This window comes from Sus scrofa, chromosome 14 (assembly GCF_054392235.1).
Source record: "Sus scrofa isolate SSC_HxYL_T2T_F1_AM1 chromosome 14, Sscrofa_HxYL_maternal_Yorkshire_Landrace_v2.0, whole genome shotgun sequence".
NCBI lineage: Eukaryota > Metazoa > Chordata > Mammalia > Artiodactyla > Suidae > Sus > Sus scrofa.
Window position 1 is genome coordinate 77,226,920 of NC_139396.1, and position 250,755 is coordinate 77,477,674.

The following is a 250,755-nucleotide window of genomic DNA, read 5'->3' on the forward strand; positions in this document are numbered from 1 at the left end:
AGAAACTATGCCTTGCTTGCATTGGTCTTCCCTATTTTGCCTGGACATTCATTCAAACAATTTCTGCGTATATTTTATTTCACTGAAAGAATACAATACCCTCATAAGAAGCTCTGATATTTCTCTTCCACCATGCCAGGCCTCTATAGTCACGAGACAACCCTATCATCCAGAGTGGCTGCTGGCTCTCTAACCATTGCATTCACCTCCCAGGCTGGCTGGGAGGAACAGGGGAAGATTAAAGGGCACTCGTCCTCTCTTGTTCAAGGAGCCTTCCACTACTCATTGGTAGAATCAAATGCATCCACTCCTCATTGGTAGAACTTAGTTACGTTAATGTGATAGCTGCAAGAGAGAGTTGGGAAATGTATTTTTATTCAATATTGTAATATGCACAGCTGAAAGTCAAGGTTTGTTATTACGGATGAAGGGGAGAATGGATCTGGGGAGGAACTAGCAGTCTTTACCATACTTCCAAAGCAGCCCAAAAGAATGCCAAAGTTCTGCAATAGTCTGTCCCTTTGACTCTGCAGCACTGAATGTGCTTCTTACTATTCTTGAAATTCTGAAAGAAAAAAAAAAGTTCCCACTTAATATAATGCAGCATCACTTGTGCAACTGAAAAATACCTTCACTCCTTCTCCTAAAGGAGTCACACTAAAGGATCATTTTCTGTATCCAGCCTGAAGTCCAGGATCTCTGGGTAATAACAATTCCTCCTTTACTTCTGTCACAGTCAATATTTTGATCTCATAGATTAAATCATTAACATATCTGTTAATAACATATCCTATATGAGATAGAAGAAAATTAAAATGAAGGTCATTAATTAAAATAGATACAGATATACATATGACACAAGGAAGAAAAAAAAAATTGATGACTTAAATCAGACCTAGAGAGCTTTGGTTTTCTTCTGTCATATGAAGGGCCATAGCCGGCTGCCATCTGTTTGGTTCTAGGAGCTCATGATCAATTAGCTTCTGCCAAAGATACTGATACACAGACAATTCTGATTCCCAAGCTGACCCTGGGAATGGTCATGGTCACTATGGCTTTTATAGAGATGACCTTGCCTCTCCTTGTGGTTGTGCCTCAACTGGCCTCTGGCTCTTGGGATCCTGGCAAGCATGAGATGGTCTGTTTAACCCCTGCAGTTCTCAAGAAAATATCCATGACTGTGCCTTAGAGAGGTGGTGGCAATTCCCTCACTGCCTTGATGAAGAGAGCGTCTTCAAGTGACCAAGTTAGGGGATGGGCGACAAGGTCACACATGGGAAATCCACACCAACCTTCCTCTTTCCTTGCATTCCTATGTGATGTCAAAGAAATGCAGGTGTCTCAGCTTCTCTTAAGATGAGAACCACACCACCTGCTCCAGGAAGCACTTGGACTAGGCTCTCTTGGAAAGGAAACATCCTCTTCTTCCCTCCTTCAGCATTTATTTCCATGTGTATTCCCAAGACTTTTCCTGGTACAGAGAGCAAAATCCTGCAGTGACTTTGGTGCCTAAGTCTCCTCCATCCAGGTCTGGCTTTATAAAGTGGGACCTTTACGAGGGGCACGTGGGTACTGAGCTCTGGCTTTTGTCTGAAGACACCGCCCTTCACAAAGTGACCTTCTCGGGCCAGAACATTGTAGGTCTTCAAGCAAGTGAGAAAGAGCCTCTTTATACAAAAGGAGGGGTTACTTCCATGACAGGAGAAGCTATGTGTTCTGAGCCCACAGTGCCACCTGTCCCCATTCAGAATCTCCCAATGCTCACTCTTTCCCATCTGTCCCCTAACTATCCAGGAGAGACAAGAGATTGTGACTTGAACAGATATGGCAAATCAGGAACCCAGAGAATCTCCCTTAAGTGTTTGTTGTGGTGGCAAAAGATAAGCTAGACTTTTAGCACAGTCAGTGAAAGTCCCTGGTTTTCAGACAGCCTGAGCTAGAACTTAAGACCCTGACCTTCACATCTTAAGCTGTCCCGCAGATGGTTTCTGAATTCTTTGTACCCTTTTCTACTGTTTACTGGCAGGAACAGCTAGATTTCTCGATGCCTTAACTTCACTGCACCAGGTGACTTTCATGCAAGTAACCACAAGCGACGTTGTGCCATGAATTGTCTTTTATTTTTCTTTATCTTTTTGACCACGCCCCCAGCATATGGAAGTGCCTGGGCCAGGGATCGAACCTGGGCACAGCAGTGACCTGAGTCACAGAAGGGAACTCCCAGAAACTGGCTTAATACTACTTGAGTTTTCATTGTCCTTAGACTCAACCAGACCAGTCACTTTCAATTTCACCCCCTTTCCTTGAGGGTATATTGTTGCCACAACTCCTGAAGTCAATTTCTATATTTCTCAGGACTCTTGATTGCAAGCAAGAGAAATTTTGTCTAATTTTTTTTTTCACCCCAGTCTCTACCTTTGTTCTCACGTGGTGTTCTCTCTGCGTCCAAATTTCCTCTTTTTATATGGACTCCAGTTATATTGCATTAGGACTCACCCTAATGACCTCATCTATTATTATTATTGTTAAGCTTTGATAAATTTAAGTAGAAACTGAGTATATTACAAGGCACTTTATGAGTTCCCATTGTGGCTCAGTGGACTAAGAAGCCAACATAGTATCCATGAGTCTGTGGGTTCAATCCCTGGCCTTGCTCTAGGGGTTAAGGATCTGGGATTGCTGCACACTGTGGTGTAGGTCACAGATGCGGCTGGGATCTGGTGTTGCTGTGGCTGTGGTGTAGGCTTCAGCTTCAGTTCCTATTCAACCCCTAACTTCCATAGGCTGAAGTTGTGGCCACTAAAAAGGAAAAAAAAGAAAAATGCACTTTATATGGCTCACAAAATCCTCAGGAGTTCTGGAGGAGTTTAGAAGCTAAGAAAGAAGAATGACATCCAAAATAATGCTGCAGAACTGGTTCTGTAACAACACTGCTGCTGCCACCCCTGCTTCTGACATAGTACCTGGCACTACAGATCTCACCAGTGCTGGACACTGGAAACTGCCTAGATCAGTGAGGAATGAAGATAGTTGCAAACAATAGACAACCTGGCTAATAATAGTTTAAACGTAAGTGCATATTTTTCCCATGTATCTAGACATCGGTTGTTGCAGACATGGATTCAATTATCTAAAAGAAATCTGCCTGGAATCCAGGCTCTTTTAATCTGCTTTACCACCCTTAGCATATTGGCTTTATGCCTCAAAGTTGTTCCCTCATGGTTGCAAAATGGCTGCTGCAGCCCTAGAGATTGCACATACATTCAAGGTGGAAATTGAGAGAAGACAGAAAAGGTGACTCCTGTATCAAGAAGGCAAGACTTTTCTAAGAAATCTCAAGACAGACCTCCATCTCTATCTCCCTGGCTAGAGGTGTGCCATATAACCATCTAGAGAGACAAAAGAAGCTAGAAGTGTGTGACCAATCTCTGTAGTAGGGACAGGCTAAGAAAAGTGTTTGTAAAGGGTGTTGGGTGAGTGAATCCCTCTCTAGAGTGTGAAGTTCCTGCTGCTTGGAGTCAAGAGCTCCCAGTTCAAAGTCTGGGACTCATTGGGTTAAGGACCTGACGTAGTCTCTGTGAGGATGCAGTTTCAATCCCTGGCCTCCTTCAGTGGGTTAGGGATCGGGCGTTCCGCAAGCTGAGGCGTAGGTCCCAGATGCAGCTTAGATCCGGTGTGGCTGTGGCTATGGCATAGGCCTGCAGCTGCAGCTGCAGCTCCAATTCAACCCCCAGCTTGGGAACTTCCATAGGGTGCAGGTGTGGCAGGGCCGTAAAAACAAAAACCAAAACCAAAGACCTGGGCAGAGCCATCTGACTGACTGAGCCCAGACCATGTGCCCACGTCCTAGCAGCAGTATCATCTTCTTCCACGGTGGGTGCTCCTACTTCCTAAATTAGGAAATTTCCCAAAATAGGAAGAGACTGGGGAGGGGGCAAAACAGTGACAAATAGCTTCCCATATTGTTATAGAGCTCCACAGAAGATTATGTGCACATAGTTAGAAGTTTAACTTTTTGGAAAAAGGATAAAACATTTGCATTAATTATCTTGTTTTAAATTATTCTCAGCTCTCCTCAGAGATACTTTCAAATATTTGAGTTGACATACATTTGTTGTAGCACTATTTACAATAGCTAAGACATGGAAGCAACCTAATTGTCCATTGACAGATGAATGGATTAAGAAGATGTGGTACACATATCTAATGGAATACTATTCAACCATAAAAAAGAATGAATGCCATTTACAGCAACATGGATGGTCCTAGAGATTATCATGCTAAGTGAAGTAAGTCAGAGAAAGACAAATATTATATGATATCACTTGTATGTGGAATCTAAAATATGACATGCATGAACTTACCTATGAAACAAAAACAGAGGCATGGAGAACAGACTTGTGGTCGCCAAGGGGAAGGAGGGATGAGGGAGGGATGGACTGGGAATTTGGGATTTGCAGATGAAAACTGTTATATGGAAAATGGATAAACAACAAGGTCCTGCTGTAAAGCACAGGGAACTATATTTAATACCCTGTGTTAAACCATAATGGAAGAATTTGAAAAAGAATGTGTATGTATGTATTTATGTAAATATGAATCACTTTGCTATACACCGGAAACTAACACAACATTGTACATCGCTACCTTTCAAGAAAATAAATTTTTAAAAAATGTTTTAGAGGAAGAGAAGAAAAAAAAAAAAAAGGAAAGCTGGCAAAAGAAGGAATTTCTGTTTTGCCCCTTGGCTGGGCACTGAGACCCACTGTCACCTGGCCTCTCTCACTCCAAACTTCCTGTCCTGACCCAGGAGCCAGGTATCCAGGAACCCCCAGCTGTGCAGGTGTCCTGAGCTTAGTGACCTTTGCCACACCCCCACCCATGCTCCATGCCAGGTTAAACCCACTTCGGAGAACTACAATTTCCAAGGTGGTAAGTAGCTCAATGCAGTAAGCTAATCCTGGCTGGTATTTTCCTGGGAAAGAGCACTCTGTACTGTTCAGTATGGCTGAGTCCAGCTAGAGAAGGGTATGATCATTAGAAACAGTGTAACTCACCACAGAGTGTCAAGAAAGCCCCCTAGAAAAGAAATGGATGTATGTATATGTATCACTGAATCCCTATGCTGTACACCTGAAACTAACACAACATTGTAAATCAACTATACTCCAACAGATTTTTTTTTAAGTGCTACAACAAGCACACAGAAAAGTCTTTCATTTCCAGGTTGTCTATCTAAAAACAATATATATATTTTAGAGCTGCACCTATGGCATATGGAAATTCCTGGGCTAGGAGTCAAATCAGAGCTGCAGCTGCCAGCCTACACCACAGCCAGAGCAATGCAGGATTTGAGCTACATCTGCAACTGGCACCACAGCTCACAGCAATGCCAGATCCTTAACCCACTGAGCAAAATCGAGGATCGAAACCAAGTCCTCATGGATGCTAGTTGGGTTCATTTCTGCTGAGCCACAATGGAAACTCCCCAAAATACTTTTTAAATGAAATAAAATAAAGACCCCTAAAAGGGACAAGCTAACCAAGAATCCACTAAAGATAGGGCATGCCCTTTGGACAATAGAAACTACTGATTCATATTAATAGATGTAAATTGCTAAACGAAACTGCCCAGCAGCTACAGTAGCCACAGAATTATTGCTAATATTCGGTCTCTAAAAACTTCGTATCATGTGGCTTTCAATTTCCCAAATCCACTCCTAACAAGACTGTTGTTGTATTTTTTTTTTTTTTGGTGGGGGGAGGTGTTGCATGAAGCAGTGATGTGTTCTGCTTTTCCAAGTGTAGACAGAAAAATGTGATAATTTTGTTCATCTCCATGATCAACCCTTTCGACATTGTGTCTTTATTGAAAGAACAACTGATTCGCTGGCAGTAGTTTTTGTTCTCAGTGATTCTGGACAGAGTCCACACCTTTTGTGGGGGTTTTGGTTTTTTTGGTCTTTTTAGGGCCACACCCGTGGCATATGGAGGTTCCAGGGCTAGGGGTCGAATTGGAGCTATAGCTGCCAGCCTATGCCACAGCCACAGCAACTCTGTATCCAAGCCATAACTATGACCTATGCCTCAGCTTGCAGAACACTGGATCCTTAAACCACTAAGGGAGGCCAGAGATTGGACCCGCATCCTCAGGGATACTAATCAGGTTTGTTACCATTGAGCCACAACAGGAACTCCAGGTTTTTTGTCTTAATTGCAATCTTAAACCTTGGAAGCTAAGGGTTTCCAAGGTTTCAGGAATGCTGAGAGATACCTGGGGAGGTGTGATAGCATGGTGATAAGGGTTTTGCAAGCTAAGGAGATTCTTGTGGGAAAGTTGCAAAACCCTGTCTCAACAAATAAATCCCAAATTTTGTGGACTATGACTTGTGTATCCAATTTTATGTATTCCTTTCCTTCCTTCCTTCCTTCCTTCCTTTCTTCCTTCCTTCCTTCCTTTCTTTCTTTCTTTCTTTCTTTCTTTCTTTCTTTCTTCTGTCTTTTTAGGGCCATATCCACAGCATATGCAGTTTCCCAGGCTAGGGGTCAAATCAGAGCTGTAGCTATTGGCCTACACCACAGCCACAGAAACGCCAAATCTGAGCCGAGTCTGAGACCTACACCACAGCTCATGGCAATGCAGGATCATTAACCGACTGAGCAAGGCCAGGGATCGAACCTGTGTCTTCATGGATGCTGGTCAGATTTGTTTCCTCTGAGCTGGAAACTCCTAATTTTATTTATTTCATGTGTATAATTCCTAAATGTAAAGACCATGGAGCATATCAGAGTTTGAAAACAACTTTATTGGACCAAAAAATTCGCCCATGACAAGTACACAATTCAGGTCTTTGTGGTCACTTCTCCCAGGGCTGAAACTGTCACCATAAATCTGTGCTAGAATGTTTCACTCCCCTCCCCGCCACTGCCTCCAATAATCAACATATCAGATTTTAATTCAGTCAGGTAGCTCATGGGACTAGTTACAGCAAATTCCAAATCTAGGACAATCCTTGACCTAACCTAACAGGGAGATGGTGTAGGCCTGCTAGGGTAGCTCAGGAGTGCTCTTTTAATGATTACACAATGTCATTAAAACTTTGGTATTACGTGGATATGGGGTTTAAAGGGGAATTTGGGATCCGTTAAAGCCCGCAGGGGTCAAGGCTACAGACTCCTACTTATTTCTCCCTTAACAGAATGGGACGCTGCCTATCAACAAATTCCCCAAAGCAGGTTGTCATCACACTCTGCTCCAGGGAAGCCCCCGTCAGTGCTTTGCTCAAGTTTCAGGGGAAGAGAACCAGATCTAGTTCTTTCCAGGAGTTCTTGGAAAGGCATTTAAGCTCCCTGCCATTGCTCCATGGTCTTCTTTGAGGCTCCCATTTTCTTTTCTTTTCTTTTCTTTTTTCTTTCTTTCTTTTCTTTCTTTCTTTTTTTTTTCTTTGTCTTCTTGCCTTTTTCTAGGGCCGCTCCAGCAGCATGTGGAGGTTCCCAGGCTAGGGGTCGAATCGGAGCTGTAGCCGCCGGCCTACGCCAGAGCCACAGCAACGCAGGATCCGAGCTGCATCTGCAACCTACACCACAGCTCACGGCAACGCCAGATCCTTAACCCACTGAGCAAGGCCAGGAATCGAACCCACAACCTCATGGTTCCCAGTCGGACCCGCCAACCACTCTGCCACAACGGGAATTCCAAGGCTCCCATTTTCATCACCAGAATTAGTGCTCCAAGTAGCTGGTGCGGCAGAGGAAGCTGATTCTACCCATGGAAGTTTTACATCTCCAGGCCCACATCTTATTCCCAGGGGTAACGAGCTGTTGGGATGGCCCCGTCGGTCTCCCTGGCGCACACATGGTCAGCTTTGGAGAGCAGCTGGAACTGACCCCCAGGGCAGAGCCAAAAGGATGAGGGTGTGTGGAATGTCATCCGAGAACGTGGGTCAAGAGAACAGGCCATGTCTAGTTTTGTGGGTCCTGAAGCTTTTTCTTCAATATTAGAAACGCTCTTTAGGAAAAGAAAAAGAAAAATGCAGGAGCTCCCTATTGGCACAGCGGCTTAAGGATCTGGCGTTGTCACTGCAGTGGCTTGGGGCTTGGGTCACTGCTGCAGTGGGGGTTTGACCCCTGGCCCGGGGAACTTCCACATACTTGTGGCACAGCCAGAAAGAAAAAAAAGAAAAACAAAACTACAAATACAAAATGCGTTCTAGGAGTTCCCGCTGTGGCTTCAGCAGGTTAAGACCTCAGCATAGTGTCCTCGAGGATGTGGGTTGGATCCCTAGCCTTGCTCTGTGGATTAAGGATTTGGTATTGCTGCAAGCTGCAGAGTAGGTTGCAGATGTGGCTCAGATCCAGTGTGGCTGTGGCTGTGGTATAGGCTGGCAGCTGCAGTTCTGATTGGACCCCTAGCTCAGGCCACAAGTGTGGCCATAAAAAAAAAAAAGAAAAAACAAAACAAATTTGGGTGCTAAAGTGAACCATTTATTTAGAATAACACACCACACATTTAAATACCAGTACAAACACCACAAAATCCAGAAGAATAAAGCAATATTTTTACCTATTCATTGTCTGAAGTATCTCAAAATTCCCTCTTCCCTACATTTTTTTTTTTTTTTTTTTTTGGTCTTCATACCCCTCTTCACATAAGAGTGATTCTGCAATATAATTTTCTGTGGACAGAATAGAATGAGAATTCTTTTTTCTAGCACAATTGATCAAATGATGCTTTTATTATTGAAGTTCAGAAGAGTTTCAGCCTCCCAACTCGTTATTGTTAGTCATGGATTTTTAGGATTGTTGTCAGCTTGGGGAAAACCTCAATGAGCCTTTTTTTTTTTCCACTTGTGATCCACAGCTTCCAGGGCATCTCAAGTTTCCTTGTGCCATGTTTCTTTCATCTTAAGGAGTCTTTGCATTGGTGACACTCTTTACCCAGTCTGTTGTGATGTCCAGGTTGTGGTACGTGAAGAGTTTTGAGGTGTCTCCATGTTTCAGGCCTCTCTTCTGAAAGGGAAAACAAAGGCCTCCCTAAGGAAAAATGCCGGCCAGCCTGCAGAGCCAGAGCCAGGACTCACCACACCCAGAGCCTCATTTGCAGTTTTCCTCTGTGAGGCAGCGCATAGAGATTGCTTTGTGTTTAGAAAGGAAAGAATGGGTTTGCTGCCCACGGTGCCAGGGAGCGGCCTCCTGCATCCTCTGGTCCTCTGCCTGGAGACCAGGGTACAGGGAGGAGGAGGAGGCAGGGAAGGCAGACCAAGTGGGAGGGCCAGGCTCTGGAGGTCCCTGTGTTATGGGCTGGTGGGATCTCACAGATGTCCTGGGAATGGACCCACCCTTATAGGGTAGATCGAGACTTTCAACTTGGTCCAAGGGCATCTAGAAGCAGATCCTTTACAAAGTGCTTGCTAATTGTGCTCTTGAAATATGAAGGCAGACCTCCCATGGTAATCCCAACCGTAAGAGTTCCCTGGTGGCTCAGTGGGTTAAGGGCCTGGTGTTGCCTCTGCTGTGGCTCGGGTCATGGTCCTGGTGCAAGTATTTGATCCCTGGCCTGGGAATTTTCGCATGCTGCGAGTGCAGCCAAATATAATAATAGTAATTCCAACAGTAATTACATTTGAAATCTGTCTTGGACTGAGAATAAGGAAATTAACTGTACAAGTTTGTGAGAGCTGTCATAATAAGGTACCCCAGACTGGAGGCTTAAATGACAGAAATTTATTGCTTGGTTCTGGAGGCTGGGAGGTCTAACATCAGGGTGGTGGTGTGGTCGGGTTCTGGTCTCTCCTCCTAGTTTGTACATGGCTGTCTTCTTTGGGTCTTTAAGTGGTGGGGAGCCAGTGAGCTCTCTGCTGTCTCTTCTTATAAGGGTGCCAATCCCATCAGGGGGCCCCACCCTCACAAGATCATCTAAATCGAAATATCAGAGTGCCCGTTGTAGCTCAGTGGTAATGAACCTGACTAGTATCCATGAGGATGCAAGTTCAATTCCTGGCCTCGCTCATCAGGTTAAGGATCTGGTGTTGCTGTGAACTGAGGCATAGGTCACAGACATGGCTCTGATACCACGTTGCTGTGGCTGTGGCATAGGCCTGCAGCTGCAGCTCCAATTCAACCCCTAACCTCGGAACTTCCACACACCAAGGGTGCAGCTCTAAAAGGGAAAATAAACAAACAAATAAATAAATAAAAATATGGAGTTCCCATCGTGGCTCAGTGGTTAACAAATCCTACTAGGAACCATGAGGTTGTGGGTTCCATCACTGGCCTCCCTCAGTGGCTTAAGGATCCAGCGTTGCTGTGGCTCTGGTGTAGGCCATTGGCTACAGCTCTGATTAGGCCCCTAACCTGGGAACCTCCACATCCTGCAGCCCTAAAAAGACAATGAATAAATAAATAAACAAACAAACTGGATTATCTCCCAAAGGCCCCACCACCAAGTACTAGCACACACACTGAGGGGTAGGACCTCCACTTTGAATTTGGGGGGACACTATTCAGTTCATTGTAGCACCAATAAAAGGAAGGAAGGGGAAAGCCCAGGAAAGGGGCTCAGGTGAGCTGGGGAGAAGGAAAGTCATAGGTGCTGAGATGCAGCTTGAGGGAGCCTGTGGGTAGGTGAACATCTACTCCCCTTTGCCCACAACAAGAGCACAAAGCCACACCGTGGCCACAGCAGCCTTGGCCTGACCAACAAGTGCTGACTCAGCAAGTCTGGGCCTCAGGAGCACTGCCAGCCTTCTGCTTTGCAAGCTCGACAATCAAGCTGTGATGCCCATGGCAGGGCAGTCAGAGCCCCCCAACCCGCTCAGGGCATGCAGCCTGAACCCTCTCCCAGCAGCGAGCTGGAGACATGGGGCCCCAGAGCAGGAGGCAGGTCACTGCATGCCCGGTGCTCAGCTGCTGGGGCAAGGGATGGGTCGGTCTGGGCTCCATCTGGGGTGGATAAGGGCTGTGCCTCATTGATTTAGTTTTTTGGGGTTTTTTTGTTTGTTTTTGCCTTTTTAGGGCTGCACCTGTGGCATATGGAAGTTCCCAGGCTAAGGGTCAAATCAGAGCTGCAGCTGCCAGCCTACACTACATTCATAGCAATGCCAGATCCGAGCCACATCTGAGACTTACACCGCAGCTCACAGCAACAGCAGATCCTTAACCCACTAAGATCAGGGGTCAAACCTGAGTCCTCATGGATGCTATTCGGGTTTGTTTCTACTGAGCCACAATGGGAACTCCTGTGTCTCACTGATTTAGATATAGCCTTGCGGATAGGGATGGCTCTTCCTGTCCACACTAAGTGATCACCCTCCTAGGGCTAGTGTGAACCCAAAATAAAATAATGCACAGGAGCTCTTAGCCCTGGATCTGGAAGAGCCCAGCCATTGGGAGTGGCAATAGGCGCCCATGCTGACGATTCCCCAATGGGTATAGTGGCCTGGGAGCTGTCTTCATATCAGTGGTGAAGGGGTTGTGCTAGCCTGTCCATCTCCTCTTATCTGGTTCCCTGTTACAATAAACGTGACTCAGCTGCAGGTGGCCCTGACATGAGCAGACACTTGGGAGCTGTGTCATTCCCCAGCTCCGGGACTGAGGGTCACGAGGTTAAAACGGAAGGAGAAGTGAATGTATCGACTTAGGGAGGCTCAAGAGACCAGCAGAAACTAGGAGTGTGAACAGCAGGAGAAAAGCTTGGCCAACAGCTAAATGGAGAGCACAGCTATTACGGGGTGTATTGGCCATGAGCACAGACAGCAGGCAGGTTAAGGATCATCCCCAGGAGGTCAGAACATGAGGCGGTGGGGGTGGGGAGGGCCAAGGATGGAAATAGACTGAAGGAAAACCAGACAAGCAAACCAACAACCACAATCATTTTAAAGATGTTTGAATAAAACACTTTCATGCCTAGTATATCATTCATTCCTAAGCCCATCCCCCATTAACAGATAACATTGAGTGATGCAAGGTTCAGAGAGGCTAGGGGCCTCCCCTAAAGGTGCACAGCACACCTAGGGCAGAGCCAGCCAGGGAAGTCCCATATTTAGCCCTGAGCCACACGCATTGCTGCCCAGAGATCACGGGGATGACCCACCCCCACTGGCTCAGGGTGAGACCACGACAGCCCATTCCATGGGCTCTGTGACCCCAGCGGTGGCCTTTGGAGCTGGTGGCTTTATGAACCATCACGTCCGCCTGTCCTTTGATGTGCAGCCAGGCACTGCCCTCTGGTCAGCTCAGTGAGGGTGGCAAGCCCAGGGCACCAGCTCTGTTCCGCTTTGATAAAGCTGCTTCAATGACCGCCCTGCAGAGGGGTTTAACCACAGTGCTGTTCTGGATTCGGTCTGGGTCGGGATCCCACGTGATGCTGCCACCTGTGAACATGACCGAACTCAACTCAGGGAGTGAGGGACGGACCACGGATGTCCCCAGAGATGCTGATGCAACATGACAGAGACCTGGGCCTCGAGGAGCCCCAGACATGGGGACATCTGACAGGGGGAGCCCAGGCAGAGGGAGGCGCAACCTCTGGTGGAGAATCTGAGCTGTGTCACTGGCGGGGAGGCTTGGGGACAGTGGTGGCTCTGGTGGGAGACTGTCTGGGGCCCCCAGGGGTGAGAGAGGTCCTGGGCCTCTGGAATACACCCCAAACCATGGGGGCCACAGGGAGAGAGAGCCAGCAGCCATGGACCAGGTACCACTGAGTGAAGATCTTACTCTTTAGAGACTATTTGTCAGGATCCTCTGAGCTGCAAATGTTGGAACCATCTCCATTACCTTAAGCACAACAAGGTGAGCGGAGGAGTCGTCCAAGCCCTGGGCTGGCAGAGGTGGGACCGGCACAGAGGGACGGGGCGGGGCGGGGGGTGGGGGGAAGGTGAGACTCCAGACAGGCATCTTCTCCATCTCCTCAGGGTCAGCCTCTCAGGCAGGGCCGTGGCTGCTGCAGCTCAGCAGACACACCTTCAAGGAGCAGGCCAGGAGGGCGCGTCCATCCCACCCCAGGCATGGCTGAGAGCTGGGGTCGGTGCTGACTGGCCCCCACTTCTGGGCAGAGATGCCTTCATCAGCGGCTGGTGCACCCTTGCATCCTCCAGGTGACACAGGGCCTGGCTCTAAAAACCAAAACCAGGAGTTCCCGTCATGGCGCAGCGGAAGCAAATACGACTAGGAACCATGAGGTTGCGGGTTTGATCCCTGACCATGCTCAATGGGGTTAAGGATCCGGCGTTGCCGTGAGCTGTGGTGTAGGTCGCAGACGCAGCTCAGATCCCGCATTGCTGTGGCTGTGGTGTAGGCCAGCAGCAACAGCTCCGATTCGACCCCTAGCCTGGGAACCTCTATATGCCGAGGGAGCAGCCCTAAAAAGACAAAAAGATAAATAAGTAAAAATAAAAACCAAAACCAAGATGGCTCTAGTTCCATATTTGGGAAATGAGGGGCTCAGCAAGGTGTATTCATTTGCATAGGCTGTGGTAACCAAGTCCTACAGAGTTGGTGGCTTAAACAATAGAAAGTCATTGTCCCACAGTTCTGGAGGCTGAAAGTCCCAGATCAAAGTGACAGGGTTGGTTTCTTCTGGGGTCTCTCTCCTTGGCTCTCTGATGGCCATCTTCTCCCTGTGTCCTCACATCGTCTTCCCTCTGTGTGTGTCTGTGTCCTAATCTCTTCCTATAAGGACCCCAGTCAGACTGGATAATTTAATGGCCTTTTATCCTAATTACCTGTTTAAAGAACATACCTCCAAATACCGTCGCATTCTGAGGGACTGAGGGCTAGGGCCTCAACATCTGAGTCAGGGAACAGAACACAGGCTGCGACCCAGGATTAACAGTTCATCTGAGATGAGTTGCGATTAGGAGGTAAGCGTCACAGGCCAGGGAGCTTCCTGGTGGTCTAGCAGTTAGGATCTTGGTCTGGGAACTGAGATCCCATATCAGGCCACTGCATACCATGGACAAAACAAAACAAACAAAAAAGAGTCACAGGATAACAATTTCTAGGGGTCCCTGGGTTTCTTCTTTGTGCCAACACTGTTCTGAGAGCTTTTTCCGATGTAACACATTTTATCCTTGTAATAACCATGAATTGAGATTTCCCAATAAACAGCTTCCCTCCATTTAAAGACAAAACAAAAAGCTGAGCAAAAACAAAAATGTCCCAAACATTGAGCTTGGTCTTGGACCAGAACAGGAAAGACTCAGGCAGCGACCTGAGGACAGTCCGCACTCAGCATGTGTGTCTGCCGTCTTAAACACACATTTGAAGTCATGTTCTGTCTTGTCCAATTTTTTGTTAGAAGAGCCATTAGTTAATCAAATTCATCAACAGGGAGTTCCCGTCGTGGCGCAGCGGTTAACGAATCCGACTAGGAACCATGAGGTTGCGGGTTCGATCCCTGCCCCTGCTCAGTGGGTTAACGATCCGGCGTTGCCGTGAGCTGTGGTGTAGGTTGCAGACGCGGCTCGGATCCTGCATTGCTGTGGCTCTGGCGTAGGCCAGCGACTACAGCTCCGATTAGACCCCTAGCCTGGGAACCTCCATATGCCACGGAAGTGGCCCAAAAAAATAGCAAAAAGACGAAAAAAAAAAATTCATCAACAGATGATGACTGCAGATTCACTCAATACTGGGTCCAGGGCAGGGTGGGTTGAAAACCTTGCAGGTGTCAGACATGCTCATATGTGGACAAAGCAGCTTGGGAATGTTGCCAAAGAAAGCCTTTTAAGCTGTGGGGAACCCTGGCAGGTGCGGACGGAGGACTGAAGGAGGATGGAAACTTTATATATTTTGATATTTTTTATCCATATATCTGTATGGCCTTCTCACCAAAATGAAGTTTAAAAAAAAAGGAGTGAAGGAGTTCCCTGGTGGCTCAGTAGGTTAAGGATCCAGTGTTGTCACTGCTGTGGCATGGGTTCCATCCCTGTCCCCAGAACTTCCACATACCATGGGCATGGCTGAAAATAATTTCTTTTTCTTTTTGTTTGTTTTTTCCTTTGTAGGGCCACACCTGAAGCATATGGAAGTCCCTAGGCTAGGGGTCAAATTGGAGCTGCAGCTGCAGGCCTATAACACAGCCACAGCCGCATCACAGCTAAGGGCAACACAGGATCCTTAACCCACTGAGCGAGGCCAGTGATCAAACCTGCATCCCCACATCTTCTCAGATACTATGTCAGGTTCTTAACCCACTGAGCCACAATGGGAACTCTGATTTTTTCTTAATTGAAAAAAAATTGCTGTATAGCCCTGGGAACCATGTCTGGTCACTTGTGATGAAGCATGATAATGTGAGAAAAAAGAATGTACACATGTATGTGTGACTGGGTCACCTCACTGTGCAGTAGAAAATTGACAGAACACTGTAAATCAGCTATAAAGGAAAAAATAAAAATCATTCTAAAGACACACACAAAAATAAAAAATTTTTAAAAAATTAAAAAGTTAAACCTTAGCCCAGCCCTCAACAGACCTATAATTAGCCATGTTCATGAAAGGCTTTAACTTTAACAGCACAGGAAGTCTGAAATTATTCCACAGTCTCACCCAACAGCCTCTAAGAACAGGTACCCTTATCCTTGCTTTGCAAGTAAAGAACTAAGGCCAGGGGAGGGTGTGGACACAACATCTCAATGAGGGGGGTGCTGAACCTAAACCAGGGCCTTGTTCTCTGATTCCTAATTTGGGCCCCTCTTCACTCCACACACAAAGGTTGGTCCTTAGAGAATGAGAATGGTGGATCTTGCTATTATGATTCCACAAATGTTCGTTCTCTGTCAAACAAAACGCACATGGTCCTTGGCCATAGGGGACTTTCATTCTAGTGGAAAACAAGGAGACACTCAAATGAGCACAAAATTATAGAGCATAGTAAGTTCTATAAAGGAGAATAAACAGGGAGTTCCCTGGTGGCTCAGTGGATTAAGGATCCAGTGTTGTCATTGCAGTGGCTCGGGTTGCTACTGTGGCGTGGGTTCAATACGTGGTCCGCTAACTTTTAGAACTTCTGCATGCTGGGGGCCAGAAGAAAAGAGAGAACAAAGAAATATCATGCGAAAACAACAAAGTATGTCTATGTCCAACAGTATTGTGTTAAATATTCATAAATTGTAATAAGTACAAAATAAAAATGACTTTTTCTGCCTGGAAAAAAATTCTCCCAATAAAAGGTGTCTGGGCATATTAAGTATCACTGTCTACTGACATGCTAAAAACTCCCGTCTCACAACCAAATTGTTGGGAGTTCCCTGGTGGCTCAGTGGGTTAGGGATCTGGTGTTGTCACTGCTGTGGCACAGGTTCGATTGCAGGCCAGGGAAGTTCCACGTACTGCAGGCATGGCCAAAAAATAAAAATAAAGAGCATTGCATTCCACAGAAAGGGCATTATCTTAAAAAATTGAACAAGAAACCCCAAATTGTCACTGATCAGGAGGCCACCCCCATTGTCCCTTGGCTGCAAATCCCAGCCCCTGAGGTTGATGGGGGACACCGTGAGTGGCACCACTCGGGACAATCAGAAGCTTGTCAGGTAAACCCCCAAAGGGGGGAGAAAAAGGAAAAAACAATCAGGACATACCATAAGGCAGGAAAAAACCTTTCTTCTACCCATTACAGATTCTCAGATGATACTGTGTAATAAGTACAAAGACAGATTAACAAGACAAAGCAAAACAAGTTGATGAACCTGTGTATCTCACATATACACAGGAACCAATAACTCAAAAAGAGGTGGCTTAGCACTCTGGTTTATACAACATCTTTGATGAAGAACAATACATTTATAGAGGAATGAAAAGAGGGAGAGAGAGCGTGACAGGGAACAGCCAGGGATGACACTTGAGATTGGGTGGCCAGGGAAGGCTCCGGTGAGTGACATTTTAGATGAGATCCAAAAACCCACTGGGAGTTGGAGGGTGGTCTCTGAGACATGAGCATGATTGTAGGAGAGAAAGCAGCTGGGGGCACGGAGGAACGAGCCAATCCGCCAGCCCAACCCCAGTGACTGCAAACAGAATGTCACTGGTGGATGCTCTGCCCATCCATCACCTAGGCAACATCAGTAATATGTTCAGGGAGGCACCAGGTGATTTGGGAGGAAAAATCAAGCAGGAAACATACTCCTTGACCTCCAGAAACTTACCATTTGGCTGGAGAGGTGAAAGTCATTCTTGAAAAATTCAGAGATTTTTTTGTGTGTGTGGGTGGGGAGGGGGGAGAAGGAGGAATGGAACTGGGCCTGATGTGTTCAGGGGATGAAGAAAAAAGCCTGCTGGGTGGAAAATCAAGAGGTGGACCTGGTTATGTAGGAGGGCCGAGCATGGTCCTGGGGTCGGGTGGCTTTAAATCCTGGCTCCTCCATGTGCCAGCTGGGTGACATTTAAGTTATTTATTGCTTTTTCTCTTTAAGGCTGCACCTGTGGCATATAGAAGTTCCCTGCCTAGGGGTCAAATCAGAGGTGCAGCTGGCAGCCTATGCCACAGCCACAGCAACACCAGATCCGAGCTGCATCTGTGACGTACTCCACAGCTCATGGCAACGCTGGACCCTTAACCCACTGAGTAAAGCCAGGGATCGAACTAGCCCCTCATGGACAGTAGTCGGGTTTGTGAACCTTGGAGCCACAATGCGAACTCCCACCATTTTTTCTCTCCCACCTTTCATTTCCTAATTTGGAAATTAAACCTTATGGGTTTTACTCCTTATATGGTTGTGGATATAAATGAAGTAAGATACAGGCAGGACTTTGGAGGGTGAAATGCCCCTGACTCACAGCTGTCCAGGTGGCCCTCTCCCTGAGCAGCACCTGGTGAATTTCTAATGTCTGCTTCAGCCACCAGCTCAGCCTCCCAGTGAAACACCAGCTTGGGGTCTCTAGGTAACAGCCCATCTGTACCCCCTAATGAACAGTCTTGACTAAAGGATAGGTGGGGTTGTGGACACCGCAGTCTGGGTTTGTAAAGAGAAATTGATTTCTCTCTCTCTTCCTCCCCCTCCCTGCCTCCGCCTCCCCCTTCCTCCCCTTCTGCTTCCTTCCCCCTCCTTCCTCTGGTTCCCCCCTCTTTTTCTCCTTCCTCCCACCCTCTCTCCCTCTCTTTCTCTCCCCTCCGCCCTGCTCTTTTCCTTGTGGGCAGCAGCTCAGGGCCAGATCTCACTGAGCACAGCCAACTTCCAGAGAACTCCGAGCAGGCTCTATTTCACACAGATTAATCGAATCTATCATTTACTTCAACTCAAAGAGGTTGAAAATAGCGAAAATCAAGATGGCAACTATAGGATTTCCTGTTGTGGCTCAGTGGGTTAAAAACCAGACTAGTATCCATGAGGATGTGAGTTCTGTTCTTGGCCTCGCTCAGTGAGTTAAAGGATCCAGCATTGCTGTGAGCTGTGGGGTAGGTCACAGACATGGCTCAGATCTGGCGTCACTATGGCTGCGGTGTAGGCTGGCAGCTGCAGCTCCAATTCAACTTCTAGCCCAGGAACATCTGTATGTGGAGGGTGCAGCCCTAAAAAAAAAAAAACACACAGAACAAAAACAAACCAAGAAACCAACGAGGGCAACTACAGTTCTTTCTTGCAGGGAAGCTCCTCAAATGTCGTGGGTGTCTATGCAAGCCACTGTCATCAGGAGGTGGCTGTAGTGAGTGGAGGGGAGGCTGTATTACTGGCACATTGAAGGGATTCAGCCCATCGCTTTGATACCTTGGGAAATGGGGATCCATTTATCCTTAAAAGTGTGGAACAATCTTTAAATGCCTGTGTTTCCTCTATTGGAATTTTACAGCTAGAAGTGATCTGAACACCCTTTGTTCTACACGTGGGCAAGGCTCCTGCACATTCCAAGATCACATGGCTAGTTAGTGGCAGATCAAGAAAAAACAGAACTCAAGTGTCCTGAGTAGACAAGATCTCTTTCAGAGACACCGCTCTGCTTGTCCTGCAGGAGGGCTTCTGACTAGCAAGCTCTTGTGGGCTGCAAATCTAGAAGCAGATGGGATGCCCTGGCCTGGGGGTGGGGTGGGGAATACAGGGACCTCCCCACACCCACACCACCTCCTTTCCTTGGGGACACTCAACAGGAGACAGGAGAGGGGCCCCCCAGCCTTGAATTCTCTATTGCAGTGTGACCTTCGGAACGCCAACTATAATTAAAGTCTCCAGTTTGGGGTGTTTGTAGTGGCCTACACCACAGTCACAGCAATGCCAGATCCGAGCCACATCTGCAAACTACACCACAGCTCATGGCAACGCTGGATACTTAACCCACTAAGTGAGGCCAGGGATCAAACCTGCATCCTCATGGATACTAGTTGGATTCATGACCCACTGAGCCACAATGAGAACTCTTCTGATAATGTCTTTCTACTCCAGTGTGGGATTACAGCCCTGACTCTGCTTTCCTATTTTCGTGCTTCCATGTGCTCCCAGCATCTTGTCATCCTCCTGAAGCCCCTCAGTAGTAAGGATGCTTACAGAATGCAAAGGGAGGGGACTTTTCCAGAGATGGCTTCCGGCCCTAGCTAGACCCCTTAATGATTTTGAGATCACTACCAAGACACCAATCTGTTTCCTAGAGCTGCTTATATTTATTTACTATCCAAATAGAAGCTCTTATATGCTATCACTGAGACATAAAGAGGGCAAACAAGACCCCTGCCCTCCAGGAGCTTGCACTACAATGGGAGATACAGAGACACACAGGTAACTGTAACATAAGTTCTTAAGTACAGTGATCACCTGTATGGAGATACTCAAGCAGGAAGCAGCCTGGCTTTCCAACATCGGAAATACAAATGCTTCTATCCTGCAGCCTGCAAAGGGGTGAGGGTAAGAGTAGTCTTAGAGGTCCTGGGGGCCAGATTACAAGGAGCATTCTATGTCTAACGAAGGAGGTTAGATTTTATTCTGCCAATTCAGGCCATATTTGCAGACTTGAGGAGCTAGATTTGGTCCCAGTATTAGAAAGATCACCCTGGTAGATGGGGCAAGCCCCAAGGCAGGAGAACCATTCAAGTGATCTTACAACCATCTAGGGAGTAAGGATGAGGTCCTGAGTCAGAAGGAGGAGAAGTCAGAAGACCCAAGAGCTGGAAGGAAACCCAGGGGAGAGGGTGTTATACAAATGTGGGGGTGGGGGGGGGCTTTTCTGGTAGCAAAGTGGGTTAAGGATCTGGCATTGTCATTGCAGTGGCTTGGGTCACCACCACGGTCGATTCCTGGCCCAGGAACTTCCATATGCCATAGGTGTAGTGAAAGAGAGGAAGGAAGGAAGGAAGGAGGGAGGGAATTCCTGTTGTGGTTCAACAGGTTACAAACCTGAATAGTATCCTTGAGGACTAGAGTTCAATACCTGGTCTCGCTCAGTGGGTTAATTATCTGCTGTTGCCTTGAGCTTCGGTGTAGGTCGCAGATGCAGCCCAGATCTGATGTTGTTGTGGCTGTGGCGTAGGCCAGCAGCTGTAACTCCAATTAGACCCCTAGACTGGGAACTTCCATATGCCTCAAGTACAGCCCTAAAAAGAAAAAAATATTTAATCTGGGAGTTCCCATTATGGCTCAGTGGCCTCATATAGCCTCCATGAGGATGTGGGTTCGATCCTCTGGGTTATGGATCCAGCCTTGCCGCAAGCTGCTTTGTAGGTTCCAGATGACTCCATCTGGTGGTGTGGTGGGTGTGGTGTAGGCTGGCAGTTGCAACTCCCATTCCAGCCGCAGCCTGGGAACTTCAATATATGCCTAGGGTGCAGCCCTAAAGTGAGAGAGAGAGAGAAAAGAAACAAAACCTGCAAACACTGGGTTTTAAACAATCACCAGCTACATTATTATTAGTGCCCCTGTGATCTTATGACTTTGTATTGTAGTAATTGATACAATTTACAATCATTTTAGGGAATTCCCTGGGGGCTCAGTGGGTTAAGGATTCAGTGTTGTCACTGCTGTGGCCTGGGAGAACTTCTGCATGCCGAGGGTGCAGCAAAAAAAAAAAAAAAATAATTAAATTTTTTTTGTCTTTTTTGGCTGCCCTCCTGCTTATGGAGTTCCCAGGCCAGGGATCAGATCTGAGTCGCAGTTATGACCTATGCCACTGCTGAGGCAACATTAGATCCCTAACCCACTATGCAAGGCTAGGGATTGAACTTGTATCCCAGTACTGCAGAGATGCCACTGATCCCAATGTGCCACAGCAAGAAGTCCTTTTTTTATTTTTTAAATCATTTTAATTTTCACTGAGAATTTGGAAATAGAGCAAACTATGAAACAAAATTAAAATTGTTTCACAATCTGAGCATACTGAATTTTATAACATGACTTTTAAATAACTTCTTACTATAGTTGCTACTCATATTCATTATTGAAAATCTGGAAAATACAGAAAAGTAGAAAAACAAACAAATTGCCTGTGACACTATAGTATAGAGATATTTTTAGCATATTTATTGAGTCTGTTTTTCAATACCCTTTAAATTAAACTATATCATTCTGAAAACTCTTCCACTAAACAGAACATGAATATTTTCTCATATTCTGGAATATTATTTTAGGAATTCTTTTTTTCTTTTTAGGGCTGTACCTGTGGCATATGGAAGTTTCCAGATTAGGGGTCAATGGATCCACCACCACACCACCACAGCAATGGATCCAAGCTGCATTCGTGACCTATGACACAGCTTGTGGCAATGCCAGAGCCTTAACCCACTGAGCGAGGCCAGGGATCGAACCCACATCCTCATGGATACTAATTGGGGTTTTTTTGTTTGTTTTGTTTTGTTTTGTTTTTTTTGTATTTTGAGGGCCGCACCCACGGCATATGGGGGTTCCCAGGCTAGGGGTCTAATCTGAGCTGTTGCCACCGACCTACACCACCACCACAGCAATGCCAGATCCGAGCTGTGTCTGCAACCTACATCACAGCTTACCGCAAGGCCTGGATCCTTAACCCACTGAACGAGGCCAGGGATCAAACCCCCAACCTCATGGTTCCTAGTCGGATTTGTTTCCGCTGCACCACAGTGGAAATTCCCTAGTTGGGTTCTTAACTGGCTAAGCCACAACAGGAATTTGCTGAAATATGCTTTAAAAGGATTATTTTAAATGACTGTAGAGTATCCCATTTTATGCATGTAAAATTCCCCTTTTGAACATGTAAAAGTTGTTTTGCCTTTTTTTTTTTTTTTTTTTTTTTTTGGCTGCACCCACAGAATACTGAAGTTCCTGGGCCAGGAATCAAACCCATGCCGTAGCATCCACCTGAGCCACTGCAGTGACAAGAGATCCTTAACCCACTGAGCCATAAGAGAACTCTTAAAAGTTTTAATTTTCAGAAAAAAAAAATGAAATGTTTTTACTTTTAAAAATCATGACAGGGGAGTTCCTGTCATGATTAGTGGTAATGAACCCAACTAGTATCCATGAGGACACAGGTCTGATCCCTGGCCTCACTTAGTGAGTTAAGGATCCAGTGTTGCTGTGAGCTGCAGTGTAGGTTGCAAACATGGCTTAGATCCCTTGTTGCTGTGGCATAGGCTGGCAGCTACAGCTCCAATTCCACCCCTAGCCTGGAAACCTCCATATGCTGCAAGTGCAGCCCTAAAAAGACAAAAAAAAAAAAAAAAAGTATTAGTTTTTAACTTAAAAATTACATAAGCAATTTTTCTTGTAGAAAATGTAAAAATTATATCTGGTCAAGAAAGGAAAGTCAAAATCATCAATCTTCCCCCACCCCCTGGAGAAAGCTATTGTGAATATTTTAATATATATTCTTCCAGATTCACATATAAATACAGATAAATAATTTCGTATGGATTTTGTTACCTTTTTTTCCAGTCACCAAAATATTTCAAGAATATTTTCTTGTCATAGTTTTGTTTCCATGCTATAATTTATGATGGCTGCTATGTATTACAGTTTAAACAAAGACATCTGAATATAGTATCAGTTGCAGAATGTGTTAGAGTGCAAATGTGATTGTGTCCAGATTGGAGGAGATGAAGAAAGTTAAGGAAAAAAAAATGTATGATGCCTTCTAATTTACAAAGGGCTATTTACATAACAACTTTACAATCTGGAGTTCCTGCTGTGGCACAGTGGGTTAAGGATCCTGAGTTATCTCTGCAGCTCATGTTGCTGCTGGGGCATGGGTTCGATCCCCAGTGTTGTGCAGTGAGTTAGGATCCAGCATTGCTGCAGCTATGGCTCTGATTCGATCTCTGGCCTGGGAACTTCCATATGCCACAGGTAGGGCCAAAGAAAAAAAAGGAATTAAAAAAAAAACCAAAAAACTGGATTTCCTGTCGTGGCTCAGAGGTTAATGAATCCGAGTAGCAACCATGAGGTTGCGGTTCGATCCCTGGCCTGGCTCAGTGGGTTAAGGATCCAGCGTTGCCGTGAGCTATGGTGTAGGTCGCAGACACAGCTCAGATCCCGCGTTGCTGTGGCTCTGTTGTAGACCAGTGGCTACAGCTCCGATTCGACCCCTAGCCTGGGAACCTCCATATGCTGCGAGAGCGGCCCAAGAAAATGGCAAAAAGACAAAAAAAATAAAAAATAAAAATAAAAAACTTTACAAAGGATTTTTATATTTTCTTTTATGGATGCACAGCTAGCACTGTGTCTAGCATATAGGAACCATCAATAAACATTATTGAATACATTAAAAAATAAATATACATTATCTTATGTATTCCTCATAAAATGGGAGAGAGGCACCATCATGATCATTTTACTGATTTTACAGTTTGCCTCTGTTATCTTCGTAAAAGCCATTATGATTTATGCAGCATTTTGTACAAACTCATCTCAATTGGGCTTCACAACTGCTCTGTAACTAAGTAGGATTTTTAGTTCCTTTAAGGAAAGATGGAAACTAAGCCTCAAGGAGTCAGGGCCAGATAGACAATAAGGGAAAGAGCTTGACCTTGACATTGTCCATTGCTTTCCAACTGTGAAATGTCCTGCTATAATCTGCAATCCTCTGAGTTCCTAATTACACCAACTAGGCTACAACCCTTGAAGCTATTTCCCCCCGCAAACATGTTACTGGGGGTTTTCTGCTGCAGATCTTCACTAGAATTGTCCTGTGCTGATACTTCACTTTTTTGAAGATACTTCACTTTTGGGGGGAGTGAAACGTGCTGACTGAAACAGTAAAGAACAAGGAGGAAGGTGGCGAAAAGACAGACTTTGGCGCCATCTTCCGGGAGCTGCTGTTTTTACACACCACGCATAAATGGAAGAAAATTGGCAAGATAGACATTTTGTATTCTGTTCTCTGATACAAGGTCGATTTTGAAACTCTCTTATAAGAAGAAATATCATAAGCATAAATCTAATAAAACATTAGTGTCATGCTCTGTGTACTCGGGTCAGAATTTTCCATATTCAAAGCAAGGTGAAGACGTTTATTGAGGCAAGTGACACTTAACACAGGGGGCCCGACCTCCTGATGATCAGGGAGAACTGACCCTGAACATGTGGTTATAGCCCAGGAAGAGGAGGGGTCTCAGGACACACCTGCTGACCTGCTGATTGGTTGGGGAAAGAGGTCATAGGATACACTTGTTGGTTGGTTGGTTGGGGGTGGGGTGAGGAGTGGGCCACATGCTTTTCCTTGTAGGGGCAGGAAGGAGTAGGCCTGGTTGCTAAGGTCAGGAAGGTGGCATTACAATGGGGCAGGTTGGTGGTAAGGGTCTGGTCATTCTTGTCTTGGCCAGAGGTTTTGAGTTCTATCTCCTTGAAGGGGCCTTGAAGTCCAACAATTAAGTACTAACTTCTCCCTACTAAAACACTGATCAAAGCTGCTATCAGATTGAATTTTTTTTTTTTTTTTTTTTTACAACCTCACCTGTGGCATGTGGAAGTTCCTGGGCTAGGAGTCAAAGGGGAGCTTCAGCTGCTGGCCACCACAACAGCAACCGCAACACTACATGGAGTCATACACAGCAGCTTGTGGCAAGGCTGGATCCATAACCCACTGACCGAGGCCAGGGATTAAACCCACATCCTCACAGAGGCTATGTCAGGCCGCTAGAGCCACAGTGGGAGCTCCTAGATTGCAGAGAGAGAGACAGTGAGAATGAGTGTGTGTGTGTGTGTCTTTTTAGGGCCACACTTGAGGCATATGGAGGTTCCCAGGTTAGGGGTCAAATCAGAGCTGCAGCTGTCAGCCTGCGCCACAGCCACTCGGGATCCAAGCCGAGTCTGTGACCTACACCACAGTTCACAGCAACATCAGATCCTTAACCCACTGAGTGAAGCCAGGGATCAAACACATGTCCTCATGGATGCTAGTCAGGATGGTAACCACTGAGCCATGACGGGAACTCCTCCGGATTGAATTTTAACTCTATTTACTTTCCCCTTCTACCTCCCCTCCCCTTCAAATACTAACACCTGCTGGAAAAGCCAATGACTAGAGGGAAGAATAGAAAGCAAAGGCTGTGCGGGACCCCGACCTGGAGAAGCTGAGAAGTGATCTTAGGATCAGCAGGGCCTGCTCTCTCAGGGGAGAGAAATGTACTTCCAGAAACTTTTAAAACAAGGGGAGCACAGCAAAACAGAAACAGGGAAAGATGCGCCAGCTGCAGGCAGTAACAGGCCACACACCTGGCAGCCACTTTTCGGGGAGCTGCCTGTGCTGCAGTCGCGACAGAGCTGGGATCTCCAGGGCCCTTTGCGACTTCCCTGGACAAGTGACCCCTGTGGAACCCACCCTACCAGTGCCCAACCCCAGGGCTGCATTTCACAGCCAGGAGCAGCTTCAGAATGTTCCAGACGTGGAGTTCCCATCGAGGCTCAGCAGAAGCAAATCTCACTAGCATTTATAATGAGGTGGGTTTGATCCCTGGCCTTGCCCAGTGGATTAAGGATCTGGCGTTGTGGTGAGCTGTGGTGTAGGTCACATGTGGCTCGGATCTGGCGTTGCTGGGGCTGTGGCAAAGTCTGGCAGCTACAGCTCAGATTGGACCCCTAGCCTGGGAATTTCCATTCGCAGAGGGTGTGGCCCTAAAAAGACAAAAAAAGAAGAAAAAAAAAAGAAAGTTCCAGATGCTTTTCTCCTCTTCCTCACTTCATTCCCATTCGTTTCCAATGACTTATTCGTAACACCGATAATCCCTCCAGGGCCCCCCAAAAAAGACTAGACCTATTTTCCCAGTGTTACTAACGTGGCATCTGCACATCATGTGCTGCTTTTCAGAAGCTGTCAAAGTGTCACCTCCCAACACCCTGCGAAGTGGCAGAAAGGAGCTACCCACTCCTAGTGCCACGGTTGAGAAAGAGAGGCTCTGAGCAGATGGTCCTGATGCCACAGAGCAGCCTCTCCTGCTCCCAGGCCCTCTGTTATGGGGAACCCAGGGGCTTAGGCTGTGTCCAGCGGTGACCCAGACAACCATACAAATCTGGGCTCTCTCCACCTTGACCCCATGGATCACAGTCACGGGATGACTCTTGAACACCTACCAGTGAGGGTGGGCTGGGTCTCTTGCTGTCCTCAGGGGCTTTCAGGTACAGGGGGCACAGGACAGGTGCAAATGACTGTGACACAAAGCAGGAAATGGTCATTATCATAAGAGAGGGGGCCGGGAGAGCAGCAGAGGAGAGGTGTCCCTCCTGATGGGGGTGGGGTGGGGGATAGGGAGTGCTCAGGAAATGGGAGAGTGGGTGAGAGGGCAGTGTGAGATTAGAGATGGTCATACCCACCTCCATCACCACCCATTACCCCCCATTACCCCCCCCCAACACATACACACACACATATACATGCTCTTGCACGCACAGTAACAGAGGCAGCTGCCAGGCCCTGTTCACTCCTTGGGTTTTCCAGGGCTGGGCCCAGCCCCACCTGAAATCCCCAGGAGCAAATTGTGCAGGTACGGAGGACACCGAAATTCATGAAGGTTTGCTCCAACACTGAAAGATGGCAAAGGATCGGCTCTGTCCACTTTTCCACACTCTGGACTTGGTTTGAGATCTGCTGGGACCAGGCTGTGCAAAGCTGGGGGCTGTACAGTGTTCCTGACTTGGGCCAATGATGGCAGCATTGCCTCATTTCAGGAACCAAGGGGCCCGGTGGTGAAGTACAGGTCCGATGCTTATTTCTGTGTTTCCTGAGGCCTCCTGACCTTCCTGAAGATGGAACAGTGGTCCCTGAAATTATTCCGTGGTGGAGTTTGTACACCGAGGTGGCAGAACTCTCCACCTTGCTAGGCATGGGGACACCCTGCCGGGGACCTGTGCTGATACCCTCGCACCCCTTCCTCCCCTTCCTCTGACAACTTAACAAGATTGGTGGAGCTTTCCCACAAACACCAGCGAGTAATTAGAGCAACAGAAACAGGGAAGTGGTTTCAGGTGTTTGAAAGTAAACCGCAGTTTCCATTTTTCTCTCGCTCTCTCCTTTTTTTTTTTTTTTTTTTTTTTTGTCTTTTTAGGGCTGCACCCAAAGCATATGGAGCTTCCCAGGCTAGGGGTTGAATCGGAGCTGTAGCCACCAGCCTATGCCACAGCCACAGTAACGTGGATCCAAGCCTTGTCTGTGACCTATACCACAGCTCACAGCAACTCTAGATACTTTAACCCACTGAGCCGGGCCAGGGACCCAACCCACGTCCTCATGGATGCTAGTCGGGTTTGTTACTCCTGAGCCATGACAGGAACTCCTGAAGGTTCCATTTTGATGTTGAAGTCTTCACTTAGGTCAATCGATAGGAGAAATCCAAATCCTCCCTTCCTTGGCAAGTAAAAGATCTGCCCCTTGGCATTGCATTTTATCTGGGCCTCAAGCTGAGGGCCCTAAACAGATCATAGGGGGACCCACCCACTGCTGCCAGCACAGTGCTGGTTTCCAGCTTGTGTGTTGGGTTTCAAGTCCCCTTCAAGGAAACACAACTCAAAGCCTCTGCCCAAGACAGAATGACCAGACCCTTATCATCACCCACTTGTCCCATTGTAATGCCCCCTCCCCTACCTTGAGCAACCCAGCCTACTTCTTCCTGCCTCTACCAGGAAAGGTATGTGGCCCACTCCTCATCCTGCACCTCTGGGGCCTTATACGCCCCCAACCAACCAACAAGTGTATCTTAAGTCCCCTCTTTCCCCAGTCAATCAGCAGGTCAGCTGGTGTATCCTGAGAGCTCGCCTCTCTCTAGGCTATAAAAACAGACATACCCACAGGCTCAGGGTGGTCTCTCCCTCTTCATCAGCAAGTTGTCCCACTGTGCTAATAGCATTTCTATTCTCAATAAACTCTTCTTTCTTTTCACCCCAGTACAAGTCCAGGAATTCTTCTTCTGACCCATGTGCACAGACCATGACTGTGTGCTTTGGGGTTTTCTTAGAATACGCTGTGGATGTTCACTGGAGAACAGGAGGTCAAGCTCTCAACAGAGATTTTATTCTCATTTCTCACTTCTCCTTTTTTAAGTCCATGAATTGGATCAGAAACAGAATTCAGGTTCGTTTACTCATTTGACATTTCTTTAACTCTTGCCCTGAGCATGCCTTGTATTATGCGCTAGAAACACATAATTGATTGGAGCTTGCCCTATGGGGTAAGCTACATCCTAAAAGTGTATTTAACACAAACCCAGAGCTCTTCCATGCTCAGGTCCCTGTCTCACTTATTTTCTATGCGTGTGCCCAGCAGCTGTCCGAGATTTCAATGAAGGAGCTCTGTTAGAGTTTACTGAATGACAAATTAACCAAGGATTTAGAATCTGCTTGCAACAATGGTGATGAGTCCTTTTGAAAAGAGAAATGGGGAGTTCCCGTTGTGGCTCAGTGGTTAATGAATCTGACTGGGAATCATGCGGTTGTGGGTTCGATCCCTGGCCTTGCTCAGTGGGTTAAGGATCCGGTGTTGCCATGGGAGCTGTGGTATAGGTTGCAGACACGGCTCGGATCCCGCATTGCTGTGGCTCTGGTGAAGGCCGGCGGCTACAGCTCCGATTCAACCCCTAGCCTGGGAACCTCCATATGCCATGGGTGCAGCCCTAGAAAAGGCAAAATGACCAAAAGAAAAAGAAAAAAAAAAGAGAGAGAGAGAGAGAGAAATGGCAACACTAGGGTAACATGCAGGTGAAGGAATTATAACTACTAAGTACTGAAGAAATATAACAAAGATGTTCCCTGGAGACCTAGCAGTGAAGGATCTGGCACTGTCACTGCTGTGGCTCGGGTTGCTGCGTAGCAAGGGTTGAATCCTTGGTCTGGGAACTTGTGCATACCATGGGCATGGCCAAAAATAAATAAACTTTAAACATTTATTTTAAACTTAAGAATAACATGAGCATAGGGGAAAGAACAGTCGATTCTGCCTGGGAGAACTGGAATATCTAAAGGGAAAAACTCCCATGTTTCTCCTCTATTCATTACCCCTCTCAATTCTTCTGGCTACTAAATGTGAGGGGAGGTGGGTTTCTGACACCCACCAGCTCTCCTACCCCGGCTGGGTGCCCTACAGTTCAACTTAATTCTGACACTGCCTACTGGAGACAGTGTCAGGTCTCCCCAGGTTATGGGCTCAATCCCACAGGCTGACCGCCTGCCCTCACTTCCGACACCAGCCGCCAGCCCTGTTTGTTATCTGTGCTTCTGACTGTAAACTAAGGGTTCCCACGCCTCCCTTCCTCGGGCTCAATAATGGACTAGAATGGCTCAGAGACTAGATTACTGGTTTATAACTTTAAAATAGAACCCAGAAACAGCCAGAGGGAAGGGATGCACAGGGCAAGGTATTAACCCAGAAGCCCTCTGGATGCCGTCCTTGAGAAGTTTTTATGGAGGCTTCATTGCATAGGCATGATTGACATATCATTGGCCCTTCGGTGATTGATTTAACAACCTCCAGCCGCTCTCCTCTCCCTGGAGGTTTAGGGGCTTGAAAGGCCCACCCTCTCATCACGTGATTGGTTCCCTGGCAACCAGCCCTTATCCCTTGGGATTTTCCCATGAACAGAAACTCAGGTGTGGTTGAAAGGGGCCTCTGAGGAATACAAAAGACAGTTCATTCTCTTATTGCTTAAGAAATCCCAAGGGTTATATTTATAAGTATGACTTATTGATTCACTATAGCGATACACCTGAAACTAACCCAACATTGTAAATCCACTATACGCCAGTAAAATTACATTTTAAAATTATTAAAAAAAAAAAAGAAATTTCAAGGTTTGAGGATCTCTGTGTCAAGAACTGGCCTGGGACAGAGACCAAATAGATATTTCTTATTATATATGACAAAATCATGCCCAGATATCTTCCTAGGCAAGTTGCCATCTGAGCTGAGTTTTAAGGAACAAGTAGAATTCACAGGAGGTAGCAAGGCCAGTCCCGAACAGAAAATACCTTGGGCAAAATCCCCAAAAAGTGAAAGGGGAAGTTCCCATTGGGGTGCAGCAAAAATGAATCCGACTAGTATTCATGTGGATGTGGGTTTGATCCCTGGCCTTGCTCAGTGGGTTAAAGATCTGTGAGCTGTGGTGTAGGTCGCAGATATGGCTCAGATCCTGCGTTGCTGTGGCTGAGGTGTAGGCCGGCAGCTACAGCTCCGATTGGACCCCTAGCCTGGGAACCTCCATATGCCAAGGGTGTGGCCCCCAAAAACCAAAAAAAAACTGGGATTCAAGTCCCAAGCTGGGTTTAGACTGGGTTCAAGCCCCACCACATGAGTTCAAGTCCCAATCTGAGTTCTGGCTAGGTTCAAATCATAAGTGCTATCAGTTTCAGAAGGAGACTCAGGCTTCTAGACAGAGCAAGTAGGGGAAAGATGGTGTCTGGGACCCAGGTGAGGGATCCAGGTAGACTGGGGGAGAGAATTTTTTTTTTCTCTTTTTCTTCTTTGGGCCTCACCTGCAGTATATGGATGTTCCCAGGCTAGGGCTCAAATCAGAGCTGCAGCTGGAGCCTACGCCACAGCCATGGCAATGCTAGATCCTTAATACATTGAATGAGGCTGGGGGTAAAACCCGCATCCTCAGGGACACTGTGTCAAGTTCTTAACCCGCTAAGCCACAACGGGAACTAAGGGGAGAGAATTTCGAGTTCGGGTTCTGGTAATGATGAATTGAAGATGTCTATGGGATAGCAATGGAAGAGTCCACGGGGCACTGAGTAGAGAAATTTGGCTGGAGCTGGAGATCTGGGGGATGCACAACAAAAAAGGAAATTTAAGCCAGTAGAGGACATGGAATCATTTAGGAAAAGGCCTTCTAGTAAGAAGAGGAGAGAATTCAAAGGACACCCAGCATGAAGAAGGGGCGGGAGAAGGGCCTCCAGCAAGGATGCTGGGATGGATGCAGATCGAAGAGGAAGGCCTGCCAAGAGAGAAGAGACCACCTAGCAGCCACCCACCACATGCCTGCTTTCTGCTGGGTGGTGCGCAAAGACAGGTAAGACACCAACCCGGCCCCCAAGAAACTTACAAGAAGGCTCCAGGCACTCCCAAAGCCTACTTTAATGGGCTGCAATTCTGTTTCAGAACTGCAATTCAGTTTCAATCTCCATTTGCAATTTCTCTGCCCATCTCTGACTTTGCTTGTAAGGTGGAGGCTGTGAGAGCCACCCACAACTGGCCCCCCCCCGCCCGAGTAGAGGGCAGATCTGCTGAATACATTACATGGGCGGGCCAGGTAGACCAGATGTCCTGTGTTGCCTTCCAGCCCTGAAGAGTTTGTACTCTGAGCAGCATATTCAATACTCTAGCCAGGAAGGAAGGAAGTGTTAGAGGTCTGTGGGAATGTAATGCAGCTGCTTTATAATCCTTGGTATTGCAAAAGACACACACGTTTCAAGTGAACTTCAAAGCTTGTCTTATTTTGGAGTTCCCTGGTGGCGCAGTGGGTTAAGACTTTTACATTGTCACTGCTGTGGTATGGGTTTGATCCCTGGCCCAGGTGAGGCCAAACACCAAACCAAACCAAAACAAACAACAACAAAAAGAAGCTTGTTTTCGGAGTTCCTGTCATGGCTCAGTGGTTAACGAATCTGACTAGGAACCATTAGGTTGTGGGTTCGATCCCTGGCCAAGCTCAGTGGGTTAAAGATCCAGCGTTGCCATGAGCTGTGGTGTAGGTTGCAGATGCGGCTAAGATCCCACATTGCTGTGGCTGTGGTGTAGGCCAGTGGCTACAGTTCTGATTCGACCCCTAGCCTGGGAACCTCCATATGCCTCAGGAGCGGCCCTAGAAATGGCAAAAAGACAAAAAAAAAAAAAAAAAAGCTTGTTTTCTTGATAATGCCATACATATCTAGGGCAGACAAGACACTCTATTGATGTAATTTGATAAGTAGAACCACATGTTTGGAGTTTGAGTGGGAACAAATGAATGGGCACCCTTCTTCTTTGCTCCCACTCTCAGCAGCTTAGTTTGGAGTTGTACCTCTCCTGCCCCACTGCCTGCCAAATTCTCCACCCACTGTGATGAAAGGGTGCCCCAGTGCAAATCTGCAAAGATGTTCCTCAGACCTGCCTCCGCGGATAAGACAACTGTGCCCCAGAGTCAAAGGCTGAGGTTCTTGCCCCAGGATGGCTTTTGTCCCTGACTCTGCCGAGGGTGCACACACTCTGAGCACAATCCAGAGTTATTTAGGGGTACTGTGCAAGGAAATCATGGGATGACAATGAAATACACTTTAGTTGACTTAGAGGTCCATAGTGACAAGTGATGAGGATGATGGTGAAAAGCACATCCCTACTGCATAATGGACCAGACATTATTTTAATTTTATTTTTATTATTGTTTTACTTTTTTTCAGCTGCGCCTGCAGCAGGCAAAATTTCCTGAGTCAGGAATTGAACCCATGCCACAGAAGTGACCTGAGCCACAGCAGGGACAATGCCAGATCCCTAACCAATAGGCTACCAGGGAACTCCCAGACATTAAATACTTCACCTGTGGGGGTTCCCTGCCGGTCTAGTGCTTAGGATTTGGAGATTTCATTGCTTCAGCCCCAGGTTCAGCACTTGGTCGGGGATTCAAGCCGACTGCATCCTATGGCCAAAAAAAGAAAAAAAGAAACAACTTATTTAAGTACTTTACATGTAATAACTCGATCTATGCAACCACTGTGAGGTAGGTCCTGTTTTTAGCCCATTTAACAAAAGAGGAAACAGAGAAGTTAAAATGCTTGTTCAAAATGGCACAGTGAGTGAGTAGTGGAGCCAGGATTTGAAGCCAGGCAGCCTGCCTCAGAGTCCATGCTCCCAGACTAATGTTGCTATATCTTTGCATCATCTCATGTGGCCTCACTTCACACAACTTTTTTTCAAAACAGAAATCCCCTTTTATCTCATCCCTCCTCCCACTTTCCCTTCTTTCTGATAATTAGCTTTCTCTAGCTCCTCCCCTTGCTAATACACACAAAATTTCCCTTCAGGTGGAACTTGCTGGCCTTCGGTTCTCTGGCTTCTCGGTTCCTTCTTTCTAAAGTTTCTCTTCTGGTAGGTAACTTCTCACTCACTTCCCCTGGACTATCCCTTCCATCTCCAATAGTGTGCGAAGGTTGTGTCCCAGACTATCCTCCAGAGAACAGGCAGAGAGGCCGTGCTTCCTGGGTCTGCAGGGAGTCCAGGCGAGTAAGGATGGATTGGGAGGTCATTGAAATTGGCCAAGTGTGAGTGACAGGGAAAAGACCCATAAGGAGTTCTCTTATAGCTCAGCAGGTTGAGGATCCTGCGTTGTCACTGCTGTGGCTTGTGTTGCTGCTATGGTGCATGTCCAAGCCCTGGCCCGGGAACTTCTGCATGCCAAGGGAAGGGCCAAAAAAAAAAAAAAGGGAAGACTAGCAGTATTAAGGCATGGTGGGCATGTGGAGCAACCAGAATTCCCATCCATGGCTGGCGGGGATGCACAGTGGTACATCCGCTTTGGAAAACCATGTTTGCAAGTTTCTTCTAAAGTTCTACATACACTTATAAACAGCCCAGCAATTCTACTCCTGGGTATTTGTCCAAGAGAAATTAAAGCATATGATCATGTAAAACTGGGATGAAACATTCATAGTAGCCTTATTTGTAATAGCTAAAAACTAGAAACAAACCAACTATCCAACAACTGGTGAATGGATAAACACATTTTTGTATGTCCATACTGTAGAATAATACTCAACAATTAAAAAAAAAAGAAGACGAGAAGTTCCCAGTGTGGCTCTTCAGGTTATGGACCTGACATAGCTGCCATGAGGATGCAGGTTCGATCGCTGGTCTCACTTAGTGGGTTAATGATCTGGTTTTGCCACAAGCTGTGGTGGAGGTTGCAGAGGCAGCTCAGATCCAGTGTTGCCATGGCTGCAGCATAGGCCTCAAGGGCAACTCAGATTTGGTCCCTAGCCTGGGAACCTCCATATGCCACAGGTATGGCCCCCAAAAGCAACAAATAAATAAGAAACTACAGATATTTGTAATAGCATGTGTGGCTCTCTAATGCAGTTGGCTAAGAGAAAGATGCCAGACACAAAAGATCACATACTATACAGCTCCACTTTTACGAAATTCCAGAAACAATATTATAGCGACAGGGTATCAGTGGTGTCCAAGACTGGGTGGAGGAAAGGACTGACTGCCAAGGAGCATGACAGGTCTTTGGGGGCGATGAAGACCTTTCATACCACAATTGTGATGGTGGTTCTGCCACTGGATCCGTTTGTTCAAATTTGCCAGCTGTGTACTTAAAGTCAGTGAATTGCATTGCATGTAAGGAGTACCTCGATTTAAGGGGATTTAAAAGTGGAGAGAAAGAGGAAAGCTTCCCAAAAAAGCAGAAAAGAGAAGGGAACAAGGCCTTACTAGGTAGGTGAACTAGGCAAAGACAGAACGGCTCTCTGCCTCTATTTCCACACATAGAAGGAAAAATCATGATACCTGGTCCCCAGTGAATGTCAGATTTCTGCCTCCTTCTTTTTCCTGTTTCCACGCCACCAGACAGGGCCAACTATAAATCCAGACAATCACTTAGGGGTGGAGAGAGCCATTGTCACCACTTCCCTTCTCTCCAAGGTCTTCACATGGCAATACTTGTCTCTCCAAAGGGGAGATTATGCATCCGTCGATACAATGACCCAAAGACTCTCCTATATCATCGGGGGAGCACAAAATGATACAATAATATTTTCAGAGCAGAATTTCACAGCATGTAAAAAACTGTTAAATGCATACACTTTTTCCTTAGCAACCCATTTCTACAAAACTATGATATAGAAATGCTAGCAAAAAATGCTCCCACCCCCAAAAATCTATGTAGAAGGATGCACAGGGCAGCTCTGTAAGAGAAAAGATTGAACATAACATCAGTGCCCAGGGGTAAGGCCTGGTTCAGGGAATTACAGCACCTCCATTCCCTGGAAAACAGTGAGCTGACAGACAACATAAACTAGTTATGTTTATACTGACATAGGGAGACTTACCCAACACGTCACTAAATGGAAAATCTATATTCAGAGCCCTATTCTGGAATGACACCATTAAAGGAAAAGTGTGTGGGGCAGAGATGGCTGGTTGTTTGTCGGTATTATTTCCTTTTAAAAAAAAAAAATTTTTTTTTCTATTTAGGGCTGCCCCAGCAGCATATGGAAGCTCCTGAGCCAGGGGTTGAATTGGAGCCTACGCCACAGCCACTTGGGATGTGAGCTGCATCTGAGCTGCTTGCAACAACGCTGGATCATTAGCTCACTGAGCGAGGCTGGGGGTCGAACCCGAATCCTCATGAGTACTAGTCAGGTTCTTAACCTTCTGAGCCACAGTGGGAACTCTGTCAGTATCCCTTCTTTATTTCATTTACTGATAGAATTTTGGTCTCTTCCCACATCTGTCCATTTTAAGTCGACAGTTAAAGACTTCATTAGGTTGGCTGGGTATGAAGATGCCAGGAGTGGTGTAGCCCCACCCTACATTTATTTATTTTTTTATTATTATTACTTTTTAATCTAGTGTTTTATTTTTATTTAAAAAAAAATTTTTTTGGTCTTTTTAGGGCTCCACTCACGGCATATGGAGGTTCCCAGGCTAGGGGTCCAATCCGAGATATAGTTGCTGGCCTACACCACAGCCACAGCAACTCGGGATCCGAACCGAGTCTGGGACCTACACCACAGCTCACGGATCCTTAACCAATGAGCGAGGCCAGGAGTCAAACCTGTGTCCTCATGGATGCTAGTCAGATCGGTTTCCGCTGAGCCACGACAGGAACTCCCCATCCTACATTTAAATGGGTGGCCAAAGCCTCCCTTTTAGCCACGTTTGGCAGAGAGCCTGAATTCTGGCCAATAGGATGTGAGCAGAAGCTATTTGTGCAACCAAAGGGTCACATCCTTCTAAAGGAAGTGAGTTGTTCACTTCCCCTGTCCTCTTCCTGCAGCTGAACCCCAGAGATAACACTTTGATGCAGACAAGGACCCCTACCCGAGGACAAAACTTCATGGGACAGAGGCAACGCCCTGCCCTGTCCCACTCCAACCGATTCTAGAAAGAGAAAGACGCTTCTGTCTTGTTCGATCTACTGTAGTCCCGGGCCTCCGTTACAGCAGCTAATCCTATATTCTAAGTAACACGGTGTGTGTTTATAGTATTACTACTATAGACCACTGCTAATGGTGATAATTAACACACATCTAGTGCTTCTGCTAGATAACTTGTTTAATCCTCACAACAGCCCTATGAGCTGAGCCCCATAATTGTCCTCCTTTTACAGATAAGATAACTGAAGCTCAGGGCGGTCAAGGAACTCGCTCAAGGTCATCCAAGGAAAGTGGCAGAGCTGGAACATGCACCGGGGCAGTCAGACTCCAGAGGCCATATTCCTAATAGAAACCCTCAATTACCTCTGGAGCGTGGGATGCAGGGAGGGGAAAGGAGGAATTTTCCTTTTTACATTACATATGTCTGAATGTTTGAGATTTTTACAATCATTATGCATTATTTTCATAATTTTGAAAAGGGAATTTTCGTTGTTGTTGTTGTTGTTGTCTTTTTAGGGCCGAACCTGGACCATATGGATGTTTCTGGGCTAGGGGTCAAATAGGGGCTGCAGCTGCCTGCCTACACCACAGCCATAGCAACTCAGAATCCAAGGTACATCTGTGACCTGCAGCGCACAGCAATGCCAGATCCTTAACCCACTGAGCGAGGCCAGGGATGGAACTCACATCCTCATGGATACTAGTTGGGTTCTTAACCCACTAAGCCACAATGGGAACTCCAGGAAGTGTTTTCTGCTTGTTTAAGTCTAGACATTTTCATGGAAAATAAGCACGATGAATGGAGTTCCCATTGTGGCTCAGTGGTAACGAACCCGACTAGTATCCATGAGGATGCAGGTTCCATCCTTAGCCTCACTCAGTGAGTTAGAATCTGGCATTGCCATGAACCGTGGTATAGGTCACAGACGTGGCTTAGATCCCTTGGTGCTGTGGCTGTGGTGTAGGCCGGCAGCTGCAGCTCTGATTCAACCCCCAGCCTGAGAACGTCCATATGCCACAGGTGTGGCCCTGGAAAAAAGAAAAAAAGAAAAAAAAAAGGCACAATGGAGAGTGGTAGCATTAGCTTAAAATACAACTAAAAAGAAGGAGAAAATCATTTTGGGAGTCTAATCACTCGGCATCAGAGGGAGCAGGGATGCAGGTGGGGGGCCCTGGTATTGAAACAAGACAGCAATAAAGGGGTTCAAGGCTAAGGCCAGCAGAATGGAACTGAATTGCTCTGCAGTTGGGCCAAACGAGCCAGCTGGTATGATGCTGTCCAAACAACCAGTTGAACATTCATTTCATTTTTCCTCATTTGTTTTGCCATAATCTATCTCCAGTATAAACCTAGAAAGGAAAAAGGCCCTCTCGGTCAGCCACTCCTCCGCTCAGAGGGTCTCAGGCGCACTGTCTTTCTTTACGTTTGTAAATATTTGGCCCTCTAGTTCCTGGAAGAAAAGCACTTGACTTTCATAAACCTTTCTGGGCTGCAGGACAATCCGGGGGGTCGTGTGTTCTGAGCCAAAATGTCGCACCATATTTGGGCTGAAATGAGTGGATGGCTGATTGTTTTAGTTTCAGATCTTCTAACAGCAACGAAGGCTGTTAGGTCTACACAGATACCAGACATAAATAAACTGTATAAACTGTATGGATATTAGGTCTGCACACTTCCCAAAAATAAATGGACTCAGGAGTCTCTGTCCATTTATTGATCTGCAGGGATTTGTGGCCAAGAAGAAATTTGTGTGCATTACACAGAGCCCCAGATAAGCCCCAAGCTGGCAGGTTTTAAGTGAAAAAGGCATCTTGTGCATCAGACCACATATAGAAAATAATATTTGAACAAGTTTTAGGTTTTAAAAAATCCACCCACAGGAGTTCTCTTGTGGGGCAGCAGTTTTAGGATCCAGCATTGTCCCAGTAGCAGCCTGGGTCACTGCTGTGGTGTGGGTTCAATCCCTAGCTTGGGAACTTCCCCATGCTGCAGGCATGGTCAAAAAAAGGGGGGCAAAATAAAAAATCCACCCACAATTTTGTCCCAAAGATGATCCATTAGTTACAGCTTCATAACAGCTATTTTACATATTCATGGTTTTTTTTTTACAATGTTATAATCAACGGTGTCTTCTCTTAATATTATCTGTGGAATAATATTATTTGGACCAATGAAGACTCCAAGTTCAGAGCAAGCAATTTTAAATTGTATTTGTTTGTTTTCTTTTTTTAGGGCTGCACCTGGGGCATATGGAAGTTCCCGGGCTAAGGGTCAAATTGGAACTGCAGCTGAAGCCTATGCCACAGCCACAGCAACACCAGATCCGAGCTGCATCTGACCTTCACTGCAGTTTGTGGCAATGCTGGATCCTTAACCCACTGAGCAAGACCAGGGATTGAACCAACATCCTCATGGATACCAGGCTGGTTCTTAACCCACTGACCCACAGTGGGAACTCCTAAATTGTATTTGTTTTAAACACATCCACACCTATCATTTCTCTTCTTCCTGAACACAGGGACCAGTGACTCAGTCTCCTGCACAGTATTTGGTGTTCACGCCCCATGGAGGCGGTTTTGTTATCCAGCCAGTGCAGGTCTGAGTCGTTTTCATTAAGGAAATTTTATAGTGGGAAAGTGTCTGCTCGTAATCAGTTCAGTTCGGTAAGCATTTCATGAGCACCTACTATGTGCTTCCTCCAGTGGGAGAACCCAGAGATGAACAAAGGGTTCTGGGTCTGGTAAGGAAAAGGGACTAACAGCGACGAAAGTCTATTCTAAGGAATGAGTGACACAATCAGTCTTCTAAAGGGTGGGAGCAAAGTGTGAAGTTCAAGAAACTTCCAGGGATGCAGAGTGGCCAGAGCACAGAGGGTGAGGTGGGGACTGAGGGGGCCTCCTTCATGGGCCATGGCCCCCAAGCATGGGCCAGAGAACAGCTTTGTTCTGTGACAAAGCTTTCATTAGTCTGTGGTAAAATCATGAAAAATAACGTTATTGTAGGCATTCCCATCATGGCTCAGTGGTTAACGAATCTGACTAGCGTCCGGTCCATGAGGATGGGGGTCGAATCCCTGACCTTGCTCAGTGGGTTAAGGATCTGGCATTGCTGTGAGCTGTGGTGTAGGTCTCAGATGCTGCCTGGATCTGGCGTTGCTGTGGCTGTGGTGCAGTCAGGCAGCTGTAGCTTCGATTTGACCCGTAGCCTGGGAACCTCCATATGGCGCAAGTGCAGCCCTAAAAAGCAAAAAATAAGTTGCAGATTCTATGTTGATCCCCTTGATTTTCACAGGCTTTGGAATTCCAGGAGCCACTAAAAGAGGTAATAGGGGACCCCTGAAGGGCTGTGGGGATCAGATAGTCCTTTCTGAAAACTAACCCCACCCCCACCACAGTGACTAGAGTGGCAGAGGGGCAACTGGTGACAGCTTAGGACCAGGATAACAGGTCATGAAGCCCCAGTCCCCAAGGTCCATTTCTGTTCACCATCTTCAGCTGGGGTGCCATCAACCCAAGTCCCATCTGGCCTGGGTACACCAGGGGATGCCCTAAAACCAAGAACCACTTGTCCTCCCTTCCTCTTAGTCCACGTTGGCTGGTGGAGGGGGGGTCGGGTGGGTCTTTCCTTTCCCAGGAAGTGGTTCATTTTCCCTTTTCCAGTAAAGATCCAGAAAAACAACCACGCAACACATCCAACCCCCTCCCATTTGGTCCTTTCGTCTCTAATAGGCAATCCTTTATTCCTCTCACTTCAAACCTGAATTACCTAACCCTCTAGTGAGTTTTCAACTCTCCCTTAGGACGAAGGCCCTGTTGATCAGCTTGGATTCCCACCTCTGGCTCTTTCCCTCCAGCCAGGTGATGGGGAAGGCCTGGGTCAAGCCAGGGCAGGGACTCAGAGAGTTGGGCAGAATGCCCCTGGCAGGGGCTGGTAGCAGACCCTCTCTGGTTTAGTTGGGAGGAGCAGAATGGAAGCGGGTGCGGGAAGTGAGACAGAATTCAGAGACCGGGGGGGGTCCCTTTCAACAGCCGCTCCTCTCCTCTCACCCCAAACACCACGCAAGCAGACACATACATACTACCCCCTCGTCCCCCTCCACAAAACACAGGAGTCTACACACTGACCTTGCCTACCACTCTTCTCTCTTACCCTGGCTCCAGCTTCTCCGAGTGCCTCACATACCAGGCCTGTTCCTGCCTCAGGACCTTTGCACTGACTGCTCCCCGTGCCTGGAACACTCATAGCTCATTCCTTGGCTTCCTTTTAGTCTTTACTCAATGGCTGCTTTTTCAGGGAGACTTTCCCTGCCCACTTTATTTAAAATTCACCCTTCCTCTCTGCCACCACATTCCCCACATCCCAACTCGTCTCTGTTGTCTCATAGCACTTAGCCCTTCTTACCTATTAAAAAAATTTACTTATTTATATTTAGTTTCTGTATCTCTCAACCAGAATGTAAATTCTGTGATAGAAGGAATGTTCATCTCTTTCTTTCATTCAACCCTCTCTTCCCAACACCTAAAACCAGGGGTCAGCAAACAATAGCCTCTGAGCCAAATCCCACCCATCCTAGTTTTAGCATAACCAGTAAGTTCAGAAATATTTTTACATTTTAAAAGGTAAGCAAAATAACCCCCAAACAAAATAACAACAGAAAACCCTCACTATTAGTGTTTTGATGAGAAAGTTGCTTCAAGAGTTGAGGACATTATCTCTTGACCCACAAAACCCAAAGTATTTACTCTTTGGCCCTTTATAGAAAATTTTCACCGACTGCAGCCTAAAACAATGCCCAGCACATTGCAGATGCTGAAAGAATGAGCAAATGAATGAATGATGAATAAATGACCACCATTTTTGCTTTTAATTAAGGAACTTCTAATTACATAGGAACGACGCGGCTGTTTCTAGGAGGAATTTGATTTTCAGGACTAAAGGGGAGAACGTGGGTATTATTTATCAGAGGGTGTAAGAGGAAAGAGAAGGTACCTGTGGGGACAAAGTATAAGGAAAAAGGAAAAGGGAAGAGCAGAAGGTGACGAGAAAGAAGGGAGGGAAATGGGGAGAGTGCGGGATTACAGCATCATGGAGAGCAGTGCATACGCAGCCCATTGCCCCTCATGGAGGCTGGGGAACCGCCCCAGTGGAGAGAAGGGTCCACTCCATTTGGTCCAAAGATGTTCGTGGACCCTCTGATGTGTGCAAGGCCCCACGCCGGTCCCCATGGGGAGGATTCAGACACGGTCATACAGGAGTTCCTATTGTAGCTCAGTGATAATGAACCTGACTAGTATCCATGAGGACGCAGGTTTGATTCCTGACCTCGCTCAGTGGGCTAAGGATCTGGCATTGCTGTGAGCTATGGTGTAGGTCACAGACACAGCTCGGGGCAGCTGCAGCTCTGGTTCAACCCCTAGCTTGGGAACTTGCACATGCCATACGTGTGGCCCTAAAAAGCAAATAAAAAGGAAAAAAAAGAAAGAAACAGTCATATAAATGCCAGCTGACCAGGGTCAGATGGTCTTAGGCAGGGAGTCTCAAACCACCAACCTCACAATCCTGGATGGCTTATTAAACCACAGATTTTAACAGAGTGGGATCCCCCCCACCCAGGGTTTCTGACTCAATAGGTCTGGATGGGGCCCTGAGAATGTGCATTTCCACAAGTCCCCAAATGCTACTGCTGCTGCTGACCCCATTTCTGGAGAGCCACTGGGTTATGTCCCCTCATCCAAAAGGAGTCAAAACACCAGTGTGCTGGCAAGAAAGCCTTCCATTTTAATTTCAGGCGACAAATCCATTTGCCCATCAGGTGGTTTCCAGTCCTTTGACAGAGAACCCGCTCAAGTTGTCACATGACATCTATTTTCCATCCCTCCCATGACCAAATATCAACCCTTTGTCCTTCCACACACCCCTCAGGATGGCTCGTGTTCACGAATTTTTCTTTCACACCTGCCCTCCAGTTTCGTACTGAGCTGATTTTCTCTGTAGTCAGATACTGAAAAGTGGGTTAAAGGTATGTGTTGATGTCCAACCCTCTCTCCTATTCTTCCATAAAGGATTTGAAGAGATTTGCAATTACAATGACAACAAGTTCAAAAACACGATGGAAGCAGGAGATCAAGATAGGGGAAACGATGAAGCAATTCAGGCAGACTCTAGGTCTGCATGGCTATTCAAAGTGAAACTGGGAGTTTCTGGTGTGGCTTAGCGGGTTAAAAACCTGACGAGCATCCATCATGGTGTGGGTTTGATCCCTTGCCTCCCTCAGTGGGTTAAAGGGTCCAGCATTGCTGTGGGCTGTGGTGGAGGTTGCAAACGAGGCTTGCATCTGGCATTGGCTGGAAGCTGCAGCTCTGATTCAACCCCTAGCCTGGGAACTTCCATTTGCAGCAGGTTTGGCCCTATAAAGGAAAAAAAAGAAAAAAGGAAAAAAGCGAACCTGATATTTTCCTCTGATAGTTCCATGAGCAGACAAACCAAAAGAGAAAATCAGCCAATTAATTTAGAGGGGAAAAGCCATAGCAATCTCTTGGGGAGAGTGACCTTTTTCCTGACACTTGGATTTGATGATAATCTAAGGCTCTGGATAACATTAGAAGCAATGGGAATTCCATTGTGGCTCATCAGGTTAAGGATCGGAGTTGCTGTGGCTGTGGTATAGGCTGCAGCTGCAGCTCTGATTTGACTGCTGGACTGGGAACTTCCATAGGCTGCAGGTGTAGCCAGTAGAAAAAAATGAACGAAGGAAAAATATTAGAAGCAATGTCCTCCACAATACACAGGTAATAAATGAGAGGGTCTCCTCCAGAATCCCCCTTTGTGAGCCAGGAGCTTTATGTGAACCAAGGCATAACACAGTGTGAACAACTCTGTAGGGCTAAATCACCTGATGGAGGTGTGCAGTTCTCTGATGTTCCAGAACGTCCCAGGATCATCAGAAGGGTGAGGAGACTGCATGTCTCAAACAACCAGCCTTAAAACCTTGACTCTCAACCAGGCTTTGCTGTTACCAGCAGACCAATCTTCAGGAGAGACTAGAAGCAGACCTGGAGGGCTACTGGTTAATGGCAGGGCCATGTTTGTAAGGATGACCCTGTGGATTGAGGGTCAGCATCTGGAACTTTTAGGATGTTATTGCTTACAAGTGATGGAAACTCCTACTCAAAATGGCTCGAGCCAACAGCTAATTTCCATTATCTCATAACACCAGGAATCCAGAGGTGGGACTGGTTGACCCAGTGAGCCAATAATGAGCTTAGTTATGGGGTCTAAGACCTCCACTGGACTGCCTTCCATTCACTACATTGCCTCCAACAAATTAATGAAAATCAACCAGTGGTAATCTTTCCAAATTCCTTACCTATGTTATAGGGCTGGACAGCATAAAAATTACCTAACATAGAACACTCTATCCAGACTAAACATTTCTTTCTTTTCTTTTTTTTTTTTTTCCTTTTGGTTTTTAGTGCCACACCTGCAGCATATGGAGGTTCCCATTCTAGGGGTCTAATCAGAGCTGTAGCTGCTGGCCTATACCATAGCTACAGCAACACCAGGTCCGAGCCACATCTGTGACCTACACCACAGCTCATGGCAATGCCTGATCCTTGATCCGCTAGGTGAGGCCAGGGAGCAAACCCAAAACCTCATGATTTCTAGTCAGATTCATTTCCTCTGCGCCACGACGGGAACTTCCCAGACTAAACACTTCTATTAATATATGTATCATGCACACAATATTCCTTTTGGGTCTGAGTTAAAAGTCCATGCTACCCAGTGCTGGTCTGTGGAGTGTCCCCAGTCCTTGAGGAGGCAAGGACAAAACCTGAGAGCAGCTGTGATGAGAAATTTTATTTCAGTTCGACAGAGTGATTTTAGGTCTGTCCAATCTAATAATTAAAACTGTGAGATTTATCCAAGTAATTGAGGTGACTGTGGTAAAAAGAGTATAACATTTGAGTATACATTTATATGTATCTCAATATATTTTTTACATATCTCGATATATTGTACATGAGTATGTTAAAATAATAAATAAAAAGAATAGAAAAAATGTCTTTTTTTTTTTTTTCTCTTTAGAGCCACACCCCAATGCCAGATCCAAGCCAAGTCTGCAACCTGCACCGCACCTCACGGCAATGCCAGATCCTTAACTCACTGTGCAAGGCCAGGGATTGAACCTGCATCCTCATGGGTACTAGTTGGGTTTGCTACTGCTGAGCCATGATAGGAATGCCCAGTCTTTTTAAAATTTCCATTTTAATTGTGTTTTATGAAAGTATCATTCCACAACAGATCCATATTGGACACTTAGAGATGGCTCCTTCACCTTGACTGAGAAGCATATCTCCAGGAAGGTGTCTGCACTAGTTCATCAGTCACAATGTAGGTGTGATTTCCTCTCTCCCCAGGGGCTTCCAGGCCTCTCTCTGGACCAGGTCCTCTAAAGAGCTCCTGCTACAGCCAAATCTGGATTCAACATGCAAACACTGGAAAAGCAGAGAATCAGAATGGACCCTTCAGGGCAATCTTGTGCCATCAGCCATGAGATGCTGGGGTTCTTATACTCTGTAGAGGGGGCCTCTCTTTCTGTGATTGGCTCCTTAAAGGTGTTGCACTTAACCTTCTCCATGATTCCCCTCTCACAGGATAGAAGTCCAGGGGCCAGCAGTTCAGGCAGTGGGGCAGCTCCATGGGTCCTTGGGGGTCTTTGCAGCTCATTGCAGCACCCTCCTTGGGTGTGCCTCATGGTTCAAGTTGACTGCTGAGCTCTAGTCAACACATCTGCATCCCAGGCAGCAGATGAAGGAGGAAAGAGAAACTTCCTGGAAGCCTCTCATGAGGTAAATATGGAGGATACTTTTAATGAAACTATTCATGTCACAGAACCTGTTGGTTTTCAAGTTCTTTGGCACACCTAGTTTCCAGGTCAGGTCTTTTCCCTGAGGTGAAGGGGCCACTCAGCCACTAGGAAGTAAAACGGGGGTCAAATTGCTGTTTGTTTCTTCCTACAATTAGAATGAAATGAGGGTTGAAATGCCCTTCCTTGATCTGTTTTCATTGCCTGGGTTTAAATTTTCTTTATTCTTATACTTTGTGCATGAGGAATGGATAATTTGTAATCAGAATTAAATGGAATGGTGAGAAATGCTCTGAAAAATTAGCCGAAAGAGAAAGCCCAATCCTGACAGTCAGTAGACTGTCAGCTTTGATCAATGATTCTCCATCTCTCCAGCCCCTTCCCTCCCACCTTGCTGGCCTAGCACCTACCAGATCCAGGCACACATGCATGCCCCCCCCACCCCCACCCAGGGTTCTTGGAATCCAAGGAAGGGAATTCTGACTCCTCTCCCCCCCTCCTGGCCCCTCCCCTCTCAGCCCACCCTGCTTAGGTATCACGGTCCTGGAAGAAGACAGCTAGAGGTGCTCTCTTGAACATGGTAGAGTTTTTGAAAGCTGGAGAGGCTGGCCATGTGGAGAAGTCAGCATTATTTTACAAGGCTAGTGTTTCAACTCCTGGCACGGAAACCTCATCAGGTGAAGACATGCAATTCTCTATCGATAGCTCTGTAATTGGAAGAGCCCTGTTACTTGAAGACCTAGCATTGCCTTTTGCTAACTGTGTGCTCTGCATCTCAGCTTCCTTATCTATAAAACGAAGACTAGGAGCTCCCGTCGTGGCACAGCAGAAACGAATCCGACTAGGAACCATGAGGTTGCGCAATTGATCCCTGGCCTCGCTCAGTGGGTTAAGGATCCAGCGTTACCATCAGCTGTGTTGTAGGTCGCAGACACGGCTGGGATATGGCTGTGGCATAGGCCAGCAGCTACAGCTCCAATTTGACCCCTAGCCTGGGAACCTCCATATGTCTCGATGTCGCAGGTGTAGCCCTAAAAGGCAAAAATAAATAAATAAATAAACAATTATTTAAAATACTTCTGCAGATTAAAGGAGATTGTAGATATGTTTTGCAAACTAAAGAGTTCTCAGCTAAGATGAGAGGGTGTTATAATAATTGATATAATGGGATGCAAGAAAGGAAGAGGTGAACTGTGTTGATGTGGACTTGGGAAGGATTTTTGCAGGAGGTAGATTTGAGTTGGCTCTGCAGAAATGTTAAAAGGCACATGTCTCGTTTCTCCAGTGTTGGTGATGATTTTGTCCACCTTCTCCCTCTCAACTCACCTTACTTTCGCTCCCAACAAGAGCAATACCTATCAAGGGCCATAAAAATGTTCCCATCTTTGACCCTGTATCCTACTGGGGGGAAGAAGATTTAAGGAAATAATCCCCAGAGAGAAAGGACAATATTCACTACAGATTTTTTTTTTTGGCTTTTTAGGGCCACACTCTCTGCTTATGGAGGTTCCCAGGCTAGGGATCTAATCAGAGCTGTAGTTGCCGGCCTACACCAGAGCCACAAAAATGTAGGATCCGAGCTACGTCTGCGACCTACACTACAGCTCACAACAATGCAGTATCCTTAACCCACAGAGCAAGGCCAGGGATCGAACCTTCAATCTCATGGTTCCTAGTCGGATTCCTTAACCACTGAGCCACAACGGGAACTCCCAGATGTTTTGAAGTAGCAGTCCCACCCCACCCCGAAAATGGATGGGAAATGGTCAGATTTATTATTTTCTAATAAATGCAATTGTATGAAAAGTAATCATTATAAAGGCTATGCCACAACACAGAAAAATCATTACATTATCATGCTACGTGGAAAAAAATGAATATAAAATGGCCTATGTTTGGAGTTTCCATTGTGGAGCAGCGGAAATGAATCCGACTAGGAACCATGAGGTTGTGGGTTCAATACCTGGCCTCACTCAGTGGTGGATCAAGGATCTGGCGTTGCCACGAGCAGTGGTGTAGATTGCAGATGCAACTTGGATCCTGTGTTGCTGTGGGTGGCATAGGCTGGCAGCTGTAGCTCTGATTTGACCTCTAGCCTGGAAACCTCCATATGCCATGGGTGCGGCCCTGAAAAGACAAAAATTTTAAAAATAATAATAATAAATAACTAAAATGGTGTATGTTTACTATGGTGGCAGCCCTGTATAGAACATTTGCAGAGTTGATTACAAATAATAATAAAATAAAATTTGTATTTGAGTAACAGTCTTATGTTGCCTTAAAAATGTTTAGGCAAACACTTGAATATCATTACACGGATGGAAAGAGTATGGCATTAGGAGTTGGAAGACAGCACTTTAGCCTCTGCTGTACCATTCATTAGCTGTCAAGTCCTTGGGCAACCATTTAAATACTCTTGTTTTCCCTCCCAGTTTCCCCACAGCTCACATCCCTCACCAGACTGCCGCAACTATTAGATGGTATCGCATATGGGATGCATACTTGGTAAATGGCACAGATGTCACGGTCCTCTTTGATAGCCAGGCAGTGAGTGAGCCAGTTCCCAAACCTCATCCGTTTTCTTGGGCCTGGGAAGGATCAAGGGACCAGGAGCAGACGCGGAGCCCACCAGACCCAGTGCAGGTCTCACGCCTGTGATGAGAGGGAGGAAGCATAAGGGTGCGTAGGAAGACACTCTGCATGCTGCAGTGTGACTCCTTGGCCAAGTCACCTGCAGGCACCCGCCTGCGCAGTAACCGCAGGCTCAGGGAAGTGACGTCCAGCGGAACGAGGCAGCGGGTGCAAGGCGCCAGCAGCGGGCGCTCTCGGTCAACCGCGCTCCTGTAGCCGGAGCTGAGCGCGCTTCCATGGCTACCACGTTCCCCTCCTCCATATTCTCCTGCAAAGCCGGCTCTGTAAATGCGTTGGTATCTTCTTCATTGTCCCTGACTCTCCCATTTTCATTTCACTAATTCCATCTAAACCAAAGTGATAAGAGTAATCTTCTCAGAGTGCACCTCAGCTTACATCACCCCTCAGACACTCCCAGTGGCTCCTCATTGCCTAACGCAGCTGTCTCTAATCCTGTGTGAAAGGCCGGACCAGGTCTGCTCGTCCAGCCCCTCTACGTCCTAACCTGACCTTCCTTGTCTAGGGACCGCTCATCGTGACAGAGCTGCAGTGTGGTTGTATTATTTAACCCAAGGAAAACACAGAAAATTGGTCTGGTTATGTGTGCAGTAAGGAATTGTACCCAGACCCTGGATTTGATCTCCAGGGGACAGTGGTTTGCTTTTGCAACCCAGTGGAGTTTTCAGGAGATGCCACTGGGGGTGTAAGAAGTTTGATAAGACTGCACCTGGGGTTTTCTGCAACCTGGACAGGCAGAAAACCATTGCCACCAGCCCACATGCTTTTCCATGAGGCAGTTGGAAAGATTTGGGAGGTCATGCTCTAGAAAATTCCTCAGCCAAGCATACCCTATAAAAATCTCCTTTGTGCTTTCATCCAGTCTTCTCTAATTTGCCTAAGATTTCTCTGTCAAAATTCTCACCTTATGGGAGTTCCTGTTGTGACGCAGTGGTTAACGAATCCGACTAGGAACCATGAGGTTGTGGGTTCGGTCCCTGCCCTTGCTCAGTGGGTTAACGATCTGGCGTTGCCGTGAGCTGTGGTGTGGGTCGCAGACAAGGTTCGGATCCTGTGTTGCTGTGGCTCTGGCCTAGGCCAGAGGCAACAGCTCTTATTAGACCCCTGGCCTGGGAACCTCCATATGCCGTGGGTGCAGCCCTAAAAAAAGACAAAAGACAAAAAAAAAAAAATTCTCACCTTAGATGGGTCCCTTTGGACATTCAGTTTTGCTGAGTCTGATCCTAATGTACCTCTTGGAACTTACTTCCACTGGCTGGTTTCCAGTACCTCTCCTTTCTAATGAGCTCTTTGCTGTCAGAAGGTAATTTTTGCCATCTAACTGGATGACTGTGTGTGGTTTCCAGTGGGCAAGAAGCCAAGGGCTGGAGCATCTCCAGGAGGAGAATAGGCATAAGCATGATGCTTTAAGAAGGATCTGGAAGGGGAAATCCCTGGGCTTCTTCGGGAGTCTGTGTTAACCCAAAGGGCAGGGAGCTAGGTGCCCTTCAGTCCCACAGTGGTGTCAATGTCATCACTCTCAAGGATTGCACTAGCAGATCAATTTTTTCTTTTTCTTTTTTGGTCTTTTTAGGGCCATACCTAAGGTTTATGGAGGTTCCCATGTAGGGGTTGAATTGGAACTGCAGGTGTTGGCCTATAGCACAGCCACGGCAACTCAGGATCTGGGCCATATCTGTAACCTACACCACAGCTCATGGCAATGCCAGAACCTTAACCCACTGAGTGAGGCCAGGGATCAAACCCACATCCTCATGGATACTAGTTGGGTTCTTAACCCACTGAGCCACAATGGGAATTCCACTTTTTTCTTGTTTCGAATGACATCAGGATCCCAGGAAATCCGCATATTATCTTGGCTGTGCAGGTATCTGTTACCAAAATGTGATCGGTTCTGTTACATTGCAGCACATGCATTCCTGAAAATCACCACAGAAATAAAAACCACGGGCTTATGGGGAATATGTGGTTAGGGGCACAAAAATCAATAACTTCATCAGTGAAATTTAAAAAGCAGTGTAGAAACTGAATAAAAATGGCAGCATGGTTTAATGCATGTTGAATGGTTTTTTAAAATGTACATGGGTATCATTAACAAAATAAAATAAAATATAACATGGTGAAAGAAAAAAAATGTACATGTGTGACAACCATGGGGCTTTTCCTAGAAAAAGACCTGAAGGAGTTCCCACGTGGCTCAGTGGTAACAAACCGGACTAGTATCCATGAGGATGGAGGTTCGATCCCTGGCCTCACTAGGTGGGTTAAGGATCCGGCATTGCTGTGAGCTGTGGTGTAGGCACAGACAGCTCGGATCTGCTGTGGCTGTGGCTGTGGCTGTGGCTGTGGCTGGCAGCTGCAGCTCCAATTTGATCCCTAGCCTGGGAACTTCCATATGCTGCAAGTGTGGCCCTAAAGAAGAATTAAAAAAAAAAAGAAAAAGCATTAGGAAAATGCTAAGTGAAAGCCACAATGAGATACCACCTCACATCCCTTAGAATGGAAACTATTAAAAAAAAAAAAGGGAGTTCTCATCGTGGCTCAGCAGAAGCAAATCAGTCTAGTATCCATGAGGACGCAGGGAACTGCCACATGCCTCAGTTGCAGTCAAAACAAAAAAAGTCAGAGTTCCCATTGTGGGTCAGTGGGTTAAGAACCCAACATAGTGTCTGTGAGGACATGGGTTTGACCCCTGGCCTCGCTCAGTGGGTTAAGGATACTGCATTGTGGCAAGCTTCAGCATAGGTCACAGATGTGACTCAGATCTGGCATTGCTGTAGCTCTGGTATAGGCTGGCAGCTGCAGCTCCAATTAGACCCCTAGCTCTGGAACTTCTATATGCCACAGGTGTGGCCATAAAAAGAAAAAAAAAAAAAAAAGTCAAGGGGGTTCATGGTGTGGTGCATTGGCTTAATGATCCAGACCGTCTCTATGGAGGCACTGGTTTGATCACCGGCCTGGTGCAGCAGGTTAAGGATCCAGCATTGCTGTAGCTGTGGCATATGTCACAGCTACAGCTTGGATTTTATCCCTGGCCCAGTAATTTCCACATGCCTCAGGTGTGGCTGAAAAAGAAAAAACAAAAAAGTCAACGTCTTGAAAGATAAGGAATGAGGAATTCTTTCAAATTAAAGAAAGCAAAGGAGTTCCCATTGTGGCACAGCAGAAAGGAATCTGACTAGGAACCATGAGGTTGGGGGTTTGATCCCTGGCCTCGCTCAATGGAATAAGGATCTGGCGTTGCCGTGAGCTGTGGTGTAGGTTGCAGATGTGGCTTGGATCTGGTGTTGCTGTGTTGGTGGTGTAGGCTGGCAGCTGTAGCTCTGATTTGACACCTAGCCTGGGAACCTCCATATGCCACAGGTGCAGTCCTAAAGAAGCAAAAAAAGCAAAAAGAAAAAAGAAAGCTAAGCTGACGTGACAGCTAAAAATGATTTATAATCTGGGATTTTCTTTTGCTATTAAAGGATATCATGTTGACATTTGGTGAACTCAGGATAATAAGATCTGCAAATTAGGGAATTCCTGTTGTGGCTCAGCGGAAATGAATCTGACTAGTATCCACGAGGATGCGGGTTCGATCTCTGGCCTCGCTCAGTGGGTCAGGGATCCGGCATTGCCATGAGCTGTGGTGTAGGTCACAGACACAGCTCAGATCCTGCGTTACTGTGGCTATGGTGCAGGCTGGCAGCCACAGCTCCAATTCGACCCCTGGCCTGGGAATTTCCATATGCCACCGATGTGGCTCTAAAGAGCAAAAACAAAACAAAACAAAACAAACTGTAAATTAGATTATAGCTAATAGGTTATATATCATATATGAGATATATGTATATATTCAATGTCATACATATGTTCAGTGTTGACATCCTTATTTTGACAACTGTATTGCGGTTTTGTAAGAGAATATTCTAGTTTTTAGGAAATATACAGTTTTTGCCTTTGAAAGGTAAAAAGACACCATGTTTGAAACTTATCCTCAGCTAAAGCTTGTGTGTGTGCGTGTGGGTGGGTGGGTGTGTTTGTGTAGAAAGAAAGGTGCGTGTATATCTGTATCTGTCTACCTGTCTATCTATCCATCTATAGAGAGCGAGAGAGAAAGAAAAAAGACAGAATTAAATAAAGCAAGTATGGTAAAATATTTAGAGGAAGTCTGGGTGAAGGGTAGATGAGATTTCTATTATTTTGCAAAATGTATATACATCTGAAAATTACATAAATCAAAATAAAATATAAAAACCAAAACAAAGGGCAGGTTATGCTGGAGGTCTGATGATAATGAAGCAGCAAACTGTCCAGATGAAAACAGGATGTGGAAATAGAAGGATTAAACTTTATCCTGAAAACCGTGGTATCTACCAAACTAAACACATCGATGGCTGTCATTGTGTTTTCCCCCAAGTACTTTTCGTCCAAATCTCCTTTGAAAATACAGTGAAATGAGCACCAAATTCTGCTTGATACATTCTTTGGTGGGGATGGTCACTTAATGTATCGTTTCCTTATAACAACTGCATTGCAGGTGTTGAAAACAGCTATCACCTTATTTAGGAATCAGGTGAATTCCCCTGGAATTGAAACATTAATACACTGACCTCTACATGACATCTGGTAAATATGGGAAACTCCCAAGGCCATAAGTAGTCAGCGGCCAAACCTCACAGGAGAGTGAGATTAGAACAGATGTCTCCTTTGGGGAAACAGACAACTGACCTATTTTTCCACTCAATTGCCTGGACATGTGTCTGAATAAGCCACATTGAAAGATTACCTTGGTTTCTTACAGATAGAGCCTGCTTCCTAAATTTTATCTTGTCTCATCCAACCACGGCAGCCTGTGAAGGAGCGTATGTCTCGAAAGCGTAGGGCTTGATTTAAACCGATGTCATCATGTAATTGTGGCTGCCTATGCTACTGCAGATATCAAATGATTCTTAAAAATACTGTTGAGGAGTTTCCTCACGGCCTAGCAGTTAAGGATCTGGGGTTGTTATTGCAGTGGCTCGGTGTTGCTGCTGTGGCGTGTGTTCGACCTCTGGCCCAGGAACTTCCACATGCTGCAGGTGCAGCCAAAAAAAAAAGTACTATTGAATTCTCAAACTGTTGAGTTTTATTAATGTGCACACAGCACTGGTCACAGCATTGTGACCTTTGGAAAAGAAATAAACACATGATCCTTGTCCCGAAGAGCTTACATCTCGGAAAAAAGCACATAACACAACTAGAGAAAAACACCTCGCTATTAAATACACTTAGAAAATGACCAGTGTGGGAGTTCCCTAGCGGCCTAGAGGTTAAGGATCTGGCATTGTCCCTGCTGTGGCACAGGTTTGATCCCTGGCGCGGGAACTTCTCCATGCCACAGTGTGGCCAAAATAAAATAAAATGACCAGAGCAAAATATGATCTGGAAACTTCCATATACCAGGAGTGTGAATGAAAAAAAAAATGTAATCAAATATTATGTGATGAAGATGATCACAGTAAATATACTTGCAACTATAAATTCTAAAGGAGTGGCTGGCACCCAGCCCACATTGTCCTAGCAGGAGGCACAGCACCAGGCAACCTGTAGTAAGTACAGGGCTATAAATAGGAAATGACAGATTGTTTACAGTATATACTAAAGACAATACTAATGAAATTAGGAAACAGAAGCATATGTAAAAATAGAGCATGAACACTGTATATAAACAAGGGAGCAAATACATTTTGTGGATAGAAATCAAAGGAGAAAGTTCTCCTTCTACAGAAAAGCAGGAGGGGGAGTTCCCGTCATGGCTCAGTGATTAACCAATCCGACTAGAAACCGTGAGGTTGCAGGTTTGATCCCTGGCCTCGCTCAGTGGGTTAAGGATCTGGCATTGCTGTGGCTGTGGTGTAGGCTGGCAGCTACAGCTCCGATTAGACCCCTAGCCTGGGAACCTCCATATGCTGCGGTAGTGACCCTAGAAAAGGCAAGAAAAAAAAAATGCAGGAGGGTTCGGTAGAAAGAACATCAGTTTGGTTTCAAATCCTGGCTCTTCCACTAACTGTGAAACTGGGTGCAAAAACTTTTGCAAATCTCATTTCCCCTATCTTTGCTATAAAACTACCAGCTGTGCAATCGTTACTAGTATTAAATTCGCATCTACTGTTGCTATCTGTGTATGGGTTAAATATGCCACTATGTAATGTTGTGTCTGTCTAGAAAAGGGATTATGAGCTAATGATCTCTATATCTCAAATTGCTAATAGAGGGTCTGACTCAAAGTGGATTCTTAGTAAATGTGGAAATAGTGCAAATCATGAAAAATATACATTTAGAGAATAATTATTTTTTTGTTTTGTTTTATTTTTGTTTTGTTTTGTTTGTTTTTTAGGGCTGCACCTACGGTGTATGGAAGTTCCTAGGCTAGGGGCTGAATCTGAGCTGCAGCTGCTGGCTACGCCACAGCAACGCCAGATCCAAGCTTCCTTTGCAACCTACACCACAGCTCATGGCAACTCGGGATCCTTAACCCACTGAGCGAGGCCAGGGATCAAACCCTAATGGATACTAGTTGGGTTCATTACCACTGAGCCATAATAGGAACTCCCAATAATGACAGCTTTACTATTAGCCAAGTACTTAACGTTGTGCTCAGCTCTGTGCTAGGAGTATTTCATGGATCATCTTATTTAATTCTCATAACAATCCTTTGACTGTAGAAAGGAACAGCCCTTGCAAATGAGGAGGTTATAGAAACCTGCCCAGGTTCACAGGGTGAGTAGTAAAAGCAGAGCCCAGGCCTCAGCCAGCCTGGACTCCAGGCTACTGTGAACGGGCTGTGTGGGGAACTGCTCTTGCTTCTGCATTAGCTGAGTAAAGTTCCATGGACCAATAGGAGTTTCAGAAGCCATCTGAGTACTAAAAAGGCAGAGAATTCGTGAGAGGGGTGAGAGCATTCCAGGACAGGCAATGGCTTCTGAGATGGCTCTGCTGTCAAGCAGAGGGTAGGAAGGAGGGGAGTGTCTGGGTGCAGGCGGGAGGAGGCTGGCTGAGCACACACTGGAGCCCTGGGAGCCATGCAGGTGAGCAGAGAGGAGCAGATGTGCCTCTGCAGGGAGTTCTCTCTGTGGAAAAGGGCAGAGCTGGAGCCCAGAAACTCAGAGACAGACAGTGCAGCAGCTGAGGATACTTAACCGCATGGACTAGAGTCAAGAAGTGCTTCTGGAGCTGAACGGAGGAGGCTCTGAGCGAAGCAGTTCTGGGAGAGAAATGAAGGAAAAGCCACCGGATTTTGCAGCAGATTGCAGGCAGCATTAGTCACTCTTTAACATCAAAAGAAAGAAATGTAGCAATACTGAGGCTACCATGTAGTGGCTAAGGTCATCTTAGAGCTGGACCACCCTGGGTCCCATGCAGGCTTCCAGCTATGTGACTGTAGCAAAGTGATTTAACCTCTCTGGGCCTCTCTGTCCCTCTTCTATAAATGGGGGATGGCTTTGTGATTGCAAAACGATGGTGCATTTCACTGGCTTTTTCTTCACATTTTCTCCTGGTTCAGGATTCCTGCTCCCTAAATATTATAGAGAATTTGCTATTATTAGAAAAATTATCCCAAACTGGGTCCCAGGCCCTTAATTTTAGCTGGTGAGAGGCAACGGAGGATACCCTGTTGATGCCTCCAAGTTAACAGGTCTGACATCAAACACCTATCCAAACTCTCAAAGTTGCAGCTCCCATTCCCCAACTTTAAAAGGCAGGAGAGGTTGTGCAATCCTCCAGGTTCAAAACTTTCCAGCCAGTTTAAACTTTCCTCCTTTCCCCTTCATTTCTTCCCAGTTTCCACCTTTTCTTTCCTCACTACTTTTTTTTCCCCTCTCAATGGTCCTCTGATGACCTCTGCCTCTTCTTTCAACCCACCGCCAAGTTAATGATCAACCCATTATTCAGGACACCACTTACATCACCTATCTTCCTTTGTCAAGAACACTCCCGCCAGTGTTAGAAGAGATCAGGTTCCTAGGTTTGATAGTAAAGGATTTACTTCAAACAGGACTCCTTCCCCCAAATTCTCAAGTGAGGGATGGCCCCTTGAATCCACCCAGAGCTCACGCCCTCCAGCTTCCAGAAAATTCCTTCCCCAGACCCCTGGTGGAACTCTATCCCTTCCAGAAGACCTGGTTTGATTCCCATATCCCCAAAGTCGCTCTCCTGGACCAATTATTCCAGTCCTAATGGCACGTAGGGAGCACACCCCACATAACATTGAATAATGTCATACACTCAAGACTTTGTCTCTGCGTGTTGGCTCCTATTTCTGGCCGAACTTCCACTCAAGAGTTAAGAGAACGGATGGACGAGTAAATGGCCCTGCTCCCTTCTTGCTAATCCTCAGCACCCAGTATCCCCTCTTCCTACCAGAGTCTGACCATGTGAGGGGAATCCGACCTCCGGACGCCGCCAAGCAGCGTGTCCCCGAATCCAGAGCATTTCCATGTTGCCGGGTCCCCATGACTTAGCCCAGACCCGAAGACAATGGTGAAGAGCTCAGCGCTCTGCTCCCACCTCCGGGAGGGGCCGTTCGATGGGAACTGGGTTAGTTTCAGGAACCGCGGCCACCAGTGCCCATTACCCCGCCGTGAACGAGGGCGCTTCAGCCACAACGGCGAGGGGATTCTGTGTCTCCCCTCGCCCTCCCCCTCACGGCCATTGGGTAGCCTCTGCTGCGCGCCCTGTGGACGGGGCGGGGCGCCTCTCCATCTCCCCTCGGTTCCCCTCCCCTCCCCTATTTCCCGGGGTGGGAACTTCGGGAGACCGGAGGCGTGGAGGGGTTGCTGAGGGGCGTCCGGTTACATCTCCGCCTTCCTCAGCCTCCGGCCGCCGACCCCTTGGTTTGCGGGACAGCAGTCCGGCAACATGTTGGCCGCAATCCGCTGGAGCCAGGCTGCGTGGACGCTGGCGCTGCTGCTGCAGCTGCTGCTGGCGGGGCCCGGGGGCTGCCTGAGCCGCCAGGAGCTCTTTCCCTTCGGTCCGGGACACGGGGACCTGGAGCTGGAGGCCGGGGACGACCTCGTCTCCCCAGCCCTGGAGCTGAGCACAGCGCTCCGCTTCTTCGACAAATCCAACATCCACTCGATCTACGTGAGTGCGACCCCGGGCGGGAGGTGGGAGCAATCTGGGGGGAGAGCGTGGAAGGCTGAAGCGGCGTCGGAAGGAAGGCCCAGGCGGGCGGGGGGCGCCAACGAAGCCGGACGGACGTGGGCGTCGTGGGCGGGGACCGCGCGACCAGCTAGCCTCTGGGGCGCGGGGTGCGGCGCTCGGTTTCCAAGCCCCCGTGGGCTTTCCGCCTCCGCCCGGCCTCCGACGCCTCCCCGCAGCCTGTTCGCTGTCGCGAGAGGGGCACTCCGGTCTGGGGAGCTCGCCCCGTCGGCGCCACCCCGTGTGCGCCCTGTCTCACTCCAGGACCCCGCGACCCCACACTCTGGGACCCGGGCGGAATTTCCTCTCCCGCGGCTGTGGGCAGCTGCGCCCGCTGGGAAGCCCGTCCGCGTCTTGTCTTTGCCTTCTGCCTTTGAAGGAAAGGAGATGGTCTGGTTGGGACCAGGCGTGGGGCAAAGGCCAGAGCTAGGTCGCAGCTGGCGCGCGGGTCCTGGGACTCCAGTAGGTGCTGGGGCAGGAAAAGACCGCCAAAGCCGGCTCTCCGCCCCCGGGGAATTTAACCAACAGCCCGTGCATTTGTGTATGTGGACTCCGGATATGTCTTGGCAATGATTCTGCTCTCTGGTTGAGTTTTTTTTCACTCCAAAGTTCAGGGCTGGGAAAGCAGAGCGCCCTGGTGATCCAATTTCCTGTAGCCCAGCACTGTCACCATGGGGGGCCCCAGAAGGGGAGCGGGCCTGAGCCTTTTCGCTCTCTGGAGCCTTCTAACTGGCAGAGCCTGGGTACGCTGTCAGCTTGGTAAAGTCCTTTCGTGCCATTGCCTTCCGCCGCTGCACACCATGTGGATTTCATATAAAGCTGTGTGCATTCCAGAAGTGGGGGGGAACAGCACCATCAGCGGCTGGAGCCTGTCCTACCCATGAAATGGCTGTACTGGTCTTTTGGCTGAGGCGACTGCGCCCGGGACCCACCCACGTGGAGCTGGAAGAAGAATGCGTCCTTTAAAGTCTCCACCCACAGAGTCTCCAATCCCCGTGTGGGTTGACTGACGCTGAGCTCCTTGCGCACGCAGCCTGCTGAAACCTAAGACCCCGTCATAGGTTGTTTTTTTGTTTTTTGGTTTTTTTGCTTTTGGCCGCATCGAAGGCATGCGGAAGTTTCCAGGACAGGGATCCAACCTGAGCTACAGCAGTGACAACGGAATCCTTAACCGCTAGGCCACCAGGGAACTCCCGTGGTAGGTTTTTAAATGCATTAAAAAAAAAAAAAGAAAAAAACCCCCACAGGACTGGGATTTCCCTTTGTGGCTCAGTAGAAACAAACCCTAGTAGTATCGATGCCTAGTATTCATGAGGATGTGGGCGATCCCTGGCCCCATCCAGTGGGTTAAGGATCTGGCGTTGCTGGGAGCTACAGGTGTAGGTCGCAAACGCAGCTCAGATTTGGTGTTGCTGTGGAGTAGGCCCGTAGCTGTAGCTCCGATTGGACCCCTAACCTGGAAACTTCCATATGCCGCACCTGTAGCCTTAAACAAACAAACAAACCCCATAGGACTGCTGAGGAAATCAGTTATGTTGAAATACAAATTAAAATATTTTTTAAAAATTGCAGGAAGCAATTAATATATGCTTATTTTTAACCATATTAAATAGCAAGGTGTAGCAGTGGATCCAGTGGTGGGTCAGCTAGTAACAGAACTTTCAAGGTCATGAGGACTGTAAATAATATTGAGACCCTTGCAGTGGTTAAATGTGATAGAATATCTGTGACTTCTATTAGTGGCAAGGTCATTAAGTGTTAATACTACTGTGTTTTGGTGCCTACATTCATAATGGAAGGAAATGCTAAATATCAGTTAGGGGTTACTGAAAATAAAAGCGACATTTCTTTTTCCCTCTAGGGTAACAGACCCACTGACTTCTATTCAGACACCCCTCTGGGGGGGGTCATTGGCCCCCAAGCTCAGAGCTCTTATGATAAATTTGTGATCTTCTGCCTTCATTTACTTGTGGCATCAGACTGACCACATTATACTCTAAAGACCTAGAGAATCTACTGCTAAAAAGTGATTCCTGTCCATGCACACCTCTGAGCCTTTTTTTTTTTTTAAATGGCTGCACCTGTGGCATATGAAAGTTCCTTCGTCAGGGGCTAAATCAGAGCTGCAACTGGGGCACAACAGTGGATCTGAGCCGCATCTACAACACTGCTTTCAGTGGCACTGAATCCTTAACCCACTGAGCCCCAACAGAAACTGCCAACTGCATCTTTTTATTTTATTTATTTTTTTATTTTAATTTTTTTGTCTTTTTGTCTTTTCTAGGGCTGCACCCGTGGCATATGGAGGTTCCCAGACTAGGGGTCTAATCAGAGCTGTTGCTGCTGGCCTACACCATAGCCACAGCAACGCCACATCCAAGCCATATCTTCGACCTACACCACAGCTCATGGCAATGCCAGATCCTTAACCCACTGAGTAAGGCCAGGGATCAAACCCGCAACCTCATGGTTCCTAGTCAGACTCGTTTCTGCTGTGCCACGACGGGAACTCCTTTTATTTCTTTATTTATTATTTATTTTTTGGCTGTACCTGGGGCATGTGGAAGTTCCCAGGCCAGGGATCGAACCTGAGCCACCGTTGTAGCCAGAGCCACAGCAGTAACAACATCAGATCCTTAACCCACTGAGCCACAAGGGAACTCCCTCCAACTGCATCTTATTTCTGTGTCTCAGATTGGGTTCCCAGAAAGGATTCTGGGGTGGAGATCAGCAAGCAGGTTATTTCATTAGGGTGAGCACCTCCTATCCATACCTGTGGAAGGAAAGGCAATGAAGAAGGGTTGAATGGAGGGGGAAGCTGAACTGCACCAAAGGCCAGCAAGGGTGTCAACCAGCCCCCTGGGAGCTCTGGAGGTGGAATGACCTTTCAGAGCTGTCTTAAGTCTCCTGAAAGGGCTGGGCCTCTGTGTCCTTCCAGTGACCAGTGGTTAGATAAGGGCTGCTCTAGAAGGAGGTGTGACCCTCAGGAGAGGCACTTTTTCCCAGGGAGGCAGTCATCAAAGAGGGCTGACAGCTGGAGGCTGCATTCCCAGGAGCTGAAGGGGGAACTAGTGACACGGCACAGCATCCACCACTCTCTGCAGCTGTGTAGATGCTCTTTTGAGCTGAGGGAGACCCTCACCTGGCCCTGAGTGAAGGGAGAATTGACAGGTTGTGTGAGGATGATCTAGGTTTGTGCTGTCCTGGGCACTAGATTGGGAAAATGAAAAGAAACTCACTGAGGGGCGTTCCTGTTGTAGCTCAGTGGGTTGAGGACTCAGCTAAGGAGTTCCTGTTGTGGCACAGTGGAAATGAGTCTGACTAGTATCCATGAGGATGTGGGTTCGATCCCTGGCCTCGCTCAGTGAGTTAAGGATCTGGCATTGCCAGAGCTGTGAGCTGTGGAGTAGGTTGCAGATGAGTCTTGGATTCTGGTGTGGCTGTGGTATAGGTCTGCAGTTGCAGCTCCGATTCATCTCCTAGCCTGGAAATTTCCATATGCTGCCAGTGCGGCCCTAAAAAGCAGGGAAAAAAGCAACGAATAAAAAAAAAAAGCATAGAGAAGGAAAACAATTATTGGATGCGTATATCTGTGTGTGTCCAGGACTTGCTAGTGTTACATTATTTGATTCTCAAAATAACTCGCCCTCTTTTTTCAGATGAAGAAATAATAATAATAATAATAATTAGTAATTACCCAAGGTCATAGCATTAGTGAAATGCCCAGACAAGGATTTCAGCCCAAGTTGGTGTTGGCTCATAATACTTTCAAGCATCAAGCCTAAAACATGTGGTAACGGACCCAAGAGACTGTGAGTTGGAACAGTGAGGGAGCACTTTACAGAGAGGGTTACATGTAAGACTTGAAAAACAGGTCCAATTTCAGTGGGCAGAGGGGGGGATGGCAAGGCCATTCAGGGTGGTAGGCACTGCAGCAACAAATGCAGGGGGATGGGAACAGGCTTGGCACCTGCTGGGAGAGTGAGGAAGATGGCCCCACTAAAGCAGAGTGTTTCGTTGGAATAGGAGGATTCTGTCTGAATAGGCAGGTGGGGTAAGGAGATAAATGTATCAGTTAGCTTTTGCTGTGTAACAAAAAAAAACCTTGGTGGCATAGAACAAGTGTTTGTTGCTCATATGTCCGGGATCAGCAGGCGATGGGCTGACCTAGGCATCCCCTTTTGGCTTTGGCAAAAGTAATAGGGACGATTTCCTTCTGCTCCATGTGTCTCTCATCCCCCACAGCTGTTTTCCCTCCTGTGGTAGCTGTTGGCATGTGTAGCTATTTAAAATTAAATTTATTAAAATAAATAATATTAAAATTTCAACTTTTCAGTCACACTAGCCACATTTCAAAGGTTCAACACTCGCATGTGGCTCATGGTTCCTAGATTGGAAATGCTGCTGTAGAATGTGTCTATCATTGATAAAAATGCTCATGGGTAGTGCTGCTTCAGAGGGCCAGCTTAAGCATGTCCTTTTACGTGGGGATGTCAGAGACAGAGTAAGTGCAAATGAGTAGAGCTTTTCCAAGCCTCTGCTAGAGTCATGTTTCCTAACATCTCATGGACTAATGCAAGTCTCATGGCTGAGCCCTGAGTCAATAGGTGAAGCAAGTCACCCTACCCTTGGTGGCAACAGGCATGGATACAGGGAGAGGTAAAGATGTGGGGCCAGATGACACAATATGTTCCATGAGAGGGTCAGGTTGGCGGTTGGTGGGTGGCACTGTCTGGGTCTGGTCACAAGGCATGCCCATCTTTAGTAAGGTAAGTCGGGCATTAGTTTGCAAGACAGCATGAACAGACAGACAGGGAGAGTTTGGAAGCAAGAAAACTGGTCCCATAAGTTGCTGGTTTATCCAGACATGTGGGGATGCGGGCTTACAGGAATTGGGGTGGGAGTAAAGAGAGAAGTGGGTGAACTTGAGGGTTTTTTTAAAAAATTTTTTAATTAAAGTATAGTTGATTTATAGTGTTCCTTCAATTTCTGCTGTACAGCAAAGTGACCCAGCCACCCCTACACATACATTCTTTTTTTATTATTATTATTTTCCATCATGTTTTAACCCAAGAGACCAGACACAGTTCCCTGTGCTGTACAGCAAGACCCCATCACCCATCCATTCTAAATGTAAAGTCTGCATCCACCTACCCCACACTCCCTCTCCATCCGTCCCTCTCCCCCTCCCTGCTGGCAAACACAAGTCTGCCCTTCATGTCCGTGATCTATTTCTTCTTTGCAGATAAATCATTTGTGCCATATTTTAGACTCCATACGTAAGTAGTATCATATGGTAATTGTCTTTCTCATTCTGACTTAACTTCACTTAGTGTGAGAATCTCTAGTTCCATCTATGTTGCTGCAAATGGCATTATTTCATTCTTTTTATGGCTGAGTAGTATTCCATTCTGTATATATACCACATCTTTTTTTTTTTTTGTCTTTTTGCTATTTCTTTGGGCCGCTCCCGAGGCATATGGAGGTTCCCAGGCTAGGGGTCCAATCAGAGCTGTAGACACTGGCCTATGCCAGAGCCATAGCAATGCGGGATCCGAGCCGTGTCTACAACCTACACCACAGCTCACGGCAACGCTGGATCGTTAACCCACTGAGCAAGGGCAGGGACCGAACCCGCAACCTCATGGTTCCTAGTCAATTTGTTAACCACTGCACCACGACGGGAACTCCTATACCACATCTTCTTAATCCATTCATCTGTCGTTGGACATTTAGGTTGTTTCCATGTCTTGGCCATTGTGAATAGTGCTGCAGTGAACATAGGGGTCCATGTATCTTTTTGAATGAATGTTTTATCTGGATATATGCCCAGGAATGGGATTGCTGGATCATATGGTAGTTCTGTATTTAGTTTTCTGAGTTAACTCCATACTGTTTTCCATAGTGATTGTACCAGCTTACATTCCCATCAACAGTGAAGGAGGGTTCCCTTTTCTCTACATCCTCTCCAGCATTTGTTGTTTGTTGATTTGGTAATAATGGCTACTCTAACTGGTGTGAGGTGAGGTGGTACTGCATTGTACTTTTGATTTGCAGTTCTCTAATAATTAGTGATGTTGAGCATTTTTTTCATGTGCCTGCTGGCCATCTGTAGAACCTGAGTTGATTTAAGATGCACCAATGGGATTTCTAACCAGTCACACATAGGACACCGAGGAGAAGGCAGGCAGGGAAGGATTCTTGGTCTGGAGGAGCGAAAGAGTGATGGCAGTGGCCTTGGGGGCTGACTTGAGTGAAAGGTCCTTAGTCCAGGTTTGCCTGTGCTGTTGGGGACCACCAAGGAGACCGGAAAGTAGTGATGCCCTGGAGCTTGTAGACCTTCATGTGAACAATCAGGCTGGGAGGCAAATGGAACTTTTGCTGCTGTTTACAAGGGGAAATAGGAAAGTAGGAAGCAAGCTAAGAGCTGAGTTTAGAATCCTTGGAAAAGATACGCTGATGACCCAATTCGGCTGTTTTCACAGTGTGGTCTGGGGACTCCTGGGCATCCTGGAGATTTTTTCAAGAAATTCACAAAGTCAAAACATTGCTTGCTTTTTGTACTCCCATGTTCTGGTGTGTGTATAAAGGAGCTCACTAGAGGCTACATGATGTGTGCTATCTGCGTAGGTTGTGAATTTATCACCACAGACCACATGCAGAAGATGGGAAAATCCAGTTGTTTTCCACTAGGCCAGACATCACCTTAGCTTGCAAAAGTGTAAAACAAGGACCCCTCTCTCCCTAGGTACTTTTGGGTTTTATTTTCATGCAAAAATAGGTTAACCTGTAGCGAGTTCCTTGTTATTTAAGTATTATAAATATTTAATTTTTTCTCAGTTTTAATTTCTGACAAGTGATCGATACAGCCTATATCAACACAAGAGTCCATGGTTTTATTTATTTATTTTTTTGGCTTTTTAGGGCCACACTCTCAGCATATGGAGGTTCCCAGGCTAGGGGTTGAATCGGAGCTACAGCTGCTGGCCTACACCACAGCCATGCCAGAACTGAGCCACGTCTGCAACCTACACCACAGCTCATGGCAACACCGGATCCTTAACCCACTGAGCGAGGCCAGGGATGGAACCTGCAACCTCATGGTTCCTCGTCGGATTTGTTTCCACTGCGCCACGATGGGAACTCCAAGAATCCATGGTTTTAAAATGTTTTGAGAGTCTAAGGGGGTCCTGAGACCAAAATGTTCAAGAGCTGCTGATCTAATGGTTTCTATATATCACATGCCTCTGCCTTAGTTTGAGAGCCCTTCAAAGGCAGAGTATCAGTGGGGACGTGTTCCATGGTGGGGTGAGGGGCCACCTTGGTTGCCGGACTTGCCTGTGGGCCAGTACGTGATGAGGTCTGATGCGCTCCTTGGAATAACCTCCTGTTTTTGAATGGTGAGTCAGCACAGCCCCAGTGATGAAGCCAGTCATTCTTTGGACCCCATCCTGGGTGATGAGTGGAGAATGAGCCAGTCCGTAAATCTACTCAGCCAGCTTGCTGAGCCAGTGGGCTTTTACATGAGCGCTGCTGCCTTGGCCGATGACCTGAACGTCTCAGGCAAGAGTTCTTCAAAACCACAATGATGTGGCATAGAGTAATCACGACATTTTCTTCCTTTATCTGGAATTTTGTCCCCTCAGTTTCCTAAGGCTGGTTATCTCTGGCTGATTGAAAGCTCGGATTGCCTGTAGACCAAAAGAAGAAATTCTAGGACATGATTTGATTGCATATGATATTTATGTCTTGATTCATAACATGGAAAAAAGAATTAGTTCTTATTTAGTAAGTTCAGTTTGTTTTGGAAATTAAGTTGTTCGTGCCATGGAAAAATAATAAAAGGATATTCTTGGGAGCAAAAAAAATTGTGTACCTCCGTCCTGACTCATTTCCTCATCTCCCTCCCTCATATCCGTCTGTCTGTCTCTCTCTCTCTCTCTCACACACACACCATATATGTCTTCCACAAACTGACTTTCATTATACTGCTTACATATAGGAATTTTTCCTTAAGCAGGGTAAATTTAACTCTTCTTTCAAGATCTAACTTTCTCCTATTTTTACCCTACCTTCTCTGCCAATACAGGCTGCTCACTTTCTTCATAATTAGCTTCATTCCACCAGCATTGCCAGGGATTCTTGTGTGGTCAGGGGCTGTGCTAGGTGCTGGGGCTGTGTGAAGTGCAGCAATGAAATATGACCTGGTCCCTGCCCTCAAGGACAATCCATAGAGGAACAGGTAGTCCCCATGCCCTGAGCTTTGGACTGTCATAAAGGAACAACACCCAACACTTGAGGGAGCTCAGCATCTCCAAGGGTGCATTCCCCAGCCTTTCAGCAGACTTAGGTCTACTGTGGTCGTTGGCAGCATTTCCTTTGCTGGTTTCATCCTATGTTTTCTGCCCACAAATAGACAACACAACCCCTTAAGTCCTAGAGTGTGGTTTATGATTTCCTTTGTTTCACCTTTCCTTTCTCTGGAGATCTGGCTTCACCTGTCTGCTCCAGGGCACTGTCTCTGCTTGTGACTTCTCTCATGAGCACTGGTTCCAGATTTTCAAAATCATACCGGATGTTTCCCCCCAGATGCTCACCTGTCACCTCAGGTTCTACGTGGTGTCCTGAGAATTACTCACCTTCCTCCTCCCCTCAGCAACTTCCACTGCCACCTGCTTTCCCTTGGTACGTACATTTTAAAGATTCTCATCCTGCCTTGAGGCCGCCGTGCCCCTTCCCTTTACTCATTTATTCTACCGATATTTATCAAGTGCCTACTGTGTGCCAGTCACTAATCTACCCACTTAGAATATGAGTGGTCAAAACAAAGAATCCTGTCCTCGAGGCGTTTGTATTCTAGTAGGGGAGTGGGAGCAAGAAAATAAGCAGTAAACATAAAAAATAGGTCAGTGATATAGTTGATATAGGTGATGTATCCTAAACACTAGAGATCGAGAATGGAGTAGGCAGTTGGATGTACGAGTCTGGAGTTTGGAAGGGAAACCTGGGCTTTGGATATAAACATGGAAGTCATTGGCACCTAGATGGTCTTTAAAACAAGAGAACTAAATAACCTCCATCAGGGAAGCATGTGTGGATAGAGAAGAGGTCCAAGGTCAGGGAAAGGAGGAGGAGCCAGCAGTGGAGCCTGAAAGGCAAGAGGAACACCAAGCACAGTGGGGTCCTGAACACCAGGTGAGGAAGGGGCATCAGGAGGGCGTGGTGACCCATCATGTCAGATGCTGCTGATGGGCCAAAAGTGAGCACTGAGAACTGCCCCGCTGGATGGAGCCACATGGTGGACATCTTGGCAAGTCAACACTTCTTCTCCCTCCCTCCTTCGCGGCAGGCCCTTGCATCTGGATCTTTCTTGTCATGTTGGAAGTGACACTTGCCAGCAGTGCTCAGTTTCCTTAGTGCTCTCCCCACATCTTAATTTGAGAGGAAAGTGGATGCCTTGGCCTCAATTCAGGGCCTCACTCTGCCTTTCTAGCTTTATTTCCAGCTTCACCATAGCGTAAGTGTAAAATAGGTCTTACTTTGGCCCTTTGATCATGGAGTTCCTGTACTAGGGATCGGATCCAAACTGTGGTCGATACCCATATCCAAGCCACAGCTGCAGCAATGCAGGTCCTTAACCTACTGTGCTGGCCTGGAGAAAGAACCAGGGTCCTAGCACGCCCAGGATGCCGGCAATCCCATTGTGCCCCAGCAGGAACGCCACTTCATCCCAGAGCCAACACTGTCTTTTTGGGGAAAGGAGACCTGGCTGACGGGTACCAGCAGACTATATTAATCTCTCAGTCCTTAGAACCCTCTCTAACACTAATCCTGTCTGATTTGGAATTTATTATGCTGACAGTGTTCATGCATCTTAATTTTTTTTTCTTTTGGCCGTGCCCATGGCGTGAGGAAATTCCCAGGCCAGGGATCAGATCTATGCCCCAGCAGTGACCTGAGCCATAGCAGGGACAATCCTGGATTCTAAACCCACTGAGCCACTAGGAAACTCCCATGTATCTTAATTTTACCTGTTCACCTGAAACTAACATAGCATTGTAAATCAACTATCCTCCAATATAAAGTAAAAATTAAAGAGAAAAAAATTTTTTAATCTATTCAACTGGAATATCAGTAGGTAGCACAAAAAGAGTAAGGCCTCTGGAGCCCAGCAGATGTGAGTTTGAATCTCTGTTCTGCCACTTACTGGTTATGTGATTTGGGGTAAGATATCTAACCTCTGTAAGCCCTGGTTTGTTCATCCATAAAACAGTGACATCATTGCCTTTCTTATGGAGCTGTGACCATTCATTGCATTAATGTATTTATATAGCTTGTCATGAAGCAATGTGTTCTGAAACTGGGCATTCTTCACTGAGAGCGGAGATAGTGCCTTTTTTTCTTTGTTTCAGTTGTGCCCGTGGCACTTGGAAGTTCTGTGGCCAGGGACCAAACCCACACCATAGCAGTGACAATGCCAGATCCTTAACCCACTGAACCACCAGGGAACTTCCATGTCTTTTTTTTTTTTTTTTTTTTTTTTTTGTTGTTGTTGTTGTTGCTATTTCTTGGGCCGCTCCCGCGGCATATGGAGGTTCCCAGGCGAGGGGTTGAATCGGAGCTGTAGCCACCGGCCTACGCCAGAGCCACAGCAACGCAGGATCCGAGCCGCGTCTGCAACCTACACCACAGCTCACGGCAACGCCGGATCGTTAACCCACTGAGCAAGGGCAGGGACCGAACCCGCAACCTCATGGTTCCTAGTCGGATTCGTTAACCACTGCGCCACGACGGGAACTCCCCATGTCTTTTTTTAAAACCCAAACCTTTTATTCCATTCTTTATTCTGTAGGACTTTGGTGCTGGATGTTTTTTTCTTCTTCTTTTTTTCTTTTTAGGGCTGTACCTGCGGTATAGGGAAGTTCCCGGGCTAGGGGTTGAATTGGAGCTACAGCTGCCAGCCTACACCACAGCCACAGCAATGCAGAATCCAAGCCTGCATCTGCAACCTACACCACAGCTCATGGCAATGCTGGATCCTTAACCCACTGAGTGAGGCCAGGGATCAAACCCGCACCCTCATGGTTACTTGTCAGGTTTGTTACCGCTGATCCATATATATATATGTATATATTCTTTTTCATACTCTTTTCCATTATGGTTCATCACAGGATATTGAATATAGTTCCCTATGCTATACAGTAGGACCTTGCTATTTATCACATTCTTTATAGTAGTTTGCATCTACTCACCCCAAACTCCCACTCCATACCCTCTCCTCCTCCTCGGCAACCACACATCTGTTCTCTATGTCTGTTTTCTGTTTCTGTTTTGTAGATAAGTTTATTTGCGTTATATTTTAGGTTCTACATATAGGTGATATCATAGGATATTTGTCTTTTTACTTCTGCCTTCTTTTAGTATGAGAATCTCTAGTTGCATCCCTATAGCTGGAAAATTACCTGCCATTTCTTGAATCACCATAGCCACTTGGTTTTGTGGTGATGTGAGGGCTCTGGGGCACTCGTGGCGTCTTCTCTTTGTCACATTTGACAATCTAGCATTTCCAGTTGGCGTTCACATTCGTCCATTAGGGCAAACATCTTTTCTCTCTCTCTCTTTTTTTTTTTTTCTGGCCACCCCCATGGCATATGGAAGTTCAGAGGTTCCTGGACCAGGGATCGAATCTGAGCTAGAGCTGTGACCCCACAGCTGGGGATATGCTGGATCCTTAACCCACTGCTCGTGGCCTGGGGATCGAACCAGCACCTGCACAGAGATAAGCTGGATCATTAACCCGCTGCACTACAGTGGGAAACTAAGGGCGATCATCTTTTCAAGGTTCATACCCCTCAAGGTAGCATCTGCAGACTTAGCCAATGGCTGTGAACTCTTGCCCACAGTTTGAGCTCTTCCTGCCACAGCACAAACCCCAGTGCTTAGGCTCAAGAATGAATTGCCTGATTCTCTTGGTGGATTGTATTTTCAGCGTGTGTTCTTGCAGCTTCTCTGTTGCTCTTCTGAATGGCTTCTTTCATCTTGGGCTTTCCAGCCTTCTCCTCTTTCTCATATTTCTTGCCATTTCTAGTAAGTTCTTTTATAGCAAACTTCAGGTTGAAGAAGTATTTCTCCATACTCGACATGGTCCCGTGATGTTTTGGGGAGGTGAGAACCAGGTTTTTTTTTTTTTTGTCTTTTTTTTGCCATTTCTTTTCTAGGGCCGCTCCTGAGGCATATTGAGGTTCCCAGGCTAGGGGTCTAATCGGAGCTGTAGCCACCAGCCTACGCTAGAGCCACAGCAACGCGGGATTTGAGCCGCATCTGCAACCTACACCACAGCTCATGGCAACGCCGGATCGTTAACCCACTGAGCAAGGGCAGGGATCGAACCCGCCACCTCATGGTTCCTAGTCGGATTCGTTAACCACTGCGCCATGACAGGAACTCCAAGAGAACCAGGTTTAATGGGAGGGCGCATAGAGCCCAGTCCTAGTCCTGAGCTGCGTGGGGGCCTGGCTCCCTGAGATTGTGTTCTCTTCTTCTTGGCATCACTTGTGGACTTGCCACACTTAGTGGCACATAGAAGTTTATAGTTAAGCCCAGGGCCACCGCCCATGGTTATAAGGCAGTTTGCAACACAGGGCTCTGACTGATGGAACTCACAGGTTCTCAAGTCCAGCCTGCAGGCCACTCACCAAGCCATGAGCCTCAGCATGGGGCTGGGGCCACCCGGGAAAGGGCACCTGCTTCTGATTTGCCCAAAGGAGCTCTGTGGTCTAACAGTAGCTCTGGCTGAGTCACAGACTATAGTATTAATTTCCAGTAGGGGCTAAAGTGACATTGATTAATCATGTTGATTAATCAAGTCGTAATTGAGGTCCAGTCCCTTCCTATCTCACACTCTTATTATTCCAGATCTCTTTTATTTATAAAACAAAGAGGTTTGACAAGATTGTCTCTAAGGTTCCTTTTATCTTGGATCTTTGATATGCTCTGATCAAGGGACCAGCTGTTGAATATGTACATTTATTATCTCAGGACACCGCCTATTATTTCTAATAAAATGCAGTGCAACATTGCAATACATCATCTATTCAACAGACGTTTCATTTGTTCCCTAACATGCCAGGACAGTGCTAGGCTTTGGAGAAGGAGACTGATTGAAACCAAACCAGTATGGTTTCTGCTCTCACGGACTTTACAGTATAGTGAGGAAGACAGACATCAAACCAGTAATGACATTGATCATTGACCAGCTGCCACTGTGATTAAGTGCCGTGAGGGAGAAGTTCATATACTGTGGTGAAACGGAGCTGGTTGCAAGGATCAGGAGCACTTTCTCAACCTAAAACTAAAGCATGGGTAGGGGGCCAGCCATGTGACAAAGGGAAGCATCAGGCGGGTTCCTTACTGAGCGTGAGACCAGGAGCATGTAGAGAGGAGGAGCTTGGCATGTCTCTGGAAGGGAATGAAAGCCATTGTGAGTGAGGACAGTGGCTCAAGAACTGGGGGAATTAAGCCAGAGCTGGACAGTCTAGTTCAAAGCCCTCCAGGCATTTTCCTTTTCACTTAATGACATCCAGCTTCTCACCGCATGTCTGCAACTTCCATGGCGAGGCTGCACTGGCTCTCTGCCCTCTTTCCTTATTAGCCTGCTCTCCTCACGTGCCAGGCTGCAGACTCACCAGCCACTTTCTCTTCCTCACCACCACCAGCTTGTCCTACCCAGGTCGAGGCACCCCTTTCCCTTCTGACCTCCCTGGCTGCACCCTCCTGTCACTTGTGTCTGCTCACACGTGGACCCTTGTGAGTGATATTTTATTGCCTTCTGTCTCAAATTCAAAACTTCAAGAAAGAAGAAAATAAACATGCACATGTGTGGAAGGAACAGATAAGAAGTAGAGCGTGTAGGTACTTGTGGCCGCTGATTGATGAGTGTATGGAAGGTTCCTTGTGTGATTCTTCTGTATGTGTTCAAAAGCTTCCCTTATAAGGGGTGTTATTATAAAAGTTTTTAAAAGATGATGCTGCGTTTAGGGTAGAGGACTTTTAAGGGAGGTGTGGAGGAGGCAGAGTGAATCCCATGGCTGGGGACCTGTTACCTGGGTCCAGGTGAGAGGTGGTGACTGTGTGTGGACATGGCTTGTGGATTCCAGAGCTGTTTGGAGGTAGGGGCAGGGAGGCTTGCTCAGGTGTTATCTCATCTGAGACATGCAGCAGCCCTGTGAGGTCGCCCAGGCAGGTGATAGAATGAACCGCATGTTGTAGAGAAGAAAACTGACACATACAGCCTCGTTAAATTACACTTAGCTTGTATCAGAGTTGGACCTTGAGTGCATATCTTCTCACCCCAGTTCTGCTTTTTTTTTTTTTTTTTCCCATGGCGGCACCTGCAGCATTTGGAAGTTCCCAGGCTAGGGGTTGAATCCGCGCTTACGCCACAGCCACAACACCAGATCTGAGTCACATCTGCGACCTACACCACGGCTCACAGCAATGCTGGATCCTGACCCACTGAGCGAGGTCAGGAATCGAACCCGCATCCTCATGGATACTGGAGATGTTCGTTTCCAATGAGCCACAACAGGAACTCCTGTAGTCAGATTCTTAACCCACTGCATCAACAGTGGGAACTCCTCGCTCTGCAGTCTTTATACTGTGTCAGCTGGGCTTCAGATTCTTCCCTTCCTTTCTTCATTTATTCACTTGACAGTCTCTTTATCAGCCCTGGGATGTACAGACTTTTGGGCTAAGTATGTGTGGCTACATCACATGACAAGTGACATTGCACATGGTTCTGGCTCTCATGGAACGCACACTGCATCACACCACTTACACACTGCATCATACTACTTACGCGACAGCACACCACTTACACTGCATTACACCACTCACTGCATTACACACTTATGTATCACACGACTCACACGACTCACACTGCCTTACACACTCTTGCTGTATCACACCCCTCACCATTGCATTGCTTGTGAAAAAATTTTGTTCTTAGTCCCTAAGGAGAAGGTTTCTTAATTGTTTGTCCTCATTACATTTTTTTTTTCTTTTATTTTTCTTTAATTATTTTTCTTTTTAGGGCCGCACCTGTGGCATATGAAAGTTCCCAGGCCAGGGATCAAATTGGAGCTGTAGTTGCCAGCCTATGGCACAGCCAAAGCAATGCCAGATCTGAGCCACGTCTATGAGCTACACTGCCACTCATGGCAACACTGGATCCTTAGCCCACTGAGTGAGGCCAGGGATCAAACCAGAGTCCTCATGGAGACTAGTTGGGTTCATTACTGTTGGAGGATTCTCGTACAGAGAGATGGGACACTGAGGCTTATTGCCAGGAAGCAGTGTTTACTCGTGCTGGCACTGGCTCAGCGGATTCATCTCCAAAGGCTGAGCCCCAAGTGCAGTGGGGTATAGCCTTATATACCCTTCAATAGTCCCTTTTTACTGTTTTTCCCCTTTGTCTCTCTTATATGGTAACATACATTCTTACATTCTGATTGGGAGGCTATGTTACAAGGTCGTGACAGAGTCACACATGAACACATCATAGATGTTCATGATGCCATGTTGCCTTCCCTGTGTGCTGGGAGGACTCTTACCACATTACCACTGAGCCACAGTGGGAACTCCCCCCTGCTTTTTTTTTTTGTTTTTTATTACAAATATTTTCACACCTACACACACACACACACACACACACAATGGGAGAAATTAGTGTCATGAACACCTATAGACACACTACATAAACGTAACTGCTGTTAGCATTTTCCCTATTTGGTTAATTTATTTCTCTTTTCTCATGTATCCAAAGTGAATTACAGTCTTCATGACATTTCATCACTAAATATATTAATATGAACTCCTAAAACAATAAGAGCATTTCCCTATATATCCAGCAGACTATTTTCACACTTAATATTAATTTCCTATTATCAATTTATGCTCAGTCTATATCAAATTTCTCCAGTATCCCCAAAGTTGTTCTTTGTAGTTAAGACTTACTCAGACTGGGGTACAGAGGAGGACGAGCATTATGTTTGGCTATGGCTCTTTAGTGTCTTTTTTATTTATTTGTTTTTAATTTTTTGGCCATGCCCATGTCATGTGGAAGTTTCTGAGCCAGGGATCAAACCTGCGCCACAGCAGTGACCCGAGCCACAGCAGTGAAAACACCAGATCCCTAACCCACTGTGCCGCCAGTGAACTCCTCTTTAGTGTCTTTTCATCTCCACCAATACCCTCCCCAGTGTGATTTATCAATTTGTTTAAGAGTCATGGCTTATTGTCCCATAAAACGTCCTGCTTTCTGCATTTGACTATCTTTTTGTCATGTAGTTTAGTCTGTTATCTGCATTTTCTGAAAACAGGTAATTTTGAAAATATTCAGGTTAGACTTTTTTTCTTTAGAAAACATAGCATTTTCTTTTTAATTTAATTTTAGGAATAGTAAGACAATGCAAATTGTTAAAAGAAAAAAAAAAACAACTTGTAAAAACTGTGTTAAGGGATGTTTCCTTCCTACCCTGGCCTCCAGCCCTGTGGTTCTTTCCCCAGAGACAATCACTATTCATGAATTTTTTATCTCCCTGAAGAGAGATTCACAAATGTACGAGCGTGTGTGTAAACGCTTGATCTTCTGAATAACAGCTTTTATAAGGTATACTTTACATACCATAAAATTCACCTCTTTGAAGTGTACAGTTCCATGTTTTTTGTGTAACCAGGGAGTTGTGCAACCATCGCGGCTGTTGAACTCCAGAATATTTTGCTCACCCCCAAACAGACCCAGGATCCTTGGCCATCATTCCCCACCTCCCCCATCTCCTCCCCTCCCCCAGTTCCTGGCAACCACTCATCTACTGTCTGTCTCTATATGGACTCAGCTGCTCTGGACATTTCATATAAATAGAATCATACAACGTGTGACCTTTCATGACTGGCTTCTTTCACTGAGCATAGTATTTTCAAGGCTCATCCATGTTGCAGCACATATCAGCTCCTCATTCCTTTATGGCTGGATACTACTCTATTTTTTATTTGTCCGTTCGTAAGTTAATGGATCTTCAGGTTTTTCTCCTTATGCGTTGTTATGAAGAATGCCACCATGGATGTTCGTGTCCAAATATTTATGTGGCTATCTGCTTTCAGGTGTCTTGGGTCCATACCTAGGCGTGGAATTGCTAGGTCATATGGTTACTCCATGTTTAACAGTTTGAGGAGTTATCAAGCCATTTTTCAAAGGGGCTGCACCATTTTACATTCCCACCAGCAGTGTTTGAGGGTTTCATTTCAGTTTCTCCACATCATCATCCACACTTGTTATTATCTGACTTTGTGGTTTTAAGTGATCCTAGTGCGTGTGAAGTGGTCTCTCTCTCATTGTGGTTTTGATTTGCTTTCTCCCATGATAATGGTGCTCTGCGTGTTTTCATGTACTTACTGGTATTTGTATATCTTCTTTGGAGAAATGTCTATTCACATCCTTTGCTCATTTTTCTTTTATTTATTTATTTATTTATTTTTTATTTTTTATTTTTTTTTATTTTCCCACTGTACAGCAAGGGGGTCAGGTTATCCTTACATGTATACATTACAATTACAGTTTTTCCCCCACCCTTTGTTCTGTTGCAACATGAGTATCTAGACATAGTTCTCAATGCTATTCAGCAGGATCTCCTTGTAAATCTAACCTTTGCTCATTTTTCAATTGGGTTATTTGTATTTTTATTGTCGAGTAGGTTAGACATTATTTAACAAGACTACTTCACGCACGAAGCCCTATATATCATGTTGTATAACATCAGGAGGCAAGTGGTGTCTGGTTGTTGCTCTGTCAGCTGCTCCTGTGAAGGCAATAACAGCTAGATCATGTCTGTCAAGCTGTTTTTCCCCTTGTGAGCAGTGAGCAAGCCAGGGGGTGACACTTTGTCCTTATGCACCTGCCCCCTTGCCCACCAACCTTTCATTCAGTGTCTTCAGTCAGTGTCTTTAGCAGCCATTGATGATTTTTCCCTAAAGCAATTATTAAATTAAGGGTTGCCAAAATGCTTTATTTTGTTTTGCTGTTTGCTTCTTGGTTTCTAGTATTCTGTGTACATTTATTCGCTGGCCTACTTTTTTCTTTCTTTCTTTCTTTTTAATTAAAGAATAGTTGACTTACAATGTTGTGCCAATAGCTGTCAATAGCTGTCATACTATGGCAAAGAGCTCTCCTCCATTAGCTAGAGCTTTGGGGTTACACTAATATGGTTCAGTTTGAAAAGGAAGAAGGGTGCTTAATTCTTTCCCTGTAATTTCTGATGGTCAAACTAACGGACTGGTGTTCAGTTTAAGGGATTCGTATCATCCAAATGCAGAGAGGGAGTCCTGGTGCCCCAGTCAGCACAGGTGAATTTCTGAGAGCCTCTTATCTGGTAGAGATGGAGTAGGATGGTTACACAGGCGGTTGTAGAAGTCCCAGTAGGGGACCACAGATAGAGCGGGAAACCTAGGGCACTTTGGGAGACCACTCCAAGTTCATAATCGCTCAAGCAAAGCATCAGAATGTCGTGGAACAAAGCAGGCTTGCTGAACGATAAAACCATAAATAAAAGTACGAGCTATGCCTAGGTCATTACGTGAAAGAGAAAATGAAGCCCGCATTCAAGGGCAGCCAGATAATGATCCTTAGGACCAAGGACAGGAATTTAAGGGAAAGATGACCTTCCAAAGTAGGAGACTCTCATTATATGGAAACCTGAGATGATTCAACGTATTCTAGCATCTGTTACCACCCTTCTGCTGATTTGAATAAATAAGCAGCTTGACAGTCCTAGTTTGACCTCTAGGTCAAATATTCTCTTACCCAATAAGAAGGAGGAGCTAGTGATGTAAGCCTGGCCTTTACTCCAAGTGTGGGGAAGAAGGCAGTCTTTTCCCCTTCCCACTTTCCTTGGATTATAAAAATGGAGCCCATCTCATCCTCGGGGTAGAGGCTCCTCACCTGCCTACTTGTGTCCCTCACAAGTGTCCTATCTTAATACATCTGTTTCTTGTCTATCTATCACTTTGCCTCTCGCTGAATTCCTTCTGCACTGAGGCACGAAGAGCCTGACCTTCCATAAGTCCAGACAGCCGGCGAGTGAATCAAATGAAAAAAACTGTGGGGTCACGTCCCAATCTGGGTTCTGGCGGAATCGGAAGTGTTGTAGGTTTCACATCCAAGGTGTTGGGAAGAGTACACTTCTTCCTAGAGACAGAGGGTGTGGACAAGACCTTTGTCTTCCTTTCCTGATCCCCTCCGTTTCTGGAACGCCGAAGGACACGTCCACCTCATCTTTGACAGACACGCCAGAGGTTAAAATTTAGACTCCCAGCCTGTTTTCCTTTTTGCTTTTTGCTTTTTAGGTTGCTGGTGTGGCCTATGGAAGTTCCCAGCCCAGGGGTTGAATCAGAGCTGCAGCTGCCGCCTACGCCACCGCCACAGCACCGCAGGATCCAAGCTGCGTCTGTGACCTACACCACAGCTCAGGGCACCGCCGATCCCTTAACCCACGGAATTGGGCCAGGGATCGAACCTGAGTCCTCATTTATATTGATCGCGTTCTTTACCACTGAGCCACAATGGGAACTCCCCCAGCCATTTTTAACTGTTAGAAAATAATCTCAGGTGGAAGTTATCTGCAAAAGAGATGGGTAACTGGTCCAGAGTCTCTCATTAGACATTAACTGGATTCAGTTTAAAACATTGGCTCAACTATTACCCCTAGGTCGCCCCTTGTTTTTATCTGCTAATCCCTTTGTTTCTAATTCAAGCCAGAGTCGTTTCTCTGGCTCCGTGGGGTTAATAGAAAATATTTGCAGTGTCGACTCAAGAGTTTCATTCTGGCACTTCTGGTGTGTGACCTTAGGCAAGTCCTGTCAATGGAAACTCATTTTTTCTCAAATGAAGAATGAGGATATTCATACACGCTTTCCTAGGTTTGCATAACTGAAGTGAAAAAGCTTTATAAACTATAAAGTACTGCACAAGGGGGTCAGGCCCCAGGACCCCTCTGGGCTCTAGGCTGGTATCCATCAACCTCCACCTCGACTGTTATCATTAGTCCAGGCTATTTTGGGGGACTGCTTTCTAAAGTTTTTCTTTTCTTAGGCCATTTTTTGTTTTCTAGGTTTTTTCTAGCTGCCCAATCTCTATCCATGAAGCTCTCCCATGAAGCTTTGCAACCAGGACTTTTGCTCCCAGTTTCTTTAAACTAGGCCACTGAATACATATAACAGAAAGAGCACAAGTTTTGGACCAGATGTGGGTTCAAATCTTGGTCCCACTTGGCTGTGTGACATGAAGCTTCCTTACGTCTCTTTTCATTTCCTTGTCTATTTTATTTACATGCAAGGGGTGGTTTGTATTAAAATTTTTAAAATGCTAACAGCTTTAGTAAAGGGCCTCAAACTCAGCAGCAAGCATTTGCTGCCTTTTCCTTCTTTGCCCTAAATTATTTTACCTTAAGTTTCTGCTTCCTCCCACCCCTGGAGTTGGATTTTGCAACTCCAAGCAATTTTCATTGTCTTCCCAGGGCAGCTATTTGCATTTCTAAAAGGAGCCCATTTGTTTCTTATTTGTGCCTACTTCAAGTATTCCTAACCACATCTGTTTTAAAGAAGGCTTTTAAAGAAGGCTTTTCACGGATGCAGGCTGCTTTCTGCCCTGGGAACTGCTACTAGGCCCTTTGAAGCTGAAAAAGATGGCTCTTGTTTGACTGCTTCGATGTGCACATGAGTATAAGGAATCGAACACGTAATTTTAATGTACCCGCATTTAGACCTTCTCCTGGGCATCCTGTGCCTGGAAGATCACTTTAAAGATGCATGCGAGATTGGAAATGAAACTGCCCCCTCCCGGCGAGTTAGTGCTCCATCCTGCCCCTTCTTAACTGTCAGCTGAGTTGAAACAATTGTATATAAGTGACTCCAGCTGTTAACCCTGTGGGGCTGGCATTTTCTCCCCAGCGGTGGTGGGGGAGGGGGAAGAGGGCATTTTGTAATGTTATTGATGGTGCAGCTGGATGGAGAGAGCCGGTCTTAGGCAAGTTCCTTGAGGTGAGTGAGTGAGTGTGTTCTGCAAAGGGGCATCGAGTTACGCTAGTAATAACAGTGAGCGGTTCTAAACATTAACTTTGCTTTGAACAAACTTCTTTTTCCCAGCATGAACTGTCAATAAGATTCAGGGTGATATTTACGCGGGTCAATGTGCTGGAAGTAGCTGTCTTTCAATAAGGGAGTGATGCATTATTTACTCCACCAAGAACCTCAGCGATGCAATATGTGGTTAGAGTTACCTTAAGACAATAATATAGCATTATTATCGTTTTAAGTGTCAATAATCCAGGAGTGCATTCAATGCATGAGATTTCTGCAGTGTGATCGTTATGGTATCCAAGCTCATACGGCTCGTTGTATGAAGGCCAATACATTGAGGGCTGAGTTTTTGGGCAAAGAATAGTGACCTTATTCAGAAAGCTAACAGACTGAGAAGATGGTGGACTAGTGTCCCAAAGAACCATCTTCACCAAGTTAGGATCCAGGCTTCTTTTATACCAAAAGAAGAGCAGGTGTGATTGGTCGCTGCAAAGTTCTTGGCACCGGAATCCTTTGTTCTTGTTTGGGTGGGTCTGGTCAACAGTGTTCTTATAAACCTCCAATGAGACAAATGTTTTTCTCTGTCCTGCAACTTTTTGTCTTCATAGTAATGGGAAAGTGTTGTACTTTTTTGTTTGTCTTTTTGCCTTTTCTAGGGCTGCTCCTGCGGCATATGGAGGTTCCCAGGCTAGGGGTCGAATCGGAGCTGTAGCCACTGGCCTACGCCACAGCCACAGCAACGCAGGATCCGAGCCACGTCTGTGACCTACACCACAGATCACGGCAACGCTGGATCCTTAACCCACTGAGAGAGGCCAGGGATTGAACCCGCAACCTCATGGTTCCTAGTCGGATTCGTTAACCACTGCGCCATGACGGGAACTCCAAAAGTGTTATACTTTTAAAGGTCAGAGCCTTGACAATGAGCTGGCTCTCCTGTAAACTTCAGGCTTAGGCAACATTCTTAACTTTTAGCAATAGCAATAGAATTCAAAGGTCAAAGTAAAAGAAACATTCAATATGGACTCATTTGTTTTCCCTATTACATAATCTACAGCAAAGAATGTGCTGGTGTTGCTGGGAGTCAGGGTACCTAAGTCGGGGCTCCAGGGTGCTAATTGGGAACTGTTAGAAGGTAAACTGAGGCATATTAAAATTTTTTTAAGAGTTTGAGCAAAAATCAATGCAAATTGAACAGCATCCAATCTAGCAGTTAGAAAGGAGCTCCGAGAAGTTGGACAAAATGAAAGATTTTTATAGGCAGTGGGAAGGGAGCGGGAATAAGGAAGTTATCTGGCAAAAAAAAAAAAAAAAAACATGTTGGTTACTGCCAAGTTATTTTCCTTTTGGGGGAAGCAGGGGTCTATCAGGCAGATGATCTCACTAGTGCTTTTCAGGTGGTTCTTGACTGACTGGTTGAAGATGCCATTTCTGGGAGGACAGAAACTATAATTAAGACTTGGTTTAGTGATGCGGGGCTTAGCGTAAGTGACTCCATTTGGGGCCTATTATATTTCTTTTTTTCTTTTTCTTTTTAGGGCCACACATGGAGGTTCCCAAGCTAGGGGTTGAATAGAAACTACAGCTGTCAGCCTACATCACAGCTCATGGCAACGCTGGATCCTTAACCCGCTGAGCGAGGCCAGGGATTGAACCCGCAACTTCATAGTTCCTAGTCAGATTTGTTTTCGCTGCACCATGATGGGAACTCCCTGTCTTGTTTTTTTGACAAAAGATGGAGAGAGGTGGAGGCATAAAGGAGCTTGGGCAGGGCAGGAGAGCTTCACAGGGAGAAATGGGACTTTTTGCTAAAGACAAAAGTAAGTGAGGGTTGTTGAGGCCAAGGGGACCATAGATGCAAAAGCACTCAGCTTTTATGCAGTTTAGGTGAAACACCACAGTGAATTTGGAGAGCATAAGCAATTGAACTTTTTTTTTTCCAGCGCATGTATTTCTACCCTAGCCTTCTCCTCACCAGCATTCACATCAAAACAAAAGCTTGGTCTCATAATTCATGTGGTTTTTTTTCACTGACCCAAAGTTGGTAAACAGAAAATAGCACTCATGACTGCTGTGTAATACTTACATATTTATCACTTGTTTCCTTCTGGACTCAGGGGTCTGTACTTGCTGTCTTGAGCGTGTGTAACTTTAGTTAATTATTAAACCTGCCTTCACCAGCAACTCCTGTGCTTTAATGGAGTCTAGCTCACCTAGTGCAACTAACACTCCTGAAAATCTCGTAGAGAAAGAGGCAGGGGCTGAGAGGAAAGGGCTGGTTACATCTGGAGAAGGAAGAATTCAGACAATGGACACGCACCTTCCTTTTGACAGAGAACATTTCTGTGGGCTTAGCTAGAAAAGTTAACTACCTTTCTTGGCTAAAATTTTTCTTTTTCTTTTTCTTTTTTTTTGGTCTTTTTGCTATTGGGCTGCTCCCGCGGCATATGGAGATTCCCAGGCTAGGGGTCCAGTCGAAGCTGTAGCTGCCAGCCTATGCCAGAGCCACAGCAACTCAGGATCCGAGCCTCGTCTGCAACCTACACCACAGCTCACAGCAACGCCGGCTCGTTAACCCACTGAGCAAGGGCAGGGATCGAGCCCGCAACCTCATGGTTCCTAGTCGGATTCGTTAACCACTGCGCCACGACGGGAACTCCGGCTAAAATTTTTCTATTTGGCCATGCCCACAGCATGTGGAAATTGCTGGGCCAGTGATCGACGTCGCTGGGCCAAGGATTGAACCTGCGCCACAGCAGTGACCCAAGCTGCTGCAATTGTCAGATCTCTCTGCGTTATTTCCTGCCCACATGTAGCAAGGATTTATTTGTGTGGTCAGTCTGGTGGGGTGGCAGGGGCAAGGGGCTGTTCCATCTGGGAAAAGCTGCAGCAGTGCTGAGATAGAGCCAGTGGTCTCACCATGTAGGGATGGAGGCAGGTGGTCTTGTGTTTTACAAATTTATTAAAGCAAAAGTACATTTTCAGAGAGAGGGAGAGTGCGCATGTGCACACGGATAAAAAGTGGGCCAACCTCACTTTACAATTGCTCTTATATCCCCCAGGCTGTGGACCTGAGGGGAGACCCAATTTCTGCTGCCCCAGACTCCTATAGTGTGCATAAGGGCTGAGTGTTGTTTGATCTCCATATGGGGCATATTTGATCTTCTCATTGGTTTAGGGAGAGGATGCCTTATTTGCATGGGGGACAGGTTATATAGAGTCAGGGTGAGGAATGGGTGACATTCCTTCCCTGGTAGGGACTGAGCAGTCGAGGCTGGTCAAGGTTGGGGAAGGAGCATTACAATGTGATAGGGCCAGAGGCTTTTTGGTTTAACCTCCTTGAAGGGGACTTGAAGCCTATAACACAATGACAATGCCAGATCCTTAACCTACCTAGCTACCAGGGAACTCTTCTTGGCTAAACTTTAGATCAATTACTTCATTATCTTTTTTTTTTAACTTCTTTTTGGAAAATTTCAAACATATACACAAATAGAATATTACAATGCACTCCCATGAATCACCCAGCTTCAACAAGGATCAATTTATAGCTTGTCTAGTTTTGTTTGTAGCCCCACCTAGTCCTCATATCCCCTCCCAAACAGGATTATTTTTAAGCAAATCTCAAACATTTTCTTTTATTGTAAATATTTCAGAGAATGTGTCTTTGAAAAATGACTCTTTTTTAAAGCAAAACTGCACAATCATGATCACTCCTAAAAAGTTAACAGTAATTCCTTAATATCATCAAATATCACATAGGTTCATAAAATACTTTATTCGGCCTTTCAGTTAATTCATTTAAATCAGGATCCAGGTGATGATCACATATCACATCAGGTAGATTTGTTTCTCAGGATTTCTTGAAAGCTACAAATTTCCCTCACGTCTTTTTTTTGTGCCTTGTGTTTATTAAAGAAACTGGGGGAGTTCCCATTTTGGCTCAGTGGGTTCGGAACCTGACATAGTGTCTGTGAGGATGCAGTTTTGATCCCTGGCCTTGCTCAGTAGGTTAAGGATCTGGCATTGCCATGAACTGTGGCGTAGGTCCAGATGTGGCTCAGATCCAGTGTAGCTGTGGCTATGGTGTAGGCTGGCAGTTGTAGCTTGGATTCGACCCCTAGCCTAGGAACTTGCACATGCTGCAGGTACAGCTGCAAAAAGAAAAAGGAAAGAAACTGGGTATTTGTCCTTCAGAATGTCCCATATTCTGGATTTTGTGGATATAGCCCTCTGGTTTCATTTATGTGCACTTCTGCCCCTGCATTTCCTGGAAAGTGGTAGATAGATCTAGAGACTTGCTCAGATTTGAGTTAAGGGTTCACATTTATGCAAACTGTTTTCCTAATGACATCACACTCCAGTGGGAAGAACAGTGGTAACCAGTGATGCTGTGATCCTTTGTGAGGCCCATGGGGTGGGTGGGGGAGCTGGTCCCTTAAATGGGGTGAGGGTGAGGGTAAGGGTGAGGGTGGATCAGTAGGTCAGCAGAGGGGCGGCTTAGGTGGTCTCCCTACTCCCTTAGTGGTGCTGTGTGCAGGGATCATGCTCAGAACCCTGCTTTTGCTCCCGGAGTCTCAGAAGTCGCAGTTGGCTTGTGGCCTTTTTGTATCTTATTGTTTATAACTTGCCCCAACTGCGCATGTGTGCAGTGATTTTTAGTCCCTTTAGTTTCTCTGTGTTCTGTTGCTGGAGGAGAGTCTGTCTAGGTCCAAGGGCTCTGGTTGAGGGTCCCAGGTCCGGCCTGTCTCAGTTGTCCCTGGGTCTGTCCTCTGGCCTCCTAAGTACCTTGTAGGCCCTTCTCTTCATGCTCCTGCCCTTTCTGTTGAGCTGGTTGACTTTCTTTTTTTTCTTTTCTTTTTAGGGCTGCCCCCTTGGCATATGGAGGTTCCCAGGCTAGGGATCGAATCAGAGCTACAGCTGCTGGTCTAAACCATGGCCACAGCAATGCCAGATCTGAGCCGCGCCTGCAGCCTACACCATAGCTCACCGCAGCACTGGATCCCCGAACCGATGAGCGAGGCCAGGGATCGAACCCGCAACCTCATGGTTCCTAGTTGGATTGTTTCCCCTGCACCACGACAGGAACTCTGAGCTGGTGACTTTAAAAAGATGGAGAAAAGGAACAAGGCCAGTAGGACCATCACAAGCTGTAAAGATTTGTGAGAGTGTACCCACATGTAAGACTGTACCCGCCTGGGAGACTGGTACCCACATGTAAGGGAATGTTGTCTTATGAGTCTGCCAGGAATTGTTACATCTGTAAAAAATCAAAACCACATACTAAGAAGTTTAAGCTAAGACTCAAAGGGAACTTCTGGCTCTTCTGTACATGATGTTTGCCTTTCTTCGTTATCACTGACAAGGGAGCTGAATGTGCCAGAAAATTGACCGAAAAATAATTTTCCAATGCTAATGGCAGTCTTTGTCCCAAGTGTTTGCAGGGCTTCATGGTACATGTCTAAAGACTCAATTCCTGCAGCATTCCTTGTGAAAATAGACACATCCCTGTGCCCAGATTCTAAATAATAAAAGACCCTGGGAGCGTTTTCAGAATTGTTGGCCTGATTTAAATTTCACTGGAAAACAGCTTTTTACAGCCGCGTTGTCTGTCTGTGGTCTCCATGTGATCACTTCCCCCTGGCAGCTGGTAATTGCCAACTTCTGGTGGCTTGAGAAAGGGAGCTGTTTCCCACGCTCCCACGTGTAAACCCAATCAGGATGTTTGTGGGGGGTGGGGGCAGGGGTGGGATGCTGTGGGGGAGAAGAGGGCGGGAAGCCAGCTGGGCGAGGCTCCTTGCCTGACTCCCTTCTCTGCAGCCTGTCCATGCATTCCAGAAAATCACTGCTGGTGCCAGGTGATGATGGAACATATGTCACCTGAATAGTTAACAGCCCATGACATTTGGCCAAAGGGAAGCGTTTTGCCAAGTCCACCCATAACTCCCCAAACTGCTGTTCTTTTCCCTTCCTGGGACCCACATGGGTCTCGCCACATTCAACTTTTTCACCTGGTTCTAGGTCTGAAGTTCCTTTCCTTCTTGTCTGCGCTCACCCCACTACCCCCAGAAAGGAGTCCTGAAGTGACTGAAGGATCAGGCTGTGGGGGGTGAGGGGAGGAGGGAAGGATGTGACCTGGATACCCCACCGGCCTTCCCACCAACTCCTGAATTGCAAGACTCCCTTTGCTGCAATCTGTTCTTCCCAGTCTGCAGCCTGGTGAAGTGTAACTAGGGCGCCATTTGCAAAGTTGCTCCCATTGGATTGGGGACTTTTTTCTTAATTCACAGATGCTGGAAGTAACAAGACCACTAGCACGGTGTTCTCTGTGCCCCCCTACCCCTACCCCATGGACTGTGCACCAGCAAGAACACGGGAGGGGCGCATAGCCTCCTTCTAAGCCTGGCTCTGCAGGAGACCCAAGCAGGCCTTTAGCTGTGGGGCTGTTGTCCCTTCTCCGTTATCCCTGGGAGTGTGGTATTTAGCTGGAGAAGAACAGTGAAATCTTTTCATAGGCAGGATCACTTATTTCAAGAAGGCTGTATGTAGCAATGACGTCTGGCTCTCTGGGTTCAGATCCCAGTGCTGCTATTTGTTGGTAACTTTGGACCAGTGGATTAACTTGCCTCATTTTCCGCCTCAGAAAAATGTGGGTAATAGTAGTAACTAGTTTTATGGGGTCCTTCTGAGAATTAGATGTTATAATAGGTTTGGAACATGGCAAACATTCAGTGAATGTTCGCTATTGATCTAACACATTAAACTGTTGACGATAATGACAGCGGCATGGCCCATTGAGTTCATCTCTGCTTCTTGACACTCGTTGGCTCATCCTCTGGGTTGGTTCTTCTCCATATCCTTCTGGATTGTGGGAGCCCATTTGTGGACCTGCAGTGCTTGGTGCAGCCCTGTTTTGTAACAATTACTCCACTTGTTAAGTCAATTAACGCAGGCTTTGGTGATGATTTGTTTGAATGGTGCCCCATGTGTCAAAGCACGTAGGAAGCCCGAACATCCAAGTGTTAAGACTCTGGCCCGAGATCCAGTGACTGGCCAGAGTCCGGTCCTGTGATTCTTGTTCTTGTCCCTCCTTCTTTTCCCCAGGCCACCCTCCCTAGGAAGGGGATGCTGTGTGACAATTCCAGACCTTTTTTCTGGTCCTACTGTATTTGACACACCGTCGTGTTTGATTCATGGTGACGGCATTCTGTGGGTGGGAGCTCAGCCTCCCTGAGGAAGACCTTACTTCTGGGCTCCTTTTAATGACGCTTGGTTTTGTGCAGGTCACCACAAATGGTCTCATTGCCACCAGTGAACCCCCAGCCAAAGAAGCCCACCCTGGGCTCTTCCCACCAACCTTTGGGGCAGTTGCCCCTTTCCTGGCGGACTTGGACACGACTGATGGCCTCGGGAAGGTTTATTACCGGGAGGACGTATCCCCCTCGACCACTCAGCTGGCCATGGAGTGTGTCCAGAGAGGGTTCCCAGAAGTCACCTTCAAGCCCAGTAGCGTGGTGGTTGTCACTTGGGAAAACGTGGCTCCCTACCAAGGGCCTGGCAAGGACCCGGCCCAGGAAGACAAGGTAAGCACGCACCCAGGCTCAAGTGCAAAGAGCCTGACATGTTGGCTTTGTGTGCTTTGGTCTTCTGGTTTGGGCTACTGTGATGGATGCCGTGCCCAAGCCATTGACATCCAAAGCATTGACATCCAAAGCAAAATCCAAAGCAAAATGCAGCTGGCTGTTCATTCGCAGTTCAGACACTCAAAATCTGTATCTGCAGGGCTGTGTGTAACTCTATGCTTTAGTGGTGATTAGATGTAAAGAAAGCCAGTTCCTAGGAACGTTGCCACATGGCAAGAATAGGTTGATAAATTGCAGCCCTCACTGTACTTTCTTTGGGTGGCAGATAGAGGGAGGTGGTGTTTAGATAAATAGAGAATTTATGAATATGTTGTGATAGGTGAATATAACAAAGCAATCCCGAGGGATGGGATGTAGACAAGGCCCACACTCTAGCTGGGGAGAGAAAAACCATTTGCACCATGTAGATAGTTTAGAACTCAATTTTGTCCTAACCAGGGGTGGGTGTCTCTGTAGATGCTGTGGTCAGGAAAGGTGTTAGGGTGTGTAGACCCTGGCCTTGCCTTTGAAGGAAGGGACCTATTTGAGCCGGTAAAGAAGCCATCTCTTTAAGACATGCATCAGTTTCTCCTCAGAAAAATAATTTTGCTCCACCATTATTTAATTTGTATGGTATTACAGGGTAGGGAGAAACTTGAAAGCTCCCAGAACACTCCGTTTAAACAGGGCATGTTCCAGGCTGGTGGTTCCCAACATATGTGCCGTGGAACATTGATCCTTTAAGACAGTCCTTGAGGAAAAGGACGCCTTGGGCCAAACAAGTTTGGGAAATGCTAACACTCCATCTCCCTCTGGGTGACTTACTCTGGAAAGTTCTTCAGTAAAGACACCTGCTGAATTTTGCTTAATTCAGACACAGGACAGAAAGTCTGGGCCTAAAAGACACATCTTGCTCTGCCAGCTATATCTGCCTACCTGCTGTACTTGAAAATTGTTTAAAACCTTACCTTTCCCCAGTGTGCTTCCTTTTCACTTGAGTGATAACTGCCTGACTCCTTTATATGGAACTCTTCCTACCTCCTGGGCCAAACTTCCCTTCACCCTTCTTCCGCTGCACCCACTTGCAGCAGCTGCATCCAATTATTTACAATTTGAAAGTTCCCTGGTGGCTCAGCAGGCTCAGGATCCAGCATTGTCACTGCTGCAGCGAGGGTTTGATCCCTGGATCCCTGGCAGGGGAATTTCCAAGTGCTGTGTGTGCATCCCCCACCCCCACCCCCCAAAAATATTTGCAATTCCTGGATCTGGCTGTTTGCTTGTTTGCTTTACCCCACAGTCTCTGGCACTAGCCCTGTTCTCTGCTTTTGTCTGCCTCTCCCTGACCCTCACCGCACCTGTGGAGCTCGGCTTCCTCAATCCACTTCTTTTGTCCTCACCCCTTCCAGCTTTGGGCACCTCTTCTGTGGCTCCTGTAGCCCTTGCACACAGCTTGATTACAGAATCTGTCCTCCAGTTCAGCGATGTTTCGTTTGCGTCAGTCTTCCCAGCTAGTCTGTAAATTCTCCAGGGCAAGGGTCACGTTTTGTTTTTGTTTTTGTTTTTTTGCTTTTTGGGGCCGCATCTGCAGCATATGGAGGCTCCCAGGCTAGGGGTTGGAGCTACAGCTGCCAGCCACAGCATGGGGATCTGTCCAAGCTGCGTCTGTGACCTACACCACAGTTTACAGCAACGCCGGATCTTTAACCCACTGAGTGAAGAAGCCAGGGATCGAACCCACAACCTCATGGTTCCTAGTCGGATTTGTTTCCACTGTGCCACGACAGGGACTCCAGGACATACATTTTTATTCTTTGTCTTCACAGTGCTCAGGGCAATGCCTTGCCCACAGGAAAGGCACTAACATTAAGGAAGACATTCTCTGGCCCTGGCTCTTCCTAGGCTAACACGCAGGCCTCCTAACATTTCTGGGCAGAAGGTGGTTTTATTCCCATCTTACAGATTCAGAAATTGAGGCTCAGACACTCAGACATGCCCCAGCTTCCACAGCCAACGATGTGTTAGATGGAATAGAGCAAGGATTTTGGATCCAGATCTGTTTTCTCCCAAAGCTCATGTTCTTTCTTACTGCATGGTGCTTGGGCTCAATGAATATATGCTAAATAGCGAATGTGGTTGAATATATTTAATGGCCGTGAAAACAAATTCTGTGGGTAAGAATTTGCTAAGTTGCATGAGATGTAGGCCACTGTCTGGAGGACCATCTCTATAATTTTTGGTTAACCTTCGGGTCATTGTTACGCGGAAGGTAGTTATTAATGCATTAGAAAATTTCCTGTTGACATAGCCTTGGAGATATTTAAGCTGTCTTGGTGCTATGTTGGAATACTTGAACCATGCTACAGAAGTACTTTAGAATAAGGTGCAAACACTGCCGTGTCTGTATGTTTTACATATAGCCTGGTGAGCGGCACCTTTTAAGATCCTGAGTAACTGACTTTTAACTTATCTCCGCAGAGAAACACATTCCAGGCTGTTCTGGCCTCCTCGGACGCCAGCTCCTATGCCATTTTCCTTTATCCCGAGGATGGTCTGCAGTTCTACACGACATTCTCAAAGAAGGATGAGGATCAAGTTCCCGCCGTGGTGGCTTTCAGCCAAGGTGTAGTAGGACTGATATGGAAGAGTGATGGAGCTTATAACATCTTTGCTAATGACAGAGAATCACTTGGAAACTTGGCTAAGTATGCTTTCTTTGTTCTTCAGTAGAGAATCCCTTTAATAAGATTGGCATTTTACTATTTTATTAATAGGAGTTCCCGCTGTGGCACAGTGGGTTAAGAAGTCTGACTGCAGTGGCTTGAGCTACTGTGGAGGTGCGGGTGGGTTCGATCCCCGGGCCCTGTGCCGTGGGTTAAAGGGTCCAGCATTGTTGCAGCTGTGGCTCAGATTCCATCCCTGGCCCGGGAACTTCCATATGCCATGGGTGTGGCCATTAAAAAGAAGAAAAAAAAAAAAAAAGAATAATATATTGGGCATTATAAACATTACCTAAAAATATTCCTACAGATTTAAAGTTTGTATATAATTTTTATATTATGTGGTACTTTTTTGATGAATTCAAGGGAATGTACTCTTAGAATGAACAGGTATCCTATTTTTTAGATATCATTCTCATTTGAAACAGTTTTACCATCTCTTCTGTAAGTATAAAGTTAGAAATACAAGTTATTTGAAACTATCTCCTGCTTGAATCCTAGGCTGGGAAAACCCTTTTCCCCCTACACTGACTAAGAGGGGACTTGTTATAATAGAAACGGTGCTGCATTGGGTTATTTTGTAGAATTTGGCCAATAAGGGGAAACTCAGATGGATTTTTCTAAAATTAAGATCTTTCCAAAAAGACCGAAAAAAAAGGAGTTCCTGTCATGGCTCAGTGATTAATGAACCTGACTAGTATCCATGAGGACTCGGGTTCGATCCCTGGCTTTGCTCAGTGGGTTAAGGATCCGGTGTTGCTGTGAGCTATGGTGTAGGTCACAGACATGGCTAAGACCTGGTGTTGCTGTGGGTGTGGCTGTGGCCAGCAGCTCCAGCTCCAGTTTAACCCTTAGCCCGGGAACCTCCATATGCTGCTAGTGCAGCCCTAAAAAGACAAAAAAAAAAAAAAAAAAAAAAGCTTTCCTGTTATTCTTTAAAAAAAAATGAAGCTCCTCCCCCTCCCAATTTCATCTTATCATTTGAGTCTCAAACTCTTCTGCCCTTTAATAGTGCGCTGGCTTTATGGGGGTGAGAGAAGCCCTCACTGATAGCATTTGCCTATTTTCATAGTGTGAATACTCCCACTGTGGCCAGTTTCCAGCTACTTACCTTATGTCCTTCAACCTGGGGTTGAGAAAAGGTGATTTGTTATATAGTATTCTCACCATTGAGGTGCAGGAGATTCAAACAACTTCAAGCACATAGCTAATAGTTGGGATACTCACTAACAGAACATAGCTAACATAATTTAGATGCGATGAGTTTTGAATATTTGTTGCCTCTGCTTTTAATATGGATTATTTAATTGTAAGTCTATATAATTTGAATTTTTACAAGCTGGTGCAATTGAATTTTTACAAGCTCCTACACACCACTGCCTTTCTTTTGAGTCCCAGGCAGACAGACTGACTAGACGTCCAATTTCTGCAGGCCTTTTTTGAGGCCTCATCCCCTACCCAACCCCAATCTTTTGCTCAGTGTTCTCCGCTGAGTCATGCATGTCCCTTCTTTCCATTGTATAATCTGGTCATTTTACATAGTTTCTGATTGGAACAGTTCTAATCACACATATGAAAGCAGTAAAAATGGTAGTGCAGGAAGTAGAGACTAGGGGTGTTTTGTCTTTAAATTCTGAATATCATTTGTGTTTCACGACACCCTTTGAGCCTAAAAAGGTAAAACTGAGACCTGTCCAAGGTTTCACAGCTGACAGTGCTGCAATTTCTTATAAACCAAGTCTGTACTCGGTTTTCACTCGTGACTACTTCTAACATCAAACATGCAGGGGTTTTGTTTGTTTGTTTCTACCTGCTCCAGCACACACACACTGAGCAAGGCTCTAGTTCTTCAGACACCAGCTGGGTGTCTGACAATTCGATTCAGTTCTTACACAAACTGCTCAGAGTCAGCACAGACCCCACAGGTGAAGGGCTCAGTCTCATAAAACCACTTGCACTTCAGATGCCCATTACACCTGCAAGGTTGCCACCTGCACTTCTGATCAACCAGCGAAAAATCGGGGTCTCCTTGACATCCTGCTTTGGTTTGATAATTTGCTAGAATGGCCCACAGAACTCAGGAAAGCACTTTCCTTCCTTTTACCAGTTTATTATAAAGGCTTACAACTCCGAAACAGGCAAATAGACGAGATTCACCGGGCTAGGTAGGGGAGGACGTGGGGGGAGGGGCTTCCACAGCCTCTCTGGGCACACTGCCCCCCAGCACCCAGCACCACGAGGTGCTCACCAGCCCCAAAGCTCTGTCAACCTCATCGTTTAGGAATTTTTATTACAAAGACATGATTGGCCACTGGTGATTAACTTAATCTTCAATCCTCCCCACCAGGGCATGGTGCTGAAAATTCCAACCCTGTAATCATGCCTTGGTCTTCCTAGTGACCAGCCCCCATCCTGAAGCTACCCTAGATCCCCGGCCATCTGATTAGCATACAAAAGACACTCTTATCGCCCCAGAGATTACAGGGATTTGAGGGGTTATGTGCCAGAACCAGAGACCAAGAACAAACACATATTTCTTACATATGACAGCCAGCCACAGAAAGAATCCCGGAGAAAATGGATGGCTGCAGTCAAGGCTGCTCGTATAGTAAAGGGTATGCCTATAGGTGACCGGTGATGAGTAGAAATCGCACTTTAATCTCTGAAAATGTCCCTGAAGCATTTGGATGGCTGAGAATAAGCCTTGGTTAGGGTTGTGCCTGTTGGGTCCAACCTCACTGTATACCCTGGATGGTGTCAGCTCTGATGAACAGACTGGACCCCATCTATTCTCCTGCCCCCACTGAAGCTTCGGGCAGAAGCTAGTGATGGGTTTCAGATTGACAGAGATCCCAGGGGCTTCTTCTGCTTGGGTGGGGGGTTCAATCTGTGGGCTGCTGGGCTGTTCCCAAGAATCCCGCCCTTCTCCCCAGGAGCAGCAACTCTGGGCAGCAGGGCGTCTGGGTGTTTGAGATTGGCAGTCCAGCCACAGCCAGCGGTGTGGTGCCCTCGGATGTGAACCTGGGGCTAGATGACGGAACAGAGTATGACGACGAGGATTATGACTCAGTGACAGGTGTGGGCCTGGAGGTCGTGGGCACCACGTCCTTCCCCCATGAGACCCCACGAAGGGGAGATGCCGGCACCTACAACATGCCCAGTGACCTTGCCCCCCGCCGCCTGGCCACCGAGAGACCCCCCACGCCTCCCACGGAGAGGACCAGGTCTTTCCAGCTGCCGGCCGAGACCTTTCCCCAGCAGCAACCGCAGGTCATAGACGTGGATGAAGTGGAGGAAACTGGAGTTGGTAAGTTCCTGGATACTTGAGTTTCTAGACGGGGAGCATGGCTGGAGGGTGTCAGCCGTGCGCATCTCTGGTGGTTTTGAAACTGACAGCCCTTAGGACTTGAACTCAGCCAGAACCCAGGTTGGGACTTGAACCCACAGTTTTTAAATTAGAGTCACTCACCCAGTGTTTGGACTTACTGAGGTTTAGATTCTTTGTGCCTCAAGCAGAGAAGGCATTCATTGAGAGACAGAGTGATAGGCAAGAAATAGATTTATTCAGATAAGATCCTTTGGAGAGATGCACGCAGGCTGGCTAGGAGGCTCTGCCCCCAGGATTCGGTGGGCTGCAGTTTTAAAATCCAAGGAAACTGGGGAGGGGAAAAGACCACCTCTTCTTCTTTGAGTAGTAGCCCCTCCTTGGTATCCAGGGAGAGAGTATTGACCCTATATGGTCAAACGAGGATTGTCACGGTACTTATTCAACTCAGCAGAAGGGTGGTCCTTAAACTCCTGCCCTTGGTCCTAAGGATCCTTATCTTGCTGCACTTGAATGCAGGCCTCATTGTCATGACCTTGAGGCATATCTCTTGCTTTCATTTGTGGTTTTATAGTTAGGCAAGCAAGCCTACTCTGTTCAGATGGCTTTCTTGAGCAATTATTAATTTAGGAGTGGTCTCCCAAAGTGTCCTAGGTTTCCCTCTCTGTCTACGGTCCCCTTCTGGGACCTCTACATCTACCTGTGTGACTATCCTATGCCATCCGCATCAGTTCCTAAGGATAAGTGCCTGGGGAGCAAAGGCAGGACTCAGCAGCGGAGCCCTGGTGGGTAGAAGAAGGCTTGCAGGACGCCTGGCCATCTTCTGGGATTGGGGCTGGGGTTACAGAGACTGGAGAGCATATCCTCTTTCAAGTTATTATTCTTTTTTGTCTGTTTTAAAGAAAAAAGGGCATTGGAATTCTTTTGAAAGTCAGATTTTCTCCTTTGTGACTTCTGAGGTCAGAAATATATTCCCCCACCTGAAAAAACATTTTAGAAGTTCCTTTGGCTATTGACACGGTTTGTCGTTGACATGTATTTCCTCTTGGTTTTGGAAGGGGAATAGTGGATTATTTTTCCTCCTGGGTCCTGTCCGTTTCAGAGTAGGTTCCTGAACATGTTCAAATATTTTAAAAGTAGGTCCCTTTCTCAAAGATGGTTTAAAAGTACAGTATTTTCTAGTCTACCGTATTCTATCAGGTTTTTCGTCTGTTTTGAAGGAAGACCATTTGAACCCCAACATGCTTTGATTTGTCTTATAAAAGACCTTCCACCTCAACCATGTTCATTATTTTTTGCTTTTCAGGTTGACTTATAATCTGTTAAGTTTCCTATGAATGGGATGGTCCAAGCCTTTAAATGATGCTCACTGTGACTCATAAATGCTTCTACTATGAAGTGACCATAAGGCCCTCGAAAATCCTACTCGCTCTCACATTATTCACTCACTTGTATTTCTCCTTACTTGTGATTTGTCTCACGGCAACAGCCACAAGTGGTCGTTCTTATTGAGTATCCCAAAGCATGGACAGGATCTGCTGTCCGGGGGTGGTGTGCCTTCTGAGGCATAGAAATGGAGAAGCTGCCCTTTGGTGCCCTGATGGGGACATGGCTTCATGTCTCAGGGTTCCCCTACACACACAGCACCCCTGATTTCCTGGGGTGATGCTGACATCTAGCACATGGCACTCTGCTGTTAGAGCTGAGTCTCAGGGTAGTCTTCCCAAGATGGTTAGGTGTGTTTACTTGCAAGTGTTGCGTTTTGAGCCTCATCCTGCTTTTCATCCTTCAGAGCTGTCTCTGAAATTCTCATTGCTGAACACATCACTTTGAAATGAGAGCAATTATAGCCCCCAACTTACGGTAGTGTATTACTTGGTACTAGTAAAAATAAAAGCCTAGGATCGAGCCCCAAATGGGGCTAAACCAGATGTGTTTCTACTCCGGTTATTTCATTGTTTTTTTTAGAGGTCAGTCTTCTGTAGCCAGCACTGCATTCCTGGTGTTATTTGAATAGTCACCCCCAGACACAGAGACCATAGTGGACCCACTGGGAGCTGGGCTTGAGCAGTCGGTGTCATGTGCAGTCAGCCTGGGGCCCAAGTGTGCTTGGCTCCAAAGACCATCATTATACACGCAGGAAACTCCCTTCTGGATATGCAGGACTAAGGGAATCTACCTGGGCTTAAACTTGACTTTTCTCTTCATTCATAAAGTCATAGTCAATTAAAATTCGGGTCCTTATCGCCTCTGGTGTTTTTGAATTTCATTCCAAAGTAATTCGTTCCAGTGGAGCATTGGTGGTAGCCAGAGCTGCCTTCCAAATTAATCTGCCCTGGATTCTGAAGTTTAATGTTCACAATTCTAAGAAAATAAACTTGGGAGGGAGACATTTGAAAAAGGGAGAAATTCTTCTTTCTTGGGTCAAACCAACCAGGGATGGCTGAGGAATTATTTCAAATCAGCTTTTGAGTGCAAGACCTTCTGATCTATCCCCTGGTGAGAAGAAAGGGCCAAACAAGTTTGAAAAATACTTAAAGCTTGTTACAATGGCACATTTCTTGTTATATATATTTTGCCACAATAAAAAAAAATAGTCAAAAAATATTTTAAGGTTCCCCTGCAATGTGAAGCTGATCTGGCTACATTAGATGGACGCCATTGCTTTGTTAAGACTGACATTGGATGTCAGTACCTCATATTAATTCGGGGATACAGGGGACTTTGGATTATGGCATTTTCTTAACGGTTCACCCTTGTGATTTCTCCAACTCCTTTTTAGACCCATTTGTTTTGGTTTGAGTGATGGGGCCACCATACTATTTAAGTGGCTCTGGGGAGAGAGTCCTGGGTCTGAATGGTTTGAGCAGATGTGCAGTCTGTAGGGCTAGGGGTGCAAGCTTGTCCTGAGCCCTGTAGGGCGCTTACAGGCATGCTGTGTTCTCTCCGAACAGTTTTCAGCTACAACACGGATAACCGCCAGACGTGCGCCAACAACAGACACCAGTGCTCCGTGCATGCAGAGTGCAGGGATTTTGCCACCGGCTTCTGTTGCAGCTGTGTTGCCGGCTACACGGGGAACGGCCGACAGTGTGTGGCAGAAGGTACTTTGCTGTCGTGCTTCATTTTGACAGGGGACAGGCGAGAAGGGGGAGGAGCTGGGGTTTTTGTTTCCCTCCTTGTTTTGATACTTGCCTAGGTCTCCAAAGGTGGGTGCTGTTTCCAGGTGGGCCCTATTTAATCTCTCATCTCCTGTTTTTTTTTTTTTTTTTTTTTGACTTTTGTCTTTTTAGGGCTGCACCCACGGCATATGGAGGTTCCCAGGCTAAGGGTCTAACTGGAGCTACAGCTGCCGGCCTACACCACAGCCACAGCAATGCAGAATCCGAGCCTCAGCTGGGCCTATGCCACAGCTCATGGCAGCGCCAGATCCTCAACCCAACTGAGCGAGGCCAGGGATTGAACCTGCAACCTCATGGTTCCTAGTCGGATTTGTTTCTGTTGCACCACAATGGGAACTCCTCTCATCTCCTGTTCTTGCTTGTATTTCTTTACTGGGGGTGGGGTGGGGTGGTCTCCGGCGATATGTCTACCAAGGGGAGGTCTCTTTCTTTCCTGTGCTATTTTTCCGTCTCTAAAATAATGGCCATCAGGAGCCCATCTTCACAACTGCCTCTCGCGTGGGACAAAAGGCTGCAGTGTTGAGATCGTGTGGCCTGGACCAGGAATTGGCAGTGCCCCTCATTTTCCTCCATTTCTTTCAAACTTCAGACTATCCTAATGTGGGCTGGTGGAGACCCAGGTTTGTAGCAGGCAAAGTCTGTTCCAGTGCCCTACCTGCAGCTTTTCCCATCCTCGTGCTCCTGAAATCACAGCATGGTGAAGGTGGACCCAAGGGGTGCACCACAGCTCCTTCTGGAGCCCAAACCCACAATGGGGGTGTCTCCAGAATGTATTCAACCATGTGGCGCATGTCAGTTCTGAGCTCTGCCCCCACAAGGACCAAGCTGTCTTGACACTCTGAGATGGTCAGGAGAACCTTCTCTGTGAAAGTCTAGAGGGTCCAGATAACAGTTTATTCACAGGAGACCTGTTTGAGTCTGAGGCCACAAACCAGAATTAAAACAAAAACTGGAGTTCCCTGGTGGTCTAGTGGGTTAAGGATCTGGTGTTGTCACTGCTGTGGCATGAGTTTGATCCGTGACCCCTGGTTGGGAGCTTCCATTTGCCACAGGCATGGCCCAAAAAAACCAAAACCAAAACCTGATGGTACTGAGCATTTGTCCCTTCAGAGGCCAATTCCCTCATTTGTCACTGGTCATTTCCTTTGTGTGTTTCATGAGAAACCTCAATGGCTTCATAAAATTTGACTAAATAAAACTCAGAGGAATGTTTTTCTGTTTCTCAGATATTCTGGCATAGCTCTTGTTAATTTTTTTTTTTGGCCGCATCTGCAGCATGTAAAAGTTCCCGAGCCAGGGATTGAACCCAATCTGCTGTAGTGACAGTGCTGGACCTTTAATCCACTGTGCCACAAGAGAACTCCTAAGTCAATTATTTTTAATTTGCTAAGAAAAAAATAAAAACTAGTTTCCTTCTAGGTCATAATTAGATAAGGAGAGTTTTGTTAAATACCACTTTCAGTGATGAAAGAAAATTTTGTATACTTTCCATGTTAACTTTGAGGGATTTAAAAAAAAATTTTTTATGGCTGCACCTGCAGTGTATGGAAGTTCCTGGGCCAAGGACTGAATCCAAGCCATAGCTGCAACCCTCACCACTACTGTGGCAACATCAGATCTATTAATCCACTGTGTGTGCTGGGGATTGAACCCAAGACTCCACAGCAGCCGGAGCTGCTGCAGTCAGATTCTTAACCCGCTGTACCACAGCAGGAACTCCAAGGAATGTTTTTGAATGTCTATAAATGTGTTTTCTTCCAAAGCCCACTGCCCCAGGACTGGTGTGCCCCTGCTGCTTTGTTTTAGCCTTGGTTTTTATACTTTCGTCACCCTGGGAGAAACTTCCAAAATTTACAATGAACCCTTCTTCTCAAAGAGCAGTCTCTCTAGCTGGTTCCATGCCAGGTGTCAGAGCTTGAAGTGTGGGCAGGTTGCCTTTGGCAGCAAGCTCAGAAATGTCCCATTGCATGGCTACAGATTTTGACGTTGTATACATGCCTTGTAATAGCTTTGTGGTTTAACTATTTGTTGGATTCTTGCTCATTTTGAAATATTTTTCTAGCTCAAAGTTTGGTGGAAAAAAATTTGGTTTCCTTCACTTGGCTTTCCTGCTTGTTTCTGTAATTGTTTGGGGGAAGCATTTTTTTCGATATTAGTCTTCTAGCTTCACAGCATTCCCCAGCGTAATGACACAACTTGTGTGCAGAAATACTCTGTGTCAAGTCTGCCTTGGCTTGTCAGTGACCTTGCTCTCAGGCATATTGAACACAGCAGAAAGGCTTCAGAACACAATGTTGGTGCTCAGGGGAGGTGCGTTTGTCTCACATTATTCTATAGTCTGAGAATTTACTGTGTGCAGAAAGCTCTGCTGAGACTGAGCCAGGCAGTTGGGTGTGAAAGTCATGCCTCTAATCATTGGTAATCTAGGAAGAGAAACACAATATCTACAATCAATAACTGAGAAAACTTAATTCTACTTCAAAGACAAATAGTCTAAGGCGATTTTTTACTTCAGTGGTTTTTTTTTGTTTGTTTTTTTTTGTTTTTGTTTTTTTAAAGATGTAAGTAACACATTCACTTTGGAGTTCCTGTTGTGTGGCTCAACAGTGATGAACCTGAGTAGTATCCATGAGGACGCCAGTTCGATCCCTGGCCCAGTGCATTGCCTTAAGGATCCTGTGTTGCCCTGAGCTATGGTGTAGGTCGCAGATGCAGCCTGGATCTGGCATTGCTGTGGCTGTGGCATGGGCCGGCAGCTGCAGCTGCAGCTCTAATTTGACCCTTAGCCTAGGAATCTCTATATGCTTCAGGTGCGACCCTAAAAGGACAAAAAAAAAAGTGATATGTTCACTTATAGAATACCATTCAGGAGTTCCCTGGTGGCCTAGTGGTTAAGGACTTGGTATTGTCACTGCTGTGGCTTGGGTGCAATCCCTGGCCTGGGAATTTCTGTATTCCATGGCAGAGCCAAAAAATAAAATAAAATAATGTATACCATTTGGTGCTTTTTAGTATGTTCACCAAGTTATGTAACTATTACCTCTAATTTTAAAATATTTTTCATCACTCCAGAAGGAAACCCTGGATCTGTTAGCAGTTACCTTCAATTCACCTTCATCCCCTAGCTTCTGTCAACACCTAGTCTAATTTCTATCTGTATGGATGTTCCTGTTCCAGACATTTCGTATAAATGGAATCATACAGTCTGTGACCTTTGTCTTTGGCTTCTTTCACTTAGCATAAGGTTTTCAAGGTGTAGCCACGGTTTAGCTTTTTTTTTTTTTTTTCTTCCTTTGTACAACTGCACTTGTGGCATATGGAAGTCCCTGGGCCAGGGTCAAATTGCAGCTGCTGCTGAGGCTTATACCCTAGCCACAGCAACGCCGGTCCTTGACCCACTGAGGGAGGCCAAGGATTGAACCCATATCCTCACAGAGACTATGTTGGGTTCTTAACCCATGGAGCTACAATAGGAATTCATGTTTTAGCATTTATCAGTACTTCATTCATTTTTTTCCTAGATAAATATCCATTGTATAGATATACACATTTTGTTTATCCATTCATGGTGGATGGACACTTGAGTGGTTTCGCATTTTGGCTATTATGAATGATGCTGCTGAGAACATTGGTGTACAAGGTTTTATGCGGATTTTTTTTTTTTTTTTTTGCTTTTTAGGGCCTCAGCTGTGTCATATGGAAATTCCCAGGCTAGAGGTTAAATCAGAACTGTAGCTGCCTGCCTACACCACAGCCATAGCAACTCGGGATCTGAGCTGTGTCTGTGACCTACACTGCAGCACAGCAATGTTGGATCCCTGACCCACTGAACAAGGTAGGGATTGAACCCACATCCTCATAGATACTAGTCAGATTCATTTCCACTGAGCCACAACAGGAACTCCATGTGCGGACGTGTTTTTTCGTTCTCTTAGAATTTCTGGGTCCACTGGTCACCTTCAGTTTTTTTATTTGAATACAAGAACAATTTAATTTCTGGAGATCTTACCTTTTCCTGATTAAATAATAATAGATATATGCAAGTTATAAATATTTAAACATTACAGAGATATATAGTGTAGAAAATGGAAGTTCATACCACCCTGAGTTGACCACTGTTAGCGGTTTTATGTACATCTCTTCAGGTATTTTCCCCTAAGTATATGCTAACATATGACATTATTATAATTTTTAATAATGGTGTCCTACACATACTCTGGCAATTTATGAAGAGAGCTTTTATTTTTTATTTTTAAAAATTTATTTCATTGAAATATAGTTGATTTACAATGTTGTGTTAATTTCTGCTGTAAAGCAAAATGGTTCAGTTATACATATATTCTTTTTCATATTCTCTTCCATTATGGGTTTTTTTGCTTTTTTTTTTTTTTTTTTTTTTGCTTTTTAGGGCCACACCTTCAGCATATGGAGGTTCCCAGGCTAGGAGTCCAATCGGAGCTGTGGCTTCTGGCTTACACCACAGCCTCAGCAACACCAAATCTGAGCTGCATCTGCAACCTATACCACAGCTCATAGCAATGCCGGCTCCTTAACCCCCTGAGCGAGGCCAGGGATCGAACCTGCGTCCTCATGGATGCTAGTCAGATTCGTTTCCACTGTGCCACAATGGGAACTCCCATTACAGTTTACCACAGGATATTGAATATAGTTCTCTGTGCTCTACAATAGGTCCTTGTTGTTTATCCTTTCTATATATAGTAGCTTGCATCTGCCAATCCCAGACTCCTAATCCACCCCTCCATGACCCTCTCTCACCCTCAGCAATCGCAAGTCTGTTCTCTGTCTGTGAGTCTGTTTCTGTTTTGTAGATAAGTTCACTCACGTCATATTTTAAATTCCCCACATATGGGAGATATCATATGGTATTTGTTTTTCTCCTTCTGACTTACTTCACTTAGTGGGATAATCCCTAGGTCTACCCGTGTTTCTACAAATGGCATTATTTCATTCTTTTTTTTTTTTTCTTTCATTCATCTATGTATCTTATTGGAGGATAGTTGATTTGCAGTATTAGTTTCAGGTGTAAAACATAGCGATTTAACATTTTTATAGATTATCCTCTATTTAAAGTTATTATAAAATACTAGCTAAATCCCCTGTGCTGTTCGATATATCCTTGTAGTTTACTTTCTTTTTAAAATTAAAGTATAGATGATTTACATTGTTGTGCCAAATTGCATTCTTTTTTATGGCTGAGTGATATTTTATTGTATATATGTACCACGTCATCTTTATCCATTCATGTGCTAATGGATACTTAGGTTGTTTCCATGTCTTGGCTATTGTGAATAGTGCTGTCATGACTATATGTGAAGAAAGCTTTTAAATCTGCCAGAGTAAGTTTCACATCTTTCTAACTTGTGTTAATGGAATAATCTATTGTAAAGACACTCCTGTCCACAAGCTGGCTCTGGGTGATGTCTGCCTTGGCTTGGGTTGAGTGAAGAAGCTCCAGGACCCAGACCGGCTGTCCTAACCCTGGGTGATAGGATGCTATTTGAGGCAGAGATGCTCTTTCAGGTGTGTTCTAGATCAGGCAACCCAATGTCCCATCCAGTGCAGCTCTGCTGCTCTAGTGAAATGACTGATTCTGTCCCTGACACTTTGAGAAGTGGTCAGTTTTATGTCACCTAGTTCCGAATCACCCATGATGCTTAGGAGTTTTTCTCCTAAGACTGTTTTCTCCACCTCTGAGGTTTCTGTCATAGAGTGGCTCCCACTTTCATGCTGTCCATTCACAATCAGCGTGGAAGAGAGGCAGGATCTCTAAGGCTCACAGACACAGTCGTGGGAACTGCCTTCTTCGAAGGAAGAGCCATTTTCACTTATCCAAAAGCCTTCTGCCCCAGCCCTGCTTGGCTCTTGGCTTTATAGGTACAGATCTTCCCAGACATGATGATTCTCTTTTGAAGGGTGGGCTTCTTTCTGTTTCTCCCTCAGGTTCCCCCCAGCGAGTCAACGGCAAGGTGAAAGGAAGGATCTTCGTGGGGAACAGCCCGGCTCCCATTGTCTTTGAGAACACTGACCTCCACTCATATGTGGTCATGAACCATGGGCGCTCCTACACAGCCATCAGCACCATTCCTGAGACCATCGGCTACTCTCTGCTTCCTCTGGCCCCTATTGGAGGCATCATTGGATGGATGTTTGCAGTGGAGCAGGATGGATTCAAGAATGGGTTCAGCATCACAGGTAAGTGACATCAGACCTTGAAATGAGTGGGGCCTGGGGGCCCTAGGATGGATGGCAAGGAAACTCCGTGTCTGCAGGCAACTTACCAATAGGCATTTTGTGGCTCTGGAAATAAGAATGTCGAGGAAAAATTATCAAGAAACTTTTCATTAATATACATTGACTAAAACTGTCTAGAATTACATTTTGATCATGAAGTGATTTGGAGGGGCAGATTTAGAAGTCTCTGGCAGAGCAAATAATGTCATCTCCTAGATCACAGCCCAAAATACAGGGCCCTTTCTACTTAATCCAGGCTGCCTCCAAATTCCAAGCTATCTGAAACTGATATTTGACATTTCCTCAGTTTCTGCTTGGAGAAAAGGGAGCTGTTGTTTCTAGCTGGTAAATTCAGCCTGATAAAAATAATCCTCATGAGACTTAAGGATCCTGAGTTTCCCTGGAGCTTCTTAGATTGTGTCCTGACAAAGAAAGTTCAGTCTTTTTCTTTTTTTTCTTTTTTTTTCTATTTTTTTAAATCAATTTCTTTTCTTTCTTTCTTTTTTTTTTTTTTTTTTTTGGCCATGCCTGTGGCATGTGGAAATTCCTGGGCCAGGGATCAAACCTGAGCCACAGCAGTGACAATGCTGGATCCTTAACCCCCTAAGCCACCAGGGAACTGCAGGAAGTTCAGTTTTCAGTGTCATGTGGGCAGGCAGGGGGCGGGGGATGTTTCCCTGGTGTGGTGGTGGCCTCTTCTGTGCCCCCCTGAGGCCATCCCTGCCCCTGCCCCCAGTGCATGCTAGGAGACACTTTTCCAGAATAGTTGGGGTGGAGGAGACTTCATCCTACATCTCTGGCCACTCCCAGGACCTGGAGCCTGCTGTTCAGGGACACGAGTACCAAACCGCTGCCTGTGACCACCTAGACCTGCCTTCACCACCCCCTAGCCTCACTGGAGCTTCAGCCACAGATGTATTGTGAAAATGCTGCCGGGAGCAGCGTCTGAGGGCTGTGCACAGATACCCCTCCCAGAGTTATATAGAGTATCCATACCTTACTTCCTGAAGTGTGGCCATTTTAAGAAAGGAAAAGATGTATATATGAAAAGGATATTAAATGTACTTCATTTATGGCCCCACGTTTTTAATCTCTATGGCACAGGCATATCCTGAGTAATAGAACCAAGTTCATGCTCTCTTGCAAACACATGCTCTTTCCTTTGCACATGCAATTGAACTTGTAGCCAAACCCACAGATCCTACTCCTTGGTTGAAGTGTTTCACATTGGTGTTGCTTTGTATATGGGTTGATTGAAATTGATGTTGCTTTGTAACTTACATCGACCTCAGGGAGACTGAGGGAGTCCTTACATATTTCTTACAACAGCAAATCTTTGTTACTGCAATGGTCCTTCTTAATTGCCCCAGGACCTGTGTCATCAGCTGGATATCTGCTGGGGCCTGGGGACTATAAAGCAGAAGTTGTCAGACTTTTTCCACAAAGGGCCAGATAGTAAATGTTTTAAGCTTTGCCTAAATGTTTTGGGCTCTTCAGCCTCTGTTGCAGCTCTTCAGCTCTGTTATTGTAGAGTGAAAGCACCCATAGATAATATGCAAGAGAATGAGCATGACTGTGTTTCAAGGAAATTATTAATGGGCACTGAAATGTAAATTTCATGTAAATTTCACCTGTCATGAAATATCTGCCAGCTGTACCATGGTATCCGCAGATGTGGAAAAGTGAGGATGCTGAAGGAAGGGGAAATATTTTTTCCAGCTTGTCTAGGGCTGCTGTCCTGCACAGACCACAGGGAGGTCCCAAGCCACCACCACAGTATGTGTTCTTAGGATGGTTTCTGAGCCTGGTGATGGTTGGCCCTGAATAACTCACCCATCCAGGTCTTTGTGTTGAAATAATCAACCCCAGAACCATCTTAAAGCACCTGACATTCAGCAGAGCACTTTTTAAAATACTTACCTAATTTCTACAAGATCGAATATATCCCCTTTTTATCATCAGGAAATGGAGACTGAGCAGGGTTTATAAACTGGTTCAAGTTGACCCAACTAGAACCTAGCACAGTTGGGAGTCAAACCTCCATCCCCTGATGTTTCCAGCACAGCCCCTGAGCCCACCCATCTCAGATCCTGGTTTGCTGCTGGAAAGCAGCTTCTTTGTGTGCATGACTCGGCTGAGCCACATGGATGTCTCAGTTCTGTCCTTGGGGTCACCAGCCCCATTTCTAATAACCCAAGGAAAGCATCTGCAGAGGAGTTCTGAGCTTGCCCCCACTGTGAGCCCATGGGCGGTGGGTGTGAGGGTAACTTCCTTGAGGGCAAAGTGATGGTCTGACCTGGCTTTGCAGGGGGCGAGTTCACCCGCCAGGCTGAGGTGACCTTTGTGGGGCACCCGGACAAGCTGGTCATTAAACAGCAGTTCAGCGGCATTGATGAGCACGGACACCTGACCATCGACACAGAGCTGGAGGGTCGCGTGCCGCATATCCCATTCGGCTCCTCGGTGCACATCGAACCCTACACGGAGCTGTACCACTACTCCCGCCAGGGTGAGCCCAGCGCCTTATCCCAGGGGGAGGGGCTCTGCTTGGCAGGGGAGCGGGGGAGGGGGATGGGGGAGCGGTGGGGGAGTGGCAGGGCCCAGGGTGCCACTTGGAAGGGGGTGCGGGAGGGGTGGGGCAGTGCCACATCCCACAGGCTCAGATTCAGGTTGCAGCCCTGAGCTCATGCCACCTCCTGGCCTTCAGGGAGGGAAGTTTAGGGAGCACGTAATTCAAACCACCTTTCCTCTAATTATAGACATCGTGCATGCTCCTTTGGAGAGATTTCAGTGCAGAAAAGAAAATAAGCTTAATTTACAGATGTAAAAACCAGAGCACAATTACTGGGTAACATCTATTTCCTTTCAACATTTTCCTTCTATATTAAAAATATCCCAACATGTATATACCAACACATATAATATTGAACATAAATATCTCAAAATATTATGTAATTTCAAAATAAAAATATAATCTTACTATAATAGGCATCTATATATAGTATTTTCAGTTATTTCAAGTTTACAGAAAGGTTGAAGGCAGTTTCTACATATCATTTACCTAGCCTCACCAACTGTTAACATTTACTTCATCATTCTCTCTCATATGTATTTATATCTATATTTTTGAGAGTAAGTTGTAGACACCACAATTCTTCATCCCCTAAGTATTTGACATGTTTTTTCCTAAGAATAAGAACATTCTCTTATGTCATCCCAGTACAATCATCAAAGTCAGGAAATTTCACATTGCTGCAATACTTTCATATACTCTGCAGTCAGGCATATGGTTTTTATTCAAATAAAATTGCAGTCATGCCACACTATTATGTCTTCACTTTTCCAGTAAGTGCCCAATCAGGAATATTTTATCGTTTCATTAAATAGGCTTTGAAAACATTTTTAAAGGCATCTATTTGATTCTCTTTTATGGGCTTTTCATTTAAACCATTCTCTTCTTTAAAGTTTAGTTATTTCCAATTTCTCCTGCTCATAATGAGTTGAAATGATCATCTTCCTCTTAAATCTTGACCAAATTTCTGGTTCTTTTCTGGCTGAATTCCTAGCAATAAAAGTGCTGAGTCAAACAATGGGAGCTCTTTAGAGGTTCTTATTAAAGTGCCTTAAAACAACTTGACAGTTGTACCAGTCACCTTGGCTTGGTGGCTTGCTTGAACTCTCCTGGGGGAGAGGAGATGGGGGGCGTGGGGGCGGGGTGGGGAGCAAGACCCTGGTCTGCAGTCAGGCTGCAACCAGATGGTGCTTCTGGCAGCCCAGCACGTGGGAGCTGGACAAGAGGCAGCTTACACTAATCTTTTATTTATCCTCTGGCTTTTGTTATGAACCACAGCAGAACACACAAACATAAAGAGTCTCTTGTACTTTTTTTTTTTCAACAGAAAGTTGAGATTTTCATTGTATGGGTGAAAAGCAGGCTCTTTTCCGAGTGGGAGGAGTCTCTCATCTCTATTGTGATTTACTCACAGCTCTTTAATAATTTATCGAAATTGGCTATTGAAACCCATTAATGTCTCTTTTTTTTAAATATCAGAGAACGTTTTATTCTTGGGTTATTTATAGCAACCACTATTTATTGACTCCTAAGTGAGATAACCCATATAAAGCAGTTAGCACTTGGCTAACGTGGTAAATGCTGCACCAACAGTAGTTTTTTTGTTGTTGTTTTTTGTTTTTTTGTCTTTTTGCCATTTTCCTGGGCCACTCCCTCGGCATATGGAGGTTCCCAGGCTAGGGGTTGGATCGGAGCTGTAGCTGCCAGCCTACGCCAAAGCCACAGCAACGCAGGATCCAAGCAGTGTCTGCGACCTACACCACAGCTCACAGCAACGCCGGATCCTTAACCCACTGAGAGAGGCCAGGGATCGAACCCGCAACCTCATGATTCCTAGTCGGATTCGTTAAGCCACGACGGAAACTCCCAACAGTAGTTTGTTTTAATAAGAGAATTAGTCTGCTTGACTCCAGAAATTTTACATACATTATCTCTTCCTCATCCCCACCCCACGGTGTGAAAGAAACAGAGGGTAAAGAAGTTAATAACCGGCCTGTAGTCACACTCTTTATGGGTGAAAGTGCGAGGTGTGAATTTAAGTGTATCTTCCTCCAAGCCTGGGCTCTTTTCTTTCTTTCTTCCTTCCTCCCTACCTCCTTTCTGTCTTTCTTTCTTCTGCAGCTTGGAGTGGCTGGATATGGGATCTCAGTTCCAGGCCACAGCAGTGAAAGCACTCAGTCGTAACCACCAGGCCACCTGGAAACTCCCCAAGCCTGTTTTCTTTTCACCAGACTTTAAGCCCTGAGTTGGTTCTGGGTGAGTTAGGAACTTGAAGAGAAGCACTTGATGAGAAAAAGCAATAAATATTCCCATATGCAAATAATCCTGATAATAGCATAGGACGTCTAGGGAGCAGAATGCATTTCAACACAGAAACACATGGTGTTATGTATCCTCTTCCATCCGGTCTCTCTTCTGTTAGCATTATGTGCAAGAAATAACTGCTGGTGGTTTTAAAGCCCCTGACCAGCCACTTGCATCCTCGTGCTTGCATCCTCGTGATCTCCCCTTTGTCTCCCTCCTTCCCTCCCTCATCCAGTGATCACGTCCTCTTCCACCCGGGAGTACACGGTGATGGAGCCAGAGCAGGACAGCACTGCCCCTTCGCACGTCCACACTTACCAGTGGCGCCAGACCATCACCTTCCAGGAGTGCGTCCATGATGACTCACGGCCGGCCCTGCCCAGCACCCAGCAGCTCTCGGTGGACAGCGTGTTTGTCCTGTACAACCAGGAGGAGAGGATCTTGCGCTATGCTCTGAGCAACTCTATCGGTCCCGTGAGGGGTAAGAGATGGCAGCTCAGACTAGGCGTCCTGTGTGCTCACATGGTGGTGAAAGCATAGAACCAAAACCGCTAGACCACCAGAGAACAACCCCTCTCTGTGCTTTTTCACCTGTTGCATTGTGTTCGTCCCCTTCTCTCTGTAAGAAGAAAATTATGCTGAAATAGCTCCTGGTCTTGCTAAATGTCATCTCTGAGTCTTAGAAACCCTACTTGTCTCTGTTCTCCTAATCTAAGGCCTCATTATTATATTTGGGACAGGAAATTATGCTGACCCATGAGTCCCCTCCAAGAGAGCAAGCTATCCAAGGCTGCAGCTGCCTATGGCCAGGCATTGAAAACACTGATACCCTGAGAGGAATGCCTGGTCAGGGCCTGGGAAATCCACATGAAATCTGCACAGAGCCTATACCACACTCTATGCCTAGAGGTGGCATGTCCCTGAGATCTGGTCTGGGGTTGCTTCTGGCTGCCAGGGAGGAGCTGGAACTAGCTTGATATCCCAGCATCAAGTTTTGCATCATCCAAATCTTTAAACCCTAGGGGTTCTGTGTATTTAGGCATTAAGGTCTGGGTGTAAGGCCTTTCTCTTTTTCTGTTATTTTTGGTTCTTCCTCCGTCCCCAGGTCACCTTCTCCAGGTGATTAGGTTTGTCCTCAGCTCCATAAAGCAGAAGGAGGCAGGTGTCCATCTGTCTACTTTGACAGCCGTAGCTCCAGGCATCAGGTGTTGGCATATTTTTTTCTTTTTTTAATGTGTGTGTGCATTTTTTTTTTTTTTCTTTTTAGGATTGCACCCGCAGCATATGGAAGTTCCTAGGCTAAAAGTCAAATTGGAGTTACAGCTGCTGGCCTACGCCACAGTCACAGCAATGCCAGATCTGAGCCACATCTGCGACCTACACCACAGCTCACAGCAACGCCAGACCCCTGACCCACTGAGTGAGGCCAGGGGTCAGACCTCCATCCTCATGGATACTGGTTGGATTCGTTTCTGCTGCACCACAATAGGAACTCAATATATAGATTTTGTATTGGAGTATAGTTGATTTACAATGTTGTGTTAGTTTCAGGTGTATAGCAAAGTGATTCAGTTGTACATTCTTTTTCAGATTCATTTCCCTTACAGACTATTGAGTAGAGTTCCCTGTGCTATACAGTAGGTCCTTGTCAGTAATCTATTTTGCGTAGTGTAGTATGTACATCTGTTCATCCCAGACACCCAATTTATCCCTTACCCCACTCCTCTTTTCCCCTTTGGTAACCATGAGTTTGTTTTGTGTCTGTCAGTCTATTTTTGTTTTGTATATAAATTCATTTGTCTCATTTTTCTTAAGACTCTACATATAAGTTATATAATATTTGTCTTTGTCTGGCTTACTTCACTTAGTATGATCACCTCTAGGTCCATCCATGTTGCTGCAAATGCCATTATTTCATCCTTTTTTACAGATGAGTAATAGTCCATTGTATACATGTACCACATTTTCTGTATCAATTCATCTGCTGATGGACATTTAGGTTGCTTCTGTGTCTTCCTTATTGTGAATAGTGCTGCTATGAGCATAGGGTTGCATGTATCTTTTTGAATTATGGTTTTCTCTGGATAGATGCCTGGGAGTGGGATTGAAGGATCAGCTATAACATAAAAACAGCCATAGACCGTCCACAAGTGAACGAGTGTGGCTGGCTCTCGGTGAAACTTTGTTTGCAAAACAGTCGTGGATCCACAGATCCAAAGGGGTATAGTTTGCTAATCCCACTCCAGGTGAGGACAAGAGCCGGCAGGTTTCTTGTTCCAAAGCCCCCTCTGCTCTTCTTGTCATTAGTCCTGCCTCACTTGCTGTGGAAGGAGGAAACCTGCAGCAGTTTCTGAATACTCACTTGGTTTATGTCTCCGCCCTCACAGACGGCTCCCCGGATGCCCTTCAGAATCCTTGCTACATCGGCACTCATGGGTGTGACACCAATGCAGCCTGTCGCCCCGGCCCCGGGACCCAGTTCACCTGCGAGTGCTCCATCGGCTTCCGAGGAGATGGACGCACCTGTTACGGTACAGGCATCAATTCTGGCTTGTGGGTGATGGGGAAGCAGAGAGCTGGGTGAGGCAGGAAGCTTGGATGAGGTTAGTACCAATGGGCGCACCAAGCTGCTGTTGTAAAGCCCCACACTCATGTCCCTCTGGGATGTTGGGGGTCCTGCCCCTTCCTTCATCTGCTCAAATGCTCGGGCTCTAAGCAGAGATTAGCAGAGAGTAGAAGTTATAAGGCCACATTCCACTTCACCTGGAGAATACACAGGTTTAAAGGAACGGGGAAGTCAGTGCTGTAAATAACACTAGTACTGCGACCATAGCTGTAAGGTACACATTGTTTGTGTTAGGTGCTTCACAGCATTTAATTCATTTAATTTAGCAACTGTCATGGGATAGATTCTTTGATTTCTGTCTTTTAAATGTTATTTTTATTTTTATGTAAAAAATTTTTAAAAATTGTTTTAGCCATGCTGATGGCATGTGGAAGTTCCCGGCCATGGATTGAACCCACACCACATCAGTGACAACACCAGATCCTTAACTTGCTAGACCACCAGGGACCAAGTAGGATTCATTCCAAGTTCATAAGGATGGTTCAACATATGCAAATCAATCAACGTCCTATATCACATTGACAAAAGAAAAATCGGAACCCACATGATCATCTCAATAGAGGCAGAAGAAGCATTTGACAGACTCCAACGTCAATTCACGATAAAAACTCTTTCCAAAATGAGTATAGAGGGAAGATATCTCAACATAATGAAAGCCATTTATGACAGACCTACAGCCAATATAATACTCAATGGAGAAAAGCTGAAAGCCTTCCTGCTAAAATCTGGAACAAGACAAGGATACTCACTCTCACCACTTTTGTTCAGCATAATATTGCAAATCGTAGCCACAACAATCAAACAAAGACATAAAATGTATCCAAATTGAAAGAGAAGAGGTAAAATTGTCACTCTATGCAGATGACATGATATAGAAAACCCTAAGGACTCCACACAAAAACTACTCAAACTGATCAATGAATTCAGCAAAGTAGAAGGATACAAGATTAATATTCAGAAATTAGTTGCATTTCTGTATACTAACAATGAAATATTAGAAAAGGAATATAAAAATACAATACCTTTTAAAATCACACCCTCAAAAATAAAATACCCAGGAATAAACCTGACCAAGGAGGTGAAAGACTTATATACTGAGAACTATAAAACCTTAATCAAGGAAATTAAAGAGGATTCAAATAAATGGAAAGATATGCCATGCTCCTGGACTGGAAGAATTAATATTGTTAAAATGGCCATACTACCCAAAGCAATCTACAGATTCAATGCAATCCCTATCAAATTACCCATGACATTTTTCACAGAACTAGAACAATCCAAAAATGTATATGGAACCATAAAAGACCCAAGATTGCCAAAGCAATCCTGAGGGGAAAAATGAGCAGGAGGCATAAGTCTCCCATACTTCAGACAATATTACAAAGTTATAGTAATCAAGACAGTGTGGTACTGATACAACAACAGACATAGAGACCAATAGAATAGAATAGAGAGGCCAGAAGTAAACCCAGACACTTACAATCAATTAATCTTCAACAAAGGAGGCAAGAATATAAAATGGGAAAGAGGACAGCAGGTGGTGCTGAGAAAACTGAACAGCTGCATGTAAATCAATGAAACTACAGCACACCCTCACCCCATGCACAAAAATAAACTCAAAATGCCTTAAGGACTTCAACATAAGATACCATAAAACTTCTAGAAGAGAACATAGGCAAAACATTCTCTGAAATCAACGGTACAAATGTTTTCTTAGGTCAGTCTCCCAAAGCAATAGAAATAAAAACAATAATAAACCAATGAGACCTAATCAAAGTGATGAGTTTTTGCACAGGAAAGGAAATCAGGAAAAAACCAGAAAAGACAACCTGTGGAATGGGAGAAAATAGTTTCAAATGATGCAATTAACAGGCCTTAGTCTCCAAAATATACAAACAACTCATACAACTCAATAGCAAAAAAGAAAACAGCCCTATTGAAAAATGGGCAGAAGACCTGAACAGACATTTCTCCAAAGAAGACATACGGATGGCCAACAGGCACATGAAAAAATGCTCAATATCACTAATTATAGAAATGCAAATCAAAGCTACAATGAGTTACCATTTCTCACCAGTCAGAATGGCCATTATTAGTAATTCTACAAATAACAAATGCTGGAGAGGGTGTGGAGAGAAGGAAGCCCTCTTACACTGTTGGTGGGAATGTAATTGGTACAATCACTATGGAAAACAGTATGGAAGTAACTCAGGAAACTAAATATAGAACTACCATGTGACCCAGCAATCCCACTTCTGGGCATATATCCAGACAAATCTTTCATTCAAAAAGATACATGCACCCCTATGCTCATTGCAGCACTGTTCACAATAGCTAAGACATGGAAACAACCTCAATGTCCATAGACAGATGAATGGATTAAGAAGATGTGGTACATTGCATGATGGAATACTTCTCAGCCAAAATAATGCCATTTGCAGCCACATGGATAGAACTAGAGACTCTCATACTAAGTGAGGTACGTCAGACAGAGAAAGACAAATACCATATGATATCACTTGTATCTGGAATCTAATATATGGCACAAATGAACCTATCTACAGAAAAGAAACAAACTCATGGACATGGAGAACAGACTCCAGTGGCCAAGGGGGAGGGGAAGGGAGTGGGATGGATTGGAAGTTTGGGGTTAGTAGTGTAAACTATTTCATTTGGAGTGGATAAGCAATGAGATCCTGCTGTATGGCACTGGGAGCTATATCTAATCACTTGCGATGGAACATGTGATGTGATGGAGGATAATTTGAGAAAAAGAATGTATATATATATATGTATAACTGGGTCACTTTACTGTGTAGCAAAAATTGATAGAACATTGTAAATTGCCGGGGCCCGCTCAGCAGGATGGGGCTGAAGAATGGGTGCTGTGGAACTTAAGGAAAAAGTTAACATAAAACAAGACACAGAGACATTTATCTTAAGTAAAGGTGGGAACCCGGGGACTCAAGGTCTCAGGGACCCAGAGCCCTGCCTCAAGAAACCACACTGCTTTTATTGTGCTCTTTATTTATTTTTTTTTTTTTTGTCTTTTGTCTTTTTTTTTTTTGTTGTTGTTGTTGCTGTTTCTTGGGCCGCTCCCGCGGCATATGGAGGTTCCCAGGCTAGGGGTTGAATCGGAGCTGTAGCCACCGGCCTACGCCAGAGCCACAGCAACGCAGGATCCGAGCCGCGTCTGCAACCTACACCACAGCTCACGGCAACGCCGGATCGTTAACCCACTGAGCAAGGGCAGGGATCGAACCCGCAACCTCATGGTTCCTAGTCGGATTCGTTAACCACTGCGCCACGACGGGAACTCCTATTGTGCTCTTTAGATGAGATCAAGTGAGGAGTGGCTATGGGTGGATGATATAGGGTTTGTTTACTATTATATAAGTTCTTTTACTATTTAAAAAGCCACTTAGGTGGTAAAGGGTTAAGCTCTTACTCTGACTTCTAGGCACATAACAGTTCTTAAGCTTAAGTCACTTATGCCTTTAGGTCTTTGTTCTTAAGCTTAAGTCATTTACCAGCACTGTGACTGTTTTTTCAAGCAGGAAGATGGGATAAGTAAAGATGGGATAAAGTAAAGAAGGACAAGGTGGAGTTTTCAAAGAAACTTGTCTTGCGACAGTAAATCAACTATAATAAAAAATTAAAAAATTAAAGTAATCCATGATGACATGTTTAAAAATAAATAATATCTTAATTTTCATTTTAAAAATTAAAAAAGAATTTTTTTAGCCACGCCTTGTGGCATGTGGAAGTGCCCGAGCCAGGGATTGAACCAGTACCACAGCAGTGACCACGCCAGATCTGTACTGTGCTAGGCCACCAGGGAACTCCTGAAAATTATTATTTATGTATTTTATTTTTTTCTTTTTGCACCTGCATCTGTGGCATATGGAAATTCCCAGACTAGGGGTCAAATCAGAGCTACAGCTGCGGGCCTTTGCCACAGCCATAACAATGCCGGATCCAGGCTGTGTTTGTGACCTACACCACAGCTCATGGCAACTCTGGCTCCCTGACCGACTGATCAAGGCCAGGAATTGAACCCGCATCCTCACGGATACTAGTAGGATTCATTTCCCCTGAGCCATGATGGGAACTCGGCTAAAAATGATTTTTAATTGTGGTAAAATGCACATCATGTAAAATCGACCATTCTCACCATTTCGAAGTATACACATCCACAGCATTAAGTACCTCATATCATTTTGCAACCATGATCACCACCAGCCACCTCCAGATCTCTTTTCATTTGCAAAACTGAAACTCTATTCCCATTAAGTAACAACTTCCCATTCCTCTCCCCTCCCCCAGCCCCTGGCAACCACTCTTCTACTACCTTCTCTGAATTTGATGACTCTGGGGACCTCACATAAGAGGAATCACCCAGTACTGGTCCTTTTGTGGCTCACTTAGTTCCCTTAGCATCATGTCCTCAAGGTTTATCCGTGTTTAGCCTGAGTCCAAATTTCCTGCCTGTTCAAGTCTGAGAAAGACTCCACTCCCTTTTTTCTTAATCTGTTCATTTATCTGTGCACACTTGAGTTGCTTCAATTCTTTGACTACTGTGAATAAGCATGGGGGTACCAGTGTCTGTCTGAGACCCCTCTTTCAACATCTTTGGGGATATACCCGAAAGTGGAATTGCTGGATCCCATCATTCTATGTTTGATTTTTTTCAGGAACCATTATCCTGTTTTCCAGAGCAGCTGCACCATTTTATGTCCCCACCACCAGTGCACATGGGCTGCAGTGTCTCCACATCCTTGCCAACCCTTGTTTTGTTTTCCTGATAGCGGCCATCCTCAGGGTGGAAGGTTCATTCCTGTTTTCACAGATGAGAAAATTGAGCCAGAGCCCTTGAATGATGAAACTTGAGGCTCTGACTCCAGTGCATATATTACACTCTTTGTTTTTTTTTTGGTTTTTTTTTTTTTTCTTTTCCTTGTTTTTGTTGTCTTTTTAGGGCTTCACCCAAGGCAAATGGAGGTTCCCAGGCTAGAGGTTGAATCGGAGCTGTAGCTGCTGGCCTACACCATAGCCACAGAAACCCCATATCTGAGCCACATGTTCAGCATATACCACAGATCACAGCAATGCCGGATCATTAACCCACTGAGCCAGGCCAGGGATCGAACTTGCATCCTCATGGATACTAGTCAGATTTGTTCCCACTGAGCCAGGACAGGAATTCCTCTTTTCCTTTTTAAAATTTCTATTGAGGAGTTCCCGTCGTGGCGCAGTGGTTAACGAATCCGACTAGGAACCATGAGGTTGCGGGTTCGATCCCTGCCCTTGCTCAGTGGGTTAACGATCCGGCGTTGCCGTGAGCTGTGGTGTAGGTTGCAGACGCGGCTCGGATCCTGCGTTGCTGTGCCTCTGGCGTAGGCTGGTGGCTACAGCTCCGATTCAACCCCTAGCCTGGGAACCTCCATATGCCGCGGGAGCGGCCCAAGAAATAGCAACAACAACAACAACAACAACAAAAAGACAAAAGACAAAAAAAAAAAAAAAAAAAAAAAAATTTCTATTGAAGCGTAGTTGATGTACAATGTTGTGATCATTTCTGCTGTATTTAACAATGTCTTCGTCGCACTTGTTCATTACTCTTAATTTCCTTGTAAATACTTCCACGGAGACAGCTTCATATCTATGTTTGTTACTAAACTTTGTCACTCCCAAAGTGCAGTTAGTTGATTCCTGACTCCGTGAAGAGTCTCCAGGCTGAGGCCACTCATGTAAGAATGTCAAACCACTTCAGCCAGGAATAATTGTTGCTAAACCTGCAGCAGAGAGCTGGCCAGGGAATGTCAGGAATGCTAGATAGAAGTCAGCTTCTCTGGTCAAGTTGGGGGTGTGCACATGTGTGTTTGGCCAGCATGATGAGCAGCCCCCTTGAACAACAGGGGCGGAGGGGTGAAGATCTGGGGAGCTCAGCAGCCTTGGAATTTGGGAACAGTGCCTCGGGTCTGGATTAAGGGCAGCTTTAGTGTGCTGATGCAACGAGAAGGTTAGCTGATGCTGCCTGCTGCTGAGGTATTGCTGCCTTTGCTTCAGAGTGAAACGTATGTCAAGTGCTCATTGGAATGTTGGAAATAACGGAGAGCAGAGACTGGGCTTCCAGGAATGGCTTGTACAGATGTTCAGCCAGCTTGCTGATAACTTTGCACTTGGGAGTGCTTGCTTCACTGCACAAGGCACAAGTAGGCGTGCTTCTTGGATGTCCTCTGCGGCTGTGGTGGAAAACCCTCGGATGGCCTCGCTCAGAAAGACAAGCGTCTGTGTGCACACGCTTTTGTCCTGTGGTTAGTCCTCGTCCTGGAAGATTTGCACGGTGGAATGTGGGTATCTTCCCAGGCAGGCTGCTCTTTGTTCTGGGTCAAGAAGTAAGCCTCGTTGTGTTAATGCGTCGCGACAAGCAGCTGTTGATAGGAAATTGCATTAAGCAGATCACTTCACATATTATTGTGACTTGGAAAGTGCCTCAGAAGCGAAGGAGGTGAGCCTTTGACATTTAATGGGCGTACATTGATGTAATGACAGAGGACATCCGAAACAAGGCTGGTGCTGGTTAGACACTGTAGAGTGACCCTCCCAAGTCCTTTGAAAGATTTCCAATTGAATCGGAGAGTGCTGCCACCTGGCAGAATGGCTTCTATACCGGGAGCCTGTAAGACAGAGTTTTGGACAATCTCTCCTTGAGTAGTTTTGCATACACACAAGGCATTTAACAAATCAGTTGTGAGATGCTTCTCCTCCTAGAGCCTGGCGCTTATGAAAAGGGCAAATTGGAGAAACCTAGAGTCATTGAAAATAGGTAAAAAGTAGCCACTCTGAAAAAAAGTAAAAAAAAAAAGGAAGCAGTAAAGTATAAGCCAGGATTTTCCTGTTGGGTTAGAGAATTATTTATGTGAGAGGAAATAAATCCTAGAGAGGTTAACCAACTATTGAATAATATAAACAAGAATCTTCAAGCAGGTATTGTGGTATTCTATGAGAAACGGTTAATCACAAAAGAATTCATTCTTTCTCTAAAGAATGGACTAGAGTCCTAGCCTCAATTTACAGAAGGGAGGGTTTAAATTAGGCGTTAGGAAGACTTTCTGAACCCTGAGGACCATGAGATATTCGTAGGACAATTGCTAGGGTTTTGCTTTAAAGAAAAGGTGTCATGGAGTTCCCACTGTGGCACAGCAGGTTAAGGATCTGGTGGTGTCTCTGCCACAGCTTGGTTTGCTGCTGAGGTTCGGGTTCTATCCCCAGCCTGGTGCAGTGGGTCAAGGATCCGGTGTTGCTGCAGCTGTGGCATAGGTCGCAGCTGTGGCTCTGATTCGATCCCTGGTCTTGGAAACTTCTATATGCCATGGGTGCAGCCAAAAAGCAAAAAAAAAAAAAAAAAAAAAATGGTGTTGCTCTGTTTGGATTATACGTGTAGACCCACATGGAGGTGGGGGTGGCGCCAGGGGACCATCCCCTCCCTCATCCTGCGGGCCCCCAGGTCCTGTTTGCCAGCCCTTCTCCAGGTAGGGTGTGCGTGCAGGGTAAGCATCTTTCCATCACCAAAGGAGCTTTCTTGAAACACACAGTTTCTCTTTCCATAAACCTCCCTGGGAGGGGGGAAGGAAGCTTGGAAAACTTCCCCTGGTGATTTTGTTCTGTCCCTTTGATTGAAAACTGCTGCTCTCTGCCACTGGCAGTTGAGTCAAAGCCAGGGAGCCCTGCAGTCTGCACAGCATGTCCAGGCATCTGTGCCCGGAGTGTCCTCTGAAGGCTGTGATGCAGAGACAGCGAGGCTGCAATGATCCTTTCCTCCCATGTTGTGGGAGCAGCAGCTGGTGGATGGAGCTGGAAAGTCACACAAAGCTGAACCTCCCTCCTCTCCTGTCTCACCTCCAGTTGTTAAGAGGCTGTCTTTGGAGGGGCTTTGTTCTGTAACCTTCCAGCTGTGCCTAGAGGTGTCCTCTGGTCTGAGATCTTGTATCTTAAACACAACACAGGAACATGCATTCCATTATAGTTTCAAAAAGCTGAATGCCGTTTGGCTTAGGGTTTGGTCTGTGAATAGGTCAAACCAGGGGCTGATGTGGCAAAAATGCTAGTCTTGTGCAATATTGTCCAATAAGCCAGCAAGGCTTTTGCCTCAGCAATGAAGAGGCCAGCTTGCCTGGCCATCGGAGGAGGAGGCTTGAGAAGGATTCCCATTAAGGCATTGAGAGGGGGAGGGGAGCTGTGTGGTCTCATCTGTTATGAAATCTTCCTCACACGCACCTCCAAGGGTTCTGAAAACACCAGAAGTGGAGTTCCCGTTGTGGCTGAGTGGGTTAAGAACCCAACATAGTGTCTGTGAGAATGCGGGTTCGATCCCTGGCCTTGATCGGTGGGTTAAGGATTCAGCACTGCCGCGAGCTGCAGATCTGGTGTTGCCATGGCTGTGGTGTAGGTTGGCAGCTGCAGCTCTGATTCAACCTCTCTGGCCCAGGAACTTCCCTATGCTATAGATGTGGCCATAAAAAAAAAAAAAAAATGCCAGAAGTAACTACGTTCTAAGAGTGAGGTTGACACAGAAGGAATTTGTGTGACTGTATTTATTTCACTCTATCAGGGGACAGGTAACCAAGGAAATGACAGGGGAGCTTGATTTCTTGTCTGGAGCAACCAGCCTTACTGTGGTGATAGCCACAGACTGGTCCCCAGTGCCAGTGGCCATCTGCAGACCATGTTCTAGAATCAACCACATCCATACCCCATCCCTGTTGTAGGATGAATCCCTAAAAATGATAATAATAGCTACATTTTTTTGGCTGTGCCCTCAGCATATGATAGTTCCTGGGCCAGGGATCGAACCTGTGCCACAGCAGTGACAACGCTGGATCCCTAACCCACTGAGCCACCAGGGAACTCCAATAGCTACCTTTCTTGAGCATGCTAGGTTTATATCCTTCTGGCTTACATCCATTTTCTGTCGTCTTCAGAAGAACCCCTCAAGGTGAATGGTAGTAGTGTGCTTACTTGCCAATAGAGAAACAGGCTGAGCAGGTAGGCAGCTTGCCCAAGACCACATAAGCTGATAACCAAGGAGGCAGGATTTATCCTTTTTTTTGCGTATGTGTGTGTGTCTTTTTAGGGCCACACACGCTGCATGAGGAGGTTCCCAGGCAAGGGGTCCAATTGGAGCTGTAGCTGCTGGCCACGGCCACAGCCATAGCCACAGCAGCACCAGATCCAAGCCACGTCTGCGACCTATACCACAGCTCATGGCAACACCGGATCCTTAACTCACTGAGCAAGGCCAGGGATCGAACCAGAGTCCTCATGGATTCTAGTTGGGATCGTTAACCACTGAGCCATGATGGGAATTCCCAGGGAGTCAGGATTTGAACCCCAGCCATGTCGAGCTCCAAAGCAGATCTTTTTTTTTTTTTTTCCCAGTATTTCATGCAGCAGCTACAATACTGTCATGTGGGAGGACATTGCTTACAGTCTTACAAGTTCATGGTTTTCCTTTTAGTGCATTAAGTTCTAGATCATGTTCCAAAATTCACAATTAGACTTTCAACAAAATGTTTTTTCCTCTGTCACTGTCATGAGAGAAAGGAAATATTTTTGAACAATAGCATATTGAGTTAGGCTCTTTAGTTTAGGAACCTTATTCAGAGTCCGGACACTTGTCTGCATATGTTTCTAACATGTATTTGCCCATTTGATGTTAGCAGGCCCCAGGCTCAACTACCAACCCCAGGAGAGCGAGGGGAAGCCCATGTTTACTTAGGAGGAAGGTCCTGGGACCATTCCCTAAAATTATGCACAGAGGAGTCCCCTGGTGGCTCAGCAGGTTAAGGACCTGGCGTTGTTACGCCAGTGGCTCTGGTAGCTGCTGTGGCACAGGTTCGACCCCTGGCCCGGGAATTTCTGCATGCTGCAGGCACAGCCAAAAAAACAGTAAAAAATAGATGTTCCCATTGTGGCTGGGTGGGTTAAGAACCTGGCTTGGTGTCCCTGAGTGTGCAGGTTTGATTTCTGGCCTCCATCAGTGCGTTAAGGATCCTGTGTTGCTGTGGTGTAGGTTGCAGATGTGGCCCGGATCTGGTGTTGCCATGGCTGGGGTGTAGGCTGGCAGCTGTAGCTCCAGTTTGACCCCTAGCCTGGGAACCTCCAGATGCTGCACTTGTGGCCCTAAAGAAAAAAGAAAAAAAAAAAGATCCATTTGTGGGCCAAGTGCTTTGTATTGTATTAATGTTTAATGATGTTTGGACAGGGTTTGTTTTTTTTTTTTTTAAGTCTGTATTTTTAAAAAAACTTTGTTGCAGATATCAACGAGTGTTCAGAACAGCCTGCGGTGTGTGGGAGCCACGCCATCTGCAATAACCACCCAGGGACCTTCCGCTGCGAGTGTGTAGAGGGTTACCGATTTTCAGAGGAGGGAACCTGTGTGGGTAAGTACTGTAGGTGACTTTTTCTTTTTTTGTCTTTTTAGGGCCACACCTACAGCATATAGAAGTTCCCAGGCTGGGGGTCTAATCGGAGCTACAGCTGCCGGCCTACACCACAGCCATAGCAAGGAGGAATCCAAGGAGCAATCCATCTGTGACCTACACCACAGCTCATGGCAATACCGGATGCTTAATCCACTGAGCGAGGCCAGGGATCGAACCTTCATCCTCATGGATCCTAGTTGGGTTCATTACTGCTGAGCCACAACAGGAACTCCAGTAGGTGACTTTTGAAAATGAGTATCCATGTGGCGGATATCAGCGCCTGTCTGAGTGTTGTTGCCACCGAGATGGAAGGTTCCTGGCTCTGTTGTTGGGAGGGCAGTTAACAAAGGTGAATCAGACTTCATTCCTTCCCTCTGACTTCCTGGAGAGCCCCATGGACAGTGTTATTATCTGCACTAGTAACACCTTTCCCTTCTTAGAAGACTCCTTTTAGTTCTTTTTAAACTATTCAAAAGGCTATTAAAACAATTAGACTTGTTTCTCCTTGTACTTAGTGGCCTTGGGGTTCACGGTCTGAATTCTTCCTGATTTACATCTAAAATTCCCTTTGGGGCCTATCTTATAGATTTCAATTTTATAAGCCACTGATAGCTTCTTAGCCTATCAGTTTAGAAGCGAAGGCTATTCATTAGGCTAATTATGCTTTTAGGTTGATGAGGAGGGTGGGCCCAATTGTTTGAATTGTCCCACTTTTTCGACCTTTCTTCCTGATTGAAAACAGATTCTTCTTTTACTGCCTGAGTGAACCATTTCCTTGCCCCTTTCTCACTGTTTACCAAACCCTAGCAAGCTTTCTCTTTGCTCTGCCTTGAAACTCAGATGAGGCCGCCAAGGCCCCGGGGTGAGGTGGTGTCTCAAGGGCAGGAGGGAACAGGCCGTTCTCATATTTGGAGTATGACCCAAACATCTGTGAACTTGAGACATCAGTCCCCTTTGCACAGAGCTGAGATTGCAGCTCTGCTCAAGTTACTTCTTTTTTTTTCCCCCCAATAGAGAACAACAATTTCTGTGAATTTAGCCTGATTTCCTTCTCTGCTTTTTGAGATGGAGATTCAAAGGTCTGTTTTTTCAGGGCAGCACCACTGACATTACATTTCGGCTCAAACTTGGATGTAGTGGCTCCCTTACCCCTTGGGTGGTGACGTGGAGAAGCCCAAATATGTGTGATGTCCTGGGCTTCTATCTCCAGCCATTCCTGGCATTCACATTCACTGAATGGGTTGGGTGGGGTGCCAGACAGGTGCTGTGCAAACATCTATGCCCAGGCATTTGATTTTATTTTTCTTGCTTTTTAAGGCCACACGTGCAACATAGGGAAATTTCCAGGCTAGGAATTGAATTAGAGCTACAGCTGCCAGCCTACACTAGAGCCAACAATGCCAGATCCAAGCCACATTTGTGACCTACACCACAGATCATGGCAACACTGGATCCTTAACCCACTGAGCAAGGCCAGAGATTGAACTCGTATCCTCATGAGACTGTGTCGGGTTCTCCACCCGCTGAGCCACAATGGGAACTCCCCAGGCATTCGATTTTGAGGAAGACCTGTAACCTCAGTTCTTCACCTGTAAAGTGAGGTGACTGGGCTGTGTTGTGGGTTTTCTGTGCCCCATGGAGCCCTGGCAGAGGCTTCAGCTCTGCCGTTAGGGCTACAAGGAAGCTGTGGAGGACTCTTCCATTTTTCTATAGGTCAAATTCTTGAGTAAGATTTTGTGTGAATACTGGATTCCATTGCTCAGAAACAAGTGTGAAAACCACCCCAAAATCATCAAGTTCCACCAAGATCAGGTGTCAGTGTTTCCTGATTGTCCTGCTGTTGGTAGCCCCACTTGGCTTTTTGCCCCTTGTGGTTGGCTCCTTTGAGACTCACCACATGGAGAGATGGCTCACTGGTAAAACCAAGTCTGCCTGAATGCATTCAAATGAAGACTCTGGCTCATCACTGGCTAATTCATCGGTCAGTTTCACTCTCCTAGACTTCCTTGTGAAAACATCATCCTTGGTCGGAAGCCTGGGCTGGGAAAGGGGTCTGTCCAGGTCAGAGCAGGGAAGGGCGAGGAAACGATCTGGATGGTTCTCTGAGGGCCCAGGGCTCAGGCAGGGTGTGTGGGAGGCCAGAGCTGACTGTCTTTTCATAAGATTTTATTTTGTATTTTTTTCTTTTTGCAGAGATTTTTCAAACTTTAAAAAAAAAAAATGTTAATTACTATTTTTTTTGTTTGTTTTTAGGGCTGCACCTGCGGCATATGGAAGTTTGCAGGCTAGGAGGCGAATCAGAGCTGCAGCTGCCAGCCTATACCATAGCCACAGTGACTCAGGATCCGAGCCATGTCCAAGATCTACACCACAGCTCATGGCAATGCTGGATCTTTAAGCCACTGAGTGAAGCCAGGGATCAAACCCGAGTCCTCATGGGTACTAGTCAGGTTTGTTTCTGCTGTGCCACAATGAGAACTCTTGAATCCACTTTTCTTTTTCTTTTTTTTTTTGTCTTTTTAGGGCCACGCTTGCGGCATATGGAGGTTCCCAGGCTAGGGGTCTAATCAGAGCTGTTGCCACCAGCCTACGCCAGAGCCACAGCAACTTCAGATCTGAGCTGCGTCTGCGACCTACACCACAGCTCACGGCAATGCCAGATCCTTAACCCACTGAGTGAGGCCAGGGATGGAACCCACAACCTCATGGTTTCCAGTTGCTTCATTTCTGCTGTGCCATGATGGGAACTCCTGAATCCACTTTTCAAAGAGCTCTTCATTCCTAGCCCTTTCCTCTTCTTGTAACGCAGGGCTTCTTTCCCTGGCTTGTCCTTGCCTCTTGGTATCTCCTTGCATCTCTGCTGTCTCATTTCCTGACCCCAGCCTGTCTGCGGGTGTCTCTCGGGGACCACTGTCCCTCTGCTCTGCTCATCTCAGGTCAAGGCACAACCCTTTACCACGGTTCTCTTTGGAAATGGAGGAGCTATAAAAGTAAAACTCTAGTATCCATGTGATTGTAATTAATTTTTAATTCCCATTTTAAGCCCAATTTTCCCTCCTTTCCAAAACCTTCCACTTCCTACCACCCTGTGTGTGTGCACGCTGTCACACACACACACACCCTGCCCTGTTAGTTGACAGGCAGGGTGAGAGTTGCAGGAAATTGGAGGGTTAGGAACCTTTGCAGGAGCACAGCTGGGCATGCTGGTGGCCCCTTTGTGTAAATTAGTAAAAAAGTTCTCCTTTAGGTTGTTGGTGTAGCTTCCTTTCTGTAGTGATTGGCCAGTGACTGTCCTGGTGTTAAAATTACTCCCCTTTGAGTGAATTGGTAAGACCATCTGGAAACTCTGTTTGTGTGATGATTGAGAACCTGCAGGGCTAGGAAAAGTGCATCAGCCACTCAGCTTTTTTCCTTCTAATTGATGTGGAACATTTGCTTAAAAAAAAAAAAAAGAAAAATGCTTTGGATCCTTCAAAAATTATAGAGGTAGAATTAAATTGTTTAAGAGTCATAAAGTTTTAAAGCTTCCTTTAGGAGAAAATGGCTCTGCCTTGAAAAACAGTCTTATAGAAAGGCAAACGTGATTTAAAAAATTACATTATAGGCGTTCCGTTGGTTAAGAACCCGATTACTGGAGTTCCTGTCATGGCTCAGTGGAAACAAATCTGACTAGCATCCATGAGGACGCAGGTTCGATCCCTGGCCTCGCTCAGTAGGTTAAATGATCCAGCGTTGCTGTGAGCTGTGGTCTAGGTCGCAGATGTGGCTCAGATCTGGCGTGGCTGTGGCTGTGGCTGTGGTGTAGGCCAGCAGCTACAGCTTCCATTCGACCCCTAGCTTGGGAACCTCCATATGCCTTTGGTGGGGCCCTAAAAAGGCAAAAGACAAGAACCCAACTACTATCTATGAGAATGTGGGTTTGATCTTTGGCCTCGATCAGTGGATCAAGGATCCAGCGTTGCTGTGAGCTGTGGTTTAGGTCACAGATACGGATCTGGCATTGCTGTGGCTGTGGTATAGGCCAGCGACTACAGCTCCCATTCAGCCCCTAGCCTAGGAATTTCCATGGGCTGCAGGTATATCCCTAAAAAGAAAATAAATTAATTATATTATGAACTACACTTTTCTATGAAGGATAAGAGGGTTAACGAAGCCTCGGTGCAGGTGACAGTGAGGCAGGGACATGAGGACCCACCCAGGCTGTAGTAAGGTCCTCCCCTGTTAACAAGGGCAGGGCCAAATGAGGCTGGAGCAAACACAATGCATACAATGATCACTTACACGCAGTTAAGTGACATAATTATTTGATGCAATAGGAATGAGGCTCCTTTCCTGGTTGTTCTGTTGGAATATTCCTTTCCTACTTTTGTGGGTCCCGGTTCTTGGAGAGTGTCCCTTTCACACTTTTCAAATCAAAGGGGTTGGGCGAAGGAGGACTCTAGAGAAAAAAAGAATGTTAGAAATGACGGGGGAGTTTCCATTGTGGTTCAGCAGGTTAAGGATTGAAGAACCTGACTAGTATATGAGGATGTGGGTTCAATCCCTGACCTCGCTCAGTGGGTTAAGGATCCGCTGTTACTGTGAGCTATGGTGTAGGTCGCAGATGCTGCTCGGATCTGGCATTGCTGTGGCTGTGGTATAGGCTGCCAGCTACAGTTCTGATTTGACCCCTAGCCTGGAAACTTCCATATGCTATGGATGCAGCCATTTAAAAAAAGAAGAGAAAAAAAGAAGTGATGGGAAGTGAGGAAGGCAGAGTGTGTCCTTGGACTGGTTAGTGTAACCTAGGTCACTATTTTCCAGACAGAAATTCAGACCGCTTGTAACAGCTTAAAATCCAGTAACCCCTTGGCCCATGAGACCTGGCTTGATGGTCTCTGTCCCATGGGAATTCGTTAACATTCCCAACCTCAGGAGGCCAAGCTGCTGGGTGCACAGGCTGGGCTTCCATCTGCCAATATGGGGCTTTGCTAGCCTCTCACGCACACAGAGCTGTGAAGCGTGTCCTCTTCTGTGCCTGTCCCGACGGTGTTTCGCACTTTCTCTCCCCGAAGCACTGCAGGCAGGATACACCGGGATTAATCCTGGGGGGAGGCTCACTGGGGAGAAGGATGAGGAGTTCTCCTGTATCCGGGCCAATCCAATGCCAAGGGCCTCCTTGGAGGGATGGAAAGGTTCTGTTCTCACATTGCAAGGGCCGGGACTCTCCCCTGGGCCTTCAGCTTTAAGACCAGAAGCTAAACAGTGCCTTCTGAACCCCAGAGTATCTGAATCAGCCATTGGAAATCACCCCCTAGACCTCCGCCCTTGACTTAAATCTTGAGGGAATAGCCCAGGATGGGGTATGATTGTCTAGTCTCTGTGTCACATGCCGAGTACCTAAGCCCCCATCCGATGAGTCCTCTCATCAGGACCTTTAGAAAATACTAGTCCCATCTGCTGGGCCGCCCCGTGCCTGGCACGCTGGAAGTCATGGCTGTTGCCCAGAGGAGGAGTGTGAGGTTCTGAGAATTTTTACAATTTACTGCAAAGTGGCCTTGATGGAAACCCAGATCTGTCTAACCAAAAGCCCACGGTCATTCTACCACCCCTGTCTCACTTTCCTGGGAAAATTTATTTCTCCTTCCTTGGTGGGAAATGGGTGACTTTGGCCTTCGTAATGAACAGTCCACCTGCCCAGGGGGCCCAGGTCAGAGACACCATATGGGAGTGTCAGACCTCAGCTCCCAGTGCTCCACCGAGTTGTTCCAGGAAGCGTGTCCACCTGTCATGCTCCACCTCCACATCCAAGTGGAGGGAAAGCTGGGTGATGGGACCTGGTGTGGAGACTGGCCTGAGACCAAGCCTTGGGGTGAAGCTGAGGTCGAAAGCCAGGCTGAATGACCCACCGTAGCATCAGTCTGCCAAGACCTCCCAGAGGTGGGATCCAGGTGGGAGGAAACAGGAGGAGAACCAGGGGTACCACCCACAGGGGAGCAGGAGGCATATGAAGCGATGCCTGGGAGTCTGGGGTCTAGATGTGCTGTGTGGAAGGGGCTTGGAAGGGCTCTGGACTGCTCAGAGGACTCTTTCAAACACTGTATATCAATTCCTTGTTGGAAGCTGTCGTGGACCAGCGTCCCATCAACTACTGTGAGACCGGGCTCCATGACTGTGACATCCCCGAGCGGGCCCAGTGCATCTACCTGGGAGGGGCCTCGTACACCTGTTCCTGCCTGCCGGGCTTCTCTGGGGATGGCCGAGCCTGCCAAGGTACAGGGTTTCTCTGACTTTCTGTGTTGCCTGAAAAAAATTCCCTGGCTGGCACTTATCATTTGCTAATTATTGACTCATCCCCAAATTTAAGAGAATTATTCTCTCAACTCCGTAGAGTTGCATTTTGTATCTCTGGTAGTTTGAACTATGTGTTTTCTTTGGGGGGCTGTTCTCCTTGGGTAAGACCCTTGTCTTCCCCGAATTGTTTTGTTCCATATGACTTGCTCATTCAGGCTATAATGAGACACCTATTGTCTGCCAGAAGTTTCTTTTGTGGAAAGAGAAACAATCCTTATACAGTGGAGCTTAAAGTCCAGTCTTTTATTTAACAAGATATATATATAGTCATTCACCTGGCCTGATCTAATCTTGTACTGCAAAAATAGTGAAGTTCCCTTATTGAATAAATGACCGCAGAGGCAGATAAATAACTCCACAAAATTCTCTCAAACCTAAGATTAATTCATCATTGGAGGCCAGGATGCTCTTAAAGGTAATTTTAAGTAAGATAACTTCTGAACACAATTCCCCAGTTTCTTGGTGTGCAAAATTACTTAACATTATACTGTAGAGTATTTCTGGAAAGCCCAAGCTTTCCTGAGATTATAATTTCGGAAATATTTTTTCCTTGTTACTGAATGTGAATTTTCTCATCTTGGAGAATTTTCTGTCAAGCGGTTAATAATCTGTCTCCAGGCTTACAGATATTTTTGAAGCTCTCATTCATGATGTGAAGGGTCATTTTAGAATGCACAAAATCCACCCATTTTTCCCTTTGCAGGCTTGATTTTGCATGAAAATGTTACCACCAAAGTGAAACACATTTGTAAATGTGCTCTATAGAAATCGAAGTGTTAGTGTTTTGATAATTAATGTCTAGTAAGTTCTACAGCACTGTTCCCAGATCAGACACTGGGCCCCTCAAAGTTGAGCAAGTGGCTTACATTATTGTGTAAACTAGGAACTCCGGAAAGCTCACTGTCCTGGGCTTGGTGGCTGTTTTTCAGATGTGGATGAATGCCAGCCCAGCCGATGTCACCCTGATGCCTTCTGCTACAACACTCCAGGCTCCTTCATGTGCCAGTGCAAACCTGGGTATCAGGGAGATGGCTTCCGCTGTGTGCCTGGAGGTAAGGTGTCGGGGATGATTGGTGTTGGTAGGTCATTGCCTTGCCCATGAGTACTGAGTATGTGGGTCTGGGGGAGGAGGTGGGATGAGGAAGTGGGAGGCTCCGTGGAGAGTTGAGGTGGGCAATCCGGAGCACAGCTGCAGTTCAGGGGAACACAAGTTGTATCCTGCACAACTCCAGGGGGCGCCACACCCCAACCATAACTGCACTGGCAGCCTGGAGTCTGGTCATATCTGTGACTTGAGCAAGAAGTACAGGGTAAGAACTCATCTGTGTTAGATTTCTGCAGAGAAACAGAACTAATCAATGTGTGTGTGTGTGTGTGTGTGTGTGTGTGTGTGTGTGTAAAGAGAGAAACATTGATTTATATAGAGTTTTTTTTTTTTTTTTTTTTGGTCTTTTGTCTTTCTAGGGCCGCACCCACAGCATATGGAGGTTCCCAGGCTAGGGGTCTGATCAGAGCTGTAGCAGCCAGCCTACACCACAGCCACAGCAACGTGGGATCTGAGTCACGTCTGCGACCTTAGTTAGGTAGAGAGATATTGATTAGAAGGAACTGACTCACACAGTTATAGAGGTTGGCAAGTCCCAAGATATGCAGTCTGCAAGCTGGAGACCCAGGAAGAGCTAGTGTTTCTCTTCAAGTCCAAAGACAAGAAAAAGCTTGTGTTCCATTCATAGGTCATCAGGAAGGAAGAATTCATTCTTACTGGAAGGGTCGACTTTTTGTTCAATGCTGGCCTTCAATTGATTGGGTTAGACCCACCCACCTAAGGAAGGATCATCTACCTTACTCAGTCTACAGAGTTAAAGGTTAATCTCATCTAAAACACCCAGAAGAATGTTTGACCAAATATCTGGGCACCCTGTGGCCCGGTCAAGTTGGCACTTAATTTTTTTTTTGTCTTTTTGCCTTTTCTAGGGCCACTTCTACAGCATATGGAGGTTCCCAGGCTAGGGGTCTAATCGGAGCTGTAGCTGCCAGCCTACGCCAGAACCACAGCAATGCGGGATCCGAGCCGCGTCTGCGACCTACACCACAGCTCGCGGCAATGCCAGGTCCTTAACCCACTGAGCAAGGCCAGGGATTGAACCCGCAACCTCATGGTTCCTAGTTGGATTCGGTAACCACTGCACCACGATGGGAACTCCAGATATATTTATGCCCCTCTCAACGTTTCAGTAAGAGATAAGTGGAAATTTCCATTTCTCCTTCACTAGCCTTGAGGGTCTTGAAGATAGTGTGCCTGTGCATTTTATTTTATTATAGTTGACTTATAGTGTTCTGTCAATTTCTTCTGTACAGCAGAATGACCCAGTTATACACACACACACACACACACACATATACACACACACACGTATATATATTCCTTTTCTCACATTATGCTTATGCATTTTATTTTCATGTCCCCAGCATCCAGTGGAGTATGCGGCCCATGGTGTGGCTCACGGCTCTTTATAGTTGTTGAAGAGATAAATGAATGTACCAGTTTCCACTCCTGCCAGCAGTGTATATATTTATTTATTCAAACTCTTAACAGGACTGGGAGTGACCAGTCTTTAGGATAGTTGACCATCCAAAAGGATAAAAATAATCACGTTAAGTTTAAATTTTGATATATAATACCACATATTGCTGGTCTCAGTGGTTTTCTTCTTCTAAGGACAGGGGTCAGCAAATTATGATTTGCAGGTCACATCTGGCCCACTGCCTGTTTTTGTAAATAAAGTTTTATTGGAACACAGTCATAGTCTAGTTTATGGACAGTCTATGGCTGCTTTCATTCTACAAAGCCTGGGGTCAGTCGTTGCAGCAGAGACTGTAAGGCCTGAAAAGTCTGAAACATTTACTACCTGGCCTTTAAAAGAAAAAGTTTGCCGGCCTCCAGCCTAGATGAACCCAAGAAGGGCCAACCTTTTTGTTCCTGAAATTCTTTTTTTTTTTTTTTTTTATATAATGTTTTATTTATTTATTTATTTTGTCTTTTTTGCTATTTCTTTGGGCTGCTCCCGCGGCATATGGAGGTTCCCAGGCTAGGGGTCTAATCAGAGCTGTAGCCACTGGCCTACGCCAGAGCCACAGCAACGCGGGATCCGAGCCGCGTCTGCAACCTACACCACAGCTCACGGTAACGCCGGATCGTTAACCCACTGAGCAAGGGCAGGGACCGAACCCGCAAACTCATGGTTCCTAGTCGGATTCGTTAACCACTGCGCCACGACGGGAACTCCTTGTTCCTGAAATTCTTATGGGTAAAAGTCACAGCCCTATGCACAGATTCTGATAGGCAGGTGGCACAGAGAAAGGTTTCATGATGATTTGAGTTGAGACATTCCAGCACCTTTAAAAATGATTAAGAGGCATTATTTTATTAGTCTTCCTTCACATCTCCAGTTCAAAAACAAGCAGATGTTTCCTTTCTCATTTCTGTTTTTTAGCCTGACTCCTTGCCCCCTTGATTAAGCAGAAACAAATCCAGACCTGTAGGCCGGGATAGGAAGATGAGACCAGGATAAAAACAGAGCTCTTTGCTAGGGTTATTCAGGTATTTGATACTGTTTCCTTAAGAAATCCAACACCTATTTAAAAGCCCAAGAGAGAATGTACACTGGAAATATATAAGAATGTCCAGTAAGTATTGTTTAAAACAGGCAAAAAGATCTCAGTGACAATTCATACAATGACATAATAGTCGTGAAAATGAGTGAACTAGAAATAGTGTATAAATCTCAACAACACCTTGAGCAAAAAAGAGTCTTAAAGGGACGGGAGTTCCCACTGTAGCTCAGTGGAAATGAGCCTGACTAGTATCCATAAGGATGTGTGTTCAATCCCTGGCCTTACTCAGTGGGTTAAAGATCTGGCGCTGCTGTGAGCTATGGTGTAGGTTACAGACTTGGTTCGGATTCCACGTTGCTGTGGCTGTGGCGTAGGCCAGCAATCGCAGCTCCGATTTGACCCCTAGCCTGGGAACTTCCACATGAAGCATATGCAGCCCTAAAAAGCAAAAATATATGCAATATGATCCCATTTATATGAAATATAAGCCTCTATGAAAATAAACCTGCATATATATATACATATGCAATAAAATGATAAAAGCATGCATGGGATGAGAAAGTCTTTGGGATGAAGGTTACTTCTGTGGTGGAAGAGAAGGAATTGGGATTGGAGAGGGTACACAGGGCTGCACTTGTATGTCCAGTTTCTTCTTTTTTTGGCTGGAATAGGAACATGGAGGTTTTCATCATATTTTTCTAAATTTGGTATGACTAAATACTTAACAAAATATTAACCCCCCAAATTAAGTATAAGGTCATCTGGACTCTTATTGCCAAACATAGTGAAATGAAGGGACTAGACATTTTTGGTACCTACTCTACATAGAGGGGACTGGTTTAAAAAAATTTTAAACCCTAAACTAGGTTTAGGGGTGAGTTGGTAAAGGTTATGGCTACTGCAGTGTCAACCAGTGAAAAGCAAAATAGAAAAAATTATGGTTTGTTCCCTGCTGTCCTTCTGCAGATTTTGTCCACAGACCATGAATGGACTGTGAAATTGGCTCAGTGGAGAGCTATTACCATTTTTTTTTCAACGGAGTAGAATGAAATAGAAAACAGTAATCAGGAAAATAGAGTGTGTAGAGTCTAGGTAGTAGGAATAAATATTGTTTCATGAATTAGTAGTTTGTCTAGTGCATGGCTGAGTGTGTGTGTGTGTGTGTGTGTGACTGAACAGTTGAATGGAATGTATTTCTATGCACTGTGGTCAGAAAGATTGAAAGCTGCTCTATTAGTTACCTCTTGTTGTATAGTAAATTATCCCCTAAAGTAATTGGCACCACATTGTAAATTAACTCTACTTGAATTAAAAAAACAATTATCCCCCAGAGTCAGCAGCTTCAAACAATAAATATCTTTTATCTCACTGTCTCTGTGGGGCAGGGATTCAGGAGCTTAGCCGGGTGGCCTGGGTTCAGGGTTTCTTGCGACATCATTCTTTTCAAGACCTTAGCTGGGCCATGCTCTTCTCAGATTCATCTGGGGGAAGGGTCCACAGGGTAGTGGGCAGGCCTTGGGTCCTCAGGGACTGTTGGACTGAGGACCTCAGCTCCTTATAGTGGGGGTCTCCCCCGGGGCTGCCTAGGTGTCTTCAAGACTTGGCAGCTGGCTCCCTCCAGAGCTAATAATGGGGTGGGGGATGGGGTGGGAGAGTGCCCAGCTTGGAAGCACAGTCTTTTCAAAGATTTTTTTCTTTTCTTTTCCACTTTTTTTTTTTTTTTTTTTTTTTTCCCTTTTTACAGCCACACCTGTGGCAGGGGTCAGGCCAGGGGTCAGGGATTGAATGGGAGCTGCACCTGCAGACCCCCGCCACAGACAAAGCAACATCTGATCCGAGTCACATTTGCAACCTACACCACAGCTTGTGGCAATGCCGGATCCTTAGCCCACTGAGCAAGGCCAGGGATCAAACCCAAATCCTCATGGACACTGTGTTGGGTTCTTAACCTGCTGAGCCATGACAGGAGCTCCTTTTTTTGCATTTTTAAAATTGAACGCTCAGTTAGTTTCAAGTGTATGGCAAAGTGATTCAGTTATACATACATATTCTCTTTCAGATTCTTTTCCATTGTAGGTTATTTCAAGATACTGAGCAGAGTGTGAAGGAAACTCCCCAAGTGTGGGCATGGGTGGAGGTGGCTGATTGGTTATCACAGCCACTGACCTTACCTGTATGGACAATATCTGAGGCAGTGTAACTCGGTGGAAATTTGGAATATAGGAGAGCTCATTTCAAGCTCAAAGGAGTGTAGAGTCCTGGGCTAAAGATGTAAAGCCTGATCCTTAAGGACAAATACCAATCCTGGGGTGTTTGATCACTTCTCTGTATGTCTGACACCAGGTGCATTTACTACTGTATCCTGAGCTGCACCACCCATCTATTGAGAGAAAGACAGCTAAAGAATTCAGAAAGTAGGAGTTCCCATCGTGGTGCAGCGGAAATGAATCTGACTAGGAACCGTGAGGTTGTGGGCTCGATCCCTGGCCTTGCTCAGTGGGTTAAGGATCTGGCGTTGCCATGAGCTGTGGTGTAGGTCGAAGACGTGGCTCGGATCTGGCGTTGCTGTGGCATAGGCCAGCAGCTGTAGCTCCGATTGGGCCCCTAGCCTGGAACCTCCATATGCTGCATGTACGGCCCTAAAAAAAAGGCAAAAAAAAAAAAAAAAAGAATTCAGAAAGTTTTCAAGAAAGGAGGAAAACACTTAGGATAATACAGTATAAAGGAAGGAAAACTGAAGAACAATTTAGCATACACTTTTTGGAGTTCTTGCAGTGGCACAGTAGGTTAAGGACCTGGCATTGCTGCAGCTGTGGTATAGAGCACAGCTCTGGCATGGGTTCGATTCCTGGCCTGGGAACTTCCATATGAGGCTGCTGAAAAAGGAAAAAAAAAAAAAATATATATATATATATATGTATACACACACACATATACATATACACATAACATACACTTTTTGGTTGCTATGTCTGTTGCTTATGTTACAGTTTCTACTTGGTTTCAAACAAACCCACCGTTAGAAGACTTGATTCTCCCAGGGAGAGCTGGAAAGGGCTATAGAAATTCTCTAATTTATCTCCTTTATTCTGTAAATAAGGAACATGAGGCCTGAATAATTTTAATTTCCAAAATGGTTTCTTGAACTCTGTATAGAAAAGAATTCTAAAGCCATTTTCCTCCAAATTGAGTAAAACCCTTCTTAAAAAAAAAGCATTTTTAAGACCTCCAGGGTTCGCTTAGAGTATTTTTATTATGGATAAATCTAGGTATCAACTTCTTTTATGATTATAAAAGCCAAATTTATACATTAATACATTATACATTAATACATTATACATTTATACATTATACATTAATTTATACATTTATACATTAAATACCAACAAAATGACAAATCCTATACTTCAAATTAACGTGAATTTAATGTGCCAGATTATTGTTTGAGGTGAAATTGCCATTCCTAAGGTTGGCTCCCCCATCCTGCATGGTAACTCTTTTGTCCCTGCTGGATAATTCCAGTCTGCCTGCAGAGAAGATATTTCTCATCTAAAATACAAAAATGAGAGCTTCCCTTGACCCTCCTCCCCGCTCCCACTGCCGCCCGTTTCTCTTCCATTTTATAACATGATTCCTCACAATGGTTTTCTGGAGGTGCTGCTTTTGCTTCCTCTTCTCCCAGTTTCTCTTTTTTTTCTATTATTTTCTATTATTTTATTTTCTGAATGGATTTTATTACATTTATAGTTGTACAACAATCATCACACCCCAATTTTATAGCTTTTCCATCCCAAACCCCCACTCCATCCCTTTCACCCCCCCAGTCTGCCTCCTTTGGAAACTGTAAGTTTTCAAAGTCTGTGAGTCAGTATCTGCTAAGAAGTTCATTGTATCCTTTTGTTAGATTCCACATATAAGTGACAGTATATGAAGTCGGTGTTTCACTTAGCATGATAATTTCTAAGTCCATCCAGGTTGTTGCAAATGCCATTATTTCATTCCTTTTTATGGCTGAATAATATTCCATTGTGTATATGTACCACGTCTTTATCCACTCTGCTGTTGATGGATGTTTAGGTTGCTTCCATGTCTTGGGTATTGTATATGTGCTGCAATGAACAGTGGAGTACATGTATCTTTTCGAGTCATGGTTTTCTCTGGATAAATAACCAGGAGAGGGATTGCTGCATCAAATGGTAATTCTGTTTTTAGTTTTTTGAGGAATCTCCATACTCTTTTCCATGGTGGTTGCACCAATTTACATTCCCACCAACAGTGTAATAAAGATAAAACATAGATACAGAAAGCCCTATGGGACGGATGGATAGCTCAGGAGTCATTCCAAGGTGACTCCCCACGTCACGCCCCATAATTACCAGCCAGGTCAAGAAGTAGACCTTTATCAGCAGCCCCAGAAGCCCCTGCAGGTGCTCTGTCCCAGTCATCACCTCACCTTCTTTCTCCCCCAAAGTAGCCACCAACAATAATCATTTCCTTGCATTTTTCTATAGCTTTTTTTTATTTTTTTGTCATTTTTTTCTTTTGGTTGCCTCAAGGCATATGGAGTTCCCCAACCAGGGAGCAAATCCAAGCAGCAGTTGCAACCTGTGCTGCAGCTGTAGTAACACTGGATCCCTAACCACTGTGCCGGGCTGGGGATCCAACCTGCGTCCTGGTGCTCCAGAGACAGCGCCGATCCCATTTCTCTGGAGTTTGATCACATCTCTACATTCCTAGACACTATTTAGAACTGGTCATCCTCTTATCTATAGTTCCCTCTGAATCCTTTCTTTTCCTTGAAGTTTGTCTATCGAAGAACCCAAGACTTCCGAGTTGTAATTTCCTGCAATCTGGTGCAGTTCAACACACTCGTCTGTCCTCTGTGTTGTCTGCAAACTGGCGGCTGGTCCCAGAGCCTTGATCAGACTCAGGTTCAGTCCTTTTGCAAGCCCTAGGTGGTGGTCTTGCCTTACATCAGAATCACATAGAGTTTGCGTGTTTCACTCCTTGTGATGTTAGGAGTCTTTAATGATTATGATCTGGAGATGCTAATTTCCAAGGAGTAGGGAATGGTGAGCTGCTAGTTCTATCATTTCTTTCTCATTTATTCGTTGGGATTGATGCTCATTGCTTAGGTCCATTAGTGTCTAGTGGTGATAGTCTAATTCTATCATCATGGTTTTCCCCCTGTTTATTAGTTGAAATACTCGTAAAGAAATGCTTCCCCTCATTACTCTTTGGTTGCCCAGTGGAACATTTAATAAAGAAAAGGGGGGATTAGTGCCTGGCTCTTTCTTTTTTCCTAGTTGATGAGATAACAGGTTGATTCCTTATTAGCCATTGAAGTTAGTTAATTGTTGGTTTTTTCATAGCATTATAAACTCATGAGTATCAATTGGTTGTAATCACTATTCTTATTGTGGCTCAGAATCCCATCTTTGGCCCATGGGAACCTCTTCAAGTCGGCTCCTGATCTTTTGACATGATCTGGGTATAGTCATCCCTCGGTACCCAGAAGAAACTAGTTCCGGAGGACACCAAAATCCATGGATGCTCAAGTATCTTGTATAAAATGGGGTAGCATTTGCACATAACCTGTGCATATTCTGCTGTATACTTTCAGTCATCTCTAGATTACTTATAATACCTAATGCTATGCAAATTGTTCGTGTGGCAAATTCTAGTTTTGCTCTCTAGACTTTCTGGGATTTTTTTTTTTTCCTAATCTGATCTGTCCATAGTTGGTTGGATCCAAGGTTGTGGAACTTGCAGATACAGAGGGTCGACTGTGGTCTTTAATTGCTTCCTTTTCTCTCTAGCATGACAAGATGTTTTTTATTCATGTATATTTCTTGCCTCTGGACTAGAACCGGCCATTTCTCCATGAAACTGTGGTTTCTTTTAGTGCAAAATGGCATCGCAGGGCCAAGATCTAAGTACTAGGAATGCTCAACAGAGCTAGCAATTCATGGCTTCATCTTGATATTTCTTTCTTTTTTTTTTTTTTTTTTTTTTTTTCTTTTTAGGGCTGTGCCCGTGCAATACAGAGGTTCCCAGGCTAGGGGTCCAGTTGGAGCTATAGCTGCCAGCCTATGCCACAGCCACAGCAATGCCAGATCTAAGCTGTGTCTGTGACACCACAGCTCATGGCAACGCCAGATCCTTAACCCACTGAGCGAGGCCAGGGATGGAACCCACAACCTCATGGTTCCTAGTCGGGTTTGTTTCTGCTGCACCACGATGGAAACTCTAATATTAATATTTCCAATTCAAATTCATGACGACAGGATTTTTTGGCCGTGATTTTATCTGGATTATATCTATAGCTCCTTTCTTCTACACTGAGAATCCTGGTTCTTTTTTTTTTTTTTTTTGTCTTTTGTTATTGTTGTTGTTGTTGTTGTTGCTATTTCTTGGGCCACTCCCGCGGCATATGGAGGTTCCCAGGCCAGGGGGTGAATCGGAGCTGTAGCCACCGGCCTACGCCAGAGCCACAGCAACGCGGGATCCGAGCCACGTCTGCAACCTACACCACAGCTCACGGCAACGCCGGATCGTTAACCCACTGAGCAAGGGCAGGGACCGAACCCGCAACCTCATGGTTCCTAGTCGGATTCGTTAACCACTGCGCCACGACGGGAACTCCAGAATCCTGGTTCTTAAGGGCACAGCAGATGATAAGAATTAGAATAGACTGCAAGTCCTTTTTTACTTTATTCCACGTCACACACACAACAGTCTGAGAATACTAATACTACATGCTACCAATACAACTTCTTAGGTTAATTGAATTTTTTTGGCACATGCCTTCCTAATTTTGTAGTTTTATCTACATTGCTTGGGCATGAAACCAGTACCTACTCTGTGATCCCCCTTTCAACTCTCATTTGGTCTTAGCTCAACAAATAACTGTATATTTATTGCTTGTTACCCGTCTTTAGTGTCAGTGCTTCTCCAGTTATTTGGTTGTCAGACGCTTGTTCTCTAGTAAGTTGCTTTGGAAGGGCTCATGGAAATAATATTCCTTGAATCATTTTCTTTCCTTGACTATCTCCAATAGTCTTCTGACATAAAGCATGCCTGTCAAAAGATAATCAGAAGATAATTTCACCCTTTTTAACCTGGATGCCCACAGGATTTTTTCTTTCTCTTCCATAGTTCCCTTCAAAAGCTCAGTTGTTTTATAAGAATATGGCTTGGTGTTGGCTATTCTGGGCCAATATCCTTAGTACATGGTGTGCTTTTTCAATTTATCATTTCAAATCCTTTTTATAATTTCAGGAAATTTTTCTGGAATTCTAGTTTTGGTGTTTGATCTCTTTCCTTGCTTTGGGTTATTTTTCAGGGACTCCTGTTTTGCATGTTGAACCTCCTTTGCCTGTCTCTAGTATTTGCCCTCATCTCTTAAAATCTTTTTGACCTCCTTTCTGTCTTTAAACATTTTTCTCACCCACCCCTTCTGTTCCTCTTAAAGCAGAATCTGTCTATTCATTTTGTGTTCCATCTAGTTGAGTCTTCCTTTCTGAAGTGATTCTTTTTTTAAAAAAAATTGCTCCTTCGTTCCTGAATTCTGTGGCCTCATTTCTGAGGTTTTGAAATGCTGGTTCATTGGGTTCTTTCCTGTCTTTTATCATTTTCTTAATTGTCTTTTTGCTGAAGTTAAAATAGGGAATTTTCCTGTCTTGCAGCAGGGTAAGGATCTGACATTGTCACTGCTGTGACTCAGGTTACTGCTGTGGCTCAGGTCCGATCCTTGGCTTGGGATCTTTTGCATACAGTGGGCACAGCCAAAAAAAAAAAAAAAAAAAAAGAAGATGACAACTTTGACCTGTTCAGTTAGCACATCTTTGGGGCAACCTTTTGCTGGTGGAGGGTGGTTGGTTCTACTCCTGACTATCCTTTTATGTCTTTTTTTCCTTAATCTAACTTTGTGTTGGAATTGACCTTCATCCTTTTCTGTGGCTCGTTTTTATGGGCGTTTTTGTTCAGACAGCTTTTCTCATGGCATAAAGCTTTCTCTTCTGTTGTTTTGGTGAAGGGTATAGGAAGCTTTCGGCTGGCTTTTAGTTTCCTGGCTCTGTTCCCCTCCCTTACTTGTGTCTGGACCTTCTGTTTCCTTGTCCCTATCATCTCCATCCCCCTTGATTTTGATTCCATTCCCAGCACTTTTTCCCCAGCAGGGACTAGCTCTTCCAGCCCCTGTAGGCTTAATACTCCACCTTGGAGTCAGCTGCTAGGTCCACATTGGCCTGCTTGCTGGCTGAGTACCTGTTTGCTCTTTGGGGTTGTTGTTCTCAGACCTCTTAGATGCCCTACTGCTTCCTTTCCCCACACAGACAGGGGCGGGGGGCTTGCGGCTTGTGTTTGGGGGTTCACAGGACAACCTGGTCACTGGGTTACATTTCACTGTAAATGTTGCCGGTGGATTTGGTAGTTACGCTGTAAGTAGATTGTACAACTAGGCTGTTACCTCCTTTTCAGAGTCTCTCATTCCCTGTTGAATTACTGCAGTCAGCTTCGCCCTACCACCCCAACCCTGGAACTGCTCCCATAAAGGTCAGCCATGACCTTCACTTTGTTAGCTCTCAGCCTCCCGCCCCTTCTCAGTAACAGTTGGTACAGTCGACCTCACTTTGCCACCTAAAGCACTTTATTTGGTGTCCAGGACACCATATCTTTTCATTTTTTCCATCATTGGCTGGTATGTGTCACTAGCAGTACAGTTAACCTCATTCAGTGGCTGAGGGTTTAGAGAGGCTGACTTGTCCAAGGCACCCAGCTCTAACTAGCAGTGTAGCCAGTGTCAGTTGCTAAAAATTTCTTAAGCATCCTTGATGTGCCTGCCACCGTGCTGGGCACATAAGCAGTAATGTCTGCTCACACTGTAGCTGGGCAGGACAAGAGGACTCTTGGAACTGCAGTGATGCGATGGTGACTAGTGGCTGGAAGCAGGGATCCAGGTGGTCTAGGGAGGCGAGGGAGAGTTGAGAAGTAGGATTTGCCCTTGGCCTTGGGAGATGGGTAGGATTTAACCAGGAGCCAGGGAGGAATAAGGAGGAGAGATGGTTAAACAGCTAGAGTGTGGTCGAGGTATGGAGGATCCCCAAAACCAGACCCCAGAGGCTGAAGCTCTCCTGTGGTCTTGAGGCCCGGGGTCCCCTCTGGCTGAGACCCCCGCCTGGTAGCCTCGCATGCCCTCATTTCCACATCGGCTCTTCCATCCCTTCTTTTCCTCGAAGTCCTTTCACTGAAACGCCAAGGAGCTCGTGTCAAGCACTCTCACCAATACCCTGAATATCTTGGCTTCTTATCCTTTTTCTACACACAGCCTACAAACCTCAAGCCTGAAGCAGGTCAGCCCTACCCTCAGGCCACCAGGCTCAACCACGTGGCCAGAGGTAGTAGGGACATGGTAGATTGATTGCCCTCGGTGGCAGGGGAGCCCTGGACCCAGATGGTGCTCCTCTCCTCTCTGCTCCCAAGCAGCCTGTTCAGACCCCTGCCAGCCGCTTCTCACAGTGTATGACCCTGCTGGGGTCCTGGGGTCCTGTGAACTCCTAGGACCCTCCTCCCTAGCGCTAATCCCCACTGTCTATAGGGCACCTGCTCAGGGAGGTTTCAGTAAATGCTTATAACAAACATACATGATTCAGGGGTCCATGAGGTTCCTGATCTGAGAATATCCTGATTTTAAAAGCCTACACTGGAGTTTCTGTTGTGGCGCAGTGGAAACGAATCCTACTAGGAAACTTGAGGTTGCAGATTCGATCCCTGGCCTTGCTCAGTGGGTTAAGGATCTGCCATGGCTGTGGCGTAGGCCGGCAGCTATAGCTCGGATTGGACCCCTAGCCTGGAAACCTCCATGTGCCATGGGTGCAGCCCCCAAAAAGGAAAAAATGAACCCAAAAAATAAAAAGCCTACACCAATAGGGTGCCGAGAGAGGAAGGATGCAGGAAAGGGCCTTAAGAGGCAGAGACAAGTAAAACCCAAAGATGCAGTTTCACACGATAGCACAGCACACAAACCAGAGATGCATTTTCTCTTCTGGATGCTTTATATGACCTTTCTGCTTCCTTTCCCCTTTTGTTCTTTTCTCTTCCTTCCCTCCTTCCTCCCTCCCTCCCTCCCTCCCTCCCTCATTCCCTCTCTCTCTCTCTCTTCTTTCTTTCTCACTCCCTTTTTTCTTAAATTTTATAGCCACGCCCAGAGAAGTTCCCAGGCCAGGGATTGAATCTGAGCCACACCTACAACCTTATGCCACATCCTTTATAACCCACTGCTCTGGGCCGAGGATCCAACCCTCACCTCCACAGTGATCCAAGTCACTGCTGTCAGATTCTTAACCCACTGCACCACAGGGGGAACTCCTGCCCTTTTAAAACTGCTAGTTCATTTCCCCCTTTCTGGGCATTCCCTGTCGTCACCAGGCCTGTAAGGATTGGGGCAGGTGTTGGGAAGGGACCTGAAGAGAGTTCACAAGTAGAGCTATTTTTACCATTACCGCCATCAGCATCGGTGGTGGCGCTGGTGCTGGTGTCCTTTGTAAACCTCGTATCAGGTTGATATCGTCTCCTTTGCTTGGAAATTCCCATTCTTGGAAATTAGGTGTTTTGGGACTTGCGAGGGTCCATGTGGCAGTTAATGAGATGAGGCTACAGGCCAGAAGGTCTCAGACTCAGCAGACACCAGGCATGGTTCCCCATGCCTGTGGTAGCTCATCCCGAGACATGTGTGCCCCTTATGGAGGGGGGTGAGCTGTGCAGGAAGAGACTGAATAACGGGCACCCACCCAAAGGAGTTCCTCTACCTTGCAGAGTAGTACATCAGAGGCCACAGTACTTATTTATTTGAATGAATACCTAGAAAAAAATTCAGTCAGGCAAGGGAATGGGATGCATATCAAAAGATCCAAAATGTGCTTTTGTCTTCCCCATCTTGTTCCTTTACTGCTTATTTTCCTTGTCCCCAGTTTGGAAAAAGTGCCCCCAGACTCCCTGTTATTCCCAGGAGAAGTATCAGGTCTTGAATGTTCCCTCTCCTGAGCAGATCATACTAGATGAGTAAGAGCATCTTGCCTGGATTATCAAGAAACAAGGCCAGGATATGTGTCTTTAGTACCCTGTCCCCACCCCCACCCCCACAGTGGGACACGGCCCCCCTGGGGGCCTGGAGTCCTAAGCAGAAGGCACCCATGGGCGCTGCTCCCCCTGACCAGGCTGAGAAGCCGCCCTAGGGAACTCATGATAGCACAACTTTCCATAAACACACTTGAAATTGTTTCCTGAGTCACAGTTGAGCCCCCCCCATATAATTTCAAAATATAACACTTAAAACTTCCACTGTAAATTCTAGATAACTTGAGATTTTGTGTATTGGCCAACCCAAAGCTGTCAGCTGCATAAAAGGGAGGTATCCTTGCTCCCTTAAAAATTGGTTGACAGTACACAGAACACCAGGCTGGTTTTCTAGTTGGAAAGGCAGCACTGTAGACAGATGTTAATGGAAAGAAAACAAATCTGTGGGCCACAGGTAATTTTGGTGAGTGTGTTATGTAACATGGGTATGTCATCCTTGACAAAACAAGTTCAGTGTGTGGGGGCATCTGGGCACTGGGCACGGGGGTGCAGAGGGCCAGCGGCTGGGCCGGGGATCCAGAGACCCTGCTTCTCGCTTGAGCTGAGCCCTTGGGAGAACCCATCACCAGTCTGAGCTTCTGTTCTCTCATTTGACATAAAAGACATCATTGCGGAGTTCCCACCATGACTTTGCAGTGACGAACCTGACTAGTATCCATGAGAACGGGGATTCAAGCCCTGGCCCTGCTCAGTGGGTTAAGGATCGGGCATTGCTGTGAAGTGTGGTGTAGGTCACAGATGTGGCTCAGATCTGGCATTGCTGTGGCTGTGACGTAGGCAAGCAGCTTCAGCTCTGATTCAACCCCTAGTCTGGGAACCTCCATATGCCACAGCTGCAGCCATAAAATATAAAAATAAATAAAAAACTTCATTGCCTGTTGCATAGGATGATGGTGGGAATGAAGTGAACTGTGTGTCAAAGGAGAGATCTTACAGGGAAACTCTAAAACCCCGTGCAAATGTGAGATAGTGAGGAAGTTAAATAGGCGCCCCCTCCATCCAAGAGTGAACACATCCAACATTTTTTATTCTCAACCAGATGGCTTGTTTGTGTCTTTGGCTCTTCCTACATCAAATATGTTGGTGTTTTGTTTTTTAATATTAATAACCTCTGGGACAAAAGAAAAGCAGACCCAGTTTCCGCCTGCCAAGTTCGACACACACTTTTCTGGCAGCCTCGCTGCTTCCAATCGAGGGGGCAGGAGGAGGTGAGAACTTGCAGCACAGACAAAGGCACTTTAAAAACTCATTGGCAGCACGCATTCCGAGTGTCACTGTGAAGGCCTGGTGCAGATACGGTCCCGGATGAACTTAAAATGCCTGCTGTGCACACTGTCTCATCCTGTTCCACTCATGCCTCAAATATAATACTGTGGGATTAGTTATTGCTGCCGTCGCTGGCCTACAGCCCCGGGAGGTACTGTTTTTTTTTAAACATATTTTGTTGAAGTAGAGTTGATGTGCAATGTTGTGTTAATTTCTGCTGTACAGCAAAGCAATTTAGTTTTACATGTATGTGTGTGTATATATATATATATGTTCATTTTCGTATTCTTCTCCATGATGGTTTATCACAGGATATCGAATATAGTTACTTGAGCTGTATAGTAAGACCTTGTTTATCCGTCCTATACACACTAGTTTGCATCTGCAAACCCCAAACTCCCAGTCCTTCCCTTCCTTCTCCCACCCCCACCCCACTCCCTGGCAACTGCAAGTCTGTTGTCTGCGTTTGTGAGTCTGTTTTGTAGGTAGGTTCATTTGTGTCATGTTCTATAGATTCCACATATAAGTGATAGCATATGATATTTGTCTTCCTCTGTCTGGCTCATTTCACTTAGTACGATAGTAGTGCTGCAAATGGCATTATTTTATTCTTTTTTATAGCTGAGCAGTGTTCCTGTGTGTATGTGTACACACACCATATCTTCTTTATCCATCTATTGGTGGACATTTAGGTTGTTTCCATGCCTTGGCTATTGCAAATAGTGGTGCCGTGAACATAGAGGTGCGTGTATCTTTTTGAATTATAGTTTTCTCTGGATATATGCCCAGGAGTGGGATGGCAACTCTATTTTTAGTTTTTTAAGGAACCTCTATACTGTTTTCCATAGTGGCTGCACCAGTTTACATTCCCACCAACAGTGTAGGAGGGTCCTTTTCTCCAAGAGGGGTACAGCTTAACCAGCATTGCTGACATGCATGCCCAAAACAAGACCAGAGTAGTGGAACTGAGGATGAAAAACATTTTTCAGACATGGATTTCTATGAAATATATAATATAGATTCTATTATTATAATATATTAATAATAATAATATATTAACACATATTCATATATTAATTATAACAGTTATATAAATTTTACCTCTAGCTCAACTGGCAATGCCCTAGAGTAGGGGTTGACAGCTAGTCTGCATGGCCCAAATATGGACCACTGTTTGTTTTTGTAAATAAAGTTTTATTAGAACACTCGTTACTTTATGTATTCAGCTTGGTTGTTTTCTTGCCACAACCACAGAGTTGGGGAGTTGTGACAGAGACCCTATGGCCCACAAAATTGAAAATATTTACTCTTGTATCTTCTTGGAGTTCCCCGGTGGCTCAGTGGGTTAAGGACTCAGCATTACACCTCTGTGGCTCTGGTTACTGCTGTGGTGCAAGTTCAGTCCCTGGCCCAGGAACTTCCACATGCTGTGGGTGCAGCCAAAAGAAAAGAAAATATTTATTCTTTGTCCCTTAGCAGGAAAAGTCCGTGGAGCCCTGCCCCAGATTATATAAGGTCAATCTTCCAGTGAAGATCAAAATAGCTGTCAGGTGTGCCGTTGCTCTCCAAGTCCTACAGAGAGGATCTCATGGGTGTGGCTGTTGTGTCCTGGGCTTCTCTGTCAAGACACTGACTCACTGGGTTGTTATTGGGTGTTTGCCATTCCCTTCCTTTGAGGTTATTCCCCTGGACATCCCCACTCCAGCCCAGGAAGGGCTTCCTAAGTCAAGGCTGAGGAGACACAGTGACTCGCTGCCCTGTCAGAGCCTAGAATCCATGCAGGGAGACAGACAAGGAACAGCCTCCGAGGCTCGGCATCTGTGTGACAAGAGCCACCGGGCAGGCAAGCCCAGGGCATCCTGGGAGCTCACTGGAGGTGCTGGGCCCAGCCTGGGAGAGACCTTCAGAAAGGAGCGGCTGCCTGAGCTGACTCCTGAAGGATGAGCCAGGGAGTCACACAACTGACATGGGAAGGCCTGCAGGAGAGGGGCTGTGGACATAATTCCCTTTGGCTGGAGTGTGGTCCTTAGCAGTGTCTGAGCATTGCTTTGCGTCGTGGGCGCCGCCAAGGCGATGGCAATGCTGGCCCGTCTGGATGCCGTGGTGGTTGGACTCTAGCTAGTGTGCAACTGTCTACAAATGTGGGTATCTGGGGATTGTTTATTCCAGGCCATAGCTTCTTATCGGTGATTCCCCCATAGATGGAGCAATATTTCTCTGCTTTGGGATCTGGGTTCATAGTCAAGAGGCCATGGTTTTTGTTTGTTTGTTTGTTTTGTTTTCTAGGGCCGCACCTGCGGCATATGGAAGTTCCCAGGCCAGAGGTCAAACTGGAGCTGCAGCTGCCGGCCTACACCACAGCCACAGCAACACCAGATCTGAGCTGCATCTGTGTTCTGTGCCACCGGTTGCATCAACACCATGATCCTTAACCCACTGAGCGAGGCCAGGGATCAAACCTGCATCCTCATGGATACTAGCTGGGTTCTTAACTCCCTGAGCCACAACAGGAACTCCTCGAGAGGCCATGTTTCACACCAAACACTAGCCCATAATGCAAAGGAAACACAAATATTGGTACATGTGCCCCGGGGCACCCCAGCTCTTTGACCTGGACTTGGCATGGGTAATCAAGAAGCTGGTGATGAGAAAAAGGACAACTTACAATGAAAAACTTATAGTGTCTTACATGGCAGTGCTGTCTGTCAGCGGATGAGTAGATAAGCAAAACATGGTGCAGCCATGTGATAGGAACGTGAAAAGGTGCAGAGTACTGTTCCATGGCTACAATGCAGATAAACCCTGAAAGCATTCTGCTGAGTGAGAGCGACTAGACACAGAAAGCCACATACTGTATGCTTCCATCTAGGGGGAATAAGTAGAATAGGCAAATCCAGAGAGGCAGATGTAGACTGGTGGCTGCCAGGGTCTGGGGGGTCCTTTTGAGGGGAGGAAACTGGGTTGGTCCTAGAGAGACGGGGTGGCCCCTCAGCATCGTGACTTCCACTGAATTATTTATTTATTTATTTATTTTTGTCTTTTTGCCATTTCTTGGGCCGCTCCCGCGGCATATGGAGGTTCCCAGGCTAGGGGTCCAATCGGAGCTGTAGCTGCCTGCCTACGCCAGAGCCACAGCATCGCGGGATCCGAGCTGCGTCTGCAACCTACACCACAGCTCATGGCAACGCCAGATCGTTAACCCACTGAGCAAGGGCAGGGACTGAACCTGCAACCTCATGGTTCCTAGTAGGATTCGTTAAGCACTGCGCCACGACGGGAACTCCTCCACTGAATTCTTTACTGTAAAATGGTTGGTTTTATGTTGGATCAGTTTTGCCTCAGTTTTTAAAAACTGAAAAGAAGGAAAAGAAAATGTAGAAAAGAGAAGCAGATTCACAGACACAGAGAACAGACTTGTGGTTGCCGTGGGGGATGGACGGGGAGGTCAGGGCTAGTAGATGCAAACTATTCCATTTAGAATAGATAAACAATGAGGTCCTGCTGTACAGCACAGGGAACTATATCCAGTCACTTGGGAAAGACCCTAATGGAAGGTAATATGAGAAAAAAAGGTATATATATGTGTATATATATATGTGACTGGGTCACTAGGATGTACAGCAGAAACTGATGCAACATTGTAAATCAAATATGCTTTAATAAAAAAAAAGAAAATATACATCTACTGTTCCTCACCATTAAATCTGTTAAAGAATAATGATGCTCAAAAATTTTTTTAAGTTAACAAAGCCAGAGTTCCCGTCATGGCTCGTCAAAAGCGAAACCAACTAGGAATCGTGAGGTTGCAGGTTCAATCCCTGGCTTTGCTCAGTGGGTTAAGGATGCAGCGTTGCCGTGAGCTATGGTGTAGGTCACAGATGAGGCCCAGATTGTTGTTGCTGTTGCTGTGGCATAGACCAGCTGCTGTAGCTCTGATTAGATCCCTAGAAGGTGCGGCCCTAAGAAAAGACCAAAAAAAAAAAAAAAAAAAAAAAATTAATAAAGCCAAAGCTAGTGATGAACAGGCAGCTCCTGGGATTCTGCGATGGCTTCGGGGACGTGAGCTGACGCCTCTCCTTTTGCTCATCTCTCTAGCAGAAGTGGAGAAGACCCGATGCCAGCTTGAACGAGAGCACCTCCTGGGGCCAGCCGATGCCCAGCGGCCCTGGCCCCCGGGGCTGTTTGTCCCTGAGTGTGACGAGCACGGACACTACGCGCCCACCCAGTGCCATGGCAGCACTGGCTACTGCTGGTGTGTGGACCGTGACGGACGCGAGGTGGAGGGCACCAGGACCAGACCCGGGATGAGGCCCCCCTGTAAGTTGGAGGGCAGTGCTGCCTGGGACAGGCCTCAGGGACCAGAAGTTCCAGCTGGGGGGCCTTGCTGGGGGCTCAGTTGGTGCTTTCTGGCTGCCCTAAATCCTGACCTGCTCCGTTCCTTCCTTCCCTTCCCCCCTCTGCAGCCCCCTTCTCCGTCTCCCTATCACTACCCCCCCCCATCTTTCCCTCTCTCTCTTCTTACCTCCTCCTCTTCCTTTTCTGCGCACACCTGTTCTGGGTGGATGATGCTCAGGATCTGCTGCTGTGACTGGTGGCAGAGAGAGCGTGTGTCTAGGGGTCCCCCAGGTAAACCTCTGCAGTGGGCTGCCTGGCCTCCCAGCTGCTCTGTGCTGGACAAGGCAGCGACAGGAGAGCCCCTCCAGGGCCTTTTTCCTCAGTGTGGAACTGTTCTCCTGACACTCTTGTCTCCTTCGCAGTTGTGCCTGGACCTTTAGGTACTGGGGCCATTTAGAGCAAACAGTCACCAGCTGGTTCTGTGACGGCCCGTGACAGTGGGCAGGATCTGGGAGCTGGGGGCCCGTGGGAGGCCTGGCCAGGCTGTCTGCCTCTGGACAGACTTCGTGCTTCAGTCTCTCTTCCTCAGCCTCCACCTAAGAGTTTGAGTAAAATAATCTCTAGGGTGGTACTCAGCTCTAAATTCTTCCTTGTTCACAGATGTAGAAAATGGTGGAGTTCTCGTCATGGTGCAGTGGTTAACGAATTCAACTAGGAACCATGAGGTTGCAGGTTTGATCCCTGGCCTCGCTCAGTGGGTCAAGGATCCGGTGTTGCCGTGAGCTGTGGTGTAGGTCGCAGACATGGCTTGAATCCTGAGTTGCTGTGGCTCTGGCATAGGCCAGTGGCTACAGCTCCAATTAGACCCCTAGCCTGGGAATCTCCATATGCCACGGGAGTGGTCCTAGAAAAGGCAAAAAGACAGAAAAAAAAAAGAAAAAAGAAAATGGCAACTGTCATAGAGTTCCCTGGGGGGCCGAGGTAGGTTAAGGATCCAGCATTCTTCCTGCCGTGGCTTGAGTCTCTGCTGTGGCTCAGGTTTGATCCCTGGCCTGGGAACTTTTGTATGCCCTGGGCAGGGCCAAAAAATAATAATAATAAAAAAAGAAAATGGTAATGTCACAAATTATCAAAATCTAATACAATCAATCCTTGACTGTCCATTCTCCATTTAGCAAATATCATAAATTGACCCCATACCAGATGTTTCCGAAAGCTGCCAAGAGGCTGCTGAGTAAGAATTGGCCCTCTGCAAACTTCAGTGTGACATCCAGCCAACAGGAACTGAGTGTCGGAGGCTGTGGCCAGGGCTGGGGGCCACAGAGGGAAGCCACAGTGCTGGGCCCACAACCTCAGAGGACAGATAAACAGGTGCAGGGTAGGGAAGGGAACCCTAAGACAGAGTTGAGGGCCAGGGAGCACAGGGCCGTGTCCCTGGCTTGGAACATGCTGGGCCAGCGGGGAAGGGCTTTGCAGAACGATACTGTATGAACCAAGGTTTGGAGCAGGGCCAGAGTCGGCCTCCCTGGGGAGGTGGGTTGAGGAGGCCGATGGTCCAGGCTGAAGGAGCAGGCTGAGAGGCAGGAGAGAGAACCCCCCCCAGGGGTTTGTGTCTGTGGGATGGGGGCAGAGTGGAGGTGAGGACGTCGGATGCCTGCCTCTGGGTCCTGGATTCATCCTGAGGGCAGAGGGGAGCCTGGGACGTGTTTAGAGCCGGTGCAGATGGGACAGGGTTTCATTTTAGAAGAGCTCAGAGGGACGAGTGAGGTCCCAGCAGTGGGGAGGCTGGGCTGTTGTGGTATTTACAGTTAATCCAGGGTCAGGCCTGAGGTGCTGGTGGTGAGGTTGGAGTGATAGATCTCAGAGAGATTAAAAAGGTCAACCGGGGAGTTCCCATTGTGGCTCATCGGGTCATGAACCCAACTAGCATCCATGAGGATGTGGGTTCAATCCCTGGTCTCGCTCAGTAGGTTAAGGATCCAACATTGCCACAAGCTGCAGTGTCGGTCATGGCTTGGATCTGGTGTTGCTGTGGCTGTGGTGTAGGCCCGCAGCTGCAGCTCTGATTAGACCCCTAGCCTGGGAACTTCCATGTGCTGTGCGTGCGGCCCTAAAAAAATAAATTAAAAAATAGAAACATAAAAAGTTTAACCAGATTGGTTTATGCCACTAACTGGGTTAATGAGGAAGATGGACAAGAGAAAGAACTGAAAATGAACCAGGCAATGATTGGGTTCTGCTCACTCACGCAGAGAGCAGGAGACCAGCCCCAAAATGTCCATGGCATGTCCACATGTTGAGTGGCAGGACCCACGGTGTGTCCCTACCCCACAGCACAGGCCACTTATCTCCTCCTGGGGCTTTCCTTTGTCAGGTGAGCCAGAAGCTGCGCTGGGCATCCAGGTTAGCAGGTAGGAGGCCGGGCTGAGTATGAGGGGGGATTAGCACATTGGTTTGTTCTGGAAAGCCCAGAAGGGTTGCATTCCTGCTGGCGGGCTCTGAGACTCTCCCATCCCTGTGGGATGGGTGAGCAGGGCAAGTTCACGCTGATGGTCTCATTGGGAGTGAAAAGCTGAGCAGCTTCCCACTGGGTTGCGAGCCCCCTGTGGCCAGGGCTTCAGGGTTGCTGCTGTTTCCCTGCATGGCTGCAGACCCTGCCCGGAGCGGGGCACCCATAGCCAGCTGCCTTCTAGTAAAGGGGAGACTAAGCCATTTTTTTTCACTTGACCTTTCATGTTAAATGCAGGCCCTCACCATCTTCATCACAAATGCCCTTTGATTGACTGAGGTCTTTCTGCTCCTTGTGCTGTCAGGTATTGAATGGGCACCTGTGGCTGTGCCATCTGTGGTGACGTAAAGGTGACGTGACCCGGCATGTGAGTCTGCACACACCTACACATGTGTGTGTGTACACTCCTGCTGCACGTGACCTTGCTCATTGCTCTCTCCCACTGCCTCCAGGTCTGAGTACAGTGGCACCCCCAATCCACCACGGACCCGCAGTTCCCACCGCTGTGATCCCCCTGCCACCTGGGACCCACCTGCTCTTTGCCCAGACGGGGAAGATAGAGCGCCTGCCCCTGGCGGGAAGCACCATGACCAAGACGGACGCCAAGGCGCTGCTCCACGCCCCGGTGAGTGCTGCTCACTGCACTTGGTGACAACTTCTGCTTTGATAACAACGAGCAGGGTGCATTCGGACCAGGGCTGGGGCTGGACCCCTGGCCCAGGGGCCTCTTATTTCATGTGACCCTGGGGGGGATCCATCTCTAGATGGGGCCACTGTGTTCCCAAGAGCCCCCCAACACCCACTGTGAGGCTTAGGCATGGGAGCAGAAACAGGAGGCTTTCCAGAGACCCCTTGGGCGGAGGCATCACATGAGTTTGCCGGCTTTGATCTTGCCGTCCCTGCTAAATTAGCACAGCATCTACGGCAGCTGTTCCACTCAAGAGCCTCATATCTGCCCAGAGGCCATAGCCAGCCTTGGGCTTTGAGCTCTTCAAAGCTTCAAAGAGGCATTTTGTGAGTTGGGAGATTTGGGTCTGTTAAGTAGAAGTTGGACCCTTGTGGAAAGCTCTTCTGGTGGATCTGAGAGCCTGACGTCCTGCCAGGACACCAGACCTGAGACCTGCAGGCTTCTGGCTGTGGGCTCAGGGTTGCCGGGGCAGTTGAGGAGGAAAGAAAAAGAAGTAGCTGCAAGAGGGCCCTTGCTTCTCAGATATGAAGGTGCAGCAGAAATCTTTTTTTTTTTTTTTTTTGCTTTTTAGGGCCGCACACGCAGCAAATGGAGGTTCCCAGGCTAGGGGTTGAATTGGAGCTACAGCTACCAGCCTACACCACAGCCACAGCAACGTCAGATCCGAGCCGTGTCTGTGACCTACACCACAGCTCATGGCAATACTGGATCCTTAACCCACTGAGCGAGGCCAGGGATCGAACCCGCAACCTCACAGTTCCTAGTCAGATTCTTTTCGCTGTGCCACGATGGGAACTCCAGCAGCAGAAATCCTCATCACCCCTCAGTCCTGGCCACAGAGCCAGCTTGACAACTCCAGATAGAGCTGTTCCTTTCCTCTTGCCTTCCTCTCTGTTTCCCTGTCTTTCCCGCCTGCCCTGTTTTCCCTTCCTGTATTGATGTCCATGTCCCAGACAGCACACGCTGACACTCTTTCTTCTTTTTGAAGTGGAAGGAAATGATCCAAGAGTCTGCAAAATAAAAATGTTTTTGTTTTTTATTATTTAGTTCATTGAAGTGTGAGTGATTGGCAATGTTGTATTAATTTCTGCTGTTCAGCACAGTGATTCAGTTATATATGTGTATACACACACATTCTTTTTCATATTCTTTTCCATGATGGTTTATCACAGGATAGTGAACACAGTTCCCTGTGTAGGACTTTGCTGTTTATCCATCTTATACCTAAGAGTTTGCATCTACTAATCACAAACTCCCAATCCATCTCTCACCCACCCCCTCTCCCCCTTGGCAACCACAAGTCTGTCCCCTATGTTTGTGAGTCTGTTACTGTTTCATAGATAAGTTCATTGTGTCGTATTTTAGATTCCCCACATGGAAGTGCTATCATATGGTCTTTGTCTTTCTCCCTCTGACTTACTTCACTTAGTATGAGAATCTCCAGGTCCATCCATGTTAAAAATGCTTTTCAAAAGCCTCTTGGGAAGCAGCCTTGATTGGATTCATGTTCTTCCCCAGCACAAAACCTTCTGATGGGTTCCCTCTTCAGCCACAATAAAATCCAGTCCTTTCCAAAACTTCTGGCTTCCTCTCCCACCCATTCCCTACCACTGTCCCATCACTCATAGGCTGTAAATATTTTCTCACCTTCCATGGGTTGGTTGCCTTTTCACTCTGTTGATTGTGTCCTTTTCTGAACAAAAATTTTTAATTTTGATGAAGCCCAATTTATCTATTTTTGCTTTTCATGTTATATCCAAGAAATCATTGCCAAATCCAGTGTTCTGAGGCTTTCAACTATGTTTTCTTCTAAGAGTTGTATAGCTTTAGTGCTTGCATTTAGTCTTTTGACTCATTTTGAGTTAATTTTTGTATATGGTATAAGGTAAGGATCTCTGTGACCTTTTTGACCTGATCTCTGGAGGAGAAGTGTCCACTGGTAACCCTAATTCTTCCAGTAAAAGATCACTCTGGCTTTCCATGTGTATGGTCCCCAGGACCTCACTTTGCATTTCCATATACAATTTAGAGTAAGCTTGTAAGTTTCTACCAAAGAAAAAAGAAAAAAGAAAAGAAAGCTTACTGGGATTTTGTTATGGATAGCATTCTCTAGGGAGAATTGATGTCTTAGTAATATTAAATATTATGATTCATTGAACTAACTTATTACTTCACTTATTTGGGCCTTTAATTTCATGCTACAGTGTTATAATATATATAAATATATATATATATATATAGTTTTTTTCAGTATAGAATCTTGCACATTTAAAAATACTTATTCTTGGAGTTCCCTGGTATCTCAGTGAGTTAAGTATCTAGTGTTGTTACTGCTGTGGCTCAGGTTCAGTCCGTGCCTGGGAACTTCTGTATGCCACAGGTAGAACCAAAAAATCCCATTCATTCTTAAATATCTTGTTTTTGTTACTATTATAAACATTACTTTAAAATTTGACTTTTTGCTGTTATGTAGAAATACAATTGTATATTGGCTTTGGATCCTGCAACCGTGCTAGATTCAGTTACTTGTTAAAATATTATTATAGAGTCTCCAGGATTCATTTCTACATAAATAATCGTAATGTCTTAAAGTGATTTTACCTCTTCCTTTCCAATATTTATATCTTTTATTTCTTTTTTATGATCTTCAAGTGGGCAAAGATTTCTTAGACAATATACAAAAAGCATTAGCCATAAAAGAAAAATAATAGGAGTTCCCTAGTGGCCTAATGGGTTAAGGATCCGGCATTGTCACTGCTGTGGCTTTCTTTGCTGTGTGGCACGAGTTCAATACCTGGACCAGGAACTTCCACATGCCACAAGGGCAACCTAAATAAATAAATAGACTTAAAAACTTGCTCCCAAAAACACCATGAAGAAAATCAAAAAGTGCTATGTACTGAGAGGAAATAAACATATACATAAACACACATACATACATGTGTATGACCAATGTTTTTATCTGAAATACATAAAGAACTCCTACAACTCAGTAATTTAACTGTAAAAATGGACAAAAGACTTGAAGACACTTCATTTATAAAGGTATCCAGGAGTTCCTGTTGTGGCTCAGCAGGTTAAGAATCCGACTAGTATTCGAGAAGATGCAGGTTTGATCCCTGGCCTCGCTCAGTGGGTAAAGGATCCTGGTGTTGACACACCCTGTGGCATAGGACACAGATGCAGCTCAGATCTGGTGTTGCTGTGGCTGTGGTGTAGGCCGGCAGCTGCAGCTCCCATTCGACCCCTAGCTTGGGAACTTCCATGTGCTGCAGGTGTGGCCATAAAAAGAGAGAGAGAGGAAAAAAAGGTATCCACATGCTTATAAGCACGTGAAAGATTCCCACCGTTACTCGTGATTCAGATGCTAGCAGGTGGCCCAGGCTCACTGCTGGTCTGCGCTTCCAGGATAAAGTCATCATCGGACTGGCCTTCGACTGTGTGGACCAGATGGTGTACTGGACCGACATCAGTGAGCCTTCCATTGGGAGAGCCAGTCTGCATGGTGGGGAGCCAACCACCATCCTTCGACAAGGTGGGCAAGCTAAGATCCTTCTTCCTTTTGGGTTTGGCTTCTGGCAGCCCAAGTGGCTTTGGGGAGGGAGTGGAGGGGTGTGGTATCTGGTTGCTTATGGGATATGATGATTGGAGCGGGCCTGGGATCTCAAACATCCCTCTTTCCAGCCTTCCCTGAAGAGTCCTGCAAGGACTCATCATTAAATCATGGACATCTCAGCTGGGATTTGTTGCCAGTCTTCAAAAAATAAAATTAAAAAGGGTAACTGTCCACGCCTATCTCTGAAAGCTCATGTAGCCAGTTTTAAGGAATAATAAAGGCCAAACTCAACCATCCAGAAGGGAAAGACATCTCTTCCTCTGGCTGCTGAGCCTAGAATTGATACTTTGAGTGTCTGCCTCAGGGGCTTCTCCATCGGGTGATAGGAGGGTCACAGGCATGCTGGCAAATACTGTCCATGAGAGTTGAGTCTGTTTCCAAGACAGTTTTCAGGTTGAAGTGTTGTCTCTTTGACCTGTAACATTATGATAAGTTGGGTCTCTTTACCCGCCATTGGACCTTGCTCAGATTGTCAGAGGCCTCCAGCAAATCAGGCTGAACTTTTACAGACATTTCTCAGTTTTCCGCTGCATCACTGTTGATCAAGTGCCTGACACTTTGGCACAGCCTCCCCCTCAACATTTCACCTCATTTCCTTAACTTAACATAAAGATGCTGACTTAAGCCAAGGACTCTGCCCAGCTCGGTTCCCTCATTGCCGTGGCTGTGGCTAGCGGCTGTAGCTCCAATTTGACCCCTATCCTGGGAACCTTTTTTAGTCAGCCCTAAAAAGCAAAAAATATATATATAAGCCTCTTTGGTATTTCTTTTTACTTGGGGCTGCATGTTGCTTCTCCAAATTTCTTTCTTTTTTTTCTTTTCTTTCTTTTTTTTTTTTTTTTTTTGTAGGGCCACACCCAAGGCATACGGAGGTTCCCAGGCTAGGGGTCTAATCACAGCTTCAGCTGCCGGCCTACACCACAGCCACAGCAACGCCAGATCCTTAACCCACTGAGCGAGGCCAGGGATTGAACCTACAACCTCATGGCTCCTAGTCAGATTCATTTCTGCTGCACCACGACGAGAACTCCCCAAATTTCTAATTTAATGTTTCCCTAACACTTGATACTCTGGAAGGGTCCCTGTGCCTACAGAATGGCCCCTGGCGTGTGTTTTTCCTTCCTTGGCTTCTTGACAAGAGTTGATGCAGCAAGAATTAAGCTGAGGTTGAGTTAAGTATGTCTGACTTTGTCCAGAGACCTCTCTGGAGGCCAGTGTGCAGCTTAAGTCATGTCTGCCAGCTTTTATGGCTTGCTTTAAATGAACAGAAGTTTGATCATGCCTTTTTGCATCTTATCCCTCTTAAAAATATTGTTGCTTTTATCTGTGAGTTGACCTCAAAACCCAGTGGAGGAGGGTCATCGTTTGCTGTTTCCTGTTGCTTTTGGAACTGACAATCATCCACGAAAGCAGTCAGCACAGCAAGAAACATTCCAGGCCAGAGCCCACTGTGAAAACACAGTCTTAAATCAGCACGTGATCTTCATAAAAGAAAGATCACTAGGAGTAATTTTTTTTTAGTTTATAAAGAGAGGAAGAAACTTCCACTTCCATCTTCACCATGGTACATGTGGGTGCATTCCTAGCGTGTGAAAATGGCAGTGGGTGTCTTTTTCTTTTTCTTTTCTTCCTGATTTCATACGGTCTGAATCCTGGGCTTCTCTGTCTTGCCTTGAGTTCAAGTCCTCACCAAATTCCTTTAATGTGGATCATCATCTGTTTCCTTTCAACATGATCTGTTTGGAACATACTGTCCAGCTGTCTTCCCAGCTTGCCCTGACTCACAGCAGAGGATGAGGCTTTCCAGGCCTTTCCTTTGGCGCTGTAGCCCGTCAAGAAGCATTTCCCTGGTAGAGGGAGGAGGTACAGCTGCTCTCAGAGTTTGATGTCGGGGCCAGGGCTGATTATAAAGAGACAGGCAACATGGGATTCCTTCCAGGAACTTGGAAAGATGTTCTCATTGAACAGCCTCCTGGTGCCACTGTTCCGTGTGTGTCTGAGTAGCTAGTGCCTCTCTCACAAGATGTGCTCATTCCAAATACCTCGCAGAGTGATTCCTCCTGGTTGTGTCTGAAAGTTGGAAAGGGGCTTTGCAAGTCAGTCTCCCCATAAATTGGCCTCTAGGCACATGGGAATTTGTGTTTTTGGGGTCTTTTAGGGCCACACCTGTGGCATATGGAAGTTCCCAGGCTAGGGGTCAAATCAGAGCCACATCTAACTACACCACAGCCACAGCAACACAGAATCTGAGCCTCATCTGTGACTTGTACCACAGCTCATAGCAATGCCAGATCCTTAACCCACTGAGCGAGGCTGGGGGTCGAACCCGTGTTCTCTTGGGTACTAGTCAGGTTTGTTACTGCTGAGCCACAACGGGAACTCCCACTTAGGAAATATTTTAGCACTTTATAAATCTTTATTCTTGGTGGGGAATAATAAAGAATAATAAAGACCTTGTTCAACTGCTGTTTCTAATTCTCAATAAACTTCCTCTACTGGGGGTCCTTCGTGGGGGCTTCGGCATTTCTGGCATTCGCAGTCATGATGGTGTTTGGAGTCCAGTGAAGGCCAGCGCAGAGAGGGCTGAGGATCAGGACTGCTTGTATGAAAGAGCACGGTGATAGTTTCCATGTTCCCCAGACCCCCGGGGCAGGGTCGCTCCATCCTCGGCTCTTCCCCTTCCTGATGTCAGTTCCAGCCCTGCTAGATGACCTTCAACTTCATCGTCAGTGGAGGGGAAGGAATCCCGGGTGACACCAATAAAACCCTGATGGAGTTTGAACTTTTAATTTGGTTGGATTTATAGTCAGGAAACCATTGCAGTGTTGAACTTGCGATTAGGTCAGGCGGGCATTGGAAGGTTCATGTTGCAGTCAGCTTAGACCGGTGCAACCCCTGGCTTGAAAAATCACTTAAAGCCAAGACTTCTGGGGTGTTATTTGCAATCACTGACGCCTCTTCTTTGTACTCCTAATACTTTATAAAAGAAATAACAGGTACGATTTCTTGCATGCATTATTTCTCTAAAATGACCTTTCCCCCAATGATGAACACGGTAAATCTGTTTGTCCCATCCCCACCTTCAGCTCTTCCTGTGCCTCCCTTTTGTGTCTCTAAGCTCATTAGCACAGCATCCTAACTTTATCTCTGGCCACGCTCCACCCTCATGGTCTCCAGCCATACAAAATTAGATATGGTTTGCTTCAAGCCATATCCATTCTTCCTTTTACCTGGAAAACTTCCAGTTACCTGGAAAACTCTTGTCCAGGATCTTGCCTGACAAAGCCCTGGTGTTCCTTCGGGAGCCAGCTTTAGGAGGTGTGACCTCTCACAGGAATCCTTCCGGAGTCTCCCCAGGCTGAGTTCAGTGTGCCTGCTCCATGTTCGCATGGAACCCAGAACTCAATCTGAGTTGCGATTGACTGTGGGCTCTTTGAAGGTGAGGCCACAGCCTCAGCATCCTTATGGGCCTGGTTTCCAAGGTGGCACACAGGGTGGATGTCCATCAAGTGAACAGGTGGCATTTTATTATTATTATTATTTTTTTTTAAATAAATAAGTCACTTTATTCGTCAATTCTTTTTTTTTTTTTTTTTTATTATTTTCCCACTGTACAGCAAGGGGGTCAGGTCATCCTTAGATGTATACATTGCAGTTACAGTTTTTTCCCCCACCCTTTCTTCTGTTGCAACATGAGTATCTAGACATAGTTCTCAATGCTATTCAGCAGGATCTCCTTATAAATCTATTCTAGGTTGTGTCTGATAAGCCCAAGCTCCCGATCCCTCCCACTCCCTCCCCCTCCCATCAGGCAACCACAAGTCTCTTCTCCAAGTCCATGATTTTCTTTTCTGAGGAGATGTTCATTTGTGCTGGATATTAGATTCCAGTTATAAGTGATATCATATGGCATTTGTCTTTGTCTTTCTGGCTCATTTCACTCAGTATGAGATTCTCTAGTTCCATCCATGTTGCTGCAAATGGCATGATGTCATCCTTTTTTATGGCTGAGTAGTATTCCATTGTGTATATATACCACATCTTCCGAATCCAATCATCTGTCGATGGACATTTGGATTGTTTCCATGTCCTGGCTATTGTGAATAGTGCTGCAATGAACATGCGGGTGCATGTGTCTCTTTTAAGTAGAGCTTTGTCCGGATAGATGCCCAAGAGTGGGATTGCGGGGTCATATGGAAGTTCTATGTATAGATTTCTAAGGTATCTCCAAACTGTTCTCCATAGTGGCTGTACCAGTTGACATTCCCACCAGCAGTGCAGGAGGGTTCCCTTTTCTCCACAGCCCCTCCAGCACTTGTTATTTGTGGATTTATTAATGATGGCCATTCTGACTGGTGTGAGGTGGTATCTCATGGTAGTTTTGATTTGCATTTCTCTTATAATCAGCGATGTTGAGCATTTTTTCATGTGTTTGTTGGCCATCTGTATATCTTCCTTGGAGAAATGTCTATTCAGGTCTTTTGCCCATTTTTCCATTGATTGATTGGCTTTTTTGCTGTTGAGTTGTATATGTTGCTTGTATATTCTAGAGATTAAGCCCTTGTCAGTTGCATCATTTGAAACTATTTTCTCCCATTCTGTAAGTTGTCTTCTTGTTTTCTTTTTGGTTTCCTTTGCTGTGCAAAAGCTTTTCAGTTTGATGAGGTCCCATGGGTTTATTTTTGCTCTAATTTCTATTGCTTTGGGAGACTAACCTGAGAAAATATTCATGATGTTGATGTCAGAGAGTGTTTTGCCTATGTTTTCTTCTAGGAGTTTGATGGTGTCAACAGGTGGCATTTTAAAATGTGTCACTGGGTGTTACTTAGAAACAACACTCCCACATCTCAAAGTGCAAGGATTGGATGCCAGGTGAACTAGCACTGAGTAATCAGAAAAACCTAATCTTACTTGCTAAAAAAAATAAAATAATATCAGTGGTGTTCCACATTTGCTTCTAGATCTTGGAAGCCCGGAAGGTATTGCTCTTGACCATCTTGGCCGCAACATCTTCTGGACGGATTCTCACCTGGATCGAATAGAAGTTGCCAAGCTGGATGGCACCCAGCGCCGGGTGCTGTTTGATACTGATTTGGTGAATCCCAGAGGCATCGTAACGGATTCCGTGCGAGGGTAACTGTGTCAGTCAGTGTGTGCGTCTCTTCTATCTGCGTCTTCTGCCCTTTGGGATAGTCACCCATGTTAGCTGTAACTGCAGCACTGCTCCCCTGAAACGAGTGAGTTTAGGATGAAGGAGCCTAGCTGGCGGTGTGCAGACATCCATGGTGAAACACCAGAACACCCGTGGCTATCCCCTGTGGTCATGGACTTGCTTCATGGGTTCCACTTTCAAATCTTTTTTTTTTTTTTGGTCTTTTTAGGGCGACACCTGCAGCATATGGAGGTTCCCAGGCCTGGGGGTCGAATCAGAGCTATAGCTGCTGGCCCACACCACAGCCACAGCAACGCAGGGTCTGAGCCGCATCTGCGACCTACACGACTCACAGCCATGCCAGATCCTTAACCCACTGAGTGAGGCCAGGGATCGAACCCACGACCTCATGGATACTAATCAGGTTCCTTAACTCCTGAGCCACAATGGGAACTCCTACTTTCAAATCTTTTACCAAGAGACTTTGCAAGTTGACAGTCCAGCAATCGGATCTTTCCATTGAGGTTGAGTGTGGATCACCACCTGGGTTGGGTCAGCCCCAGAAGGGTAAACAGGTGGCATAAAAATAGCCCTGGGGCTTCTTCCTGAGGGCAAACTCAGCAGGAACGCCTTGGAGGCTCTTCCTGGGGCTTTGTCAGCACGTCAGCATTTTCTCCCCCTTTCCCTTACTGCACGCTCCACAGCTTATGCAGACCCAGGGCTTCGATTCCTTCCCGTTGAAAGCACATCCTTTGTTCTGTGGCCACTGGGCCATCTCCCTCCTAGCAGGTGCCTTGACCACCACCTCTGCAGCACTGCTTCTGTGCTTCCTCCGCTGGGTCAACTGTGCCTTCCTGTGTGGTGCCAGCATGTGGGAATTCCTGTGTGTTTAGGTCAGTTATGGGGCTCTGTTTTTTTCTTTTCTTTTTATTTTTTTGACTGTGCCTATGGTATGTGGAAGGCCCGAGGCCAGAGATCAAACCTGTGCCACAGCAGTGACCCAAGTCACCGCAGTGACAATGCTGGATCCTTGACCTGCTGTGCCACAAAAGAATTCCCTGTTTGTTTTTTTTTAACAGCTTTATTGAGATATCATATGTCACTTTTGTTTAAGGAAAGTGAAAGCTTTCAAGTGAAGAAGAACCAAATCCATGTGTCTTTACAAAGCAAACTGTGTCTCGGCCCCTCCAGATCCTTTGTAGACATTCAGTGTTTCTTTTATTTTTTCTTTTTGGGCTGCCCCATGGCATATTGGAGTTCCCCAGCCAAGGATCAAATCTGAGCCCACCTGCAGCAACACAGGATCCTTTAGCCCACTGTGCCGGGCCAGGGATCAAACTTGTGTCCCAGTGCTGCAGAGATGCTGCTGCAGAGATGCTGCTGATTCCATTGCGCCGCAGTGGGAACTCCCATTCTGTGTTTCAGTGTCTGCTGATGTCTTCATTGTAGGTTCTTCCTAAGTGTTCGGTAAGTGAACTTTTTCTCATGCATCTTCACGGTTTCTCTTCCTCTTTCTCCTCCTTTTTCTCCTCCAGGAACCTTTATTGGACAGATTGGAACAGAGACAGCCCCAAAATTGAAACTTCCTACATGGATGGCACAAACCGGAGGGTCCTTGTGCAGGACGACCTGGGCTTGCCCAACGGGCTGACCTTTGATGCCTACTCCTCACAGCTCTGCTGGGTTGACGCAGGTGATGGAAAGCCCGGGGCCTGGCTCCTGGGCTTGAAACTGTGTCACTACAGTTTCTTTTTTACCAAACAACTGTTGTCACCCCCTGTACCATCAAGAATATCTCTTATGGGAAGGAGAGTATAAGATAACTGTTTTTTTTTTTCCCTCTGCACAAAAATAGCTGCATATCTGTGCTCTGAAATCAGTTGTTTCTCTAGGCTTGATGCAGTCCAGGGAAAGCTCTCAATCTTCCAGTTTGCTGGCCTATGGGCTCAATCCAACCTGCCACCTGTTTTGTTACAACCCCAGGAACTATAAAGGGCTTCTACATTTTTTTAATGTGGCATTTTAAAAGGTTATAGAAATGCTTGTATAGTGTCCTCAATTTTGCCTCTTGGCCCACAAAACCTAAAATAATTACTATCTGGCCCTTTAAGAAAATATTGGCCCCTCCCCCAGCCCAGTGCCTGTCTTCATCCTGGTACCTATTCAGCAGTTCACCACTTACATTCTTGGACCTCCACCCCTGTTCGTCCCCAGCAGCTTAAGCAGGACTTGGGGCCAAGGAAGAGAAAGTAGTGCACCCCTGCCCGGGCCGACTTGGGGTGTCTCTCAGGTGAGGGACATGGGCTGGGGAGGAACATCCGTCACACACCAAGTCTCTGCTAGGTCTCTGCTTTGTTCCAGGCACCATCAGGTGCCCTGGGGGATGCAGCAGGGAAAGCATGCCCAGTTGGATAAAACCCTGAGCCTTCTGTTGGTCATGGCGCAGGCACAGCTGCCAACCAGTGGGGCAGTTTAGCAGTTCCAAGGACTGGGGATGCAGGGAGGGGACATCTGAAGAGGCTCCAGGGAGGAGAGGCTGGAGCAGAAGCTGGAAGATGGCATCTTTTCCTACCAAGACGCCAGCTGCCCGGGGCACGGGTACAACGGGGTGCAGTTCCTCTGCTCCGGCTCCATCTCCCCATCAGAACCAGGTGTGGGTTCCGGGTGAGGGTGGGGTCGACCAGTGAGAGGGCCCACGGAGGACGAACTGCCAGCTCTCCAGTTCAGAAGGGCAGGTCCTGTGTTCGGGAGGATCTGAGCTTGTAAGGCCCTCTCACCCTTGCCCTCGTTACTCTGGTTGTTTGACACAAAGAGGCCATTTCTTGTCGGAACAATGGATGGCTTGTTTTCGCCCCACACAGGCACCAGTCGGGCCGAGTGCCTGAAGCCGGGTCAGCCCAGCAGACGCAAGGTTCTCGAAGGCCTCCAGTACCCTTTCGCTGTCACCAGCTATGGGAAGAATCTGTATTACACCGACTGGAAGATGTATGTCAGCTGCTGCGGCGTGGGGGCCGGGGCCCTGCCCTGTCGCCCTCCCTGGAGGCCAAGTTCTTCCCCAAGGGGCCCTTTGACTTGAATTCCTGCCTCCAGAGATGCCTCTGCCCTGCCCTCTGGGGGTCAGAGAGAAGGGCGAGAAGGGGGCCAGCAGGGCCCCTGGTACCATGTATCATCTGGACGCTCTTAGACGGGCAGCATCAAGCCTGCAAACCTGGACCTCCTCAGTGTGCCTGTTCTTCCCCGAGAACCCCCCTTAGCCAGGGGGCTCCATGCCCCTTCTTAGTTATAATTCTAAAATTGCAAAATTCCTAGAGCCCCTTAAGGACCAGCTCTTCCTACAGGAAGTTGGGGGTGAAACCAAGCAAGCAGCTGTGGCAGGCACATCTGTATAGAAAGCTGGAATTTAGAGCCATGGGCCTCTGTATAAGAAGCCAGGCTTGCCTCGTCCCAGGAAGAGGGAGGGAGGGCCAGGAGCGAGGCCAGTGTCTCTACTTACGGCCTCCAGTTTATCCCCCCAACTCCAAAAGAGGCTGCCCTGGAGAGAAAAGTTCACACCATTAGATGTGTTTTGACCTTCTCTCCTTTGGTGCCCTGTAGGAATTCCGTGGTTGCCATAGATCTTGCTGTTTCCAAAGAGACGGATACCTTCCACCCCCACAAGCAGGCCCGGCTGTATGGCATCACGACTGCCCTGTCTCAGTGTCCTGAAGGTAACTTACCTGTAACACACCTGTGCACTGGCTGGTGAGGGACCAGGGGTGTGCTGGGGACTTGTGTGGCTTCTGGAAGCCCTGATCCCATGGTGAGTGAGACGCAGTCTCTTCCATCAAGAGTAGTCATGGCGGAGTTCCCGTCCTGGCTCAGCGGTTAATGAACCCGACCAGCATCTCTGAGGACACAGGTTCAATCCCTGGTCTCTCTCAGTGGGTTAAGGATTGAGCATTGCCATGAGCTATGGTATAGGTCGCAGACGCGGCTTGGATCCTGCATTGCTGTGGCTCTGATGTAGTCTGGCGGCTACAGCTCCAATTGCACCCCTAGCCTGGGAACCTCCATATGCCATGGGTGTGGCCCTAAAAAAGACAAAAAGACAAAAAAGAAAGAAAAAAGTCTTCATGGAGCACCCCGGTGGCACAGCAGGTAAAGGACCCCGTGGTGTTGCTGCTGTGGTGTGGGTTCAATCCCTGGCCTGGGAACTTCCACATGCTGTGGGCATGACCAAAAAAAAAAAGTTTTCATTATTTAGTAGATGAATCAATAGAAAACATTAGGGAAAAAGGTGAATAACGGTCAAGGCTGAGAAAAGTATTGACTCTTGGGTTGGGTCTCAGAATAGGCTCCAAGGAGAAACAGGGTTAGGATCTCTGCTGCTTTACAAGTCCATCCATTTAGCCTGGCAGCAACAACAGTAATTTGTAACAATAATAACTGCAGGCACAGGTGTGATGCTTGCTGTGAGCTGGGTACATCAAGTACATCAAGTCACTGAGTGTACTAAGTGCTCTGTATTCACTGCTAGGCACTATTATTGTGCCCTCTTTATAAATAAGGAAATGGAAGCCACCTGCCCAGGTCACGGTAGGAGAACTGGGGTGAATGAGGCAGCCTGGCTCCTGAGTCAATGCTCTGGAGCATACTAAGTGCTCTGTATTCACTGGTAGGCACTATTATTGTGCCCTCTTTATAAATAAGGAAATGGAAGCCACCTGCCCAAAGCCACAGTAGGAGAACTGGGGTGAATGAGGCAGCCTGGCTCCAGAGTCAATGCTCTGCTATCTCCCAAGGTCTCTTTCCAACCTTCTTTTCTTCTCTCTGGTCCCCCAGGCAAGTGGCCAAGCTAGAGAGAGTACTTGGTGCCTTAAAACTCCAGTTCCATGTTCTCAGCAGAGCTGGAAAAACCTTTTGGAGCTTTGACGGTACATCAGCATAGCCCCCAGGTCAGGAATCAGGGATCCAGGTTTTTGCGAATCCAACAAACTCTAATGATGAGGAAGCAGCCAGTAGATAAGCTGAGCTGGGTGCCCAGTATGCCCTCCCGTTCCCTGGGGGCCACTCTCTTAGCTGATTGAGCTGTCAAGCTCACTTCTGCCTTTTCCAGGTCACAACTACTGCTCAGTGAACAATGGTGGCTGCACCCACCTCTGCTTGGCCACCCCAGGAAGCAGGACCTGCCGTTGCCCTGACAACACCCTGGGCGTTGACTGTATCGAGCAGAAATGAAGACAAGTATTTCACAGCAACACCCTACTTGAAAGGGTCCAGAATAAAGACTATCTGACTTTGTGGCTGTGTGGCCCTCAGACCCAGGTCCAACCTCAGCCTGAACCTCAGCAGCACTGCCCTCACAGATCCCCACAACATAGGCCCTGGGCTTCTGGAATGGGAAAGCCTCTACCCCTACAGAAAGACAGAAATCCTCCCTGACCCCAACCCTCAGACTTATATAGCCCTGAGTGAGGATCGTGTGCCCCATCCTGGTACCCTGGACCCTTTCTTCAACCTTAACATCCCGGTGATGAGCAGAACCTGCCCTGTGGCCTTATGAGCTCAGCCTCACTTGGAGACACCCATCATCCCATCAGGGGCTGGATACCAGCTAGGATTGTCCAGGCAAGGCTGTGAGCAGAGGAGGGAGTTAGCCCTCCCATGTTTTTTCTCTTGGTGCTCTGATTTCCCTCTTTAAACTCTTAGCGTTTTACCCCTGAGATCTGTACCCCCTGCATCCTGCCCAATGCCCACATACTAGTGAGAAGGCCCTGCCTTTTGATCAGAACCCACCCTGTCCAAGGGATATGTGGGTATTTGGTGGATGATACTGAGCAGCCCCTCCCAGGTAAGTTATTGGCATTTCAGCAGTAGGCTTTTGTAGTCAAAGGCTTAAATCAAAGGAGTGTCCAGTGGTAGGACTTACAGGGTGTAAAGTCTGATGTTTGAGGATGAGGATTCTATTGATGTGCCTTAAGTTATACCAAAGATTACCGCATTACTCCTCCTCTTTGTCCAAAGCACTTGGATCCTAGGGTCTAGTCTCTTGGGCAGCACAGCCTCGCTGCTGGCACCTGTGTCCAGCCTCTGCATGGACACCCATCTGAGACACGGGCTGGGGCTGGTTCCAGGGATGACCCCCCTATAGTTCCTCACCTTCGGCTTCCACACATAGGAGACCCTCTACGGTCAACGTGAGCTTTCTTCTCCTTTGTTTCTCCTCTGTCCATGGCCCTTGCTGGGTATGTTCTCATCCAGAGACACAATCCAGGAGGGCCAAACAGAATATTTATACTAGGGGTCCAGACCCTTTATTGATCATTGGTGCCATTAAAAGGACCATTGCCCCATTTCATTTTCTGTTTCTACGGTCTATTCAGAAAACATCTCCTGATGTTTATTATTATTAACATCAGTGCTATTATTATGATTATTATTATTTGGTCAGCTACTTCCCAGAGTCCTAAAACAGTAGAAATTTGGGATTGAAAGCTTAGGATTGGAAGCTTGAGTCAGTCAAGATCAGGGGAGGGGCGTAGAGAAGACGCAGTGCAAAGTCTCAAAGAGCTTGACTTCAGGACGTGGAAGAATTTGCCTAGTTTTCTCCTTACGGAAGAGATGCCTCTTCTCATCTGTGAACCTCAGGACACTCAGCTCCTCTCACCGCCCCCCTCTGCAGCCTATGGGAATCGGAGTCAAGAGAGCCTTTCCTTGAATAATTAGAGTTTGTTTTGAGAGGCAGAGATATCCCCAAGAGTCGCCAGGTTTGGGGAACACATGGGTCTTTTATCTAGCCCAACTCCACAAGTTAGTTTCACTTTCTTTTCATATTTATCATTCCATATCAAGCCCTCTATATCAAATGTTTTGTCATGATTTTGTGTAATGTTTATAACTATTTTATTCATTTTACTAGATTCATTCTAAAATTTTTGAAATGGTAAATTCTTAAACTGTGGAAACCATTGAAGGTGCTTCTTAACTGTTCCCCAGATTTATACAAGTATTGGATGATACCTTGAGTTTACAGCTGTATGAATATTAGTGCAGAAAATTAAAAAAATTTTTTTGTTAAAAAAAAATCTTCCTTGGGAGTTCCTGTTGTGGCACAGTGGAAACAAATCTGACTAGTATCCATGAGGATGAGGCTTCAATTCCTGGCCTTGCTCAGTGGATTAAGTATCCGCCATAGCCATGAGCTGGTGCTGTAGGTCAAAGATATGGCTCGGATCCCATGTTGCTATGGCTGTGGTGTAGGCCAGCGGCTGCAGCTCTAATTCGACCCCTAGCCTGGGAACTTCCATGTGCTGTGGGTGCATCCCTAAAAAGCAAAAAAAGAAAAAAAGGAATCCTGCTGCAGTGGCTCGGGTCACTGAGGAGGTGTGGGTTTGATCCCTGGCTCAGTGCAGTGGGTTGAGGATCTGACAGCATTGACGCAGCTTTAGGTTGCAGGTGCAGCTCAGATTTGATCCCTGGCCCTGGAACTTCCATACGCCATGGGTGTGGCCGTTAAAAAAAATAAAACCACGTGATATTGTTTCACACCCATTAGGACAGCCATCAAAAAAGCAAAAACAAAAGAAGATAGCAAGTATTGAGGAGGATGCCAAGAATCGGAATCCTTGTGCTTCCCAGTGGGAATGGAAGTCAGTTTCCTGTTTCCTAAAAAAGTTGCCTATAGGACTTCCCGTCATGGCGCAGCAGAAATGAATCCAACTAGTATCCATGAGGATGTGGGTTTGATCCCTGGCCTCGCCCAGTGGGTTAAGGATCTGGTGTTGCCGTGAGCTGTGGTGTAGGTCACAGATGTGACTCAGATCCTCTGTTGCTGTGACTGTGGTGTGGGCCAGCAGCTGTACCTCCAATTCAACCCCTAGCCTGGGAACCTCCATATGCTGCAGGTGTGGCCCTAAAAAGGAAAATCGATTATTGAGTAGCTGGACCCAAAGAGGCCAATCCCTGTGGAAGGAGGTCTGTGGCTCCCTTGTCCCCTGGCTTCCTCTCCTGGAGCAAGAGAGGAGAGTGAATCCTAGTTTTTAATCCCTGTTCCCTCCCTGCCATGTTGCTGAAGACTGTCTGTACCCCTAGACCGAAGGTCACTGTCCCCCTCCCCACACTGCTAAGGCACCGGGAACCATCCCTCCCCTGGTCTCATGGCCTCAGGGAGAGGACAGCCCTGGCACTATCCCCCAGAACTGTTCCTCTGAGCGTCCCCACCCCCTGGCCGTAACTCTGCACCTCCCTCACATCATCTGAATGTGAGGATATCTGGCTTTTCTTGAGACTCAACTAAAAAAACTTGCACAACTTTAAAGTCGAGAATTATGTTTTACTCTTTTATTTGGCAGATAAAACTGCCAAATAAAAGAACTTGAGCCCAGGAAGGAGGCAGCTGCCCAGGTGGTTCTAAAGGTGGAACCATTCTTTGGAAGAAGGAAGGGAGGAGCCAAACAGGATACATAAGAGTTTTTGCAACAGACAAACAACAGACAAACAACAACAGTTGTTAGAACATCAACTGTCTCTGGTAACTAAAGAAAACCAGGCATCTCGGATGAATTTAGCCCTTTTCTTTCCATGGGAAGATGCAAGAGGCTGGGCTTGTAGAAATGGTCCCTCTATGGGCACCTCAGCTCTCTAGGGCCCACATCCATCCCGAATCCCCTCAGGGTACAGTGTCCATCTGGGTGGCTGCAGGAGCTGATGGTGGTGACCTCCTTGGATTGCTGATACCACAAGTGACATTCTTTGTCCACGAGACCCTAACTGATACACAAGTTCATAACTCTATGATCTGCTTTTGAGTATGTTTTTAAATGCTTGCAGCTTGAGGTGTTTGTTTTTGTTTGGGGAGGCAACGCTGGCAATGCAGGATCCTTAGCCTACTGAGCGAGGCCAGAGATCTCTCGAACCTGCATCCTCATAGAGACATCACAGAATCACAGAGATCCTCACAGGCTCTTTAACCCACTGAGCCACAATAGGAACTCCTGTAGTTTAGTTTAAAAACAAAAACATAAAAAGCTTTTTTATAACCACACCTCACATATACTGTGGTGTAGGTTAGGATATGGGTTAATTACAATGTTACTAGCGGGTATGAACTATACAGATGTACAAAAAGAGGACCCAAAAGTCCTATTTAGTTCAGTAGCTCATTTTGATTTCCAGACACAGAGCCCTGAAGTGGCAGAAAACCAAATCTGCTCACTCTGGGGGATTCTCATTCAAAACAGTGATCGCTTTGTCATTCCAGGGTCAAACTCAGTGGTATTCAGGAGTGCCATCGCCCCAGCCAACCCCCGAACCCAAATCTAAACTCCCTGGACTACTGAGCAGCACCCTAGGGGGTCCTCCTGGGCACAAAGACTTTTCTGTGTCCCCAGTGTTTTATTTGCAAAAGGAAGGCTGCAGCCTCCTAGACCTTCCTACAGGAGAGCAAGTTCAAACTGACTAATCAGGGAAGGGAGGGGATGCAGAAACAAAGCAGGAGCAGTCAAGAAATGGCCCTGTTGGAGTTCCTGTCGTGGCACAGCGTAAATGAATCCAACTAGGAACTGTGACGTTGTGGGTTCAGTCTCTGGCCTCGCTCTGTGGGTTAAAATTCCGGCATTGCCGTGAGCTGTGGTGTAGGTCACAGACGCAGCTTGGAACTGGCATTGCTGTGGCTGTGGCGTTGTCCAGCAGCTATAGCTCCCATTTGACCCCTAGCCTGGGAACCTCCATATGCCGTGGGGGTGGGGGTGGGGGCCCAGTTCTCTCCTCAAGGAACAGGCAGAACAATGTCTTGAAGCTTCTCTGTAGGAACAAAGGACCCCACCCCCGTGGAAGAAAGATGGTGAGTTCAGGCTGAGCCAAGATTCCAGCACTGCCCTCTGACCTCACCACCTACCAATCAGAAGAAAGACATACACCCTGTGGTCCACACCCAGATTTTTGCCTAAAAGACTTCTCCCTGAGGAGTTCCTATAGTGGCTCAGCAGTGATGAACCTGGCTAGTATCTGTGAGGATGCGAGTTTGGTTCTTGGCCTCGCTCAGTGAGTTAAGGGTCTGGCGTTGCCGTGAGCTTGGTGTAGGTCACTGCTGTGGCTTGGATCCTGCATTGCTGTAGCTGTGGTGTAGCCCAATGGCTGTGGTGTAGGCCAGCGGCTGTAACTCTGATTCAGCCCCTAGCCTGGGAACCCCTATATGCTATGCGTGCCGTCCTAAAATGACCAAACAACCAAAAAACTCCCTGAGAACCACCCAGGAGTTCAAAGCTTTGGAGCACAAGCCACCCACAGTCCTTGCCTGGATCTGCAGTAATCCTTTCTCTGCTCCAAACTCTGACCTTCCAGTGGGTGTGGCCTCGCTGTGCATCGGGCATGCGGACTAGTGCTTGGCCACACCTGGAGCTTGTGGAGGGGCTGCTTAGGATGGCTCCAGCCCTGCACTCTGAGTAGTCCTCCAGGCGTGCTGCCTGTCCTGGGTAGCTTTCTGGCCCCACAGGCTCCCCTCATTAGGTCTCAGGGTCTCTGGATCCTTGTGGATCACTCTGTGGTGTCTTTGTCCCGGTGCCTGGCCTGTCTGGACCGCAGCGGCTCCCAGCCCTTCTGCAAACCAGGTAAGGTGCTCCCACCAGGATGTGGCAGTGGATGGGCTGCCCTCCTCCCTCACTTCCTGTTCTTGGGGGCCACCCCTGCAAGGGTGGGAGGGGTACACACAGGCCCTGCAGCCTCTGCCTCCTTCCCCCTTTCCTCCTACCCTGCTCTGAGCTCCCCCAGGGGCGACGAGAGGACCCCTCTGCCCACAGGCACTGCCTGGCCAGTCTTTCCTATCTCACCTTGTTCACCATCATTCCAACAACAGCCCTCCTGGGACAAATATAGACCTAGTGATGTGGTCCCAGCAGGCTGGAGTGTAGAGAGAAAGGGCACCCTATAGGTTGATGCCTCAGATGACAATTTGCATGCGCGCGTGCACACACACACGTTAAAGAGGCCAAAAAGAAATAATGACAGTATAATGGATCCAAAAGGCTTCTCAGAGGGAATGAGATGCTGGGTGTTAAAAAAGACAGACAAGCTGTGCAGATAGAATTGCTTTGATCAACAATGCGCAAAGCCAAATGCATCTCCTTTTCTATTAAGCCATTTCATTTTAATACTTAGAGCAACTAACTTTTCTTGCCAGAGCAATAAAGGTTTGGGGGTCTGATCACTAAGCCCAAGAGGACTTCTCCTGTTTCATTCATAACTACCACCACAGGAATTCCCGTTGAGGCTTGGCAGGTTAAGAACCCAACTAGTTCATATCCATGAGGTTGTTGGTTCAATCCCTGGCCTCACTCAGTGGGTTAAGGATCGGCGCTGTTGTGGTGTAGTTCACAGATGAGGCTCAGATTCCACGTTGCTGTGGTGGTGGCATAAGCCAGCGGCTGCAGCTCTGATAGGACCCCCTAGCCTGGGAACTTCCCTATGTCACAGGTGTGGCCCTAAAAAAAAAAAAAAAGAGCAAAAAACCACCATCACACATTGCATATCTGTTAGGTGCACATACAGAACTGGGCCTCAGAGAACACAAATATTAACACTTAGAATTTCTGCCACTGCAGGAGGCAGGAAACAAATGGCCTCGTGACAGAAGTAGGTGAGAGGCATTCACATACTTGCCCTCAGAACTGAGTTCTGTGGGGCCAGGGGCCAGGGGCCAGGCTCGGTGCTGGGAAGGGGTGGCCCCCAGGGCCTCTACCTCCTGCCCCTGGCACATCCAGCTGTCTCACACCTATGAAAGTTGCTCCCAGCTGCTGAGCCTGTGGTCTCTGTTGCTGTGTGCTCCCGGGGGAGGGGGGGCTCTGGCATCCTTAGCTCTGATGCCCACCTGCCCCCTGTGGCCCCCTCCCTGGGCCCACAGCTCCCATGTTCTTCCTCAGAGGCCTCCAGGGAGAGGGCAGAGCACAGAGGGAGCCTTCCCAACAGCCCTCAGCTCTCACGGCACCACCCAGGGGTGAGAGGGCGGTGTCTGTCTGAGGGGGACAGAACCTCCAGAAGCAAGCAAGGGAATTGAGAACAGTAGTCAATTAGACAGCCCTGCTCCCCGACCTCCACGTCTGCTCCCTGTTCTGCGGTCTATGCGGGGCTGCTGGGCTCCTGTGCTGTTCCCCACAGGGCACCTCACTCCAGCACCCTTTCCTGTCCCTTAAGTCTGGGTCACTCAGTCCAGGGAAGCCAATAAAAGACTCTAGGACAAAAACATATCACATTACAACAACATTTTATGAGGAAGGGGAGTACAGGCACAAAGAGAGAAAGGATGTAAAGGGCTTTTTTTTTTTTAATTCATTTATTTGGACTTGAAATTTATTTTTATTTTAAAATTAATTTTTATCTTATTATTTTTTGACCTCGGTATGCAGGTGCCTGATGTGGGAATCTCAGTTCCCAGAACAGAGACTGAAACCGAGCTGCAGTGGTGAAAGCACTGAATCCTAACCACTAGACCACCAGGAAACTCCTGTAAAGGGCTTGTTCATAGCTCCTTTCAATAGCTGAGAGTGGACATGAAATGATCTTGTACTTGGGTTTGCTGGATACATCTGTAGAGTGATGGAACAGTTTTTTTTTTTTTTAAATGCCAATGTGGAAAATACACTTGAAATTACTTCTCTCTGTAACTAAGCAAACCTATGATGAAAAATAATTTTGAATTAAAATGTGAGAGGCAATACCTTTTTTTTTTTTTTTTTTTTTTTTTTCCTCTCTTGGCTGTCCCACAGCATATGGATGGAGTTCGGGGCCAGGAATCAAATCCAAGCTGCTGTTACGATCTATACTGCAGCTGCAGAAATGCAGGATCCTTAACCCACTGTACAGGCCAGGGGTTGAACCTGAGTCCCAGTGCTTCCAAGACGCGGCTGATCCCGTTGTACCGCAGCGGGAACTCCAGGAAATACGGTTACCCAATTTTCTTTCAGCGGGTCCTGGAGCCAGCACTTTGGAAGGCGGCTGGGCTGAAGGGAGGAGGAGGAGGAGGAGGCAGGGCCACAGCCATCCCCCACCTCCCACCCCCGGGGCAGAACAGTGGCTGCTGGGTTGTGGTTCTGAGGTCCAGCCCTGGCTGCTCCAGCTTCTCTTGAGCCAGGATGTGGGCCACTGCCTAGAGCAGAGTCCCTTACTTTGGAGAAGGACCCTTACGAGGGGCCATTGTTTAAAATCACACCCCTTAAGTGTCAGAAGGGCCAAAAAGCCTTGAACAACAGGTTCTGAGATTGGCTTCTTGGTTGCTTGAAGCGGAGGTGGGGATTGATGAGCCTGAGAGCAATCCTGCGACTCCAGGTTTCTCCTTGGAGGCGGTTCCAGAAGAGACCACTAGAGGGCAGGAGATGCCGCTCAACCTCCTCTTGGGTCTCCGGGTGGGCGTGTCGGTTGAGGCTCCCGGGGCCCTCGGCCACATTCCTTCTCCCAAAGAAGCGGGGCTTCAGGCTTCCCCACCGTCCTGACCAAGAATTTTCCTAAGGTCAGTTGCCTAACCTGCGAACAAAGGAGGTCTAAATGCTAGTCTCTCCTACGTGTTCAAACCTCTTCATTGTAATGCAGATTCCCACCCTCCGCCCCGCCCCAAGCAGCTTTCCTCCCCATCATCTCGTTTTAGAGAGGTCGCCAGGTGAGCCACACACAAGGGATCCTCAGTGAGCTGTGTACATGTGACTGTACCCCTGTCTTCAGGGACCCAGGTTCCCGGTATCTGAGAGGAAAGTAACACAGAATAAAAGGCTAATTCCAGATGATGCTGGCCCCTTGCCAACAAGCCACGATCCTCGCCTGCAAGCCTGTGTCTAGTTGCCTAGAGAAGTGAATGCCAGGTGGTGCTGAGTGATGGCTTTAGGTTAAGAAATGAAAAGGGAGAGGGCTCAGCAGGAAGTGAGAAGCCTTCCTTTGCTGAAGGTAAGTGGGAAGTGGGGTCCTTCCTACCATAACTTGTGTCCATTGTGCAGCTTGGGAAACTGAGACCCAAAGTGAGGGAACTGGGCAAAGAGCACACACTTTTTTGTTTGTTTGCTTTTTGGGGCCGAACCTGCAGCATGTGGGACTTCCCAGGGTAGGGGTCTAATCAGAGATGCAGCTGCTGGCCTACGCCACAGCCACAGAAACGCTGGATTGGAGCTGCATCTGCAACCTACACCACAGCTCACAGCAATGCCAGATCCTTAACCCACTGAGTAAGGCCAGGGATCGAACCCAAGTCCTCGTGGATTCTAGTTGAGTCCCTAACCCACTGAGCCACAATGGGAACTCCAGGTCACACAGTTTTATCAGAGCAGAGTCTGGTTTGCTCTCCAGGCTATTCTATCACAGCCTTCTTTCCCGCCTCCTTACAAAATATTTCAAATGGAAATTTCATTTTACTTTACCTTACCTTGTTATTTCTTTGTATTTCATGCATTTGCATTTAGAAAACTGAGAAATAAAGGTATAAGAAAATCACCAGAAATCTCACTATTTAGCAGTCATCTCAATACATTTGTGTCTCATTCCAAAAAATGTTATAAATACACATACACAAAATGGTGTTGTATGTATTTTGTGAAAAATATGTAACATAAGTGGGGTCCTGCTAAATATAGGCATTTTTGTTTTCCACTTAAATGCACACACAAACAGCACTTTTTTAAAAATTTAATTTTATTGAGTATAAGTGATTTACAAAGTTGTGTTAGTTTCAGGTGTGCAGCAAAGTGAATCAGTCATCCATGTAAATATACCCATTCTTTTTTCCCGTATAGGATATTACAGACTATTGAGTAGATGTTCCTGTGCTATATAGTAGGTTCTCATTAAGCATCTATTTTATACAGTTTACAGTGGTGTGTATATGTTATTCCCACCCTCCCAATTCTTCCCTTCCCCCATGATTTCACCTGTGATAACCATAAGATTGGTTTTGAAATCTGTGAGTTTGTTTCTGTTTCTTAAATAAGTTCAGTTTGTATCATTTTTTATTAGATTCCGCATATAAGTGACATTATGATATTTGTCTTTGGCTTACTTCACTCAGTATGATAATCTCTAGTCCATTCATGTTGCTGCACATGGCATTGTTTCATTCTTTTTTATTGCTGAATAATATTCCACTGTATATATGTACCATATCTTCTTTAGTCCTCTGTCAATGGACATTTAGGTTGCTTCCATGTCTTGGCTACCATGAATAGTGCTTCAGTGAACATAGAGGTGCATGTATCCTTTCAAATTAGAGTTTTCTCTGGGTATATGCCCAGGAGTGGGATTGCTGGATCATGTGGTAGTTCTATATTTAGCTTTTTAAGGAATCTCCTTACTATTCTTCATAGTGGTTGCACCAATGTGCCAGCCCACAAACAGTGTAGGAGGCTTCCCTTTTCTCCACACTTTTCTCCAGCATTTATTGTATGTATTGTTTATTGTTTGTAGGCTTTTTTAAAAAAGATTTTTATTTTTTCCATTATAATTTAGAGTGTTCTGTCCATTTCTACTGTACAGCAAAATGACCTATATATATATATATATATGTGTGTGTGTGTGTGTGTGTGTATTTATGTGTGTGTGTGTGTATATACATATATATATATATATATATATATCCTTTTTCTTACATTATCTTCCATCATGTTCCATCACAAGTGACTAGACATAGTTCCTCGGATTCATTTCCGCTGAGCCACAATGGGAACTCTGGTTACTACCATTGCTTTTAAATGTTGCATTAAAATATGATTTATCTTGATTACTGAGTTTTTGGCATCTCCTTAAATTTCGCGCCTGAGCCAAAGGCCTTTGCCTCACTCTACTCCCCGCCTGGCTGAATGAGGATGAAAGGGTTACTGAATGAGCAGGTGACCAAAACGGGGTCAGATCAGATCCTCAATCCCTTCCCTCTGGAGCCTGAGTTTCCACATCTCTACAATGGAGCCCATAACCCTCTGGTTTCTATGGAATATCCCAGGCCTGGCCAATGAGGTGTTTGGGAAAAGTCTAAAGTGCTTTCTGTATGTGAAGAACTGTTAGTACTTTTTTTCCAAAGATAGGTCCAACAAAGTGGTGCGCAGCATTCAGTTTTGGGTTTTGTTCCCTGTGCTATGCAGCAGGATCTCATTGCTTATCCACTCCAAATACAATAGTTTGCATCTATTAACCCCAAACTCCCAGTCCATCCCACTCCCTCCCCCTTCCCCTTGGCAACCAGAAGTCTGTTCTTCAAGTCCATGAGTTTCTTTTCTGTGGAAAGTTTCAATTGTGCTGTACATTAGATTCTGGGTATAAGTGATATCATGTAGTATTTATCTTTCTCTTTCTGACTTACCTCACTTAGTATGAGAGTCTCTAGTTCCATCCATGTTACTGCAAATGGCATTATTTTGTTCCTTTTTATGGCTGGGTAGTATTCCATTGTGTATATATACCACATCTTTTTAATCCATTCATCTATCAATGGACATTTAGGTTGTTTCCATGTTTTGGCTATTGTGAACAGTGCTAAAATGTACATACGGCTGCATGTATCTTTTTCAATGAAAGTTTTGTCCATATATTTGGAGTGGGATTGCTGGGTCATGTAGTTGTTCTATATATAGTTTTCTGAGGTACCTCCATACTGTCTTCCATAGTGGTTGGACCAATTTACATTCCCAGCAATGCAGGAGGGTTCCCTTTTCTCCATACACTCTCCAGCATTTGTTATTTGTGGACTTGTTAATAATGGCCATTCTGACTGGTGTGCGGTGGTACCTCATTATAGTTTTGATTTGCATTTCTCTAATAATTAGTGATATTGAGCATTTTTTCATGTGCTTATTGGCCATCTGTATATCTTCTTTGGAGAAATGTATATCTTCTTCAGGTTTTCTGCCCATTTTTCAATTGGGTTATTAGTTGTGGGCTTTTTGATGATGGCCATTCTGACTGATGTGACGTGATACCTCATTGTAATTTTGATTTCTCTAATAATTAGTGATGTTGAGCATATTTTTCATGTGTTTTTCAGCCATCTGTTATGTCTTTGGAGAAATCTCGAATAGCACTCTTTTTTAAACTTTTTTTTAAAAGTTGAAGTATAGTTGATTTACAATGTTGTGTTAGTTTCAGGTGTACAGCAAAGTGATTCATATATAAGAATGAATTCTTTTCCATTATAGGTTATTACAAGATACTGAATAGTTCCCTGTGCTATACAAGTAGGTCCTTGTTGTTTATTTTATATATAATAGTATATATCTATTTTTTTTCCTTTTAGGGCTGCACCTGCAGCACATGGAAGTTCCCAGGCTAGGGGTCGAATCAGAGCTACAGCTACTGGCCTACACCACAGCCACACCAGATCTGAGCCAGATCTGCAACCTACACCACAGCTCATGGCAACGCCAGATCCATAACCCACTGAGCAAGGCCGGGGATTAAACCAGAGTCCTCATTGATACTAGTCAAGTTCATCACCTCTGAGCCACAACGGAAACTCTAATAGATTGTATCTATTAATCTCAAATTTCTAGTTTATCCCTCCCTTCCCCCCTTTCCTCTTTGTACCCATACATTTGATGGGCATGACTTTTAATGACTGCATAGTATTCTATTCAGTTGTATGAATGAATAATAAACTCCAACCAGCTTTCTTACTGACAAACATTTAAGATGGTTCTGTTTTTTTGGGTTTTATTTTTTAACTATGGTATATAACACTTAATGTATGCCCTTGTACTTATACCAAAGTGTCCTTATTTATTTCTCTAGGATAAATTCCAACACACTATTATTTGAGATTTCATGGCTTTTCATAAATACCTCCCAACTGACCCACAGAAATTTGTACCAGCATATACTCCCACGAGCAGAAGGGTTTGTGCCCCTTCCCTGGTTGTCTGCCTTTTGAGAGTTCTTTTTGAAAAAACCTTTGACAATTAGAAGATACCCATGGGGGGTGTCATTTATGAAAACCTAGTTGAGTGATCCTTTAAGTATTTATTCCTCACTTTTTAATTCCTTTTTTCAGTTGCCTTTTTGAGTCCTTTGTTGATGTTGTTGTTTTTAAAACTGGGACAATCTTACCGATTTATAAGGGCTTTATGCATTTTAAAGTTAATTAGCCTTTTGCCATAGATATTGCAAATAATCTATCTCAGGGATTTGGGGATTTTGTTTTTGGGTTCCTTTGCCAGTGAGGGGAGGGGTTGATCTAGAAGTCGTCAATTCCTGCTTATTCTGCAGCACTACATGCCTCCCAAAGCAGCCTGAACCAGGGGAGAAGCTCTGGCCTAAAGGTCACGAGGCCCAGGCTCTACCCTGTGGCAGATTATTTTCCAACGTGGCCTCAGCACCACCACCCAGCCCATGTATTTTTAAAGAGCTCGGGGAGTTCCTGTTGTGGCTAAGTGGGTTAGGAACCTATCATAATGTTGGTGAGGATGCGGGTTCGAGCCCTGGCCTTGTTCAGTGGGTTAGGATCTGGCATTGCTGCAAGCTGCAGTTGTAGGTGGCAGATGTGGCTCAGATCTGGTGTGGCTGTGGATGTGGTATAGTCCTGCAGCTGCAGCTCCGATTGGACCCCTAGCCTGGTAATTCCCATATGCTGCAGGTGCGGCCCTAGAAAGAAAAAAAAAAGTAAAACACCGTTTTAATTCCTTCACCACCAATTATGGGTTGAATTCTTCCCCCTCAAAAAGAAATGCTGAAGTCCTAACCCCATGTACCTCAGAATATGACCTTGTTTGGAGACAGGGTCTTTACAGGTACTTGGGTTCAGGTAAGGTCATTGAGATGGGCCTTCATCCAGTAGGATCTGGTGTCTTTATAAAAAGAGAAATTTGCAGAGTTCCCGTCATGGCGCAGTGGAAACGAATCCAGCTAGGAACCATGAAGTTGCAGGTTCGATCCCTGGCCTTGGTCAGTGGGTTAAGGGTCTGGTGTTGCTGTGAGCTGTGGTAGAGGTCGAAGATGCAGATCTGGTGTGGCTGTGGTGTAGGCGGCAGCTGTAGCTCTGATATGACCCCTAGCCTGGGAACCTCCATGTGCCTTGGGTGTGGCCCTAAAAAAGCCCCCCCCCAAAAAAAAAGCGAGAGAAATTTGGACTCAGAGACACACAATCCAGGAAAAGCCCATGTGAAATGGAGGCTGGCACTGGGGTGATGCATCTACAAGGCAAAGAGGCCAAAGCTGACCACCAAGCCCCTAAAGCCAGGAGCAGATCCCTCCCCAACCCTCAGAAGGGACTGACCCTGGGAGTTCCCATGTGGCTTAGCAGTAACAAGCCCAACCAGTATCTATGAAGTTTTGGCTTCGATCCCTGGCCTGGCTCAGTGGGTTAAGGATCTGGTGTTGCCGTGAGCTGTGGTGTAGGTCACAGATTTGGCTCAGATCCTGCATTTCTGTGGCTGTGGTATAGGCCGGCTGCTACAGCTCCAATCAGACCCCTAGCCTGGGAACATATATATGCTGCGGGTACGGCTGTAAAAACAAACAAAAGCCAACAACAACAATAAAAAAGAAGAGCCTGACCCTGACAACACCCTGACCCCAGACGTCTGACCTCCAGAATGTGAACACCGTAAATCCCATTGGACGTCGTGAGGGGAGCCTAGACAACGAATGGCATGGGATACACTGTACCTCGGTTCTAACAGCTGAGTTCCTGGGAGGGAAAGAGCACATGGGTTCAGAAAGGAAACCAACGCGGGGAGTTCCCGTCATGAATCTGACTAGGAACCATGAGGTTGCCGGTTCGATCCCTGGCCTTGCTCAGCGGGTTAAGGATCCGACATTGCTGTGAGCTGTGGTGTAGGTCGCAGACGCGGCTCAGATCCCACGTTGCTGTGGCTACGCCGTAGCCCGGTGGCTACAGCTCTGATTAGACCCCTAGCCTGGGAATCTCCATATGCCCCCGGAGCGGCAAATGTGAGCGTGAGCTGCAAATGTGTGCCCGCCTCCCGGGCCCCCGCATCCCTCATCCAGAGCTCAGCACCTCCTGCGAGCCTGGCAGTCAGCCCTGTGTTAGGTCAGGGCCTTGGAGGCTGGATTAGACTTCACTGGTCTCCACAAGTGACTCCCATGTGGAGCAAGGTGGGAACCATTGCACATTTAATGGGGAGAAAAAAAACCCTAAGGGATTTAATGGGGACGGAGTTACATCAGTTATTGCTTAATTCTTAGTACAACCGAGGTTTCCAATCCATCAACATCTGATGTCTTTCCGTTTATTTAAAAGCTACAATTTTTTTTTTTTGTCTTTTTTTGGGCTGCACCTGCAGCATATGGGAGTTTCCAGGCTAGGGGTTTAATCAGAGATGCAGCTGCTGGCCTATACCACAGTCACAGAAACGCTAGATTGGAGCTGCATCACGGCAACACAGGATCCTTAACCCACTGAGCAAGGCCAGTGATTGAACCCGCAACCTCATGGTTCCTAGTCAGATTCGTTTCTGCTGCGCCATGAGGGGAACTACCAATTCTTTTTTTTTTTTTTTAATTTTTTTTTTCTTCAGGGTTGCAGGTGTGGCATATGGGAGTTCCCAGGCTAAGGGTCGAATCAGAGGTATAGCTGCCAGCCTATGTCACAGTTCATGGCAATGCAGGATCCTTAACCCACTGAGCAGGGCCAGGGATCAAACCCATATCTTCATGGATACGAGTTGGGTTCATTTCCACTGAGCCACAATGGGAATTCCAAGAGCTATAATTCTTGAGCAACTATTACACTCTGACCCATAGCCTAAATCAAATGTCATCTACTTGTTATTGATGTGGCATCTGAACCCAACCCAGAGAGGTAAATAAACCTGCAAAGGCGACACAGTGAGCATGCTGGAATCCCGGGCTCGATCTGTCTCATGCTCTTTCCATTTTGTGGCCTCTTCTCATTACTAAGGAGGCCTCCAGCCAGTTCTAGTTTACAGCCTTTCATGGGCATAAGTAGCTGCCTTAAAAAAACAGACAAGGGACTGATAAAAACAAATTGCAAATCAGGTCATCTGTCGTAACATGGGAAAATGTACAAATGTAGAGAGACGGGAATGAAGCGGTCATGGAACACTGTGCATCCTGCTGCCTATTTTTGTACAACCAGGGGTACATGTGTTTTGCACTTAGGGAGAGACTGGAAGCAGACACGAGAAACTGGTAACCGTGGTTCTCTCTGGGGAGGGGTATGTGGTGCTGGGTTAGGGAGAAGGGGTTTCACTTTTCTGCACAGATTGACCTCTACTGTCATTAGAAGGCTTTGCTAGAAGCATGCACTACCTTTCTAACTAAAAGAACTCGTTGAGAGAGAGGTGAGGAAAGATTTTCCCCATATGGCTGATTGCAGAACCTTGAAAATGGGAAGTTCCTTGGTTCCCCTTCACAACCGTAGTGGCCGTGGAGTAATTGCATCCTCCTGCAGGTCACCTTGTGGCGTGGGGGTGGGGGTGGGGAAGAAAGAGGCAACACGCCTGTCCCTGGCCTCCCGAGGGTCCTCTGCTAGGCTGACGGTGAGTGTAGCCATAGCTGCTGCCCTGAAGATGAGCTGGAGGTGGTCCCCACTGGGGTGTGAAGGCTGCTTCACCGGGGGCTCCAGAGGGCCTTGCAGCACTTCCTGTTTGGGGACCACGTGAAAGTGACAGAGGAAGCTGCGGTTGGGACAGTGAGAGTGCCATATGGGGAGGATACTCTTTGCTCTTTGGGGTGGAACACTCCTGGGAGCACCTGCAAAAGGCTCAGCCAGGTGGGGATGCACCCCTATGCTGCCCCAGGTCCCTGGAGACCATGGAGTATGCGAGACCTTCACCCTGATTCTCTGCCCCACCCCAATAGCCTCCCCCGCCCTCACCGGACCCACCCTTCCCTCTCCCCGGCACTTCTCACACTGCGCTGAAATGACCTATTTCTTTGTCCAATTTCCGGACTGGCCTTTGCAGTTTTTGAAAGCAAAGTCTCTGTTGTACGCACCTTTGCTTTTCTAACACTTAGCGTGGTGCAGGGCTCATAACAGGCACACCTTAAACTTTAGATGGAGGGACAGATGGATCGACGGAGCTAGTGCTGTGGAAGCCAATATACTCCCAATCCAGATACAAATTCTTCCAGCCCAAACTCTCTCCCACTGCCTAGATGTGGCCCCCCACATCAGCCAGCTGTCCAGTGGGTGTGAGCATACAGCACACTCTAGGAGACATTGCATGTCTGTTCTCATTGGTCTTCCTGAGCGGCTGAAAAGAGAACAGACTTGCAACAATGAGAAGTCACAGACTGGGAGAAAATATTTGCAAAGCACCTACCTGATAAAGAACCAGTATCGAAATATGTAAAGAACTCTTAAAACTCAATAGTAAGAAAGAAGAAGACTTGACTTAATAAGTGGGCAAAGGATCTAAACCTATCTCATCAAAGAAGATATACAGGTGGAAAGTATCATGTGAAATGATGCTCAGCACCAATGTAAGTAGGGAATTATTAATTAAAAGAGCAATGATAATTAAATGAAAGAGCACTGTGGTGGTTTGGGTTGCTGCTGTGCCAAAGTTTCCATCCCTGGCCTGGGAACTTCCATGTGCTTTAGGAGCAGCCGAAAACAAAGCCAAAAAAACAAAACCCCAAAAAACAAAAACAAACAAAAAACAACCATGAACTACCACTATTTATCTTAGGAATGACCAAAATCCAGAACACTAACACCACCAAATGGTGGCAAAGATGTGAAGAACAGCAACTCTTGTTAATTTCTTTGGGAATACAAAGTGGAACAGATACTTTGATATCATTGCTTACAAAACTAATTATGCTCCTACCACACGATTTAGCAATCATGCTCCCTAGTATTCATCCAAAGAAGCTGAAAACATACCCACACAAAAACCTGAAATCAGATGTTTACAGCAGCTTTATTCATAACTGCCAAAACGTGGAAACCAAGGAAGATGTCCTTCGGTAGGTGAATGGATCAAGGAGCTGTGGTCCATCCAGACAATGGGATATTAGCCCCAAAAAGACATGAGCTATCAAGCCATGCAAAGACATGGAGGAGCCTTAGATGCATATTACTAAGTGAAAGATGCCCATCTGAAAGGCCACACACTGTATGACTCCAACTACTTGACATTCTGGAAAGGAAAAACTATGGAGACAGTAAAAAGATCAGTTGTTTCAGGGTGGAGTGGAAGGGAATGATGAAGAGGTGGAGTGCAGAGGGGTGAATACAATAGAGCTATGAACTATTGTGTATGATATTGTATAGGTGAACACATGTTATTCCACCCTAAACAGAGCCCATAGAATGTACAGCTCCAAGAGTGAACTTTAAACTATAGACTATATGTAAGAACAGTGTATCAACATTGCCTCGTCCATTGTAACGAGAGTACCACACTTCCTAATGCAAGATGTTAATAATAGGGGAAACTCTGGATGTGTGTGTGTGTGTGTGTGTGAAGTGTATGCACTTTCTGCTCAATGTTTTCTGTAACTATAAAACAGCTCAGGAGTTCCCCAGTTGCACAGTGGGTTAAGGATCCAGCATTGTCACCACTGTAGCTAGGGTTGCTGCTATGGCACAGGTTTGATCTCTGGCCTGGGAACTTCCACATTCCACAGGTGTGGCCAAAAAACAAAACAAAACAGAAGTTACCAGTTCATACTCATCATGTCAAAATAAAGAGAAAAGTGGTACTCAAGTGTGGATTATTTTGTATCAAATTAGATGGCAAAGCATTATGCTTATTGTTTAATAACACATAAGGATGATAGAGGAATCCAGCATTGTCACTGCAGCAGCTTGGGTTGCTGCTGTGGTATGGATTTAATTCCTGTCTGGGGAATTTTCCCCTGTCATGGGTGTGGCAAAAAAAAAAAAAAAGTTGAGGAAATTGGGAGCAATATCAATAACGACTCAAAAACAAGGTGAATGATTTCAAGTGGTTTTTCTTGTCTCTTGATGACTTAACAGATGTTGCCAATACTGTTTAGTTAGTGTTATTGATTTGAGGAATGGACGAGTTTGAAATAACTCAAGAATTGGCCTCTCTCTGAAACAACTATAGGCAAGAATATTTTTAAAGACATTAAGAAAACACTAAATCAGTGCAAACTGAAGTGGAATCTGCTAAGATGTGTTACAGATGATGTTGGCAAAAATATAGGTGGAGTAGAAAAAGCCTTAGTCGAGAGTTCCCAGGTGGCACAGCACATTAAGGACCCAGATTGTCACTGCTGTGGCTTGAGTTCCATCCCTGGCCCAGGAAATTCCACACTCTACTCTTTTAAAAAAGAGCAAGAGCAGCCCTTGACAACTGATTATTTGATGTGTGGAGGTGTTAGGATAGCCATGGTAACTTCTCTCTGCAACAGTCATTGGCATCAGATATTTACAAATCAGGGTCTTCTCTGTGCACTGGGGGAGATGCACAGAACTGCAGCAGGATGATCTGGTGGGATGATGACTTCCACCCTACATCTCCAGTCCGGCCAGCTCAGGGTCTGCTCTGTGACTAAGCATCCCATTCTGATACACCTGAGTCCCCTTAGCAAGCCAGATAGCTATTTATAGCAGCCCTGCTTTTCTAGGAAGATGTCTTCTTTCATCTCAAGGGAGCTCCTAGAATAGAGAACAAGTCAGCACTCTGCTCAGATGTGCCTGCCCCTGACAGCTGAATCCTGGAACAGTGAGAGTCTTTTGCCTCTGGGCAGAGGAACAGATCTGGGAAGGCAGAGACCAAATGCTGCTGCCTTAAAATATAAACCTTTATTGGAACGGACTTTTTTTTTTTTTATGTTTTCCGCTGTACAGCATGGGGACCAAGTTACACATACATGTATACATATTTTTTCCTCCCATTGTTGTGTTGCGATGTATCTACACATAGTTCTCAATGCTACACAGCAGGATCTCATTGTAAATCCACTCCAAGAGCAATACTTTGCATGGAACAGACTTTTAAAACTGCACATATGGTTGTCCCAGAATGTTTAAAACAGCATAAAACACAAATCTAAGGTTTCATTTTGGGACTGGTGATTATAGTGCTGAAACTGAAGGGGTTGAGAATGTAGATTGTGTGGGAAGAGAGGGCCCCTGGGCCTGGCAGTGGGCCCCTTCAGCTGTGTTAGTGTCCCTGGGGCAGCCACAACAAAGCACACAGAATGGTGGTTTAAACAACAGGCATTTATTGCGTCAAAGGCCTGGAGTCAGGAAGTCTGAGATCAAGGTGTGTGAAGGGCTGGTTCTGAGGCCTGTGGGGGAAGGCTCTGTTCCAGCCTCCCTTCCTGGCTTGTGGATGGCAGTCTTCATGTTTACTTCTTTTATTTATTATTTTAATTTTATATTTTAGGAGTTCCCTGGTGACTCAGTGGGTTAAGGAGCAGGCATTGCTACTGCAGTGGCTCGAGCCATTGCTGTGGTGTGGGTTTGATGCCTGGCCCAGGAACTTCTATGCAGTGAGTGTGCCCAAAGGGGAAAAAAAAAGAATACTTCTTTAAAATTGATGTACAGTTGATTTGCAATGGTTAATTTCTGCTGTACAGCATAGTCATATATATATATATATATATATGGCACCTCATATATATACATTCTTTTTCATATTCTTTTCCATGATGGTTTATCACAGGATATTGACTACATTTCCCTGTGCTCTACACTAGGACCTTGTTTATCCATCCTGTATATAATGGTTGGCCTCTGTTAATCCCAAAGTCCCAATCCATCCTTCTCCCACCCCCACCCCTTGGCAACCACAAGTCTCTAAGTCTGTTTCTGTTTTGTAGAGAAGTTCATTTGTGTCATATTTTTATTTTATTTTATTTTTTATGGCCACACCCCATGGCATATGGAAGTTTCTGAACCAGGGATTAATCCAAATCAGTCAAGTTCTTAGCCCACTGTGCCACAGTGGGAGCTCCTGTGTCATATTTTAGATTCCACACGTACGTGATATCATGTCATGACACATGACATTCTTTCTGTGTCTGTCCAAATTTCCTCTTTTTATAAGGACCCAAGTCAAACTGAGTTAGCATCCACCATAATGACCTCATTTTGACCTGTTTGGCCACAGTAAGTCATTTGAAGCAGTTACCTGAGTTGTACATGGGTGGGGCTGGTGGGAGCATTTGAATGCACTGATTTAATTGATTATGTTAGTGGAATAGATGCCCAGTGTCACTCTTTGGATCCACATCTGCCACCCAAGGGCCATCATGGAAGAGGCCGCTCTGCCCTTGTAGGGCTGGGTGCTGGGAAGAACCCTGTCCCCGCCTCCGGGACAGTGTAGGGGTGCTGACGGTGCAGACCCGGAGGGAACAGCCCTTCCAGTCCATCCCAGTCTGGGGATGAAGGCTAGTGGCAGGACCACTGCTATGAGCAAGGTCAGCCGCCGTGCCTGTAGCCTGGGTGTTGCTAAATGGAAAACACTTGGACCACAGGTCTAGGCTGGACCGGAGCCACCCAGCAGATCCACCGCGGTGCCAGCGGCCTCCTGAACCATTTTGAATTGTCCCCAGCAGTGCTCCAGAGACTACATGCAGCAGAAGACCTAGAAGCAATCCCAGGGTCACCTTTGGGAACTGAGCACTCTCTCTGGGTGACTGAACCTGGTGAGAGACAGTGTGGCTCCTGCTTGTGCACTGGGGGTCATTTGGCTTGGCAGACACTACGGCCCTGGGTAGAAGCAGATGGTTGTGCTTTCTGCACATAAGGCTTTCTGCCCAGAGGTAAGTGGACTTCTGTTGTCTTAGGACAAATCATTCTATGGAAGGAATAGAAGTATTTTATATCTTGCCTCTTTCCAAAAGGAAGTTGAGATAGCTGCCCGTATCGTAAGGGAAATTACTATTTTGTATGGTGTGAGTCCTGGAATTCATTGAAAGGCCTTGTAGCCCTTTTCACATTGGGTTCCCTTGACCCTGGCCTGAAAGGGAAAGTGGGAAGTGAAACAAAACAGCCTTGAGCAAAGCAAACTGTCTCTGGGAGGACTCGGGGTGTCTGAGGACTTGGGAGGAGAGAGCTGCCTTGGGCATCTCCTCCCAGTGGCCCTCAGGGGACAGGTCAGTGATCTGGAGATGACCAGAAGCTGACCATCCTGTTTAGAGTCCGTATTTTAGCAAAGTTTTTACCTGGGTTTTATGATCATCCCAGCTATGAGCTTAGTCCTTTATTATTATTATTTTATCTTTTTAGGGCCGCACCTGAGGCACATGGAGGTTCCCAGCTAGGGGTCTAATCAGAGCTATAGCTGCCAACCTTCACCACAGCCACAGCAACACCAGATCCGAGCCGAGTCTGCAACCTACATCACAGCTTATGGCAATGCTGGATCCTTAACCCACTGAGCAATGGCAGGGATTGAACCAACAACCTCATGGTTCCTAGTCAGATTTGTTAATCACTGAGCCACGACGGGAACTCCTATGTTGGGTTCTTAACCCACTGAGCCATAACGGAAACTCCGAGCTTCATCCTTTAATATTTTGACTTCCAAGTTCGTCCTGACTTTGATAAACTCAGGTGTAACAACTGAGGAATTATTCCTCTTTTGAAAAGCTGGAAATTGTTGGCCACTAGTTTAATTTTTATAGAATTTACTTTCTCATCTGGACTTTCAGACCTGGGGCAGGGTATCATAAGCTCAATGATGCACGCATCCTTTGAAAATGTAAGACAATTAGGAATTTTAGCATGGTTTTTGTTAGTGATTAGACTTCCTCTGCCATATCATTTTCTTTATTTACTACTCAAAAATCCACCCAGTGCTTATACTGACAGAGCCTCATGGTTTTTTGTTTGTTTGTTTGTTTGTTTTTGTCTTTTTACCTTTTCTAGGGCTGCTTCCGCAGCATATGGAGTTTCCCAGGCCAGGGGTCCAATTGGAGCTGTAGCCACCAGCCTACCCCAGAGCCTCAGCAACACGGGATCCAAGCCGCGTCTGCAGCCTACACCACAGCTCACAGCAACGCCGGATCCTCAACCCACTGAGCGAGGCCAGGGACCAAACCCGCAACCTCATGGTTCCTAGTCGGGTTCATTTCCACTGCGCCACGACAGAAACTCCTTGTTTTTTTTTTTTTTTAATTTTACTGAGACATAATTGACATATAACATTATATGGGCTTCAGGTATGCAACGTCATGATTCAGTATTTGTACATAGTGTGAAATCATCACCACAAGTCTAATGAACATCTGTCCCCACACATGGTTACAATTTTTTTTCCTCGTGAAGAGAGCCTTTAGGATCTACTCAGTACTTTTCAAATACACAGTACGGTGCTCTTAACTACAATCACCACCTATATGCCGTACGGTACACCCCCAGGGCTTGTAACTGGGCATTTGTGCCTTGAGACCCAATTCACCCCTACACAGTAAATGTACTGTCACAAGAAAGCAATTGCTTGCTTTGGAGAATCTAAGAAGGCGTCTGCCTGGCCGTGTTGAGCAGAGCTGCCTAACACCTGTGGTTTACACAGAGGCTCGTGGGAGTCCCAGCTGGCGTCCATCGAGCCTAAGCCTCAAGCATGGGGCGAGCAGGGAGGTCGCTCAGAGCCTGGATCACACAGGGCACTTGGCTCCTGCCCAGCCAAGCCACCCTCCGCTGGAACCATTTCTCTTCTCCAGGACTGAATCCCAATGACTTGGTTTATCCAGGAATCATGCTCATCATTTATAGTTGGGTCTTTTTTGGAAGGGCAAAAAGAACAGAGATTTGGAGACTGCAAATGCAGGCTCGAGCCCTGGCTTTCCCTCTCTGCTGGCTCTGTTGATCCACCTTTCTGAGCCTGAGCCTTGTCCCGCGGGCACTGCTGGCCCTTCCCTGGGCAGAGCTGACCTGTCGTAGGATCCTGGTCCGGGTCCCACCACCACCTCCCATGCAAGATTAGGGCTGCAAAGTTGCAGCCTGGTTTTGTCTGCAGTGCTGGTCTGTCTGGGGTCCGCTGTTAGTAACTGTCTCCTGGTCCTAGAGGGCAGCAGTGACACACCTATTCTAAATGGCCAACAGTCCGGGAAGAGTGGCTGCAGAGAAACAGAAGGCAGCCAAGCCCATTCAGCTGATTGCTGAGCCGTGGGTCATGGAATTACCAGGAATGACAAGATGGCCTACAGAGACTGAGGGACCAAGCCCAGATGAAGAGGAATGGAGAGGAGGAGGACTCGGTCCTAACCCAGTCATGGAAGGCATGGAGCCCTTGGCCCGGTCACGTGGCAGGGAAGTCTTGTGCAAGCCACCCTGGGTGTAACGTATGCATCTGCCGAGGAAGGACTTGTCCACGACCAGTAAGTGAAACCGAATTTAGCATCACTTGGGGTTAAAGTTCAGCCCACAAAACCTCCCTTGGTGTACCTCCAGATGCTGCCAGATTAGCCCTGCCCACAGGGCAACCCTACAGCTGGGTCTGAGTCCGGACTCAGCTAAGTTCACACACGTGGGACCATCTCTGTCATGTCCGTGACCTTTCTGTACCCAACACACATGAGAATTTTTGTAAGCAGACCTCATGCAGGATCCGGTCTCAGGCCTGATTTCCAACTTGTGATTCTTTGCCTACAGGCCTCAGCTATGGGCTGTCCATTCCCAATCCCCTCCTCCCACCCTCTGCCTCTGCCTCTGCTCGGTCCCTACCTCCCCCAGCCCAGCCACCCTGCTTCCTCACCTTCTCCTCCTGTGGCCTCTGCCCCAGCTCCTGAGTGTGAGCATGAGCGTGTGTGCCTGGGTATACAAAGCTGCCACTGATGTAAAATCTGGCAGATGGAACAAGAATTCCTTCATTCAGTGAATTCTTGAATTAGGCACTTATGACCTGTAGGAACTAGGGAGAGAGCAGTGAAGTGGCAGACAAAATCCTTGTCCTCCTAGTGGGGCCTGGCCCAGAAGTGCACTGTCGAGGGGACCAGAGTGATGGTGCTGGGGGACCGGGGGGGGGTCCCTTTCTGAGGGGAAGGGGGCAGGGCAGTCTCTGGGTCAGGGAGAGTTGAGGGCAGGGATCCGGCTCCTCCTGGAGGGCTCTCCTTCTGCTCAGGGCCCTTGTGCCCCAGGCTCCATCCAGGAAAAACCAGGGAAGCCTTGTTTTTCCCACCGGCTTTTGCAGTGTGTGAGGATCAAGGCCTTGGAAGTCTCAATATCATCTGCAGGAGTTTTTTCTTTTACAGAAAGTTGTGAAAGGAGAGGGAGTGTTTCTCTAGGCCTGGCCTCATTCCTTCAGGAGCCAAGCTGGCTCCGGGTATGGTGTGGATCTGTGGAAGGGTTGAGATGCTTTGATGACACCACCGTGGAAATCAGAGGAGGGCAGGGCTCGACCTTGGGCTGGGGGTGGGCGGTGGGGGAGAAAGCTGGAAGGTACTGGAAATGGTAGGGCAGTGATGGAGGCTGGCAAAGTTGGTCAAGGTGGGAAGGTAGGTCGTAAGGTCTTGGGACCACCAAGAAGTGAGTGACTTTGGCTGTGTGCTGATGGCGGGCCAGGCACTTGTCACTGTGGTAGCCCGGGTGAGATACTAGAGACAGATCAGTGAGGGAGCCCTGGCACGAATCCTCCTCCAGCTCATCTCCAGCTGTGTGTCCCTTGGTGAGTTACTTAACCTCTCTGGGCCTTGTTTCACTCATCTGGAAAATCCTTTTCATGGTGCTTATTTTATTTTTTGGCCATGGCAGCAGCATGTGGAACTTCCTGGGCCAGGGATCAAACTTGTGCCACAGCAGCAACCCAAGCCGCTGCAGTGACAACTCTGGATCCTTAACCCTCTGCCACAAGGAAACTCACCTGATGACACTTTAGAGGGTTGTTTGAAGGCATTTATTTATTTATTTATTTGCCTTTTAGGGCCTTACCCGCAGCATATGGAGATTCCCAGGCTAGGGGTCTAAACAGAGCTACAGTAGCCAGATCCAAGCTGTGTCTGCGACCTATACCACAGCTCATGGCAATGCCAGATTCTTATCTCACTGAGCGAGGCCAGGGATTGAACCCGTAACCCCGTTGTTCCTAGTCGGATTTGTTTCCACTGAACCACAATGGGAATTGGAAGGCATTTCATAATTCATACCCATCATAATTACCACATTTAATGCTTCTGGCACTTAAGCATTTGTCTGGGAGATTTGCTCCCTAGCAGGAATTTTTGAGATCTTCCAGTTCAATGGCTCTCAAACTTCAGCCTGCACCAGAACTGCCCAGAGGACATGTGAAAACTCAGATTTCTGGACCCCCCCCACCCCAGAGGCTCAGATCAGTGGGTCTGGGTGGGGCCTGAGAACATGCCTTCTTAACAAGGTTCAGGTGGTCCTGATGCTGCTGATCTGGAGACCACACTTTGAGAACCTCTGTGCGGGCGTAAACACCAATTTTAGAGATGAGAACACAGAAATTCCAAGTGCTTACTCCTTGCCCTTGCTCAGCAAGAGTCTAGGCCTCCCTGGTCCTGGTCCAGGCCAAGATCAGGAGACAGGCGGGCACAGTGCCAGGTTCCAGGGAGTGTCAGGACGCAGGAAATCAGGCTCTAGGTGAAGGGCCCAGAGGTTCCAGTGAGAGGAGTGAGCTTGTCAGAGAGCAGGGCCCGCTATTCGAGGAAGGGAACCGGCCTCAGTGGGAGCCTGAGCCACGGCAGCCTGAGTCTGGATTCAGGAAGTGTGTGTGAGTGTGTGAAGGGAGTAACTACGTTTGTTCCTGTACATGTGAGAGAGTTGCGAAGGGAGGAAGTACATGTGTACTTGTACATGTGTGAGTGCTTGAAGAGGCTATATGTGTGTGCACTTGGACATGTGAGAGAGTGTGTGTGGAGCAGGTATTGTGTAGGTGGCATGGGGGTGGGAGATGAGTGTGAGACTGTGCATGTATGAGAGTGATTTGTGTGTGCGAGCGTGTGTGTCTGTGTGAGTGTGTGAATTGGGGTGAAGCTCTATCTGTCTGCTCAGGCTGCCATAACTAAGCACCACACACTAAGCAGCTTAGACAGCAGACGTGTATTGTGTCCTGGATTTGGAGGCTGGAAGCCTGAGATCAGAAGCTGGGTTGGGCTGGGCTGGTTCCTTCCGAAGCCTCCCTCCTGGGCTCGTGGACCGCCACCTTCTCTCTGTCCTCACACAGCCTCCCTCTGTGTCTGTGTCCCAAACACCTCTTCTTATAAAGACACCACGCATCCTGGATCAGGGCCCAGCCTAATGACCTCGTGTTACTTCATCACCTCTTCAAAGGCCCCATCTTGACACACAGTCCCATTCGGAGGTCCTGGGGGCGAGACTTCACCATATGAACACTAGGGGGCCATGGCTCCGCCCATGACAGTGTGTGTGTGTGTGTGTGTGTGTGTGTGTGTGTGTGCACGTGCACATGTGCGCGAGTGCATGTGTGTGTGCACACATGGAAAGCCCAAGTTCCAGAGGACACACTGGTCTGCTGCCTACCCTGTAAGGGTGCTGGTGGGATGAAACCTTTCCTGCTGCACCCTGGGTTTGAGAGTTTATTGGCAGGCCAAGGACTCCCTGCCGTCCCAGGGGGACGTGGTGCTTTAGGTCTCAGGATTGGAGAGGCATTCCTCCCAAGTTGGGTTATTTTTCACCTCCGCCCCGGCCATCACGTGGCAACGTGGCTGTCCCCAGCCCACCCTCAACCTCCACAGGTTCCCCCTGGCAGAAGTTTGGGAAAGGTGGCCTCCCACCCAGGACGAGGGCTGTTGATCAGCCCGGACCCCCTGGTTTGACCCCACTCCCTGGAGCTGTCCCCATGCGGTGTCACCCTTTGTGTCTCCCTGAGGCCAGAGCCCCCGTTTTAAGCCGTTTTGGAGACTGTAGTTAGTTAAGCTCGTTGTGGCGCAGTGAAAGAACTGTTTGTGGGCTTGAAGGGAGATGTGGCAATAGTTAGTTTCAGGCCTTACAAAAGGCGTGTTTTCCATCTGGGATGGATTATTACCTAACAGGCCGTCCTTTATAGGAACGGAACAAAGACCCTGACACAATCTCAACTGTTGGCTTTCTCGGGGCAGCTGGGCAATTGTGTTCACACAAGGGAAGCGGCCTGGGTGCACATGGACTCCCGAGTTAGAACGGGCTAAGTCCTGAACGACAAAGCACCAACACAGTGTCTCAAGGGGGCTGGGGTGGAGGGCAGGTGCTGCAGGAGTCTCAGGGGTGTAGACCACAGGCTGCAGGCCGGCGACCCCCCAGGGCAGTGAGCACAGGGTGTGCCGGGGGCCCACTCTGGAGGTGGTGTTCATGTTTGTTGGCTAAATATTTGTTGATTGAATAATTAATTGATGAACTGAAGATAAGATTTAAAGGGAAAAAGCACATTCCAGGTAGGAAAGAGGGCTGGAAGTGGCAGAGAGATGTTATCACCAGCTTCCTTTTGGGTGGAGTTGCTGCCTTTGAGAAAAGCTTTTAGTTAGGATAATGCCATTCTGCCCAAGATTCCGTATTAAGCACCCATTATATGCAGGACACTAGAAGCAAATAAAAGACATCTGGTTAAAAATGTTGGTTTCTCAGGAAAGGGGAGAGATAAATTAGGAGTTTGGGATTAACTGATACACACTATTATGTATAAAATAGATAACAAGGGCTTGCTGTATAGCACAGGGAATTCTACTCAATATTCTGTAATAACCTATATGGGAAAAGAATCTGGAGGAGGTGGTGTTTGAGATGAGTCTCAAAGAAGAGTTAGAAGATGAAGACTTTCTGCAAAGAAGGTGCTATGCCAGAAAGGCATGGAGGATTCAGAGAGTCCTGGAGGGCAATAGAAAGGGGCCATAAGAACATCCGCCTGGAGCCAAGGGGGCAAAAGGGGAAGGGACCTAAAGTAGGTGTGGTCAGGAGTTCCCTCTGTGGCTCAGTGGGTTAAGAACCCAACTAGTATCCATGAAAATTCAGGTTCAATCCCTGACCTCGCTCAGTGGATTAAGAATCCGGCGCTGCTGGGGACTGTGGTGTAGGCTAGCAGCTGAATCTCAGATTCAACCCCTAGCCTGGGAACTTCCATATACTGCAGGCACAGCCATAAAAAGAAAAATAAAGTAGGTGTGATCAGACTTGGAAGGGTCTGGTCTGTCCTGCAAAGGAGTATGGACTTATCCTACAGATAATGGGTCGCTTGGGTCTTAAAGCAGGGTGAGGACAGGGTAACCCTGGTTTTTTAGCCAGAGAATTCTGGTGGCCATTGGAAGGGTAGGGAAGGCAGATCAGGGGCCAGAGGAGCAGAGGGAGGATCAGGAGGAAGTGGGGTGATGAAAGTATGAGCTAAGGTCCCAGCAGCATGTGTCAATGGGACGCTGCCTTTCTGTGTCTTGCAGCTTGATCGGGTTGGTGGGAGGGGGAGGGTGGAGATGCCAATAGGTCCAGGCAGTTCTGAGCAGCAGCACCCCACCTTCCCTCTGTCTGCCAGCCCCATGTTCTGAGTGCTGGTCAACACCCTGGTGCCCGGCTCTGCCCCCTGTCTTGGTATTTCCTAGGGTGAACAAACCTCGGTGCCAGGACACTCCCGTCTGTCCTCATGGCCCCTCTGTTTCTGCAGCTGCCACTCTCCTCACAAGGTCCCCAGGGCTCCTCTCTTCCACGGCTCACCTCCTCCAGGAAGCCTCCCCACTGAGGTTCCTTGCAGAGCGCCCTCCCTCTTCTGACTCCCACAGCATCAATTTCCACACTCCACCCTCCTGGTTTTGCACTGTTACACATTTTGGGCATCTGTCACATCTCTTCAAGTATAGAATGTGGGACTCCAAGGCCTCTCCAAGGAGAATAAAATTCAAAAAGCCTCTGGCCGAGATAAGAATTACCAGACACTCATCATCCCACATGCCTGATTGTAATTGTTAAATTGTTCCTAAGGACCTCCCCGACCCCAGCAACCTGACCTACACCTTCCAGCACCTACTAGGAAAGGTATGTGACCCACTCCTCACTTCGCTCCTACAGGGGCCTTATACGCCCCCAACCAATCAGCAAGCATACTGAAGAGCCCATCTTTCCCCAGCCAATCAGCAGGTCAGCAGGTGTATCCTGAGACCCCGCCTCTCTCCCTCAGCTGTAAAAGCAGACATGACCATGAGCCCAGGGTCGGCTCTCCCTCATTATCCGGAAGTCAGACCACTGCATTAACAGTGTCTCTTGCCTCAGTAAACGTGTCTTTTCTTCACCTTTTGCTTTAAATCTAGAACATTCCTTTTTTTTTTTTTTTTTTTTAATCTTTTTAGGGCCAGCCCCATGGCATATGGAAGTTCCCAGGCTAGGGGTTGAATTGGAGTTGCAGCTGCCAGCCTACGCCACAAAAAAGCCACATGGGATCCAAGCCTCACCTGTGACCTACACCAGAGCTCATGGCAATGCCAGATCCTTAACCTACCGAGTGAGGCCAGGGATGGAACTGGAGTCCTCATGGATATCAGTCAGGTTCATTACCACTGAGCCAAATCAGGAACTCCAAATCTGGAAAATTCTTTTTCCAGCCTTTGTGCACAGACCACAACATAGAGTAAGCTCTTTGTGGGAGAGATGATATCACTTAAAGACTTTTCTATACCTCACAGAAGCTGGCACCATGCCACCTGAATAGTAGGACTTGATAGCTGATGGATCCCTTGCCAATCGGCCTGTCAGGAGGCTTATCCACAGCACTGGTTGCTCTGCTGGCTTCAGTGTCACTTGTGGTGGGCAGTAGGGAAACTCAGTTCTGGATGTGACATCAGAAGCCTTGGCCATTTACCATAGCTCACAACCATGATCTGGCTACTGAAACTCTCTGGACTTTCATTTCCTCATTGGTGAAGTGGCAAAGACTAATCCACGGTTGTCAACTACTTTTCACCTTTTGTTGACAACAGGACCCTTTGAAATGTTTTATGCAACTGAGGGAACTGATCCCGCTATAAACTAAAGCCTCCTCTTCCTCCTCCTCTTCCTTCTCCCCTTCCATCCATAGTAGACTTAGGAAAAAAAAAAGTGAAAACTGCCCAGACTGGGTTGTTGCTTCTAAGACTTGAACACCTCCAAGAGTCTAGGATGGCGAAGATGGCCGGTGTGATGGCTCCGGCCCATGCACTGCTTACGTCTACACTTGCTGGGCCAGGTCTGGGCTACGGCTTTGGTTAAGCCCATGCTCGCTAATTATAGAGAAGCAGTTACTGCAAAATTTCCCGAGGAAACCAAAGCTAGGGTTTGGTTTCCACTGAGATTGAGCAACTTCCTTCCAGGGCACTCAGCCCCCTTAACAAAACATTCTCTTTCAACACAGGCAGTCCAATAACACACCAGGGTTGTGATTGTACCTTTGACTTAAATATATAAATGCACCTTCAGGAGGAAGCTGGGCCTGCGGTTACTCACGCTGGTGGGGATGTTTACATGAGTTTGTCCACCTAAATGATCTTAAGACTTGGGGCTGGGTTGAGGTCACGGTTCCTGGGTAGTGTGGAGGCAAACAACAGAGAGGATATAATGTTAGACGCAAACTAAAAATGCAACATCAAGTCCCAGAGAGCATTTCACATTTCACTGGCAGCCATCTAAAAATAACGCAAATCTGCCTTAACGAGATCCAAAGCTTTCCTTACCCGAAGCTTCCCTTCCAAAGCTTTGACCTCTCTGCAGGATATCTGAGCCCCTCGGTGCCCCCGACCCAGCCAGACCCAGCTCACCCCACACGCTGCACCAGCAGGCTGGGTGGGAAGCTCACCGATTTTAGCCTCGCCAGGCTCCAAGGAAAAGCATGGACCAATTCCAGTTAACCAAGTCGATTGCCTCCAAAAGACCCAAATTCCTGGATGCACTTTCCTCTGCCCTGTTCCTAGTAAGGTTTGGACTAGTTTGGGTTGATGGGCTACAAGACCCATCTTGAGATTTTCCAGCTTTTTCCTCTGTCTTGGACACCTGGATCCAAATTTCCCAGCCACTGCCTCATGGTTGTCACTTTTGCCAGACTTTGACCTAGAGATTGCGAATTCCCATTTAGGTTGCTGAGCTTCTCTCCTTCCCTGAACAATGTCCCACTTCAGCTTTCTCTATCCCTAAAAGAACCACTGTGAGCAAAGATAGTCCTTTGAGCCTCTCTGCCTTTGAACAGCTGAGTTCCTGTTCTCACCTCTGAGGTGGTTGTCACAGGGACGCATGGGAATTATTGTCAACACCCGAAGAGCTTCTTCGTCAAGGTAGCAGGGGGTTAGCGTGGCGGGGAGAGTGCTGTGTCATTACACACACACCTGCAGAAGAACTTGAATGGTGTGATGATGTGTGTGTGTGTGTGTGTGTGTGTGGTGTGTGTGTGTGTGTGTGTGTGTGCACTTGTGTGTAGAGAGAGACAAGCACTGACCCCTCTATCAGGGGCTTTTGTCTGTCTAGACAGGACACGAAAGTGAATGAGCCATCTATTTTGTTTACAGATGTTTTGTTTGGATAATTGTCTCCCTTTGGGATTCCAGTTCTGTGATGGTTCTGGCTATGAATATTTACTACACAATCTAGGAAAGAGCCTAGAAATTTAAGAACTCCAGAATGTTCTGTTGTGGTTTCCAGTCTTTCTATGGAATGTGCCTCCTGGTGTGTGTGGACGTATGTTTTTGGACGTAATGACTTCCCTGTCCCAAAACTTTTTTTTAATTCTGCAGTCATTCATTTCTGTTTAATTGCTCCATACAGTTAGTGGAATTTAAGAGCAACCACGATATGGGCCCCCGGTTCCAGAAGGTTCTGCCTGATAATGTTTTTTCTCTATTATTAGCTCTTTACAGTGATGATTATGATGTTTTTCAAGTAGTCAGAGGAACAGCAGAAGACACAAACATAAGCCAGTTTCACCCTTAATGTTTCAGTGCATTTTTCTTTTTTCAAAAATATATTACGAACTAATGGCTGTCTTTCCCTATACTGTACAATGTATCCTTGTTGCTTATCTATTTTCTAATCCTAGTTTGTCCCTCTTAATCCCCTACCCTGTCTTTCCCCTCCCCCCTTCCCTCTCTCCCCCCTGGTCACCACTGGGGTGTTCTCTAAATCTGTGCGTCTTTTTTTCGGTTATCTTCGTTTGTTTTATTTTTTTAGATTCCATGTATAAGTGATAGCATAGAGTATTTTTCTGTCTGACTTAAGCGTGATACCCTCTAGATTCATCCATTTTTTTGCAAATGGCACAGACCTACTGATTGTTACTATTTTGCCACATTGGCTTAATCTTTTTTCTCTATCCGCACATGCTGTCATTATTGTTATTTTTCCTAAACTATCTGCATTAAATCGCATTATTTTGCCCTTTGCTTTGAAGAATAAGGACACTGTCATATAAGCACGATGTAATTGTCACTGTCAGGAAGTTTAACGTTAATACAATATAGGCTCTAATATGCAGGCCATATTCAAATTTCACCCCCTGACCCAATAACGTCCTTTAGAGAAATCACTCTTCCCTCTTCCAGGATCCAGTGTTGCTTGCAGTGGCCAGGTCAACTTAGTCTCCTTTCCGTGGGGACAGCTCCTGGGCTCTGTTTCTCCTGTCACGTAGAGCAGAGTTTGTAAAGCACCGCGGGGACAGCTCCTGGGCTCTGTTTCTCCTGCCACGTAGAGCAGAGTTTGTAAAGCACCCTGCACTGTGGTTTGTCTCGTTTGTTCCTCATGATTAGGTTCAGACGATGCGCTTTGGGCGGAAATGCCAAATAACGATATCTTCCTAGTGCATCGCACAGAGAGGCGCAGATCATCTGTGGGGAGATACTATGAAACTGTAAATATCCTGTTCCTCTCAAACGTGCTGCCAGCTGTTTGTAGGACAAATGGGAGGCCACCCACTCCCAGTCTGCACCTGACCACCCGGGCTCTCCCTCTTGCCGTGTGCACCCCCGCCCCCACAGCGCCCACCTCTCTACCCCCACTTGGAGGACCTGGTCCTCTCATCCCCTCCCTCTCCCCCAACCCCATCACAAAGGTTTGCCGCAGATCAGAGACTCCATAGGCTTGTCAAATCAAAATAAATAAAAAATGCACCCTCTGAGATTCTGTCTGCCTGCTCAGGAATGGTCCCCTAAACAGAGGTCCTTTTTGGAATGATTCATTTATAGTTGAGGTGGGGCCTCTGAGAACACAAATATCCTTCTTTTCCTCTGACTGTAGGGGGTTCAGACTGAAGGAACATGTAAAGAAGGAAGGAAGGAGACAGGGAGGGAGAGGGAGGAAGGGAGGAGGGGAGGAAGGAGGGATGGGGGAAGAGGAGGGAGAGGGGCATTTAATATGAGTCACCTTCCAATCCCGCACCTCTATGCCCCTCGGAGCAGGGCAAAAAGACCACCTCGGTGTCCCTCACTAGAGGAAGAGCTAGGCATAGTGCCATGAATGCGTACGCATTTAGTTCTTCAACAAATATTTATTAAGAACCTATTGTTGGCACTATCAGTCTGGCACTGTTCTAACTGCCGAGGATGCCACTGTGTTTAAAACACAGTTCCTTGGTGTTCCCATTGTAGCTCAGCATGTAAAGAACCCAACATAGCGTCCGTGAGGATGCGGGTTCAGTCCCCAGCCTCGTTCAGTGGGTTAAGGATCTAGCATTGCCATAAGCTGCAGTTTAGGTCACAGAGGTGGCTCAGATCTGCTGTGGCTGTGGTGTAGGCTGGCAGCTGCAGCTCCAATTCGACCCCTAGCCCAGGAACTGCCATATGCTGCAGGCAGCTATAAAAAGATTAAAAACAAAACAAAACAAAACAAAAAAAAACCAACACAGTTCCCACTCTCATGGAATACACATTTCGGTCAGTGTTAACAGACAGTAAACAAGGGTTATCCACGTGCATACACACACACACATATGCACTCAAGCCAGGGGTATGGTGGGAGAGGTAGGGATGGAATACTTGGCACCATCAGAAGTAATAAACTAGATTTACAAACAGTAGTGTGAATATAACTTAAAAAAGTAGCCCATTGAAAGAAGACATAGAATAAAATGGATGGCAGAGTACTATGTATTGAACTTAAAAAACACATATACAGGATGTTACACATGTGTGTGTATATATATGAATACACATGAGTGTACATTCAGATGTACACCTATATGTAAGACCTTGTACATAAGCAGTGTTAGTGTGCAAACCTAATGGGGGTAAGAATGAACATTCGGAAGGGGGCTCAAGGGGAAAAACATGAAATAAAACAAGAGATGAGCTTTGCCTGGATGGATGACTAGGTGCCAGGAACTGAGATGTAAGGTTATCTCAACTGAATGCAAAAAAAGCCCCAAACCAAAAAAACAAAACAAAACAAAAGAAACCAAAAATGAGGAAGGGAGATTTTAGTTGCCAAGGATGAAGAAATGAAGGCACCATGCCCTCCTCCAAGCATGGGTGTGTGTGTAGTGGGGAGACTGAGGCCCTCTGGGGAGGGCTAGGTCTCCTTCTGGGCAGGTGTCTCCGTGCTTCTCCCCCTGCTATCACAGGGCAGTGACAAGGGCAATCCTGCTAGCAGGAGGAGGCGGGCAAGCACCAGGCAGGGATACATGACATTTGGGCAAAGGCTTAATCTTGCTAAAGCTTGGTTTCCCTTTTTGTGGATTGGACTTCACTTCAGTAATCACTTCAGAAGGTGGTGGTGGGGATTCCACGAGCCAATGCATGGATGGAAAGACTTCACTGCAAGACCTGGACCACCAGGCAGTCTGGGAAATTCTTAGTTATTATCAGCCTTCTCTTTTGCTACCCAAAAAAGATTGCCAAACTAGCTTAGCTTCAGAGCATCTTTCTGCATGCTCGGAACACAGCTGATACACTGTTGGCAGGATACCAGTAACCTCTGCCCAGCGATGCCTGCAGCTTTTGCTTTCTAAACACAGTAAAGCTGACCCTCCACTGTCAGCTCCCAGGATCAGAGGCTGGAGATCACTCTGGTACAAACTCCACCTGGGCGTGTTACCGTGCAAGAACCGGAAGAAAGCCAGCACCGCTCTGTTGATCCCCTCTCTGCCCCCTACTGACTTGCTCGTGTTTAATTTTCAATGCACTGTGCTCAGGACCCCTTCCTTTTTCTAGAAATTGAGGATTGAATCACCTAAGTGCTTGGATCAAAGCACCAGAGAGAGAGGGCGCGTCCGTGTGGGTGTGTCATCTTATTCCAAGTGGTGTCTAAGTTCACATCGCCACATTCTATTTCACAGCGTTTGCTGTCAACTCTCAGCCCAGGCCGAATAGGTCAGCCAACGTTCATGCCTGAGGCTGGCAGGTATTAGGAGCACTGTTTTGAAACCTATCCTTATCAGATGGCTCCAGGTTGCAGGGTGGCTATAGTTAGAGGACAGCCCAGAGTTTCACTGGGACAAAGGGTGGGGCTGCTCTTTGTGGCTGAGATTACAGAGCCATCCAAACTGCTCCACCCTCTGTGTGGCAGGGAACAGAGGGCAGAAGGGCTCCCTGGGTGGAGGAGAATGTGGGCATCAGCTGTGAGCTCCAGCCTGCTATGCCTCTCCCCTCAAAAGCACGCATCAGCTAGTACAAAGCTTGGGGTCAATCCCGCAGATCCACAGCAGATGCTAGATTTGAACTCCCTGTGGTCAGGGACTGTGCCTGTTCTGTTCTCCCAGAAGCTGGCATGGGACTTGGTTCAGATTAGCTGATTGGCAAGTGTTGGCAAAATCGAAACAAGGATGGAAGGAATATGATTAAAGCTTAAAACAAAAAGTAGCTCCCACATCTTTTTGCAGTGCAGCCGGCTAAGATGAATACCAGCTCTTATGCACATAACAGCCTCTCTCACTGCCATTTTAGTGGCTTCGGATATCTTTTTTTTTTCACTTTAGGAGTGCAAACTGCAGGGCCCCCCTGGGTGTTATTCACATGAACATTCTCACCAGCTTAGCGCTATAAACCTGTTTGCACCTGGGTAGCATTTATGTACCTGCAAACCGCCTCTGATGATTCATTCTCTGCCTCACTGTCCCAAGCAAGGCACTGCGGCATCTCTGGTCTCTGCTGCAGCTCCAGGTGGGAGCAGGGCCAGATGGAAATGCAACTGGCAAGGAAGGAGACACCTGGGGTCCGGTCTGAGCCTAACTGCTGAGTCAGACCCCCTGGTTCTTCAAGAAACAAGAATCAAGGTTTCCTTCTGCTGGCTGGCATTTTGCATCTGGTCTTCTGCATCCTTCCAAGGCACCTGGTTCTTCCGAGGAGCTGCTGACAGGCTGCAATCCATTCCAGGCAAACGCAAATTGCAGGAAACCAGACTGCTGGGCTGGTGCCCTGGTCAACTTTTCAAATGGAGTTTGAACTGACTTCCTTGCTGTTTACTGTGATGGCCTTTTCTAATTTTTATTTTACATTTTAAGAATGAGCCCTGGTCTTGGCAACCTGAATCATACATGACTCCAAATATGTTATTACATATGGACAATTCGCATCAAAGTTTTCCCCAGCTTTCTTAGCGTGCCGAGAGCCAAAGAAGTTTTCTGTCTCTGGATAAACAACCTCTATCAGAGAAAGTTTGTCATCTTAGTCATTGTCTTAAGTGCAGAGTTACAGAGTTGGTATTCTTTTTCTTCTCCAGCACCTCAATCTCTGTTCTGAAAGAATTTGGCCAAAAAGCCAGGATTCCAACTTGGATCCTTCCTCATCAAAAAAAAAAAAGGACTGGTTTTCCCTTTATTACAAGTCAAGTTCTGCTTAAAGAAGGGGACCATGACAGCTGTCCTCATAGCTGGGCTTCAGAAGACGAGATTTAGAATCGAAGAGTGTAGGTTTCTTGACTAACGAAGGCCATTTTCGGGTTTTCCATGTCCTGGAACCAGAGCCTTGCAGGCAGATCAGTTAAGGAGCAGTGGAAAGAGCGTGGGGTTTCAAGTAGGTTATGTTAGTTTGAAATGCTGCCTGCCCTACTGTTACCGTCTGTGTTTTCTTAGTGAAATCTAGACCTCTCAGCACGTTTGCAGTGGGAGATGGCCTAGCTGAAAGGTTCAGGCCCCAGCTCCATGCCAAGGCACCCAGGTTCAAATCATGTCCTATGTTTTCTTTTTGAACAACTTTGGGCAAATTACTTAATACACCTTGGCCTCCATGACCTCAGTTATGAGACAATTATAATACTTGTACTTATTTGTAGAGTCGTTTTGAGGATTAAACGATTTAATCTATGTATAGCTCATAGAATAATGCCAGGAACCATGGCAATCACTCAAAAAGGGGGGGAAAGGAAAGAGCTCATAATATTTACAAAATGGGGCTAATTGTGCCTACTTTGTAGGAAGATTCAAAGAGCTAACATTCAAATGCGGAACCCTGGAGTTCCCATTGTGGCTGAGCGGTAATGAACCCAACTGGTATCCATGAAGATGGGAGTTTGATCCCTGGCCTCGCTCAGTGGGTCAAGGATCCCACATTGCTGAGAGCTGTGGTCTAGGTTGCAGATGGCGTTGCTGTGACTATGGTACAGGCAGGCAGCTGCAGCTCCCACCTCTAGCCTGGGAATGCCCTAAAATGCAATCAATCAATCAATCAATCAACCTACTAGGTCTCCAGCTAGGCTTCCATCCCTCCATCTCCTGATGCTGGTACACCTGGAACACTTACTTATCACACACATACAGAGGCTTTGAAAGAGGAGGAAGCAGGAAGCAGATGTTGTTCACAGGGCAGGTATGCTTGTCACCACAGCCGTCCCATCCTCTCTGGCATCCGCTGTGCCTCGGGATGCGCAGCCCCCCTGGAGCCGGTGAACTGGAGTTTGACACTGACTCCCTGGCTATTTACTGTGATGGCCTTTTCTAATTTTTATTTTATTTTATTTTTAATGCCAGCCTTATAGTATCGCCATGGTGTATTTGGGATTCCTCCTCCTTGGGTAGATGTGCTTTTGCTCATAACATCTGTGTGCCTATCAACGATGGTGTGGACTCATGTGACCGTGGACTTGAGCCACCTTGAGCTTTTTATTCTTTTTCATTTCTGAATCAGGATCTGATACTCTTGATTAATTTTTTATGATGATAAAATACACAGGAGATAAAAATTACCGTTGTAACCATACGAAAGCGAACAATTCGGTGGCCTTGAGCACACTAACCCTGTCATCCAGCCATTCGCACTCTCTGCTTCCAGCACTCGACCACCACCTCATCATTCATTTATTCTTCCACTCCTTGGAGTTTCTCTGTTACAGGCTCTTAAAGGACAGGGCCCCATTTTGAAAGCAACAGTCTACCCTTTACAAACATGGAAATAAACCCTGCCTTCTTCATTCAGTTCAGAGTCAAAGAGAGAAAACAGTGAGTTTCTGGTGGCCTAGTGGTTAAGGATCCGGCGTTGTTCCTGCTGTGTTGTGGGTTCAATCCCTGGCCCAGGAGCTTGCTCATGGCACAGGCACAGCCAAAAAAAAAAAAACAAAACAAAAAAAACCAAAAAATCAAAACCAGACTGATTTTTAGGAAAAGCACAGACTTTGTTTATCTTCATATTTTTCTTGATTTTTCTCTTATTTTTTTTGTCATCTTAAACATGCAGTTATACATACCATGACTTTGTAGGCTTTGTTTTTCAAGACTCATCCCCAAAGCTAATTATCTTCAGTCACTCTTTCTTTTATTTTTTTCCCTTTTTTAAAAAAAAATTATGTCACACCCACAGCATAGGGAAGTTCCTGGGCTGAGGATTGAATTGGGCCACAGTTGCAGCAAAACTGGGTCCTTTAACTCACTGTGCTGGGCCAGGGATCAAACGTGTGCATCTGCAGCACTCCAAGCTGTTGCAGTTGGAGTCTTTATTTTTTTAGGGCCGCACCCACGGCACATGGAAATTCCCAGGCTAGGGGTCTATTCAAAGCAATAGCTGCCAGCCTACATCACAGCCACAGCAACACCAGATCCGAGCCGCATCTGGAAACTACACCACAGCTCACAGCAACACCGGATCCTTAATCCACTGAGCAAGGCCAGGGATAGAACCCATGACCTCATGGTTCCTAGTTGGATGTGTTTCCACTGAGCCATGACAGGAACTCCTGCAGTTGGATTCTTAACCCACTGTGCCACAGCAGGTACTCCTCCGTGGCTCTTTCTTGGTAAAGATTGGCACCTGTAGCTAATGGCCACAAGGACCAAACTGAATGATGTCTAGTTGGCATCATTGAGTAAACATGTGTGTAGTTTCCTCATTCTTTCTCTATACACATCGATGTCTTTGACAAATTTTTAAGGTGAAGTAATAAGTGGCCTGAAGACCTGATGCCGCATCACTAACAGTGCTGACAGTAGAGTAGCCCTCTGTTTAGCACAAGGAACCCTTTCATGCTCTCCAGCTCTTTGTCTCATGATCTGGTTTCTAAAGACCAGATGTCATCAGACTTATGCAGAAAGTGGACAATCAAGGTACCTGATCCTTATTCTGGAGTCAAAATACCACTGGAGGAGTTCCCGCTGTAGCTCAGTGGGTTATGAACCCAACTTACGTCCATAAAGATGGAGGTTCTATCCCTGGCCTCGCTCAGTGGGTTAAGGATCCAGCATTGCTGTGAGCTGTGGTGTAGGTCCCAGATGCAGCTCAGATTCGATCCAGTGTTGCTGTGGCTGTAGTGCAGGCCAGCAGCTGCAGCTCCCATTTGACCCCTAGCCTGTGAATCTCCATACCATATGCTGCAGGTGTGGTCCTAAAAAGAAAAAAAACAAAACCAAACCCCCCCAAAACCAAAAAAAAAAAAAAAAAACCCCAAATACCACTGGAGTGTATACAAAACTGAATTTTAGCTCTGTCAGTGTAGGGCTTTGAGACAGCTTGGCCTCAAAAACCTTTTTAGGTGATGTTTTACCAGTTGGTGGTTTTCTACCTAACCTCCCAGTTCCTGTTTCTTTGCATGAGGAAGAAACATGCTTTATGAAACCAGGTGGCTTGGCACATCTAGGAGGGAGGAGTGAGCTTGAGGTCTGCACACGGGGGATTTAAACCAGCCGCTGGCAGGCATGGGAGAAATCAGTTTTCCCCATACAGGTGATAGTTTCTCAGAGCTGGGCTTATAGCATCTTTATACATCATTTTTCCCCAAGATAAATATTACTGATTGAAATTGTTTCTTAGCCACCTACATCTTGTCCATGTTTCATATATGAAATCTCTCTCTATATATTTATATTTATAAATACATATACATGCATATAAATAGATTTGCATATATACAGTAAAAATATACCCATATATACATATACATATACGTGCATATACGTGTGTGTGTGTGTGTGTGTTACACACATAGGGCTAAAAGGCTGACGTCTAAATGTGACCTCTAGGTTAAATCTGCGGGCTTCTGATCTCAACATTTCAGATATCTGTTTTTTGAAGAAAAGATAACAGTTTGCTTAGATTCTTGAGTTTCATTAAAGACTGAATGTCCTTTTCCACCAAGATCTGTTCTCAGGCAAGAGGGTTACAACATCAGATCATGAATCCCATAACCGCGTCACTACTCTTCCCACCTGTCAGCATTGCTACGTGTGATAGAAGGGAAATAGACCCTTCAAAGTAGATGGGAGGGCTCAGTGGGTTAAGAACCCAACTAGTATCCATGAAGATGTGGGTTCCATCCCTGGAGCTGTGGTGTAGGTCGCAGATGCAACTTGGATCCCATATTGCTGTGGCTGGGGCGTAGGTCAGCAGCTGCAGCTCCAATTCCACCCCTAGCCTGGGAACTTCCATATGCTGTGAGTGTGGCCCTAACCCTAACCCTAAAAAAAAGAAAGAAAGAAAGAAAGAAAGAAGGAAGGAAGGAAGGAAGGAAGGAAGGAAGGAAGGAAGGAAGAAAGACAGACAGACAGACAGACAGAAAGAAAGAAAGAAAAAAAAAAATAGGAGGCCTGTCATCTCTGGCACCAAGAATGTATCAGAAACCTTAGAAAATAAGGTAAGGAGTTCCCGTCGTGGCGCAGTGGTTAACGAATCCGACTAGGAACCATGAGGTTGCGGGTTCGGTCCCTGCCCTTGCTCAGTGGGTTAAGGGTCCGGCGTTGCCGTGAGCTGTGGTGTAGGTTGCAGACGCGGCTCGGATCCCGCGTTGCTGTGGGTCTGGCGTAGGCCGGTGGCTACAGCTCCGATTCGACCCCTAGCCTGGGAACCTCCATATGCCGCAGGAGCGGCCCAAGAAATAGCAAAAAGACAAAAAAAAAAAAAAAAAAAAAAAAAAAGAAAAGAAGGTAAGAGCCGAGCCCCACTTGCCCAGGACTACTTGACTCCTGGCTACTGTGCTTTGCCCTCCTGTTTAAATTACAGCAGGCTGTGGTTGCTGACTGGAACAGGCTGCAGAATTTGATACGGGGAAATGCCTGTGATTGGAGTTGTTAGACGTGGGCCTTGAGGGACATTCGCTTTATCTTTTTGGCTGACTTGTCTGTACCATGTGACATCATCCTCAAACTCCCAGGGTGCTTTTAGCTGGTAAAGTGACTCTTAGCATCAAAAGGCTTTAGTGGGCATTCTCTGGGCTGTTTCATCCAGTGCAGGCGTTACTACCACAGACCCGGCAGATTCAGCTGAAACACACTCAGCAGGGAGCTCACTGCCTTCCTTCCCCACCAAACCTGTATACGAAGCCAGCTTTGCAGGCGGGTGGCCTGTATAGTTGCACATGATGTGCACTCAGAAGGGCCCTACACTTGGTTTAATGCTCTGCTGTTGCTGTCTTGAAATTCTCCATTTTTTGGGAAGGAGACCCTACATTTCCTGTTCATACTGGGCCTCACCAATTGTGTAGCCATCCTGCCGGGACACATAAGCTTCTCTTGACCACCAACCACACACAGCATGTTTGCACAGAGCAATTTCCTAGCCTCCTCCGGCCATGCTCTCAGCACACAGAAGTTCCCAGGCCAGGGATTGATCCTGAGCCACAGCTGTAACCATGCCACAGCAGTGACAATGCCTAGTCCTTAACTGCTAGGTTACCATGGAACTCCATGAGCTCAGTTTTATAGCTGGAATAACCAAGTCCCTGGAGAGTATGTGATTTGTCCAAAAGATGGAATGGTCCCAGGACTCGATGTGTTGACCTTCTAGGGGCTTCTCTTTCCACTGTCCATGGTACTGCCCACACATATGTGTAGGGTGAGGTCTATGAGCCCTTGACACACACTTGCTGCATTGCATTCTAGATCAGAACCCTGGAACCAATTTGAGCACACAGGCCACATCCAGATACCATCAGCTTGAAGCTGTGTTTAAAGCCCCTGCCTCCACCTCCCTACACGCCCTATTCTGTGTTCTTGCATGGTCTTTGCACAAAGCTGTCATAGAACTGCCAGACAGTTTTGCTCACGAATGTCCCCCACTTCGCTCTGGGCTCCTTGTTTATTGGCCAAGGGGCACACTCTAGATGTGGACAGACCCAGTTGACTCTCAGTTTGGCTGGTGTATTAGTTTGCTAGTGCTGCCATGCAAAGCACCACAACCTGGGAGGCTTAAAACAACAAATGTGTATATTCATCACCATGCTGAGCGTTAGACATCCAAGGTCAAGACGTTGTCAGGCTCGGCTCCTTCTGAGGCTGTGAGGCAGAATCTGTCCCAGGATCTCCCTGAGCCTCTGGCGGTTTGCTCACAATCTTCAGTGTTCCTTGCTTGTAGAATCATCACCCTGATTTTCACATGGTGTCCTCTCGGTATGTATGTCTGTCTGTGTCCAAATTTCTTTTTCTTTTTAAAAATTTTATTGAGTATATTTGACTTACAATGTTGTAGCTTTCAAGTGTACAGCAAAGAGAATCAGTTATACATATACATGTATCCACTTTTTTTTTTCAAGGCTGCACCACAGTATTATGGAAGTTTCCTGGGCCAGGGATTGACTCTGAGCCACAGCTGTGACCTATGCCACAGCTGTGGCAATGCTGAATCCCCTAACCCATTGCACCAGGCCAGGGGTTGAACCCTTGCCTCTGCAGCAACTTGAGCCCTGCCGTCAGATTCTTAACCCACTGTACCACAGTGAGAATTCCACGTAAGTTTATTTGTTTTTCCCATTTGGGTTATTACAGACTATTGAGTAGATTTCCCTGTGCAATACAATGGGTACTTGTAAATTATCGATTTTATATACAGCAACATGTATATGTTATTCTCATCCTCCTAATTTATCCCTCCCTCCCTCCCATGGTTTCTTCTATGGAAGCACAAGTTTGATTTCAAAATCTGAGTCTGTTTTTTATAAATAAGTTCTCTTTTTCTGTCTTTTGTCTTTTTTTTTTTTTTAAGGGCTGCACCTTTGGCATATGGAAGTTCCCAGGCTAGGGGTCGAACAGAGCTACAGCCACTGGCCTATGCCACAGCCACTGGCCTATGCCACAGCCACAGCAATGCCAGATCCAAGCCATGTCTGCGAACTACACCACAGCTCACGGCAATGCCGGATACTTAACCCAATGAGTGAGGCCAGGGATTGAACCCACGTCCTCATGGATATTAGTCAGGTTTGCTAACTACTGAGCCACAACAGGAATGCCTATAAATTAGTCCTTTTGTATCATTTTTTATTACATGCCACATATAAGGCATATCATGTGATACTTGCCTTTCTCTGTCTGACTTACTTCACCTAGAATGATAATCTCTAGGTCATCCATGTTGTTGCAAATGGCATTGTTTCATTCTTTTTTAGGGCTGAGTAATATTCCATTGTATATATGTACTACATCTTCTTATCCACTCTTCTGTCAATGGACATTTAGGTTGTTTCCATGTCTCGGCTACTGTAAATAGTGCTGCCCATGAGCACTGGGATGCATGTATCTTTTCAAATTATAGCTTTGTCTGGATATATGCCCAGGAGAGGGATTGCTGAGCCATATGTTAGTTCTATATTTAATTTTCTGAGGAACCTCAATACTGTTCTCCATAGTGATTGTACCAATTTACATTCCCACCAACAGTGTAGGACGGTCCCCAAATTTCTTTTTCTTATGAAGTCACCAGTCATACTGGGTTAGGGTTCACCCTAATGACCTCACTGTGATTATTTCTATAAAGACATAATCTCTAAATAATATCACATTCTGAGGTCCTGGGGGTTAGGACTCCAACATTACTCTCTGGGTTGGGGTGGGGCACAATTTAACCCATAACTGGTTTCCTGACTTTGAGTAAGTACCTAAGACCTGCAGAATTTCAGTTTCTTCATCTGTGAAATAGAGATTTTAAAAAATACCTACTATACAGGCTTCTTCTTAATAATTATTATCAGATTAGATAAGGGACTTTAAGTTTTGTCTTGTTCTCAAAGCAATGTATGGAGCAGTGAGGTTAGCTACAATCATGTGGGTTAAAAGAGGTATGGCAACTCTATCCATTTTCTGTGTGTGTGTGTGTGTGTGTGTGTGTGTGTGCGTGCACACACGTGCCTGCATGCCGCCATGGACTGACTTTCTAAACCATCAGAGCCAAAGGCAGACTCTAATGGTTTGGAACCTAAGGCACAAACCACATCTCAAACAAACACGGTGACTTCGCTCAAATGCAAGACAATATCAGCACAAAAATCAAGAGCTAGACCCTTTTGCTGCTGCTAAGTCAGCCTTATCATTTTGTTCACAGTTAAGTCAGCCTTATCATTTTGTTCACAGTCAGCAGCATGTTCCCCAGACTTCCTGATCAGACCCGTTAAAAGCACAGACCCTCTTCCCAGAGAGCCAGGTCTAGTTATTCTGGGTGAGACTGAGGGTTCTATATTTTCCTACCTCCTCTGCCTCATTGGACAAACTGGGAGACCTGGGCAAAGCAGCCCAGGGCTGCTCTCGATGGGCTGGGGCTGAACCTGGCCTCTCGCCATCACATCCCCCTGCGGCTGACTCACCAGCTGTAAGTCACTGAACCTGGGGGTCTGTGTCTCTTCAGCTCCAACCTTGGTCCTGCCTTTGAGCCGAGATCTCACAGTCCTGTTCAGCTATAACATGCCATCCCTTTGCTCAGCGGTTCAGACTTGTCTGCTTTATAACGTGCTCCTTGAATACCTCTGACATCTTTTTCCACGTGTCTTCCCACCAGCTGGAGAGGTGAGTGTTCCGTATTCAGTGGGTCCAGCCAAGCTGATCCGCAGATGGGCCAGGATAAAACCTGCAGCAGAGCATCTCACTGGGAAGGCTGCTGCCTTGTCTTTCCCCTTAAAGCAGCTTGTTCCACCCATCAGGGAAAGCTGGGGACCAGCTGGGCTGGTTTGTTTTAGGCTCACCTTTTAACACGGCCCACTTTGTGAATCATTGTTTCGAAAGATGGTTGGTTTTGCCCTTGGCAGATTCAGTGTTTCACTGATGAGCAAATTGTTTTAATTTTTTGTTTTGTCAAATGAAAGAACTGAGTTCCTCTCCTACGCTGCTTGTTGGAATGCAAACTGGTACAGCCACACTGGAACACAGTTTTGCAGTTTCTTTTTTTTTTTTTTGGCTTTTTGCTATTTCTTGGGCCGCTCCCACGGCACATGGAGGTTCCCAGGCTAGGGGTCCAACTGGAGCTGTAGCCACCGGCCTACGCCACAGCCACAGCAACGCCGGATCGTTAACCCACTGAGCAAGGGCAGGGACCGAACCCGAAACCTCATGGTTCCTAGTCGGATTTGTTAACCACTGCGCCACGAAGGGAACTCCTGCAGTTTCTTAAAATGTCAATCACAGAGTTACCATATGGCCCAGCAATTTGGTCCTGGGCATACACTTCAGAGAAATGAAAACATGTCTAGGAGTTCCCTTGTGGCCTAGTGGGTTAAGGATCTGGCATTGTCACTGCTTTCGTCTGGGTCACTGCAGTGGTGCATGTTTAATTCCTGGCTTGGGAACTTCGGCATGGCCAAAAATCAAACCAAAACAACACCCCCCCCAAAAGTATCTACACAGACCCTTGTGCATGAATAGCAACATTATTCATGATAAACAAAAAGTGAAAAACACCCAAATGTCCATCAATGGATAAACAAATTTGTGGCATATCCACACAATGGAATATTACCCAGTCATAAAAAGAATGAAGTACTGTTCTATGCTACAACTTAGATGAACCTTGAAAATAGAATGTTAAGATGCCAGACAAAGGGGGTCACCTGTTGTAGGATTCCTTTTATATGGAAGGTCCAAAATAGGCACTCTACAGCGACAGAAAGCTTGGGGGGAAGGGAAGAAGGGGTGACTCCTTAAGGCCTATGGGGTGCTCTGGGGTGATGAAAAAGGTTGGAAACTAGAGAGAGAGAGAGACGATGATTGCACAGCCGTGAATGCACTTGATGCCACTGAGTCATACCCTTTCACATGCTTCTTTGTGTGTCACATGAATCTCACATCAGGAAAAAGAGGGGGAAAGGGAAAAAGGGGGCGGGGTGGAGGGAAGGAAGAATGAGAAAGAGGGAGGGAGGCAATAGGATGACACCAGCCGTCTTTTTTCTTAGTTTCAAGGAAAATGTGAGCATTGTGTCACTGAAATGGAACAGAGTATTGCTCTGATCCCAATGATCACAGATCTCCTCTGAGGGCAGGAACAGCCTTTGATTCTGCAAGTCACAAGATGTGGCGGTCCACACCCAGTGGGGCCCACCAGCATCCTCTCCATCAAGCACCATCCGCTCAGAGGACTCTGCCCTGACCCTGAGCCACACAAGTTACTTCCTGCTCTGGGGTCAGGGGCACCCAGGGGAGGGGGAGCCCTTCTGGGCTGAAGTCATTAGCCCACATCTAGGGACCCTGTTTTATCAGTTCTTAACTGTCTCAATTAGACCTTCCCTAGTGCTTGGCACAGTAAAGACCTGGATTTTTTTATTAAAAAAAAAAAAAAAAAAAACAAGAAAACAAAATAGGAAGTTCCCATTGTAGCTTAGCGGTAACAAACTCGACTAGTATCCATGAGGACTTGGGTTTGATCCCTGGCCCCACTCAGTGGGTTAAGGATCTGGCATTGCTGTGGCTGTGGTGTAGGCCGGCAGCTGCAACTCCGATTCGACCCCTAGCTTGGGAACTTCTGTGTGCCATGAGTGCGGCCTAAAAAGGAAAAAAAAAAAAAAAAAAAAAAAAAAGAAGTCATGTTCTGATGCAAAAGCCCAGTTCCCTTAGATTCCTGTTACAATGGCTATTTTCTTCTTATTTGAATATTTGGACAGATGATGTCATTGTTTCCCAGCCTAAGACTTTCAGTAAACCACTTAGTCTTTCAATCAGGTTATTAAAATGAAATGAAATTTTTAGTTTTCATTTAAAAATTTAAATTTCATTGAAAATTGAGTAAAAACGGAAGCGTCTTTGACAAAAATGCAGCATGGTTGTGAGCCCTGGTCCCCGTCCCCAACAACCCCCCCGCAACGTAATCCTGCCTGAATGCCCCCCTCCTGCTCCAACGACGGAATCTGTGCCAGTTCATGTCTCCAGGGCTGGAGTTTACAGCCGCGCCATCACATGATGGGGCGACTCGTGCTTCTTAATCAGAGCATCAGATGATTTTGTCTGTGCAGTTGTGCTTTTCTTTGCACAAAGCTTCTTCCCAGCGAGGCCTGTTCAGAGCTCGAGGGCCTTTCCTTGGCTCCACTTTGACGACTCAACGGGTTTCCTGTGCCAAGGGCCCTTCCACCAAGACTTCTTCTCACATGAGCCCCCACATTAGAGCCAGAACCGACTTCATTCCTCGGAGATAGGGCTGCTCCTCAGGTGGCTTGGGGACTTTGAACATAGAGCCCTGGAATAGGAGACTGAACGAGGATTGCACTTGGATTCTGCCTTTGCGCCTTAGTAGCTGTGTGACTTTGAACATGTTACTTAACTTATCTGGGCTACCATTTCTACATCTGTGAAACAGGACTTCCTGACAGGATGCAGAGAGAGAAAAGGTATTCTCTGGTGGCTCAGGGTGTTATGGATCCAACGTTGTCACTGCTGTGGCTTGGGTTCAATCCCTGGCCTGAGAATTCCACAGGCCTCAGGGGAGAACAAAGAAAACAAAAACAAAGAAAGTAATGAGCTCAGGCCCAGAATGGGACTCCAGCTAAGGAGGGGATGGAGGTTGCCCAGTTTGAGACCTTGGCAGTTCCCTGACGTCCCAAAGCCTCGGCTGTCAGCCTCTCTGAGTGGGAGAGGCTCAGCCTGTCTCTGGGTGTTCTTTGGGAATTCAAAAGAAAAGATGCATATTTCCGGTGCCAGGCTCATGTTAGGCACTGAAGAAATGTTTTTGTTGACTATGAGACACCATATATTTACCTCCATGGACTTTTTAAATGATCGAATTAACAATGCATGTAAAAATACTCTGTGAACTATACAGTCATGTGACAGGTCATTATCACTCTTGGAATCTGCTTTTTCTCTTAGACCCGTCAAACCTTGAAAAAGTTGGAAGAAACAATGCAGTGATCATCTGAATATCCTTCCGCTAGATCACCAATTCTTTTTTTTTTTTTTTTTTTTTTTTTTGTCTTTTTGTCTTTTGTTGTTGTTGTTTGTTGTTGTTGTTGTTGCTATCTCTTGGGCCGCTTCTGCGGCATATGGAGGTTCCCAGGCTAGGGGTCGAATCGGAGCTGTAGCCACCGGCCTACGCCAGAGCCACAGCAACGAGGGATCCGAGCCGCGTCTGCGACCTACACCACAGCTCACGGCAACGCCAGATCGTTAACCCACTGAGCAAGGGCAGGGACCGAACCCGCAACCTCATGGTTCCTAGTCGGATTCATTAACCACTGCGCCACGACGGGAACTCCTAGATCACCAATTCTTAACCTTTGTTCCCTTCCTCTATCTCTATCTCTGTGTGTATCTGCTTACCATCTATTTATAATTCGTTGAACCATTCGAAAGTATGTTGCAGACTTATACCTGACACTCAAGTGAGTTAGCATCATTCACCGAAGAATAAGGCCATTCTCCTCATATACCTAAGTACTCCTATTACCAAGAACTTTACCACATATACAATAATATTATATGATGTACAATCTATACATAAATTTCCCCAATTATCCCCACAATCTCTATAAAAGCTATGTTTTTGGTTTCAAGTCGAGATCCCAATTTCATCTGGTTGTTGTCTCTGTAGCCATCTTTCATCTAGAGCTGTGCCACTCAGTACAGATGCTCCCAGTCATTTGTGGCTAGTGGGCCCTTGAAATATGGCTGGTCCAGACTGATTGTCCTCAAGACTTAGCACACACATGTACAAAGAATGCAAATTGTCTCATCAGTAATTCTGTATATTGCTTGCATATTAAAATGATAATACATTGAATGTATTGGGCTAAAGATATGTTATTCAAAATAGTTTTACCTGTGGCTATTCAAAATTTTTTCATTGCATATATAGCACACATTGTATTTTTGTTGGACAGCACGGTTCTAGAATATTCTCTCGTCTTTTTTTTTTTTTCTCTTGTGATATGGACATTTTTGAAGAAGCCAAGCCAATTGTCTGCAGAAGGCCCTAAAATCTGAATTTGTCTATTTCCTTCTGACAAGAGTACAATCTGTTCGTCTTGGTACTTCATAGGACATCGTGTCAGGAGCTCACGGTGTTGCATTGTTGGGACTGCAAGTCTGATCACTTGGTAAAAGTGGCACCTGCCAGATGCTCTAATGTAAAGTCCCCTTCCTCCCCTTGTAATCAGTAAATAACCTCAGGGGTGATCTTTTGAGACCATATGCACGTCCTGCTCCTACAACCTTTTCTCCAATGATTTTGGCAGCTAGTGATGATCTTGGCATCTATCAATTATATACATCAAAGGTCACAAAAATCACAGGCGTCTTTATTTTAACTTGGGCGTGACTTATTTCCTGTTTGTGTTACTTATGCTAAGACAGGATATGAATAATTCACTGCCTTATAAATCTCACCGATTACTGGTGGCATGACAAGAATGCAGCATAGTTTATATAATCTCTATGGGTGATTATTTAGGTCATTTCTGCTTTTTTTTGCTATTAAAAATATCGATTCCATGAACATCCTTTTAAACTGTCTGAACAAACATTTCCTTCTTCAAGATATACTCCTGGAAGTGGTATTTCTGAGTATGTTTAGTGAAACTTTTGACGCATGTGGTCAGATCACCCTCCAGAAGTATTGCACAGTTCACACTCTTAGTGAATCATCTAAGACGCTTTCAGTTGCAAAGAAACAGTAATTAAAACACAAATTGGCTTAAATAATAGAAATTTACTTTCTCATGCAAATCAGTACTCCATATAAAAGTTCTAATACACTATTTTTTTTTTTTTTTTGGCTATGCATGCAGCATGCATAAGTTCCTGAGCCAAGGCTGGAACTGTCGTAGCAGTGACCCGAGCCATAGCAGTGACAACACCCAATCCTTAACCTAGTGTGCCACAAGGGAACTCCCAATGCACTCTATTTTTACTGGACTTCATTTTTTTAGAAAGACACTAGTTGTGATCCATCGAACAAACTTCATGTTTACAGTTTGAAAAACACTGACCTTAAAGACTTGGATTCCATTCTGCAGCTGGAGGCAGGTGGCCACTTGAACAAATTCTGAATTCTGTTAGGAAAAGAGGAGTCAATCATCTTATCTACATGAGGTACCAAAACACAGCTTCCCCCAGATGCTCCGCCCCCTGGACATCACCCAGCTTCCTAGTCTTGCTGATCAAAGAGTGAATAATCTCTCTTTTTAAAAATTTCATCCATGTAACAGTGAGCTTTTATGTGCAAGCAGTATTTTATAGTGTAGGATCTTGTGATAGACCTGCCTGGGTTCATAGCATGGAACCACCACTTATCAGCTGTGTGATCTTGAGCAAGTTATTTAGCCTCTCTGTGCCTCTGATGCCTCATCTCTAAAACAGAGATAATAATATCTACCTTACAGGTTTGTTATGAGAATTAAAAGAGAGAATTTGTGTAAACAGCTTAGCACAAAAGTGAAGTTTAAAAAGCAACTGCTGGAGTTCCCTGGCGGCCTAGCAGATTAAGGATCTGGCATTGTCACTGCAGTGACTTGGGTTGCTGCTGTGGCATTGGGTTCAATCCCTGGGTTTGGAACTTCAATCCCTGGGTTGGGTGAGGCCAAAGAAAAGGAGTTCCCATTTTGGCTCAGTGGATTAAGAACCTGACTGTTTTCCATGGGAATATGGGTTTGATCCCTGGCTTCTCTCAGTGGGTTAAAGGATCCAGCATTGCCCTGAGCCGTGGTGTATGTTGCAGATGTGGCTTGGGTCTGGCTTTGCTGTGGCTGTGGTGTAGGCCAACAGCTGCAGCTCTAATTCAACCCCCAGCCTGGGAACTTCCATATGCTGCAGGTGTGGCCCTAAAAAGACAAAAAAAGGAAAAAGAAAAAAGAAAAGGGGGGGGAAGCAACTGCTTTTGCGTTTCGCAGAATTCTGTTGCTCTATTGGGATGCAGTAGAATCTGGGCTTGAACCCACCACACCAGGGAAAAGAGGCCAAATGGCACTTAAGCTGTGCTGGCCTGACTGCCTGGTTTTCTGATTCTACGCAGCTCTGGTACATGGAGATGGAAGGGACAGTGAGGACAAAGCCCTGGGCCCTGGGAAGTTGAGAAAGATGACAAGGACTCTGTCTTCCAGGCTTCACTAAGGAAAAGACCACAAAAACAAAAACAAAAACACAAATGCCCTCATCACAAATGTGTTTCATATTCAGTGCATGCAGCTCCTTGCCCTTGGTTGGCCCTTGTTCAAAGGTTCACGGCAGCCACTTCTCGGAGTCCGGTATCTTCCTGTGTTTAGTGTGAGATTCCCTCAGCCTCCGTCCATGACTTCCATCTTCCAACAGGTGCCAGCACTTTGCCCAAGACACTGTGAGCACCTGATGGATGGTAGATGATTGGTTAAATAAGCTCGATTCTCAACCGTGTTTTTGAAGATGCCAGAGTAACGGCAATGTAATTTTCCCCTTGATTTTAGTTTTTCTTCTGGGATCCATAGTGGTTTATGTACAAATTCTCATGATCAGTGTCTCTTTAGTGGGGAAGGGAAGCCTAAATATTTAGGGAAAATAGGAAGGACAAAAGGATTAAGAGAAAAAAAAGAAGTGGTCAGAGTTTTTGTGAAAGAACTGATACCTTAAAAGGAGAGGCAGTGGGAGGGTGATATACAAACTGTAAAGAAGCCTGTGAAATCCCAGGTTTCAGTGCAGACCAGGGCCAGGCGTGCCTCTTTTGCTCAAGGTCTAAGAACCTCGACACATCTGTCATGTGAATGCATGCAGGCAGATTTCAATTGAGATTCATGAGGAAAAGGTGATTTCCCCCTAATTGAAAAGTGGACATGTGGCAAGAGCAGGTAATTCCCAGAAGAAACACAAATCCATGGGTTTTAAAAATTAAAAAAGATGGGGAATTACTTGGTTTTCCTGGTCTTTCCTACGTATGCAGAAGGTCACATGTTATTAAACTTGTGTTTGTTTTCTCAAAAAGAAAAAGAAACACAAATTCCCCCAAAGTAAAATATTAGGTCGACATGAATCACCCAAAGAGTGACAACAAGATTGTTTGAAATGGTGAATGGGATGGTAATAACAATAATGTTTATAGTGTTGTTTGTTCCTATGACTCCTTTTCCCTAGTGTGACTTTATTCCAATAGGACAACAGAAATTCATAAGGGAAAAAGCAGCTACTTTCTGAAACACGTTTTCTGTGCTAAGCACTTTATATGAATTATCTCTTTTAATTCTCACAACAAATCTATAATGTAGATATTTTTACCCCCATTTTAGCCTAAAACAGAGAGGTTAAGTAACTTACCCAAAGTCACACAGTAGAGAAATGGTGGTTCCAGATTATGAACCCAGCCAGGCCTCTCACAGAAACTGCACTATACAGTATTGCTTGTATATGAAATCTCATTGTTATGCAGATGGAAGAAAAATGCCGTGGCTTTCTGGAGTTCCTGTTGTGGCTCATTGGGTTAAGAGCCCGACTAGTATCCATGAGGATGAGGGTTCGAACTCAGGCCTCGCTCAGTGGGTTAAGAAACTGGTGTTTCCACAAGCTGCAGGCTACAGTCACGAATCCAGCTTGGGTCTGGCTTTGCTGCAGCTGTGGCATAGGCTGACAGCTGCAGCTCTGATTCCACCCCAGCCTTGGAACCTCTGTATGCTGCAGGTGTGTCCCTAAAATGACAAAAAAAAGAAGAAAAAAAAAGAAAAAAAAATGAAGTAGCTTTCTGAAATATAACTATATGCTCTAGTGTTAACTCAAAGTCTAGAGATGTCCCCCATATTGGTGACACCAGTTACTGTAGGATAACAGTGATGCTGAAATTTCCAGTGATCTTAAAAAGTTCACAGGGTTTGGGGAGCCACTTCTGCAGCCTTCATTGTGGGAAATAATCAAATCTAAGTCATCTCCACTCTGGACTCATTCCCTTTTCCAGGGCTGTCCCATTATGCTGCTGTAATGACTAAGCCATCAAGAGAGAGTTTTCCCATAATGACATATGCTGCATAGGACTAAATTCTATCAAGCCAGTCTTTGAGTCTGGGCCTGGAAGGGAGATTATTAATACCTCTGTATTTCAGAATTGGGCTAAAAGGGCCAGTGTCTATTCACATAATGAGACCCAAGTCTCCTCCTTCTAGGAAGCCTGACCTCCCCAGCTCACTCTCATCCCCATGAACCTGCTTCGCTGTGGAGCCTCCCACAACCTCATCTCCCTGACGGGGCAGTATTGGAATGCGCCAGGCCTAGAGACCCTCTCAGGGCTCATCCAGGCATTGTGCCTCCTCCTTGGGTTAATTTATAGTTACTCCGGGCCACAGAAGGCAGACAGGGCAGAAAAAAGCAAAGCCCCATCATTCACTGCACCAGTGTCTTTATTTTTAAGCCCATCCCATCTGGAGTCCTTTCTCTGACATCCTAAATTATGATCCTAATAAAGATTTAGCTAGACAACAGCTCGTACATCACCTGATGACTTCCCTTGTTACTTATAAACTTCGAGGATCAGAGATAAAGAACCAAGCACGATTAAAGTGGCAGTTGTTTCAAAAACTGAAGCAGAATTATAAGCAGGCCACATTGAATTGCACTTGGCTTTACTGCACTTTGCAGATACTATTTTTTACAAATTGAAGGCCTGGCGTCGTGCAAATCTGTGGGTGCCATTTTTCCAACAGCGTTTGCTCGCTTCCTGTTTCTGTGTCACATATCTGTACTTCTTGAGATATTTCAAACTTTTGCATTCTTATTCTGTTTGTTTCGGGGATCTGTGATCAGTGATTTTGCTATTACCACCATGACTCACTGAAGGTTCAGATGACAGCATTCTTTACCCTCAAAGTATTAAGATACGTACATTGAGGTTTTTTTAGACATAATGCTATTGCACAAAACAGACTATAGCAATGTAAACAATTTTTTTTGCTTTTTTTTTTGGGGGGGGGGCCGCATGTGCGGCACATGGAAGTTCCCAGGCCAGGGGTCGAATCGGAGCGGCAACTGCTGGCCTGCACCACAGCCACAGCAACATCAGATCCGAGCCTCGTCTGCAACCTACACCACCGCTCACGGCAACACCAGATACTTAACCCACTGAGAAAGGCTAGGGATCAACCCGAATCCTCGTGAATACTAGTCAGGTTCATTTCCACTGAGCCATAATGGGAACTCCCTAAACATAACTTTATATGCACTGAGAAACCAAAAAGTTTGTGTGACTTGCTTTATTGTGATGCTCTGCAGCTAAATCTACAATATCTCCGAGGTCTGCCTATTACTGAAATTGTCTGAGTTCTAATGATTGGTGTACTTAGCCTCTCCTCAGCTAAAATCCTGGGCTTTTTCAGTTTCTGATAATAAAGAAAATCTGATGAGCCCATCCCCCTGCTTAAATTGTATCAGTGCTCCCCATTTACCCTCAGGATAAAATCCAACCCTTTTATCAGGATAAGGAAAGTTCTCCCTAGTCTATTCCCTACTCACCTCTTTAGTCTTCTCCCTCAACACCCCCGACTTCTGCCCCTTGGTGCCAAAACACCAAGGTCTCTCAGCCTCTTGGCGGGTCCACAAGGTCCCCTCCTCTTACCCTCTCTGTTGTTGTTGTTGTTATTATTATTATTACTATTATTTTTGCCACCCCCAAGGCATATGGAAGTTTCCCGGCCAGGGATCAAATCCGAGCTGCAGCTCCCAACTATGCCACAGCTGCAGCCATCCTAGGTCTTTAACCCACAGTGCCAGGGCTGGGGATCAAACCTGCACTGCTGCAGAGACAACGCTGGATCCTTAACCTACTGTGTCACAGCGGGAACTCCTTTTTTTTTTTTTTCCTCTGTAAATTTTTGAGAGCAAAGACTGTTACCTTTGGCTACATTCCCAACACCCAGCCAGAGTGCCTGGCACTTGGTAGATGCTTGTAAAACATTTGTGATTAAATGTTATTTATGCATTCAGGTGATTTTTGATATTTTTCCTCTATGTAGACTACAGTTATCCATTCTCTTGGTGTACGCTCTGCTACTTACTGAGGACAAGGAGTGACTACTATTTTCTTTTTCTTTCTTTTTTTTTTTTTTGGTCTTTTTTTGTCCTTTTAGGGCTGCACCAGTGGCATATGGAGGTTCCCAGGCTAGGGGTCGAATAGGAGCTACAGCTGCTGGCCTACGCCACAGTCACACCAGATCTGAGCCACACCTGTGACCTACACCACAGCTCACGGCAACGCCGGATCCTTAACCCACTGAGTGAGGCCAGGGATCGAACCCGCAACCTCATGGTTCCTAGTTGGATTCATTTCCTCTGCACCACGATGAGAATCCCCACTATTTTCTCACACCCCAAGCTGGTGCCACCTCCAGCCATCCCCAGGGCAGCCCTCTCTCCACCCCTCAACATGCTGAGCCAAGTCTCCATCCTGCTGTGTAGGAACTTGAGCATTAATTCCCCTGAGGAACTGGCTTTCCTTTGACAAGAAGGGTGAGTCAGTGGAAGTGTGTTTAAGATCAGGTGAGCTGCGATTACAGCTCTGCGCCAAGATGAACATGGGTGGGTGGGCAGCACAGAAACCTGAGACTAAGGGAGACTGGTTAGGGAACTGTGACAGTAAATAATGTACATGGGGCTCCTGGGGTTAGGAATGGAGAGAAAGAGCCAGCTATGAACAGGGAGGATCTGGCAAGTCATCAGAGAGAGGGACAAAATAGAGAGAGGCTCAAGGTTGACTTCAAACTCTTGGGTCTAGAAGATGAAAAGGCAGGTGAGAGCACTCACAGAAATAGGAACCATTAGTGTGGTTGTGTGAAGTGCTTTGTTTTTCAGGGAGGAGAGGTGTGCGTTGGATCTGCTAACAAAGTATGCACGTTAAAAAGCTCAATTATTTGAATATGAATTACAGATAGCATATATTAAATAATTGCTAGGCACCTGTCACTTTACAGCATTAACTTCTTTTTCAATAAATTTGTTATTGGAGTATAGTTGAGATACAGTGTTATGTTAATTTCTTCTGTGCAGCAAAGTGATTCAGTTATGCATAATTTATATGCATGTATATATATATTTTTCCTATTCTTTTCCACTATGGTTTATCCCAGGATATTGACTGTAGTTCCCTCTGCTATACAATAGTGCCTTGTTGTTTACCCATCCCATATGTAATAGTTTGCATTAGCTAACCCCAAACTCCCAGCCCATCTCTCCCCCATCCTCCTCCCCTTGATGACCACAAGTCTGTTCTCCATGTTACAGCCTTCACTTCTCTGATGCTGACCACAACATCGTGAGGTCCATTCTATGATTCTCTCCGTTTTCCAGCTAAGGAGCCGGAGACCTAAGTCACTTGTCTGCATTCACACAGCTTTCCTGAGGGGATGCAGCCTGGGCTCTGTGACCCCAGCATCTTCAACTGCAGTGGAAACTGAGGCTCGAGAGAAGGGTTCCAAGCTCCCTGTGGACTTCAGGGCCATCCGCTGTAGGATTCTAATTCAGTGCTGTGATTGGATGAGCTCGTCAAGGGAGATAAAGTGCAGAGCAAAGAGCTGAGGACCAAGAATGGAAATGAAAGACTAAGATGAGCAGCAAAGGGAAGAAGAGAAGACAAAGGTGGAGGCAAGCTGGAGCAGCAGAGAAGGGGGGAAGGTGGAGTAAAGCGTCTTAGAAGAAGGTGGAAACATGTTCTAGTAGAGGGTGATGCTCCTATCAGGTGCTGTACAGAAATGTCAAAAAGGAAACGTATCTTAAGGCCAGGGGATTGTTTAATATTTGTTGATTGGTTTGGTCAGCATTTGCCTAAGTCTCCCCAAGCACCTGCAGGCGGAAGGTTGTCGAGGAAGCAAATGGGCAACACCAGCAGCCTTCCTAGAATTGTACCAGGTCCAGCACAGAAAGGTCAAGGGAAATTTGCACTGTGGTTCCATGCATCAAAGATGCATACCTGGCACATGCCAAGTATCAAGGTTGCTTGAAACCCACAGGGTATCTATTACTCCTACAAAGCTATGAAACCTCAGAATCGCTCTGAGTTAACAAACTGACACTTAGTCACTTAGTTTAACACATAATCAGAGATGGTCTTGACTCTCATGTACTGGGCCCCCACTACCATGTGCCAAAGATCCAGATCTTGTTTCAAGCTCTCCTCTCAGGTTCTGGCACCAGATAACACGGAGTATGGCCATTTCCAGAATTAGCTGGCACCCTTGTTCATCTAGGATTATTGATTGTAATATTTTACGTGCAATGACAGAATTTACAAACCAAGATCATTTTCTTCAACTTTGCCAGTTGCTGATGAATCTTTCAGCGTTTCTGAAACCCAGGGACTTTAAGATGATCTCGGCTAACACTGGCCTCTTTGGAAGAGGAGACGTTTCTTTCCTTTTCCTTGGTTAAATAATAAATGAACTGGCATCCAAGTTGCTAAAACTGAACTCCCATTAGGGGCTTAATGGCTTGAAAGTGTGTGTGCTGAGAAAGAGGGCTAGGACAGCCTGGAAGTCTTTAGAAACTGTAGGATGTTATAACTAAAGCAACATTGGAGTTCCCTTCATGGCTCAGCAGTTAACAAACCCAACTAGGATCCATGAGGATGCAGGTTCTATCCCTGGCCTTGCTCAGTGGGTTAAAGATCTGGCGTTGCCATGGGCTGTCATGTAGGTTGCAGACACAGCTCGGATCCCATGTTGCTGTGGCTGTGGTGTAGGCCAGCAGCTGTAGCTCCAATTCAATCCCTAGTCTGAGGACCTCCATATGCCGTGGGTGCGGACACCCCCCCCCCTCAAAAAAAAAAAACAAAAACTGAAGCAACATCAAAAACCATTTATCTTAAGCCTGTCTCTTGCTGATGAGCAAAATGGAGCCAAGAAATGTGAAGGGTTTTGCTCAAGTCCTGCAGCTGGTTACAGCATTAGAACTAGAGCCTAGGTCTCTTGACTTTAATCCAGTTCTCTTTCCACTGTGCTGCTCAAAAAAACAGTGTACTGATCCACGAATATCCTCCCCGTAGCATCCCCAGCATGTTAGCATCTAATATCACCTACTGTCTCCATAGGTACAAGCTTGTGCCTTAAGCAAAAGAGAAGGGAAGCAAGAGAGACAGGCAGACAAGCTCTTCAAAACGTATTGAGCAAATACTGAAGGAGTTTCTTAAGAGGTAACATAAGCTTTGGGGAAAGACCACTCAGGCTTTGAAATAGTCACTCTTGGTTTTAATCCCAGCTTCATCCTTTTTGATGTGCAAGTTTGGGCAAGTTGTTCCTTAAAATCTGTATTCGTTTTCCATTGTTCCTGAGACAAATGACCACAAACCTAGTGGCTTCAAACCATACAAGAAGCTCTCCTGTGTTGCAGTGGGTTAAGGATCTGGCATTGTCACTGCAGCGGCTTGGGTCACTGCTATGGTGTGGGTTTGATCCCTGGCCCAGGAACTTCTACATGCTGTGTGCATGACCAAACACACACACACACACACACACACACACACACACTCTATTACAGTTCTAGAACAAATCCAAAATGAGTCTTATGGATTAAAACCAAGTGTTGGCAGGGCAGGTTCCTTTAGGAGGCTCCCAAAGAGAATCTGTCTCCTTACCTGTTCCAGCTCCTAGAGGCCACCTGTTTTCCTTGGCTGTATTCCTGATCCCTTCCTCTCATCACTCTAACTTCCTGTTTCAGTCATTACATCTCCTGCTACTGACTTTGACCTGCTCCTTGTTTCCCTCTTATAAGAGTTTGCATGTGCATACATTGGACCTACCCAGGTAACCTCAAATAATCACATCAGCGAAGTCTTTTTTTTTTTGCCATATAAGGTAGCCTATTCATAAAGTCGGGGGAATGTGATGCGGACATCTTGGGGTCCAGTATTCTGTCTTCCACACACTGAAGCTCAGAGGTAATGCTGCAGATAACAATTTCCATCAAACAGTGGTTAGACATCGCTTCCCATAAGACTTCCTTGGCACCTTCAAAACCAGGTTAGTGTTTCCTCTGACGTGCTCCCCTACCATCTGGGCTCACCTCTTTGAGCTTACTACACTGCACTGTAATTTCTTGATCATAAGTATATCTTCCATGCTAGACTATACAGCTCTGGAAAGCAGGGACTGTGCCCAATTTATTTTTGTACCTCTTGTCCCCACTAGTGTCCAGCACATGGCAGTTGTCCAATAAATAGTTGTCATAAGTATTAAATGGAGACCATACAAAATGCGCAGTGGTACCCAGCTCAGATAGGCGTTCGGTAGATGAAGGATGTTTTCAAGAACACCCATCATGCCCATGAATGTGAGAGAATTTTGGAGTTCCTGTCCTGGCTCAGGGGTAATGAAACTGACTAGTATCCATGAGGATGCAGGTTTGATTCCTGGCCTCGCTCAGTGTATTAAAGGATCCAGCGTTGCTGTGAGCTGTGGTATAGATCACAGATGCAGCTCAGATCCTTTGTTGCTGTGGCTGTGATGTAGGCTAGCAGCTGCACCTCGGATTCGACCTCTAGCCTGGGAACTTCCATATTCAAGGTGTGTGGCCCTAAAAAGAAAAAAAAAAAAGGGAGAGAATATCGATGGGTGACAAGTCCAAGATCTTCATCCCTAATGGAAAAATTCAAGATTGCATGTCTTCTGGCTTATGGACAAGAGACCCTTTGGGGCAATTAGAGTCAATGGCATGGCTCACTTTCTGTGTTTTATTATAATGTTGGTTTGCCCAGCACTCAGCACACCTTTGCTGAAGACAGAGTGGCTGGCTGATTCTCAGAGGCCAAGTAGGACAGGAGCAGGTGGCAAAGAAGAAACCTACCACTTGTATTTCAATGGGGCAGAGCAGAAGAACAACCTGGGTGGGTCTTGACCCTTTCAAATGCTGTGACCTTTGGCATCTGTTTCTTCTCATCTCAGTGGTCAGAATTGCTTTCCTCTACTGGTCATACCTGGTCCAGTGAGCGTGATGGGAAGATGGGCAGTAGGCTCAGTAGTGCTGGGCAGCCTTGTGGTGCCAGAGTCACTGTGTTCTTGGAGTCACCGCTGGCCTCCTGCAAGTCATTCCTCTTTCAATTCTGTATCTACCAAATGCAGGATTCACCTCTCAGATGCCAGGAAACTCAAAGACTTTGTGTTCCCATCATTAAAGGGGAGAAGTTAAATTTAAAAGCTGCTGTAGACACACCTATCAGACACTTATTGGCAAAGGCTCAAGTCAAGGCCAAAGCAAGCTTTGATTTTGTTTCAAAGCCTGGAGCAGGGAATTTAGTGCCAGGACTTTAAAGGTGCCTGTTGTTTAAGGTGAGCCTCCCTGCCCTACTTGGATTCAGATTCAGACATGTCCTGCTGTGGGGATGCTGGTTCCCCTACAGTAGGACTTGAACCAGCAACCTTTCCTTTCTAGCCAAGCAGTGACATGCACTGATCACACACGCAGCTGGGACCCAATAGGCGTGCCTATGTTTGCTGACAAAATTAGACCACATGGTCTGCAGAAGAAAAAGTTCACTGGGAACTATATCTAGTCACATATGATAGAGCATGATAATGTGAGAAAAAAAGAATGTATATGTGTATATATGACTGGGTCACCTTGCTGTACAGTAGAAAATTGACAGAACACTGCAAACCAGCTATAACAGAAAAAAAAATAAAAATCATTAATACAAAAGAAAGAAAGAAAAAGTTAATGACTTGTGAATGTATTTCCATGAAAAGTAAAATGAAGGAACAAATATTCAACCCAACTTAGTTTTGCATTCAACAAGACACTCTTTTAAAGAAGAGCAAATTGCATAATCAGGCCACCATGAGTTTTCTTGAAGACCAGTGAGGTTTTCTTTAATTTTTTACAGACCTTTTAAATTTTATTTTTAAAAATTAAAAAAAAATTATTGGCGTATAGTTGCTTTACAAAGTTATGTTAGTTTCAGGTTACAGCCAGGTGATTCCGTTATACATCCATATATAGTCATTCTTTTTCATATTCTTTTCCCATATAGCTTATTAAAGAATATTGAATATAGTTCCCTGTACTGTGCAGTAGGTCTTTGTTAGTTATCTGTTTTATACATAGCAGTGTGTATATGTTAATCCCAAATGCCTAATTTATCCCAATCCCTGCCCCCAACACACACACACACATTTCCCCTTTGGTAACCCTAAGTTTATTTTTGAATCTGTGAGTCTGTTTCTGTTTTGTAAATAAGTTCATTTGTATCATATTTTAGATTCCACATATCAGTGATCTAATATGATATTTGTCTTTCTCTGTCTGACTTCACTGAGTATGATAATCTCTAGGTCCATCCATGTTGCTACCATTTACTTTTAAATCCTTATCTTTAAAGTAATTTGTGCTATGGAGTTCCCGTCATGGCTCAGTGGTAATGAATCTGACTAGTATCCATGAGGATGTGGGTTCAATCCCTGGCCTTGCTCAGTGGGTTAAGGATCCAGCATTGCCGTGAGCTGTGGTGTAGTTAGCAGATGCGGCTCTGACTTGACCCCTAGCCTGGGAACTTCTATATGCCACAGGTGTGGCCCTAAAAAGACCCCAAAAACACAAACTCCCATGTGCCTAGAGGCCAATTTATGGGGAGACTGACTTGCAAAGCCCCCTTCCAACTTTCAGACACAACCAGGAGGAATTACCTGGGAGGTATTTGGAATGAGCACATCCTGTGAGAGAGGCACCAGCTACTCTGACACACACGGAACAGTGGCACCAGGAGGCTGTTCAATGAGAACATCTTTCCAAGTTCCTGGAAGGAACCCCATGTCGCCTGTCTCTTTATAATCAGCCCTGGTCCCAACGTCAAACTCTGAGAGCAGCTGTACCTCCTCCCTCTACCAGGGAAATGCTTCTTCACGGGCTACAGCGCCAAAGGAAAGGCCTGGAAAGCCTTATCCTCTGCTGTGAGTCAGGGCAAGTTCTCCTGAACCTTCCCCTCTATAGCAAGGATGGTGGGTTCTCAAGAAGCAGGAAGCTTCTTGAGCAAGTGATTCACTGGGGAAGCAGTCTTAGGAGAAGGGGGGATGAGGGAAGTAAGATAGGGCAGGGGAAACCCAAGCAAGGTAGGGTTTCAGCCAGGCCAGCTCCAAACTCATTGCTTCATATAGCGCTGGGCACCCCAGTTGCAACACAAAGTCAATTCCCCTTAGCGCAAGCAGCCTGAGCTCTTGTGCCATGGTGGAGACAGCCTGGTGAGGGTGGGGCATGGTCTTGTAGGAACCATGATTCCTATTGGCAAGGGGGCCATTTCCAGGAGAATGGGCTGGGAGATGTCATCAGCCAACACTCAGAGCAGCCTGTAGGTAAAAGGATGTGGGAGGGGCTCTCCTAGCATCTACCTGGTGGACACCGCCAAGCGCTGGGTTGAGTCCTCACTGTTGTGTCCAGAAAGGCCATTTCTCAGAACACAAGTGAGCTCAGCCCAGGGAGATGTGGACGCTACAAAACCTGTTGGTCACCATTATGTGTGTGCACATCACCAAATCCTCTGCCCACCCCACCCCCCACCACCCTGACACTTGGCTTGTGCCACTCCCCATGTTGTGCTTTTGTATCCTGAACGGCAGCCAGACTGTACTTCTGTCTGTTCCTTAAACACCCACTAAGCTCATTCTCTTTTCATTTGCCTTTCTTTCTAACGGGAATAGTCCCTCATTTTGATACACTGGTGCCATTTTCTTTTTTTAAAAAACGAATTTTGGGAGTTCCCATCGTGGCTCAGCAGTAATGAACCTGACTAGTATCCATGAGGATGCTGGTTCGATCCCTGGCCTTGCTCAGTGGGTTAAGGATCTGGCGTTGCGGTGAGCTGTGGTATAGGTCGCAGACGTGGCTCGGATCCTGTGTTCCTGTGGCTGTGGTGTCAGCAGGCAGCTACAGCTCTGATTCGACCTCTAGCCTGGGAACTTCCATATGCTGCGGTTGCAGCCCTAAAAATACCAAAAAAAAAAAAAGTATTTCATTGAAGTATAGTTGATATACAATGTTGGGTAATTTCTGCTGGAGAGCAAAGTGATTCAGTTATACATACATATACATTCTTTGTCATATTCTTTTCCATGATGGTTTATCATAGGAAATTGGATAGAGTTCCCTGTGCTCTACAATAGGACCTTGTTATTTATCCATCTTGTATATACCCGTTTGCATCTGCTAACCCCAGACTCCCACTCCATTCCTCCTCTGCTCTCCTCCCCCTTGTACTGTCCTCCTACAAGTCTGGTCTCTACATCTGTGAGTCTGTTCCTGTTTTGTGGATAAGTTCATTTGTGCCACATTTTAGATTCCACATACAAGTGATCTCATAGGGTATTCGTCTTTATCTTTCTGACTTACTTCACTTGGTATGATAATCTCTAGGTCCAAACATGTTGCTGCAAATGGCATTTCATTCTTTCTTATGGTTGAATTGTATTCCATTGTATGTATGTAACACATCTTTTTTATCCATCCTCTGTTGATAGACATTTAGGTTGCTTCCACATCTTGGCAATTATAAATAATGTTGCAATGAACATTGGAGTACATGTATCTTTTCGAATTATAATTTTGTCTGGATATATGTCTAGGAGTAGGATGGTAGGACCATAATGCAACTCTATTTTTGATTTTTTGAGGAACCTCCACCCTGTTTTCCATAGTGACTATACCAATTACATTCCCACCAGCAATGGAGAAGGGTTCCCTTTTCTCCACACACTTTCAGCAGTAGCTATTTGTAGACTTTTTAATGACGGCCATTCTGACCAGTGTGAGGTGTTACCTCACTGTAGTTTTGATTCTCATTTCTCTAATAATTAGTGCTGTTGAGGAGCATCTTTTCATGTGCCTGTTGGCCATCTGTATGTATTCTATGGAGAAATGTCTATTTAGGTATTCTGCTCATTTTTCGATTGGGTTGTTTGTTTTTCTCTCATTGAGTCGCATGAGCTGTTTGTATATTTTGGAAATTTAGCCCTCGTCAGTCACATCATTTGCAAATATCTTCGCCCAGACTGTAGGTGGTCAGGTGGTCCCATTTTCTAAGGTGAGATGGGGTGAAATGGTATCAGGGAGGAGGGCAGTGCAACGGAAGACGTGGAAATCAAGAAGTCCGTCTGAGGAGTTTCTGCTGAGGCTCAGCGGTTAACGAACCCAACTAGTATCCATGAGGATGCAGGTTTAATCCCTGGCCTCGTTCAGTAGGTTAAGGATCCAGCGTTGCCGGGAGGTGTGGTGTAGGTTGCAGATGCAGCTCAGATCCTGCGTTGCTGTGGCTGTGGTGTAGGCTGGTGGCTTCAGCTCCAATTCGACCCCTGGGAACCTCCATATGCCATGGGAGTGGCCCTAAAAAGACAAAAAGAAAAAAGAGAAAAAGAGTTCTGTCTGAGCAACCTATTAGATTTCTAAGTAGAGTTATAAAGAGAGACACTTGGGTAACTGAGTCTGGAGTCATGGTTCTTAAAACCAGCCTGTGTTAGATTCCTCTGGAGGACTTGTTAAAACAGACTGCTGTGTCCTGCCCCCAGAGTTTCTGATTCAATAGGTCTGGGGTGAGGCCTGAAAATATGTATTTTTAATGAATTCCCAGGTGACATTGATGTCCATGGTTGGGGAACACACTTTGAGAAGGACTGGCCCCAAGTTCCAGAAGGTTGGGGCTGAATCTAGAATTGAAAATCTTTGGTGGAGTTCCCTTCATGGCTCAGTGGCTAATGAATCCAACTAGGAACGATGAGGTTGTGGGTTCAATCCCTGGCCTTGCTCAGTGGGTTAAGGATCCGGCATTGCTGTGAGCTGTGGTGTAGGTCGCAGACGCAGCTCAGATCCCGCGTTGCTGTGGCTGTGGTGTAGGCCAGCGGCTACAGCTCCGATGGGACCCCTAGCCTGGGAACCTCCATATGCCGTGGAAAAAAAAACAAAAAACAGAAAGAAAGAAAAGCTTTGGCATCTAGACAATATTTAAGCCACAGAATGACACATGATCATCTGAGACGGAGCAAAGCCCCCAGACTAAATTATGAGCTGAAGTGTGTCCCCTTGGCAAAAAAAAAAAATTTCATATGCTGAGGTCCTAGCCCCTAGTACCTCAGAACGTGGCCTTATTTGGAAAATAGGATTGTTGCAGATTTAATTAGTTAAGATGAGGTCACATTTGATTACAGTGGGCCCTTTTTCCAACATTACTGTTGTCTTATCAAAAGGAGAAATCTGGACACAACGATACACACACAGGGAGTTCCTGCAGTGGCCAGCGAGTTAAGAACCCCAACATAGTCTCTGTGAGAATGCAGGTTTGATCTCTGGCCTCGCTGGGTGGGTTAAGGATCCAGCGTTGCTGCAAGCTGGTCACAGATGCAGCTCGGATTCAGTGGTGTTGTGGCTGTGGTGTAGGCCAGGAGCTGCAGCTCCAATTCAACTCCGAGCCTGGGAACCACCTTGTGCTGCACATGTGGCCATAAAAAAAGGAGAAGAAAAAAAAAAAAGACACACAGCAAGAATGCAATGTGACAATGAAGGCAGAGATGCAAAAAGCATGGAATGCTGAAGATTGCCAGTAAACATCTAGAAATCAGGAGAGAGGCCTGGAACGATCCTCCCACACAGCCCGGGAAGGAAGAAACTCTGCCGACACCGTGATCTTGGATTTGTTTAAGATCCATTTCTATTGTTTAAGCCACCCTGTTGATGGTACTTTGTTACAGTGGTCCTAGCAAATGAATACAACGACAATCCACTGACATTCAGAGATCCTGTGGGGAGGAGAGGCCAGCAGAGAAGTGACCAGTGGAAAATGTGGGAGAACGTAATACCCCAGAAGCCAAGGAAAGACGGTGCTTAAGCAGCAGCGTGGTCTTTGCTGCCAAGTGCTGCAGAGAAGTCAAGTCACATGAGGACAGAGAGAGGATTGTGTTATAGGGCTATGGTTTAAAAAGGCAGGGAGTCTCTGATGACCTTGGGAGAAGTTTTCAGGAAAGGGGAGGGGCCAGAACCAACGGGATGTGGGCAGGTTTCCTGGGTGGGGCAGCAAAACAGTGGGGCCATAGCTGGAGGACAATGTAGGATCAGAGGGTTTTTGTAAAGCTAGGACCCTGGGAATAATTTGCATGCTCGTAAGACTGGTAGACAGGAGTTCCTGTTGTGGCTCAGTGGGTTAAGAATCTGACATAGCATCCATGAGGATGTGGGTTTTATCCCTGACCTTGCTCAGTGGGTCAGTGGGTTAAGGATCCTGCGTTGCCATCAGCTGTGGTGTAGGTCGCAGAGATGTGTCTTGGATCCTGCATTGCTGTGGCTGTGGCATAGGCTGGCAGCTACAACTCCGATTCAACCCCTAGCTGCAGGTGCAACCCTAAAAAGCAAAGTAAGCAAACAAACAAGAAAAGCAAAAACCCCAAAATTATGACTGAAAAATATACTGGAAAAAAGTGTGAATGTTAGTGGGGGAGGGGGTGGGTGGAAGAAATAGCTGGGGAAATATGCTGACTCTATGGTCTGCAGTTGTGAAATAGCCATTCCAAGGAAGAGATGGAAAGAGCAATGTTTGCCAAACTAGGCTGGACAGTAGAGCTGGAGTTTTGAGAGCAGGCACAGAGGTCAGGAGTCCTCGGGCTTGCTTCTAGAATGACTCAGGGAGCTGTCCCCCTTCCCGTTCCTCTGACTGCTCAGCTGATGGGAAAGGTCAAGGCAATGAAATATTTTGAAAGTAGTATCTCTGGTAGTTCAAAATCTGCCATTGATTTGAAGGAGGTAAATAGATACTCTTTCCTTTGCAAATGTTTGTGTTTTTATTTTTTAAAGTTTAATTGATGTATAGTTGATTTACAATGTTGTGATAATTTCTCCTGTACAGCAAATGATTCAGTTATACATGGACACATATCCATTCTCTTCATATTCTTTTCCCACATGGATTATCACAGTATATTGGGTTGTTCCCTGTGCTATACAGCAGGTCCCCATTGACCAGTCATTCCATATACCTCAGTGCGCCTATGCCAGTCCCAAACCCCTACTCTGTCCCTCCCCTCCACCTGGCCCCTTTGTTAACTATGAATTTGTTTTCCAAGTCTGTGAGTCTGTTTCTATTCTGCAAATAAGTTCATCTGCATCCTTTTTTTTAAAGATTCCACATGTAAGTGATATCATTTGATGTTTGTCTTTCTCTGCCTTACTTTACTTAGTACGATAATCTCTAGGTCCATCCATGTTGCTGCAAAAGGAATTATTTGGAGTTCCCATTGTGGCTCAGTGGTTAACAAATCTGACTAGGAACCATGAGGTTGCGGGTTTGATCCCTGGCCTTGCTCAGTGGGTTAAGGATCCGGCATTGCCATGAGCTGTGGTTGTAGGTCGAAGTCACAGCTCAGATCCCAAGTTGCTGTGGCTGTGCTGTAGGCCGGTGGCTACAACTCCAATTAGACCCCTAGCCTGGGAACCTTCATATGCCTCAGGAGCAGCCCAAGAAATGGCAAAAAGACAAAAAAAAAAAAAAAAAAAAGGAATTCTTTCATTCTTTTTCATGGATGTGTAATATTCTATGGTATATTTCTACCACATCTTCTTTATCCACTCCTCTGTCAATGGACATTTAGGTTGTTTCCAAGTCTTGGGCTAATGTAAGCAGTGCTGCAGTGAACACTGGGTTGCATGCATCTTTTCAAAGATGGTTTTCTCCAGACAGATGCCCAGAAGTGGGACTGCTCTATCATATGGTAGTTCTACATTTTTGGAAAACCTCCATACTATTTTCCATAGACACCGTATCTTTTTATCTTCCCAACCACCCAGAGTGGAGGCCCTGCCTCTGGAGGAAGGAATTCTGGGAGTTCTGTGGCAGCATGACATCACCTCTTACTAGCTATTGACCTTTGGCCAATGGCATCATCATTGAATGAACACTTGCTATGTGGCAGGCACTGAGCTAAGTGCTTCAAGTATATAATCTCACTTACTCCCTATATAGATGTATGACGTATACATGATTAACCTTCCTCATTTAACTAAAATGGAATCTGAGTCTCAGGGTGATTAAGTCCTAGGAACTTTGATCGAGGTGAGCTCTGAAGCTAGTCTGTCTCCAGACGCCGCATTTAATTCTTAAACTCTGTGAGCCTCAGTTTCCTCTTCATAACATGGAACTAAAGACACCTCCCACACAGGAGTGTCCCACAGATTATGTGACATAATGCATAAAGTGGACAGTCAACAAAGTTAGCTATGATTAGTAGATTCAGGCTATTATCACCACACCGGAAGTGTTGACATTTTAATAAAGGACTATGCAGAAAGAATGTGTGTTTGTGTGAGTGTTTCTACGCTTGTGTGTGAGAAAGAAAACAATAATAATCATAAAGTCATAAATTAGGGTTGGTCGATTTTGAATGTTGGTAGGAGAGATTTGAGGGGGGCATGTTTTCCCTCAATGCCTCAAGTCATACAAATTCCTCAAGATGGTTTTAATTTTCAGGGCTGGGACTAGGTGAGGTGAATGAGGAGCTGGCCCTGGTGTAACTTTTAAAGGGACTCAAAAAAATTCAGTTATAAAGATACACTGGAGTTCCCTGGTGGCTCAGCAGGTTAAGGATCTGGCATTGTTACTGCTGTGGCGTGAGTTTGATCCCTGGCCCAGGAACTTCCAAATGTCATCGGTATAGCCGAAAAAACCCTCAAAGATACATTGTGTGTGTGTGTGTGTATAAATACACACATATTTTTTAACACCTCTCAAGGCGCTAGTTCTATGAAAGCATGTGCTTGTTTTTTGTCTTTTGTCTTTTTAGGGCCTCACCCACGGCATATGGAGGTTCCCAGGCTAGGGGTCAAATCGGAGCTTACAGCTGCCACCCTACACTACAGCTACAGCAATGCCAGATCCAAGCTCCATCTATGAACTACACCACAGCTCATGGCAACACCAGATCCGTAACCCACTGAGCAAGGCCAGAAACCGAACCCGCAACCTCATGGTTTCTAGTCAGATTCGTTTCTGCTGCACCACAGGAACTCCTTGTTCCACAACATTTTAAGATGGATTTTCAGTATTTTAGCTTTTAACCAATGGGCAAAATCAATGATTTCTCCTTTTTGCCTTAGTTTGTGACTCATTTGGAAACATCTAAATTCTGTAGGTCTTTACTTCTGCCCAAAGAGGAGTTTGAAATTCTTTGGGTTTTGTTTTCAAGATATACTTAACCTATAGCATTAATTAGTTTCAGGTATACCATATAGTGATTTGATATTTGTATATATTGTCAAAACGATCATCTCAATAGGTCTAATTAACATCCATCCCCACACATAGCTGCTATTTTCCTTCCTTCCTTCCTTCCTTCCTTCCTTCCTTCCTTCTTTCTTTCTTTCTTTCTTTCTTTCTTTCTTTCTTTCTTTCTTTCTTTCTTTCTTTCTTTCTTTCTTTCTTTCTTTCTTTCTTTCTTTCTTTCTTTGTCACACCTGTGGCTTATGGAAGTTCCCAGGCCAGGGATCAAATCTAAGCCGCAGCTACAACCTATACCACAGCTTCAGCAACACCAGATTCTTAACCCACTGCACCTGCCTGGAGATCAAACCCAAGCCATCAGAGAGACAACACTGATTTTTAACCTGCTGCACCACAGTGGGAACCCTGCAATTTAATTTTCCTGTGATGAGAATTTTTAAGATCTATTAGCAACTCTTAGGTTTATAATATTCTTAATTTAGTCACCATGCTGTGCTTCACATCCCCAGGACATTTTCTTTTTTTTTTTTTTTTTGGTCTTTTTAGGGCCAGACCTGTGGCATATGGAAGTCCATAGACTAGCGGTCGAATTGGAGCTGCAGCTGCCAGCCTATGTCACAGCCACAGCAATGCCAGACCTAAGTCACTTCCGTGACCTACACCAAAGCTCACAGCAACACCAGACCTCAACCCACTGAGCAAGGCCAGGGATCAAATCCACATCCTCATGTCAGGTTTGCTGAGCCACAAGGGGAACTCCCTTGTTTTTTTTAAATATCTCCTTTGCTCACATTCTGTTAGGTTATTAAGGGCACAAGAAATTGAATTACACATCAGCCTCTCTCCCCGTCACTCTCAGCCTTTCTCCTTGTTATCCAGAATGGAGGGCCATCCCTTCTGAGAGGACTCTAGTTTTCTCAAGGACGTCCCACCTTCAATCATCTCCTTTTTCCACATCATCAGTTTCTTCCTCTGTCTAGCAGTCTTTTTTTTTTTTTTTTTCCTCTTTTTACAGCCTTACCGGGGGCATATGGAGGTTCCCAGGTTAGGGGTCGAATTAGAGCTGCAGCTGCTGACTTGCATCACTGCCACAGCAATGCCAGATCTGAGCTGCATCTGTGACCTATGCCGAAACTCACGGCAACTCAAGATCCTCGATCTACTGAGTGAGGCCAGGGATCAAGCCCTTGTCCTCATGGATACTAGTCAGGTTCTTCATTACTGCTGAGACACAATGCGAACGCCTCCAGGACTTATTTCATAACTTGAGGTTTGTACTTTTTGACTTCCCTCACCCATTTTGCCTACCCCATCCGCTACTTCTGTATCAGTGACTTGTTTGTTTGTTTTTTTTTTTTTTTCAGGTTCCTCATATGAGTGAGATCCTATGGTCTTTCTCTAACTTATTTCATTTAACATAATGCCCATGAAGTCCATCTATGCTGCCTCAAAATGGCAGAATTTCCTTCTTTTTTATGGCTCACATTCCACTGTGTGTGTGTGTGTGTGTGTAATATTTCCTTTATCCATTCATCCATCAATGGGCACCTAATTTACTTCCATGTCTTGGCTATTGAAAATAATGCTGTAATGAACATGGGGATACAGCTATCTTTTCAAGTTAGTACTTTTGTTTCCTTTGGGTAAATTCCCTGAAGTGGAATTGCTGGGTCATATGGCAATTCTATTTTTAATTTTTTGAGGAAACCCCACACTGTTTTCCATAGTGGCTGCACCAATTTACATTTCCACAAACAGTGCACAAGAGTTCCCTCTTCTCCACATTCTTGCCAAAACTTGTTATTTCTTGCTTTTTTTAAAATAATAACCATTTTAACAAGTATGCATTATCTCATTGTGGTTTTGATTTACATTTCCCTGATGTCAGCGATCTTGAGCACATTTTCATATACCTGTTGGCCATCTGTATGTCTTCTTAGGAAAAATACCAATTTGTTCCATTTTTATTGGATTTTTTTTTTTTTTTGTCTTTTGTCTTTTGTCTTTTTAGGGCCGCACCCATGGCATATGGAGGTTCCCAGGCTAGGGGTCTAATTGGAGCTATTACTGCCAGCCTATACCACAGCCACAGCAACACAGGATCCAAGCCACGTCTGCAACCTACACCACAGCTCACGGCAACACTGGATCCTTAACCCACTGCGTGAGGCTTGGGATCGAACCTGCAACCTCATGTTTCCTAGTCGGATTTGTTTCCGTTTTGCCAAGACGGGAACTGCGACTTCCTGGCTTTTGCTATTAAGTCATATGAGTTCTTTATGTATTTTGGATATTAACCCTATATAGGATATCTGACTCGTAACTATTTTCTCCCATTCAGTAGGTTTCCTTTTTATTTTGTTGATAGTTTCCTTTGCTATGCAAAACTTTTGAGTTTGATGTCATCCCAATTGTTTATTTTTGCTTCTATTGCCTTTGCTTTTGGTGCCCAATCCAAAAAAATCATCGCCAAGACTGATATCAAGGAGCTCACCACCTATGTTTTCTTCCTGGAGTTTTATAGTTTTAGGTCTAATGTTGAGGTCTTTAATTCATCTTTGAGTTGATTTTGGGGTATGGCTAAGTTAGTGATCCGGTTTCATTCTTTTGCATGTGGCTCCCTGGTTTTCCCAACACTGTTTATTGGAGAGACTATGCTTTCCCTGTTGCATATTCTCTAGAATATTGCCCTACCTTCACTTATCTATCAATAAAATGTTCAGGTTCCTAGCGTGGTATGTTTTTTCTTTGAATGCTTTATAACAGCTCATCATTATCTAGTTTTGGATAGAAGGTCAAAAAATATCTGGAGTTCCCTTTGAGGCTCAATAGGCTAAGAACCCGACACAGTGTCTGTAAAGATGTGGTTTGATCCCTGGCCTTGCTCAGTGGGTTAAGGATCCTGTGTTGCTGCAAGCTGGGGTGTAGGTTGAAGGTGTGGCTCAGATCCCATCTTGCTGTGGCTGTGGTGTAGGCCGGCAGCTGTAGCTCTGATTCGACCCCTAGCTGGGGAACTTCCATATGCTGTTGGTGTGGCCGTAAAAAGAAAAGAAAAGAAAAGAAAATATAACATTACCGAAAATTTACAGAAAAATCTCTCTGAGATGACTAGCTCATCAAGTAAGTCTTGGATCCATCCCCCAAACGACACAAGGATACTACATAATAAAGCTATATAATAAAGTTTTTTAGACACAAAGTGTTTTACGATATACTATTCAATCTTAGAAATCAGAAGGGAGTACAGGGGAGGCCCATTCAACCATGGAGTTGCTATAACATTGTGTGAGAGCTCTGTCCTTATTCACAGGATCTGTGTCTCTCCTCACTTACATGCACATTCTTTTTTTTTTTTCTTTTTTTTTTTCTAATGGTGCACCCATGGCATATGGAAGTTCCCAGACTAGGGGTCAAATTGCAGCTGCAGCTGCTGGCCTATGCCACAGCCACAGGATCTGAGCTGCATCTGTGACCTACACCACAGCCTGTGGCAATGTTGGATCCTTAAATTGAACCTGCAGCCTCAGGGATACTAGTTGGGTTCTTAAGCTGCTGAGCCATAACAGGAACTCCTGCATGTGCATTCTAAAACAAAGGATATTTATAGGAATTGTGTTTACATTGGAATGAGGGCACCCTGCCCTACTTGGTAACATTTCTTTTTTCAGTTTTGAACCCTAGTACTTAAGAGAAAAACCAAAATCAATTTATGATAAGGCTAATTGGAATCTAAAGTTCATTAAAATGTTCTTTCTTGGTTTAGTAATTCCTTTGGGCTCAGGAATGTTAACAAGCAACACTGCAAGCTGCCTTTTTTGTCTTCAAGAGAAAGACAGAGAAAATGAAAGAGCTTAGCATCTGCTTTCTGAAGGATGAGCAGCCCCCCTCCCCAAGAGGGAATTGCACCCACAGGCAGTGGCTTCCCTTACTTGCCAACAGCCTGACCTTGGATGAGTCGCTGTCACCATCCTCCCAAAACGGGAGAGCACCTCATGGGGCTTTTGTGCAGAGCAAAGTAATTCATGCAGAAGTTCCCACTGACACAGTGGGTTGAGAATCTGACTGTAGCAGCTCAGGTCACTGCAGAGGTGCGGGGTGATCCCCAGCACGGTGCAGTGGGTTAAAGAATCTGGCGCTGCTGCAGCTGTCCTGCAGGCTGGCAGCTGTGGCTCCAATTCAATCCCTGGCCCGCGGAACTTTCATATGCGTGGTAATTAGAAAAGAAAAGAAGGGGAGGGAGGGAGGAAGGGAAGAAGGAAGGAATCGATGCAGGTAAAGCACTTACAATACTCATAGCACATAGTAGGTGTTCAGTACATGAGAGCTATTATTATCTCTTAGAGACTGGTCACTCAAGTCTCAGGGTGCTCTGAAGGCAGTGGGAATAAGACTAATGAGCATGGGAGGATGGGTAACTAGAGGCGATGCTACTCCACCTACCTTTTCTCACTCCCACTGAGGATTAATGTTGGATTTCCTTGGGTGCCATCCTAGGCCCACTGCTCCTTGCCCTTCACGTGCTCTCTAGGGAGTGCTGATCCCCAGGCCCCGAGTTCCAGCCCTCATCTCTGGGTCTCTTTCTCCCAGGTTCCTAAAATCCTCTCAGGTTCAACACATCCCAAACCTGATGGGTCATCTCACTTTCCCCAGCTCGCCAAACCTGCTTCCCTGGGTGCCCTTGCTTGATGCCATCTCCCTTCATCTCTGCATCACCCACATGCTGGACGCTCCTCTTTCAGCAACCTTCAGCCAGCCTGCCCCTGCCCACACTTCAACCAAGCCCAACCAGTTTTACTTCTTCAACCTTCTTTTAACTGGTTCTCTCCTTCCCTCTCTCTCTCTCTCTGTGTGTGTCTGTCTTGTCTCTTTCTTTCCCAATCTCTCTCTCTCTGATACCTCTACCCAGGTCAGAGCCTCACCAAATTCACCTAGCCTCCCTGCCTCCCTGTGTTTGTAATACCTTCCTTCCTTTTATCTGGCTCAGATCTGATGACACGTTGTCCAGGAAGCTTCCAGACTCGTCCTTCTTAGATTGGATTAAATTTCCTTCCTCCTTCTGCACCCCCCCCCACCTCCGCTGCCCCAAGGCTGGCTTTGTTTTCTAGGCAGCACATCATTGTACCTGCTACATAATATTCCAGTTGTGTGCTTCCCTCCCTAGACTGTGAGGTCCTTGAAGTTAGGAAATGCTATATCTTATGCATCTTTGGATCCTGAGTGCTTAATACAGTGCCACTTAATAAATAAGGCACTTAACAGTCAATATGGAAGGCATTTCTTTTTATGGAACCATTCCCGACTACCTCTGAGAAAGAGCGCCATTTGAAGGAACTAGTTTAGTGTTAACATATGGTTCCCAGAGTTTCTATTATGGCATGGTGGAAAGAAATCCCACTAGTATCCATGAAGATGCAGGTTCGATCCCTGGCCTTGATCACTGGCTTAAGGATCTGGAGTTGCGGTGAGCTGTTGTGTAGGTCATAGAGGCAGCTCAGATCCCATGTTCCTGTGACTGTGGTGTAGGCCGGCAGCTCTAGCTCTGATTCCACCCCTAGCCTGGGAACTTCAATAAGCTGCGGGTGTGGCCCTAAAAAGCAAATATTTATATATTTATATATAAGGCGGGAGGAGGTAGGAGGAGACACTTCAAACACTGAATAAACACTACAAAATAGCCGATATTTCACTTTAGAGCTGCAGAAGGTGAAATAGAAAACAGGAACTCAGGGATGGGGGGGGTATGCAGAAATATCCAGCAGGATGCTCAGATGGGACAGAGAGCTGCCCAGGCAGACAGGTCACAAAGATTTGACAGCTACCTTGCATATCCCGGTGCTATGGGTTCACAAACTGCCACATGGGAGGAAAAATGAAATGGCTCATTCACGCATTCAACCAGTGTTTACTGAGCATCTATCAAGGAGGAAGGCACTGAGGATACAGCACTGAAACAAACAGGCCTTGTCTCTGTTGTCATGAGTTTATCAGGTGGTGTTGAAGCAGAAAATACCAAAGTAAGTCAAAGAATACATAATTGCACGTAGTAATACGCACCGTGAAGGGACAAACCGGATGCTGTGAGAGAAAACACAGGTCGGGCAGGGAAGGTCTCTCGAAGGACATGGTTGTTAAGCTGAAGGAGGCAAGGACAGGAAGGAGCTGGAGGAGGAGTGGTCCAGGAAACAGGCCTGGAACTAAAAGAGGGCAAATCAGCCTCAAAGCGGCACCAGGGAAAGCGAGACTGGCCAACATTCAGCATCTGCCAGGGAGGCAGGCAAGGCAGAGCAGGTGGACTCAGATCTGACTGGTTAAGGGGTTTAGATTTTGTTCTGTGTGCAATGGCCGAGGAAGAGTTTTAAGAAAGAGAGTGATGGGATGTGAGTTCCATTCACAGGGGAGCATCCAGGAGGCTAGGTGGAGACCAGGGCGGAAAGGAGGTTCAGAATCAGAAGTGGTGGTGACTAGTGTTGAGCTATTTAACTCTTCTCTTTAGGAAATATTTTCATGTATCTCAGTTTTTTGTTTGTTTTTGCTGTGTGTGTGTGTGTGTGTGTGTGTGTGTGCTGCACCTGAAGCATATGGAAGTTCCCGGGCTAGGGGTCAAATCAAAGCTGCAGCTGCCTGCCTGCATTGCAGGTGCAGTAACACAGGATACAAGCCACATCTGCGACCTACACCACAGCTCAAAGCAATCCTTAACCCACTGAGTGGGTCAGGGAATGAACCTTCATCTTCATGGATACTAGTCAGGTTCGTTACCAGCTGAGCCACAATGGGAACTCCATGAATCTCATTTTTTTTTTTTTGGTCTTTTTAGGGCCACACCTGCAGCAAATGGAGGTTCCCAAGCTAGGGGTCAAATCAGAGCTACAGCTGCCAGCCTACACCACAGCCATAACAATGCCAGATCTGACCCAAGTCTGAAACCTACACCACAGCTCACGGCAACGCCAGATCCTTAACCCACTGAGTGAGGCCAGGGATTGAACCCACAACCTCATGGTTCCTAGTTGGATTCGTTTCCACTGTGCCATGATGGCAACTCTGTGAATCTCATTTTATAGCTGAGGAAACTGAGGTTCTGAGCTAGAAGGTGGACCCAAGTCTGTTCTATCCCAGAGTTGGAACTTAAACCCTCCTTGCCTCTTCTGGGGCCCTTGTGCTCTGTTATATGAAACTTCCAGATTGGCAATGATGAAAAAGGACAATATCCATTTTATGGCAAAGCGGAAGGTGAATTTTCATCCACAGTAGATGGGAATGTAAATCAGTACAGTCTTTCTTTTTTTTTTGGTCTTTTTGCTATTTCTTGGTCTTGGGCCGCTCCTGCGGCATATGGAGATTCCCAGACTAGGGGTCCAATCGGAGCTGTAGCCACCGGCCTACACCAGAGCCACAGCAACGCGGGATCCAAGCCGTGTCTGCAACCTACACCACAGCTCACGGCAACGCCGGATTGTTAACCCATTGAGCAAGGGCAGGGATCGAACCCGCAACCTCATGGTTCCTAGTCGGATTTGTTAACCACTGAGCCATGACAGGAACTCCAGTACAGTCTTTCTAGAAGAAAACCCACTGCCTTAAAGATGTGTGTCCTCCTAGAGTCCCCAGGTCCCAGTTTTAGAATCTTAAAAAAATAAACCAAATACTGAGCAAAGATGTGTGTTGTGTGAGCAAGTCTCATTTATCAGTATTTGTAATATCAAAATAGGGCATTGATGCAATAGGCTCCAGTACCACACAGTCAATAGCTGATCATTTATTGCCATGGACTCTACCATGTATTGCCTGGTAATAAAATTCGGTTACCAAAGGAGGTTGAGTGTGATTTCATTTTTGCAAAATATGTATTTATATAGAGAGAACATTCTGAAAGGATATACATGCAAAAATTAAGAGTGGCTATCGTTAGGGAGGGAATATTTTTCCTTCTATTCTTTTAGGTTCATTCACAAGTCGATAGAAAGAACAGATACTTGGTAATTAGATGTTTACCCTGCCATATAGTAAGTCTCTCAGATATAATGTTACTTCTGATACTAGCTCTCTTTCTGGGTCAGGTGCCCCATCCAAATTATTTTAGCCAGTTAAGAGGTGGGTTAATGTTTTTCTTTTCTTTCTTTCTTTCTTTCTTTTTTTTTTTTTTTTTTTTTTGGGTCGTACCTGCGGCATATGGAAGATCTCAGGCTAGGGGTCAAATAGGAGCAAAGCTGCTAAGCCACAGCAATGCCAGATCCGAGCCTCGTCTGCAACCTACACCACAGCTCACAGCAACACCAGATCCTTAACCCACTGAGTGAGGCCAGGGATTGAACCCACGTCCTCATGGGTACTAGTTGGGTTTGTTACCACTGAGCCACAATGGGAACTCCTGAGCATTATTGTTATACTCCCTTAATAGACAAGAGAGCTGGGTACAGAGGGCAACTTACCTTCCTCCAGGTCACACACAAAGGCAGGAGGGGGAAAAGCTAGGACAGGCTCACACCTACATCCATGCTCCTTTCCCCCCACTTCCTAGGATTAAGAGCAAAGGTAGTAGTGGAGTCAAGGAGGGGAACAGCTTGCTCAGCATCAGGCTCTTTAGACATTGAGACAAGTACCTGGGGAAGTTGTTTAAACTCCCTTTCTGAACAGTCATTGAAAATAGACTACACAGACCCTTCTAATTCAGAAGGTGAAGGTCCCATTAATATGCTACCAACTTCAAAATACATCATCTCTGGAGAGAATTTCTGTGGCTGGTAACCTGTGAGAGCAACATATCTTGTTTAACATTATTGATCCCTGGGACTTCATCATCACGTGGTTGTGTGTGTCATCTCTATGTGCTTGCCGTGTGGATTTTGTATGTGCCTACGTATGCTTTCCAGCCTTATGAACGAGGTTGATCACAGCCTCTTGGCGATCACACACAGGCATTTCACTTTTCATGTACAGTCACAGGTCTGCTTACAGCAGGGCTGGGGTAGAACCCAAGTCTTCTGGCTCACAGGCCTTTCCACCATGTTATCAGTGAGAACATCCATTTCTATTTGGAAACATAAACCATGATGGCCCTGATTAAACAAAACTTTGAATGTGTTGGGGTTTTTTTAATACCTAGAACTGCACAACTTAGCTCTATATATCAGACTATCATATTTCACTTTTAAATCCGTAATGATCCTTCTTTAAAATCTTATCCCTCTGGGGTCTGTATTGTGCAACAAATTTCACAATCCAGGACACTCTGTAGAACTTTCCAAAGAAACAAGGTGGATTAGTAGAGGAAAGAAAAACACATCACCTCAAATATTTACTTGAGCGCCAACACAAGCATCCATATCTTGCAGGTTAGGGTTGTCAGCCCTTAAAAGCTGACGTGACGTAACAGAGAGGCTCAGTCTGAACGCCTTTCCTTCTTCCCCATTCCTACTTCCCCTCCTGGGGATGGTTTCTTTTTGTGTGTGAATTTAAGAAAAGTCATAAACAAGTACTGTCACTGTCTCTCAATCTAGCATCTAAGGCACTGCGTGTGGGAGAATTTAGGAAACACCCCCCAACTCCTTCCTGGGGTAACTTTCAGGAATCTCCAAACTGGATGTCTGCTTTTTCCTAACAAAAGATCAATATCTGTAGTCCAAGGGTAACTGATAAGCCTATTTATTTTCACAGAGACTTTGGCCTGGCACTTTTCCCTTCTGAACTCTCCTGGGCAGCCTGGCACAGCCTGGACCAGTCCTCCTTGGCTGGTTGTAGGTCTCCTCTTCAAGGAGGATGAGTCTCTCTCCATCTTCACAGTTACTTTTATTTTTTATAAACAGACGTGAAGGGGAATCTTTTTTTTTTTTTTGCGGGGGAGGTAGCTAGGGGGAGGAGCACCTGCGGTATATGGAGGTTTCCAGGCTAGGGGTCGCAACCGAACTTCAGCCGCCAGCTTGCATACACCACAGTCCTAGCAACGCAGGATCAGAGCTGCATCTGCGATCTACACCACAATTCATGGCAACACGGGGTCCTTAACCTACTGAGTGGGGCCAGGGATCGAACCTGCATCGTCATGGATACTGGTTGGTTTCGTTTCTGCTGAGCCACGATGGGAATGCCAGGAATCTTTAAATAAACAGATAAATGAGGTCTCAGAGCTATCATCCTTCCAATGATCTTTAGAAATCAGGGAAATACTTTGGCCTCAGAAGCAAGGAAATGGGCCCTGGACTTTCCCCCACCCCCCATCCCAGAGCAGGGCCCAGTGGGGGGGGGTGGGGGGAGGGAGGTCCCGGGACACAGCTCACATGCTGAGGAAAGAGCCTCCCGGGTTTTCAGTAGGAGTTCAGTAGGACAGGCCATGCGCCATGACTGTTGTCTCTCCTGCAGAAGCTGTAGGACTCTGGTCTGCCAGCCTGGACTGGGAACTCTCAGAGCTCTTTCTGTGTTTTCAACTCAGAGGAATTTTATGCACGTGTCAGGAAAAGGTTGAGGGCAAGGGGCTGCAGAGCAGGCAGGTGGTGGCCTACAGGTGGCCTCCTTGAGGTCTGTGATGGGACCAAGCCTGTGGGCTGGGTAGCTGGGCAGGATGAATGTGGGGTGGGGAAGGAACTCATAGACCTGAGCTACCCCAGGGAAGGGCAGGGTTTCTAGGAAGAGCCTCCCTCCTGACTTCTCACTTAAGTCCAAAGGCCTTAAGAAAACTAACTTTCTTTCCTTCCTTCCTTCTTTCTTTGCTTTTTAGGGCCACACACACAACATATGGAGGTTCCCAGGCTAGGGGTCCAATAGGAGCTGCAGCTGCTGACCCACACCACAGCCACAGCAACACTGGATCTGAGTCACATCTGCAACCTACACCACAGCTCATGGAAATGCCAGATTCTTAACTCACTGAGTGAGGCTAGGGATCGAACCCACATCCTCATGGATACTGCTCAGGTTCTTAACCCACTGAACTACAACAGGAACTCCAGGATCGGACTTCTGAAGAGACACCATCCCAGAGTTCCCGTCGTGGCCCAGCAGAAACGAATCCAGCTAGGAACCATGAGGTTGCAGGTTTGCTCCCTGGCCTCACTCAGTGGGTTAAGGATCCAGTGTTGCTGTGAGCTATGGTACAGGTCACAGACATAACTGCATCTGGTGTTGCTGTGACTGTGGCTTAGGCCAGCAGCTGCAGCTCTGATTGGACCCCTGGCCTGGGAACCTCCATATGCTGCAGTTGTGGCCCTAAAAAGCAAAAAAAGAAAAGAAAACAAGACACCATCCCCTCAAGGACCACCCCATCCTTTCTCACTGAGTAGGGGACACCAGCAGGGACCCATCAGGTGGTTGTGAAGCGGAGAAGGTCATCTCTTTTTTAAAAAAATTTTTATTAACATATGGATGACTTACAATGTTGTGCCAATTCCTGCTGTACAGCAAGGTAATTCAGTTATACATATGTATACATTCTTTTTTTTTAATATATCATCTTCCATCATGGTCTAACCCGGGAGAATGGAGAGAGCTCCTTGTGCAGTACAGTAGGACCCTTGTTGTTTATCCAGGTCATCTTCTGAGTGTTGATCTTGAACCACAAAGCTCTGCTTGGACTGTGGAGGGAGTGGACTGCTTGCCTGGAGGCGGTGGAGACCAGGGCTGCGCTGGCTCAGCTGTGGAGGCTTCCCCTCCCCGAGGCTCTAAGGGAGCACATGTCCTTTGAGAAGCCTGCCACAGGCCACAAGCCCCTCACCCTGACTGTGGAGGCCTAGGCTGGGAGTCACAATGGCCTCTTCTCTTTTTAAATGCCACTGAAGTACAGTCGATGTGTTAATTTCTGCTCCACAGCAAAGTGATTCAGTTACGCATCTCTATACATTCTCATTCACAACTGTTTATCACAGGATATTAAATACAGTTCCCTGTGCCCCACAAGGACGTTGGTGTTCATCTATTCTTTATATAAGAGTTGTTGGCATCGGCTAACCCCAAACTCCCACTCCGTCCACCCCCACCACCCCCCACCTTGGCAACCACAAGTTTGTTCCCTGTGTCTGTGAGTCTGTTTCTGTTTTGTAGATGTGTTCCTTTGTGTCATAATTTAGATGCCACATATAATACAATGGCCTCTTTTTCTTTTTTTTTCCATCTTAGGGCCCCACCTGCAGCATATAGAAGTTCCTGGGCTAGGGGTCTAATTGGAGCTGTAGCTGCCGGCTGACACCAGAGCTACAGCAACACTGGATCCTACACTACAGTTCATAGCAATGCTGGATCCTCCACCCATCAAACGAGGCCAGGGATCGAACCCACATCCCCATGGATATCAGTCAGATTTGTTCACTGCTGAGCCACGGCGGGAGCTCCCTTTTTATATAAATTTTATTGGCGTATAGAGATGACTTACGAAGTTGTGTTAGTTTGAGTTGCACAGCAGAGTGAGTCAGCCGTACATATACCTATATCTCCATTCTTTTCCAGATTCTTTCCCCACATGCGCTCTCGCAGAGAACTGCATCCATTTCCCCGAGCCCGGCAGTAGGTCCTCTTTTCAAATAACCTCTCAGCTGAGATGCTGCAGCATCGGTAAATCCAGACCCTGAATTTGGGAATGGTCAGTGTTTGAGCTGAGCGCCCAGGAGCAGCGGGACACAGAGGTGGTCCGAGGCTTGGGAAGTAGTCATGGGTTACGGGCAATGTTGGGAGCCACGGCTGAAGCCCCCAGGAGACACCAGCCCCCAGCAGAGTGGTCCTGGAGGTGCAAGTCCAGGCCAGCAGCCAGGGTCAGTCATTCAGACAGCCCATGTGCGTCTGACTGGTGAGTACGGGAATTTTGCAGAGCCCCGTTCTCATCGTGAACTGGTTTTGTTATAGGTCAGTCATCCTTGCCTGAGCCCTTTATCCAGACTCATCTGAAAGGGACCCGACACAAGAGCTGCAAAGCTCTGCAGCAATGGCCTTGGACCAGAACCCTTCTGACAGCATCTCCTCTGTTGTCCAGCTCGAATCCTCACCAGGGTGGCTTCATCAAAAGTCGAGACACTGAGGCCCCCCAAGCCACCTGGGAGACAGTCAAGAGGTGACCCCTTCCCATCAAAAACACCCATCTGCCAGGAGTCAATAGGGACGGTCCCCACTGTAACCTGCAGCAATGACCCCGAGACACTGGATGAGATGCTGGCCCAGTGACTAGATGTCAGGTGGACTATTTTGGCCCCTTGCCATTGTCAGAGGGACACAGATACACATTAACCTATGTTCCTACTGCTATGGGTCTCACACAAGCCTTTGCTAGTAAAAAAGCAAATCAGGCAGCCACTCTTAGGGACTTGACTGAGTTGGAAAGTATGTAGGGACCACCACTTGCACAGGGCCATAGATGTCAGAGCGGCTTGCATGGCTGGACCGTACTGACTCCGTTGTGTCAGCTCCATCTTATATGCCCGCAGTCCCGCCCTCTCCCCTTTCTGAGTGACTGAGCTTTAATGTTACTCAAGCAATGTAACCAAGCCAGACAAGTTCCTACCAACCTTCCCCCTGGCCTTCATCTGATAAGAAAACTGGAAGAGTGCCTTTTGCTGATGCAGAGGAAGAGAAGAAAAACCCCCAGTTCTCATTGGTGTGGACGTGCTTTTCCCTTACTAATTAGATTCTATCTTGGTCTTTGGCTCTTTTACATTCCCATGAACCCCTTTCAGTGGCGTGGAGTGCAACTACAGATGCTGCCTGATCCTGCCTTTGCAGAAGTTACTCACAATAAACTTCACAGTTGCACATTACGGAGTTGCCTGCTTTGTTTCTCAGTCTCCAAGTCCCTTCTCAGTTTGCTGAGCACCACCCTCAGTGACATTAAGTACATTCGCAAAGTTGTACAACCATCACCACCATCCATCCTCCCCATCGTCTTCCCAAATAGAAACTCTGTATACATGAAACAGTAACACCCCCTTCATCCTCCCCATCCCCTGGAAACTACCCTTCTACTTCCTATCTCTATGCATGTGTCTATTCTAGTGCATCGTATGAGTGGCATCCTACAGCATCGGTCCCTTGGTGTCTGACTTATTTCACTTAGGATCATGTTTTCAGATTCAACAGAATTTCCTATCTCATTATGGTTGAATAATATTCCGTTGTATGGATATACCACATTTTGTGTATCCGTTCATTCATCAGTGGGCACTTGAGTTGCTTCCACCTTTTGGCTTTGGGGAATAAGGCTGCTATGAACATGGGTGTATAATTATCTTCTTGAGTCCTTGCTTTCATTTCTTTGGGGCATATGCACAGAAGCAGAATTGCTGGATCATGTGATAATTCCATGTTTAACTTTTGGAGGAGGAGCCAAAGAGTCCTGCTTTATTTACTTATTTTTTAAAAATATTCAAGAAAAGATTCTAGGAGGTGGGAAGGTGGAGAGGAGGGTTTGGTAGTTCCAAGAAGCAAGAGACAGGATTCCTTAGTGAGGAGGTTAATTGGGTTTTCAGGTCCTCTCCACAAGGCAGGGCACTGCATGCCACCCAGTAGGGTGGTAACCCTTATGTCTTTCCTAGCCACTGCTCAGCCAACCCTTCCACACTGAGTGAACAGGTACTGAAGGCGTGTGAAAGATAGTAGATTGAATTTTCTCTCCACTCCACTCCTCATCATAACTCGACATACTTTTAATGTGCCATTCTCTCATCTTGAATAATAATAGTAGACAACCTATATATAGGAGAAATAATTAATGACTTTTATATTTTCCTCTTGATGTGTTTTAAAGAGTACAGTAACTCTTTCAGGATAAATGGTTTAATTCCCCCCTTGAATTTAATGCCAACTAATTTAACACCAGTTTAGGGCCATTTATCTTTATCATATAAAAGATTAAAGTGATTAAAACTTTTTGTTTTTTTGCTCTGACCTATAATAACCTCTGGTCCCTATTTTACTTCCTCTTGTGCATGGGTTACCAGAAATATAGGCCAAATTCAGAGCAACTATAATAATCACCCCATCTCATGTAACTGGTTATATTCACCCATTTACAGAGTCCCTATTGTATCTGCAATCTTAAGTTACCCTATTTTTCTATTGTTTATGTTTGGACAACTATCTTGTGCCATGTCAGAACTAGGCAGGATATAAATTCTAAATAAATGAAAGTACTACTGCACCTTTACAAAGTTAACTCCTTCGAAACTGCCTGAGTCTCCTTCAAAGCCTTATTGTAATAGGATAGTAAGAACTCCACAGACTCTTCAAGTTGGAAATATCTTCGAGGAAATCAAGTTCACTGTTTGGTTTTCCCTAATTGACCGGTTAATCTGGCAAAACCAGGACCCCTAAGAACCGATAAGGAGGATCACTGCTACCGAAAATGTATATAAGGCGTTTTGGAATCTGCCCCCAAGGTTTAAGCCATTTTTGATATGAGTCTGTATCCCAGAAAAGTGTTTAACTAAATGATTGAAACCTGTCTTCCAAATGAATCATTGGCACCCTGTTCATGAACAAGGGCCTCCAAATTCCTAATAGGCACAAGATTGTTTTGCTTCCAGAAAGCTTTCAGGAAGAAAACACTAATCCAGCACACCAAGCTGTGATAGGTGCTCATACAGCAGTAGAAGTAAAGGAGGCAGGAAGCATCAGGATAAATGCAAGCAAACACTTCCTTTAGTCTTCACAGGTATTCAAAATACTTTAGGACTTTTTTTGTGTGCTACAAGGTGAAACAAAGCTAACAAACCTTTCAAGGTAAAGAGAATTTTTTTTCCCCTAGGGACATACATTGGTGGTGACTTTATTATCTCTTAGCATTCAGACAGTTTTTGAGTTGGAAAGATAAAGAACTTTCTCTCAGTGCCTTTGACCCTTACGTCTCTGTTGGGTGTGTGTCACTGAGCTAAACTAGAACTGACCCAAGGATGGTAAATAAAGTCAAACTACCCTCGTTGCACTGAGTGTAGCTGGAGGAGTCCCAGACACGGCCCAAGCAGCAACAGACATTGCAAGCAGGGGTTGCAATCACGACTCATTGAAAAGATACTTATCAAGAGCCGAACACATACATGGCACATAAAATATTAAACTACATTTGCAACTATCTGTTTAGGAACCAATTATGAAGACTGTGCCAGGTACTTTAGTGTTTAGCCAGGCATGGAAATTGAGAACCGTAAGTAATCCGATAATACCTATTATAAATATTCACTTTAACAGCCATTGTTCCAAACTCCACCGTGATGTTATAATATGAATTTGTTTAACTGTAATTGGTGTCTGGAATATAACCTAATTAATATCAATTTCTAAGTACAGTAATAGCACTGAAAGTTCTGAGCAAATACATGTAATACATAATAGTAATTCAACAAATACTTATCGCACATCTGTATAGTCTATATATGTATCATACACACATGTGTGTGCGCGCACACACACACACACACACAGAGTAGCCTAGTAGGTAGTTAAGAGCTTGCAACTGCAAGTTAAACTGACCAGTGTTATCATTTAAAAGCAATATGACAAACAAACTGATGGTTACCAAAGGAGAAAGGATTGAGGGAGGGACAAATTAGGAATTTGGGATTAGCAGATACAAACTACTATCTATAAAATAAACAAAGTCCTACTGCACAGTGCCTGGAACTATATGCAATAGCTTGTAATAACCTATAATGGAAAAGAATTTGAAAAATAATAGATATACATGTATATGTATAACTGAATCACATTGCTGTGCACTAGAAACTAACACAACTTTGTAAATCAACTCTACTTCAATAAAATAGATTTTTTTTTCTTTTTTGGCCACACCCATGGCATATGGAAGTTCCTGAGCCAGGGATTGATTCTGAGCCACAGCTGTCACCTATGCCATAGCTGTGGCTATGCTCAATTCTTAACCTGCTGCACCACAATGGGAACTCCTAAAATAAAACTAAAAAAAAAAAAAAAAAAAAAAAAAAAAAAAAATATATATATATATATATATATATACACACACACACAAATAATTGAGAGGAATAAAGCAACTACTTGAGAACTTAAAAACTAATTGAAAAAATAAATAAATTTTTAAAAAATCAAAAATAAATATATGAAAGAAGTGCAGGGAGTTTCTGTCATGCCTCAGCAGAAAAGAATCTGACTAGCATTCATGAGGATGTGGGTTCGATCCCTGGCCTCGCTCAGTGAATTAAGGATCTGGCATCGCTGGGAGTTGTGGTGTAGGTCAAAGATACGGCTTGAATCTGATGTTGCTGTGGCTGTGGCGTAGGCCAGCAGCTGCAACTCAGACTCAACCCCTACCCTGGGAACCTCCATATGCT

The 250,755-nt window shown here is 46.0% G+C and overlaps 1 protein-coding gene and 2 long non-coding RNA genes across 20 annotated transcripts; 2 read left to right on the forward strand and 1 right to left on the reverse strand.

Moving 5' to 3' along the window:
* Window positions 1-11,854: 11,854 nt before the first annotated feature.
* Window positions 11,855-34,988, reverse strand: LOC146396794 (uncharacterized). 2 transcript variants are annotated; one of them, XR_014827775.1, is made up of 7 exons: window positions 28,164-29,779; window positions 26,773-27,122; window positions 26,457-26,531; window positions 24,841-25,043; window positions 13,739-13,941; window positions 12,933-13,112; window positions 11,855-12,371 (listed from the first exon to the last, which is right to left on the reverse strand). It is a non-coding gene; the product is annotated as an uncharacterized LOC146396794 (long non-coding RNA). The 2 variants fall into 2 exon arrangements; XR_014827774.1 differs by lacking the exons at window positions 11,855-12,371; window positions 12,933-13,112; window positions 13,739-13,941; window positions 26,773-27,122; window positions 28,164-29,779 and adding exons at window positions 32,885-32,983; window positions 34,852-34,988 and having other exon boundaries at window positions 24,915-25,043.
* Window positions 34,989-56,713: 21,725 nt separating this feature from the next.
* Window positions 56,714-177,463, forward strand: NID1 (nidogen 1). 16 transcript variants are annotated; one of them, XM_084996864.1, is made up of 20 exons: window positions 56,714-57,067; window positions 85,537-85,836; window positions 88,351-88,577; window positions 91,526-91,899; window positions 94,872-95,021; window positions 101,061-101,312; window positions 103,660-103,860; window positions 106,463-106,708; window positions 108,615-108,758; window positions 119,173-119,298; window positions 125,443-125,592; window positions 126,603-126,725; window positions 145,786-146,007; window positions 148,987-149,159; window positions 152,631-152,757; window positions 157,800-157,971; window positions 159,526-159,683; window positions 160,852-160,975; window positions 161,585-161,697; window positions 170,368-170,676. In XM_084996864.1, the coding sequence occupies exons 1-20, from the start codon at window positions 56,843-56,845 to the stop codon at window positions 170,373-170,375; spliced, it is 3,615 nt and encodes a 1,204-aa protein (XP_084852990.1). In that variant the 5' UTR covers window positions 56,714-56,842; the 3' UTR covers window positions 170,376-170,676. The 16 variants fall into 16 exon arrangements, 4 of the variants coding, with proteins under 4 accessions (XP_084852990.1, XP_084852991.1, XP_020929417.2 ...); XM_084996865.1 differs by having other exon boundaries at window positions 145,789-146,007; XM_021073758.2 differs by lacking the exon at window positions 170,368-170,676 and adding an exon at window positions 163,086-165,054.
* A 9,558-nt stretch (window positions 177,464-187,021) lies between these two features.
* On the forward strand, window positions 187,022-247,215 carry LOC110256722 (uncharacterized). 2 transcript variants are annotated; one of them, XR_014827923.1, is made up of 2 exons: window positions 187,022-187,213; window positions 246,311-247,215. It is a non-coding gene; the product is annotated as an uncharacterized LOC110256722 (long non-coding RNA). The 2 variants fall into 2 exon arrangements; XR_014827922.1 differs by lacking the exon at window positions 187,022-187,213 and adding an exon at window positions 208,748-208,905.
* Window positions 247,216-250,755: the final 3,540 nt, after the last annotated feature.

Bases quoted from the DNA above. Each gene is read 5' to 3' on its own strand.
- NID1 (XM_021073758.2), top strand. From the start codon at position 56,843: ATGTTGGCCGCAATCCGCTGGAGCCAGGCTGCGTGGACGCTGGCGCTG. The intron at 146,008-148,986 runs GTAAGTTGGAGG...CACTGCCTCCAG, and splicing joins ACCCGGGATGAGGCCCCCCT to GTCTGAGTACAGTGGCACCC. The intron at 160,976-161,584 runs GTATGTCAGCTG...GGTGCCCTGTAG, and splicing joins TATTACACCGACTGGAAGAT to GAATTCCGTGGTTGCCATAG.